Source organism: Alosa pseudoharengus, unplaced genomic scaffold (assembly GCF_046254945.1).
Source record: "Alosa pseudoharengus isolate Yale_2024_CS ecotype anadromous, Long Island Sound unplaced genomic scaffold, YU_APseudo_1.1 YU_APseudo_1.1_scf_14, whole genome shotgun sequence".
NCBI lineage: Eukaryota > Metazoa > Chordata > Actinopteri > Clupeiformes > Clupeidae > Alosa > Alosa pseudoharengus.
This window is the reverse complement of record NW_027468609.1, coordinates 29274264-29562621: the sequence shown is the minus strand read 5'-3', so window position 1 is coordinate 29562621 and position 288358 is coordinate 29274264. Positions and strand designations below refer to the sequence as shown.

The 288358-nt window shown below is 41.4% G+C and overlaps 10 protein-coding genes and 1 long non-coding RNA gene across 21 annotated transcripts in view; 6 read left to right on the top strand and 5 right to left on the bottom strand.

The window, feature by feature from the left end:
- The window catches only part of zmat4b (zinc finger, matrin-type 4b), a 23939-nt gene extending 743 nt beyond the window's left edge, over positions 1-23196 (top strand). Inside the window, exons 2-6 of the mRNA XM_076283427.1 lie at positions 3084-3185; positions 6388-6474; positions 11649-11805; positions 17556-17780; positions 23096-23196. Coding sequence (XP_076139542.1) covers positions 3084-3185; positions 6388-6474; positions 11649-11805; positions 17556-17780; positions 23096-23196 — 672 coding nt within the window. The remainder of the gene's footprint in view (positions 1-3083; positions 3186-6387; positions 6475-11648; positions 11806-17555; positions 17781-23095) is intronic.
- Positions 23197-62634: 39438 nt separating this feature from the next.
- On the bottom strand, positions 62635-63382 carry tcimb (transcriptional and immune response regulator b). The gene has a single exon (XM_076284593.1). It carries the CDS (start codon positions 63354-63356, stop codon positions 63060-63062), a length of 297 nt encoding a protein of 98 aa, XP_076140708.1. The 5' UTR covers positions 63357-63382; the 3' UTR covers positions 62635-63059.
- A 19180-nt stretch (positions 63383-82562) lies between these two features.
- On the top strand, positions 82563-83580 carry LOC143122644 (snake venom metalloproteinase atrolysin-B-like). The gene is made up of 5 exons (XM_076283426.1): positions 82563-82649; positions 82790-82875; positions 83033-83114; positions 83202-83278; positions 83382-83580. The coding sequence occupies exons 1-5, from the start codon at positions 82563-82565 to the stop codon at positions 83578-83580; spliced, it is 531 nt and encodes a 176-aa protein (XP_076139541.1).
- A 2687-nt stretch (positions 83581-86267) lies between these two features.
- Positions 86268-87617, top strand: LOC143123293 (uncharacterized). The gene is made up of 3 exons (XR_012986817.1): positions 86268-86695; positions 86811-86894; positions 87446-87617. It is a non-coding gene; the product is annotated as an uncharacterized LOC143123293 (long non-coding RNA).
- A 2774-nt stretch (positions 87618-90391) lies between these two features.
- ppp3ccb (protein phosphatase 3, catalytic subunit, gamma isozyme, b) lies at positions 90392-120645 on the bottom strand. 3 transcript variants are annotated; one of them, XM_076284589.1, is made up of 14 exons: positions 120063-120645; positions 110562-110759; positions 108723-108847; positions 103936-104047; positions 101889-102034; positions 99755-99894; positions 99546-99623; positions 99328-99422; positions 99057-99182; positions 98824-98901; positions 97107-97194; positions 96825-96922; positions 94532-94558; positions 90392-92839 (listed from the first exon to the last, which is right to left on the bottom strand). In XM_076284589.1, the coding sequence occupies exons 1-14, from the start codon at positions 120112-120114 to the stop codon at positions 92664-92666; spliced, it is 1539 nt and encodes a 512-aa protein (XP_076140704.1). In that variant the 5' UTR covers positions 120115-120645; the 3' UTR covers positions 90392-92663. The 3 variants fall into 3 exon arrangements, with proteins under 3 accessions (XP_076140704.1, XP_076140705.1, XP_076140706.1); XM_076284590.1 differs by having other exon boundaries at positions 97107-97179; XM_076284591.1 differs by lacking the exon at positions 94532-94558.
- Positions 120646-124429: 3784 nt separating this feature from the next.
- Positions 124430-132035, top strand: htr7b (5-hydroxytryptamine (serotonin) receptor 7b). Its single transcript, XM_076284592.1, has 2 exons — positions 124430-124983; positions 129830-132035. The coding sequence occupies exons 1-2, from the start codon at positions 124529-124531 to the stop codon at positions 130602-130604; spliced, it is 1230 nt and encodes a 409-aa protein (XP_076140707.1). The 5' UTR covers positions 124430-124528; the 3' UTR covers positions 130605-132035.
- Positions 132036-146717: 14682 nt separating this feature from the next.
- Positions 146718-152538, bottom strand: LOC143123289 (indoleamine 2,3-dioxygenase 2-like). The gene is made up of 10 exons (XM_076284584.1): positions 151892-152538; positions 150618-150713; positions 150373-150492; positions 149675-149793; positions 149523-149537; positions 148739-148838; positions 148531-148648; positions 148355-148406; positions 148066-148214; positions 146718-147815 (listed from the first exon to the last, which is right to left on the bottom strand). The coding sequence occupies exons 1-10, from the start codon at positions 151982-151984 to the stop codon at positions 147439-147441; spliced, it is 1239 nt and encodes a 412-aa protein (XP_076140699.1). The 5' UTR covers positions 151985-152538; the 3' UTR covers positions 146718-147438.
- A 123-nt stretch (positions 152539-152661) lies between these two features.
- On the bottom strand, positions 152662-169922 carry dmtn (dematin actin binding protein). Of its 4 annotated transcripts, XM_076284588.1 has the most exons (15): positions 169560-169922; positions 162503-162562; positions 162271-162345; positions 161163-161318; positions 160865-160909; positions 159361-159490; positions 158822-158866; positions 158551-158691; positions 158234-158343; positions 157854-157956; positions 157466-157530; positions 156706-156765; positions 155082-155147; positions 154396-154476; positions 152662-154195 (listed from the first exon to the last, which is right to left on the bottom strand). In XM_076284588.1, the coding sequence occupies exons 2-15, from the start codon at positions 162533-162535 to the stop codon at positions 154082-154084; spliced, it is 1224 nt and encodes a 407-aa protein (XP_076140703.1). In that variant the 5' UTR covers positions 162536-162562; positions 169560-169922; the 3' UTR covers positions 152662-154081. The 4 variants fall into 4 exon arrangements, with proteins under 4 accessions (XP_076140703.1, XP_076140701.1, XP_076140700.1 ...); XM_076284586.1 differs by lacking the exons at positions 152662-154195; positions 154396-154476; positions 155082-155147 and having other exon boundaries at positions 155642-156765; positions 169485-169917; XM_076284585.1 differs by lacking the exons at positions 152662-154195; positions 154396-154476; positions 155082-155147; positions 169560-169922 and adding an exon at positions 166559-166650 and having other exon boundaries at positions 155642-156765.
- Positions 169923-170350: 428 nt separating this feature from the next.
- On the top strand, positions 170351-172638 carry pbdc1 (polysaccharide biosynthesis domain containing 1). The gene is made up of 6 exons (XM_076284583.1): positions 170351-170457; positions 170939-171004; positions 171235-171294; positions 171375-171515; positions 171874-171985; positions 172076-172638. The coding sequence occupies exons 1-6, from the start codon at positions 170428-170430 to the stop codon at positions 172183-172185; spliced, it is 519 nt and encodes a 172-aa protein (XP_076140698.1). The 5' UTR covers positions 170351-170427; the 3' UTR covers positions 172186-172638.
- Positions 172633-194040, bottom strand: xpo7 (exportin 7). Of its 6 annotated transcripts, none has more exons than XM_076284577.1 (28): positions 193954-194040; positions 189789-189935; positions 189553-189646; positions 189264-189430; positions 188975-189067; positions 187743-187847; positions 187041-187206; positions 186531-186604; positions 185701-185820; positions 185387-185533; positions 185095-185267; positions 184028-184221; positions 183768-183873; positions 183516-183651; positions 180895-180968; positions 179455-179535; positions 179085-179148; positions 178750-178858; positions 178511-178617; positions 178303-178391; positions 178068-178175; positions 177727-177809; positions 176625-176839; positions 176366-176504; positions 176037-176197; positions 175245-175349; positions 174847-174974; positions 172633-174714 (listed from the first exon to the last, which is right to left on the bottom strand). In XM_076284577.1, exons 1-28 carry the CDS (start codon positions 193969-193971, stop codon positions 174621-174623), a joined length of 3297 nt encoding a protein of 1098 aa, XP_076140692.1. In that variant the 5' UTR covers positions 193972-194040; the 3' UTR covers positions 172633-174620. The 6 variants fall into 6 exon arrangements, with proteins under 6 accessions (XP_076140692.1, XP_076140694.1, XP_076140695.1 ...); XM_076284579.1 differs by having other exon boundaries at positions 175251-175349; XM_076284580.1 differs by having other exon boundaries at positions 187041-187194.
- A 2348-nt stretch (positions 194041-196388) lies between these two features.
- LOC143122643 (uncharacterized) lies at positions 196389-205327 on the top strand. Its single transcript, XM_076283424.1, has 5 exons — positions 196389-196662; positions 198335-198661; positions 198939-199050; positions 203903-204072; positions 204350-205327. The coding sequence occupies exons 1-5, from the start codon at positions 196603-196605 to the stop codon at positions 205325-205327; spliced, it is 1647 nt and encodes a 548-aa protein (XP_076139539.1). The 5' UTR covers positions 196389-196602.
- Positions 205328-288358: the final 83031 nt, after the last annotated feature.

Below are 288358 nucleotides of genomic sequence, written 5' to 3'. Positions count from 1 at the left end.
ACATAAAGCTGTGCCTTCAGTGTCTCTCAGGGTTTGTCATTTGTTCAGTCTTATTCATTTATTTGTTTTTTTGTTTACCTTTCTCCATAAATATCATTAAACAGTGAAATTACATCACTGATAACTTGACCTTAACTCAAGGAGATCAATACTTGTTTTATTGCCACAGATGAAGGCATTAAGTAGTATTTCTCCTCACATGAATGAAAACCTTCACGGTGATAAGTTGCACCATGAAGGATGTCTCTGAGCAGCCACTGATTTGATTAACTTTGACAGCACAGACTTGAGACTGATACGCTTCGATCCGTCTCCACAGAGCCATTTCCTTTCCATTTGGCCACACTATAGGGAGAGGATCACTCTCCACTCCAGCACGCACCCTGTCCAGATCTAACCTTGCTCACTGTATCATTTGTACCTGTGATAGGTCAACATGCCTCAGCATAATTAGTCTTTCTGATGAGGGAAGGTGCCTGCTTGATAACCCCAGTGAAATGCTCTCAAAGGCTGTTCTGTCGGTGATGTTCTTTTGCCCACCAAGGTTGCTTTGTTAGTGATCTTGTTTTTGATGGTAAATAGGCATGGTTGTTGATTGGCCGCTGTGGGATATCCCCTACCTATAGCAGTAGGAATTTAACATATCTCCTGTGTACTGTATATTTGAAATGGTTATATCTCAGAATGCTGTTGGGTGAATTCAAGTTTAATCACCTGCAGGAGTAAAAAGGGCGCCTCCAGCCTCATATAGGGCACTACCAGATCAATCATATGTAGGTAAAATTATTATCGATTTGGCCTGCAGTCTCAGGGTTCTCTCCGTTTGTTCTCACGCCATATGTTATAGTTATGGACCAGCCCGAGGCCTTGAATATTTGACCTTTCTTAGTGCTTTAAATTCACTCACACATTGGAAATACGTCTTTCAGTCCCTATACACCACTATTTTCGATACAGTCTGCATTTCCTGTGTTGTGATTAACATAGTGACGCAGCTTCGCACGGTGAATACAAATGGGGGTCCATGTTGTGATAAGAAATGTGGGCATAATTTGATTTTGGAGGCGTGACTGTTTTTCTCATTGGTGGCTTAAGCTTTTACTTGAAGATGAATGTTTTCGTTAAAAAATGAATTATGTCCTTATATTTTAGTGGGCTGAAGTCACCCTAGAGTGAATATAAAAGCGTCTGGAAAGTGTCCCCGAGTCCCCTGTTCTTTATGAGATGCAAAACCCTTTTATCAGTATTCAAATTTCTGACTGTTGTGCCCTTGAATCACAAATGCCCCAAGCAGAGGGTGTTTTTACTTTAGATCTGTTCCTTCAAAGCAAAATCTGGAGCACCATAACACATCCCATGACATCTTTACAAATGACAGTGAATGAATCATTTCTCAAGAGAGAATAGAAAAACCCGGTCTGAAAAATCATGTTCACTGTGCAAGATAGCACTGTTGTGTATGTTAACATAATTATATTCATAGAGCCACATGTTTAACCGTTGTATTTTGATAAACATCAGAAGTGGGGTTTGTGTACACAATGCAAGTTAAGCCCCCCCCCCCCCCCCTTTGAAACCCTTAGATCATTGCACGTAAGCAATTCAAAGGGGGATTTTGCTTTTTCTCCTGAGAATGAGTGAAACAAGCCAAGGTTCCTCTGAGAGACCCCCCCCCCCCCCCCATAGCATTTGCTGAAGGCACGACAGAGAGCTGGTGCTTTGATACACCACAATGACAAATTTATCTTTCATCTTGTCAGTATCATTATTCCTCCTCCCCTGGGCTCCCGTCCTATGGGAAATCCAAATGTCAGGGAATTCAGCTGCTTGCAGACTCTGCAAGATCATCTGTCAGTGTCACAAAATACTGTGGCACACCATAGGTGTGGAACTGAGCTGCTGTACTTATTTCTGACTTATTTGAAGGTCTATAGATGGACATGCCTGTCATTAAAGGCTCAACAACATTTTATGTTTAGGCAATACTAATGGGACCAGACACTGGTGAAATAAGGCGGTTGTGGCTTGTCCACTGTCTCCCACCTCCTATCTCCTAATTTGCTCCTGTCTCACTGTCTCCTTTGCTCCTTTCCATATTTGGTTGAAATAATGTGTTAAAAATTGACGAATGCTGCTGAGTTTTTGTAAGGCTGCTGGTAAGATACCTTGCTCATTAAGATGGAGTATATAATTGTCTGCTCTCAGATATGCTTAACCTAATTCTTCAGGCAAAGTTCAGCATTGCAGCCTACCTTAGGCTTTAGAAGCTGTAATATAGCTGCACGTAGGCTATTGCCCCTGCTGCCCCTGCACTGTAGTGTAGGTGTTCTTGTTAATGTAGTCCCAGCTCACAAAAAAGGGAGAGGATATTTTGTAACTGAATTGGCCCAATTTTTTTGGAGCCTACTCAAGTGTGCATGCAGTAGGTGCATTGCTGTGGCTATTGCTATAGCTTCTTGTGTGAAACTGTAAAATTCACCGTAGAACCTGGCTAGCACTCTCATATAAACTTCCATTAATATCTGAGATGTTAATATCAATTTTATATGCACCTGAGACATTTTAACACCATTGTCATTTTAGCACTTCCAGATTAGAGCTCGTACTCTTCATTGTAGGCTAAACATGCATGTCAGAATTTACTACAATGTAATATTCAATGCAGGTAATTAAGGAACATAAATCATAAGGAAACTTTAAGACCAGATTCCTGAGTTCTCAATAACTGACAAAATCCTATAGATCCAAACCATCTTTGGATGAGCAAAAATAATCCTCTAGACTCTAGTTTTGTAGCTTTCAAATTCTTCCACTGTAATGCTCAGAGTTGAAGGTTGAGCATTTGGTTTCCAGGGTTGCACATACTCTCAAGGGGTACTGCTGGCCAAAGATCATATCCTAAAAGTGTAATTCAGCTTTTAGAAATAATCTGTTACCATAACAAGGAGAAGAGTTTTGTTGTTATCTGTACGAGACTCATTGCTCTTATGTAACATTCATTTTCAATCAATGTTTGAAAATAGCAGTGTGCCTCACTGGTAAATACTGATAAATACAACTGAACTGTTTTACCTCTTTCAAAGATGAAGTCTACTGAAGTGGATGAGGCACTCTTCACTGACACCTACTGCAAAGTATGCAGCGCCCAGCTCATATCTGACTCCCAGAGGGTCGCCCACTACGAGGTGAGTAATGTCACGCATGCAAATCCTAAGCACATGCCATCCAATCACAAGATCTAGATGCTGCTGCAGAATCAGGATGACATAGGTTCATCCTTTCTTTTTTTTTTCAGTTGGCTTAATGCAACTTTGTATGCTACATGGGTTCCTCATGAAAATGGTGTTCTCCAAGGCAAACCCACACAAGTGTATATGTGGGGGCTTACACATGCTAGAGCACCAGAATATGTGGGCAGAGATATGTAACAGTTTGAGTAAGAGAGTGTGTATGTGTGAGGGAGTGTGCATACGTGCGATCACAATCACACGTCCCTTATCTAATATGAATACTAGTGTGGTGATTTATGGAACAGAATAATTATTATGGAGAGAAAGGCAATTTCAGGGATGCAATGACCCATGTAGCTTCGCACGCTGCTTATGGGGTGTCAGATAGATAGATGCTATGTTGCTATGGTGTGGTTCAGACTAACCCATTAAACAGTGTCTAATGTATCCATGCCTCAGCAGTGGCCACCAAACCTTACGTTATGATATTAAAGTGCCCTCCCCCATATTATGTTCCCCCCCCCCCCTCATTTGCAATTAATTAGAGTTTGACAAGTAATCAGAGCAATGTCAAGTGACCAGTTCAGGCTTGTACACAACCAGTTCTTCACTTATTAATGTAGTTACTAAGCAATTTCTTATGAATCATCATGTCTTACACGTTTAGGCAATTAAAGACTCTGTGCAACTATACTGAAACTGAATTGCTTGGGGCTGATGTGACCTTTCCATGTTTAACCCTGGTGTGATTACCACAGAAGTATGTTGCATATAAATTAGGATAATCTAATGCTAATCTCTTCCAATAGAAGTAGCATACTGTTTGATGTGTGAAACACTTAATGAGGTATTGTATAAGTAATATTATAAACACATCATCGTTTTGGATTATGTGTGCTTCAGGGCCTGCTCTACCATCTCATCATTCCGCAAACTATGATATCAAATCTGACAGAAAAGAAATTTGTGAATGATTAGGAAAATAAGAAAATAACTAAATAACATAAATGCTCATCATAACTTAATAATGATGAGCATTTATGGCTCTCTATTCTATTTCTGTTTGTCATGCAATCAGAAGATAAACTCATATAGGCTTCCACACAAGATACAGTGAAACTTTTCCTAGTGGATTTCTGGGGATAACAGTAAAAAGGTCTCTTAAAGGAGCAACCTTTTCATCAACTGTGAATCACTCTCACTTTCCATCCAACTTTACACGACAGGCTTTAATTTGAATAATGGTGATTTTTCATACAAAGTCTGTCACAACAACACAAAAAAACCTTAAGGAGATAAACCTACAGAGTTTGTTTGTGCCTTTGTACTACAGAAGTGAACTAGAGTATTCCAATATTCACTTAAATCTGGGGGGATAAGAACATTTACATTCAGTCATTTAACTGACACTTTTATCCAAAGGTACTCAGAAAAAAGGGAACAATCAAAGTTCAGTGTGACTAGGACATGTTAGTAATAATAATAATAATAATAATAATAATAATAATAATAATAATAATAATAATACACTTTATTTGTATAGCACCTTTCATACACAGAATGCAGCTCAAATGTTGCAATAAGTACTACAGCAACCGAGATGGTCATGCATCAAGCAAGAGCTGAGTCTGCTCTGACATCCCGCTTTGAGAAGGCCAGTCTGGACACAGGGCCAATGTGCCCTGTCATTCAGCTCTGACCATGCCATTTGTCTTCTGTCCAGTGAGCAGAGCCTAGTCTTCCTTCACCGAGAGCCCCTTTAAAGGTTCGGTTTTCACACGGCCTCAGATAGCGGGTCTGAATGATAAGTGGATGGTGTTAATCAAATGGAATAGATTAAGGGGAGGCAGGCAGGTGACAGCCATTCGAGGGGATTGTGCTCCGCCGCCGAGAGGCACAGATCCCAGCGTGAGCAGATAGCAGCAGATTGGGATCAATTAGTCCACTGCTGTTCTTCTTTGAAGTATCCCACAGAGGTGATGTAGCGACACACATGCACAAACAGAGACACAGACACACACACACACACACACACATACAGACATACAGACACACAGGCACACACACACAGGCAAACACGCACATGCACACACACACGCACACACACACGCGCACACACACACACACACACACACACACACACACACACACAGCAAAAAGGTCCTGTAATCTCTCGGGAGGACAAAGACATTTCTAAAGGAAGATAAGTGAGAAGTAACTCAGAGAGAGAGGAGGCCAGCGGGGGCCATTCTGCTCTTATGCTACAAGTGCTATGTTAGAAATTCAGAAAGCGACTGAGCAATTTCGGAGCAGTCCAGTAGTAACACAAATAAAGAGGGAGCATAGAATATCATAATGAGGTCTGTCTGCAGCACCAATAGTTGGGTGGGAGCCTGGCTGAAAATTGTATTAGCACAGCTGGCCAACCGCAAAACTGTAAACATGTAGATGATAGATAGATAGATAGATACTTTATTGATCCCCAAGGGGAAATTCAGGGGGTCTCAGTAGCATACAGACATCACACACAACATGCACTTAAGTACTGAATTAATTTAGATTTAGACTGATTTCTTTGAGCTGCCACCTTAATATTACCTCTCAAATTGGAAGCAGCTAAATATAGGATATGACTAAATGACAAACTGACTCAATGTTGCAAATGAGATGAAGGATCGCTGCCCGCTTCTCTCCAAGTTAGAAATGTCAAGGTTTGAGTCATAGCATGTAAATGTCTGTCCAGGTCATGATGACCGCCCCTCTACTTTACACGAGCGGAGATCAGACTTTGTGGCGCCACGGTCATGAAAATGTAATACACCAGCTGAAAATGGCACGCTCTGGCCACGCTGTAACAAAGATTTCTCAATATAAATAACCACCACGTTGCATTGCTCGTCTAGGGCAGGCTATCTCAGAGAGCAGCGTAGCAATCAATAAATCCCAGTATTATTGCACAGGGCTCAGCATAAAAATAAAAATGCCTGTATGGCTCTCAGCAGTGATGATTCTTATGTTTTGATATCAGTCGATTAATAAAATGTTACTTTCAAGTGCTTACTGTATTATTTCATCTGAAATATCAAGTCATAACTTTCAACGAAGCATACTTCAAGTCTACTTTTGTCATATCCAAATATTTTGTCTTTGTTCCCAGAGTCGAAAACATGCAAACAAAGTGCGACTCTATTACATGCTACATCCAGTTGATGGAGGCTGTCCGGCAAAGAAACTACGAACGGAGGTAATCTATTCTGTTATATGGAATTCCCATTCACCTATTCTACTACTTAACCAGCCGCTACACCCAACAGGAATCCACATCTCAAATTAATTAGTGATGCTTTGAATTAAGGACATCTTAATCAGTCAGTTACATAATGTAAATAAATCATTGCCATTTGTATTAAGAAACCATGAGAAGCAAAGGTTTGGGGATTATTAATGTCAGCTAATGCATAATGCTTTAGTGTATGAGTTTACGTCAATAAACCATTTAGCATACCACACCACACACTTTCCAGGCACAAGTACTATCAGTCCCTATTTGAGTTCAGTCTCCTGTGAGACAGTATACAGTGGAGAGGGCAGGGGGACACTGATATCCGCATTTATCTTCCACTGCATATGACTTAAACCAGTGGTGCCAGTTTACACTATATTCAGTATATGTACATGCCGTATATGAAGTATATGTGGTCACTTGTAATCTACATGATGCTACTTAACATGTACATGTATGCTTGCAAGTTATAACAGACATGCTTTCTACATAAGACCCCGAGATTAAGACATGAAATGTCACCCATTGTGTTTTGTTATCTTATTTGTCACATCTCTGCTAAAAGATCCGTTAAAATCAACATTATTTATTCTACACTCCAGAAGAGATTTTCACCTCTGTTTTTCACCATCCCATAGCAACTGTCCAGGCAGTGATTTCACACCCACAGCGTATTGATCGGCTCATAACTCCCCCGCTTCCATTGTGTTTTAGAGCGCACCCCTGATTATTTCGCCACCACATGGACAACGCTCCAGGCCCTCTGGCTGAATGTGAGCATCCATTGTCAGTCAGATGTGATATTCTTTTTGTCTGCACAAAGAAAGGGAAATCAGGCTGCGCAGGGACGGCGGCAGTGATTGTTGGCGTTGTGGTGATGGAGTCTTGTGGAGAGAGGTAGGAAGAGAGGGGGGGGGGGGCGTGTGTCCCTTCTGGGTCATCTGCGAACGCAGGACTTGGACTCGCCACTCTGCCCACCCACTCTGTGACAGCTCGCCAAGCTCACCGGATGATTTGAGGGCACGGCGCAGGGGTCCCTAGGGACATATGAAACCCCTCCTCCAGTCCTGGCACATCATGGGCTGGAACCGGAGGTGGTGAGGGCTGAAGGCAGGAGAGAGGGAGGGAGGGAGGGATGAAGGGATGGAGGGAGGCTTTCTGGCTGATTAAATGATACCTGCAGACCACCAGACTCATTTTTTTCGCTGGCATTACTTAAATCACTAGTGCTGTGGGCAACTGGCATTGTTTTTATTTCAAATTGAACTCACTCTAAGGGGTCACATTAAATTTCCTGCTGGAAAAAAGTAGTCCACTCAATAATGTACCAGAAACACAATTTCCCATAAAAGGCCTTAAAATGTAAATAGGCTGAAACATTGGTTTTGTTGCTTTAGGCAGTAATAAATTCACTTAGGTAAATAAAGTGAATTTAGGCTATTTTCTTTGACAAAATCAAATAAACTCAGTATCCTGTCCTTGTATCTGAGTTGGCACAATAGGTATATTCTTGTAGCTTGATGGAGATAGTAATCCATTTGAATGTAATGACAAAGATTTAGCTGATCAGCATAAAGTATCCATGCATAATATTAAGTTATTATGTTCAACTGAATTATTATGGGCGGGCATTTGAAATCGCTTACCTCATTTCGCCTTGCTCCCAGTGCAGGTCACTGGTTCATTGTAGCCATTGTTGAGCTGGGATCAAAGCATCGACGGAAGCAATAGGAGCCAGTGACCCTCTCCTTACCATAAGGGCTAGAGATGCTGCTACATGCTTTGATGATTGAAGAGGGTGCATTGTAGAGTTGTCTGGACTGTCCTGACTCCTCTGCATCAGTGAATGAACCCCACAGAGAGTCTCCCAAAGTCAAACGGCTGTACAGAATTGCAATAGGCTAAATGGACCACTGCTTGCTTGAGGCACTCTGAAAGATATCCAGGATAAATGCACAAAGATGCTTTTTACTAGAACTATCAATGGATTCCTTCAGCTGTGCTCAGATGTTAATTCTAGATTTATTTCAGCACATTTGTCAATATCATTCTTGATGAAGAATAAGTTCCTTATATTTATATTTCAGAGGTTTGGTTGAGCTACTTAGATGCACAGTTGGATTCATATAGAGTGTATGCATATGTTGTCTTGGGGCTTGGGGAGTTATTGAAATGCCACAGTCCATGTTGGAGGGCATGATATTCCCAAGGTAATGATACTATCTGCACAACAGATGAATAATTGAGATGTCAACCTGCCCATGAATGTAAAAACACAGGGGGGTTGGGTCGAATGGGTATCATCATATGTTTACCAACAACTCATGCAGTGTTTAATATCCAAGGTCAGGCAATAGGGAGACGAAAACCAATGAAGGCTTTGCCTTAGGGAGTCAAAGTAAAGACATTACGGTGTGTGTAGACAGGAGTGAACACAGCCCGCGTGTGAGTGGACACAGATGAATGCCCGGCAGCTAAACGGATGAATGTGGGAGAAGTGCATTTTGCTTTTGGCCTATTGCTGCTCAGAAATGAACTGTGACACTGTTTTATTCATTGTAGTAAAAACAATTTTAGACGTTACACATATTCACAGATGATTCAGTTAGTGTGTGCTTTAAATAGAGTCATCTTATGACACAGTGAATGGACACATATGTTGACCCTGTGTGTGTAGTGGGGATGTGTGTGTGTGTGTGTGTGTGTGTGTGTGGTGTGTGTGTGTTTGCTATGGGATTATTATGACCGCCGCGCAGCGAAGCGGCGGTCATATAGGTTTAGTCAGATTTTTTTTTTTTTTTTTTTTTTTTTTTCGCATGCCCAAATTTCCATCAATGAGTCCCGGGACACTGAAAGACCGGGGTACACGAAATTTGGTGGGCATGTAACCCCACATGGATAGCATGGAACCATCGTTTTTCGTTTTGATCTGTAACCCCCCCGCTTGACTGGACCCCCCGAAAGGAGGGTAGGGCAGACACAGTTTTCTGTGAATATCTCGAAAACCGTGGGATTTAGGAGGATCATTTTTTTTTTGTATGTTGATCTCAAGGGGCCATGTCAAACCATTCCATAACCACTCATTTCATGTATAGCGCCACCTAGTTAAACACAAAAAAGTAAAAATGAGGTGTTGTAATTGAAGGTATCTGTGACCTAACATAGTCAAAACTGCACGAAATTGGAAGTGTAGGATCATTATGACACCATCTGTATGCACGCCAAATTTTGTGGAATTCCGTTAATGGGGGGCCACACAATAAATTAATTTATGTTACTATACACCAACTGGCCTGTAGGTGGCCGGAGACAGTTTTCTGTGAATATCTCGAGAACCGTAGGGCCTAGGAGGTCCATCTTTTTTATGTATGTTGGTCTTAAGGGGGCATGTCAACCCATCCCATTACCACTTATTTCATGTATAGCGCCACCTAGTTAAAAATTAAAAAGCAAAAAATTAGGTGTTTTCATCACAATATCTCTGGCTGACAAGGTCAAAACTGCACGAAATTAAAAGTGTAGGATCATTAGGACACCCTCCGAATGCATGCCAAGTTTTGTGTACTTTTGTTCATGGGGGGCCTTACAATAAAATAATTTATGTGTACATTTAGTGACGTACACCAACAAGGATTCCCGGGACACTGAAAGACTGGGGTACACGAAACTTGGTGGGCATGGATAGCATGAAACCGTCATTTTTCGTTTTGATCTGTAGCCCCCCCGCTGGACTGGACCCCCCGAAAGGAGGGTAGGGCAGACACAGTTCTCTGTGAATATCTTGAGAACTGTAGGGCCTAGGATGACCATTTTTTTCCGTATGTTTGCCTCCAGGGGTCATGTTAACCCATTTCATGTGCACACATGTGCACAGATACACACACACACACATACATTCACAGTAATCATACGTATGACACATACTCACACAGTAGACATATGTACGCTTGCATGCACAGGCACATACTCAGGCACAAACACAAGCACGCACGCACACCCACACACACACACACACACTCACACACACTCACACACACACACACACACACACACACATAACATAAACATAACACAAACAATCAAGAATTTCTCAGAATTATAAACAGGCAAGATGGAGGTGGGGTTGTATAAAATGAATTTTACATATGAAATCTATGAACTAATCATGTTTTGGTACTTGTTGTCTAGCAGATACCAGTGAGAATTGAGTGTGGATAATGCAATTTAGTGAGACAGTTAGAATCATATAGGCCTTTCAGCGTGATTTCTTTTTGTGGAAAAAATGTGCTGGACTGGGCGGCGGTCATATTTTGTACCGCTCTGCGGTACATCTAGTTTAACCCTCAGTTAACCCTGGCATTGCCTGCTCAACCAGCTGAGCAGTGGTAAAATGATGGTCATTCATATGTATGCACAGCACACAGTAGCTTAACATGGGGCTTAGTGCACAAACATGCCACAGCACCGACAGCGATCGACTTCCTTTAACAAGTCCTATTGACTTCTGACCATTATGGGAGTAAAGCTGTACGGCCTATGAAGGTTAATGTGGCTTCTGCCCCATTTCCATTCTGGCATGATGCACCTAATAAGAAGCACTTCTGAAAGCATTAACAGTCAGTCTCCTTAAAAAGCTTGCAAAATTACTCTTCTCCTCGTCCTTTTTGCTAGTTATAATGTGTTTTGGGGGTCCTTGGAAAGAGCTTGTGTAATCATCCAATTTTCATTTAAAAAAAAAAAAAAGTCGGAAGGCTGGATAACAAACACATCCATGTTCTAACTGTGTCACACTGTTAGGTGTTAGGAAGAGGGATGCTTTCTGTTTTTAGAAGTGTGCAAATTACTTTTCTACACCATGACCTACATGCATTGACATGACGAATCATGCGTTTTTTCTGGCGATGAACACTAACACCTTTCATTTCCATGGCCCAAGACAATAATCATGGGAATGGATGCTGTCTTCCTTTTTTACTTAGAAACAGCATAGAGTAGCTATTTATATCGAAAAATGTTTCTGTTGGGCCAAATGGTTTCGGTTGGGCTTCTTGGCACATTTATTTATGTGTGATTGGTTGTACTTGTGTTTTATGTTGTGTGTATGTGTTTTTTTGTGTTTATACATGCTCCTGTAGGGCAGTGAAGAGGGTGATGTGGATAAGAACAAGTGCTGTACACTGTGCAACATGTCCTTCACTTCTGCCGTGGTGGCACAGTCCCACTACCAGGGCAAGATCCACGCCAAGAGGCTAAGACTACTCCTAGGGGAGCCGCCAGCCATCACCTCCAAAGGTAAGATTCCTCCTCGAACCGTCAGCTCACACACAGACACACAAAGTAGAGAGTGAGAGTGAAAGAATGAAAGGGAGAGAGGAAAGAAAGAAAGAAAGAGAAGAAGAGAAGAAAGAAAAGAGAAAGAAGGAAAGATACTCTGACAGGGAGCCCCCAGCCATCACCTCCAAAGGTAGGATTATTAGTTCCTCTAACTCTTACCTCACACACAGACACACAAGGCAAAGAGTGAGAGAGAGAGAAAGCAAGAGAGAGAGAGAAAGAAAGAAAGAAAGAAAGAAAGGAAAGGAATGAGATAGTCTTGACAGGGAGATCAATCTGTGGGTTTAAGTAGAGTCGCACTGGCCATGTTCTTCCCCTGAGCCCCCACTTTGAACACTGAGTCTCTGAGCTCATCTCGTCTCTTTTGTCTCGGCGGAGACTAAGGCTGGAGCAGTGGAAGAGGCTCTGTGTGTATATATGTGTGTGTGTGTGTGTCTGTGTGTGTGTCTGTGTGTGTGTGTGTGTGTGGGGACCGAGAGGCCCAGATGCAGAGCTTTCTGACAGAGTGGCCCTGACTGCACACCTGATGCTCACTCACCCGAGAGAGGCGCATGTGAGGACACATGACTGCAGGCTCCACTTTAATACCCAGCTCCACTCCAGCTCCTCTCAGCCCTCTGATCCAGGTTGGGCTGCACAGGAGAGACTCAGTCAGGCTGGAAGAGGAGATCAGTGGAGCTCTCTCACATGGCTGTGTCTGTATGTACACACTGACTATGCAATCACTGGCAATATGGCACCGCTCAAGGGGATTCTTGTTTTGTGATGCAAGAAGGGTCTTATTAAAGGTGCACACTGATAACTTTCTTCAAGTGAAGATTGGGTGCATATTATCTGGCTACATGGCACCTTGAAGCAACTCAGTGTGACCACTATACCTGGCTGCTTGATGCTCATTGAGCTCAATGCAAATCAAATCAGCTAATAGGCTAACTAAAATGCACACCATGCCAATCGGTAGGTATGGTGAAGGGTATGTGATGATGTGGGGCTATTTTAATTCCAAAGACCAAGGGAACTTAATCAGGATGCATAGTATCCTGCATCTATTAAATAACTGGCCTTTAAAAATAAAAATCTGCCTGCCTCTATGGGAATTCAACATAGGTTTAACATAGTATGCAGGGTACTTATGCACCCTGTATTTTAATGAAGAATATTTATTTATTTACGATACATTATTCATTCACAAAGAAAATTGGTGTCCTTAAAGGTTGGATTTTTCCTCATTTTTTTAATTAAGGCATTAAAGGTAAACTATGCAGTATTGGCAATTTCCTTACTGTTTTCTCGGGTTTTTTTTCGCTGGCTTTGTCAAGACGAATGTCTGAGAAACTCCATCGCTACCTTTTTCTAGCCGGTGCCTGGCGTGTATGTGTATTTGAATGCAGTAAAGCAATTCGCTACACTCGTTATACTTCCTGACACTGAGGCCGTCGGCCCGCCAGCCCACAGTTGCAAGGCTGGTTTTTCCGCTCACAGGTGCTAGGGGGAAGCGACACGGCCACCATTCAACCCAAAAAAAGTCATATAACCATTCCAATGACTCTGAAGCTGTTAAATGAAGGTAAATTAAGCCAAAAAACTTGCATATTAAGCTAAAAAACCTGCATAGTGTGCTTTTAAGATCCATTTTCAAAAGATAATTCTTTAATTCCTCTTTTTAGTCAACTTTAGCATGGGGCTGAATACTTTTTATAGGCACTGTAGTTAGTTAGTTAGTTTTTTAGCAAGAGTAAACACACTACTAATCCATCCCTAGTCATTATAAACAGGAGGAAGCATATTGGTGGGAAGCCCTTTTAAATATTTCAAGCTCACTTGCTCATCCTGTGCAAACGCAGGGTATCTGTGCACTCTCACCACGTCCCAGTGGTGGAGACACATGGCCGAGTTTAGGTAACAGGCTCGGTCCAGGCCGGCGCACCGTTGAGTCACACACACACACACGCTCAGCACGCATCAGTGTTCACGGGCAGGATGGCCCGCGGTCAGAATTGACCCCAAAAAGAAGGAATGACCGGGTGAGAGCAGGAGAGAGAGAGAGAGAGAGCCAGGCTGGAGGCCTCCCGGGGCTGGGAAGGGAGCAGTAGGGCAGCAACACAGGCCCAGGACCCAGAGTGCACTGATGGGTCACCATGAGCTAAGAGTATGGTCATCATCTTTGTAAGTGTGTGTGTGTGTGTGTGTGTGTGTGCGTGTGTGCGGGCGTGCATGTATGTGTGTGCGTGCGTGCGTACGGTGTATGCGCATGCGTGCATGTGTGTGCGTGTGTACGTGTGTGTGTGTGTACGTGTGTGTGTGTGTGTGTGTGTGTGTATGTGTGCATGTGTACCTATGTGTGTGTATGTGTGTGAGTGTGCCGTGCAGCTTTGTGGTCAAGTCTGTGAAGAGGAACATGAAATGTTTGATGTTCTTTGACCATCCTTACTCTGCTCTCTTAAAGGGCCATGGCGGTTTGTAGAACATTTAATATTAAGTATAATTGTTTTCATATCTCAAAATAAGTCTTTTTGAATACTGTGATACTTGCCTACTGCTACTTCAATTGGCTTTGAGATTTAACCATAGCCTTCTGCTTATCCTCTCTATTAACTTTTATATGTTTTTGCTGAAAAGGCTCAAAGAGATATTTCTCACCAGTGTATGAATAAGAAATTAAATAACAATAAAGGTTGGTTGGATTAAGTAAAGATTAATGTCAAAAGAGAGTATTTTCTCTTTATCTCTTCTTAAAAATGAGATGCATTCCCTGTGTGCAATGAAGCTTAGTCTTACAATGTGGGAAAGCGGCCAGCAGACTGCATTAACAGTGCTGTCTCTTTCTCACTTCATCAGAGATGTAGAAATGAAATAAATCTTCTGGGATCTTCTCAGAATGGGACAATAGCCGCTGTGGCATTGGCTGGAACATTGACTCTTGCTACAGCCAAGTCTAGGGCACAGACTGAGAACTTGGACAGTTATCTCAAGGTAATAGAAGGATTAGAATGTTCTTCTAACTTCTGTGCTCTTTCAGAGGAGAGATTATCAGTCAAAGCTGCATACCAACATACAAAAGAGCCACGGGCACATTTATTTTCCTGCTTTGCCACTCTGCTCGCCGGGTCGGGGTTCTGAAGTGAAATATTTGTTCTTTATGTGTACTTCGGCCGATACCGGACCTGAATCCTTGAGCCAGGAGCATTAACAATCCGTCACAGCTGATGTTTCTGCCGACACTGTGCAACTCTGGAGGTGGCCTTAACCTGAAAACATTGTCTTTCAATTTTGTTTTTACTGTGGCGGCGACTCGTTGGGTTTGATTTGTGTCCTCGTAGTGGCTATTATTTGGAGGTCTCAGAACTGTTTTTGCTGGCGAGCTGACCTTGGCATAGCTTGCATGGGCTTGGCAAAGTTCTATGATGTATTTGCACCCAGTCTTGGACTCGTTGTGTATACAGCTGCCAGGGGGCTGGCAGTGTAGAAGCAGATAGCGGTTTAACACTCACAGACATAGTGTCCAGCAGTGAACGAGGGATGGACAGAAGGACAGTGTGATTTATGTGTTTTTTTATTCAGAACTGTAATTTCTCTCTCTCTCTCTCTCTCGCTCTCTTTCTTTCTCTCTGTGGCAGAGATTGGGACTCCATAATCTTGGCAGTTTTCTTTAAGATAATTTGTAAGTAAGAAGTGAATAACACTGCATTAAACATGGATTTATTATTACCAAAAATGAGGTAAAGGGTAGGGAAAATATGGCTCTTGATGATGTCATCGGATCAGGCTCTCTCTTTCTCTCTTTATTTCTCTCTTTCTTTCTCTCTCTCTCTCTCTCTCCCTCCTTGCCCAAGCTCACAGACCTCCTGCTGAGGACTCCCTCAGACAGATTTGTCCTCTCGCTGTGTGAAGTCTGGTCTCAAAATCTGCTCACTTGTTTCACAAAGCGCTGACCGCCTGGTAGTTATTCCAAACGATATGCATATTTCAGATCTTGCTGCAGCAGGTGTCACTGTTTGTGAGCTTTTGCTGAAAAAAAAACAAAAACAAAGATGAACAAGACCCCATGTGTTCCAACAGAAACCACAAAAGGTATCACCACATAACACCATTATACATGCCACATGCACAAATGCTATCTTCTGGCTGATTGATTGCCTGAGTTCATTGGACAGATATGAAAGAAAACATAATATGTGGGGAAGTTACATGCCATTTCATGCATGTAATATAGACAACATTTTCCCATAGGGTTTCTTTTCTACAACTTTCATTAGCAAAATGAATCCTTGTGAAACTTCTCCAAGGGCAATCTCTGGTTGCCTGTTATAAGGATCCCTGATGTTCATTATAAACAAAGTTTCCAGACCTCAAAGGTGTACATTTTGAGTTCCACTCCAAACCGAACATCCATCCTATATGACAATAACAGAATAATATTACTGTTTAGGTATTGCTAAAGGCTTATAAATGCTTTTGTTAAAAGCTCACAGTGCTTTGAAGAGGACCATCTGGACCCCTGGTTGTTGTATACACTTGTGAAGTGTATTAGTAAATTAAAAGCTCCTGAGGAGGGGGGGGGGTCCAGTATGCTGTTGGATGCCTTTTGTGTGGGAAAAATGGCAAATGCACTTCTGATTAGAACAGCTGTTCCCTTCAAAATCCATTTGAACGGCGATGACAAAGACGGGATGAGGAATTTGTACAAGCCACCCTTTTTCCATCATGCACAAGAAATGAGTGTCACAATGGCTGGTGATTTTCATTTGAGTGTAATTAATAAGCTCAACGAGACGAGTGCACATTCTTGGCAATCCAGTGTTCTTTCCCTCAAAGATTTTCCACGACACAACAAAATGAAGCGAGTGACTCATCCCTTATTTCTGCCTTCATCTAACGCCGCAGTTAATGTCTGTCACTCAATCTATCACATTTATGAGGCAACCGAGGCCATTGTTAACATTTGATGTCTTTTGTACTGGCAGTGGTTTGCGGTAATTAAAGTGAATAATGCCAGGCGAGCTTGTCTGTGTCTCAGAAATGAGAAGCCCAAACGTATGGGGCGTATGGGCACCCGGTACCTGATGACAGCAGACGGATTGCCTCATGTGACCGCTAGTGCGGCCTATTCATCACATTAGCGCCACATCGCTCCCACTGCTGCTCATTAAATGCAGCCCCCATGGAGACATACTGTAGGTCTAATTTGTGCTCCGTGGACCAGAAAATGCCCAAATTGACAAAAGGCTTTTAGACCCATGCGTCTAGCCTTTGACAAGCTCTGACAGGTGAGGTAAATTGCCAGGAAAAACATCCTGGTGCAATTATCCCCTCCTATCCTGAACCTTTTGGCATCTTTTATTCATGGTCTCTGTCATACTATCTATATTGGCCCACTAGATTGCTCTTTTTAAGCAGTCATGCAAATATTGATTGCCAATATCAGGGGACTTCTCCACTGGGGAGCAATGCCTCATCACAGAGGTTATCACGCAGCCTGGACCTCATCACTGATCCAGATGCATGTTTTCATCATATCCATGTGCACATGTGCATCTAACAACGAATTCAAACTCTTTAACCCCAACATGGCCAAAGAAGCTATTCTATCAGCATTTCAATTGTGTAGAGAGTGGTGTCTCGGACTATCTTGACCCCTCTCCTCAGAGGTCATTTCTCTCTCTCTTCATCCCAATCTCTCTCTCTCTCTCCTGTGTGTTTCTCCGCAGAGCTGACGGCCAGCACGGGGCAGGTGGCGGCAGGGGAAATGCCCGCGTCGGTGCCCTCCAGACAGGGCCGTGTGTCCCACCGCTACTGCCAGCTGTGCAAGGCCTGGTTCAACAACCCTAGCATGGCGCAGCAGCACTACGACGGCAAGAAGCACAAGAAGAACGCGGCGAGGGCCCAGCTACTGGAACAGCTGGGGGAGAGCCTGGAGCTGGGCGAGCTCAATGGTAAGCCGACTGAAGCCTGTTCGCACGTGTGTTAAACGTGGGGAACGTATTTGTGTGAGACCCTTGTGGTATACATTTCATGTTATTGTCACCTTTCGAATCATGTGTGTCACAACCCAGTAGTCCACCCCCTCAGCATTGATGTAGATAGTTGTATGTAAATACTGTTTCATTTTCACATTACTGCTCATGCAGAAGCAGGGCCCTTTTAATCACACTTAAAAGAGCCCACTAAGGCAAGCCGTGTCATTAAGGACTTCCATTATTTAGCAGAGATCAAATGAGACTTCCTGCGTGGGAATTATCAGCACGTAATTAACGGTGAGCCCAAGCAGCGCTCGTGCTCATCTGCGCCACCTGAGCGCTGCTGACTAAAGTCGACCAGCAGGAGGTAAAGGTCAAGAAAGCAGGGCGGCTCCAGCGTATTGGCAGGTACCTAAAGGGACGGAGGTGCAGGCTCGTGTGGAGGAGACATTAGTGGCTGTGTGTGTGTGTGCGGCTGTGTGTGTGTGTGTGTTATAGCGGTGAGCTTAGCCGTGCGTTCGCCCCACTAAGGCTCTGACTCACTTCTGACTCATTGCTGCGGCTACAGCAAAGCTCTCAGCACTGCACCTCTTCAGTAGTCTCTCTCTCTCTCTCTTTCTCTTTCTCTCAGTCTGTCTGTCTATCTATCTCTCTCGTTCTCCCCTCTCTCTGTCTGTCTCTCAGTCTGTCTCCCTCTTCCCTCCCAGGATGGTTGAAATAAGCTTGGCTTGAGTTCGGCTCCCCCATGATTACTAATCTGCTCGGTGCTTACACACACTGCTCAGCTGTATTTATATTGACCAAAAAAAAACACACACACACACACACACTGACACACATGGAATTGACCCACTTTATTGGTGTCCAAAAACATGCACCAAACTGAGGCAGTCTCCATGCCGTATAACGGTGCATGATTGAAGCCGCTGCAGCGTTTGTCCTCATATGCTGCCCACAGATAAGCAGGGTAGCAGCAGATCCATTATTTGATGCCAGTTAAATTAAAAATCGAATGAAAACAATTGGTTTAATGGTTGCAACAGTTTGAGGCCCTTTTTGCCTGGATGGGAAGAAAGGAGCAATAAATGGATGGAGATAAAGGTAGGAGTAGTGCAAAAGAGAGCTGGAAAGAGATGGGGGGGCGGGGCTACACATTTGCCAAATAGCTTGGTTTTCCATCCAACTTTTTAATGTATATTTTTTTCTATTTGATTACATTTATTCACTGATGTTTCTGTAAAAGTTGCCCTTACAACCTCGCGTTTTGATCCTACAGCTTGTCACACCTCATTCCTTCATAAGGACAGTGTCCATTCTTAATTTGCATAACACAACTCCTCTGCAAGAGACTTTTTGTTTGTCCGATTTTCTTTGAATGCGCAAAAAAAGAGGTAAATGATTTGGATAGAAGCCCGGCTACTCTCTGGACAACAAACTGGGCGCTCAGCGCTACGTGCAGTATATTGTCCTGATTAATAATGGATCCGGGGTAAACGTAATTGATGATCCTCAGAATGCCCATTTGTTATCCGAGCACACTCCAAACAGCTTGCTGTGGCTCGGGTCAGGCTTCGTGCAGCTAACATAACTCACACAATGTGTTATCACAGGTGATCACAGGTGATTCATGACCCATGAGGTAGGTCAGTCTCAACTTATTACTCTTTTAGGCTACCCGACAACATGTTGGGATCTCCATAGCATTTCAGAGGCCACTGTCAGATCTGGCTCATCCCCTCAGCACAGAACTAACTTATTTTGCACTTCAAATACTGTAAATGTTCAGAACACAATTTAATCACCAGCAAAAATACAAATGGAGAAATCCCACCAACCATCAGTCAATCTCATCTAAATCTGCATGAAAGCAAATCACGAGTGTAGATGAATATGTTGATCTATTCTGAATCAACTATTTGTGTTCACTTGGTACACTTCACATTAGATAGGAGCTCAAATGCAGCATGAGAATGGTGATTTCACATGAATTGTTTACCGTACCTTATTGGGTTTTGACTGCAAATGGTGGTATGTGCACAGTAAGTAAGCCCCTTTGGCCCCTTTATCTGGAGTGATCGGTGTGAGAGTAGGAGTGCTCCTGTGTGACAGATGTGAAGGACGCGCTTAACGCTACGCCGTCCCATCGCCCCGCAGCTAATGTGCTGCACGGAAGCTCTCCGCAGCACGCGTGTATTCAACACATGAGTCACCTCTAGTTCTGTTCCGTTCCGTTCTGTTCTGTTCTGTTCCAAAACACAGGATCGACTTTGATGTGGGTGCATTGAGTATGTTTCAGGTTCCTGAGGCTATAAGGTTGTGTTTATGTTCTTGTGTGTATCTCTCCATGTGTGTGTGTATGTTTGTGTGTGTGTGTGTGTGTGTGTGCAAACACTGCATACAGTACATCACATGTTCTTTCATACATTTCATACACTATGAGTCAGGCCAAAGACGGATTTGACAAAGTTGCATCTATATTGCCTTATTATTGGAAACATGAGCTTATTTGGTAGATGATATTATGTTTGCTTATGCATGCTTGTAATCCACCTGTGCAATGTGTGTGTGTGTGTGTGTGTGTGTGGGTGTGTGCAGGGGCGTAGCAAGCGTGGGGGATGTGGGTGTTATAACGTACACACTTTTGCTGAAACACGATTCTTTCCCCCACACTTTTTGTCAGATTAAAACGAAAGTAAACTAGATGTACCGCAGAGCGGTACAAAATATGACCGCCGCCCAGTCCAGCACATTTTTTCCACAAAAAGAAATCACGCTGAAAGGCCTATATGATTCTAACTGTCTCACTAAATTGCATTATCCACACTCAATTTTCACTGGTATCTGCTAGACAACAAGTACCAAAACATGATTAGTTCATAGATTTCACATGTAAAATTAATGTTATACAACCCCACCTCCATCTTGCCTGTTCATAATTCTGAGAAATTCTTGATTGTTTGTGTTATGTTTATGTTATGTGTGTGGGTGTGTGAGTGTGTGTGTGGGTGTGTGTGTGTGTGTGTGCGTGCTTGTGTGTGTGCCTGCGTATGTGCCTGTGCATGCAAGCGTACATATGTCTACTGTGTGAGTATGTGTCATACGTATGATTACTGTGAATGTATGTGTGTGTGTGTGTGTGTATCTGTTTGTGCACATGTGTGCACATGAAATGGGTTAACATGACCCCTGGAGGCAAACATACGGAAAAAAATGGTCCTCCTAAACCCTACGGTTTTCGAGATATTCACAGAAAACTGTGTCTGCCCTACCCTCCTTTCGGGGGTCCAGTCCAGCGGGGGGGCTACAGATCAAAACGAAAAACGATGGTTCCATGCTATCCATGTGGGGTTACATGCCCACCAAGTTTCGTGTACCCCGGTCTTTCAGTGTCCCGGGACTCATTGACGGAAATTTGGGCATGCGAAAAAGAAAAATAAATAAATAAATAAATAAATAAAATTCTAACAAAACATATATGACCGCCGCTTCGCTGCGCGGCGGTCATAAATATATGGAAATAAACGCTCACGTAAAGAGTTGGAACCTTATGTCTAAAAAGGGCGGGCTCTGATAACGCGCACACACACAGAGACACAAATAGGTCTGTTGATTTGATTGAACGGTCATTGGCTGCAGCCAATCGCACCAGTGAAGAACCAGAGCCGCCTTGATCAAATTCTAAGTGCGTCTTTCAAGGCTGTGCTGCTGCTTGGGTCTGCATTATAACGTCTGCAGTGATCAGATTTGAGGTAGAACTGAAATAATAATTGTTACCACATTATGCTAAACGAAAATTCACTGTCTGACGTACAGTTTTTGTCACAATGTAGAAATGCAGGGAGTCAAAGTGAAAGCGGGGGCGCACTAAGGCACTTGTTGTTTCTCCAGAAAGGCCCTTGGCTACTGTTCATAGAGCATTATGCTTTCTCTGCCTATGATCTGCAGCTTTTCTCAAACTATGTGCCTCCTCAACAATTAGCCTAGGCCTACTGCACGTAGCCGTAAAATTAAGTTAGACGGTGCTTCACACGTCATTTGCAGCAAGTTTGAATGGTATGGAACGGTGGACTGAAAGAAAAATAAACTATAGGCTAAAAGTTTCCCCATTCAGAAATAGCGTACTTATTAATTTGGTGTTATCAACTATATAGACATAGCCCAGTCAGCACACATACGTCTCCAAGACGCTTGAAAAAAACAGCTTCATTACATCACGATCCATTTAGAACGTCTTATTTGATCTTACAAACGGCGGCACATTTGAGTTCTACATCTGAGAACTATGTGTGCTCAATGTGTGCATCCCTGCAGCAAGTGAAAGGTAACGTGGGATAGAAGCAACAATAGTTTAAACAATAACGTGGCTTCCTGTAACTATCATTGGAAACAGCATAGAAACTGCTAATCATAATCTTTATTGACTATCTATTGACATTAATTAAGCTGGCTATATGCAACACAATTGATTTATATTCCCTTATGTTTGGGTAGACTTCAAACGTTTTTGAATTTGAGCTTACATTTATTTAATAGGTATTATAGTTAGGCATATTAATAGTCCAGTGATACCTCGAAATTAGGCTGTTGTCTGTTAGGCAATTTTATTGTAGCCTGCTAACCCATATGCACAAAACATAATTTCTGAAATGATTTCTTCATTTATAACATGAAATGTGTCTCAATGTAGGGTAGTGTCAAATAGTGAAGAGATAGCAGGTAGATAATGTAGGCCTACGTGTCACATGAGCCACACAGATGAGAAGCGCTTCTTGTTCTGTCCCTCCCAAACCGCATTAAAATGGTGTATTTAGCAATCAGAATTTCAAAAAAATTTTGGGGGAAAACTCTCGGACACCTGCCAATATAGTCTCAGAAAATACTTGCAACGTCTCTGTAGGGAGTTATTTATAATTTGGCCGGATTGTTTCACTTCCCTATCCCACAACCCCCACACTTTTAAAAAGCTTGATACGCATCTGGGTGTGTGTGTGCAAGCACTGCATACATCACATGTTCTTTCATACATCAGGCCAAAGACAGATTTGTCAAAGTTGCATCTATATTGCCTTATTATTGGAAACATGAGCTTATTTGGTAGATGATATTATGTTTGCTTATGCATGCTTGTAATCCACCTGTGCAATGTGTGTGTGTGTGTGTGTGTGTCTGTGTGTGCATGTGTGTATGTGTGTTTCTGCGCGTGTATGTGTGTGTGTGTGTGTGTGTGTGTGTGTGTGTGTATGTGTGCATGTGTGTGTGTGTATGCGTATGTGTGTGTATTGTCTCCTCAGGCCTGAAGCGAAGCCACACATGTGACGTCTGCCATGTCACCCTCAACTCAGTGGCCCAGTACCACGCACACCTGCAGGGCTCCAAACATCAGAATAAGTGAGTACCCCCTCACACGCTCAGCACAGCACAGCCTGCAGCTAGTAGCACACTTTACATAGGACATCTATAGGGGCACTGTCACCATGACTATCTAATATGATGTTAAATGTGATAATATGCACCACGAAATACACAGTCACATTACCAAGGCATGCAAAGGTATACAAGAGTATACAAAGGTGTCAGAGCACAGTCCAATATAAATCCCTAAATAGTTTTTAATGGTGAATATTCTCACTTGAAAAGGTGAAATAAAGACGATATTGACTTTGTCTTATTAATAGACACGTGGTACCCTTGAAAAGTGAGAGCGTGGAGCAGAGGTGAGAGGGAGGTGTGAGGGTTAGAGGAAGGTGTGAGGGTGAGAGGAAGGTGTGAGGGTTAGAGGAAGGTGTGAGGGTGAGAGGAAGGTGTGAGGGTGAGAGGAAGGTGTAAGGGTGAGAGGGAGGTGTGAGGGTGAGAGGGAGGTGTGAGGGTGAGAGGAAGGTGTGAGGGTGAGAGGAAGGTGTGAGGGTGAGAGGGAGGTGTGAGGGTGAGAGGGAGGTGTGAGGGTGAGAGGAAGGTGTGAGGGTGAGAGGGAGGTGTGAGGGTGAGAGGGAGGTGTGAGTGCAGCGGGCTTCTGCACAGAGAGCCCGAGTGTGAGCGGCCTAACAGATTTGGCCGGCTCGTCCGAGCTGCTGCTGAGCACGTGGCAGCATTACTTCACCCCCGTCGCTTCTGATGACTTTTGCACGGGTGGGCAAGGACGCGGGTGACAGGGGGCCAGCCATTTCGTGCGGGCCGGCGTGCTTCTGCTTGGCCACACTGGAATTCCTGTGGGCTACTCTGGGCCCGTTCTGTGAGACCTCCGCTGCCCCCCCCCCTCCTCCTCTTCCTCCTGCACCACCATCTTTCTTTCTCACAGGTTCAGCTTAGAGAGCACAGCAGTGCATCTTCTGCATGCACTGCAGAGCACCAACACATGCTCGGTTCTCCTCAGACGACCCCCCAGTACTGCGGGGTTAAAGCAAGGGGCAGCCAACATGCAAATCGGTGGTGCTCTCACGCAATGCCTTCGTGTGCACAGGCTTTCTTAGCATGTTTTAGTCACACGCTCTTAAACACTAACACTTCTTCATCTACTCTCTGTATCACACGCACACACACACACACACACACACACACACACACACACACACACACGCACGCACACACACACACAGTCACACTAATAGACTTTCATTCACACACACCCACATACATGGAGATGTTGGATAACCTCACACACACACACACACACACACACACATACACACATACACCCATACACCCGAACCTAATCTCTATGTAAATGGCTTATGATTTCCTGCAGCGCCTTTATGTGTTTTGCGCATTCACACGGGGCCAGGAAGAGTTGCTGAGGTCATGTCACGAGAGATAAAGTCTCCGCTGCTCCCTCTGCTGCACCCAGCTCTGTGGAGGACTGTATTCGGTGGCCCAGAAAAGGTCATTTGTCTTTAGTCATACAACCAGTTTTTTTTTTTTTTTTTTTTTGGTTCATAAACTAAAGCATTGACCCTGTTGACCTACTTCCTTATAATCTTGTGGTGCATGCTAGAGGTCACACATGTAGTGAAACAAAGCAACAATACCCTGCATATCTGCTAGTCCAGAGCGTGTGTTGTGCCTTATGCAATCAATATGTGATCTCTGAAAATCATGGCATGGGCTCTGGTGAGGTAAGTTATCAATACTTCACTAATGGGCCTGTCGCATACAATAGCTCTGGCCTTAGATGACCCCATAGGGCTGCTTGGATGACAACCGCATTACTTTGCTAGGGGTTGTGTGTTTGTTGGAGGACATTGTACAAGCTTGCATAAAGAGGTTGTAGGGCACAGATCTGAGGCCTGTAATTTATGATCATTAAGAAAAACATGGCAGTTCTGAGACACATCAGTGGAGCTATGGGGGAAGATCTCTATTGATCTGTTGTGGTCGGGTTGTGACCTGCTGCAAGCTCTATTATTAGCATGTCAGACAACAGGCACACAGTGGACTCACGGATCACAGGAAGTGACCCGGCCTGCCCATAAACATACAGTAGCCGGCCGCCAGAATGGGTGCTTTTCATTAAATGTGAATTTTTATGTCAGAGCCATAATTGCATACTTGTATAATTTCATGTTTTAATACAGATTTCTTTTTCACAACTCTCACTTACACTGCATCTGCAAAATGAAAGGGTTGTTTTTAAGGGTATTAATCATTTTCTATCATTCACACCACATGTGTACTGAGGAAGGAGTAACACGCCTCTCCCTCTCTCTCTCCCTCTCTCTCTCTCCCTCTCTCTCTGTCTCTCTCAGTTTGAAGAATCAGTGAATTTCAGAATCTCACCAAGTGTTGGATTTCCTGTCGGGCCGCCTCAGCCTGTCGTCTGCCCACTTTTCTCTAAGTTCTCCTCCTGGTCTGATCTCTCTCCTCTTCTCCTCCATCACTGTGTTTCCCTAAACAAAACAAACCAGAGAAAATACTTCAGGTGTCGTTTTGCCTTGTGAAAACCCCTTTAACCATCCTGAAAACCTGATGTCAACACACTTTGAGGCAGAACTTGAAAAAGACTACTGTAAGATGTCAAAAACTGGATGTGACTAAAGACACACCTTCCTCCTGACATTCCTCATGGCAATGGCGACGTCCCCACTGGATCCGTGGTGGAGTGATTTTGTGAACACACACAAGCAGAGATCCTGAGGAGTGAACCGTGCTTCATACCATACAGACTGTGTCAGTAGCCTATACTGTATATACAGTACCTACGTACATTGCATCAGAACCATATTGTGAAGCTTCTTTACTTTCTGATTCACAAATGCTGCTCTTGGGACAGGTATGTGCTGTGTCTATGTTTGATATTAGGCTCATGTTTAACGTGTAAGCTTTGATAACTAGCTACGTTGATATCATAAGCTGCCTGTATCATACCATCTCACCTTTTGTCAACCCTGAAGGGTCCACACCATGCTAAATATTATATTATTGGTTATTTTGGGTGGATTTCAGTCCTACAGGGTTTGGCTTGCTCTTGTGGGTGTAAATTCTTCACATTTTCTCTAATTTGGCTTCATTTTGTCGTGACAGATGTGCTCTTTGTCTCAGGGATGTCTGATTGATCACAGACCATGAAGCAAGGACGTGGACATTCAGTTACTGTTTAATCATGTCTGTTTAACAGGGAAATATGTGTAACTTTCCGGTATATTATATAGTCTAGAGCCTATATTAAAAAAATCTGTAATTTATATTAATTTATCTGGCTGATACTAGATGATACTAAAGGATGATGATGGATGTCTATGTTTTATTCTGCCAGATTTTATTTTTCACAACTCAATTCAACTGTAAGTAATATAATATATATTGCCTCAGTAATTGATGGAGGACTGCGCTCTAATACTGTTCTGTCTGCTGGCCTTACAGGATGCTGGTAAATTACTGTATTAGCCAAGTGAGTGACTTTTAAATTGCCCTTGTGTGCTTCTCTGCTCTGTGAGATAACACTGAAACATCTTTTATGGATTTGGGGCGTAAACCATTACCTGTAAGTAAATATTTCACATTCAGAAGTACATGTTATTTGGTATGGTGCTACAACTCATGCTAGTTTGAAGGTAAAGCATCATTCAGCAAAGTTGAAAAGACCATGTACCATGTCTTGCCTCTTTTGAAGAGTATCTTTGGAAATAAAACATTGGGTCAACCAAATGTGAGATTAGCACTTTTCTTGATGTGTTTTGCTTTGAAGTAGCCTGCTCTGTCCAGATGGCAGGTGACTCTTTCTCAGGCTACGACTCAGAGTATTTATCCAAAATGACATACTGCTTTCCATGACCTGGATCCCACAGTAACCTAGTCCAAATCCAGTAAATACGATATGGGTTCAGGGCAGTTGGAACAGGGAGAAAACAAATGGCTGCCAACCAGTGCATAACATATGTGGGAAGTCCTCTAGGACTGTTGGAACAAGGAGTCACAATAAAGCAAGGAGTAGCTGTGTGCAAGCCTGAGTCTTCTGGCACTCTATATTGGGTGCTGGCTTTCACCAGACAGCTCTTAATTTAACTAAGGGGATCCAAAGTACTGCCATTATGAACAACACATGTGACCTAAAATATCAGGTAATTTATCAAGTGTTATGTACCCAGCAAGACCTCACATATGCTTATCAAGTTGCAGACAGAGGACAGGAAAAAGAAGAGTACAAACAGTAAGTCTGTCTGTTAGCAGTGCAACAACAATTTAATGAAACTTGGTGGATGGTAGTAGCATGGGCCAAGAAAGAACCTATTAGATTTTGGAATGGACCTCAATCAGGGGGTGGATTCACGAATTACCAGTTGGCTGTGGTGGAGGTTTGCGCTCTAGTTTCAACTAGAAGTCATAATGAATTCAAAAGTCATAAAGTCTTTTTCTCAAGATGGTTCTTGAATGTGCGAGTGAATGAATTATAGTAACCTCCTTGAGAGACTTCTGAAGAAAGTTTATGACATTTATATAATAAAGATTCTTGACAGACTGTCAAAAATGACATAATAATAATGTTTCTGGCAATACAATTTGAGTAATGACATCAACATGGACTTTCTCAACCAAATATAGACTGAATATATAGACTGTTCACTTCATGACAATGTATTATAATAACAAGGCACTACAGTGTTCAATTATGCCACCCCAGCCAGTGTCTAGATGACCTGCTTACTAGGCAGTACTTAATGTGATTTGTCATGCGGCACCTTTTATTAGCAAATTTATTTGCATATTTTAGTCCCACTGTGATTGTGGAAGTCAATACAAAAACGCTCAACAACGTCACAGCAGGAGGCGCCGATGATGAATTCACTGTCTCAGTGCATGAATAATATAACACTTAAAGGGCAAAGGATTATGTTGTCAGGAAACAGACAAGAGTCGGATCTGATCAGAAAGTGGAGTGAGTCAGCCTATTGTGTCCTGTGATCTGGTCTCAAAGATAAGGGCCTGTGTGATCTTTAGAAGCATCAGAGTAGCCTGTCAGAGAGTTGCTTTTTAATGCCAGGAGAACAATAAAATCAGATGCCAATAACTTCCAGGAATGTGATAGCCAAGGCACTAATGCTCGGCTGACCTCAGCAAATCTTCATTGATGCGATTGCTTTTTCCTGTAGCTTGGAGGGACACACTCGAAGGCTACACACTCAGACATGATCGAACAGCATTGGGCTCCCGGGAACACACTATGTGGTGGCTCTTCCCCTCCTCTCAGCCCATTGGTGTTTATATGGCCATAATTATTGCACAGAAATGAACAGAGTAGCAGAACAGTGTACCAGACTCTTTCTTTAGGTGTTTCTAATCCACTGTGCTACCAATTTGCAGTTTATTTTATGGGATTATTAAATCACGTATTAAATCATCATTTTTTTTTTTGCTCTCTGGGCATCCATGAAACTAGAGTTTGTTCAATTCACACAAGCCTCTAATTGTGTATTAGTGTCTGCGGCTCTCATCATGCCTGCTTCCTGTCGGAGGGTCATCAGTCAATCAGGCTGCATCAGTATGCAAGCCTCTGCTCAGATGGCCTGCTGCATGACCATGTTAAGCGATCTGTTTTCGTTGCTCTAACTGGGGGAGCAGCTGTGCAAAAACTCACAGCTTCTCTCACGTATGGGGTGAAGTGGATGGCTCTCGCTGTGGTTTGTCACGGAGGGCTGCATTTAACTGGAAGTGTCTGATTCATTCATTCAGGATGGATGGGCTCAAGTGGATGCATTTAGTTACGAGAGGAGGGCCAGATTAGAATTGCACACGCAGTTACACAGTCTACACACACAAACAAACAAACCCAAAGACGCACATGTGTACATGCCCGTTTAAATATTGAATAACATGCCAACTTTCACACATCCCTTTTTGGCTCGTGGGTTATGAGAGCCGTAGGCTACATACGCAGGAGAGATGTTAAATTCCTAGTGCTATAGGGATTTCACACAGCGGCCAATTAACAACCAAGCGTATTTTACCGTCAAAACCAAAATCACTAACAAACCACAAATCACTAACAAAGCATCACCAACAGAACAGCCTTCAAAAGCATTTCACTGGGGTTATCAAGCAGGTTCATAGGCATTTCATTGGATTAGACCCACAACACCTCCAGAAGGCTCAACAGTGGTATCTGGTGTTTCAGGATCCCCCCCCCCCCCCCAATCCACACTCATCACACTCATGATGGGTTCTCTACCAACAAATACCACCAAATTATTTAATTCTCTTCATTGCTATGGCCGTTTATAATCCAATCAGCAATGTAACCAGACAAACTGTAACTGTTTTATGACTTTGTGACTGTCCTCGAAAACCAAAGTTTAGCAGAAGGGTTGTGGCTGACTTTGCTACAAAGCCTCTAGCACCTCCACTGGTTTTGTGTGTGCTTGCCAGCCACACTCTCTTACCTCTGCTACCAGGGCCCAGTTTCCCGATAACGACGGAGAAACGCTCTTAAGAGGGTTTTCTACGATTCATCTTACGATCGTTCGTTTGGTTTTTCTGACTGTTTCCCGAACATGCTCGTAGCGTGAACGCGCATGCACTGCTCTTAAGACGCTCTTAAGGGGAACTGTCCACGTTAATAGTTCTGAAATATCCTCTGATTTGATGGTGATGTCAGGTGACTGCACGTCACAGTATTATTGTCTATAATCATGTATGATACCAATGAATCATTCTTTAGGACATGATATGAATAATTTAATTAGTCATGTGAACCGAGCTAGCTAGCTAGCTAACGCTATCTTAAAATGTGGATGGGAGTAGCTATGGCAATACAGCTATGCGCTAACAAGTGACTAGTAGTTGAAGGACTTCGCTTAAACTTAATATACTGTTGCAAATTCACTTGAGTATAAACTATCCACTTTAACTAATGTAAGTAATGTTATTCAGCTAGTTGTCATTTCAAAGAAATTCTCTTCTCCGTTTAAAATGTTACCTTAGCTACGAGGATAGCTAGCATGCTAACAACCGGACAGTAACTGGCAGCAGCATGGTCTGATATTAAGTTATTTTATTACAAATCCGAACGCTAAAAAAATACACTTTTAGGCTTGAAAAGATCCCAAACACTTACAGATTATGACAAAAATTTCCAAAAAACCCTCAACAAATCCAAAAAGACATAATGACCAATTTATTGGTAAAATTCCACAAGTCTCTATTAGGGGTTTGCACGGCGTGTCATCAGATCTGGACATCGCCATATTGGAGATACTCGCCTCATTAGAAAGCATTAGGGACTGAAGTAAATCCTTAACATCGTCAAGGAAAATGGTTAACCCTCTCTGTCTACACATTAATTCACATCAATACGAAAATAGAAACACTTTGACATCTGCATGTAAGCATCCCAAGTAGGTTATATACCACACACAGACATAAATAATTATTAAGATTAGATTGTTGCACCATGCAATAGGCTACTTTTTCGCTGTGTTACTTAAGAACACGTTTGAAGATAAGAAAGAAGTCGAGTAAAGTGAGGAAATGTGTAGGCTTAGATTTTGATGCAGTAGGCCTACAGACTAAACCACATGTTCCTTTCGCTGCTACGTTCCGCCACGCTAAAATCTAATTCATCACAGGTAAACACAATAAAGAATGGGAACGTAAATTGGATTATGTATTCTAAGTTGTAATTCCTCTGTATGTCCTGTTGGTGACCTCAGTGAGAAGTACTGTTAAGACGCTCTTAGCCGGTAACGAGAACTCTGGAGCACTCGTAGATCTACGAGTGTTTTCACGACGCTCTTAAACTACGATGGTTTCGGGAAACAGTATAGGCAAATCTTAAAACGTTCTTAAGAGGGACTTTACGACGCTCTTAGGCTTAAAGCATCTTAAGCCTAAGAGCGTCGTATTGCATGGTGCAACAATCTAATCTTAAACTAGATGTACCGCATAGCGGTACAAAATATGACCGCCGCTCAGTCCTGCACATCTATTCCGCGAAAATAAATCATATTAATGAATTTGTCTACATCTTCTACTCCATCCCCCACTCTTGAAACTTTTGTGTATGCTTGTTTGGAATGTGTGTTTGCACACATTCCGCACACAAAGTAGCCTACTGGCGCTGCAAAGGTGAATAGATTTGTTTCTGGGCCAAAAAATCTGTAGCATTGTTATAAAACCTTTAAAATCTCTAAACAATCACAAGTAGGGCAGTTCATCACAGTCCATCCATTGCAACTGGACTGATGAAAGGTACACCTGTAGGCTACATTGTATTTGGGAAAAGCAGAAGGTAGCAGCATAATGTATTTATTTATTTATTATTAAACAAAACAATCCCTGTCAGTTCCATGCAGTTTTCAACAGCTATCAAGAAGAGAGGTCATGTCATGGATTTTTGTGAATGTTTCTTCTTCTACATATGCATAAGTTTAGTCATCTAGTTCAAATGATATTCAGCTTTATTGTCAATGCACAAATTAAATACCAGTAGTCTAAAACAAAATGCCGTTTTACCCAGTGGTGCAAATAACTGACATGTCCAAAAGGGCCTTCATGAAATGCGTTGCGAGACTGTTCATACACATTTTAACGGGCAAAGTTGAAGAGCTACTGTCCGTTATTGTTTGTGCAAATAATATGCTGATTCATGTTCCCTTGCATTTTGCAACTATGAGGTCCATGGTTAAGCTCAATCTTTTGACGCAATCTTTTGATTTTCACCCAGCCTAGTCCATGGTAAGCGCCCGATAGAAATATTGTTTAATTTTGCGATTGAGATATCCACGCACTGGCGCCCCCCCTGCGACGTGTTCGCCCCCCGGTTTTAGAGCTATTCTAAATGCAAAAATGCGTTATGACAAAACCGTGACTGTTAACAAACTATAAGCTATATAAGGTAGGCCCTATGCTAGGCCTATTACACAACACTTGTCACTAGGCTATGCTGGCGACCCAAATAAAATCTCCTTTCGAACCAATGGCTTACACTTTACAGTATCAAGCTGCCACCTCTTGGCGAAAAGTTAATAGTTTTGCATATCAGTAATTCATTTCACGTAGCTGTGTGAATCACGGAAAGGGCGAATGAAGTGGACACAAATGGAACCCAACCACTGTACAGCAGCTCAAGGTCTGTGGCTAAAGCAGCCATAATGAAAGCGTTATCATTGTTTGGATACTTCACACGTGTTTTCTACCAAGCTGGAATCAAAGCACATCGACTCCCCTCTCACACCCTAAACACGTACTTCGAACAAACAAAAAGCGCCTCAGTCTCACGGAATAGCCATAGGCAAACTGTATCTGACCGGTGTAACGTTGGTACTAAATCATAATCCATCGCAAAGAATGATTTTTGTAACACGTGCAACAAATATGTGTAGATACAGCCCTGCCCTGAATACATATCAACGTGCGCTCTAAAACATCTGGTTTAAATGGAGATGTAGATCATCACGGGTGCATTAATAAATCTACATTGCGGCGAGTTGACACAAATTATTCACTTTGACGAATTTATGTAGTTTCAGTTACTTTACTTTGAGCCATGCTCTTCCTTACTTGAATCACCTTTGAAAATATAGGATTGAAGTAGCCTATATGGGTGTTTGGGAATGAACGTTGACTCAGATGCTTTTTGAGACCTTACGAGCAGAAATGTCCCAACCCGGTGTTTAGGATGCATCATAGACAGGTTATCTTTCAGGTAGCCTATATATTTTCCATTAAAAAACCATCACGTAGCGAACGTGTTGTGGCTAACTCACTTAGCTCCTGTTAGTAGCCTAGGTTATGGTCATAAGCAAATGAGATGACAGTCGAAAGATACAATTAGTGCTGTTATCGATTTGCTTGGTATAGCCTATAAACGCATTTATGGTTTTCTACAAATACATCAATAATCAAATTGGCCTCCATCACTCAAACATGCTAACGGTACATTATTTTACCTACGTTCTGCTATTGATAGGATTAACGTAGCCTACCTGCAGTAAAAACAAGCATGTCCGATAAACATTCTCAGATTTATTTCGGCTTCAAGAGGAAATGGGAATTACATGTCATGCAGAAATCATCCTAACCTTAGACGTTCTCTGCAGTAAACTACTGTAGCCTACAGTCTTGTCCTTGTAGGAAGCGTAGTGTCTTTCCAACCCACTTTAGATTAACTTCCAACAAAATTACGTCTCACTGCAACGATGCGCCATCTAGTGGACAAACGACTACTTATCGCCAATACTGGAAATGCAGCCATGATGATGATGATGATGAATATTTATTTTGGCTTTCTTTTAATCCTACTGAATTTGTAATTATGTATCGGCCGTTCTAATACCGATAGTATGTGGGTGCCTGTGTGTGTGTGTGCATGTGTATATGTGTGCACCACCATCTACAGGCCAATGAGTGTACAGTCACTAAATGTACACATAGCTTAATTTTTTAGACCCCCCCCCCCCCATGGATGAAATTCTACGAAACTTGGCATACCCCCAGAGAATGTCAGGTTGATCATACACATACAATTTGGTGCAGTTCTGAACATCTTTACTGAAGAGAGGGGCGATTAAAACAGAATGATATTGCATTTTCATTTTTTACCGGGGGGATGCAAATCACAAATGAGTGATTATGGGCTAGGTTGATGTGGGCCCTTGAGACCAACATACCATAAAAATGTCTTCATCCTCGGTGCCATGGTTCAGGTAGTTATTTAGGAAAAACTGCATTTTTTGGGTTTCGGGGGGCCCAGCGCAGAGGGGGAGTGGCCCCCGGGGACCAAACAAAATTTTTCCGTAAAAGTCTAGTGGGGCTACATACCCACCAAATTTCATGTGCCAAGGTGTTTCGGTGCCCCGGGTATCGTTGACCAAAATTTCAGGAAGTAGATGACGAAAAAAAAAAAAAAAAAAAATTTGACAATCCCTATATGACCGCTTCGCTAGCTTCGCTAGCGGCGGTCATAATAATTACAATTATTTATGTCTGTGTGTGGTATATAACCTACTTGGGATGCTTACATGCAGATGTAAAAGTGTTTCTATTTTCGTATTGATATGAATTAAAGGACAATTCCGGTGTGATATTGACCTAAAGTGTGTTGAAACATGATACCGAGTGTGAACGTATGTCTCATAGCCCATCTCGGCTTGTCCCCTGCACTCCAAAATCTGGCGCTAGTTAGCCGATGCTACCAACAGCTTTTTCAATGGTGGTGCTTCGGCATCGGGCTAGCCATGCAAATAAATCACTGTTTTACACCATTTACGAGGCTCAATGTATCTCCACACTTCATTGGTAGACTACCGAAGGCCCTGACATTTAAAATGAGACATTGAGAACTTTGAAAAAGCACTGGTAGTTTACTTACAAGACGATTTATACAGACAGTATCTTCACGAAGTCGCTGTGCAGGCTAGTGCACAATTTCACACAATGATAATGTAGTACATTATGTCATATATTATAACTCAGGCCCACACAGAAATTAATTCCAGCAGCTGTTTTTATTATTAGGCTGTAATCTCCCTTTGCTGGCCGAACAGTCTACAGCAACATTTTTCACTAAACGGACCGGACAACAGTTGTCATATTTCTGAGAGACCGGTACCAGGGACGTTGATAGTAGCCTATTTTGTGAGAGGTGGTGCTGATTATATTACGGGGGGTTCGGTGGTGTCTCCCCCGGGAAAATTTCGAAATTCTGGCTGTTAAATATACCCTTTTAACACAGTTTGGAAGGGGCATACAAACTTTAACAGAGCAAGCAGGGCCCGTTTTCTGTCTGACTCAGGTGACGTGAACATTGGCTACCTGCATGATAAGGTTTTCACTTCACTGCTGCTTGACACTACCTTGCATGGAGACATATTTCACGTTAACAGTGGAGATGTTAGCAAAACTATAGCGTTTGGTAAATGGAGATGCAGATCATCTCCCTAATTAATTTCTTTGCGCAACAGCCCACATTATGCGCTCACTCCAGCGAGACGAGTGAAATAAGTGTAGGCCTATCTGTCATCGGCATCGCCATAGGCTATTTGCTACGATATAAGCTACTGTTAGGCCTACAACAAGTCGCGATTTATTAGGCTATCCAATCGCTATGCTGTTTTCATGAACATTGCAGGAATCCACTTCATTCACCTACCCACGAGTGGGTCAGTTTCACTTTCGCAAACACGCATACACATTGAATGAGCACTCATAGCCTACCACTTCCACCTAATTTTATGCCTCTGTATTTTATGAATTAAGTATTTATTGATCAGGAAAACATTTAGTTTATTTTTCTTTCGGTCCGTGGTTCCATAACACCATTCATTTGTGCCGCAAATTAACAGACAGAAGCACCGGGCATAATCTAGCCTAAATTCATGGCAATTTTTTTTTAAATCCCAGGGCCCCTGTGCACGTGCACACTTGGCACAAGCCATGATCCGTCCCTGGTGACGTGCAGTCACCTGACATCACCATCAAATCAGAGGATATTTCAGAACTATTAACGTGGACAGCTAGCCTAGAAATCTAGACGCGCCCCTAGCGGCAGCTGCCAGGGCTAGTCTAGCAACTCTCCGTTGGCTTGTGAGCTCCAGGGCCCACTTCCCCGAAAGCATCTTAAGCCTAAGAGCGTCGTAAAGTCCCTCTTACGAACGTCTTAAGATTTGCCGACTGTTTCCCGAAACCATCGTAGCTTAAGAGCATCGTGAAAACACTCGTAGATCTACGAGTGCTCCAGAGTACTCGTTACCGGCTAAGAGCGTCTTAACAGTACTTCTCACTGAGGTCACCAACAGGACATACAGAGGAATTACAACTTAGAATACATAATCCAATTTAGGTTCCCATTCTTTATTGTGTTTACCTGTGATGAATCAGATTTTAGCGTGCAAAATAGCCTACATTTAATGGTCATAATAATGTGATGAAAAGCGGACAAAAATGCAATCAAGTTATGAAACGAGACGTTGCCAGAATAGTTTGACATTATCTTTGCTAAGTGAATATTTTATTAGGCCTATGAGGTAAAAAGCAGAGAAAGCAACATGTGGTTTAGTCTGTAGCCTACTGCATCAAAATCAAAGCCTACATTTCCACTCTTCTTACTCGACTTCTTTCTTATCTTCAAACGTGTTCTTAAGTGGCACCGCGAAAAATTATTGCATGGTGCAACAATCTAATCTTAAAATAATTACAATTATTTATGTCTCTGTGTGGTATATAACCTACTTGGGATGCTTACATGCAGATGTCAAAGTGTTTCTATTTTCGTATTGATGTGAATTAATGTGTAGATCCGAAGTTTAAATGGTAGGCCTATAGCTGTGACGTGCAGTCACCTGACATCACCGTCAAATCAGAGGATATTTCAGAACTATTAACGTGGACAGCTCCCCTTAAGAGCATCTTAAGAGCAGTGCACGCGCGTTCACGCTACGAGCATGTTCGGGAAACAGTCGGAAAAACTAAACGAACGATCGTAAGATGAATCGTAGAAAACCCTCTTAAGAGCGTGTCTCCGTCGTTATCGGGGAAGTGGGCCCAGATCTCCAGACTTCGTCGGGCCAATGAAATCGTGTATAGAGTCGGTAGGTGGGCTTAACATAATGATTGATGGCAGAGTTGCAACGGTTTGGCTTGAATTCCCTGCTACTTGAAAACAAATAAGATGGATGTTGCTGTTGGCGAACAGTGTGACGCGAGTTAAGCTTTTATTAAGTTGGCAAATGTTTGAACTAGCCAACTAGCTCCGCTGGTGGGAAACGCATGGGACTCATAGCGCTGCCGCTGTCCTATTGTGTGCAGAGGGAATTTGAAAGACAACTGATTATCCCGCCCCTCGGACTGAGCACTGCGAACGGTGAGTGTCCAGACCCTACATGTAAATGTGGGTCTGGCTCGCCAGGCTAGTGGACAGCTCCTCTTAAGAGCATCTTACAGTTTTTCTCAGTCGCTTTGGTGCTTTTTTCAGATCAGAATGAAAATTCTCATAACTATTAGTTCCTCCACAACATTTAGTCATTTGTGCACATCAGAGTAGCAAATTCTCCTTCCTCTGAACAAATTGCAAATGCTTTTGGACATGTATCAGTTGCTTTCATACAATTATCTGCTGTTTTTTAACATTATCATTTGCTTATGTCATGTCAGTCAAAATGAACTATACTTATGGATACTGAATAGTCGTTCCCTATAAAACTAATAGTCTTCATTTCATTGCTTGAGTCATTACATACAAAATTGGTGAACTAGTTATCAAATTCTGTCAAAATGCTGTAGAATTGCAAAGAGCATACAGTAAAAATGTACGTATTCAGTGTCTTGTACTCACTTACTCCCCTAACTACAGCAATGTGTAACTTTACTGTAGTTTTCAAATGGCTGTAGTACTGTATAGTGCTGTCTTGAGCATGTTCAGGTAGCGTCACCGAGTTCTGACCTTTTTTTTGCATTGGAAAACACTGAGAGAACTGTCATAATGAAAACATGACAAAGCCATTTGACTATCTTGTTCATAAACGATGGTGTCAAGACTTCTCATTTTGATGACACTGACAGTTTCATTGACATGAAAACGTGCTTTTGAGGAATGGACTATCCATTTTGAGCAAGTGACGCACTTTTGCAGGTCATCCACTAGGTTTTGCAGTTTGCACAAATTGTTTTGAGAAATGCACTTACTGCTGTGCAAATGTTAATAGTGATGTGAGAATAGCACCAAAGCGACTGAGAAAAACTGTAAGAGCAGTGCACGCGCGTTCACGCTACGAGCATGTTCGGGAAACAGTCGGAAAAACCAAACGAACGATCGTAAGATGAATTGTAGAAAACCCTCGTAAGAGCGTGTCTCCGTCGTTATCGGGGAACTGGGCCCAGGGCCCACTTCCCCGAAAGCATCTTAAGCCTAAGAGCGTCGTAAAGTCCCTCTTACGAATGTCTTAAGATTTGCCGACTGTTTCCCGAAACCATCGTAGCTTAAGAGCGTCGTGAAAACACTCGTAGATCTACGAGTGCTCCAGAGTACTCGTTACCGGCTAAGAGCGTCTTAACAGTACTTCTCACTGAGGTCACCAACAGGACATACAAAGGAATTACAATTTAGAATACATAATCCAACTTACGTTCCCATTCTTTATTGTGTTTACCTGTGATGAATCAGATTTTAGCGTGCAAAATAGCCTATTTAATGGTCATAATAATGTGATGAAAAGCGGACAAAAATGCAATCAAGTTATGAAACGAGACGTTGCCAGAATAGTTTGACATTATCTTTGCTAAGTGAATATTTTATTAGGCCTATGAGGTAAAAAGCAGAGAAAGCTACATGTGGTTTAGTCTGTAGGCTATAGCCTACTGCATCAAAATCTAAGCCTACTGTACACATTTCCTCTCTTTCTTACTCGACTTCTTTCTTATCTTTAAACGTGTTCTTAAGTGACACCGCGAAAATTATTGCATGGTGCAACAATCTAATCTTAAAATAATTACAATTATTTATGTCCCTGTGTGGTATATAACCTACTTGGGATGCTTACATGCAGATGTCAAAGTGTTTCTATTTTCGTATTGATGTGAATTAATGTGTAGATCCGAAGTTTAAATGGTAGGCCTATAGCTGTGACGTGCAGTCACCTGACATCACCGTCAAATCACGTCAAATTAGAGGATATTTCAGAACTATTAACGTGGACAGCTCCCCTTAAGAGCGTCTTAAGAGAAGTGCACGCGCGTTCACGCTACGAGCATGTTCGGGAAACAGTCGGAAAAAACAAACGAACGATCGTAAGATGAATCGTAGAAAACCCTCTTAAGAGCGTGTCTCCGTCGTTATCGGGGAAGTGGGCCCAGGACCCATAATAATCACCTTCCAGGGCCCACTTCCCCGATAACGACGGAGACATGCTCTTAAGAGGGTTTTCTACGATTCATCTTACGATCGTTCGTTTGGTTTTTCCGGCTGTTTCCCGAACATGCTCGTAGCGTGAACGCGCGTGCACTGCTCTTAAGATGCTCTTAAGGGGAGCTGTCCACGTTAATAGTTCTGAAATATCCTCTGATTTGACGGTGATGTCAGGTGACTGCACGTCACAGCTATAGGCCTACCATTTAAACTTCGGATCTACACATTGACATCTGCATGTAGGCTAAGCATCCCAAGTAGGTTATATACCACACAGAGACATAAATAATTGTAATTATTTTAAGATTAGATTGTTGCACCATGCAATATTTTTTCGCGGTGTCACTTAAGAACACGTTTGAAGATAAGAAAGAAGTCAAGTAAGAAAGAGAGGAAATGTGTAGGCTTAGATTTTGATGCAGTAGGCTACAGACTAAACCACATGTTGCTTTCTCTGCTTTTTACCTCATAGGCCTAATAAAATATTCACTTAGCAAAGATAATGTCAAACTATTCTGGCAACGTCTCGTTTCATAACTTGATTTCATTTTTGTCCGCTTTTCATCACATTATTATGACCATTAAATGTAGGCTATTTTGCACGCTAAAATCTGATTCATCACAGGTAAACACAATAAAGAATGGGAACGTAAATTGGATTATGTATTCTAAGTTGTAATTCCTCTGTATGTCCTGTTGGTGACCTCAGTGAGAAGTACTGTTAAGACGCTCTTAGCCGGTAACGAGTACTCTGGAGCACTCATAGATCTACGAGTGTTTTCACGATGCTCTTAAGCTACGATGGTTTCGGGAAACAGTCGGCAAATCTTAAGACGTTCGTAAGAGGGACTTTACGACGCTCTTAGGCTTAAGATGCTTTCGGGGAAATGGGCCCAGTGGCGTAACTATAGTAGGTGCAGCAAGTGCAGTCGCACCAGGGCCCGTGACCTCCCGGGGCCCGTCGCTACACCCGCCCTGCCTCTTTTTTTTTTAGAATGTTAGAGCACGGAGAGTGACGATCTATCGGAAGGTGAGCGCTTAACCGATGCAGAGAGATACTTCAAAGTGCAGGTATTTAATGCAACTCTGGACATCATAATCAGTCAGCTCTCCCAAAGATTTGCAAGTATGCGGGAAACTTGTCATGTGTTTGAGTCGTTACGTCCTATGACCCTTCAACTCGCAGGTGATGATGAACTGCTTGAAAAGGCAAGACGTTTGTCAGACCATAGCAGGGACTTCGCACCGACATTCCCAACACAACTCCTCTCATTCAGGTCTTGCTTTAAAGCAGAGATTTCACAGAAGTCATCTATTTTTCAACTTGCCAAAATGCTGGTGGTAGATTATGACAGTGTAACATCCACATTCGGGGAAGTGTGTACTCATGTTGTTTCTGACATTGCCTGTGACTGTGGCAACAGCTAAGCGATCTTTTTCCAAACTCAAACTTATTACGTACAGTAATGCAGTAATATTAGATTACCCTGGCCTGCAGGCTGTTAATAAAGTTATTTTTTAATGTTTTCACATGTAATGGATATATAGTCGTGTGTTTTTTATTTGAAATTGTAATCTGTAACTACTAAACTACTTCGGTGCCTCAGGCGCTTTGCATAAACAATTGAAGTCACCCTTAATGTGTATTGCATGTATCAGAGCTAATTCATCCTGGCCCAAAGTTCTTCGGTATGGGGCCCGCGTAGCGCTCTCGCACCTGGGCCCACCATTGGTTAATCACGCCACTGTCACCTTCCATGACACTTAAGGTCACTTCACAGACAAAAAGGTTGTTAAACTTATAGTCATCTCATATCATGAAATCAGTCACAATGTCTGATGTTGTCTGGCAGTGAATTTCACAGCTTGGAGGCAATGTAGCTGAAAGCCTCTCTCCCAGGGTGCTGAGGTTCACACTAGGTACATGCAGTAGGCCTGCTGAGGAGGATCTCAGTGAGCGGGCAGGGGTGTAAACTTCCAGGAGATCAGTGAGGTAGGTGGGGGTATAATTGTGTAGGGCATTGTATGCCAGGAGCAGGACTTTGAAACGTATTCTGTAGGCAACTGGAAGCCAGTGCAGTTGCATCAGCAATGGTGTTATAGTCCAGTCATTTTAAGCCAAAATAGGGGTCAACGTTGAACAAATTGCAACAGAAGAAAACTTAACTGATTTTGTATCCTCAATATGTCCTGAGTAAGGGAAAAAAAGCCGCGAAGAATTCCAATAGGGGAAAGTTTAGAAAAAGACTTAAATATACCCTATTCATGCGCCTATACAGTATTTTTCTCACGCAAATAGAGGAAAAAAATTAACCTTAACATATCACCATGAAAATTACTGAGTTGATTACTTACATCAAGACAAACAAAAATGTATTATAAGTTTTTTGAAATTGTTTGTTAACATGGGCAAACAGGGCATAATGTGATTATGTATAGGTAATGTATAGGCAAAGTAAGGTCGGACCCAAAACTGATTGCAACATTTGACAAACAAATTGTCTAAGGCATGGAGGAAGATAATACATGTCTTAACTGGTATTATATCTCATCTAGAGGGTATATGCTTTTAGAAAATATATAGTTTAGGGTGTTTAATCTGTTTTCCCTGGACAGTATAGGCCAAAATGTATCCACTTTAAACTAGATTCCTCTTTACAGAATAGAGGGCAATATATTGTGCATGGAGGAAGATGGGAAATGTCTTAAATGGTGTTATATCTCCTCTAGGGGGTATATGCTTTCAGAAAATATATAGTTTAGGGTGTTTAATTTGTTTCCCTTAATAGTGCAGGCCAAAATGTATCAGCTGTTTACTTGATTCGCCTATACAGAATAGAGGAGTATGTGTTATGCATGGTATGGAGGAAGATGGGACATAAATTGATTGATGCTATATTTCATGTACAGTGCATGTGCTGTTAGAATTTGTATAGTTTTTACTATGACTTTGGTAAAACCATGACCCATGCATAGGCATGCATTGTTAATTATTAGTCTTAAACTATATTAATTAGTATAGCATGCACCTTTTTGCCAGATGTCACAACAATAGAGTCACCTTTTTGATGGCTAACTGCAGTTATCCCATCGGCACCCTTCTTTCGAATTTGGACATCATCATGTCCATCTTCAACTTTTCCTTCACAATTTTCCTGCATTCACTAACATAAACATATACTGTGCTGTCTGATTATTGTTTTAGACAAAATTGTGCAAAGTAAAGGGGCATCATACAGGCCCCTCTGATTGGACAGACAGTCTATTATTCAACCCCTGGGCAAGAGGTCAATTACAGTCTTGGAAAATGATGGACTGATACTTTAGTGTGACATACTGTATATGTTTCAGTGACCTCTAAATCAGATTAAACACCAAAACCACTTTCCTAGGCTGAATAATGCTTAACTATGTGTTTGTACAGCTTGAACATTGTGGAATACTTACATGCAAAAACACACTGGCTCTATTTAAAGAGTCAACAACCATTTCCATTGATTCAAAGGGCAAACATGTAAAAATAGACACCAATTTTGCAACAAACCAGTCTGAAATAAGCCAAAGAAATTCACTCTTTGAAAATATGAAAGAATGTTTCTCAACATCCACATGTGTATTCTACAACATTCTAATTACAGTTTTGTCAGTATTTGCTGAAGAATAATGCATAAATCAACCCTCATTTTAACATATTTCCGCCAACTGGATTTTCATGGTCTTTTACTATGGTGTTTAGATCACCAATTGAAATATAAAAGTCTGAAAATAAATTCTATTGCAATTAGTTTTGGTTCAGACCTGACTTTGCCTGGACTATTAGTTCCGTTGTGGTATTTATACAAATTAGCTATATATAGTATTTTTCTAAACGTTCCCTTATTGGGATTCTTCGGGGCTTTTTTCCCCTTACTCAGGACATATTGAGGATACAAAATCAGTTAAGTTTGCTTCTATTTGTTCAACCTTTTCTTCATAAAATGACTGGACTATTACATGGCTAGTGGATTTGGAGCCTATTATAATCTTAGCTGCAGAATTCTGAATCAGTTGGAGCCGATTGTGTAGCTTATTAGGCATTCCAGACAAGATGGAATTACAGTAGTCAAGGTGGAATGTCACATATGCATTTACAAGGACTTCTGCACTCTGCTGAATGAGCACTGGGCGTAGCCATGCAATGTTCCTTAGATGGAAAAAGGCACTTCGAGACATTCTGTTTATGTGCGCACTAAATGAAAGTGTATTGTCCAGTATGACACCAAGGCTCTTGACCTGGTTGAAGCAAGGGATGGTGCTGCCATCTACACGAGGGTGTAGGGTGAAAGGTTCCATCTTAGCAAGAGCTAATTTGGAGCCAACCACTAGCAGCTCATTCTTACTGCTATTCAGCTTCAGGTAGTTTTGTGTCATCCACAAGTTTATGTCATGGAGGCAGGCAGTAATTGTAGCTGGCGGAAGAGTGGCAGTGAGTTTTATAGATAAGTAGAGCTGGGTGTCGTCAGCATAGCAGTGAAATTGAACACCATGTTGCCTGAGGATAGTGTCAAGTGGTAGAAGGTAGTTAATAAACAACATGGGCCCAACACAAACCCCTGGGGCACCCCTCTTGTCACAGCACGACTCTCAGACTTGCAACTTAGCATTTGTACATACTGTGTTCTTCCAGAGAGATAGGAGGTGAACCACTGGTGAACACTGCCCCGCACTCCGATATTGGCTAAACGTTCCAGGAGAAGGTGGTGTGAGATAGTGTCAAAGGCTGCACTGAGATCAAGGAGAATCAGAATGGAAATAAGTCCATCATCAGCTGCACAGAGGAGGTCATTAGTAATCTTAATCATGGCCGTTTCAGTACTGTGCATAGAACGAAATCCAGACTGGAATTGCTCAAAGAGGTCATTGTCCTTCAGGTGATCCTGGAGTTGAGTTGCCACTATCTTCTCAAGAACTTTGGAGAGAAAAGGCAAGTTGGAAATAGGCCTGTAGTTGTTGAAGTTGTCAGAATCCAATCCAGGTTTTTGCAGCGTTGGTCTGACAATAGCAGTTTTAAAGGATGGAGGTACAGTGCCAGAGAGAAGAGAGGTGTGAAATATTGATGTAATCATCAGAGCAATAGATGGCAGGCAGCTCTTAACCAGGCTTGTTGGAAGAGGGTCCAGCTGACAGGTGGAGGAATTGCACTTTTTGATGAGGCCACAGATGGTACTTTCAGCAGGGAGACTGAATTCACAAAGTTCATTGATGGAAGATGAGCCCAGAGTGCTCAGTGAGCATGGTTGTTTCAACTGGGTAATTGAACATTCTAATTGCTGGTGGATTGCCTCAATTTTGGTACTGAAAAAGTTCAGGAAGGCTGAGCAGCGTTCATCAGAGAGTTGCTGATGGGTGATGTTACCAGGTGGCTTAAGGAGACCATTAACAGTGGAAAAGAGAGCCATGGTGTTTCCTTGTCCTTCACTGATTATCTTTGCATACATACATTGTAGTATGATGTTTTTGCAACACAGAGGGCATTTTGATATTGATGCAGGTGTTCAGAATACATGTCTTCTTTATGCACATTAAGACCAGTCTTTTTTGACAGCCACTCCAGGCGTCGGCCTAAGGATTTCATATGCCGAAGTTCAGGTGTAAACCAAGGAGCGAAGTGCACAAATTAAACAGTTCGCATCTTCATAGGAGCAAGTCTGTCAAGTGCTGTAGACAGTCATTATAGTGGTCAACTAAATCCCCTAATGAAGTATTAAAAGCAGGGGAGGGATAAGTGGCAATTAGAGAAGTGAGTTTCTCTGGGTCCACCTTTTTAATGTTGCGATATGACATCACACGCTGAACCTTGGACTTCATGACAGGCAGATGGGTGTCAAAAGGTACAGCTTTGTATAATATAGCTTACAGCTTGCATCTTCACCCACCTATTGACTGAGGTTCTGTGGATTTGGAAGAACATCATAAGTGGCTCCTAAAATAAATTCAATGTGGTAAGCATCCATGGCCCATAGCTCCTTCCAGGTGTAGTAATAAGAGGCTTATAACAACAGCTACTGCGCTACTACTACTATTACTACTGACAACTGAGGTCAGTCAAGGTGTATGTTTGTGCTGGATTTTACAACGGCATTGAACGCGATTCAGCCAATCATAACCAAGGACCGGAACTATCCGTTTTAGAAAATATAATATTAGCTACTAGGCGCCACCCCTGCACTCAGCACCCTGCAGGAGACAGACAGGCAACATATAGAATAAAGGGGCGTAGCCCCAAAAAGAGTCAACAGGGTTGTAACAATAAGATAATGTAATATAATACATATGCTACATGACAAGCAATTTATTTTGCACATTCAATGTTTTCTGTGTTTTGAGCACAGCAGTATATGAGGGACATCAAGACTCGTGAAACTTGTGAAATTGGTCCAATGTATTATTGCCAGCTGTGTATTTACCAGCGTGTCCCTCCTTTTTATTTTTATTTATTTTATTTAGGTACTGTCTGATTGAAATCCCTGCCTAGAAGCAGGTAAAAATGACATTTGCTGTAGACCAAATCATAAAGGATTTCACTAGAAATCTGTATGAGCTTAAGTGTCTGAACTGAATGTTGAGGGACCTTGAAACCTGAGTCAAGCATTTTATCATTTTTTTATGCTTAGTATTGGAGATAAGGGGAGAAAATAATTGACCCAATTGACAACCTTCTTTAATCACAATTTCACAGTAGCAGGAACTGCTCCAGAGATACTGGTGCTCTCTCAGTCGATTGATTAAGATCAATAGCATCTAATTAGGTGAGATAATCTAGCGGGACCAAGAGTGTACAAACTCCAAAGTCAGCTGTCTGAGGAAGGTCGTTCCTGTCCCTCAGCATGGCTCTCCCTGTGTTTTGCATTCATTAAAACCTCGACAGGATTTCAAAAGAATGTTTCAGTTGACTACACAGGCATCCTCTCTCTCCATTTACCACATACCACACCTACACTATCCTTGTGACGGTGCTGTTCATAGCAAACTCCTGATGTCCTGTTATCTTTAAGAATATATCTGACCCAATCCAGGACTAGCTGGAGATCCTCCACCCCGGTAGTGATAACCAAGAGTCTTCTGTTCATGTAGTCACAATCCTGCCAAGGATGGGGATGATCACTGCACTGTTAAAGCCCCACTAATCTCTATCTAGGCATGCTGCCGATAGACCATAACATCAAACATTCATGATGGAACACGTGTGATATGTGTCGGATGTTATCACCTGCTTAATAGGTTTATGTTACTCCCGTGCAAGGCCTCAATTGTGTCCCATGGAGAGGGTGGCATGTGAACCAAGTACACGACAAGGTGGTTGAAAGGTTCAAGGCCATGGGCGGCTTGCTATATAAATAGGTATGGAATCTTTCACACTCGACACCATCTGGAATCCTGCCTGAATCATTGAAGCCAACATAGAGCACCTGCTCACATGAACGTCTTCATTGAGGGCCCATTTCACACACAAGACAATAAATGCACACATCTGGTTCTCTCACCACTGTCTGGAATGAAGTTCCATCCAGACTCCTTATGCTGGGGATCCCCTGTGGTCAAATGGGTTATACAGCTCCATTTGATAGTCCAGTTCTCGGTCCAGTATCGGTGGTTTGCCTAAGCATAATTGTTGTAATTTCCTTGAGACTAATGTTCTTGCAAATTATTCATTTTTGGCTGCCATCTGGTATTCACAGAACATCTGGGCAAAGCAGAACTTTGTGGAAATTAGTCACTATAGTTTTCCTCCATGGCAAGCTGTTTGAGTTGCATTCTACCTCCAAAGCACTGTTCACTTTGGATAAAATAACATAAGCCACATAAATAAATATATAAATCCTCAAACCATGTGTAAACGCCCAGTTGTTAATTCATCTGACTACTAATTATCCATTTAATTATCCATCTGTTGTGTTTCTTATCATTTCACCCAGAGGAGACTCTATTACATACTAGAGGCGAATAACACAGAGAATGTTTGCATTTCTCTGTATAATTATAAACATAGCAATATGACTTTACCCAAGTGAAAACAAATGCCTATCTCTTCACAACTGTATGCTGCATGTACAGTAAGTCCAGATTTCTTTGTGTGTGTATGTGTGTGTGTGTGTGTGTGTGTATGTGTGATAACTGACGTATGTGATGTGTACAGTCATCATAGCCCTGGGGCAGGGGGAGGGGGGAGGTTGGGGGTGTGATACCACACAGGGCATTGTTTGGCCTTCAGGTTTCCTTTCTCAGAATTGAGTCGCCGTTGCCGGAGCCAGAGCCAGCCGCCTCCCTGCTGACCCATGGGCTTCACAGGAAACTGAGATCTTGCTAATGAGATGCGCCCTGTGGGCTAACGTGCTGTTACGCTCAAGCTCAAGGGAGGGTTCGGGGCCACTGCCTGCCTTGACAGAAAGGTCAAGTGGACAAACTGTGGCCTGTTTGAGCAGATTTGCCAGTGGTGTTTTCACAACAAACATCAATGCTGTCTTGTTTGTAACACCATACACAAAAACACACATAGATATACTGTATACACACGCACAAACACACACATGTACATATTAAGTTGTTTTTCTATAAGTATAAAATTGGCTCAACCCAACTCAACAGCAACAACAACAATATAGGAACGTCACCTATTACCAACCGTCCTGTATTTCCAACCTCTTACGTGTATGTGTCACTTAATATTCATTTCTATACATACCAAGACGGCGGATTCCTAAAGAAATGCAAGCACCCACACCATAAGCATATCTAAATTAGCTATGTACCAAAAATTACATTTTACCGGGACTCGAAGAGCTGTAAACAGTGTTGTAAGGCTGCGTGTACAAATCCGCTTGGAGCTCCAGTGGAATTTTGATTTGTGACGAGAATTCTCGGTCTAACCATTGATGTGCCGTGAGCAAGGTTGGAAATAGGCACCCACCAGCCCAGCACTAAACTCCGAGCGTGGTAAACAAAATTGGATATTTCAGGCAGTAAAACCCCTGGTAAGAACCAAATTAGATTTTGTTCAAATCTACACACCTATGGCTACTGAAAAATGTAAGGTTCATTTATCAAATGTTATTTGGAAGTATTAAAAAACATTGGGTTGGTAATTGGTGGTTTTACGATAAATATATTGACTACATAGCCTTTTTCAGCATAAAAAATGAGAGAGCATATGGACACTCAAAAGGGTTTGTCAACAAACTTGCACTCCGTCAACAAGTCTTATCACAAACAGAACAGAAGTACTTGCTGAGTTAACTGACGGGCTTACATTTTTTTTCTCTACAAGTTCTGAAGTGACCACCACGGGACAGTAATGCTGACTGACTCTTTCTCCACGCTGCGGACCAGGCCCCTGCCCAATGCTGGACCGTCTCATATGAGGCTGTGTGAGGGAGATAAGACTTCCTCCCACTCTCCTCGGTCCCCCACCCAGCCTGACCACATTATAGCAGCTTGTTAAGCCTGACAGTAGTGCAATTGTGGACATTAAAAATTAATGCAGTGTGTGTGTGTGTGTGTGATGCTGTGTCTGTGTACTACATCCTGTCTGATTAAAGGTGGGAGTTTTTTTCTGCTGCCCCTCTCACCAGATGAGACACACAGGACGGCCTGCTAGGGTGCCAGGTAAAGGCCACACGTGTGTAGATGAACTCTGTTTGTGTCTCATTTGGCATGTTGCAGTCCACATATAAGTCAGAGAGAACAGAGCAAAGTCAGAGAGAAGTCATTTGCTTCACTCAGATCACTTGGAAGTTACAGTAAAGATGCAATATGTAGTTTTAATTATTAACAATATTTCTACAACCACAAATCAGAAAAAGTTGGGACGTTGTGTAAAATGCAAATTAAAACAGAATGTGATAATATACAAATCTTGTAAACCCATATTTAGCAGCAAAAAGGACATAGACAACATATCAAATGTTGACAATGAAACATGGACTATTTAATGGAAAATATACTAATTTTCAATTTGATGCCAGCAACATGTTTCAAAAAAAGTTGGGACCTGGGAATGTTTACCACTGTGCTGCTTGACCCTTTCATTTAACAACATTCTGTAAATGTTTAGGAACGGACGAGACCAGTTGTTACAGTTTTGAGAATTAAATGTCCCATTCCTGGCCGATATAGGATTGCAGTTGCTCAACAGTATGGGGTATTCTTAATCATGTTTTTCATTTCATGATGCACCTCATTTGACAGGTCTGGAATAGAGAGACTGGACCCTTCGTCTATGGAGAAATACTGTTTAGAGGCTTTCCTGAGCCCATACAATGATTTTCTTTACAGAAACAGGTCTGGTGTTGATGCAGTGCCATCCAAAAGACCACTGCCATCCAATGAAGTTTTTCAGCTCTATCCCTTGTTTGCAAAGATTTCTCTGGATTCTCTGACTATTTTAATTATATTATGTACTGCAGATGATGAACTCCCCAAATACTTCACAGTTTCATGTTAAGAAGCATTAAAATTACATTGTTTCATTATTAGTCCACACAGGTTTACAGAGTGATGTATACCCCTACATCTTTACTTAAGAGACTCTACCTCTCTGGGATACTCTTTTTCATACCCAACCTAATTAGTTATGAAACATTTCTCGTTTTGTTTTTATGAAATAGTCACATTTGTTATGTTGTTTGTGTCCTTTTTGCTACTAAATATGAGTTTAAGAGATCTGCAGATTATTACATTCTGTTTTTATTCACATTATACACAACGTCCCAATTTTTTCTGATTTGGGGTTGTAGTCAATTCAACATAATCTGATTCTTAATACATGAAGACCATATATATATATTTGAAATAAAATGCTTGAACAATGAATTCACATAATCCACACGACTACATATTGTGCCATACATGCTAAGTAAAATGAGCTGTTCAGTGCTTTCTCATCCACTATATTTTCCAGTCTCTAAAGAGTTGAGAAGTAAACATGGGGGATCACTATCCCTCAGGCAACCTCACATGCGTCATCATAAGCAATATCTGCACTGCAGATTATGACCATTGGGTGGCATCAAAGCAATGATGGTTGTTCATCGGCTCTTTCTGGTTACACAAGAGCACACGTATTGACCACAGGAGGGAGTGAAGGTCTGCGATTTCAGTGCTTTGCTCTGGCTGTGGTGAAACAACAGCTCAACACGAGAGACTTTTGTACTGAGCTGTCCTGCCAAATGACCCTTATCTGTTCCTGCAACCTCGTACAGTCTGTTCCATTAAACATTTTGAAAGATTAATGAGTGTCTTAGCCGTTTGTCAGTAAAGGAGGGTATAGCTGATGGAAATGAACTTGTAGGCCTGAAGTATCTGATGTCTGATGCAAGCCAAACTTTTTGGCTAGATAAGGAGACAAGTGTCCCATGCAGATAGAGATCTTATCGGCTCAACTTATTCTGCAGTGTGAAAACTGAGGCTCTCCTCTGATGGCTTTTTACTGAACTGCTTATTAATAAGAGGGTAATTAATCCCAAAGCATTTCCACTTTCCTGGGTTTAAGTCATTATGCCAGTAAGCCTGCAGACTTGATGCCATGTTTCTACAGCTTGTGTTGGCATTCACATATTCTTATGTAAACTGTGTTTAGTAAGCGGTATTGTTGAACTTGGTCACCTTTAATCCTGACTTTACTGAGGTCACAAACTGACATATGGGGCCTGTAACCTCATGTGCTGTGTTATATTCTAGGTCTAATATGTTAAGTGATTTTCCAGACACGTTGTGCAAATTATTGCTTAGGTGCAAGGAAAGGGCATAATTGTATTTTATAAGCAAGCTGTCCTAGCCTAGAAATCTAGACGCACCCTAGCAGCAGCAAGCTGTCCTGTTGCATAACATCAATGTACAGTACTGTAACTGTTCACTTCTTACATGAGCTAGTTTCATTCTCTGTGAGACATGACCTCTGGCTTTGGGAAGGAAGTCCTTCTTACTGGGGGATATCCCATTGTCTCCGGTACACTCAGAGACCCCAGACATTTCAACTACATTTAAGTCATTTAAACCTGGGAAAGTGGAAATGCTTTGGGATTAATTACCCTCTTATTGATAAGCAGTTAAACAGTGTACAGAATATATAAACCTCTACATAAAATAGTGTTTGAAATTTGCTTTTGGAAATGATACACTTTAAGATAGAGCAATGCAATTGAATATAGTCATTCTAAGTCCACAGTATGGTATAATGCAAACATTGAGCAAATAGTGAACATAATTTTAAAAAACAGTGACAAATGTTGTATGAAGGGAACACAAGGTCTGGACCCATTGCCCCAGTTAATGCGTATAACAAAGTGTCCCAGTTAATGTGTATTTTGTCTCATCCGGCGGCCTAATGAGGTTGTCCTGAATAATCTTTTCATCAATCTGACTACAATTTTATTATAGAGTTTAGCCACGGATATATTGGTGTCCAGGGCCGATTCTCCCTATACGTAGGGGGGGGGTGTTATTTCATGAAAATGTTCAGATTCAACTTTAGCCCAGATTTTCTAATGCTTCCATGTCTTGGGAATACATTGATGTGAGAAAATTTCAAATCAAGCCCGAAAACCCCCCCCTACCCTGAAAATTACCTTTTCAACCCTGAAAATGTGTGTTTTTTGCCAACTTTCAAAGTACATAGTGGATTTATGTTCATGCTGGGTCCTTTAAAGGTATTTCATGTGGAATGCAATGCCGTAAGAGCACTTTGCACTACAAAGGGTATAGTGTCAAGGTCATATTTTAGGTCAAAGGTCACAAAAATGGCTCAAAATGCCTATTTTTTGCAAAAAAACACACAATATTCTAACATTTTGTTAAGTTCAATGTAGAGAAATGTTCATTATGGGCCCTTTGATGGTCTTTCATGTGGTATGTCATGCCATGAGAATAGTTTGCATTATAAAATATCCTATTTCAAGGTCATATTAAAGGTCAAAGGTCACCCAAAATGATCCAGAATTACATTCAATAAGAAACATTAAGCAGAGATCATTACAATGCACAATGTAAAACAAAGTTGACCTCAGTCATAATTTTCTGCATGGTTCACTTCAGCTTGAGCAGTGGAGATGTTTTACGAGCAGATTTACGCAAATGCTGATAACTTCTCTATCACTGTCATTGCTGTCAGTGTCCGTGGCAACGTGTACTTTTCTCCTTTTGGACTGGAGTTGCTCAGTTGCAGGGTTGTATGTATCATCAAAGTCCTTTTAGGCAAGTCCCTCCACTCGGCGGCCATATTGCAACGCTTTTTGGGCACTCATTGGGCATCCTATTCGGCAGAAATGCGCGTGCGCAAGGCTTCACGACACCAACCTTGCTCCAGCGGCGAGTTCACAACACATGATTGGCACGATGTCTTCACAACACACCATATGATTGGCTCAATGTATTCACATCACACCACATGATTGGCTCAATGTATTCACATGTCGACGTTTTGCCGAGGAAGGGGTGGGATATGTGTAGACAACGGCCATGTTGGCGTTACAAACTAGCCCCATACATTTCTATGGGAGATTTTTTGAGTGCTGTGTCTCCTCATTAGAAAGTCTCTGGTATCATCTGCTGTATTTACCTGCTCTGAGATACTATCAGTAGATTCAGTGGTGGTCTCTATGGTTGCCTCCCCCATAGCTTCTTCGTATGTTGACCCAACCAATGCTGTATCAGCCCTCTTCCGTTCCTCTTCCTTGTTCTGCATGGCCTGCAGGGCCTTTTCCCTCGCATTCTTTCGTTCCATTGTTCGCTCCCACTTTCTATCAACCTGCTCCTCACAGTAACCTTTGCGACCATTATGCATGGAATGCAAGAACTGCCATTTCTCATCCCCCATCTTGATCCCAAAAAGGTTTTCTTGGGACACTCGTGCCGATTTGCAAAAAAAATGTCAACAGATTTTCCATATCCCCATTGTACTCCTTCATGTCAGTTTTCCATTTCTCACTTTGTTTGGACTGTGGCCAATTCATATTGGCGAGGAAGCGGGTATAACGGCTTCTACACACAGTTGCGTTCCATCAAGTGGGTGTTCCCGACGGTAGCTATGCAAATTACTTGAAGTATAACCGTAATTTGATTGGTTGGTGCCGTCCGTCAATTGGCTTGATTGGCCGGTGCCGTCTGTCGGTGCAGCAACAGCTGAACTTCTCAATGCGAGCGACGGGAGAAACGCGACGCAACGGACCCACAATTCAGTTCGGCAACGGATGACGTAAGCCCATGTAAAGTGAATGGGATGCGTCTCCAGCACTGCAACACACGCAACTGTGTGTAGGAGCCGTAAAGGGCTTCAATTCTGCTGGCAATGTATTGCTCCCCAATGGTGTATATGTTGCAGAACAACCAGTGGTCTTTTAAAACAGAGGCGAGAATCTTTGCCGCCATAGACCTGGTTCGCAGGACTTTACCGGCCCTTGCAGGGCAAAGAAGATACATCATGCATTCAATGATATCCTTACGGGGCAAGACACCATGAGGGAGGTCAGATTCTTCCATATAGGCCACATCTTCAAGTTCCTTCTTGGATTTTGACCTTGTTCCATGAATACAAATCGCCATTGTTAATTTGTTCGTCAGTACTGGACATGCCAAACTTCAATTATGGTGAATGTGGGTTTTGTCACTGAATAAAAGCCACATCACATGAGACTGTTTTCTAGAAACAAAATATCTTAAGTTGTATGACACTTAACTTTTTCTGCCAGTACTGTGACACATTTCGACGAGAATCATGATTTGATAAAGTGTGGGAATGTTATTGATTTTTTTGGGGAAAAAGGCATTTCGGTGACCTTTCACCTACAATATGACCTTGACATTAGACTTTTCATTGTGCAAAGTACTCTTACGATATAACATGACACATGTGAGATCATTAAATGGTCCAACATGATAATATTTGTCGGTTGTAATAGGCCAAAAGTGGAAAAGTTGTGAAATATGGCAAAAAACACGCATTTTCAGGGTTAAAAAAGTAATTTTGGGGGTAGGGGGGGTTTTTTGGAAGAAAATTTCAAAAAAATTACACAGGAGTGCTTAAAACATCTTGTTGCATCAGGAAATCAGGGCTATTGTGGTATTTGGTATTAACACCCCCCCCCTACGTATACGCACAGTAGGCTACGCAAGTTTCGCAGGGCTCCGCAAGTTAACCCCGTCTCCCGTTGAGTTAAGCTGACAGACATACAGCTAACGACAGTGCCTCATACATTAGAAAGATGAACATGAAACCGAATTAGCATTCAGGGCATGAAAAACGGAAGAAACTTCACGAGAATGAACAACGGGAACAGCAGTCGGGTAAACTTGTGTTCGTTCCATGGTTTGATATAGGCTACATGCATCTCTCCAGCGCGTGTTGATGGCCCAGCCTAGGCCTACCTAACAGGGAAGTTAATCTCCTGATCTGTCTGCAGCTTGCTTGCCAGCCTTTCCCAGTCACCGTTTTTTGAATGTGGGCGACTGGCTACATTTTTGGAAAAATAAATAAATCAATCAATAACCTCATCTTTAAATGCGCTGATAACATGCAACTCGGGATGAAACTAGCAGTTTTTCAGCAGAAGCATGCAAGAACCCGTCGAAACTAATCGGTGATTTCACTCTTCCCATACATTTTAAAAGAAGTAAATGGTTTTATAATATTTCAGTCAAGCTTTAGTTGGTTTAGATAGCCTACAACTGAACGTATGCAAAATGGGAAGTAGCAATGTATTAACTTTGATTGGCTGTGCTGCATGGGCAATCGATGCATATAGTAAATTAGGCCTATGTGAAGTATTACAATTATTTGGTAACACTTTACTTGACAGTATCGACATAAGAGTGACATGACACTATCATGACACATGAACCCTAACCCTAATCCTAACCTCTAACCCTAATCCTAATTTGTTAGGCTATGACAAAAACCGAATGTCACTTAGAAGCGTTATCATAAACGTTTATGACTTGTTTATGACACGTTCCAGACAGTCACTCTACTGTCAAGTAAAGTGTAACCAATTATTCTTTTAAATAGTAGTCTACGTTTGAAAAAATATTAAAAAAGGGAATCAGGAGAGCCAGTTAAAGGAACACGCCACCCAAAATCAGTAGTAATATATGTTCTTGCCTTAACTTTCACGAGTTGAGTCATACCTCTCCCGCGCCGGTAGGTGCACTCAAACGCTCTGTCGCGCGGCGCGAATGTGTTAGCATGTTGCTATGCTAGCGGGCTCTGCCGTGGCCGTAGAGAGAGGAACATAGCAGTAATCAAACACCTCCATTTTTTCCCTACTTAAATACAGTTGCACGAGTAGTTGATAAAAATGTGTATGTCACACAACATGAAACGTGGCGATTTTCCAAGCGAATAAACAGGAGAGCTACAATGTGTGGCACAATAGCACTTGGGAGTACTTCGACCTAGCGTGGTAATATTATTAACACCTAATTGTAGATCCTATCCACCACAGAGTTTAGAATCCATGCTGGATCGACCCTCAGCCTCTCCCTCCCCTCTGAGCGAGAGAGAGGCACACACACTAGAGATGCGCTGATGGGCTATTATTTCAACCATAACTGCATAGCAAAACTTATCATCCATCAGCCATCCATCAGCACCAAAGTTTGTTGACCAATTTTTTAAAACGGCACCCGCCCACCATCCGTTGGTTGTTTTAATGTAGGCTATATGGGTGATGCAGCGCTGCTGACGTGAGGCTAGAAAGCCCTTGCCTGTTCTAGAAAGACTGATCTAATGCAGCAAATATATTAAAAGGCTGAAGTCGTAGCCTACATTGGCTAGGCCTATCCCCAAAATATCAGCAGCAAACTCAGTCTCTGTCGCGCAAAACAGTCTCCAAATAAAACGCACATCAGCCTGTTGCCTATTCTGCCATGCAGCTTGTGACAATATATCGTCCAAAATGCTTGATTGCATTGCATTCTCCACATTTTTAGCTAAATTTTCATGTACCACATCAGCATTTTTGTTCAGTGAATCTTTTGTAAATTGCTTTACAATTACCGTCGGGCCTATAGGCCTATTGCCTGGCTTGCCTCAGCTTCGGTCACGTCCTTTTACAATTTTATCATTGTAATAAAAAACGCAATTTGCCACATAATTTCAGCATGCTCCTGGCCTGCTAATTAATGCCTATTGTACTTTATTTTTTGCAAAAAGAAAGAAATCCTTGATAAAATAACAAGTCATTCACATTATAGGCTACTTTACACATATGTCAGGTTGACTGACAAGCCTGTTCTGAAGACTCCCATTCATTTTGACTGCACGAGCGCGTCTTTTTCAGACAGACATCGCAATTCATTTTATAGCAGGCCATCGGACAAATATGACGCCTCGATATTAAAGAAACTCCGACTCCATTCATTCTGAAAGTCCACCGCACAACAGTGCAACATGTATGTTCACATTTTTAGTAACAACCGCCAAACTTGCTTGCTTGCCTTACACATCTAAGTTTTTCGACTATTTTTCTTACCTTCTTTTTCCGCTGTGGATGTTTTAGCTCTTACGTTCTGAACATCTCGCACTGCCATCGCCCGATGTCATTTCTGAGTCATATCACTCTCTTTTAAATGCCTATTCCCTGAATGGTAGGCTACAATTATGTGTTTATAGGTTAATATCTAAACAAAATAACCCAGGCAGTCTCATCTAGGATATAACACAGTTGAAGTCAACGTCAAGTTGGTTCTATTTAGGGAGGTGAATGTGTGTAAACATCTGTAGATGACTCAGAAATGACATCGGAAGACAAGGAGGCAAGAGGCAAGCCGAAGTCTGCTGACAAGGGCCCGACGGTAATTGTAAAGCAATTTACAAAAGATTCACTGAACAAAAATGCTGATGTGGTACATGAAAATTTAGCTAAAAATGTGGAGAATGCAATGCAATCAAGCATTTTGGACGATATATTGTCACAAGCTGCATGGCAGAATAGGCAACAGGCCGATGTGCGTTTTATTTGGAGACTGTTTTGCGCGACAGAGACTGAGTTTGCTGATGATATTCTGGGGATAGGCCTAGCCAATGTACGACTTCAGCCTTTTAATATATTTGCTGCATTAGATCAGTCTTTCTAGAACAGGCAGGGGCTTTCTAGCCTCACGTCAGCAGCGCTGCATCACCCATAGCCTACATTAAAACAACCAAAGGATGGTGGGCGGCTGCAATTGGTCAACAAACTTTGGTGCTGATGGATGGCTGATGGATGATAAGTTTTGCTATGCAGTTATGGTTGAAATAATAGCCCATCAGCGCATCTCTAGTGTGTGTGCCTCTCTCTCGCTCAGAGGGGAGGGAGAGGCTGAGGGTCGATCCAGCATGGATTCTAAACTCTGTGGTGGATAGGATCTACAATTAGGTGTTAATAATATTACCACGCTAGGTCGAAGTAGCCTAGGCTACTCCCAAGTGCTATTGCGCCACGTTTCATGTTGTGTGATGTACACATTTTTATCAACTACTCGTGCAACTGTATTTAAGTAGGTTAAAAAATGGAGGTGTTTGATTACTGCTATGTTCCTCTCTCTACGGCCACGGCAGAGCCCGCTAGCATAGCAACATGCTAACACATTCGCGCCGCGCGACAGAGCGTTTGAGTGCACCTACCGGCGCGGGAGAGGTATGACTCAACTCGTGAAAGTTTTAAGGTAAGAACATATATCACTACTGATTTTGGGTGGCGTGTTCCTTTAAGTAGCTATGTCTTTGGCAAGTAGCTACAGACACAGGTGAAGAACAGTCAGCCTCAGCCATAGGCTATAGCATAACCAGACCCTTACAAAAAATAGCTGTAGCCTATTACATCAAGTGTCAAACTGCAGTTTTCTGATTATCAAAACCGCAGTGATAATCGGATAAATTGGAGAAAAAATATTTACAGTTCTTATGCAGGGAATGCAGTATTTTGGACACAAAAAATTGCATTGTACTGCATAGTACTGTAATTTACTACAGAAATGCAGTATTTTGGACATGAAACTAGGCTACTGCACTGTAGCCTACTATAACTGAACTGTACTTTGAAAAAACTGCAGTTATTTTTTGTAAGGGGATATGTACAGCAAGCATCAAAAGCAAACAGCAAAAGCAAACTGGGCATTTATAGCTGTGAAGGTCCTTATACCAGCAGTTGACTGTTGGTATAAAGTCTGCCAGCTCAGTGACTCTCGAGTTTGTCTGGACAGCACTAGGCCAAGTCTTTCCGCTCAGAGGCTCTGCGGTTTGTTAGTGAACTTATCTACCCAGCTCAGGGACTATATACAGTTTGGCTCAGCCTTCAGCGACACGTGCAGTTCAACTAGAAAACAACACTCACACTTGCCAAATAAGTACATGATTGGCAGTTTCCCTGCTACTGGAAGGCAAATAACCCCCGGAAAGCAATGCCATCTTCAATTTGAACTACAATCAGTCAGTGTTAGGAACAACATTAATAATAAACAAATTAAAATTAAGCATTAAGCTGTAATGTAACAACCAGTTTAACTCTAAGTCAAAAGTATAGCATACCTGGCACAGATAGGACTACACACAGAACGTGGGAGTTCAGAAAAGCTGATTAACACAGAGACAAGTCTATGTCACTTCCCTTATACAGTTAAGAACAAAATTATTCACACCCCTGGCAAATATTGAATTAATGTTGATTTTGTCAGTATGTATGTTCTGACTGAAAATGACACTGCCACATGCCAAAAGGTTGAAAAACAATGTGGTAGAAACAATCAGAAGAAGAAGTTTTTTAACATTATTATGAAAGTGTGGGGGTGAGAACATTATTTATTTTTTCAACCAGTTTGACCTGGTGACCTTCTCAAAGTAAATGGTAACACTAAAACAAGGGGCTACATTAAGATTTTTGGAAGAAAAGATCAGTCTTCCGAGAGACCTGCCCCAATAGGCGGCATTGAACCACACAATGATTCAGAACATACAGCTAAACAAAGAAAAAGAATAGTTAACAGATAACAGTATCAACATTTTAGAGTGCCCCAGCCAGTCCAAACCTCAATCTGTCAAAAAAGTGAGCACAAGGCCAAAGTGATGGCAAATAATCATTCCTGCTTCAAAACCCGGATTGCTGATAAAAAGCGCAGTCTAGAATCATTGTGCAGACATGGACAGGCTTGGTATGTATTATACAAACTATTTTGAGAGCTGTGATGGCAAATAAATATGTTTCCTTTTATTATTTAAAAAGGGTATGAATAATTTTGGACATGCCATTTTTCATAAAAATAAAAAAGGTGAAAACACTTGATTCCATATTTCTACCACATTGTCTTACAACCTTTTCGCATGTGTGTCATTTTCAGTCAGAACAAACATATTGGTCAAGAGAAAATCAACATTGAATTAGAATTAGCCAGGGGTATGAATAATTTTGTTCTTAACTGTATATCCAACCAGAACAAAGAAACTCTTTACATTTCAATTATGAATTACATATCAAATTTCCATGGAGACGCTATTCATATCTGGAGACCTTTGAACCACCAGGGGTATTCTCTTATGGTAGCAGGAGGTGGTGGGGGTAACCCTTAGCGGGAACCATGATCATACACTCAAATGAATGTGTTGTTTCTATCTGGACACAGAGATGTGCTAAAAAAACTTCGCAAGTTGTGTTATTTTCAACATATATTGTTGTGTAACAAATAAAAAAAGGAAACAACACAATCTGTGTTGTCCTTATCTGGACACAGAAAACAACACATTTGTTTTCAGAGTGTACATATACTTTATTGTTCTCAAACTGGGGCCCTTGTACTTCTTGCCATTAACACAATACCAAACATGAATAGAATATCATTTACATATCATCTCATTTGACAAACACATTTCAACCTTCAAGTTGAGTTTAGGTGTGTCCTCATGTATATAGGAGAGAAAACAGAGTGAAGGGACACAACAAGGTGGTAGAAAGCCAGGGATCAAAAGGCAACCCAAAACAATGGCTTCTCACTTCAAACACATTCATAAACAGGGACACATTGATTACAAAAGACGTACCCATTGTGTCAATACCAGAATCTTATGCAAATTGTGGGAATTACAAGTGGCAAGAAAAGTATAAATGATGGTTGTGAAGAAAACCGTTGGCGACTGGATGACAACTACTGAGGCACAAGGAGTGAGTAATGTAGTTACAAGGAGATTTCCACTTGGAAGGAAACGCCTACACAGCCCTGGCAAAGTCCCAGGATTCTATAACGGGATAAGGCACCACAGACGCAAAGGGAATTCAGCAGTAGGCCTAGTCATAGTTACAGTAAAGTCATTATTCTTCAGGCTACCAACAACATGTTGGAATCTCCCATGGCATTTTAGGCGCCAGTGTCAGATCTCACTCATCCCCTCAGAACAGAACTAACTTATTTTGTGCTTTAAATACTGTAGATGTTCGGGACACAATTTAATCCAAGACCTCATCTGAAGCTCATCTAAATCGGCTTGAAAGCAAATCATGAGAGAAGATACCATGTCTCCTTGAAAAATATTTTTGACCAATGTTTGAGGTAAAAAAAAAAATTCCCCAAAGCCTCTAGTTACACTAAGCCTCTTGTTACTCCGTTGTCATGGAGAGCTGGCTGTGTCAACACTCCCTATGAAAGTCTGAGCAACACAGACAGTGACTCAACAGGTGGTTGCTGTTTAATTTTTTGCCCATGCTTTGGTTAAACCAGCCTGAACCAGAATCACAAGGGATTTCCTGCTTCAGGAAACATTTGCTTTGGTCTGACTCAGGGTCCAAGACTACCATCCCCATGGCGATGGGTCCTAAACTCACAGGCTGACCAGCAGGGACCCCACTGCCATGCTGACGGGTGGCTTCAAAGTTCATGTGGCCTTTCCCTGACAGGAAGAGGGTGTGAGATGGACCATGATTGCAACATGTGGTGGGTCTTCCTGTTGGAAACAATGGCACAATAATTAGAGGGTGGTCTGATAAAATTTCAATCACAAGGACCTTTGTTGATGTAGCAGATGCTGTTTGACGTCAAAGAGGGACCTCCAGAGTAATGGAGAGACAATGAAATGAAAACGGCTGAGATAGAGGAATGTAACGTTAAAAAAGAGTGATAATAAAATATTAGTGTAAAGTAGTAAAGTATTAGTGTGAGACTGGCATTTTGCGGGTACCATTTAATGAAATTGCCAGTTATGGACCTGTGAGGCATCTATTTCTCAAACTAGAGACCAATGTACTAGCCCTCTGGCTTAGTAATACACCGGGGCCTCCAACTTGTCCGTTTGTGCTGTTCTCTGAAGGGAGTACATACAGTTGTAAGAAATCTTAAGTTTCTTGCCAAGTTCTCACATGGAATAGCCTTCATTTCTCAGAACAATAATAGACTGTCGAGTTTCAGAAGAAAGTTTTCTTTTTCTGGCCATTTTGAGAGTATAATCGAACCCACAAATGTTGATGCTCCAGATGCTCAACTACTGTAGCTCAAAGGAAGGCCAGTTTTATAGCTTTTCTAATCATCTAAACAGTTTTCAATTGGGTTTTCTAATCATTAGAATACAGGAGTGAAGGTTGCTGGAAATGGGTCTCTGTACACCTATATTCCATTAAAAATCAGCTGTTTTCAGCTAGAATAGTAATTTTCCACATTAACAATGTCTAGACTAGGCCTATTTCTGATTCATTAGATTTTATCTTCATTGAAAAAAACAGTGCTTTTCTTTCAAAAATAACAAAATTTCTAAGTGATTCTGTTGACTGTTGAACGGTAGTGTATGTTAACTGAAATGCCCTCAAACTTTCAGCTGGCGTGAGCAGACGGAAACCAGTTCAAACTAGTGTGACATGCTGCGCCTTTGATAAGGATGGGGTCTCCCTCTCTGCATAAATAAGCCCTTATCTTTGCTTAGTCAGCACAAAATAAGGCCAAACTGACGTGTCATGATCAGCCTATGATGCATAAATAACATAACCCACGTTCTGCAAAAGACCAGTAGAGTTAAATGTAGCTGTAAATGTGTCTCCACACTTGCATAATAGCACATGGAGTACCTAGGTGTCCTTAGGATGTTTTGCACCCCATCCCATCTAACCCAAACACAATCTTGACCACCTACGTGAAGTTCATCTTGAAGTGGTTCTTTACATAGGCTATTGCATTGGCCATATTGAGTTAAAAGCTCTAATATTGTAGAATACATTTTTCATCTTCATCTCATGCAAAGACTGGAGCAGTGTTATAGAGACCACGCGTGCCAATATAGGCTACAGATTCGCATTGCATCTTTCTCAAATGAAAGCCCTGTTATCCAGGTGTGTTAAACCACTAAACTGACTCTCAACACTGGATGTGTGCTATAGCCTAATGCTCTCTGTGCCGAATTGTGGGTACATAATCATCTCCAATCTTCTAACTTCTTACTAGGCTACTGACAAATAGGCTATTTCCTAGCAATATGTGTTGTCTAGCAAAATATGGCAAAATATCCACCCAACAAAAACAGAGAAATATGTAAAATATTAATTTATTAAAATTACTTTGACATACTTTTCACAGTTCTGTTACAAGTGCATATTTAAAAATAACTTCGTCTTCGTGGTCAGCTTGATCACTTCCACAAATCATGTCGAAGAAGTGTCTTTGCAGTTTTTCTATAGCCCAGTTCACAAGCACTTCGGCGGACAAAAGCTCTTTCATTTCACATGCACATTTCGGAGCTGCACGTTTTTTTCTGGACTCCTTGGCAGATCCATTTTCACAGAGAAGCAACACGATGAGCCACATTCGCCACTGCAGACGAACCTTAGATCTAAAGCTGCGGCATCATTCCCCGTATCTGTCAGCCAGGTATGCGCCGGCATCCACTCACACCGGAGCATCGACTTTTTAGGCTATAGCGCCTCAGAGCCAAATAGCCTTACATTCGGCGAAAGTCAGCGAAATTTCATGGACTGCCGCGAGAGTCCTGTGATTTGGAAGAGTTTGTCTTTTCTCTCCACTTGTAAGGCCATCAGCGCTTTAGCTTTCCCCTCGGGATCCTGGGAGTCATAAATGCTCCGCACTCTCTCCATCGCTTTCATGTCCCCGGACCTCACAAAAAGTTTGAGCAGGACATCCTGGTTAACATTTTCGAATATGTTGGCAACCGCTTTCTTGCGATTGGCAGTGTCAAATTTATACCCATTGATGGATGGACTGACAAGGTGGATGTTCTCAAAAGAGCAAGACATTTTCGGTCGCCTTTGGTAGTCTTCAGTACACGCTCACAACAGACAACGAGCTGGTTGTAATCTGTTCAGTTTGTGCCTTCCTCCGTTTAAATACGGCACTGATAGGGATGTCACGCATGAGAAAGTTTGTCACCCTGTGACATATGGCAAGCCATTTTAACATTTACCCACTAAGTTTGACCAGAGACTTTCAAATGTGGAGACACAGCACTCAAAAAATACTCCATAGAAATGCATGGGGCTAGTTTGTCACGCCAATATGGCCGTTGTCTACACATATCCCACCCCTTCCTCGGCAAAACGTCGACATGTGAATACATTGAGCCAATCATATGGTGTGTTGTGAAGACATCGTGCCAATCATGTGTTGTGATCTCGCCGCTGGAGTGTCGGGAAGCCTTGCGCACGCGCATTTCTGCCGAAATGGATGCCCGACCAGTGCCCAAAAAGCGTTGTCAATGGCCACCGAGTGGAGGGACTTGCCTAAAAGGACTTTGGTTTGACTATCCGGAATTAACATTGTAGATATCAACAACGTCTTTCTGACTATATTCACAATTACATTTTGGATAGTTGGAATTGTCATTCAAGATATCTGTAACGTAATTGTGACTAGTCGAAACGTCAGATAGCGATATCTGTAATTTAGTTTTCACTATAGGCAAAACTGAATTACAGATATCTGTCATCACGTCATTGAAAACAACATTCAACTCATAACACATCTTAAATGACAATTGCAGATATCTTTAATTCAGTTTTGACTAGGCAGAATGAAAGGTGAAGATATCTCAAACGTCATTATGACTAGTGCAAATTATTGTGCAAGACTTTGCTCTTTAGATCCGTAGCAGAGCCCTTCTACTTATTAGACATTCTCTGTCCGTAGGCAGAGTTGGGTTTCACCCTCCCCAACATAATCGAAGAAGAAGTGGGCTTATTTCCTTATTTCTATGAATGGAAGAAGAAGAAGAAGCAGTCATGGCTGTAATGTCTTGTTGACATCTAAAATAACTAAAACTCAGGGACACCGTGTGGTTTATTAGACTCTCACGTTATCAACTGGCTTGATCTCTGTTTCGTAGCCTACATAAATTAGTAGGCCTAGGCTACTAAATGCACTAGCACCATCTACAGGAAACTCCATTCATAATGGTGTTCGATGGCTGTAATCGAAAAAATCAAAGCAACATTGAATCATTAATTCTTGCTGCCAGCTCCTGTCTTGCATAGGCTGCAGCATTAAAAAGACGATTAAAAACTCCTTCGCCCTCTGGCTGCTCTGACATGGTGCTAAGAAGTGCTAATTACAAAGTTAACAGTTAACAGGTGCTATGTGATTTGATGATTTGAACAACAACACGCTCTGTTCCCGCCTAAAGTGGGATGCGGGCCTAATTTGCATAGCAATACAGATATCTCTAACGTCATTTCGCCTAGTCAAAACTCTAATTCAAGATATCTATAATTACATTTTGCTATAGGCAGAATGAAAGTTATAGATATCTCCAATTTCAGATATCTCTAATCAAAACTCATTCAAGATATCTATAACTTGATAATAAATATCTACAATCAAATTATGACTATCCCTAACTCCAGTTTGAGATATCTACAACGTCATTTTGACTAGTCATAATTCCATTTACAGATATCTACAATGTCATTTCGCCTAGTCAAAACTTAATTCAAGATATCTGAAAAGGAACATGTAGATATCTTGAATTGAGGTGAATTAAAGATATCTTCAACTGGAGTTATGACTAGTCAGAATCAAATTGTAGATATCTCTAACTGGAATTACAGAGATCTACAATTCAATTGCAGATATCCGTAATTCACATAGTGGATATCTGCAACTGAATTGTAGATATCTGTAGTGATAAACCCCATAGAAATGAATGGCAAATGTGGCGTCATTTGTCCTAGGAAAAATGTCTTTGTGGATATCTAAAATGACAATTATGGATAGGAAGAATTCATTTGCGGATATCTAAAATGTTTGTTTTGACTAGGCAAATATATCTGCAATACATATTCAGTCTAGCGGGTAAATGTTAAAATGGCTTGCCATAGTGACATCATCTGCTACTGCAGCGCTCTCATGCTAACACCGCCCATTTCAGCCCGACTGGAGTGTTAAAAGAGTTCATTGCAAACGCAATGTGAAACCCAGCAACCAACGGTCACATAATAATAACTAAGCTTTACTCAGATACCATCATAGATAAACCTATGTCTTTTTAAAAGATCAACCTTGATTACCCTCTATCATTTCAATTAGTAGGCTACATCTGTACAGGAGTGAAATAAAATATAGGCTATAGGTTCACATAATAACAGCAGTTCTACATAATTTAAATCCATAAATATTCAGCTTCAAATTTCCCCTACTTTTATTCCAAAAATGCGCTAAAACGTGTTTCAGCATGTTGCACATCTGATGATGAGCTCCCCACCCAGAGCCAGTGAATATTTTAGCAGCAGTAGGCTAAATATTTTAAAGCCCTGCCTCTTTTTAGGGACAGTTACGTAAATTGGGTTATGGTGGGACATTCAGAACTTTTTAGTGTTAATATCTCAGAAGTAACAGAAAAACTTAGGCTACATATAGGCATATTGTTATGCAAGCTTGTGAACACTATTCTTTATTGTTTATTGTTTTTAATCTTTATATTCTTTATTGTTTTTGTGCATTGCTAGTATAGGCCTACCCAGTAGGATAGCCTGGTGGCACCCTTTTAAACAGTGAACTCTGAGCCGAATAGATCATTCTCATACGGACATTACACAGGCATCAGTCACAGCCAGAGGTGATATGCCAATGTGGTAAAGATACAGAATGTGATTACAGAGCTCAAGCTGTGCCAAGTGGCGCTCCACCTGTGATTAAATGATAGCCTTTCAACTGGAACTCCAGGGCAAACCTACTTCACTCACGTACTCTCAAATCAATCACTGTCTTTATGTGCTGCTTGCATGCCTCATCAACAAATGGCAACAAACTCCAGTCCTGTGTTTGTTGGATGGAGTCGTTTGAGTTTGACATGTCCAAAAGTTTCTATGAACCATGAACAAAATTCCACAAAAATGGAATTCCCACGTGTACATCCGACCATTCTCGTGTGCAATATTTGTTTTTCTCCCTTTGCTGGGAAACCGGCTTTGGAGGGCCTGTCCTTAGACTACCCTATCACTCTCACACAGCCGCCTGGGAGGAACACACCAGGGCAGTGACGACACTGCGGATGTGAGGTGGCCTTTCACTTCATGAATTTCTCTGACATAACTCCTGACACAATCCTGTAAATGAGGAAATAAATATCAACGATATTCATATTATACACCCTATCTGATGTCAATCATTGGTAACTACGTATGCTGTGACAGCTCACATGTTTGTGAACAATGCCCTAACTGCCACCTTGTGTTCGTGACAATGTAATGGATATGATCATTCTGTGTTCCATATCACCTGGGAGCCGGAGTGGTCTTCTGTCCAGCCCCTTGTTCTGCCCATCCTTGGGTGTGTCACACAGCATATCCTGGTATTCTCTCCCCCATATTGTTGACAGGCCTTCCTGACAATATCCTGACAAGAGAGTTATAGAAAGAGAGAGTAGCCTATCACTGTTCCTATAGAGTATGTGACTTAACTTGTAGAATACATTTTGTCTACTGTATATATTTTCACAAATGTAGAAAACATTTCATAAAATTACATATAAAATAGCATTTAAACAAAATATTTTTATAAAAAGAACGTAATTTGGTGGCACAGTTACAGTATGCATAACCAGATTTTTTCCAATTCATTTCAGAAAGTGAGGGGAACTTATGGTGTATGACGTACGTTTTGTCATGTGTACTATATATTGTACGCCATCCATCCCCTGAAGCCAGGGTACATGATACGATCACACTAATTATGTATTTGTGAATGAAAGTGATAACAGACCTACAGTATGCCACAGATATTGAGTTAGAAAGTGTAACACAGATGTCTATTCCCCATAAGATGGTATTTAGTGACAATTACAATGACATCAATTAACATTACATTAACATTAAAATGAACAGTAAAATCAAATAAAAAAATCAATACCAACATTATTAATAGGATAATAACACTAACCATAAACATATACAAACTGCTACTCTGTAAGGAAAAAATAATTAGTGAAAGACAAGGTAAATAGATAAATGTAACGAATTTTGAAGATCCCAAATCTATCACTAAAAAGCCTTTTCCTATACACATAATACATGGTGCAGTAGCATGGCTGTAAGGGGCATTTTGATTTCTCTAGTTTATGTGGCAGCGCTGCAGAAAAATGTGTTTCACTCTGAGCCTCTTGATGGCACAGAATGGAGCGTAGGTGCCACCCAAGTGTGACACAGGGAAATTGCACTTTTGGAGTGATAAGCAGCTAATTAAAAATTCTGCTACAGGAGCTGGCATTAGTACAGAATGTTTAACCCATAAACAACTCTTCGTCTCTACATCTCTCATAACAACTGATTTGTTTTTTAATTCAATACGTTTTTACATTTTCTACAATTCAGCCATATTTTTTTCGCCATTCAGCATCTCAAATAAGTGTGCATGTGCATTGGGATAAATACCTCACTTTATCTCATAGAAAAAAAATGTTATTCAACCTTCCCTCACTTCCCGTGTTTAACACAGCAAGACATCTTTTGCAAAATAATTAGTTGAATGAAGTCTCCACCTAGTGGTATAAGGTGAATCTGTTCACTATCAACAGCTGGTGTCAAGGCTGGGGATACAGTCTCAGACTGTCACTATATGAAACAGAATATTTCTGATAACAAAACAAATAACAACCCCAATTCCAGAAAAGTTAGGATGATGTGTAAAATGTGAATAATAAATGCTATGATTTACTAATCATGCTAATCCTTTATTTAAGAGTGGTTCAAAGACAACATCAACTGTTGAAGGAGAGGAATGTTATTGTTTTTTGGAAAACGTATGTTCATTTTGAATTTGATGCCAGCAACATGTCTCAAAAAAGTTAAGAAAGGGGCATGTTTAGATGTGTCGCTTCACCTCTTTTGTACCTGGCTTTATCATTTGTTCAGATCTATCTACCGAAAATATACTAAATCGCACATATTTAATGAGATAATGCATAATCTGCATAATTAAACATTCAAATTTCAAAAACTTGTAATACATTTTTTTTCATACTTGTGTAAGTAATCAACTGAGGAAGTTTCATGGTGATATTATTTTAAAATGTTACCCTATTCACCTGTAGTGTCTTACCTTAAGGCGAGTTTTTTCATGCACTGGTCAATTTCGAGATTTTGAGCTAGTATGTTACCTTAGCATGTATTCTGTCACACTACTACAACAAAAAAGTCAGATTTACACATTTAGGTGTTTATTTCATTATATTGTGTCTATTCGCGCCTGTATATTTCTGTATATAAATGTGTAAATCGGACTTTTTTGTTGTAGTAGTGTGATAGAATTCAAACACCTGACATTCATAAGAAAAATAGTGTTGTTTTATTATTATTTGGTATTATTAGGCCTATTATTTATTATTATTTCATTTATTTAGCCTGGGCGTGGCCTTCAAAATTATAATTCAATTCATCATGACTGAAACATTCATGTATTTCATTGAAAACAGTTAATCAGTTAGCTAATTAGTTCAACTTAAAACATTTAACATTTAAAACTTAAACATTTAATTTCTTTGACATTTAACATTTAATTTCTTTAACTTTAACATTTAATTTAATTTGTCATGTTTACACATTCCACTTGTCAACTACACTGCTGTACTGTCAGTGCCTACTACTTTCAGGGAGTTGTAAAACTCTGCATAGTAATGAGGAATACTCCTATTGGTGCAAAGGGTGAGGAGATCCTTTTTTTTCAAGGCATTTATGCCTGGGGGACTTTCATACAGTGAGCTTGGTGGTTGTATGGTACTGGTGGCTCTGGTTGGTTGGCGTACCATCATCTTTTTGAAGGTTGGGGCAGTGACATCGTACTTGAAGTATCGTCTTTGGGTCCTCTTTCATGTAGCGGAACCACTTTATCTTCTGCCAATGGACAGGTTGTCCCTCCTCATCTTTTGATCGGTTCTTCAGTGTGTGGTTGGAGAGGGATTTGAAATCAAGGAAATCCTTGTGCAGAAGCTCATGCACGCTGTATGGCTTTCCCTGCCTTGCCATCCTCACCAGTGTGTAATACCCATCAGGGGAGTAGATGCATACTTTGCGCCTTGCAGTTTCTACTGCGGCATGCACTGTCGCATTCCATTTGGCTGTGCCCCGATTCCATGTACTTGTGGTCAATGGTTGAGAGGGGCAGCGAGCTCACAGCATGCAAGCACATAGTGCTGAACGCTGCATTTCTGTTCTGTCCTCCACAAGTATCTGAATACAGAACTGCATGTTCCACCTGAGGACTAAGTACCACTTGTAAACACATGTGCTGATCTCAGAAGATCCACGGCCACCTTCCCCCTCATGCCACATGTAACAGTCGACATCTTTACAGCCCAAGTCATACACTGTAAGGTTGTATGTACTGAGCTTGCGTGAGTAGAACAGGCTACTGACATTGCTCCAGGGAGTTGTCAAGACTTGCTCTAGGTCGAAAGTGACCGCCTTGACTCATCTTCTTTTGCTCTCTTTTTATCAGTTTCTTTCTGTTCTCTTGCCTTGGTCTTTCTTAATTGGTGGGCATCATATTCATCACGGTGCTTTGTTTTTTCGTGGTCTTCTAGACGTTTGTACCACTCGCAGTATTTACACGCATCTTTTTTAGGAGTATGGAAGGCCATATTAAACTCCTTGTCAAACACTGACCTGTACATACTTAATTTTTCAGGTTCTATGTTCCACTCTTGTTCACATTTCTGTTTATATAATGCATACATTTTTACCAGATTAAGAGATCCTTCCAGGTACAGCTTGCTTGTGTCTTTCCGGGAGTAGTGAGACTCGAGTGTGAGGAAGGAGTTGATGTGCTCTCGGATTTTGTCTTTGCTGCTCTCAGGCACTTTGTTCTGAGGTGTATGGCGCCCTTTCTTGCTTGGAGGCGTCATTCCCAACTCACTATGCGTAAGGCCGCCTGCCGATCTTGCAAACTTCTCTGACACATCAAGGGTCTTCTTGCACACTCTAACCTGCTGCCCATCAGATGTTAAATAATACTCAAATGTATTACTTCTTCTTGACACTTTTTCCTTGTTTCTTTTCTCTACTTTGATGACATGGTTCAGAATGTAGTCTTTCTGCCTTGCTGCATCTCCCATCTGCCAATAGCACTGAAATATATTTTCTCACACTTCCTCTGGAAATTATTCATTGCATCTGTAGCGGCAGGAAGCACAGTTCTTTTCCCTCATCCTCCTTCCTTGGACCGGCAACCCTCTTGAATTTACGTAACCTTTTCCAGAATTTCTTAGTCTTTTACGCTTGTTTCTTTTCCAATTTTCAACATTTCTCTGTCTTTTCCTTCCTCTTTGTGTGTTGCCATCCTCCTCCTGTTCATTTTCTGCCTCTCCCTCCTGAATAACCTCTAGCACAATTACTGTCCTTTCTGCCTCTGTGTGTCCCTCATTAGTTGCATCTCTCGTCCTGTCTCTCTCTCCCCCTCCATCTTGCTGCGCTGTCTCCTTGTCTTTTTCGCTATCTTCAATGTCCTTATCTGTCTCTCTCTCCTCAAATGTCCCTGAACATTTGAAAATAAATAGTTAGCATTATCCTACATGTATAGCAATGTAATAATTAATAACTAACAATATTAATATAATAATTTATATGAAGTAATAGCTGAATGTCCAGAAGTACAAGACAGAACTCACTCTCATCAGGTGCTGTCTGCATGTGCTCCTCAAGCAGATCGCAATCGCTTACATTGTGTGGCTCTGTTCCTTTGTAATAATACAGTATGTATTAATATCCTTATTCCATGAATACATAAGCTCAACATTAGAGTTATGTAGTAAAAGTTCAAATGAATATTGTATGACAGATTAGGCTACTTCAATTCACAGTTAACTAGATTAAACAAAGGCAAGGTGTTAACCATGCTAGGCTAGGCTAGGGTAACAAGGCTAGACCAATATTGCACATTCATTAGAGTAGTTTTTGTATCTTACCTCCATCACTGAAATGAGGAGCAATCTCATCTTCATCTTCTATTTCATCACTTTCCATTATTATACTGATCAAAATCTTTTCTGCCTCAGACAGTTCTTGCATGTCTGCAGTCCTGTCAGCCATTTTAGCACTAGGCACCACCTATTTTACGCCCTTTTGACTCTGAAATACACTGCAGGGTCTGTTATTACTCAGAGCCACAAGGGCGTATATGTACATGTACGCCCTTCTGGCTCCAAACAGTACTCCAACTTTTGGGCAAGGTCTTTGTTGTTTTATTGTTTTATTCAATACAGATTCATTTCTGATTTGTGTCTTTGGCACCACTAGATGGAGCTAATCAAGACCTTTCATTTGATATATAGAACTCATTTTTGCCCAAAATGCCACTTACGCCCCTCTGGCTCTAAGCCCTCGCGTTGGAAAGCTCTGTTTTTCCTGTCACAGTCTATTGAACGTAGGGTAGCCTACTAATTAATCAGTGAAGCATAAATTGCCAACCGAGGAAATGTGAACAAATAAGTTACACATTTAATGAAACACACCACATACTGGCCAATACTTTTACATTTGTATCCTTTTATAACAATTACAATGCCAGCCTCACGTAACAATACCGTTGGCATTCAAAAGGTTTACCACCAGATAACTTAACGGGTGTTCGAAAGAATCTGTGCTGACACATTAGCATTAGGCTACATGTAAATTCACGAATAATAACAACACAGATGATTGCGGCCACCATAATACTTCACCACGGACTGCTCTGTTGTAGGCTAACTCCACAACACTCCACAACACTTCACTTTCCACTGTACCACATAACGTTGTCCAGTAATGTGCAATCGTAGCCTCCAGCAATGCTATGGTATCGTATCCCACAACAATGTTATGGGATCGTTTAATGGCTACCTCTCATCCATCTGTCCGCTGCGTGTTCCGTCATCAGAGTTACGGTACCGATCCACTTGCACGACACTTCATTTTGTCGTGTCGCATTCCACTCTAGTCCTATGGGTGACGTCAAGCGACTTTAACGCGCCCACAAAGCATTCCGGGAAGGCAGCGCTGCATTTAAAAATATGTTGCGCGTCAAAAAGCTGGGCGAAGCCATAGACAGTAAAAGAAATGGACAAACAGACTCCGTCATTTTCAATGGGAGGGCACTGAGTCAAATAGAACGATTTTTCAGTTGGTCCCCCCAGTACTGCGCAGACTCACACTTAACTTCGTGACGTTAGCCATCGAACTGAATCTTGTAACTCATATGATAGATACACAGAAATTCTTCTCACACTTCCTTCGCCTTCAAAGTCATCAAAGTTAAACATTTATTTATGTATTATTATTAATATCATCCTCACCAAGTCGTGTTAATGTTGAAGCTACCATACATGATCATCTTCAAAAACAGTCATGCTAAAACAAAACAAAAAAGTTATAACCTTGAAGCTAATCTTCTTTCCACTTTTCCGACCTACGGTCAATCCATCGAAAACCTCTGAAATGATTAGTGCCGTTGTTTTTAATTTTTTTTATTATTATTAGGTTGCCTCTGTGTAATGCTTTACCTTAACATACGGTCGTGTATGCTAGGTTTTGCTTATGAGTTACCGTCATAGACAGTAAGGTGGACTGAGCTTCTTATCCAAACAATACGGTTATCTCCCTACGGCGCGAAAGAGAGATTGCGTCAAAGCTAGCTTCCCTCCAACCGAACAAGCTAACCATTCTTCGTACGGGTAACCAACGTTACGGACGAGGTAGTGGAGTCTGTTTTGCCTTTGTAGTGTTTATGTGGATTACACAGAAGCTACAATATCGGCACAGGATATATGTTATATGAAGTTATGGTATTTCAAAAAAATCCTAGAATGAATGGGCTTCTATGGGAGTTAGCAGAGAGGTGGTCCCTCCAGCCTACGTCGATTCTTCTACTTCCGGGAATTCGCCTGCCCCCTTGGGCGAAAAATGGACGAACAGACTCCGTCGTTCTCAATGGGAGGGCACTGAGTCATTTTTCAGTTGGTCCCCCCAGTACTGCGCAGACTCGCACTTAACTTCGTGACGTTAGCCATCAAACTGAATCTTGTAACTCATATGATAGATACACAGAAATTCTTCTCACACTTCCTTCGCCTTCAAAGTCATCAAAGTTAAACATTTAAATGTATTATTATCATCCTCACAAGTGATATCAAGTCGTGTTAATGTTGAAACTTTTTCCCCTCTCTCTCATCGTAAGTGTTTTGTCCAGCACCCAGGATTAGATCGGGATGTGCGTGCGTTTTTTCCTCTTTATAATGTTGAAACTACCACACATGATCATCTTCAGAAACAGTCATGGTAAAAAAAAAAAAAAGTTATAGCTTCTAGCCTTGAAGCTACTCTTCTTTCCACTTTTCTGACCTACGGTCAATCCATCGAAAACCTTTGAAATGATTATCGTTAGACTACCTAACGGTAACACTACTGTTTTTCATTAGGTTTACTTGCCTCTATGCTTTACCTTAACATACAATGCTATTGTAGGCTACATAGCTTTGTTCACGAGTTTCCGTGCTGGCTGGACTACGCTTCTTATCCAAACAATACGGTTATCTCCCTTCAGTGCGTTAGCTTCCCTTCAACCGGACATGCTAAACATTCTTCTTACGGGAACCTAACATTACGTACGAGGTAGTCGAGTCTTGTTTTGCCTTTTATTGTTTATGTAGATAACACAGAAGCTAAAATATCGGCACATGATATATGTTATATGAAGTTATGGGAGTTCAAAAAAATCCTAAATGAATGGGCGTTCTAAGGGGGTTAGCAGAGAGTTGATAACCACCGCTACATCGATGCTTCTACTTCCGGGAATTCGCCTGCCCCCTTGGGCAAAGCCCATCTTTATGCAAATTAATCCGTTGAACGCGAGGCGACTCTCCAATGAAAGGACGAGGTTGTAGGTCCTTTGTTCTACCACAACGGTGCCTGTGAAACTTTGGTTCCCCTTACAAGACAAATAATGTTTTAACGATCTCTTCCACGACCACCTAGTAGTCCATAAAACAAACGAAACTAGGATTTGGATGAATATTTTGACTGTTGGTGTTTCTGGTGAGGATTTGAGATTGCATTGAGTAGTTTAAATAAAACAAGATTTCGAAATGGCTTGCATAGTTTGTTTAGGCTATTAAAGGAATTATCCGGAGTAAAATGCACTTTAGATCGATTTACGGATGATTGGGGGTACATACGTTGAGTTGACATCAAAATCATGTCATTCGGATTCGTTTTGAGAAAGTTCGATTGTACCGTTTTCAGTCACAACTCGTAGCCTGGAAGTGAGCGGGGCATTTCAATTGCGCCGCTACAAAACTATATTTTTATACCTCTTCTACAGTTCCAAACAACATAACACTTACTTGGTAGTGAGTAGATGGTCCCTTAAGCCAAACTGAAGTATCCCGAGGTCTTTATGTGGTCGAATAGAGAGTCCAGAATGAATTTCATCAAGCCAGTACCTTTCCGGAAATGTTGCCATCTTTGCCGCCATCTTCAGGGGAAAGTCCGTAGGAGTCTTATTGCTGAGTGTGTTGTAACACGCTCTGGAAATTCACAATTTCGTTGCCGTTTTAAAAAAAAAAAAAAACATAGTCCAGTATTTCTTTCGAAATTGAAATGAAGTTGTATGGACTGGACTATGTTTTTTTTTTTTTTTTAAACGGCGACGAAATTGTGAATTTCCAGCAATAACACTCCTACGGACTTTCCCCTGAAGAGGCTGCAAAGATGGCAACATTTCCGGAAAGGTACTGGCTTGATGAAATTCATTCTGGACTCTATTCGACCACATAAAGACCTCGGGATACTTCGGTTTGGCTTTAGGGACCCTCTACTCACTACCACGTAAGTGTTATGTTGTTTGGAACTGTAGAAAAGGTATAAAAATAGCGTTTTGTAGCGGCGCAATTAAAATTCCCCGCTCACTTCCAGGCTACGAGTTGTGACTGAAAACGGTACAATCGAACTTTCTCAAAACACATCCGAATGACATGATTTTGATGTCAACTCAACGTATGCACCCCCAATCATCCGTAAATCGATCTAAAGTGCATTTTACTCCGGATAATTCCTTTAATGTGTTGTTTACTGTTAAGTACATGCCTAAAATTGTGGTCCATTTGTGGAAAAACACTTAAGATACGTTAAAACGAACTGAGTATGAGCTGGTAACTGACATTTTAAACAAAACGCCCACACACGACTGAACGAGGGGAGGCAGCGACTCCACGCGTATGACGTGTCGTGCAAGTGGATCGGTACCATTACGTTGTCTCCAGGCATAAGTCTAGAAAGTTTGGTGTATGTACGTGCTTCTGAAGTGGAGTTTTCGTGCTCAGGGGTGCGTTTCCCAAAAGCATCGTTGCTAACTACGGTAGCAACTAACATGGTTGAAACTATGTAAGTACGACACAACTGTTCCCCAAAACCATAGTTTGAACTATGGTGGTGGAACTTACATAGTACGATGCATCGTTACACTGCGTTAGTGTTTCCCAAAACCATAGTAGCAACTAACGTTCGCAACCACTATCGTAAAGTTGTGTAGTTACAGCTACACCTCTCGACCTGTAGTAAGAAGCATAGTTGCTGGAGACAACGTAACTCTGATGAAGAAGATTTTTACAGAGGGGTTTGTTGATATATTATTCCTAGCCTGACTTACATGACATTTTATGCCTAAAAACATGGCAAAAATCGATTTTTAGGGCTATTGACATCATTGCTCAAAACCTGTGTACATTATTCAGAATGAATTGTGCCTTGCTATATGTGCAAGATGTCCATAGGCACTAATGCACCTCCATACCATCATGCTGGGTATTGAACTAAGCACTACAACAAGAGACTTTCTAACGAGGAGACCCAGCACTCAAATCTCCCGTAGAAATGTATGGCATGCCATGGCAGTCGTCTACACATATTCCGCCCCCAAAAGTTGACATGTGAATACATCGTGCCAATCATGTGGTATGTTGTGAATACATTGTGCCAATCATGTGTTGTGATCTCACAGCTGGAGTTAGGTTGGTGTGTCGTGATTCGTGAAGCATTGCGCACACGCAGTTGTACCCGATAAGTGGCCAAACAGAGGCCCGATAAGTGCCCAAAAAGCGTTGCAATATGGCCACCAAGTGGAGGGACTTGCCTAAAAGGACTTTGCTGTAACAAGTTGGATATTCTGTCTCCTCTTTAGCCCAGAGGATAGAGTCTATGATTTCTAAAAAGAATTACAAATTCTAATTGGTCTGACCAAAGGACCGTTTTCAGCCTTTGTCCATTTTAACTGAGCTTGAGCCCAGATAAGACAGTAGCCTGGCTAGCGCCACCACTTCTCAATGAGACGTGGTCTGGGAACCAAACGTTCATTTTCTCATATTTGAAAAAAATGCCCAGATCCGTTTATTGGGTGCCACGGATGTCTATCAAATGCGTCTGTGCATAGCTCATCATCGTCTTGCTTTCCCCCTTGTTCTGTGATTGGTCTCCTATCTCAGGCGAAAATTTGCTCCATGGTCTCCAGGCTGCCTTAGCAGCGTGAATCAAATCGCGCGCAAGGCAGCATGGGAACACCCAGGCTAGATAAGACAGTAGAATTTAAGTACAATTTTGTCTTTGCATGGTAGAGTTTACACTATAGCATTTGTGAATGGAGCATATAACTGTGCTCATAGACATTGGTTATCAGAAGTTTTCCTACAATGATCTTTACAGAGACAGGTCTGGTTTAATGTAGTGCAATCTGAGATCCAAAAGACCATGGCCCTGTCCCTTGTTTTTAAAGATTTCTATGAAATCTCTGAATATTTTAATGATATTATGTACTGTAGATGATGAAATCCCCAAATTCATCGCAATTGCATGTTAACAAGCATTATTTTTTATATTGTTTCAATATTTGCCCACACAGTTTTACTCAAAGTGATGAATACCACCACATTGTTACTTCTGAGAGACTCTGCATCTCTCATTGCTGGCTCTTTGTTGTTTTTACAGCTAAATAATGAGTTAACAACATTCACAGATTATCAAATTCATTTTACTTCCCAACTTTTTTGGATATGGGGTTGTAAAATCGCATTGACAAAAATCATAGTACCTTTTACCTAATAGTGTGTTGTACAACTTTAAAGGCCATCACTGCCAACAAGCATTCTGGAGCTCTTAATTGGACTTTGCATTTGTCAACAGGAAATGTAGCCCACTATTTACATTTCCTAATAATATTTGCAACTGTACACACCAAAACATCAAACTGCTTGGAGTTTGTCTTATAGCCTTTACCTTTAACATGCCTGTCTGTCTATAAGATCCCTTCTGATGTCCTTAGACAACTCTCTCCTTTGTTTTCTCTGGCCCATATTTAGTGAGGTGCACATGATAACATACTGAGTGACCTTTAAATAGGCTGAATGTCTGAATACAACATCAATTCAAACACATCTGTGATACTAATGAAAGTGAAATGATATTGAAACATCACACTCCAATCCAATGATTATCTTTGGTACCAAACAAATCTGTCTGAGACAGTTTTTAGAATATCTTTACAAAAGACACAATGAATTATCTCTTTTCTCTATTACATACCAGATACAACTTTACATTTCAGCACTTTTCAGGGGGAATTAAACTTTCTTTCAATGAGCTGTAAGGTTACCAATACATTTGACCAGGCCTGTATTTACCAAAAATGTTATACCCTAATTCAAAGCCAAGGAAGTATTTTAACAAAGCTTGCAGTTCAACAAAAGAAATCTTGTGAATCATGGAACTGCCATGCAGCCAGTGAATCATGTGGGCCATGTCTGCTGTGGCATGTGGCACGGTTTCTTTTCAAGTGTTTAAGCAAGCAGCAGTGAATAAGTCTAGTTCGGGAAATAAGCAGTGATGGCAACACTTCAATGAGTAAGAGTTTGCTTCCTTGTTGTATTCCATTTGCTAAGCTTGTTTTCAAATACAACTATAGATAAATCCTCAAACAAACTCCATGCATTGTTCTTTCCCCTCCAGAAAGCATTTTTGTTCCATCTAAGGTGAGGCTAAACATATGCCAAAAAAAATCAACCACATGCAGTGCACAGACAAACCTATTTTTTTTTAAGTAGCATGCAGTAGGCTAAATAACCTGAGCATTTGATGAAGCTCTTTTACGATGACAGTCTTGATGCATGAGACCAAGACATTGCCTTACAGTCTTAGCAGGTGTGTTCTTACAATATCTGCAAACATGAAAAAGGAGGCTTGGCAAAAGATAGCAACGGTGAACATGAGAGGCACCTACAGAACAGTTAAGAACAGTTAACTCAAGTATGATTGGCATAAAAACAATCATTGAACAAAATAAAGCAAACATTCGCATGCATTCATGACGTAGGCTATGCTAAACTAGTGACATGAAAGACTGCTCCTAAACATACAGTACATGACCTTAATTCCAGGAAGAAGAAATTAATCAAAAAACACACAAATATGTTTTGTGGGTGTCAGAAAGGGATTCTTAGTACACAACGTATCAGGGATTAGAAATGGTTCAAAGAAAACCGGAAAAGAACACTATTTTTGGATGAAAGTGTGAAAACGTGAACAAAACCAATTTTACTTGTTCCGGAGTGAAAAGGCTATTTTCAATTTAAGATAACCGGTTAATAACGGTATTTATCGTTCTGATGAACCTTTCTTTGAATATTATTCAAAAGTCCATAGGCTTGGAAAGTCACCTGCCCACACAGCTGTTCCTCAGACTCCTTAAAGGATTAATTTAATCAGATCTTATGAATTTGTGTCTCCCCTGTATAGTATAAAGTATATAAGTATATATACTTTTTGATCCCGTGAGGGAAATTTGGTCTCTGCATTTAACCCAATTGGTGAATTAGTGAAACACAAACAGCACACAGTGAACACACAGTGAGGTGAAGCACACACTAATCCTGGCGCAGTGAGCTGCCTGCTACAACGGCGGCGCTTGGGGAGCAGTGAGGGGTTAGGTGTCTTGCTCAAGGGCACTTCAGCCACGGCCCACTGGTAAGGGCTCGAACCGGCAACCCTCCGGTTACAAGTCCAGAGTGCTAACCAGTGGGCCACGGCTGCCCCAAATGTATGCCTAGTAGTATGAGTTGATAAGAAGGATTTTCATATCCAACACTATCTAACTGACTTTTCCAAGTATGTAGCTTATGTGAAGTAACATAGGCTACCAGAGACACTATCTAGGCCTAGTGTCATGCAGTTCGTAGCACCGCAGATAGGTTAGCCTATTACAGGGCTTAAAGCAAGGATATTTTCTGTGCTTGAAGTTAGGCTATCAGACATTTTTGAAGATCTATTAGGCTAATTGCCTACTTTCAAATCTTGCCCCATGCCTGAATTCAGGCACAGTGTTTTTTTTAACATATCCTTGATATCTAATGTGCTTTGTTTGCTTTAAGCTTTAAGGCTGTTGGGCAGAAAAAAAGGCTATATATTGTGTCACCACCGGCCATAAATCAATTTGTAAAGACAATGTCATTTTTAAAGGAACATTATTAACCGTTCTTCTGTAACAATAAAAAAAATAATGTTTTTGCTCAGAACGAACCAAAATGAAAATCATTATGTTTTAAGTCCCTGCTAGGGATTGTTCGTCCACTAGGGATTGTTCACATCTGATGATGATGTTGACTTGTTTTTTTCTGGGGTGGTGGTGGGTACAGTAGGTGTGTGAATGTGTGTGTGTGTGTGTGTGTGTGAGGGGGGGGGGGATGCATGATCATGTCTAAAGAGTGTAAAAAATGTAAACTGATATGATACTGATATAAATGATATGGATATGAGGAGAAACAATGTCAACACACAAAATAAATAGAAGGGAGGGTGACTGTTAATCTTATTACTGTATTACTGATTGGTAATAGTGCCTACTGTGAGTTAGTGTTGCACAATGCACCGAAACTCAAAAGGTATTGTGATACCCTGAATTTAAAAACATTACAATACCCTGTTTCAATCTGATTTTTTAATAAAAAGCCATATTTGATATATTTTCAAAAATATAATAAAAGAAAAGTAGTGCCATTTTCTGTCATATGCTTGTTCCAGTAGTTCGCTGATGTTTAAGGTTTGTTTCAGTGTTGGTATTGAGAAACAGCATATCATTGTAATATTTGCATTGGGAAAACACCGCTGTGAGTAAAGCAGAGGTGTGAGACACAAGGCAATGACGAAGTCAAACAATTTAAATGTGAGTGATTATAGGACAGACGGTAAATCTAGTGTTGTGTGTCTGGAGGGAGTGGCAGGTTTTATAAAAAGGGTCAAATGTGACTGCAAAGACACACAAGTTCAGCATATCCCCACACATCAACCATGAGAGGGACATACGCCTTATGTGAGATGCTCACCATAATATCTTTGCTTCACATCTCTGGTAAGACCACGGATTATTTGAACGTTTTGATTGATGACTTAATGTGAACAATGTTCATTATTCCATACCCAGCAGGCTATGTGATTACATGCATACAAGTAACAATGTATGAGTTTCAATATATGACACATTACACCACTTTATGTTATCTTTGGCTTCTTGGCATTGCTACATTGTCATTGCATTACTATGTCATTGTCTATGAAAGCTAATGGAAGAACAACTATGGTGTAGACTATAATTTTTCGATAGATATATTGTCTTAACTAGAGAGGGCATTTGTTTCATAACATGTTTATCATCTGCTTAAAATAATATAAAGCTGAAAAGTCTGGGGACATTCGATTTATGCTATGAGTCATGTTTTGCACAAAATAATAATAAAGAAAATAGCATATACTTCTGTAGGCCTCTGTGTGATAAGGCACAGACCAAACACCAATATCTGCAAGACTTAACCCTTGTAAGGTGTTCGGGTCTGTGGGACACGTTTTCAATGTTTGCTAAAAGAAAAAATATGCAATTTATTATTTCTTCTAACTCAAACTGATTGGCCTTGGCTCATTTTCTGTGAAGAGCATAAAAAATAACTTATTTTCAATGACTGCACACATACACCCGCCCTACACATAACTATTACACATGTGGTGTTCAGGTCTACTGAACCCAAGTGTAGTAATTGTAGGTGCTATGTACCTTAATTGTGTCCTCCTAACTGGGCCTGCTGTGTGTGTGTGTGTGTGTGTGTGTGTGTGTGTGTGCGCATCTGTGTGTGTGCATGTCTGAGTGTAGGTGTCTGTGCGGGAATGTTGTCTTTCTGCATCTGGTATTCCCACACAAAGTTAGAAAATTGCTACATTTCAAGCACTTTCACCTGTTCTGATTAAGTTCTGAGAAATAAGCATCAATAATGATAAAAAATCAATAATGATAAAAATCTTGTTTCTATTTTTTTTTTACCTTTTTTATAATTGTTCACTGGAACATTGTCTGAGTAACAAAAATAACACCTTACAAGGGTTAAGAAAATCAATCAATAAATTATAATGCTGCATTTGAGACTGATTAATTGCCTTCACCTACTAACACACATTCCGAGACTAATGGCAGAATGTGATAAGAATGGTTTAATATGCAGCTAGGCTTCACTAGTCAAATGATCTGACAGAGGGGAGAGTGGCAAACACAACAATGTGTCCAGTGATACTTGACCATATAGAGTTGCTTATGTTAAGACAACTATGAAATTGCGTTGTAGGCTAATAGTGAGCACTTTCTAGACCTATAAAGTAGCCTATGAAGTAATCACAATGTCAAAGCTTTTAGTGGAAAAATCCGTTTGAGAGAAGGTCCCTCTCTATGAAAGGTGATGTTATTGAAAGGTGTGTTGTTAGATGAGCCAATGATAGCATAATCACGCTGGTTAGAAATGACATGCTTTTATCAATTCTAGTCATAACAATTGAGAAGTTTTGAAAGGCATTTGGGCAGACAGAATGAGCCTTTACAAATGCATTAACCTGACGTATGTTTAAAGCTGAATGCAGAGTGGATTAAGTCTACGTCATGATGACGATGAAAAAAAAATACTGGGGATGGCGCAAATGACAGTGTCTCTGTGTTTAGAGGGATGGCTGCGAGAACAGATGGTAAACAGGAGGGAGTACGAGGTGGTGCGCCCGGTAAAACTGCATCATCGGTACAGCAGAGACACAAAGGTGACCTTTCTTGCTGAGCTTACGTCTCAAAGAACACATTTGGATATGCTGTGCCAGAGTAATGTGCATAATTCAAACACCCCTTAATATGTTCAACTCCACAGCTGTTCGGAACAGAGTCACAAGACGAAGTTTACTATAGACTAAAATTGAATGGGAAGGACATTGAGATTCACTTGCAAAAGAACCGGTGAGTGAACAGGAGCAGTTCTCTCACGTTTGCCGCTCTCACTTTAGACATGTAGCCTATTTTCTACGTATGATATAGGACAGAGACATTTGAGTATGAGTATATACAAAATATGCCAAGTCTACTTCTCACCACTCGCTTTTTATATTTCCCTTAGATTGCTGATAAGCAAAGACTATACCGAGACGCACTACACCAATACGGGAACAAGGGTGACAACGCCTTACGCGCAGGATCAGGTGAGGTCTTAGGCAGCCTTCTTGGGGCTAATTTGATTTAGGCTCTTTTCAGACCCCAACATTTAAACACTACATTTCTCATTTTAGAATCAGTGCTATTATCTTGGGAAGATTGTTGGCGACAGTCAATCAGCCACCAGCATGAGTACCTGCCAAGGCCTCAGGTGTGTGTTTGAGAATAGCTTGTCTCCATTTGGTGCGGATTATTATTGAAGCCGTTCAAGGAAACCTTATATGTCTGACTGTGGTTTCTGTCTGTTATTTCAGTGGATTCATCAGGGTTGCAGGGAAGGAGTATGTGATAGAGCCGTTGGCGGGGACAGACACCGGGGACCACATAGTGGTGAAGTACAGCAACCTGCGCCGGGCTCCGTTGAACTGCGGCGTCAATGAGAGTGTAGAGAATGAGTTTCCGGTTCTTGCCGAAGGAGGGCGCGCCCAAACCACAGTAAGAAAGTGGAGCTAAATCAAGTCAATCATCGCTTTACCATGCCATTATTATGCAGTGTTACAAATAGTGATGTCAGCCCCTTATACAGCTTACTTAACCCAACTATTTTTGCAGTCTCCTCTGGATATACAGAAATACATTGAGGTGTTCATAGTAGTGGATCACAGTGAGGTGAGGGGCGATAAAATACTGTATGACCTAAAACATAGCTCTTTATGTAAAATATTTTGTTTTAATTAGTTTTTATATTCTGTTGTAGTACCTTATGATGCAGCAAGACACTGACAAAATCAGGAGGAGGATGTTTGAGATATTGAATTTTGTCAACATGGTAAGTTAATTAAACCTTACTCACTTAGGTCTATTGATGAAACTCCGAATTGATTTTCTGTAGCCTAATAAGACAGTGGGCCTACCAATCCACATCTTAAAATCATCTCCAGGTATACAGACCTCTACATACTGCAGTTGTCCTTGTAGGACTAGAGATATGGAAAGACAAAGATCAGATCCCTGTTGTGAAAAACAGTGGGGCGACTTTGAATACTTTTACAGATTGGAATAACAACGTCCTCGAGAAAATCAGGAAACATGACAATGCTCAGCTGATAACGTAAGTTTATCATCAAAGTTCATGGCCACTATCACAGCTTCCTCTTTTTAGTCCACTTTGACACCACGATGTGACTGTTTTTACCTCTCTACCACTTATAATTCAGGGCAGTGCAGTTCGACAAAGGAATTCTTGGCTCCGCCTATATTGGAACAATGTGCGGAAAATACTCCACTGGAGTAGTGCAGGTACTGAATTTCAATCATTAAATCAATTAAGATGGCTTATTTTTAGTAGATGATTTATAGATCTTGATTTGGCACTCAAATCTGATAAGCAATATATATGTTCTATTATCGTGATAGCTGATGAAAAGTTTACTGGGTTTTCAATTTTCACCACTTATAACTTTACAATGGTCAACACAACCATGTCTGCTAATACCTTTGTGAGGGGACTCAAAAGGACATGTCTTCCAGGAGTTAATAAGTTTGATAGTGTTTAGAAGACCTGTTTGGTCACATATGCTATTGCATTATCATATACATTATCTGTGCTCTGTGAAAACAACTCCAACAGTACGATTCTACACAAAAACTAATCAGAGAACACAGACCAGAGAACTGAGACACTAGACTTTTATGAACCTGTTGTCCTCTGTGTCAACGTCACACAGGATCACAGCAGGGATGTCATCCTCACAGCGGCAACGTTCGCTCATGAGCTGGGGCACAATCTGAATATGCAACACGTCAGCAGCCACTGCTCCTGCGAGGATTGCATCATGACCAGCCATCTCAGGTAGGAGATAGACGTCGAAAATTAAGACACCATACGCTTACATGTAACACTCAAATACGTAGACACAAGGTGTCTGAGAGGATCTCATTACACTGTTTACCTGAAAAAGCATCCATCTCTCTATCTCAGCGGTGGCTCGCATCCGAGACAGTTCAGCAGCTGCAGTAAAGAGGCTTACACCTCCTTCCTGGAGAGGCCAGGCATCATGGCCTGCCTTATGGTCAACCCGTTTCACAGAACCCTGATCCCCGTGTGCGGGAATGGCCTCCTGGAAGAGGGCGAACAGTGTGACTGTGGCCTTCCAGAGGTAATGTAACTAGTGCATTAGCACGTTTGGAAAACGGAAAAACAAACGGAGTCTGACCTGCATCTCTGGTGTGTTGTATCTGCTGAGAGGACACATGAATGCCTGTCTGTACCTCTGTACTCTGCAGGGGTGCACCAATCCATGCTGTGATGCTACGTCCTGCAAATTCACTAAAGGAGCTCAGTGCGACAAAGGAGAGTGCTGCAAGGATTGCAGGGTAATGCAACGCCACAATCCACCCCACAATGCCCAGGGTAAACAAGGCTGTTATGGCCCCGTAAGGCTGTCACGGGGGCAGCCGTGGCCTACTGGTTAGCGCTTCGGACTTGGAACCGGAGCCGAACCCCGACCAGTAGGAACGGCTGAAGTGCCCTTGAGCAAGGCACCTAACCCCTCACTGCTCCTCAAACGCCGCTGTAGCAGGCAGCTCACTGCGCCGGGATTAGTGTGATGCACCTCACTGTGTGCTGAGTGTTTCACTAATTCACGGATTGGGATAAATGCAGAGACCAAATTTCCCTCACGGGATCAAAAGAGTATATATACTTATACTTACTTGTTATTTATTCATAGGCGTCACATCTGTTCTCTTGGTTTCACTGCAGTTCATCCAGTTCACCAAGCAGTGCAGGGCCCAGGCGGACGAGTGTGACCTCCCGGAGTACTGCACGGGCTCCTCCGCTCACTGTCCAGAGGACACCTTCCTGCAGGACGGCACCCCCTGCGCACACAACACAGGGTACTGCTTCAATGGCCAGTGCCCTACCAGGGCGGAGCAGTGCAAGGCAGTGGCTGGAAATGGTAAGCACTCTGCTGCCCTCTCTGGACACTTTCACTCAAACAGTTGACTGCAGCCGGGTAATAGTGTGTTGATGGCGCAAGGGGGATTATAAAGAGATAATAACGCAACATGGATGCAAGATGAAACATCATATGAACTCTTTATTTAAACTATTTGTTATGTTGCAATGCCTGAGGTCAGCTTGTCACACACTATGTCACATGGTAGAAAAAAAGGAATCCCCCCCTCTCTTTCTCTCTCTCACTCACACTCACACACACTCTATCTCTCTCACACACACTCTCACAGAAAGAAAAGGAAGAAACTTACTAAAATTATAACAATGTTACCTTTCAGATACACAGCAGGCTGAAGACCATTGCTATCATTCTAACTCTTCACTCCATCATGGTAACTCTTCAAAGTAAGCAGTTAACAAATGAGATAATGTGACATACAAAGATTGCAACAAATAAAACACACCATACAGTACACTGTACTCCATTGAAAACAAACCTAAGGCTAAAACACACTCCTTTTTTCCTATAGGGATGCAATGTGTGAAATGCTGCTGTGCACCAGTGGAAACAAAAATCAGTCCAATGATACATGCACAGACGTCATCTCACCTAGCAACAGATCAGACCACAACCAGGTTCTAAATGGCACCAAGTGTGGTGAAGGGCAGGTAAACCCACAGGAAAACCCAACTGATGCAAATAAAGATGACTAAGCCGTGAACATTATGTTAATCACAGTGTGCGGTTGTTGCATTTGTTAAGTGCTTGTGTTTCTTCCTTTAGGTTTGCATGAGTAATAAGTGTGTGGAGCTGGGGAATATATATACCACAAATAACTGCAAAGAGAAATGCATGTGGACACATAAGGTAAGGACTGTGTACATGTATTGCAATGTTAAAGATGATAACATACTCTAGCCTACACTGTGCTGCAGGAATTAATATGAGCATAACTCTGCTTGAGAGAGTCGACATTATGCTACACCTGCATTCTGTACTTTAGCAGTGTTTCAAGGCTAAAAGTCTAAAAGTTAAAACTAGGGGGCGCTGTGGTGCAAGCGGCAGCTGCAACTAGACCATACTCAGGTCCAAGTGCCCACGGGACCCAAGTTTAAATCCGGCCAGTGGTCATTTCCTGATCTGACCCCATCTCACTCCCACTCACTTCCTGTCACTCTTCACTGTCCTATCTGAATAACAGCAAAAAGCTCAAAAAATATACTTTAAAAAAAGAAAAGCTTAACCTCATCGGAGTTCCACATCTGGCAGTTTATAGTTTTCCTTCAGCAGCTATGTCCTTCAGTGAGTCTATCGATAGCATAAGCTGACAGGTGCCATTATCAAAAGACTGCCACATTAGTATTTTCCAATGCAGTGTGTGCTGAAATCAACACTGTATTTTAACCCTATGTTCAAAGGTGTGCAACAATAAACAGGAGTGTCAGTGCGAAGCAGGCTGGATCCCACCTCTTTGTGACAAGAAGTATCAAGAGGGCTTGGGTTTAACTCAAAGTGAGTTCTATAACTATCAAACTTGTCATCACAAGGTCATTCATTGCTGTCATTAAATGGCTGATGTGGTTACTTTAAAGACAATGATTACTGATTCCGTTTAAAAAAAATAAATAAAAAATAAATAAATAAATAAATAAATCTTTTAAACCTCATGAATCATAAAGACTTTTGCACGGTAGTATAACACTAACAACAGCATTTTCACATCTCTCTCTTGGTGTCACTACAGGTCATCATCCCTCAAGACTTTCAAAAGGTGAGAATAGAAAGCTGAGTCTGTTTACATGTGCAGTTTACCAAGACAACACCAACCACCACACACCACACTCACAGCTACCCTCATGGACATATTTTCTCATTCCAAAATCTCACGTTGCTCCATAGATCAATGCTATGGGGCAAAATCTTTGTGTCATAACTCACCAACAGTTAATCGATGTGGAAGGGTTCCGTGCAACCCTCGTATTGAGAGGCTCTTTTATCTTCCTGCAGGCGGAATCATTGCTATTGTGGTTGTCATAGCGGCAGCTGTCTTGACTCTAGTGGCTTTAGTATTGGTCAAAGCTGTGTGCTTCTGCAGAAAGAGAGACACACCTATCAGCCAGCACAGGTAGGCCTACCGCTCACACTGTACCACTGAGAGAATGGAACTCTGCCCCTTACATCACTAAATACAGTTTCACTCCTACTTGCACAATGAATGACAATGAAAGTTAACAGTGATCATTGTTTCTATATGTTGAGCCAAAGTCAATAGAAATAAGTGGTATCCTACTTGAACATATTATTGGCAATGTAACTGGTGCTGCTATTTCGTTTGGGATGACTTTGCATCTTCTCTTACCCAGCCACTCTTCAGATAACCCAACCCAAGCCAAGCCAGGGATTGGATAACTCTGCCTTCAACCAGGAGCAAGAAAATGTGTATGCAAACGTGTATGCAATCAATGTGCCCATGCAGGTACTGCCATTTGAGCCAGCTGTTCCATACACCATACTGACCACTATACTAAGACACATCAATTTGCATTGAGATGGACTTGATGTCTAAATTCATCTTATTTAACCCTGAACAGGTACTACCAACATATCCCTACCCTACTGTTTGAGCTGCAGAGGAGTCTGGTGAGCATCTAAGGGTGGGGATGAAGATCCCCTAGGCCTGAGGCCCCTCTCCTCTTCTGGGTTGGCCTGTGCTCTGGTCAGTCGCTCTCGGCAGCACATCCATCATCCTCCTCCTCTACAGCAGGGATTTCCCAACTGTGGTATGTGTATCACCGGTGGTACACGAGCATCCACTAGGGGGTACGCAAGTTGAAAAGGGCAATGTCGGAAAGGTGTTAAAAATGTTTTGTTTTTTTAAATCTTAAACCTATGTTCTCTTTGTTTCATAATGTTGTTCTCCACACTGTTTTTTAGTGTGAGAGCTCATAGACCAGTTGCACATTTTGATTTTGTTATTTGTTATCATGTAGGGTGGCTAGTTAGCCTAAGCATGATGCCTGGAGTGCATCAATAGAATGTGTTACGTTTCTATGATGGTGGGGGTATACGAGCCGAGTCAGGATGAGGTGGTGGTACGCGGGTGAAAAAAGTTTGGGAACCGCTGCTCTACACAGTAGCCTGGACCCAGTAGCAAGTCTACACCTGCTTTGTGAGGTGTTCACGAGACATTTCATATGCAGACTGACGGTCTATGACAAGGTGTATGGTTCATAGGCGTATGCAGTTCAAATGAACTTATTGACACAAGCGTTTTAATGGTTGCAGGAGACCTTTGCCAGTCTATGTGGAAATATAGGTCAGAGAGTTTACTTGTTGCTCAGCAACAGTGCCAGGGGAGTAGCATTTACCCCAAGGACTTCTGTTTTGAGAAGGGACCTTGAGGATGAACAAGTTTGTATTTCTCTTTTTATTTGTGTTGCATTGCATTAACAGTAACAGAGTTGTAATAATTCTGGTTTGTGTTCAGATATAAAGTTGTATTCTTCTTTGTGGAACTCAATTTTGAGCTTGTGGCTGATATATGCATATATAATGTAATTAAGTAACAAATGAATTGATTAAAAAAAAACTTTTTTTGAACAGTTGAATTTGTTTTGAACAGTTGAATTTGTGTAACCTAAAAAAAACATCCTACACAGCAAGAGATTTTCTTCGCTTGTCGCTTCTCAAAATAGTAAAAACTGTAAAACTAGGGCTAGCGTGCAGTAGCCTGAAAGTTGTCGGTTCAATTCCCGGCTTCCACCGTTGTGCCCTTGAGCAAGCCACTGAACCCCAAGTTGCTCCGGGAACAATATAATCTCTTGTAATATAGTTGACATAATGGTAAAAAAAAAAGTGTCCGCTAAATGTAATGTAATGTAAAAACTAAAACCTCAAAAATGTATCAAGAACATCTCCAAAGATGGATAACTCTTTCGGGCCATCAGCTTCACTGGAGATGCCAGTGCCACACGGACAGACATTATTAAACTAAATACTGAAGGTGGTTTGATGGAACAAGACACAAAATGATAGAAAGATTTATGACTTTTTTGTAATTCTTTTAAGTTTTTTTTTAATGGAGTGATACATCTACAGAAATTCAGATTTATAGAGGCCTCGCAATACAAGTACTTGACAAAAAGTTATTTTCCTTTTTTTTTCAGCTATTAAGAAAATCTTAATAAACAATTTCTGTACATTCTGCAAGATATGTGTTCAAAATCGTAACAGAAGTCAGAAATAAAGCATCGCCCCACCGTACTCGCTTTCCCAGAAGCCCCTCTGTGTTGCCCTTTACACATCCAAACACAAAGCCCTGACCTAGAAACTCCCCTCCCCTACCCCACCATCCGCTAGCTATCTTTCACACCACAGCAGAATTATTTTTAACTTAAGCATGGAGGAAGAAAAAAAAAAAAAAAACAAGAGAAAAAAAATATATATATCAAAGAAAACTTTGGAGTCTGCAGAGCCTCTTCACGGAGAAACAAGAGACAACACGGCCAGCCAGGAACAAAACATTCAGAAGTAGAAAACAAGATAAACAAAAGGGAGTCATGATCCAGGTGAACTCTTGGTACCTGATTGCAGACGCGAGTGGAAACAAGCCTCTAGGCAGCGCCTTTATAATATATATATTTATATATATTTATATAGTATTTTTTTTTCTTTAAAACACAAAAAATAAAAAGTACAATATAATTCAAGAGCTGAAAATGCATTATCTTACTCATGATTACACAAATCTACAGGACTGATTTTGAGTGCTCTCCCTCCAAGAGCACTGACTTTTTTTCTTTTTTTTTTTTTAAATATAGCTCCTCTATTGATGGTACAGACTTTACATTATAGTACAAATGAAAACACTGATTTTATTTTTCTTTGGATGAGAAACATTCCTAACAAAGCTCTGCGATGAGAACCCAGGAGCCCGTTGGGGTGGTAATGCATCCCTTTTTAGTATGGGTCTCACGGCCAACAGAAGAACAACTACAAAAATGGATCTCAGTGTGGCAATGGACAGAGAGGCCTTACTAGACTCGGTGGTACTGAGGATGCCCTGGCTGGACACTGCTGGGGTTGCAGAGAGACCGCCTGAGAGGGTGAGCCTCTGTGAGGTCCCCTCAACATCAGTTTTTGGAGGTGGGTGGACGCGGCAGTACGCACACAACCTCGACTGTACGATTGCTTGCAGGAGGGAGGTAAAGGGAGGGGCTGTGCTCTCAAGGTGACCTTCCGCCCAGAGAGAGCGCAAGTGGTGGAACAGCTGTTAGGTTCGGGGATAAACTGTATTAGGGTTGACCTGCAGATGGAGGGGGACATTTCTGCTGAATCCTAACAACCTCAACCAGCCCGCTAGTTTGGTGTGTAACACAGGGGTCTGACACAAAGTAACCAAGAGCAACAAAGTGACAAGTAACGGGCTAATGAAGGCGAATTAGAATATCCCGTTTTTTTTTGTGTGCCAATAGAACTTACTCCCTCAGCAAGATCACTATGAAAGGGCGAGGATTCAGAGGCTATCAAAAAGCCAGACAGCCAGCAGTCTCCAGCTGCAACTGACCAGAGTACCACAATAAAAGGCATCTCTAAACACACAGAGTCGGCCAGTCTGACTCACTTTAGAACAGCTGTGGTGGATGACCAAACATCATTCCCAATATATGTATATATAAAAGCTTACACTAATTATTGACTAAAAGCAGAGTTTGCTTGCTCATTGGTACCTAACTGGGGTCTTTGTTGTCAATTCAGACTCAAAGTAAAATAACAAAACAAACAAAACAACCAAAAACAGAACCCAAAAAAAGATGAAAGTAAGAGAGAAAACAGAGACATCACATCCGAGTGAGGGAACGCTTAAAAATATACAAATACATGAAATACATGTGTCAATAGAGGCTTCAGTCTGCTCCCCCCCCTGAGCTAGTATTGGCATCATCTTTCTCCTCTTCCGGTTAAACGTTACAAGCAAATGGAGATTACTTTTTGTTCCCCCTCCCCAGCCACGGTAGCCACCCCGCGCACTGAAACGGCCACACGCACATGCAGGTACTAGAGAGGTACTGTGCCAACGGTTCCCTGCCAAGCACGCAGACAACACTGGAGAAACTCTGCTGAACTAGTTCGGGGTTGAGAAGAGGAGGAAATAAACCGCAGATTGTATCAACCGAAAGTTACAAAATGGAGTTTGTCAATGACTATTTAGGCTGGCCTGACCACGACCCAACCTGATCTTTTTTTGTAATTATTGTCTGTTTGTCTATATCTATGTACTGCATTTATATACATTTGAGAATACAATGTATTTATTTATTTATTCATTCATGTTTATTTTTAATTATTACGCATCAGCATTAATCTTCCTTCTTATTAGGATCAATAAATAAATAAAACCATGATTTTCTTTTTGTCTGGTCTATTCTCTGGTCATGGTGTTGTGCAATTCTCCCCTCCCCCCAAATCTGTACTATGGCAGTTTGCCTGCAGGGGGTGCCAAATCCACCCAGAGGAGTGAGAGGGAAGGGAGAGAGATGGGGAGGATGGGGAGGAGGAGGAGGAGGAGGAGGAGGAGGAGGAGGAGGAGGAGGGGTGGTAGTGGGGGGGAGCAGAGCAGGTTGGGATGAGTGGGCACTATGCTTGTGCGTTGGTGCCGTTTTTGTCAGGGGAGTTGGCGGCGTTGATGGAATTGGCAGTGCCGTCCGGCTGCTTGCCATCCTTGCGTGGCGGCATTCTCTCGTTTATCCGGTCCAAGCCGCGGGCCTCCTCGAAGCTCTGGATCTTATGCTGCGGGTTGAAGCCTTGAATAGCTGTGCGTGGGGGAGGGAGACAGAAAGAACATGAGCACGGTGGACAAAGAACGTGGCCTTGTAATGGGACCACACACACACACAAACAAACAAACATTCACACTCACACACACACTTACACAGCTGTATCTGGCAGTCATTACAACTCTAGAGCATCCTCAAGGTATTCAACAGACACAGCCTTGTGATAAAATAATCAGACCTGACCAGGCACACACATACTTTAAAAAGGTAAAAGAACAACAACTCAAAGACTGAACAAGGAGGACAAAAAACATTTAAAGTTTACTATGAACTACAAAAATCCAGTATGAACTTACTAGGTAGCGAGAGCATGGGTGCATAATACAAAATAGGAAAATACACAAAATTAGTTCTTCTGTTCATAAATTGTTAGCATAATAAAGACATTTCATATCTAAAACACAACTACCTCATCCTGGGGGTGCACATAAATAGGATAAAACTGTGTGAGCTATTTCAGTGACACGAGCAGCATGAACACGAGTATGAAATACTGATGCACACACAAAATAATGTGTAAATGTGGTAGTGTTTAAACACACCTGCCATCATGCTAGACCTGACCACAGTTATCTGAGAGTAAAAATACAATCTCAGAGGAGATGGAGAAAGCAAGATTAAGGAACTCGGGGTGAGCAAGGCCAATTAAATATACTCAGAAGATGATGTGAAACCCCCGAGCTGGACAGGACTTCTTGTTTGCAAGTTTGTCCGTGGCCAACATTGATTGATCGTTCTTTCTGGGCCCTGCCTGACTGTAGCATCAGCTGCTACTCATCACAATTGTCTGTAGAGTGCTAAAAGAGGACACATTCTTCCTTTTCACAGCAAACCAGACTGATGAAAAGCAATGTGGCTCACTGTGGCTTTTGCAAAAGCTGACCTTCTGCATTTGTAGAACTTGAATTGTAAAAGGTCGCAACCAACTGCCTACATGAAGGCCTTGGAACAACCACAGGAGCTGCTGGCTCAGCTGTGAGTGAGGAGTATTAGGGGCACGTGTCCACCAATCACATTTTTGCGCCGACGGCGGCTATTTTCTATACAAATCCTATGAAATTCAGCGTTCACAGCGCTCATCGGCAAAAAGCCCTCGATGCTGACCAGTTTGTTCCTCGGCGCTCAGAGCGCTGAAAGTTGAAACCTGTTCCAACTTTTAAAACAACGTTGGCCTCGTCAAGGTCTCTTTTCTCGCGACGACCAATCAAAACTTTGTAACCTAGCAACAATAAACACTTGACGAAGCGCTTCGAAAATGAGGTTGAGGGCGATGTCAGCGCAAGAAACGCGATTGGTGAACACAGGGCCTTATACGGGAACACTTAGACTGAGTGGTGCATGCTGTACTGAATTAGTACTACACAAAGCAAGACTTGGCCAGTTATGGCACAATTCAGGACAGTGATTATTTGTGAGAAACTTTAACACAGCTGTTATTTTTTTGTTTCAACAAAACAAATTCACATTCAAAATGGTTTATAACTTTTTAGTTAGTTTACTGATGCAAGATCAAAGGGGTTAACACATTAGGTATTAAAAGGGATTGTTATACTGAGAACAAGACAATTCACAAAACACAGGATGTCAAAGAGGAGGTTCACACACACACACACACACACACACACACACACACACACTCAGAGAGAGGAAAAGAGAACGGTTGCGTACCTCGTGCCTCCTCAGCTTCTACGGTGGCTGTGTAAGCGTGAGTAGTAGTGCCATGCCCAAAAACCGACGGAAAGAGAGTGAGTCAAGTTATCAATGCAATCAACGTCCATTCAGAACATATCCCCTCCCCAGAGTCCACCCGCCCAAACTGCCCCCCCCCCCCCCCACATCCCACCCCCCACCCCTCATGACTGGGCTCCCACGACACTCACACACGCACCTGGAGGGTTAGTTCACTAGACAACAATGGCTTTACTCAAGAGGCGAACTCATGCAAGAAAAATGTACCCTTCTGCATTGTATTTAAAATAAATAAACAAACACAGAGACTGTTAGAAAGTTCTAGATAAGTTTACATAAGTCTGGCTACATCTTAACCCCTATACAGTGCTAGATAATATCATAGGCTGAATACAACACCAAAAGGCCCAATATGCTAAATGAAGTAAAACAGTAAATTACATTCAAAAATTGCTAAAATATTTTAACCATTTCAAAATGTGACATTCACTCAATGTGCACCCTATTAGGTTAAACGGTAAAAATGACATAGGGATGAGAGAGGCCATGTGCTGCAGTCTGGTTTTTTGAGTGGAGTTTTTCCAGAGGCTTCTCTAGCGGCGCTAGCATGAATACGAGCTGATAATCCTGGGAAAAACCCACAGGTGCACTTAACATTTCACAGTCATCACAGTTGTCATTTAAGCTGTCTATCAGTGGCCGTGCCGACCCGCAAATGGTGAGAAGCTTCCTGTCGCGCGCGACTCTTTGGCGACGCCTTGGGATAAAAGCATCTGCTAATCGGGAGCATTTCAGTAGAAACGCCAATTTGGAGCCTTCAGAAACCTGATTAAGCTGGTGAATGAAGCAACCAGATACCAAGGACATGGCAAATGGCCTCTAATTGCCTGGAACTCATGGGCACCCATGACACGGACTGGAGGATCTTATTACCAATGCTGGGATCGTGTATGTCTAGTGATGGGCTTTCATGTGCTTAAAGCCCCGACATTAAAGGGCTACAGATTTTACCTACAGGGGTGCTTACGTATCTTCTACAGTTGACGAATGATTACATTTATTTTGTCTTCCCATTTTTGCTAATCTTTATACTGCCTCTAAGAGGAGCGTACAGTCACAAATGTGTGATTGGAATGTTTGTGAATTCAGAGTTCCGCATTATGATGCGACAATTAACCTCAGAGATTTTCCCCTTAGATTGTAGAATGAACACTACAACTAGATCGTTTGTGTAGAATTCTAGAAGGAACAAGGAAAATAATTCACTCCTCAACAGGTTAAATCTGTGTCGGAGCCGAGTCTGGCTGGGGTTAGTGAGAGGAGGGTTAGTGGTCGAGCAGCGGGATGCAGGGTGCTGGCGAGATCCTCCAAAGGCCTGGAGAGAAGGGTGGCATGCGGACAGACATGTCAAAAACTGGGTCGCGTTGCGTCACAGTCCTCAAGAGCCACGTCACCTGGCCAGGCAGGCAGATAGGCGCAGACTTTACCTATGAAATATCAGGCTGGAAAACCCAAGCAGCGCCCAACCCAACCTTGCTGCCATTGAAAATAAGTAACCCATAGTCTCGCAGCGTAATGGTGTGAGGTGTGACAACTGTCTGAGGTCAAGTATGTCTATGTAGTCGATTTGATTTTGTACTAAGGTAAAAAAAAGCAGCTCTCCAAAATGCATGTCTCTCCAAATCTCTTCTAGAACATTCCACATGGAGCTAGTGTAGTATTTCTTGTAAAATTTTTATGTAGTATTATGTTAATAAGCAAGGTGTGTAAAACCGTACTCGTCTGTACAGTGTATGAATTATGTGTGTGTGTGCGCGTGTGTGGGAGGGGGGGTCGGGGTTGGGGGGGGGGGGGGGGGGGGGGGGTTGGCAATGTGATGGCTTAGGTGGAAGCTGAAAAAAAGGATGAAGATGATGGAGAGAATTTAGCAAAAGAGATGGGGGTGGAGGGGGAGGGAGGGGAGTAAAGCTGACAGCTAGGAAGAAAGAACCTGAGGAGAAGCTGAGGTGGAGCAGAGAAGACAGCAGAGGGAAGAGGGGCAAGAGAAGCGAGAGGCAAGGGAGCTTTTGATAGGCAGGGTGGAAGCATGGGGGGGTGGTGCTGCTGCTGGTGGTGGTGCTGGTGGTGGTGGTGCTGCTGGTGGTGGTGCTGCTGGGGGGTGTCAGCGTGAGGATGAAGGTAGGTGGTGCTGGGGGGTGTCAGCGTGAGGATGAAGGTAGGTGGTGCTGGGGGGTGTCAGCGTGAGGATGAAGGTAGGTGGAGGAGCACTTACCGCTCTGCAGGGTCTGGCGGCCTCCGGACAGAACACCCAGCGGCAATGTGCCAGTGGGGGTCAGTCCCTTCAATGTTAACACACTCTCATTCTCCTCTCTGGTCAAACACACACACACACACACACACAAAGGAGTTATTCCTTACACCAGCAGTATCAACACAGCCTAAAGCAATAAAATCATACGATATGTTTAGCACACATTAGCCTCTTGTTGAACCCTTACTTCAAATATTTGAGTTGTAAATTTGGAGACGGGGAGTGCAGTGGGTTCTGGCTTACCTGAGTACAGAGAAGACGCGGGCCATTTTGCCAATGGCGCGGATCTTATTTCTGATCACCTCCTTACGCACAGCTGGAGTTCCACCCTCTACTCATACACACACACACACACGTGCACGCACGCACACACACACACACACACGGGGGAGGAAGAGAGGATGCAATAAAGTCGACCATTTCCATCAGGAGGAAAGCCCTGCACTCGGCGGAGGTGACACAGAGCCCTTGCTTCCCTGAACAAGGTTAATTTCAAACGCACGGGGGACGTAAACAGATCACGTTTATTGTCTCTCTGAATGGGACTCCTGTAATTGCGTTTCAGGGCCATTACAGGCAGCTCCCAGCAGGCTGCGGCTCTCCCATCAAGGCAAGGAGCTCGTCAATAATCTGGCAGCGGCCGGAGCTTTGGCAGAGCCACACACACTGCGGCACGGATCGATGGCAGCGTCTGGGTGGCGTCTGGGGCTGGGGGGGGGGAAGAGAGAGAGAGAGAGAGAGAGAGGGAGAGGGAGAGGGAGAGGGAGAGAGAGAGAGAGAGAGAGCGCTCTGCCTGCCGCGCCCAAGCGAATCCTCTAGGGGAGCTGTGGGGAACTGTGCACACCAGTGGATCTGTGTCAGGCCAAGTTAAATTTATGTGCCGCGCGGCAGAGAGAGAAAGAGGGACAGCTCCCACATCCACAGCAGCTGGCTGCAAGTGGGACACTCAATTCCTGCCTGACGACGTCAAGATGCCCGTGGTGTGGTGTGGTGTAGTGAAGAGTGGTGGGGGGAGGGTCCCTGATCTGGCTCCTGGGAGTAGCAGGAGGAGAAGGAGGAGGAGTATGTGTGGTGGGTGAGGAGACAGCAGCTCAGAGCAGGAGCCAGAGTGTGTGATGAGGGCCACCTGCCCTGGTGCGAGCAGACGAGGAGCACGCAGCCAGGGGATTCAGAAGGGCTTCAGACAATCCCCCTCGTGCCTCTCCTGCTGCTGCTGCTGCTGCTGAGCTGCCCCACTCAACTGCATCTCAAATCAGACGGGCCGAGACGGGCACAAGTATCCACGCGCTGAATCTACATGGATCTGGAGCAGACCGATCTCACATGACTTAATGCAGGTCGCGTTGGTTTGATTGCGACGCTGGGGCCGTAATCGATTCATTTGAATTGGTATCCAGAAATGCAAAATAAACTTAAAAAACACAGAAGAGTCCAGGATTTTTAGAGCTGCATTTTGAGAGATTTTTTTTTCCAGTGAAAAGCTTTCCCAGTGTTACATAAAACGAGGCTACAAAGCAGCAATTTTCCCAGTACTTAATAGCAGTCATCATGATGTACTGCTTGTCTCATACTTTCATTTTGAGAGATCACATGGTTTGTGCAAAGGCACAGGATTGTACTCCGTAGGGGTAAACTATCAGATGGAAGACAAAATCTACTGATTTAAAAATAACATTCTAGCGGCTGAATTCTACTATATACTTCACATGGTTAAATAGGGCAGCAGCATAATACAGTGAGGTCGTTCATTAAATATGGAGCTATGGCTTTCTGATGCATACTTTTCTCCGACCTTTAAGTATCTGTTTAAGGTCAAACTTTTACTACAGCAATACTGTGATGTATGAGGTGGTGGGTGGGTTGTGTTCTGTGATCAGAGTTTGTTTAATATGGAGTGATGTGGACGTGACGGAGTGGTGCTGGTGCAGTTGGGACGTGACGCATCGTGACGGGTTCATACCTTCACAGGTGTCGTCTCCCTCCGACATGAGCTCGTCGTCGGAGCAGATGTTCAGCACGTTCACCAGCATCTCTGTCACTGCAGACACACACCACACACACACACACACACACACACACACAGAGAGAACATGGCGTCAGAAAAGAGTAGAGAAGAGGAAGGGAGAACACACAGAACGGAGCAGAACAGAGCAGAGCAGCAGGACCTTATGGCTGCTTGGGAGCACCGCTCACCTTTCTCTCCCACGAAGGGCAGTGACCACGTGAACACGTCCATGAAGTTGGGCAGCCAGTAAGGATGCGGGGAGCAGTTGAACTGTCGGATATTCATGACGTTGTTCTCGTATTTCAAAACAGCAGCTGGAGATTGGAAAATTTCAACCACATGATCGTGTGAGGTGGAGACAGTCGATGGGATGACCACTATTTGCATCTGTTTTCATTCTGCTAATAACAAAGTGTAAATATACACACTTAGGCATGTTTGTCTGAAATCGTCCCTCACCTTTGTTGTTGTAGACATCTAAGTAGTTTGGTGCGGAGAAGATTGTGATTAATGAAGGAAAACCTGTCGTCTGGCTTTTTCTGTACATTCGGTACCTGAAGGGCAGACAAGACAAATAAACTATCAATCAACCAAAACACGCCGCGACAGCGTCCCATGAAGTCAATAAAGCGATGGGTTTCAGACAGACGCACACTAGCACAGAGGACGAGACTCACCCGGCATCTTGGGCTTCGTGTGCTCTTATTATGGACAACAGGTTGTTATTCATCAGGAAGTCACATACCGCTGGGTAACTGAGACCAAAGGAGAAAAAAGCTTTTGAGTATCGTGCAGACAAGCACCAACACGTTCAACGTCAACCATCACCCAAAAATCCCTTTGCAAACAGAGCGCAAAGACACAGGTGAGCGAGTGGCGTGCGTACCTGTAGAAGTAAGAACAGCCACGGACGCTGTTGTGACAGAAGTGCTCAGCTGTTTTCTCGCTTCCATAGTCCTCGCCAGGGTCTGACCACAGCAGGTCACACATGGGCCCAAACGCCGGGGGCTCTTTGAATCGGTCTAACTGTAGAGGGAAGGAAGAACAGAAACGGAGTTGCAGAGGCTGGTATGTGCTAGAACATGCACAGCAAATCACACACAGCATTGACTGGTTGCACGAAAGGCGTCTCGGTGAGCTTGTTTATTTCCTGTGGAGCCAGGTGTGTTTGAACCTGCTGCTTTTCTGAATGTAATTAGTGTCTACACGGACCTGGTTAGGTATTGCACAAACTGAATCAGCACGTTACGATAAAGAAGGACGTATAGAGACTTATTACATCAGGGGTCTCAAACTCCCGGCCCGCGGGCCAAATCCGCCCCGCGTCCGGCCTAATTCCGGCCCGCGACCTATGTCAAAATAATAATGTAATCCGGCCCTTGAGGGTATTTTTAATTGCGACAAACAACGATACTGATTAAAATAGTCGATAGATCCAAGTACGGTGACAAATCCCATTTGTACTCTCCTCCACTATTTGCTAGACATCCAGAGCTTGATTCAAACCCAAAATCGCTGCACAAAGTTTTCAGGAAATACTTGTATTACACACGAGAAACACTAAGACGTGCATTTTTAATGACGCGGAAGTGATGCAGGCCATAGTTTTGCACAAATTGAAGCAGAAATAGGCCTACACCAAATGTGGAAAAACTTTCATGTGTGATGAAGTCTTAGGTAGGCTATGTTATTCACCTATTCTGATTCTGATGGAGAATATCCTTTTGGAGATTATGATCGATCGTCTATTGACAGTGATAGTCACGGTGCGTCTGTGAATGGAGGTGCGTCTTTGCATGTATAGCCTACAACGGTGTCCACTAAGCATACCATGCTTATTTCGACCCTCTGCCTAACATAGCTTGGAGGTTGCAGTGGTAATCGTGATGATAGTGTCCGTAATGGACGTGGTACAGACAGCAGGGCTAGTAGGCCTAAAAATAGGGCTCTGAAGGACTACAAAGTGACCCGTGATTTGAGCTGCTTTGACCAGCTAGGCTAGTAATAGTTTACTATTGTTGGTATACATCTTAGGTGTTTTCCTGTTAATTTGTTATGTGGGTAATATGACAAAAAAGAAAGTAAACCTGCTCAAATATGTTCATCCAGTATTTACTGAAAGGTGCATAATTTGAGGTGCTTGCCATCCAGTGGCAAATTAATGGGTAAATTTACCACCCCCTTCATACACTTTTGTTTATACTCAAAGATTTTTACATTTACAGTAGGACTTTATCTCTGACCACTTTCAAGCCATGGCCTGTTGAAATTTTGATATAACAATCCAATGGTGTTGCTTTCTTAAACCTGACACCTAGTTTGCCAGGTTTTTATAATTTGTATGAATATTTATTTTATCATTATTTTATTTATAAGCTAGCTATAAGGTTGCTAGCACAGGTGTCTAAAATAGATAAAAAGACTTGCACTTTCTGTTTGTAGTTTTGTGTTTGAAAATACAGCATTTGAAAAAAAACATTGCATTTTAGGAAATAGCCGTTTTTTTATTTTTTGTATTATTCTTTAACACTGACGTGGCCCTCCAATCAGATGATATTGGCAGAAGCGGCCCCCAGCTCATTTGAGTTTGAGACCCCTGAATTACATTCAGAATAGCAGCAGGTTCAAACACACCTGGCTCCACAGGAAACAAACAAGCTCACTGAGAGCCTTTCGTGCAACTAGTCCATTGTGGCCCATAAGGCTATTTCTGCTTTGCTAATTGTCAGACGAATACTGAACAAATGGTCAGACAGACACTACACCAACTACTGCATATTTGAAAATAGTGGCTGCATAAGCCAGGGAGGACAATTTCAGAACATTTTCAGAAACATGTAACCAATGTAAACTCAAACACAAACTACACCACTGCTATTTCTTTAAAACACACTTAGTGCGCATCAAGTCACAAAACGACACCAGTCAAAAAGTGATGACCAAGGACAAATGTTTGGGAGGTACCTGGGCTGGAGGGAACCTGGTGCCCATAGGGCTGTAACCCAAACATGGGGCCTTACCTTCCGAATGTCATCCAGGCAGGTGATCTCTGGGGACAGGCCTCCATGCACGCACAGGAACTGCTGGTTGAGCAATGCAGCCAGTGGCAGGCAGTCGAAAGCGTCCATGCAGGCGTCATACACACGCTCCGAGTACTTAATCTTACCTGAGAGGGGGGGAGAGAGGGGGGCAGCACACAGAAGAAGGGGGGTGGAGAAGAGGTCACTCTCCGTCCATTTGCTGCTCGGAAGAGCCGAGAGACTGCAGGGGGGGTGGGGGGTGGGGGTGTCAGCTGAGGACGGAGGACATCTGGCCAACGCTCTGCTGAGAGGTGCGGGCCCGAGAAGGCACATTGAAGCCTTCTCAAGCCAGCCCTTTCAAACTAGCGGGGTGGGTGGGTGGGGGGAGAGGGGACACACACCTACCTGCTTCGAGGTCTCACATTCTACACGGTTAACCAGACACACGCACTAACAAGCAAGGCCTACAAGTCCAGGACGGGGAGGGGGGGGGGGGGGGGGTGGTGGTTATCATTCAATCATCTATGGCTAGAACCAGTTGAAGCATAACACATCACATGGGCTATTTTACCTCTCACAAGTCAGTGCTGTTTGACGTCAGCCACAGTGTACTCAAACCGGAGGGCATCTCTTCACTTGTAGCCCAGACAATAAGGAAGAATGCAGTATGCACTGTAAGCCTATATTTCCACTCATATTCACCAATCGACCCTCAACATATCGGCTAACAAAATGATACGTATGTCATACATACACGACTAGCAGGCTAAACTCAAAATAATTAGTAGAACAGACTTACAATGCGTGACCAGACTAGTGGATGTCTAATTAATTAAACTCAGGAACACGCTGTCTATCTGGGCAGAAAGTGAAGAACTGGGGGGCTCTCTGGCAGTTTTAAACAATCATCAGTACTGTGGCTGGCTGTGACGCCAAACAGCCGACCGAAGCCTAGAGGAGAGGGACACACAGCGGCGCTACTACCGACTGCGCTCAGCTGGAACTCATCATCACCTCATCGCCAACAGGTCCGCCATTAGCTCTTTACGCCGGGGCACAACAAGCTCTCCGAAAGCCTTGTGCGATAAACACAGAGCAAAACACACACACAAAAACACACACATGTACAAAAACAAACAAAAACAAAAACAAAAACAAAACAAAAACAAACAAACAAACAAACATACACACAGTGTCAGTCAGGGTTAGGGAGGCATATTCTCTAACAGGGCCGGGCTGTTCTAAATAGCTTCCAAACACTTTCACATTCAGAGCCTGCGTGAGACAAGGGATGCCTGGTGATCTAATTGGTCGCTTGGCATCCAGGGGAAACAAACAGGTCTGTTGTAATTTACCCGACACGATTCTGCTGCTTTGGAACATGAGGGCAGAACTCCCTTCTACACCGCTGCCGGCTGGATGCAGAACGGGGCGTGTTGGCTTCTGTGAGAGTGGTCAGACGGCGTGGGCCGAGCATAGTTGAGCTGAGAGGGTCTGCTGGCATTCGCCCACTCAGCTGTTAGCGCACAAGGACACGGCCGCTGCCGCCGCCGCCTCCCCGCTCCCCGGCTTCTATAGAGCGAGCGAGAAATGTGCGCCGTTGCTATGGTTTCCCCTGGCCGGTAGCTAGGCAATGCTCATCGAGTTCCACCAGGCTCAATTTAGTTCAACCGGTCATCGACATGCCCGAGCTCTACCTGTGAAGCGGCAGCTTACTTCAGCCTTGAGTCATTCAGCAAACACTTTAAGCCAGCACCACTTACAATGCAGTGCCGGCATTCTATCAGCCATTTCCTCCCAGTGGGAACTGAGCCCTCTACAATGGCGCTATGAGCATTCAAACTCTGCTTTATCAATTGAACTGATCAAATAAAGGAAGTAGCAGTCATTACAACAAAGGTAATATGGTCTCATGGAAACGGTTGATATGTGGGTGGGAGAGGGTTTGGGTGGGTGTTTGGGTGTGTGTGTGTGTGTGTGTTTGTGTGTGACGATGCGGAGGTGGGTGTCGGTCCCCGTTTCCTGGGCTTCTGCCAGTAGGACTTACACTCCTGTTTGAAGGTGAAGTACTCTGTGAGATGCCGGCACTCGTGATTGCCTCTGAGGAGGAAGAGAGTGTTGGGGTGGTTGATCTTCAGGCACCACAGAAAGAGCACACACTGTAACCAAGGACAGAGAGACAAAGACAGAGAGAACATAAAATACAGTGTAGAAATGCAGCACAGATGCAGTGTGTAAAAGTAATCCACAGTATCACGTTTACAGGAATCTAAATCAAATAAATTACAGCATACGCATTCATATTCAGCATCACTTGTCACTGAGCTACACTGAGTGTCTCTAAATGAGGGCAATGGTGGGGGTGGTCAGTGCTTGAGGGACTGAGGTCTGAATCATACAGACATGTTCTGTTTTGTGGATGAACATTGTTAAATGGATACATTTGGAGTAGAAACATGCGATATAGGCAGGGGGTCAAATTTAACATGGTAAAAATGTCACACTGATGTTAAACTACTGAGCACTAAACTCAGTCACTGATCATGAGGGCATAAGAAGTGACAATATCCAAATATTAAATTTCATTAATTAACGAAATAAAGTGTCTGTCTGTCTGTCTGTCTGTCTCTGTGGTTCCTCACACTCCTTTAGTGAGGCTGCTGAAAGAGGAGTGCCCCTCCGTTCCCTCCTCTTTGCTATTTCGAGACGCTCCTAAGCCCTGACAACCCCAAGACTGGCTAACGGGATGACTCTAAATGTCAGTTAAAATAAACCGATACAGATAACACTCGCACGTGAAGCTGGGATTCAGCCTGGCTATTTTATCAGCATACACAATAGTATAAGCACTGCCTTTAAAACACACACACACACACAACACACACACACACACACACACCGCATAGAGAAAGAAAATGAGCGAGCAGGATCTATAACTGCAACCTGATATCAACTTTTGTTGGCCAATCATGAGATTGGCGGCTGCCTTCAAGGGAGGGACGGGTTAAAAATTAGGAGTGGCCAAGAGACCAGCAGAGCGCGGAGTGGGTCATTTGTTAGCACAGCGGCACCACACACACACACGTGACCTGTAGACCAATCAGTCAGTTGATCTCCACTGCGGTGGCTCAGGTCTGGCAGCAGCAGCAAGCACTGACTCGCTCAGCCTACTGCCCACGCTTTCGGCCCTTCTTATCACCAGAGGACACGTGCAAGCAGGGCGGAAGCCTTCACCATTTCCTGTGTGTTGGTGAGTGTGAGACTATGTCTTGGTCAAGTCAAACAGCTTCAAGTGCTGGTTAATATGATCACTGAGTAGCCAAAGTGAAAGTAAGCACTACTTGACGTAACATTATTTAATGTCACCAAATTAGTCACCACTGGTCCACAAAGGATGTCTGTGGATGACCAAGTGCAGGACGTAACAACTAGGCTACAGCACTGGGACACACACACACCTTTGACACCATTGGCATTCTGCTATGAAGGTCACGAATGCCGAAGTATTTGATGGCAGCAACCGGAGCAGCTATCCCTTCCAATCCATGGGTTGTGTCTAATGACCTGGTTCATGACCTGGTCATGAACAACATCCAACTGTAATTGCAACTTTCGGCTCAAACTGAGCAACATGTTTCCGTTACGTTTCCTTATCTATGTGAATTCAGTTTATGGCGAAAGTCAGAAGGCTACACTAGAAACCAGGTCTAATCACATCCGCTTATTGAGTGATAACACTGATGCTGACAGTGATTCAGCGATCGTCAACTAAAATACTGTTGAACTGCGGTTTAAATTTCATTTTATCATCTGGATGTTATTGTTTTGTACAAAAACATGCAAAGATAAAAAATTGTTTAACCGTCAACACTGATGAGTATCCACCTTAATCAGTGGTCCAAACATATACCAAATGTTTTAAATATAGCCTATACACCTACATATGCCAATTTATCATTATTTTTACCGTGTATGTATCATAATGAATTGGTTGAGTTTCAGAGAGCGACGACACCAAATGGGTGACATCGGAGCTTTAAGTAGCTGTGTACATTTACCAAAGATGGAGTTGGGGATAATTCATCTCTACAAACCTGCATGAAAAATAGTAAAGATGGGCTCGACTTGAAAAGGTCAGCAAATACCTTTTTTGACCAAAGTCTCTTGTTAAAACATGAGGACCAGGAGAGGGGGATTGAGGGGGGCTGAACTGAGCAGGGCACCAGAGTCCTGTCTCTGTTGTCCCTGGGGCAGTACTGAGTAGCCAGTGGGTAAGGCTGGTTCCAGAGAGGGGAGGGTCTGGTGAGTTTTGACTGAAGCTTTCTGCACATAGGGGGGTGTGCCTGTGATGTACTGGAACGCACCCAGGCACGAGGCCTTTGTTGTGGTCAGTCCTCACTCTCAGTCGCTCTTAGAAAGCTCCACGTGACCGCTACGTCCCACTGAGTGGCCGTCTGTGTCTACACCCCCCCCCCCCACCCCCGACCCGCACGTTGGGCCACCTCTTTGAACTGTGACATTTCAGCCTGGGTGCCCTGAACTTTGCCTGCAGGTGGTGTTGACCACGGCGCAGTGAGAAGAGAGGCAGCAAATGCCCTTTTCAGCCACGCAAACAGACACCCTCATTCAGTCCAAAGCGTTCCAACAACACCCATGAAGCCAAACTAAACAGGAAGAGCCCAAGTCGACAGCAGAGTACTGCCTGTGTCTGTGCATGTGCACCTCCTGAATGCACTAACACTTACAGGACATTAAAGACATCCCTCACCGAGAAAGACCGCTCTGGGAATAAGTCATCGGTCACTTTTATAAGGACACGGCAGGAAGGGAAGTTGCATCTCCTCGGCCTGGAGATGTCCCATTAGTCAGGCCACGCCTCGTTCATTTCGCAGAATGCCTCTAACTGCTCCGTGACGGAGGATCCTTTCCAGGGAGACGGCAGCCATAAACAGACACACAGGATTTACAAGCCGCGCAGTCAGAAAATAAATAAAACCTGGGACACATGGCGGTGTTTGTGAATGGCGGCGTTGGAAAACGAGGCTTCTCTTAGAAGGCCAGAGCACTTTGGTGCTCTGCTTGACTAGGGCAATGCTCCTTGGTCGCCCGGCAACTAAGTGTGCTTTACAAGAGATTACTGTATTAGAGGGCGACTGGTGAGAAAATCCAAGAAATTGTGACGGCGAGCAAAGACGCTTCTCTGTTTCGATGATTCGCATAGCGGAATGATCAGGCATACCGCCCTTTGGCACTTCTTCAAATAATGAAACTATTCACTTCAGAATAATGGGTTTACTCTGCGATGCACGACACAGCCATTACCCCTGAAGCGATAACAAAAAAAAAAAAAAGAAAACACACCCACACGCCTTTATGCACCCTTCTCGAGCCTGGCAAGGCCTTATCAACAACCAAAAATGAATCTCGACATAGGGGTGACAAGAAACTTCATACTATGCAAGAACACAACACACAGAGATCCCCCCCACCCCCCTTCTAAAGCCTACACCTGGAGGGCATTCCTGAGATAACGCCACAGTAGAGGCTTTTGAGAGAAACTGCAGGGGAGGACCTGAGCGAACAAAATCAACCTGGGGAGTGTATCCAAGGTTAGGTCAAGGTGTGTGGGCAAGAAAAGAAAAGAAAAAGCCCTTGCAGCAGTACAGAATGGCAGCGAATAATGTAGGACGGGGCATTTTCTGCAGATATCCAAAACAGCCAATTGTTCACAGGGTGGCAACCACGTCGGCCAAGTCAGGGTGAGCTCAAGTTTCAGGAGACGGAAGAGAGGACCTGAGCAGCAAACTCAAAATCTCACCATTCCAGAATTTCTCTCACACCCTTTTTTCGTTGCAAAAACAAGTTAACTCCACTCAGCAGGGCAAGTGTCACATACCAGTAAAATACCAGCCTATAGTGTGTATGAGGAACTACCTCCAGCTAATGAGTTTCCTCTTCACACCAGACAGGAACTGCTCTATAAAATGAGATACATGCAAGTCTCTTCATGAGTACATTTGATAGAGCAGCCATAGGCTATTGAAAAATGTACAAAGTACTGAAATGAAAATGTCACCATGTACAGACTTGCGCGTTCAACAAACCTTGTAAGCCAAATAACCTTATAAGTCACCAACCAGAAAAAGGTGATGACGGCAACGTTGACGCCTGCTTCAAAGTGAAAGCAGAACAATTGCGTGACGAGCTGTCAGTTAGCCCAGTTATGAGACAGGTATTAGGCAGTCATTTCTCCCCAGAGAGAGAGAGAGAGAGAGAGAGAGAGAGAGAGAGAGAGAGAGAGAGAGAGAGAGAGAGAGAGAGAGAGAGAGAGAGAGAGAGAGAGAGAGAGAGAGTGAGAGTGTGTGTGAGAGAGAGCAACGTCCGCGGTTTCCTGCCCCAACTCACGACCCCACCCCCACCCCACCATAACGTGTCGGAAATGGAGGTGACACAGCGATTAGTCAGACAACACGAGCGCAGCCGCCGGGTGCTCCACCTTGGCATCCTCTCCCTGCTCCTCCCGCTCTCTCTGGGCATGTGATCTAAAACTGAGGGAACCAGTCGATGGTTTGTCAAGCACACCCACCAACTTATCTAGTGGGGCCCTTTCTGCTAACTTTCTTTTTCCTCTTATCAAAAAGCTAATAACAGGAAATAAGCCACAGAGAGTAAGAGGAAACACAGCTGAACTAACTGCACTCAGCGAGCCGCTACAAGGAGTTTCTAATACAGTAGGCAGTGAAGACGCCTAATATGGGTGAAAGTGTTTGTGTGTGCGTGTCTGTGTGCACAGGCATCTTGTGGTTGGTCTGGTGTACTTTCTGTGACACTTACCTCGATACTGAAGTAGCCTCGGTCCACGTAGTCCCCCAGGAAGAGATAGCGTGTGTTGTTGGGGGAGCCCCCCACCTCAAACAGCTTCATCAAGTCAAAGAACTGGCCGTGAACGTCCCCACACACTGCGTGCACAAAAACAAACAAAGACGCGCGTTAGCAACGAGGGAGGTCATGAAAAAGCATCAGTGCTGGCCTGTCATCTGCGGTTTGCTGACGTGCACCATCAACACCATGGAGCGAACATCCACCGAATGAGACAATTATGGTTGTTGACAAGATGTCATAATCTGTTGATCAATGTTGACTGTCATCACTGGTGACTGAGACACTAGCTTTTGTCGGAGCAGTTCCATGAATAAATCCCCAGGGACAGGGTGCATTTACTAAAAAGATAAATTCCCAAAACTGGTGCTTTTATAATCAGCTTGAAGTATTAAAAAAAAAAACAATACCATCAAAAAAAAACTAACTAAATAAATAAAAAGGCGGGACAGTCAAACAGTAACACAATGTTGAGGGGAGCTTGCAGAAGGGTGAGAAGAGCTCTGAGGATGTGGACAAACCGTTGTGGGTTGTGTGTGGTAAGCAAACATTTCTAATTACACCTCCATCTATCTGAGTCACAGGCAAGGGGAGCAAAGGGGGCAAAACGGCAGCAACTAATTATGAACACAGGCTCCCAAGGGAGGAAACAAAAGCTGATGTTTGTCTCTCTGCAAAGTTGGTGGGGGTCGGGCCTGACGCAGGCTGGAGGACACGGAGCATGCGGATGGCGAGTAAAGCTCCCATGTCTTCATGGAGAGGCTACGCAGGTCCATGTCACCATCTGTAAGGGGAGCCGAGAGGCCGCCCCCTCGGCCCTGGCGGGGGCTTCCCTGGCGAGGGGGCGCCTGCTGTCAGGGAGAGGCCTTGGCCTTGACAGCCTGGGCAGCGTCTGCCCCATCGGACAGCGTGGGTTGGGGGTGAGCATTACTAATACTAACCCGCTAGGGAGCAGGGCAAACGGAGCCATTTTTACCCCCAGCACCTGTTAGTGTGTGCAGGGGTCTCAGAGAGCACAGCGGGGAGGGGGGTGGGGTTGGGAAGGACGGTTGGGGTTTCCTGTGGACTTCAGAGGACTTAAATCCCCCCTAGCACATGTGGGCAGCGCCAAGGACATCAGGGGTCCGTGGGGGGTAATACAATCGCCGTCCAATGCAAACCAACATGATCGTCTATTCCCCGGTCATTGAATGACCACAGTCTGCCTGCCTGTCCCATCAGCTCAGAGATGGTCTTCAGAGGGTAATATTATTAGTAGGCAATTAGAAACAAGCCCCTTGGCCATCCAAATGCTTTTTGCTTTGCTGCGTTTGCTGGTATTGTGTCTAATTGGGAGAAGAGTGTCACAGAGCTTGACAGCTCGAGTTTATGCAGCTGTCTGTGTGTAGTATACGACTGTGCAGACATTAAGATATGCAGTGGAGTGATAGAGGGGCATCATTAGCCCAAGGCCAGAATGTTAATGCATCATGCTGCATCAGCATGCAATTGGTGTAAATGACTGCAGCTTGATGTGATGGGAGAATGGGTGAAGGCATAGAGATAGCCACTGAGTGACTATCATTAGGAAGAGAATATTATTGGCTAACCATTTTGTGGCCAGAAAGCATGAACGTAATGTGATATGCACTTATATGCAGCAGAACGTCAGCTATGGGCTGACTACGTATGCTTGAGGTAGACAAATATACCAATGGGCTGTTCTGGGGGTCTCTGAAGAAAACATGTCTGACCATTGTCTGAGTGTGACAGCTGTCTGTGTCTGTGTCTGTCTGGGGGTTGGTGCTGGTGTACCTGTGATGGGTGCCTCCACCTCCAGCATGCACTTCTCCTGCCGCAGGATGGCGGCGCCGTCGTTGATGATGCGCAGTGCGGCCTCCTCCTCCAGACGGCCCTCCTTCACCAGGTGGCTCTTCAGCAGCTCCACCTTGGGCTTGCCATCCTCGTACAGCTCCTTCATGGACAGGCGCGTAGTAGGAGGGTACGGCACCGCTGCACACAGAGGAGACAACCAGACAGAGAGGGATGTTGAGTGCACAAAGATTTCACTCATTTATATCTCGGCGAGCAGGGAGATCCACTAGCCAGGGGGCACGTTTCCCAAAACCATATAGTTGCTAACTAAGTTAGCAACTTTGTTGGTTGCAATGCAATTTCCCATTGCCAACCAACTAAGTTGCTAACAGGTTAGCAACTATGGTTTTGGGTAACGCACCCCAGTTTAAATGTTTCTTTTGCATCTGCTAAAGTGGGTGTAACAGGTTGAGGGAAAGGCCAACACAGTGAATGTTTGAATTTGACTCAAAGGGGAAGAGGAGTCTCGGCAAGACATCTCTACCTTGGTCTTTTTTCCTATTTGCTTTGTTTTGTGTTTGGGTGGCACTGGCCTAATGCATGAAGCACAGGATGCCAACACAGAAAACCAGTGGGGAAAGCGTAGTGTCAGGGCACAACATACCCTGATTTGAGTACAGGTTCAGACAGTGTGTGTGTGTGTGTGTGTGTGTGTGTGTGTGTGTGTAAAATGTTTGCACAGGATCAGCAGTCTCTCCTTTTCCTCTGTGAGGTTTGTGGTCATGATGGCACATTTTAATTCTGACACTTCTTATCCAAGGGTTTCAGCTAAATGAGGGCACTGCTGAAAGCAATGAGCCCAATCTACGATAGTCTTTTTTTTTAAAGACAGGCAAGAGTGTAATACACTGCCACAATATGATGATCTACCAGTACACTGCTAGTGCCCTGGTTTACCATGAGCCATATTCGGCTTGCAAATGTCACCATGGGACTATCTTCGACACCAGAGCTCCCTTGCAGTGTGCGATGCTGCACCTCGTTGCCTGCATCCCTGAAGTGTCTTCCAGACGTCCATGGCAACTCAACCAGGCAAATGGATGCGGGATGGCCAGACCAGCTGCTGAAGGCAGGGCCTGGGGGGAGATATGATGTCCGTTATGGACACACATATGGCCACCGCAGCATCCGCAACCCCCACCCCCATCAGCAACATGGGCATCCACAAAGGAGGGGCAGTGGTGGTGATGGGTGGAGGGCAGAGCTGCTGTTGCTGGGCCTTATGGAAGGGAGGTCGGTGTATAAATAAACCGCAGCAATATCCTGAGGTCTAGCTGGGCCGACCAGGGAAGAGGTTGTAAGCTTTGCGCAAGCACTAAGAACCAGGGATTAGGCAAAGCCTCTATTAGCCTGGGAAAGCAGGTTCAGACATTGTTTGTTTAATGCAGCGCAGCAGAGCAGATTGGTGCCTTGTGGCTAATGTGCCTTGTGCATACATGAAAGAGCTATACATAAAGAGGTCCATGCATTAGTGTACATCCCTATGCCGCACACTGACGCGTGAGCCAGCGTGCATACAAGCAGACAGACGCAGACATAGATAGACAGAAAGACACACACGTCGTCATGCACTCTGGGATGTGGAGTTTATTCTGAGCAGCAGGAATATATAGGTAAGGCATTCCACCGCGGCGTGCCACTGGCAGGCCAGGCTGCGCGGGACTCCAGCTGACAGCGATGCAGGGGAATTACCCCCGCCAGGGTCGCAGGCCCCTGCTGGCTTGCAACACCGGGGGCTGGGCAGGAATGCGGCCCTGGACCTCTGCCACTGCACTCAATGCCGGGCAGCCAGTTGAGGCGCTGGGAGGAGGAGTTCAGACCCAACCTGCTCTCAGGAGGCGCATTTTCAAAACCAGTGAATGATTGACTTATCCACTGAACCAAGATGACAGCATGCCAGAGAGAGAGAGAGAGAGAGGTGTGTTGTTGGAGAGTGCCTATCTTTATCTATCTCTCTCACTCATCTACTGGTGGTACAGTAGAGTAGCGGTGCTGTGTGAACTGAACAAGAGGAAGTGAAAATGGTGTGCTGTAGCCAGCCAGCCATAACGCCTGAGGGCTAAGGCACACCTGCTCATTTGCCTTAGCTCACTTAAAAAAAAAAAAAAAAACAGAAAAAAAAAAATCTAAATGACCATCTGCCTGAGGGTCTGCGCGCACACTGAATGGCGAATGGGAGCTACTCGGCTTTAAACAGGGCCGATTTGCATGTGCGCCGGGCTTGTTCACGGAAGAGGGCAGATTTTACTACCAAATGGGCAGTTGTCCAACTTGACAGCACCATTCAAAAACCAGCTCGTCTGACTGCCTCCCCCACACAATGCCGCTTCCTCGGACAGCTCAATCTCATTCCACTGCCCCAAGGATGACGGCTCGTTCTCAACCTGGCAGGCCTGTCAGCCAAGCCAAATTGAGACCCATGCCGAGCCCACACAATGCTGTGTACTCCCGCCAACCCACACAGCTGACCAAGTCCTCATTTTTACCTACGAGCGCACAGGTACACACAACACAGCTCCACATTTTGGCTAAGGGCACTGTAGCTGTTGAAAATACAAAACAAAGCCATCCAACTTTAAGACACATTTTGACCAATAAGAACTCCTGACTGGATATGCTTGAAATCCATATAAAACTGTTTTAATGCGAATAAACATTCAATTTGCTAGTGGGGTGGATTAACTCCTCATTCAAATAAGGTATACTGTAATTAAGGTTAATAGAAACACATAAATTTGCATCTGTTGCAATTTTATTAGGCGTTTCTGTTGAAGTCCCACAGCTGTTCACAACTCCTCCTTTTAGTGTCCATTTCTAATTTGCATTATAACCGAACGCGCGCCAATTCAAATTTTTGTTCAGCCAAATTTTCATGAGTGCACATAAAGGATGCCAATGAGTTGGCTGGAAACCCATAAGAGTTAGTGTGGTGGTGTGAGGTGAGCCGTACAGCAGGTGCTGTCGGACGAGGCCCGCGCCACCTGACAGGCGTCAGAAAGCAGCTGATGTGCCGAGCAGCGGACACTGCTGCAGCGCAGCCGCTATTGATCTCCCGACATCACACTCGACGTGTCTCGTTTGGCCCACGGTCCTCCACCAGTCAGACACTCCACTTTAATCAATCTTCTTTGCGGGCTGTCCCCCCTGAAGCAGGCTCCCTTCGACATGCCTCAAACAAAAGCAGGTCACACGAGATTCAGGCGACCGGGCTGGCCTCCTGAGAAGAGCTAAACTGGTTCAATTCTCCTCTCCATGACACGCCATTAACTCATTCTGGAAATGCTAAGAAGAGAATAGAGAATAGCTTAGCTCTGCGATTACTTTGGCCCCGACATAAACGAGAGCACCACACAGCAGTCACCGAAATGCAAAGAGCTACAGGTAAGCAATGCAAAACCATGACCGCTAAGTAGACTTTTGTTACAATGCATCCTTTTAGGCTGAAGATCAAGAAGATATGCTATGAATGGCTGAAAATGAAAATCATGCAGCTGCATTGCATTTTTAAATAATTAGGCTAATACTTTGACAGCATGCCAATACATACGTTTTTAGGTCTTTTTGAGTAACAAGTTTCTTTTGATTCAAAACACAGCAAAAGCCACAAGCTCTAGGCTCCACACCAGAGAAGCACAGTGATAGCCAATTAAAATAACCAACTTGTGGTGGATGTACAATTAAACACCAGAGTTAAGCATCACACTCTTATAGAGAAAATCCAGAGAAGACTGGATAAACACTGCCTGAACAATAACACTTTTTTAATGTCTGAAAAGAAATTTTGCACTCTAATATTTTGTTGGACCGCATTTAGCTTTGATTACTTGATTACAGCATGCATTTGCCATGGCATTGTTTCTATAAACTCATGCAATGTCTCAACTTTTATTTCAGTCCAGAGTTGTATTCATTTTTCACCAAGATCTTGTGTTGAGGATGGGAGTCAAACCACTGGATAAAGTCTTCTCCAGCACATCCCAAAGATTCTCAGTGGGGTTAAGCTTGGGACTCTGCGGTGGCCATGTGTAAAAAAGATGTCTCGTGCTCCGTGAATCATACAGCCCTATGAATCCAGGTACTGTTGCCTGTGAAATATGACCATGTCATCAGGAAAGAAAAAAAATCCACTGATTGGAAAAGCTTGGTCATTCAGTATATAGATAGATAGATAGATAGATATACTTTATTGATTCCTAGGGGAAATTCAAGAATATGCAGGTAGTCAGCAGATATGGAGTTGTCAGGTCAATGTTCAGCAACATTATCTGACAATAAAATGATGACACTGCCCCCACACAGGCTTGCACAATAGGGACTATGCATGATGGGCTATGCACTTCCCTTTTTACCCTGACATCCCCATCACTCTGGAAAAGGGTGAATCTGGACTCAAACAACATGACCTTTCTCCATTGCTCCAGAGTCCAATCTTTATGCTCCCTAGCAAACTTTACGATTAGCCTCTCCAACAAATATCAACATCGCCCCATAGCTGTGAGTTCTACTATCAATTTTCTATGATCTGACGTCGAAGGTTTCACTGTCTTTCAAGATTGTTTTCCGACCACATTCTTCGGCACCATCCTTCCAGACCATACATGTATTTAAATAATGCATTGGACAATTCTTGATCCAGTTTTAGTCATTTCAGCGATATCCTATGACCATGTCTTCGGACATGGGTGTTTAAGAAATGAGAGGGTATTCACTGCATAAGATTAAATAACATGTTGCCAGATCAACCATATTAGTCACTGTCGTAATTAACCAATGAAAGGCTCTTGCTTATTTGCTCATTTAAATCCAAGTGGTGACTTTTTTGGCAGGCCAGTGTATAATCAAGTAGCCTAGTTACAGGAGGTTAATCCATTTTTTTCAGTAAAGGAATCACAACAAACAATGATTTAACAGAATTTTGGAATCGGAGGTCCTTTGGTCAAACAGTTTTCACAGGGATAATACTACAGCCTTTTCTATCCACTCTCCTGACCATCACCAACTCAGTCAAATGTCCATCACCAACTCAGTCAAATGTCCATCACCAACTCAGTCAAATGTCCATCAGACCTTATCTAACACAACATGCCACACAACGTCTTGTGCAGGCCATGGCTCGTTCCACACTGAACCATTACAATGCATTGTTAGCGGACTTACCTGCTTGTATAGTGAGACCATTACAGAGGATTCAAAATGCAGCAGCCAAAGACATGTAACTCCACTGATTCCTATAGCATCCAGAACAAATTTCAAATCCCTAAATTTGGCCTATAGGACACTGGATATGCACCTTGCTACTTTAATTCCATGATCCTGCTCTACGTCCTCTCTCGACCACTGCGGTCCTCGGATGAGCATCTGTTATGTCGACCATCCATTAAGACTACGAGGTCACGGTCAAGACACTTTCCCTCTGTGATAACTTGTTGGTGGAATGCATTGGAATGTTCTACGTTCTTTTGATTGTTTTGAAACTTTCAAGAAATGTTTGAAGACTGACCTTGCACTTAACTTATTCTCTTACAGAGTTATGGCTTGTATGTTTATGCTTTTTGTTAAGAAAATATTCAATGATTTTATTTATTTATATTGTTATTATTACTGTTATTATGCTTATGTAGACTTCTATTATAAACTATTATTTTTAACTAATAATGTAGCGTTGACATACTGTATGTTCCCTCCGAAGAAAAGCATCTGCCAAATACCATAAACATAAAACATAATTCACACTGCTGGTTCAACAACAATCAACAATCAAATTCTGCAGCAGTTGCTTAACTTCATCTGGGAGCACAACAGATGTTGACAGAATTAGCTCACTGTGCAACCACAGATGTGGCAAAGAGAAAAGCCCTAAAGAGGATCTACTCTCCTGGCAATTGCAGTTAGCATTCGCAATAGCCAAAATCTCTTAACAATCAGGGGGAGCACATTCCACTACTATTAACTTAATACTTACCACTTATTTAACCCATCTGAGTACAGACATCGCCTCAACAATCAATCCTATTGATTACCCAGTCTTATGAAGAGTCGGAGGTGGCTCTATGTGATGAAGGCTGATCTCGTCCTTGCTGGGCTCCATGACTAAAACTCAATCAGTGAAAGCCTCTGAAAAATCTGGAGCTGAGACAGGACCATCTTGGACTGACGTCAGCTCCAGACGGTCCTGAGGGCTGTCAGGCTGGTGTGTGTGTGTGTGTGTGTGTGTGTGTGACAATTCTGTGGCAGACCAGAGGTCACACTATTTGGGACGGTGGGACCCTGGGCTCCCTGGTCAGGGCCGCGGCAAGCTTTAATCATGCATGAGGGCCAAGTAATTACACTGGCAGGGTGGTGCTGGACCAGCGTCTCCTGTTACCATCTGTAAATAAGCCAGAAGGTCAGAAAACACCAGAATTTACACTGGGACCTGACGTGGCACATTGTTGTCACTGCAGCATTTAGACATGCATGATGCCCTATCCACCAATAGGGTTTTCTACACGTATGAAGGGGGAAAGCGAGGAACAGAAGGCTTTGTCATGCTGGCTATCTACGGAGTTGGTTCACATTGAAAGCACACTGGATAGGATTGGCAGGTGGTGCAGTTGGAATCTGGAGTGTGGGAGGATTACTGCATGTTCTCTTCTTGCTGGGCTGACACATGCAAGGCCACTCTTAATGTGTGCTTAGCTAAGAGGAAACATCTATTATGGACTAAAGCACCTGTAGAAAAACATTTTTTGTGTCAAAGCATCTGATTTCACTGCTTCAGGAGAGTCCATCACCACCCACCATGGTGGACCACCAGGCCTACACTGTAATTTCTCTGTATGATTCACACCTAGTTTGAAATGGTAATGCATATGCACAACAAAATTGGTCGTGACACTGCTTTTGAAAAAGAAAAAAGGGAAAAGAAAAGAAAAAGAGTGAGTCATGGAGAGAAACTGGCAGATTTGAAAAGCATTTAACAGCACTTAACCCAGCCAAGCGGGGCCCAAGTGGACGAGTAGAGCTTTCAAGTGTGCACGACAGCCCAGGGACCCCCGCTCTCCAAGCAGGTCTGTAGAACTCATTTGCATGTGGCTACACAACTCTGAATATCAAACCCCAAATTAGTCACCAACAGTTGTCCGTGGAACACTACAACACCTGCCTCTGCTGGGAACGGCACATGCATTGCAAACTTAGATTGCACATTTTGTTCACTGGAACCATGGTACTAGTGTGCGTGCCTGTAACTGGCTGCAACTTGTAGAATGTGCATGCATGGTATCCGATCATGACTAACCACTCAAAAACCACCCTTCCCAAGACCGTGGCCACAATGAATAATTACAAAAGCACTTCATGAAAAAAAAAAGCCAGCTTTAGTCAAGTTGAACACCATTTTCAACTAAATAGCTAACCTTTTGATGCACTCTTTATGCATCAAGCCCAAACACATCAAGACCTGTCCCCGCACCCTTTGGCCGTGCTACTCATACCCCTGTTCCCAACCAATTAATCGGTAAATTAATCAATGAAATCATTAACACCAAAGGGACCGTTCCATGCCATTGGGGTAGCAACATTAACAAGGGATGTAATGTGACTAGATTTCCCAAAAGACTCCTAGTAATGACATACAAATTCCCCCGACATTTGCATTGCATTCGATTCTGGGATCACCCACATGGCACGACAAAATGGCTTACTAGGGCTTGGTTTAACATGGCTTATTAGAGATACCATTTAGTCCAGTGAGTTCTTCTCAAACAAGAGGGGCATACACTCTGCCCTCTGCAGCCTTATGTGGCAACTAGTGTCCAAGCCTCCACACTACAAGCCATAAGCACAACTCATTAGTGAATCAATTATGCTCTTAGCAAGAGGAGACTGGTGAGGGACTCCGGGAGTTTAGCTGGCCTTGTGCCAGAGGATGGGCCAGCTTTAATCAAAAGAGCCCTGGCTCCCATGTTCCTTTTACACCTCCACCACCTAAGATGTAACAATCCAATTAGGGATCCGGGGGTCATGGCTCATCCCTGGGGCTAAGGAAGTTTCTCAGGGTCCTGGTTAACAATGTCTGCCTCAGTCCATTCCACTCCAAGGCAAAATGTCAGTCTACTTATTAGGTGGCAACTGTCAGTGTGCTTTCTTTTCTTCTTTTTAACAGATAGAAACCAAATATGTGTTTGAGGTGGACAACAAGTACCCAAGCCTAAGGGTGCCTGACTGCAGAGAAAATAAGACACTCCTTGCATCACAAACAATTACCATGTTGGTGGTATGCAGTAATGTTGATCTTGTAGTTCAGTATCCTAATAACTTTGAGATTAAAGGAACAGGTAAATGCAGATCCATTTACCGTGCTACATGTAATCATATTCTGAGCAGAAAAAATATGCATTACGTTACCGAAGAAAATTTCGTCTGAAAACACCTAATGGTCAATGAGTCCGGGTCTATCCGCACTGACACTTCAAAATGGCATCGGGTTGAAAAAGGAGAACAAGCATCATACCAATGCTCGACCAGAAATAAGCTTTAATATTCACACCCATAGATTGTCAACAGTTTTCGGACCACTGATACATCCTACAGTACTAGTCCTCGCATGCAAATTCATAAAGATACTTGTTGGATGTGAATGAGAGCACGACGACGGTAGCATAGCATTCATGTGAATACATTAAATTAATTTAAAGGCCAATTGATAGCATGTTTAAACGCCTTCAGCATAACAGCGTCAACAAGACTTTACAATCATATTTTATTCTCCCACTACGACTGAAGAGCCCCTGGAATTCAGTCGCGCAGAGGGGGAGAGAGATGACATTGACCATGCATGCTGTTCCGTTTCGGACAACGACGGATAAGGACACACGTTAAAGCTAACAAAACTGCATAAGCCATCTTGTCCAAGTCTCGAATACACAATGCCGATCATAGTCTGGAGAAAAATAGTAATCATTATACGTCAAGGAGGTTCGAATTAAAATTGAAATTCATAAGAGCGGGATGCTGGCGTGCTAGCCAGGATAGATAACTTTAACTCCGAACGGACTACCGATGCAGGCGCGTATTTCATGAAATAGCTAGTCAGACAGCCATCTAGCTAGCATCTTCTGTTAAGGAAATGAGAATAGGAGATGCAATGCAAGTCGGTTTACACACAAAAACATGATCCACGCAAAATATCCGTTACCTTTTCCTTAAGAACTAAATATGTTCTATATGTAACACAGGGGTATCTGGCATCCTGCACTCCCGATGAGTGGACACTCGGCCAACTAATAATTCTAGCCAACATTGCCACTTAGCTAACGATAGCTAACTTACTGCGGTCAGCTAGCTGACTGACTTCAAGAGTCACATAATGCTAGCTAGTTTGACGTTAGCCAGTATTCAAAATAAAATGCATCTCATAAAAAGCTCTTCGATCAAAACAAGAGCACAAGATAATCTTACCTTTGACAAGCCTTTCGGTGGTTGACTGTTTGTTCTGCTCTTTTCCAGACATCTTGAAATTTCCTCTGGTTCGAAAAAATAATTCCTCCGCGTAGCTAGCTAGCGATAGCTAGTTAATTCAGCTAGCAACCTCTGCTAGCTACGTTTTGCTATTACCAATGTGGCTAATATTCGTTGTCAGACACAGGACAACCCAAAATGGGATGCGATGTCTATATTGCATTTAACAGTTTAACTCTGAAAGGGGAGGGGAAAGGGGAGCCCGCTTTAACCCTAAACTTGTATTTTCCTTCCGTATCTGTCCTTCGTTTGGTAGTTGCCCAGCTGCTGTCAATTTTCAGTCAGGGATGAATCAACGAAGCAAGGAAATACAAGAAAAATCTTCCAAGTAGTATAGAGAAAAGTCTAATTTCCCAAAACCGAAGCTATTACTTATACAACACAAAGCACTCATCTGTGGTTCTAGTCTATGTTTTGCTCCAGTTAAATGCCTCTTCGTTTTGTTTTGTTTTCTCTCTCTTTCTTCCACTTTGGACGTGACCCGCTGAATCGTCCAGACTCTCCCTCTTCTCTCGGATTAAATTCTAATCCACGAACAAGCGGATTTCCTAGAACATGGCGGACCTTGGTAACTGCAATGATTCACGGGTAATGTAGTTGTGCATCTTCATCATGTGTCATTCACACATGATTATATAGCTGTATTCATAATTCATGTATATTTTATTTTGTTCCCTACTTTTTGATGACAGTAAATGTTGCTATTATTCAGTGAAACATTGTTGTATCGTGGTAAGGAAAATGCAAGAAGTTAGGCCAATTTAATTTATAACACATCTCACCAGTGGCACTTTGTGGCCAAAAAGAGAATGACACAATAGAATACGTGTCCAAAGAGGCCTACTCCATTATTCAGAATATTAATACATTTCTGACAAAAATATATATATAATTAATTTAAGAGACACTGCAATGACAGGAGATATCTTTGAGATTTGATTTAGAGGTTGCACAAATTTGGGGGGACCTAAGTTCCTCACAACAGATTTTGTGAAAACAATATTTATTATATTATAGTAGAGTACATATGATATTATAAACACATTTAATACAATTTTAGACATGTATGATATGGTTTAAAAAAACATTTTTGGAAGTAGGAGTTAATTTGACTTGAGCCCTCATTTGGATATTGGTTGAATATTGTGGTCTATTTCAGTGTTTCTTAACTGGTGGGTCAGGACCCAAAAGTGGGTCGCGGAACCGTTCTGGGTGGGTCGCACAGCTTGTGGTTAAAAATAAAATCAGCAATTTAAAATGATACCTTATCAGATCTAATGTTGGACCTTTATTTTGATAAACTTTATTCATAGCCTACATATCAGTCATTGCCATGGACATAGACAATGTTTATGTTAGAGATCATTTTAGTGGTAAATGCAAGTAGGCTGCTACCCTGAATATTTGAAGTAGCCTACAGTAGGCTCAGATATGGATTCACTTCAACTGAGGACAAAATAGGACAGAAACCCCATTGTGTGGTGTGCAGTAGATGGCTGGCACATAAGAGCATGAAACCATCAAAACTAAAATGCCACATAAAAACAAGGCACCCCTGTCGAGTACTTTATAAGGTGACATCAAGAGTTGAAGACTTCACAAATGTAGGCTAATGCCAAACATCCGCATGTTCCAAACAAGTAGGCCTACAGGCACTTCGCTTGTCTTACCATGTAGCTCACCATATCCATTGGCTTGAACACTAAAAAATATAAATATGGGTCGCGACTTTATGAACATGAGAAATTGTGGGTCCCAAAGCCAGACCACTTAAGAACCACTGGTCTATTTGAATCCAACACATTTCAGTCTACAAGATGAGTAATTCTGAAAGTTTACATGAATGTCCCTTAACAGCTCCCTTTTTTATACTCACAGAGCCCATTGTGCATACTAAATAATTTACATGCACACAATTGTTTTTAAGCAGGCTCAATGTTAAAAAGTGGTTGTCAACTATAGGCAACCTGGCACAAGCTTTTGATGGCCAAATCCAACTTTATGGTTGTCACACAGAGACAGATGGAACCCATAATACAACTATAAAACGTAATAATAAATTGATACAATGCCGTCTCTACCCCCTGGTGTGATAACTTGTTAAGCACGGAAAACTTATTTCGGATTCATTCAAAAATAGGCAGATTCCAAAATGTTACATTTACATTTATTCATTTAGCAGACGTGACATGTTTGATTCTGCCTATTTTTGAACTAATTTAAAATGTTGTGCAGATCTGAACAATTCCCTTTCATACCTCAAAGTTGACTTTTTATAATTTTGAGAAGATTCGGTTGGTTGGTTGCTTTATCTGTCTGTCTGTTTCTCTATCTGTGTCTATTACCAGGCTGGTTTTTTTTATGAAGTTTGGTGGAGCGGTATATGGCGGCAGAGCCCATTACATTTTGGACTACGTTCTGATCAAGGGAGTTTTCCCTATCTTTTCAGCATTGAAAGATAGGCTGTTTGTCAGTGCTCTCCAAGTGCCCCCTCTAGCCACCAAATTGTTTTTATTATTTTGTTGATAATGATTATAATTATGGTTCACCCAAATTGTCTATTTTCATTTCTCCCACTGGGGGGCGTTTTGCTCTCAGTGAAAATAACTATTCCGTCTTCTTGTGTTCTCGCTATTAAATGGAAATGGTCCTTTCTATTCCCACACTACATTTCTACTGAGGGTAGCAACTATAGCCTACACTATAGTTTAGTTGGTAAGAAAAGCCCTTCAATGCTTTGATCAGACTCGAGGCAATTATTTCATGTCTGATTTTCAAAGAGCCTCTAGAGATGGCAAAACACACCATAGGCCTACTCAACTAGGACAGATATTTGTGTTAAAAAGACCAACAAAAGTATTGTACTGATTCAACTTCTTTACGCGAGTAAAACTCACAAATTACAGGTTTTGATATGTAATCAACGTATAAAAGTTAAAAACGGTCCTAGCCATTAAGGACTATTTTCGTTTCTGTTAAAAGGAGCGGACTACATATTCCAATTTTACTAAATGGCAATTTTTTTCTCTGTCCTTACAAATATCAGGCAAGTTTGTTGCCTTGTATCCACCAAGTCAAGGATGAACTTTCAGATACACAAACATACAGTCTTCTGGCAGAATAGGCCTACTACATGACAAGCAACAAAACAAAGACTAAGACATTTTGTCATCTGTAGGCCTACATGTACTGATAGATAGTTTTTAATGTCCCTATAGGGGGATAATCATTTTTACACATCACTCCATGTTCCACAGCTAAGAATGTGGGCACAACACAACATATGACATTTAACACATGACCGCACATATAATATGTTATGTTCTCAACACCACCCAATACAAATACAAACACATCACATCACACAAGTAGGCACATCACTGTTACACAAATCCACATAACAGACGTGAGTACAAAAGTAACACTGGATGTACATAAGTTTGTTCAGCACTGTGATGGCAGTTGGGACAAAACTTCTTTTGAAGAGGGCTTTTGTCCAGTTCAGTGCTCTGTGGCCGGATGTAAGCAGTGTGAAATTGACTCAGGAAGTGGTCTGTGTTGGTTGCTATTGTACTTGTTATACGTGTGACGACTGTGATAGGCTGGGAGTGGGGAGGCTGATTATCTTGGCGGCAGTTTGTGTGATTCTAGTAAGTTGATTTTCGCAGATAGAAGCTTTCTGTTAACCCTTGTTTTTGTTGCTGCATCTTTCTGTGGATTTCCCTGAATATGTTGCAAAGGTAACTTTGTTTGTAAATGGATGGGACTAATGTCCCATCCATTTAGGTTGAAATAGGCCTTGATGATGGGAAGGCAAGCAAATTCATGAAATTAAATTGTATAAAATCTATTTCCCGCTATAGAAGCACAATAGAGAGGGTAAAAGCAAGAAGAGAGTGGAAATTAATGCCACTGTGTTAACTTCTGGGCTTCCTTCAAAACGTATTTTTGTCCTTTCAGTGAATTTCTTATGTAGGGGTAGTTATGTAGGGGATGCTGTGAGAAGTTGGCCAAATACGTTTATTTATTTAATTTTTTGTGTGAAATAATTACAAATAATAAACACATTACAACTAATAATTGTCAGAATATTTGTATATCTATCTATCTATCTTTTATACTAATGCTAATGGTTTAATCTTAAATTGACACATAAGTGCGCACAGCTCTAAAACCACTGGAGATGTCAAGAAACAATTCGTTGAGACGTTGTGGAGGTCTCAGCACTGCTGTCCACCACTGTAGTCGCACTTGTGCTTCATTCATCCATTGGACCACGCTTGTGGGAAGACGGCAGGCTGGTTGGGTGTTTCAGCGCACCACTGCTCATTGCGGGAAAGGAATACTACATAGTGCGTTCCTGAGCGAGTCGTGGCTTCACTTGCCCCACAACTTGGAGTAGCATAATGTTCACCACGTCGAGTACGGGACTCGTATTTGACTACAGAGAAAATGGAGTTGAAGTTAGGAACGGCACCAAGGAACCTTTAACTACCTTTACGGATGAACCCTCAAAAAATGATTCATGTGGGGACCAGATGTTTGACATGAGCACATTGGAGTCAGTTATCATTGGAATTACCTTGTCAATCATCACTGCGGTAACTGTCATAGGGAACACATTGGTAGTTATAGCGGTATGTGTGGTCAAAAAACTTCGTCAGCCCTCCAACTATCTGCTTGTGTCTCTGGCAGTTGCAGACCTTTCAGTAGCGCTGGTCGTAATGCCCTTTGTTATTGTAACCGACCTGACCGGAGGTACTTGGCTGTTTGGAGAGGTTTTCTGCAACATCTTCATTAGCATGGATGTAATGTGTTGCACAGCATCAATAATGACATTATGTGTCATCAGTGTTGACAGGTAAGATTTTCATCTGCAAGTCAAACGACATCATTACTGAGGTAATTTGGTGAAAAACCTATTGTTCTTATTGTTTTTAGATAAAAATAAAAACATTTTAATGTTGTTTTCAAAGTGGAAGGTTTTTCTTGTTCATGTCTACAGTGATCCTTTCTGCCATGGAAGAATTCAAATACATTATAGTTCCGTACTTTATCAATGAAGGATCTGCCATGCAATTTTATTGTGAACACTCAGTAGGCTATATGGCTACTGTCTAGGGATTTGGAGTGAGAGCAGTGGATCTCGCCTTCTTGCCCTTTGATGTGATTACTGATTGATTGACTGTGCCTGAGTAACAGAGTAGTTGTCGGTATAGGGGAGGTTATCTGAGGTGCAAGTGCTCCTTGCATGAATCACCACCATGTCCTGTCACCATTGCCCTCTGGGGATCAGATGTAGAGTAAAAAGAAATGTATGAAGAAAAAGGCGTTGGGGATTTGATGGAAATTGAATGTCCAATTACTTGTAGATCTATTTTGATGGACTTGGAATGAGGAATGACTTAGATAAGGCTTTGACGGTTCCTGTATTGGATGCCGATCAAACTCAGTTTATTTGGTGCCTCGGATTTGCACCCTATGCCTGCTGTGAAATGGAGGGATGGAATGATTCTGGTTGATGCTGAGCCATAGATCAGATTCCATTTTGGGGGACGGTGGGTCAATGTCTCTCCCCATCAAAGACTGTTTTATTGAGATTCTCCAGATATATATATACAAGTGGTTGTACATGCTTCAACAGCCTCTAGGGAACAGAATGTAGTCTGTAATACAGATATCTGTCATGTAGGCTTACAATTTGTATATGTGCATAATCCAGTATATTTTATTCCCATGTTTAAATAATCAAATGTCTGAACCTGTTAACGTATTGTGTTTTTGTATTGTTTAGGTAGGTTTGTTTGCAAACAGCTGTGCAGGTGAGGGTGCAACTGTCCTGCTTTCATGCATTGTGGAATAAATAGTGCATATGCAGAGCAAAATCACAATTTCCATGACTGCATTGGAACAAAAGCCAGACATCCTCAGCATAAATGAATCAATGAATGTCTTTCTGAAATGTGGGTCAACCCTCAATGCCATTATGCCGAGCAGAACAATTTGCCCACTGGATTTGAGCTCCAAATCTCAGGAGGAGAACTTCGTACCTCTTTTGTGTATTTCATGGTTTCTGGCAAAGGTGTTTCTATTTCAGACCTTTTACAGCAAGTTGGCTGTTATATTGCAGCGGCCTATACGATGTGATACGTGAAACTGTAAATCTTTTAAGTGGAGTGCATGAATAATTCAGAGGTCCTGAAATGAGGAAGTACATCCCCTTTTGAAAAAGGGACCTTATAGCTGCATCAAAACAGTTGGTATATCGGACTAAAGTTTGAGTTAATGAGAACCAGCTTTTGAACCAATGCATGGTGTAGCATGGAAATTAAGAATCTTTGCCTGAATTCAATCGGCCTATTGCCAATTTGTTACACACACGTCATACTCAATGAATGTTGAGCATGACACCACAATGACTTCCTGTGATATTTTGCAAAATAGTCCCCTGGGATCAAATATTACAGCCATAATAAGGTGTTTGTCACACGCAAAGAGCACAATGGGACAAATGTTGTTCTTGGCCTTTACAGCATTTCCTTTGAGCATGTATACTGTTAACATCAAAGGTGACAAATCATGTGAGACTTTTTTTACATTTTAAATTGAATATAAATTATTTCAAAGGTATTAACCTTTTCAGTACTTGTGCCTGTTCATTTCATATGCCAAAAAGCTGTCCAAAAGCCCTGGATCTGTTCTGTAACAACAGTATCAAATAGGCACATAAGTCATGTCTTTATTGAGTTACCCACAGGCGACAGCAGTGAAGACCTTCCAAGAGTAGAAACTGATCTGAACCAGTGACTGTAACAATTATTTTACATAGTATTTGCATTGGGAGGACTTTCTCTATGCGCTGATGTTTTTTTTTTTTTTTTTTTTTTTTTTTAAGTTTTCTGTTTCTAAAAGTAGGACTCCATAATACAAAACAATATCTGCTGAAATTTCACTTTTTGCAAGAAATCCTACAGGACTCAATGTGTTGATATATATTTTCTCACCAAAGTCCTCATATAGTCGGCATACTAAGGCCTCAAGCTTAGTATTTTCTATCTTGGACCACTGACAGCTATAGAAATGTTCTGTGAAAATGAACATAATTTTTCATCTGATCCCTTGTCAGCCGATTTCACATATTATTTCACTTATCAGGAAATATTCAGTAGAAATAAGGGGCAATTCTGACTAGTTAACCTTCTAAATCAAATAAATCCCATTCCCAAGTAATGTGTTGAGTGGTATTACTGTCTGAGGCTCAAAGCATGTTCATCAGATGGCTTACCAGATTGGCTTCATTCCAGGATGGGAGGAGCCATTTAATGTTTTACTCTGGCATTGCTCTCATCTCCAACAGAGATGCTGTGCCAACATAAAACTGGTCCCTAGGCCCGCCATTTAATTTCTGACATTGCAATCATAAATCAGGCAAGAATGACAACGGTGAAAGAAGTCTTCTGAACAGCAATGTGTGAGCATATGTAAATATGTGTTTTTCTCTGTTTATCAGTATAACCATGAAATAAATACACCCTAAAACTCAATCAATCAATCAATCAAGCAATCAATCAATCAGTATTTCAAATTTCTTTACAGTCACAAGTACTGGCCATATGCTAAAAGTGTGTAGTTTTGCAAAGTCAAGAAAAGGTGGATTGGGAATTGTAACATTTTCACTATCAAAATGCAAATGTCCAGGTTTTGTTTTATACACCTTGGCACATATTACAATAAAACTTCTCTGAAGGGACTTGTCAATTTCTTAGAATATAAAGTAAATCCTCTGGTCTACAAACACGATGGCCCAGGTTGTATAAATCCGGTGCAGTGCAGCCTTTAAAAAGTAGCTTAAACTGGTCCTTTACAGCTGTCGTGATGTGGTGTGAGGCTTATTTCAAGCAGCAGACAGAAATTCAAAATATTTTTTCACAGACCACATACAATCTTGTACAAAATGTACAAATATAAACGTCTCTAGATACTTTTTTTTCTAAAGAACTAAACCTGATGCCTGGCTTAGCAATTACATCACTCTAAATACAATTGTGTTGAAAGGTGAGGATATGCCAATGACACCTTTATTTAACATCAAAAATGTCTGCAGGCAGTTGTGTTCTTTTTACCCTTTTTGTGCGTATGCCTTATGTCCTTTCCCTCGCTTGCACCCTTTGCTGTTTACATATGATCATTACAGTCAGGCTAGACTGATCAAGAGCTTTGTGGTTTTATGCTGGTTTGGTACATTTGGAATTTTAAAAGCATTAGCAAAGGTGGACTACTTTCAATGGCTCTAATCATTGTGATATATGCTGTTTGCTCTTGGTCTGAGTCGTTTTAATCTTAGTTTTTTTTTAGTTGCAATAGCATGTAATTGTATATGGCTTCTTAATATGCAATGCAGAACACAATATTATGCCATGGCTGCTCTTCAAAATGAGTAGAGGACTAAATGAGAGTACAATTAAACTGTAATTAAAAGACACAATTGGCAGCGTAAATAATTCACTTAAAATAAGTGATTAACCTAAATAAAAAATCTTGTTTTGAAATTGCTCTATTAATCGCTCTCTGCAGTAACCTGTTATTAAAACAATTGAATGTGTTTAGAAATAGCTAGAAGATGATGGTTCCACATGTGATTACAGTTGAGTTGTGAAATGAACATGCTGACCTCTATGGTATCACACATTAGGGCCATGAGCAAGAGATCACATTGGGCTACTGTATGTCTTCGCCCCTGAACTAGATCATTGCTGCGCTCTTCTCCTCTCACCTGCCTGCTCTGTCAGCTTGTGTTATGGAGGATGTGTCCAGGTAAAGGCATGTGTGAGGCCCGTCACATGTCACCTGCTAGATCTGCGCTGACTGTTCAACCATGACACTCTGAAGGGAGCGAGAAAATCCTGGGAGACATCTTCAAAGGGCATCGCTGAAGTTAGAGTACATGTCCTTTGGAGGACAGTCAGTTGTCCTGTACTGTCCCCTACCTCTATATCTTACAGTGAACATTATCTGTCTGTGTGTCATATTCGAAGAGTCATGATTCATTACAGTACATTCATTGAAGCAAAATTGTTACTTTTTAGCAGCCTACTGTATGTCAGATTCTTATGTGTACGATTTCATTCTGCATTACATTTTGCTTGTCAGTATTATAAATTGTACAGGACAGCATGGATGTTATGCCTGTCAAGACCCAAGCATATATTGTAGACAGACATATACTGTACTCTGTTTTTTCTGTGGTTGCATATTCTCTCTTCGGTAACCAGTGGTACAGCAATGTATGCTGACAGAGACTTTGTAACCTGTCACTGTGCCCTGCTGCAAAGGAACTAATATACAGTCTGGGAAGTGCATGCAACAGCAATCTATGCAGAGACTTAAATATATATTATCTAGAGGCTTGCCGAAGTTCTATAAGGGACCTTTTAGGAATGCTGATTTACAGGTGTGTTTTGCAGCTGCGTTCATACCTCAAGCAGTTCATAAATATTGGTTTTGGGAAATTGGAGGATTAATGCTTAATCTGAAGTTATCAATTTTTTATCTTTTGCTTCTTTGAGGTGGTGTGTTTAGAGTTGTTTCATTTTAATTATAAAATGCAGAGTTGGTAGAATTCCTTGTTTAAACTTGAATGCATTGCAATCTAATTGCTGTTCTTTTTTTGACCTTTGACCTTCTCTTGGTTCTTTTGGTTCTTAAAGGTACCTGGGCATCACCCGGCCTTTGACCTACCCTGCGAGGCAGAACGGGCAGCTGATGGCCAAGATGATCGTGGGCGTGTGGCTGGCGTCGGCCTCCATCACGCTGCCCCCGTTCTGTGGCTGGGCCCAGAACATCAACACGGCGGGCGTGTGTCTGATCAGCCAGGACGTGGGCTACACGCTCTACTCCACCGCCGTGGCCTTCTACATCCCCATGGCCGTCATGCTCATCATGTACTACAAGATCTTCCGGGCCGCCCGTAAGAGCGGCGCCAAGCATCGCTTCACCACCCTGGCGCCCTGCCCGTGGCGGGACCCCCCAGCGGACGCCGGCGCTGTGACGACCGGCGAGGGATTTGGCCCGCAGGGTGCGCGCCTGGCCCCAGCGCCGGTCAGGCCGCCGGGAGAGGAGTGGTCGATGCTGGCGCGCCTGCTGCATCACGAGCGGCGCAACGCCTCGGTGTTCCGGAGCGAGCAGAAGGCGGCCACCACGCTGGGGGTGATCGTGGGCGTCTTCTCCGTGTGCTGGCTGCCCTTCTTCGTGTTCACCACGGCGCGGCCGTTCGCCTGCGGCGCGCTGTGCAGCTGCGGCCCCGCCTGGCTGGAGCGCACGCTCCTCTGGCTCGGCTACGCCAACTCGCTCATGAACCCCTTCATCTACGCCTTCTTCAACCGCGACCTGCGCTCCACCTACCGCGACCTGCTCCGCTGCCGCTACCGCAACATCAACCGCCGCCTCTCCGCCATGGGCGTGCACGAGGCCCTGAAAGTGTGAGACGACCAGGGCGCGCCAGACAATGCCAGCCAGTGGGTGCGTGGGACACAAGTGGTTCTGCCCAGCCATCTGTCTGTGTGATAGCAGCTGGTATTGGCTGTGTAACACTTGTCGTCTGGGATCAAAGATTTAACAGTGGTTGCTGTAGCTCCCTGTGCGAGTGCTCGGCGTGTATCTCACTACACTGTTGTGGCCCAAGAATTCCCATTCCTGAATGGCGGCCACACCAGAGGAAAAGCCCCCTTAATCTCACTCTGGGTCCTTGTCTCCTTCTCGCGCCTCATGCGTGCACTGCTGTCTCAAAAGAAGACAGAAGAAGAAAAAGTCTCATTTTCAAACATGAATATTTATACTTTGAAATTCGCTTTGATGAACATCCAAAGCTAAAGAGTGCATTTCTCTGTCGAGCTGGAAAGCTGAAAATGAGGACACAGTTTCTTTAAGGATGCACAATGTTACATGATAAACAGGTTAGAAGGCAAAATATATTTAAACCTGGTTCTGTTCTGTAAACATACATACATACATTTGTTTCACGTTTAGTTATAGTAAAGTGTAAAGTGTAAAGTATAGTAAAGTGAAAATGGCAAAAAAGTTGGGAGTAGCCTGATTCTGTATTCTGGTGTAAAAATGTCATTTTGAGTGTAATTGGTGCTGTTAGAGTCTGGAGTTTTAGCTTGTAAATATTCAGTGTATTTGCATGAATGTTTTATACAGGTTGGCAAAATTACCCCATGCTGTAAAAAAACCCAGTTATTTGCTGTAAATTACTGTAAATTAATTACATCCTGATAGCTCTCATGCTCTGTGAATGCACTTATCCAGAATTCTACTGGCCATTATAATCACAGCTAATGATATCAACAGTGGGTGTCTATGCTAACCGTTGGTGAAATTCCAAAGAGAGGGAAGTCTATCCCTAAAGATTTCACATGTGAATAGAACATCAAAGGTAGGAGGTTGACTCCCATGGTAGTCAAACCTAGCAGAACTTATACTTATGTATAATTGCTTTAAAGTCAGACTTTTTAAATAATTGCTATGATGTAATGTCAAGGGAATCTGAATTTCTATCACACTTCAGCTATCACCCACTTCAGCAACAGTGGGTTGCAATATCAATGTTATATTGCAACTTTGCAATGAGTGATATTGTTTCAACAGGGTATAAAAACATAGAGCATCCTATTCCATTGGTATTTTTTGTGACAATGCTATCTTGTTCTTAAAGTCGAGACACATCTGGTTGGATCCAAATAGATGAAATAGTGATACAAATGCTATTGCCTACTCTGTGAGGTTTGTATTTGACAAAATTGAAGTCATCAATCCCTATTTATCTCCTGCCTATTTCTGTCCTGATGTCTCTTCTTGCTTCTAATAGATTCCTGGATTAGATAGGAGGTGATATATATATATCTATCTAACAGGCACATTGTGTTGTAAATCTGTAGTGGTGATACATGTTTATTTGTATATTTTTTAAATAAACCACACTATTCATGAATATTCTACTGAATTTTTATGATGATCATCTGCATACTTCCAAAGACGTGTAATGTGATGGTTTTGTGTAAGGAGGAAATGAGTGTGAATATATTAACACCAATAATTTGTTTACTGTGTCCTGTTTACATCCTGCTGAGATTTATGTTAAAACATACCACCAGATACATCCACACAGTTAAATAATGTAGTAGTGTGCAAAACTCAATTGATTGTTTTTATAACGTAGATGTAAAATCAGTCATCATAACTTTGGCTGGCTTTGTAGAGAATCTGAGAAAAATAAAGACCTCACTTGCTATCTTAGTGATCTTAGAAAAGGAAATAATTTGATCTTGTTAGAGAGGTGAGAGTCTTTGCTTATGGACCAGTGTGACTTCATAGCTTTTGCCTGCAACATACACAGTGAAAGGCAGGGTGAGGGCTGTCTGCTTCGTTAGTCATTTCGTGGATGCTATAGTAGGGTTCTTGCAAATCATTGGTAAAATTATTTTGACAGTCCAATGACAGCACACAAAATCATCTTAAGACTGGCCAAAGCATTTTTGCCATTACAATCTTTCACTCGGTCACTGAGGTATTATATAATAAGGAAGAGATATTACATAACTATACAGATTCTCAGGAAAGATTTTGTTGTTGGCTCTTGTTTCTTTTTAGCTCCAGCCATCAAGGCTGTTGGCATAAAACTAAGCTAAAATAGATTTCTTTCATCTCATTTTATGACACAGACCAATGCAGTGGAAGCTGTTAGATGGGACAGACAGACACTATGTGGTCACGAAAGGGCTATTTCCACATGGTCATTGTGCCTAATGTTTCTGCTGTTTGCTGTTGTCCCTGAGCACACCCAGGGGATGTCTAGTGTCAACACCTTCCCTGAACCTCCTCACGCACTTAATCAGTGGCACTGGACCACTTCTATTTAGAGGGATTTAGAACTATTCTCTCCCATGTGAATCATTTAAAGGCTTATTATGACCGCCGCTAGCAGAAGCTAGCGAAGCGGTCATACAATGATTGTCAAAGGTTTTTTTTGTTTTTTTCGTCATCTACTTCCTGAATTTTTGGTCAACGATACCCGGGACACCGAAACACCGGGGCACATGACATTTGGTGGGTATGTAGCCCCACTAGACTTTTACGGAAAAAATTAGTTTGGTCCCCGGGGGCCACTCCAAATTTAGTTTTTCCTAAATAACTACCTGAACCGTGGCACCGAGGATGAAGAAATTTTTATGGTATGTTGGTCTCAAGGGCCCACATCAACCTAGCCCATAATCACTCATTTGTGATTTGCACCCCCCCGGTAAAAAATGAAAATGCAATATCATTCTGCTTTAATCGCCCCTCTCTTCAGTTAAGATGTTCAGAACTGCACCAAATGTTATGTGTATGATTAACCTGTCATTATCTGGGGGTATGCCAAGTTTCGTAGAATTTCATCCATGGGGGGGTCTAAAAAAATTTAAGTTATGTGTACATTTAGTGACTGTACACTCATTGGCCTGTATATGGTGGTGCACACATAAACACACGCACACACACACACACACACAGGCACGCACATAGAACAGCCGATACATAATTACAAATTCAGTAGGATTAAAGGAAAACCAAATATTCATCATCATCATCATGGCTGCATTTCCAGTATTGGCATTACGTAGTCGTTTGTCCACCAGATGGCGCATCATTGCAGTGAGACGTAATTTTGTTGGAAGTTAATCTAAAGTGGGTTGGAAAAACAATGGACACTTCCTACAAGGACTGTAGTTTACCGCAGAGAACGTCTAATAAGGAAGGACGATTTTCATTCCTGAAGCCGAAATAAATCTGAGAATGTTTATCAGACATGCTTGGTTTTTACTGCAGGTACGTTTGTAGTCTATGCGATTAAAAAACACGTGTGTGTGAAGTAGCCAAACAATGATAACGCTTTCATTATGGCTGTTTTTTTATGACCTTGAGCTACTGTACAGTGGATTGGGTTCCATTTAGAAGTGTCCACTTCATTCGCGCTTTCCGTGATTAACACAGCTGCGTGAAATGTATTACTATGCAAAACGATTAACTTTTCGCCAAGAGGTGGCAGCTTAAGTCCGCTTGATACTTTAGCCATTGGTTCCCAAAGGAGATTTTATTTGGGTCGCCAGCATAGTGACCATTTATGTTGTGTAATAGGCCTAGCATAGGGCCTATCTTATATAGTTTGTTAACAGTCACGGTTTTGTCATAACTCCTCTATGCATTTTTGCATTTAGAATAGCTCTGAAACCTGGGGGAGAACACATCGCAGGGGGGGCGCCAGTGCGTGGATATCTCAATCGCAAAAATTAAACAATATTTCTTTCGGGTGCCTATACCATGGACTTTAGGCTGGGTGAACTCAGCCTGATCTGCCGGCTATTTCTTTTTCGATTTCTTAAAAGATTGAGCTTGGTCTGGCGAAAGCCAATCTAACCATGGACCTCATAGTTGCAAAATGCAAGGGAACATGAATCAGCCTATTATTTGCACAAACAATAACGGACGGTAGCTCTTCAACCTGGCCCGTTAAAATGTGTATGAACAGGCTAGCAACGCATTTCATGAAGGCCCTTTTGGACATATCAGTTATTTGCACCACTGGGTAAAACTACATTTTGTTTTAGGCTAATGGTATTTAATTTGTGCATTGACAATAAAGCTGAATATCATGAACTAGATGACTAAACTTATGCATATGTAGAAGAAGAAACATTCACAAATATCCATGACATGACCTCTCTTCTTGATAGCTGTTGAAAACTGCATGGAACTGACAGGGATTGTTTTGTTTAATAATAAATAAATAAATAAATACATTATGCTGCTACCTTCTGCTTTTCCCAAATACAATGTAGCCTACAGGTGTACCTTTATCAGTCCAGTTGCAATGGATGGACTGTGATGAACTGCCCTACTTGTGATTGTTTAGACCCCTTCAGACCTGATTTTTTTCTGTTGAGCAAAACATTTTTTATTCAGCTGATTTTTACTCCTCTCCAATGTAGAAATAAAGGGGGAAAATAACTATTTGATAAATCATGTCTTTATTACTGTTTTTTAATGTCCATTACAATGGACGCCTCGACTAAATAGCCTAGGTGTAAAATGACATGAGGACTTAGGGGGAAAAAATATGTTTTTACATATAGTATTGAAAGTAATAATCACATATGACTTAAACATTTGGAACTGGATGTTTGCATGTGTCTAAATGTTTTTATATGTCTATGAGCAGGTCAAAACATGCGTCCACACAATACCTGTGGTGCTAGTACAAAATTAACAGTTTTCAATATACACACACAGTTTGCGTTGTTTTTTGTATTTTGCACTGTTATTTTCACACAGTCTTGTGAACTGAACTGTTAAATTGAATTTTTTAATTACATGTTCCAATACAGAACACCGGAAAAAATCTTGCAATGACACCCCCCAGGAGATGTCATTGCAAGATTGTTTTTGTTTATCAAGATAATATACACTCGTTTTACTGAATTATGCACTTATTTTACTAAGAGTGCGTTTGTAAATTGCCACTCCAAGCACTCTGAGCCAACTCTTAAAAACTTTTAACCGTTCGTAAATTTGGACCGTGGGTGGAATTATCATTCGTTTATTCAAAGTGTCACACTCTCAGAGCATCCAGAGCGTACTCTGGGTACTGTTATACTAACAAGAATAGATTGTAATATGGTTAGTACGGAACCCTAGAGCAGTCATTGCAAGATATTTTTTGGTATATCCAGAAAACGTATGCTCATTTTACTAAATTGTGTGCACATATTGCTAAATCATGCGCTTGTTAGCCTATACTAAGTGCACTCGTTTTACTAAATTTAGTAAACATACGCACAATTTAGTAAAACGTGCACACAATATATTAAAATATTATGTAAAATGTAATACATTAGTTTTTTGAACTTCAGAGAGCTATTTTATTTTCAGTGTCAGATTGAATTTACGCACCATAAATTGTGCACTCGTTTTACTACATAGTGTGCTCGTCTACTAAATCACTCTTTTTAGTAAATAGTGCACTCATTGTACTAAAATTCATTCAAACTTTATTTATTCTCGGAGGGTCATTGAGGGAAGCCCTCATTTTCAATGAAGCCGAGATAACAGAAACAATGAAGTAACAAAATGTAAAAAGAGAGAGAAAAAGAAAGTATAGGTATAGGTCTAGGCCTATAAATAAAATAAAACAAAGTAAAATAAATAAATAATAAGATATACATTATAGAGGAGGGAGGGGAAAAATACATAAAATCTTAATAATAAAAAAAAAATAATAATAATAATAATAATAAAGACATTTACTTAAAGCAGGTACAAATTGACATAGGAAGGTTTGTGATTACAGATCTGAATTGATTATAGGAAAGTATAGAGTTCATTTTTATATTACACTGAAGATTATTCCAGGAAGTAGGGGCACTATAACAAAAGGCCGACTTTCCCAACTCAGAGTGGATACGAGAAACCTTGAGCATCAAACAGTCATTTGATCTGGTCTGATAGGGACCAGAATTCCACACAAGCATGTCTGAAGTATAACCTGGTAATTTCCCAACAATACCTTTGTAAATAAACAGATGCCAATGATTTTGTCTCCTCTCTGTCAAAGATGACCAACCCACCTTACCATAAAGGACACAATGATGAGTGCTATAGCCATCACCAGTAATGAATCTCAGGGCAGAATGGTAGACTGAGTCCAGGGCTTTAAGTGAACAAGCAGTAGCATTTTTATATATCACATCACCATAGTCTAAAACTGACATGAAAACTGCTTCAACAACTTGTTTCCTACTTTCCATAGGGAGGCTGGCTTTGTTTCTGTATTTTTTTTCTCAGTGTTTTTGCTAGGATGGCTATATGGTAGGTAAATGTGAGTTTTTCATCCAGCCAGATACCAAGATATTTGTATTCAGAGACTCTATCAATCCTTGAACCAGTTACAGTGGTTATTTGCATGCCATTAACCTCAGTGTTCCTTGCTCTACTAAATAACATAAATTTGGTTTTCTTCTCATTTAGAACTAATTTAAGATTAATGAGAGCTTCTTGAAGAACATTAAATGAAAGCTGGAGATTATCAATTGCAAGTTGAACAGAGTCAGCGATGCAATACAAAATAGTGTCATCAGCATAAAGGTGGACTTGACAACCATTTAGAGAAGAGACAATGTCATTGATGTAGATGGTGAAGAGAACTGGGCCCAAAATAGACCCTTGTGGAACACCCTTTGTGATTGGCAAAAACTCAGACTTAACATTTCCTGACTTAACACACTGAAACCTCTGGGACAAATAATTACAAAACCATTTACATGCCTTATCATCCAAACCAATATCATGTAATCTTTGTAACAGTAATGGATGATCAACTGTATCAAATGCTTTTGACAGATCAACAAAAAGGGCAGCACAATGCTTTTTAATGTCTAAGGCAGATATGATGTTATTAGTAACTAATGTGGTAGCTGTGATAGTGCTGTGGTTAGTTCTAAAACCAGATTGTTGTGGATTTAATATGTCATGGCATGAAAGAAATTACTTGAGTTGGTTATTAACCAATGATTCAAAAATCTTTGATAAACAGGGTAATTTGGAGATTGGACGGTAATTATTTAAATCATCTCTATCACCCCCTTTGTGCAAAGGTGTCACATGTGCTAGTTTCCATGCACTGGGAAATATGCTCATCACAATGGAAAGATTAAATACAGCGGGGAAAATAAGTATTGAACACGTCAACATTTTTTTCAGTAAGTATACTTCCAATGAGGCTATTTGCATGAAATTTTCACCAGACATTAGTATTAACTCAGATAATCCACCCATATAAAAAAATCCAAACATTAAAGTCCATAGGTAGAGTTATGTGCAATAAAGTGGAATGACACAGGAAAAAAGTATTGAACACGCCTGCTGAAATTTCTTAAATACTTTGTGGAAAAGCCTTTATTCGTAATGACAGCTTCAAGGTATTTCCTGTATGATGAAACTAATCAGTCAGAGTATTCTGGTGTGAGTTTGGCCCATTCTTTTAAACAGATAGTCCTTTAATATTGAAGATTTCAGGGGTCCCTCTTGTAAATCCTGATCTTTAGTTAACTTCCAAAACTGTTCAATTGAATTGAAGTCAGGGCCTTAATTTCCTTTCTCTGAAACCAATTGAGAGTTTCCTTTGCTGAATGGTTAGGATCATTGTCCTGCTGGAAGGTCTAGCCATGTCTCATCCTCATCATCCTGGTGGATGTAAAGATTCTCCCAGAAAAAAATGACTCCATTCATCATTCCTTCAACTGTATGAAGTCTGCTAGTACCATGAGATGAAAAACAGCCCACACCATGATGCCACCACCTCCAAACCTCACTGTTGGTAGGGTATTTTAGGGTGATGCACAGTGCCATTTCTCCTCCAAATATGGTGTGTAGTATGACATCCGAAAAGTTACATTTTTAACCAGAATACATTCTCTCAGTATTGCATAGGATTGTCCAAATGTTGTGTAGCAAACTTTCAACGAGGTTTGACATGTTTTTCTTCAGCAAAAGAGTCATGCGGGATGAGCGTGCGTAGATGCCATGGTGGTGGAGTGCATTACCTATGATTTTCTCTGTAAAAATTGTACCTGCTGCCTCCAAGTCTTTCTGGAGCTTTCTCTGAGTGGTCCTTGGATCTTCGGCTACACTTCTGACTATCCTTCTGACTTCCTGGTCAGAAATCTTGCAAGGAGATCCTGTGCATGGCCAGTTGATGATGCATTGATGTTCCTTCCACTTGCAGATAATGGCTCCAATACTGCTTGCTGGATGATTCAGAAGTTTTGAAGTGCATCTGTAACCAGTTCCATTGATATGTTTTGCAACAATAAGGTTGCAAAGGTCTTGGGAGGGCTCTTTGCTTTTGCCCATCATGAAATGTTTCTTGTGTGACACCTTGGTAACAAAAAACTTTTTTATAGCCCACCAGTATGTACTAACCCAGTTTATATCAATTTGCACAGATAGGAGGGATAATTTCTCTAAATACTTATAGATTCCAGTTTGTTCCTTGCCATTCCTTGCCTTTGTGTACTGCTTTTTCTTAGTGTGTTCAATACTTTTTCCCTGTGCCATTCCACTTTTTTACTCATAACTCTACTTTTAGACATTAATGTTTGGATTTTTATATATGTGTGGATTACCTAAGTTAATACTAATGTCTGGTGAAAATGTCATGCGAATAGCCTCACTGGAAGTATACTTACTGAAAAAAATGTTGACGTGTTCAATACTTATTTCCCCCGCTGTATATGTGTTATATGCTTTGTGATGATAGGAGCAGATAATTTAAGGAAAAAAGGATCTAAATTATCTTCTCCAGTAGCACTCCTAGTGTCAATAGTGTGTAATGCCTCAAACACTTCATTTTGAGAGAAAGGTTGAAAAGTAAACTTAGAAACATGGTTTGTGTACTGCTCACAATTGTCAATTGTCTGAGGAGTCCCTTTAAACTCTTTATCAAATAAATGCCCAGCTTCAACAAAATGTTTATTGAAAGCAAGGGTAATCTCATTTTGTTCAGATATGAGATAGTCATCATATTTGATATGGGTGGGCAAAGAATTAGTCGTTGTGTTTTTGTGTGAGTTTACTGCTTTCCAAAATTGTGCAGGGTTTGATCTGGAGTTTGCTATCAAGTCTAAGTAATAGTTAGATTTAGCTTTCCGCACAGATGATGTGCATTTATTTCTAAATTGTTTAAAAAGTAACCAGTCTGATGGGTTTCCAGTTTTTCTAGCTAGTGACCAAGCTCTGTTTCTTTCCTTAAATAAAGCTGATAATTCAGGTGAAAACCAGGGAGCTACTCTATCTTTTACTCTGAATTTTTTGAAAGGTGCATGCTTATCAATGACTGAAAGGAAGGTTTTTGTGAAGAAATCCAGTGCCAATTCAACATCTGTGATTTCAGAGGTATAATGTAAGTTGTTATGAAAAAGATCAGATAAAAAATCTTGTTCACTAAAATGTTTTAGGTTTCTCTTTGTAACTGTGTGAGATTTGCTCTTGATTATCTTTGTATTTCTTATGCATGCAACAGGGCAATGGTCACTAATACCTAGCTCAAAGACACCACAGGCTACAATTTTGTCAGTCCTATTGGAAAAGATTAGATCAATTAGGGTAGACCTAGAATGATCTTTTAAATTTGGCCTTGTGGGTTCTGTTATTAGCTGAGATAAATTTAGACCACTACTAACTTCCTTGAGATAATTGGATGAATTATTTAAAATGTGCACTCATTGTACAAAAAATAGCATAATTTGACTAAATGAGCCGACCATTTAGCAAAATGGACACACTATTTAGTAAACCGAGCACACATTTGACTGAATTCAGTGCACAATCTAATAAAATGAGAGCACGATTTAGTAAAAATGACGACACATTTTAGTAAAATGAGTGCACATTCATCCAAAATAGCTGAAATAAATAAAAAATGCATTCAAAATTATAGCTTGGGTCTTGAGGATATGTCAGAACATTGCCTGAGTGCCTAAATGAGTGTTGGCTAACATCTCCCAACACCTGATGTCCATGGGATGGACATTACACTTTGAAAAAATCCTGTACTACACTGTTATGAAATATATTCAAACTAACTTGAAATATCATCACCTGCAATGGTTAGAATTATACTGAGTGCAAATTTGTTAGGCTATCTGTAGTAATGCGTCCAAGCGGATGGTGAGACTCAGGTAATGAAATTCAAGTTGATGTAATTTCCTTTTTATTTTATTATTAATATTAAGCTACCGGCAGGTTTAGGCAACAGACAAAACAAACACTGATACAAAAAGGAAAACAAACACCGGGACAATGCCCACTAGGTTCTATGCCTACCTCAGAGGCCTTTCAGCAGGACCTCTCACTGAGGAGGAATCGTAACTCCTGACTGCGCTATGCAGACACCATTTAAAACACTGGACTACACCATGCATAGCAACAAATCAATTAATGCAAATTCACCACATTTTGGTTAACCCATGACATAGGCAATACACATTACTAACAATCGTTCATGTTATTTCCATCCAATGCCATAATAACCCTCACTAAGCACCAAATAATATTACCACTCTAAACACACCTGCGCAAATAAGCGCTCCCACGTCTGGGCGCGAAAGATGCGCAGAAAAGTGTCCCTTGCCCAATACTCCAGTTTGCTCCCCTGCACCCGGAAAGCAACTGAAGCACCGAGAACAGGCAAGTACATACACACAATCATACATGCACTCGGACAAAGCACTTCCATCTCCCAGCTAGTAAGCATTGATGTTCTAATGCGCGCTTTAGAGAACGCTTACATTACCGATAAATAGATACGCTTCAACCTCTGTACCGCATATCGCGGCTTTGATTCCCTGTATGTTTAACTTAAACCAAATTCTAGTGTTACCTTAACCTCCGTCTTGACATGCCTCAGGTCTGTACCATTCACAACATGTTATCAAATAAATCAACATCACAACATGCTTTAATAGCGCAGTCTGTGCAAATGTTTGTAAAGTCATTGTTCACGTTGCGGCGGGAAAGCCGCCTTTGCCAGTGACAGACGCACTGCGCTCTGTCACACTATCATAAACATAAATTCATATTTATGAGGGGAAAAATGTGTTTACTCCTGTTCCTATCTAGCTTCAGAGCCATGCTTGTCTTGTCTGATGTCTGAAGTGCTCTCAGATCAAGTTACAGGCCCTAACTGTATTCTGATTGGGTCATCAGGATCCAATCAGTTACAAAGCATAATTAAAATGGTGAAATCACAGATTTTCATTGGTCTAGACCCAAAAATATGTCATGTCCATTCCAATGGACGTGGGGTCTGAAAGGGTTAGAGATTTTAAAAGTTTTATAACAATGCTACAATTTTTTTGGCAAGTGCTACAAATCTATTCACCTTTGCAGCGCCAGTAGGCGACTTTGTGTGCGGCCCGCACACACACATTCCAAACAAGCATACACAAAAGTTTCAAGAGTGAGGGATGGAGTAGAAAATGGAGACAAATTCATTAATATGATTTATTTTCGCGGAATGGATGTACAGGACTGAGCGGCGGTCACATTTTGTACCACTATGCAGTACATCTAGTTTACTTTCTTTGCTGCTGGGAAAGTGAACAGTAACTATGAATAAAATGAGGCAAAATGTAGAAGGCAGCCAAATCTTCCATAAATGGCCATTTGATGAAATGTATCTTTCATCTGTTTTAAAATATTACTTAGATTAGCACTTAGATTGTGGTAAATTCACTTGCTTCACTTGGAAAATTATGAAAAGGAGAAGCAACTGCAGGCTTTGGCTTTTTATAACGCACAGTTGGCCATGTCCATGATTGAATTCGAAAAGGTTAGGGGAGAAATGACACCAGTTCACCTCTGAACGTCCAAGCACATCACCTCAATTTGGAATGGATGAGGAATCCAATAAGTCAACCCGCTGGTTGGCCCGCTGGTTGACCCGAGGTTGACCTCTGTGCGGTGCAGAGGAATAGTGCATTACGGCCGGAATGATGTCTGCTCTCTCCGTAATGGGCTGTGTCTGGGGTCTCCTGCTTTATCCTCTCATTCCTCTCACTCATTTGGGTATTCGTCATGATCCCATTTCATAAGGCAGACAAAGTCACTCGCTGATGGAGGGCTCACCTCCACTGAGTATGCCCTGATGAACACCCCGGCTCCTCTGCATCGCACACTCACACACACACGCGCACACACGCACACACACACACACACACACACACACACACACACACACACACACACACACACACACACACACACACACACACGCACACACGCAGACTGATAAAAATGGATTCTGTCAGTGCTGTGTAAATGATAGTGTAAAATCTGGCTAAATGAAGAACTGTGCTCACCTCACAACGAGTCATTCTTATGTAATGTTGCACATGACTTTTCGGCAGCCTTTGGACCCCCTCTCTTGCATTAGCACAGACTGAACAGATGACTTATACAAAATTCATTGGCTCTCTGATGCACACAGAAGAGGTGCCTTGTTGTCAACAGACGAAAAACGCAAACTGACATCAGCATTGCACCTAAATGTGAAAGACTGTTGCCACTTACAATGAGCATCAGCCACCAAGTGTGACACTCTTAACACCTGTCCAAGCTTTTAGCAGCTCCTGACTTTTATTTTATTTATTTTGTAATCACTGCTATATGAATGGAGCTGCCTGTGTCACTCCCATGCCTTCATCACTGACTTAACCCTGATGGCTTTAAATGCCACTGCACACCTACAGCGGCTGTTTTTCTTAATGATGTCTTTGCCATTTGCTTCCCCTGATGCGTGTCTCCTCACTGCTGTCTGAAAGCCACCTCCCCACACCATCCATGTCCAGGGCTGTTTAGCAGAGAACCAGAGGAGACGGTAGTGACTGCGAGCCATGCTTCGGCTCATGAGTGAAAGCTCACATCATGGCGATGGACATGAATATACTCTATGTGATTCATCCGTGCTGTTTAACAAACACGTAATTTCAGAGTTTACACTTTTCCAGGTCACTTGGCACGGATTATACCCCAAGCACCTTAGGATGGCAAGGATGAAATGGAAACACAGTATGTGCACAGTCTTACCACCAAGTTGAACTGCATGGTAAATTCCTTCTGGCTTGCATAATATGTAGCCTACTCTCCTCAATGCGATGTGGGGACAGATCACCTTCAGGAGGACACACTATATTTATACTGCATGCATCATAATATACTACACTTACAAGTCCCAAATCATTTTTTTTTAAACCTTGAATATATATTAGCACACTGTAATAATCAACTTGGTGTAAGATTTAATACATGGTTTTCAAGTGGAGGGGAAATGAAAATGAGATGTTCTTTGACTTTTCCAGAAGCCTCAAAGGACTTATCTAAGATTTTTTTATAAACCTAAAGATGCCTCGATCAAGGTCTTTGAACTATCACTGGCTTTCAGCTTTTGCCAAATATTCCAGAGCACATTCCATCCTTGAAGTACTGGTCTTCCCATCAAATACAGTCTGCAGAGCTCGTCAAAGATAATGAAAAACATGAAACATTTGGCAAATAATTATTCGTCTGAACTGGTATAACTATATGCATTCTATGGTATTGTATGGTATTTTATTCCTACATGTCGAGTGCTATGACGGGATGACCGTATTAGGCATTGACATAGTTTTGAAGTGAAACAGCAAACTTAGTCTACATTGGTGAATAGCTTGGAAGTATGGAATAAATAACCTCACTCTGGCAATAACTGGCACAGAAACAGCTGGTGATGCAATTACGGTGCAGCAGGTTGTGGATTTCACGACCCAGAGGAGAGCGAGCAGGTTGAGGCTGGCATTGTTCTGGGAGTGGAGGAGAGAATGGCCGGAAATGGCAACTGTACAAATGTTTTTATGAAGTACAATAAGTCATTTAGATCAGGCGCTTGATATGAACACAGAGGAACAAGTAGCTGCTAATGACAAACTCTGCCATGACCCTGTGCTCACCACCCATGTGCCATGTTTTATTCATTTGAGCACTGTGTGTGGCTGTGGGACTGAAGAAAATGATGGATGGGGAGCAGTGGGGGGATTTCGATTGCAGGTGATTCATGGTTTTGTGAGGTGTGATTAAATTCGACACCCTGATATGTTATTCAAACATGCATGCAGAAAAAAAGGTTCTTGCTGTTACTGACAATAGTGTAAGCGTCTCTATAAAATCAAACATAGGTCTTGCACTTGTTCAAACACTGACATCTGTACTGCATGAGTTTCCTTGTTCTGAAAAGCTGAAAACACTTACTCTGGTGATTTTGAAGATTTGCCAGTGGCACCCTCCTATTTGAAAAGTGAACAACCTAGTGAGTCCTTCATTTATCTGTTGTTTGTTTGCATTGCTACAGCATACATTTGACTAATCAGTTGCTCACCAATAGCCTAGAGGATGTGAGCACATGTCTACATCATACTGGCCTTCACTGGAGATAAACAGACGTTAATTAATCCACTAGGAAGACTATTAAATCCATTTTTAGCTCATGCGTGCAAACTGCTGGTGGACGAATTATGAAAGATCTGGTGGGTGTTACCATAAATGTACGACTTGAAGAAGACAAAAATACCCAAATACTGGGTCTCTCAGCATGTGTCCTCTCGCCGTTAATCAGGGGAAGGCCAGGAAGTCAGTGACACGGAGTGAAGTGTTTGGGAACATACAGAGCACAAAGAGTGAAGCTCTGGCATCTATTCAGAGCGAGAGCTTTCATACATGATTGCTCAGCAGGCTACTGTCCCATTCACGGAAACCACAGAGTGGCATCATTTCTCTGCAAAGGTAGGTCAGATGCAAGTGTCTGTCTGTGTGTGTGTGTGTGTGTGTTTGCATATGTGTGTATGTGTGCGTGTGTGTCTTGAGATGGAAACTGTACGAGTGACAGTCATTCTCATCGAGTCTGACAACATTGTCAGACCCTAAGCCCAGAGGGAGAGTGTGAGGAAGGCGAAGGGATATGGCCAAGGGTCTGATTCAATATTAATGCCCATTTTACTGTAATGACAGCGGAGTGCTGCTTTATAGAAATGGTGCCTAGCAGTCATGCCATGTTTTTTTATGAAAAGGGGAGAGTTCGACAACAGCCAGTTGTCGATGAGAAAAATTCATTCCACACGCCAAGACCTGTCAAATTTGAATCTGTGAATTACTAACAGACCTGTTTTGACATGCTCTTGGAAATCCAACAAGGTGCCTCATCTCATTTAACCTGAAAATATATTGACATATATCTATTCATAGCAGAGAGAGAGAGAGAGATAGAGAGAGAAAGAGAAGGAAAGCAAAAGGGCATTTACCTGTTTTGCACTGCAGTGAAATAAAATTAAATGATTCTTCCTCTTCTTTTCCTTTTATGCATGACCATCATAGGAATGAAAATAATACTAATAAAAAGTGATGAGTGCTTTTAACATTGCAAACATTGCTATGGATCTTCAGCCACCAGTAACGGTAAAACAGGATTGTGAACTTGTTCTATGTAACTAACACACTACTGACCTCTTGTGTTCGTGCAAACACATGACATTTCTGAGCTGAGTTAAATTTGGTTTCCTCAACATTAGTTTTTCTCAGTTGCTTTGGTGCATTTCTCAGATCAGAATGGCAATTCTCAAAACTTTTTGTTCAAACTCCATATGATCACTTGTGCACATCATTGAAGCAGTTTCTCCCAATCTCCAAATAGCAATGCTTTCGTACATCCATGCAACTGATTTTGTACAAATGTCTGCTGTTTTTTCTTCTTCTTTTCAATGGCTAATGTCATGTTGGTCAAAATGCACTATACTGGTTCCCTGCTAAATACCCCATTTGTTTACCCCATAAAACAAATTGGCCTTATTTCATCGCATGTGTCATTACATGCAAATGTGTTACTATTTGTCATAACTAGTTGTCATAGTCTGTCTAGCATATGTGACCTGACAGAAAGGAACGTCATAATGTACAGAAAGATACAGAGGTGCACAGCTCTGACCAAAAGGAGTTTTACTGTATTTTTCATTTGCACAATGCTGTAAAAGCCTTTGTTTTCTTTATACTGTCCCAATGTTTGTCAACAATTGAAATAGAAAATATTTTCTAATGCACATTGTTCATTAGAAAATACTTACAGAGTAAACTGTCATATTGACAACAAGACAAAACATTTTGACTATCTTGACATAAACAATGACATTATGACTTGTCATTTTGATTGCACTGACTGTTTCATTGGCATAAATATTTGCTTATTAAGGCATGAACTCAAAATTGTTTTGAGAAATGCACTGTTGTGCAAATGTTCACTGTGATTTGAGAAATTTACCAAAGTGACAAACTGTAACAATGATTCAGAACAACTTAGTCACAAAATGGGTATGTGGATGGAGAGTTGTTAATGATATTAATGTAAACATAAACATAAACATTACATTTGGTTGTTGACAGCTGAGCCATGAGAACCCTTACTGAACAACATCATTAATGCCATTAATACTTTTATACATTTATAATCATGAGCTGAAATGAATCCACTGAGAGTATAAATGTCTAAATCAGTGATAACTACAAATAATACAGACTACACCTAAACACTCTACTGGGTTTTATAGTTTTGGTATAATCATCTCAGAAAAGAGTGGTGCTTTAAACAAACACTTACAGCTATTACTCATCAAGTGTACCATAGTCTATTGTATCATCCCATGTGTCCTCATGCCTCTGCTAGGCTCACGTGTTGGGTGATGAGTGCCTTTCTGGTGCAGTCTCGCACGCTCTTCAGGAATGTCATGGGGTTGGAACCTCCCGTGCCGCGGTCACTGAGGCCCTCGCACGCTCCCCGGAATGGGCAGCCCGCCATCGGTCCTGTTTGCCCCCTCTGCCTGGGCACTGTGATGTACCTGGCCACGGCGTTGAGGTGGTAGCTCCGTAGTGCCACCAGAGCAGAGACGCAGGTGTTGTACGCCTGACAGAGGGAGGGGTCGGCCCTGGACAGCACGAAGGAGCGCAGAGACGGGCTGGCGGCTACAGTCTCTATCAGCTGCCGATGGGACGGGGGCATGTAGCTCCGCATTCGCCTCAGAAAGCCTGCTGTCTTATACAAACAGGACAAAGAGTGAGAGAGACCTACAGAAAAGCAATTGTTTTCTCATTTAAAAGCCTGGAACATAATGGAAAATAATGTTGCAAGTGCTGCATGAAGAAGTATTACTCAATATTTAGGGAACTGTCAACTGTCATGTGATCCGTTTGATATACTACAATTTCCCCTTGGAAATCAATAAAATCTCTCTCCCTCTCTCTCTCTCTATCTCTTTCTCCCCCTGAGTGTGCCACCCACCTGAGTCCAGGTCATGCTGAATGCCCAGCAGTGTGTCCAGGCTCTGGATGGAGGAGCTCTGAGCAGCGCTTCCTCCTGACAGCCGCAGAGGCTCCTCTCTGACCCCCTCATACCACAAACCGTCTGGCAGCAACGGGTTGTCTCTCCATCTGATAGAAACACATAAAAACACACACACAAACACACACACAGCAACAAAAACTTCCATCACATTATGACATTGCCTACTAACTAAAAAAAACATACCGCTAATTGGCGTTTTATAATAATAAAATAAAAAAAGACTTACCCAGATAAATAGATTCGGAACGTCCCATGGAATATTTTTGGGTCTACATGATCTTGAATCAGACAGTACACAATACATAAACAAGGAACCATTTGATTACATAAGTCCATCAAATACATAGATGAATATTTATAATATCATATATATCTTATCTTATAATATATATAATATCTTACTGTGAATGATCCGAAACGCCTCCTCCATGTTTTTGAGAGACAAAGTAATTCTCTGAAGAGCCTTATGTAAACTACTTATATCAAATGTCACCATGGCATTCACTGCAGAAATTACACCCTATTTGGGAGAAAACAAATGCTGTTGAGCCAAAGAATGTACTAATTTATAAATATGAAAGGATAAAAAAATGGCAAAGCACAGACTTGCCTGTATTCCTGAATTTGCACTCTTTTCCACCAACATGGAGACCAGGAAAAAGTTTTTACCATTCTCCCCTCCAGGAAATGAGAAGATGGTATCTAAGTTTCTATAACAGCAACAGACAGTTTTATCTCAGTAGTGCAGTCTCTCTGCTACTGCATACTTCCCTTAATGTGTAACCTTCAGCAGCATCTAAGCCACATGCAGTGGCCTTGGAGTTCATTAAGAGCCTTTACGTCCTCAATCACATGAAACGTCTGCGCTGGTTGGTTGGTTGGTTTCTTTCCGTCAACCCAAAGGTTACATATTTCTATCTACACTCTAAAATTCCATCCTCAATTTGACCTCTGAGCCATTCATCTGGCTTTGCCACACTTCCTGCTGTGATGGGTATCGGCCACAAAGATCTTCCAGACTGAATTCAGATGAGTGAGCTCTGCCAAGCTCTGTCTGGGTGTACCACAAACAGCTGTGCTGGAATATTTTGGCTGCCCATGCCATACAGTATACTTCCTCAAATCCATCCACCTCAGAGTCCTGTGAGTTTCACGTCGGTCATTTTCTCATAGGCCACTGTCTAAATATGTAAAGCAGATTAGTCTTGGAATGCCACAACGTTTCAAAGGTATCCAAGGGTCAGAAAATATGTCCATATATCTATATCATGGGCCACTTTTGATAAAACATCTGCTGACTAATGCAACTAGAGAACTACTTAATAAGGATGCTGGGCATAGAACCTACACTCCTGTTGCGTAATGATGCATATTTACATAGCGTTCATACTCACCCGATTTCCATTGGTCTGTAAAAAAACAAATGAAGACATTTTTGCAGAATGTGAAGAGAACTCTGAAAAGCCCTGCATACATCTTAATTACACACATTTCTGAGCCTTAACCTTGTAAAAGAACACTCATATAGCACTGATGAAGACCTAACCTGCTTGGGTCCTTGAGCCTCCAGTTAGCCAGAACACAGTCTGCATAGACCAGGATGGGTGGGAGACCCAGAGCTTGAGATACATTACAGTATGGGACAGCCAGGGCTCTGGGTAATGCCTGTGAGAGAGGAGTCAAAAGACAAGACAGCCATATTAAACCAGCATTAAGGACTGCTGGTCTACAACTAGCTACAGTAGCTGGATCCACAGCCCTAACCTACTGAAAAGAGAGTTGGTCTGGGATGTCATACACCATTGCTGAAACTTCTGGAGGTGTTGTGGGCCTAATTCAATATAATATTGTGAACGGGAGGTGTCCACTTCATGACCTCACTTTGTGAAATGATAAAAAGGTGGCTCTTCTTTGTTGTTTTATTAATATCGTGAAGCATCGGTATGGTAGTTGGTGCCCTAAGGTGTCATAATATATATGCGGGAATGGACTGCTGAATATGAGTACTTGAAAGTAACAGTGTGAGAGCTGACTGCTATGAAAAGTCCACAATCAATAGTCTTCCTGTTTTTAGTAAAAAAAAAAGAGGAATGGTTGAAAGTCCTATGTTGCATGACAAATCCCAATTTCCCATTGTAGTATGTTGATCTGGGGACAAAGTCAGCCGAAACCGCCCTATCACTCCATATGTTGCTATGGGACTGTTTGTGTCTTTCCTCGTCCTCTTCCTTATCTAGTGCTCACCTGAGCTGGCTGGTGAAGCCCCTCCTGCCACACGTATCCCATGGTTATGAAACCTAAGGCCAGGTGAGCGAGCCTCAGCTGCCGGTATCCATGGAGATGGAGCGTGCTCAGAAGAGGCATCTGCTTACATCACCCAGACAATGGGGATAAATAAAAAATACACCACAGAGGTGGATAAGCTGGTGGACTTCATTAAAAGGTGTACTCTCATGACATGTTGTGTTTTGAAGTATGTCATACTGTACCTTTTTCACCAGGTCTCGGAGTTGATGAGTCTTTATGAGGTGTGTAAGGTTGTTGGCTACATCCATCCATGGCTGATAATAGCGTGGGAGTTCAGTCTGTAGATGATAAACAGCTTTACTTTATTGCTATTTGGCACACTTGGTTATCAGTGGATGTCATCCAATTTTAAACATTAGCTTAATGTCTCCAACATTAGATCCATTCATATTATGTGTGAAAACAAATGAAACAAAGACGGAAAAAACCATTTTGTTTTTTTTCTCATGCTTTTTCATTATTTTTCATATAACAAAATGCTTTACTTATGGTACATTTTATGGGTAACAGCAAAACTGTCTGCATATCTCAATATATCAACATATCTCAAAATATGTTAAATTCCATATGCTAATGGTTAAGAATGTGTCACAGCAGTCAATTCATACTCAAGATGAGTTAGGACACATAACCAGAAACAACAGATACATCTGAAGAAGATACATACACCACTGGCTCAGTTTTCAGTAGCTTCACAGACAAGCGACTTTGAGTGACTGTTCTCCAAAAACAACATCCAACAGAAGTGCTGCACATTCAGCACCAACATTAATTTTTCCATATAGAGCTACAGTTCTGAAATCTGCCCGTAATCAACACTTCACTGTTTTTCTACAATAGAGGGAACCTGCAACATAGGGAGCCATTATGAAACTTCCCCATACTGATAAATGCACTTCACTTCTGTTATCTACTTTTCACTTTCTCCCTTGCCCATTTCAGAATGTAATTTAACAAGTTAGTTGTTGTCAGTGTCAACATAATATCTATAAACTCGGATGGGACGTATCATCTTGCCTTCTTTCACCACCAACAACCCACTGAGATGCCCTTTTTGATGTCTTTCATTGTCATGGCAAAAGCTAACAGTCAATAGCCATGACGTCAATCTCAAAATGCTGCTAGGATGAAGCCAGCAAGCATATACTCAAAGAATGCAGGTCATGATAATTAGGAAAGCTATGATCAGGTCCTGAATGCCCTGAGTTTTCTTGACCAACTTAAATGGATCATAGAATGAAATTCTAGAGTGTTCTTTCATCTTTTTTCAAAGATGTTCCTCCTTAGTGTAGCCAGTAACCACTCCATGCCTCCTCACCTCTGCTTAAACTGGTACTAATACTAACACTGATTCTAATGTTACAGAAAATAATTAAAATTCCACACAACAGCTTATGTTACTGGCAACTCTGAATTACATTCTCCTCTGGCGGTAAAAAGTAAAACATATTCTTACCAAAGGGTCCTCAAGAACAAATCCATACTCCTCTGATATGAAGAAAGACTTCAGCTCAATTGAATGGACTGGATCAGTCCAAGTAGTCTCCATTATGGTGCTTTCAGGAAGCCTTTGACCTGACCTGTCTTCAAAATGTAACTGATGGGTCTGTTGACACAATGCTACATCACAAAGATTAAAAGGACTGGCTATGTAAACCTGACTATCCTTAACTGCAGTAATCGATAAACCTTAGGTTAAAATGTAATCCTTATTGGTGCAACCCACGCAACGCCTTCAAATCATTCATGTGACAAGCTACATTTGCACTGTTTTCACTGAATGAGGAAACTGAAGAAAAAACCCCAAGCATGCAGAGAAATAAGACACACAGGACTTTCCCCTCAGCCCTGTCATTTCAACTGCCCTCTGACACAGCTACAGCAGACATTTATGAGTCCTTTAATTTGATCAAAGCACACAATGAGAAGTGGGTAAGTGGGGAAATAGACCAGAATCTTTATGGATGTTTTCTCTTTCCTCATTGCTCAACCTATATAGATTAATATTATAAAATGAGAAAAGCACATGACAGTCATCTTTAGATATCACAAGATGGTCATTTGTGAGGAAGTGACTAGTGCAGGGTAATGTTTACATCCACATTAAAATCACTCAACAATTGCAAAGTGCAAAATAAAATTTGCTCTCGTACATTTCTCGTAAATAAAATAAACACTTCACTCCAGAGACATCGAAAAGCTTGAGTAACTTAACTCAGTCATTACTCTTTTTTTGTTTTCGTCTTTATTCATCTTTACTCAATTATGCTGCTGAATTAACATTAAAAACAAATGACATGACATGAGCTGTAACCAGTCATAATCACATGGTGTCATGGTGATGTGTCATATACATGAAATTCAAAACAACATTGCAGCAGCATGGATGTACAGTACATGAATTTGGTGGCAGTCAACAATATTTATTACATCCATATTCTGCACCCAGTTCAGAGTGCAGGCAAGAAATGTGATGGAAATAAACATAAATGTTACTAAAAATTAAATAAAGAACTACAAAGATAGAAAACTATATGATAACACTACAAGGGTGTTTCAAAAGTTAGAACTACAGGTTGCTCTAATGTAGTCTTGTCCTACATTCCATATGTCAAAAACTTTCAATAAACTCAGGACACATTTAAGCAGACATTTTGTTTTATCCTTCAGCTAAGTAGCTTTTCCTGATTTGTATTGAGGAAAGAACTTCAAAATGTGTTTTTCAGTGTCCTATTATGAAAATGAACAGTTCTGCATAATTAACATTGATTTTTTTCTATTACACTGTATATTTAGATTCTCTAATAAATCATTTAAACAGTTTTTATCACTGTAATTAAACTTTGTCCAAACTGTGGTTAGACTACGAGGAAACATGTAAAGTGTTTCAACAGACAGTGTATATATTCAAGGTAAAAATAACAGTAAAGCAAATAAATATTTTTCCATAATTGTACAACAGTGTTTCATACACCACAATAAATAGAACACAGGTTATGACACTATGGAGTGGACATCTAGAGTGACATGAGAAAATTGGGGTGATGGTCTTGCATATCTGTATATAATTTTAAAAATGTAATGGGCACTTTGAGATTTGCTCTGAAAAGCATTCAGTATTTGCCTCTTTAAATATGTAGTGATCTAAGGCAATTAAAAGGACTCTCAAATCAATATTCTCCATATGTGGCTAAATGTGACTTCATGTTTTAGTCAAGGCCTGGTCGGTAAAGCCAATTATCTTCATCAAGAGCTCATTACAGTGCTCTTAATCATAAACATTTGGAACTACACAAACAGTTATGACTAACTTTATGCAGAATCATGAGACGACACTTCGGTGTATACTGTAGACCATGCTATGTTCAAATTAATAGCTCACTAACACAAAGCCCTTATTGTGGACCATACTGAGGACTGGACAACACACAGGCGTTAGCTTTGATTGGTGATAGGACCAGCGTGGATTCTGTAGCTTGAAAAGAAGTATTGATGTATAGCTTTCGGATATGATATGGCTCTATTTGGTATATATGTGAATGTAGGTCTCTTCCTGCATTTTCAATGGAACTCTTTAGTTGATCGACATTATTTGCATCCAAATAAGTGCGTCCAAAGGTCCAAAGTCTGAGTGTGACACCAATCGTTAGAAAAGTGACACTTTCTTCTTCAGGTTGTTGCGTTTCCACAACGACAGACGATCAAATTCTGTGATAGGCATTCCAAACAGCTCATGGAACTCTTCCGGAGAGAGATGTCTCTGTTTGGGGACAAGCAGAGCATATAAGATGCAGTAGTCTGGTAAACTAACTTATCAGCCTATGCAATCAATTAGTCTTTTTTTCTCTCAAGAGATTGAGATGCCTTTGTCGCTAAAGCAATTTTGTTAATGCAAGTAAAATTATTTTCATCCTAATGAACAAAATATTGTATATTGTATTGCACATAAAATAGTTTTACCTCCAGTCTAGTTCGGTCAACACCTGGTGGGAGCTTGCTGCGCCCTCTATGGGTCACAATGAGCATCTCATATGGGTAGATCTGCAGACAAGTTAGCACAGCTATCACGTGTCAACATGCTAGTTTCATCAGACAATCACTCCATAAAAAGATTCTATGTGGGGCCCTCAACCCAGTCATGACTGGCCACTGGTCAGTATGACTCACAGCCGCAGTGACAGGAAAGAGGTCATTACAGTGAAGGAGATGAGACTAAGGGGGATGAATGCTCCACGCAAACTATGGCAGGGGAAACAGCATTTCCATGTTTAAAGGCAGGCCTACTTGTGATCGCAGACAGTCCAGGGAGAGGAACAACATGCTCAGTAAAGTTTCAAAAACCGGGTTGCTTGATTAGGGAGATGCAGCCTCCAAAGTCTTTTCTTACCCCCAGTATATATGACCAAATCTCTGCCTTTGTTAGATCCATTGTCACCTCTCAGCTCCTCCTTTATCAGACACAGGAGCCAAGAGGGCAGTAGAAAGCAGATGGACATATAGGGGTGCATATTCAGTCAGCTGATAGCAATAAGTCAAGAGTGAGCATTGTTAAGATTGCATGGCACAGCGGCTAGAAAACTTTGGAGGCGCTCAGTACATGGGGCATATACACAGTGTATATGTTGAAGACAATCCACAACCCTCACCTTCTGTTCCAGAATACTAGGCAGTGAGTTTCCTCTGTCCATTCTCCCTCTTTGTGTATCTCCATTCTAAAAAGATACCACAAAGTCCCAGATATTCCCTCAAACAGAAGAGACTGGCATAAGCAATCATTTCAACCCCCCGCCCCCCACCCCACCCCCAATGAGATCTGTGGTGCAGTTTGTTTTTGCGATGCAAAATAAACTAAAACATGTAAAGCAATTATCTTCAATACAGCAAAGCATCAGAGCAAATTTGTTCTGATGACAAAATGAGAACATTCTTTAATGAACATATAGCCAATCACTGCCAGATTGTGTCACTGAGACAAAGGCAATAATCCAACCAGGCAAATATGCTGCTAAAATATTAAAGCCCATTTCTATTCTTGCAGCATAGCTGCTCTGTTTGGATTGTAGCCGAAGAGAAAAGTGAAATGAGAGTTAATGTGAGAACAGTATGGCTACTAAGGAAAGCAACATACAGTTAGACTGAGTGTTAAGTCAGTGCACGTGCAGCCATGTCCAAAACATTTCTATACACACAAATGAAACAAGCTTACCTGTAGTCCTGTAGAACATGAAAAGAGAGAAATTAAGAGCGTAGAAAGTGGAAGAGATGTCTCCAGCAAAGAAAAGACAGAGGATGACTCAACATGACACGGGTGATTAGTTGTCAATACATACCATAGTATAACGGAACCTGTTGCTACCTATAGTTCATTTAATTCAATTTACGAGAGCTATGAGAGGGTAGTATAAATCCCTAACAGCTACAGACTTTAGAAAGTAGGAAGGCATATACATCTATAGACAGCACAAAGCCAACCAATCTTATTTGACAATATATTTGGTGATAGGGTGCTGCAAAGGGTTTTTGATGGGATTTTGATCCAGTTCACAAAATTGGAATCAATAGAAAGAGCAGCTAGTGGGACCAGTAGATGTGTTTATCTGTCATTTACATGACTAAAATACACTGTAATGAATGAAATATGATATACAACATGAGGATGAAACAAACAACTCACAAAAATATGCAAATTTCAACTTGCAACTAATGTCCAATTTATAGAATATTAATCATTATGCATAAATTCCCTCAAGATAATAAGAAGTGAATGGTGTGATGTTTGCCTGTAGGTTTAGTTCTGAGAATATACTTTGTCTATTTTTCTACTCATAGGAACGTCACCTATTACCAACCGTCCCGTATTTCCGACCTCTTACGTGGCACTATGTGTCACTTAATATTCATTTCTATACAAACCAAGACGACGGATTCCTAAAAACACGCAAGCACCCACACCATAAGTGTATCTAAATTAGCTATGTACAAAAAATTACATTTTACCGTGACTCGAAGAGCTGTAAACAGTGTTGTAAGGTAAGAACCCAACTAGATTTTGTTTTAAATCTACACACCTATGGCTACTGAAAAATGAAAAGTTCATTTATCAAATATTATTTTGAAGTATTAAAAAACATTGTTGTTTTAGATTTTTCGAACAAAATGGTTGGTAATTGCTGGTTTTACGATAGTACATCTGGACCACAATTTTTATGACGACAAACAAACCTATTTACAGTAGATGGGATAATCATCCGTATGTAAAATCAATACAACATACTGCGTACCTGGCCTTGTCTGGTCTCCTTCTAACGATGGAAAGTCTGCAGACTGCAGCTGAGGATAGACATATATAAAATTAGATAAACTGGTTGATTAATGCAGTGTTTTTCAACCACTGTGCCGGGGCACACTAGTGTGCCATGAGAGATCATCAGGTGTGCCGCAGAAAATTACCCAAATGTCACTCACTAGTCCAGAAAAGCAACTGTTGCATCAAAGAATTTATAACCACATGCTCTCATTGATTGTATGATTGCACTATTTGTGGTATGCAGGCATTGTACAACTGGGGCCCCATATCCAGTATTCACAGAATCATCACATATCCAGTTCATAACAACAATTAAATTAGATATAGTCACCTACAAATGAAACAGAGGGCGCTTGTTTTATTGAGCAGGTCTTGCATAGAAGCCATAATAAGGCCATATCTGTGTATTATTTGAAATTTTAGGCTATGGTATGTTTATTTTTTCTTCACACAGGATGTTAGTGTGCCGTGGGACAAAAAAGGTTGAAAAACACTGGATTAAAGGACATAAATATAAAACAGTAATCTGCAGCTAATAGAGATGTACCATATTCATGGTTCTATAAGTAAAAAAAGATATAGTGAGTGGAGGTACTACATACATACCTGAAGTTCTAATATTTTCTATTCTACATTTGATATTAATTTCTCAGGTAGCATAAAAGAAGTCATCACTCAGTATGAATGAGTACCAGTGGTAGTGTATCTGACGCCCAATCTTACCCTGGTGAGGCCTGATCGGCTGCAGGCTGGTAAAGAGGTGGATTTTGAGGTACTGGTGGAGGACCCTGAGAGGAAAGACAGAGATATATGGTCAATCATCCATAAACAACCACACTATCAATCATGCACACACAATATATGTGTCTGAGTGCGTATGGGTGCCTAAAATTTTATGTATAATGAAACATGAACCCCAACAAATGAAATAGGTACTATTTATGTTTAGTACTCAGACTTGGAAACAAATTTATTTTGGACTCAATTACCAAGTGTCCTGAATGAATGAGTCAGTCAGTCAGACAGACAGACAGACAGACAGACAGACAGACAGACAGACAGACAGACAGACACACACACACACACACACACAATGTTATAAACCCCTCACCTAAGTGCATGTGTGTCCTGTCTGGGAGTGAGCGGGTTTTCCTGCGGAACTCTGATTTCTCCATTTCCTCCTTCAGAATCAATTTGCCCAAGTTGGACTGGATCTGGAAGGCAACAAACCCCTGAGTGTGATTAAAAAAGTCCATTAGGGGTGCCTTGGCTCAGATGGCCAGATGCACCACCCGCATGGTAAAACCACTAAATCCTGCACTGTGCCACTCAGTGGTGCTGCAGAGGCACCACCCCTGTACAGACACTCTGGCAAGGGCATCGGTAGAATAAAATTCCATTCAGCGCTGGCTGCTGTCATTGGAGGCAGACGAGGCGCTACACACTGCGCCATGATTGATGGGGCACATAATGTTCCACGGCACCTCTCACCTTGTTAAGCTCCTGCTCTTGGAGTCGCCTGGCGTCCTCCGTCAGGTCCTCGAATTCATCGTCTTCCTCCACTTTTCCCTCCGCTTCCGCCTTCCTCCTCCACTCAATCTCTGCAGGGAGAGGGGAGGAATGACAGATGATTAAACCATGCAGTCACTGGTATGAGGATATTCACTGCACTCTGACGAGCGGACGTCCGGCTAGTTTCCTGTGTAATCTTTTTAAGATAAACACAAGGAAACTGAATAATATAAGAAGGCAGCATCTACTCGGCGGCATCACATGATGATGACCATAGAGATTAAAGCAGGTTGTACCCATGGTAGCCAGTGAGGGTGGACAAGGCCAGTACTCCGTTTCAATCTTGGAGGGCAGGTTGGGATCAGGAGGCTGGGCGGCTGGGAATTTGGAGGACTTGATTATGTTGTCCCCTGGGTTTTTATTTTCTGATCCAGAATCTGAAGATAGAACACAGTGAGTCAAAATACGCTGTAGGTTTTCATAATAAGTCATGATAGAAACATTTTGGATAAACAAATAAACAACACTCCAGGTGTGCTTCTTTAGTTCAAAATATGTATGAATTACCATGTTTATAAATGGGAGGCTTTTTATAAATGTTGGTTCCATTATCTGAAAAAAAGCAAACAAACCAACACACATTAACTACAGCAACTGTAACATTCAACCTACATAACACAGGAAAAATAATGACACTTTTTAGACCTAATATCATTATGATTTGCTAGTTAACATGGTTAAATCTCTCACAGCTGCAATACTAATCTATTCTATCTGTTAGGCCTCAGCTAATATTTTGATAATTCAGTCAGAAGTGAAAGATATCTGTAGCCTTTTTTCGGCTTTAAGATGCAAACACTTCCTCTCCTTCCACTGTAAAGAGTACTTGACTTAGCAGAGCACATTAGAACGTCTCCCACTCTAAATAACATTATAATCTATTGGTTTATACTAGATGCAAGTGTTCAGGTGAATATTAATTTAGGTCTTAGGCGTATATAAGTATAGTAATAATAAAAAAGACTCTTTCAAAAAGAGAATGTGTCTGAATGAATTTCAACAGTGTGCTCAACAACAGTGATGTGTTCTGCTGGTTGGTAGTTCACCTGGCCTGTGAAAGTGCTGTAGGCCGGCCCGCGATGAGGTGCTTATCTTGCGGAGCTGTGTGGTGGAGCCCATGTTGGAGCCTCCGGGAGAGCCCTGCTCTGGCCACTCCTTCTGATCCCTGCAGAACATCTGGGGGCAGAGGAGTGTGGGGGGAAAGACAACAGCCAGTGGATTACTCTCACAACCTGGGTCAAAGTCAATCTCACATGTCCCTCCGTCACTTTGATGAGAGGCTGATCTCACATCAATATCTTATTTTCTAGAAATATCTAATTGCCTTAATAATCACTTCCATGTCCTAATTGGCTCCAATCAAGCACTGCCCATAGGGCGTGGCACATCAGGGCAAACTGGAGTGATAGGCTTTATCCTGTACAAATTTCCCACATTTCCCACCAAAGCTCTCTCAGACCATCACATTCCCTTCCGCCATGCTTGACAGTTGGAGTCAAACATTGCTTCGGCAGTTGGTTGGAGACTCACAAATATTCTTCTTTGCGATCCGAACACATTTTACCAGGTTTGCCAGGTACCAGGTCATCTATGTGTGTTTTATTGCCCTGTGTGTTTTCTTTTGCTAGACACTCATGTATCCTCTTCCATAGTAGTGCTCTGGGAGCTATAACTCTTTCATTATTCCGGTTAAAGCCAGTTTGCACTTTTCTATGATGAGATGCACAGCATTATATGAGATCTTCAGTTTCTTGGCCATGTTTACAAGGAATATAGCCTTGTAAAACATGGCCAAGAAAATTCTGGCCATTTTGAGTCTGCAATTGAAACCACAATAACTGATGCTCCAGATACTCAATTCATCTCAAGAAGGACAGTTGCATTACTTCTTTAATCAGGGAAGCAGTTTTCAGCTGTGCTCTTTAATCACAAGGAGGTTCTGTAATGATCAGTTAGCCATCTGAAATCAGCAAATAGAATGTCCCATTGGAATAAAGGATGGATGGTTGCTGATAATGGGCCTCGGTATACTTATGTACATATTGCATTGAAAAAGAAGCCATTTCAAGCCACAACATTAATGTCTACACTGTATTTCTGAATGATTTGCCATTGTTTTAATGGCCAAATATTTTTTCCACAAACTTTTAAATGGTGGTGTATATCAATGTAGTATTTTCTGCAGAACCAAAGTAGGCTACATGTTTCAGTTTGAGCTCTGATACCCAAGAGTGTGCATTACTGCAGTCAGTAGCAGTTCAGACATGCTGCAATACCCCTGTTGATGTATGCCACTCTCTCTGAGATGAGATGCATCATCACTTGCGATTTATAAGACTGAAACTGTGCTATGTGGATGTGCAGGCAATAACACATGGCTCAAATGAAATTATAGATTATTCAAATACATCTTCATTCCCCATCTCTAGAATGCAAATGGGGTGAGGAGAGGGAAGATGTAATTTTTTTCTGCGTTTCTCATTTGCTTATTTTATAGGCTAATTTTCATGTTTCATATCGACTCCACTCCAAAACAAAGACATGCCTTACCTCAGGAGATGGAGGTGGAGAGATGGAGTGTGGTGACATCGACCTCTAAAAGCAGAGAGAGAGAGTCCCATGAATCTTTCAGCAGTCATTGTGTGAAATGATGAAACACCAAACCACAGCAAACAATAAAGCACTTTGATCTTCACACAACTGCACATCCTGTGTTCTAAGAAAAGCAGCACACCCAAGTTTCTAATAATAATATTCTACTACGAGAACAATAAACGTGTTTGAAAACAATATATGTTATACAAAGTACTTGAGAGGACAGCAAGAGTCTATTTCCAAGGACACTGACCTCACGGCTTCTGCAGAGGCCCGTTCTGCTTAGGGAGGAAACGTTAAAGTGAGGTTCGTACACCATCAGGTCTGGCCTCTCCACCTCCAGAATGGCTTTGTCCTTGGGAATGGCAGCCAAGTCCTTGTAACCAATGACCTGGTTGTCCATCCGTGCCTAGACGCATATCAAAATAAAAAAGAAAGACCACCAATATGTTAAGAGCACACAGAATATCCGTATAGCATCATAAAGATTAATAAATGTTACTGAGGCTGTAACAATAATGAAAATTCTCAACACAAACTCTAATCCTTATATTCTTTATACAAACATATTTCAATTTTTGAGATCGTTAAAAACATAAAATATCTATGTCTATTAGACAAGCTTCTGAGCTAACTACAAGATTATAATGTTTTAGGGGCATTATCATTTGAATTTGTCAGCGCAAACATGTTCACTAGAGTTTTAGTTGTCATTAAATGATACTAGACTTTAACAATTCTACACAAAAGAAAATGCAAAACCAAAAAATTGTGTTTATGCCCAAAGCAATGAGAGCTGGCAACAACCCTTTTCCAAAGCAGGACAATAGCGTAAGACAATTTATTCATCACTGCCTACATTCCTGCCAGTTCAAACACTGTGTTGGCAGAACATTTGTCCAGACTGTAAAAATAACTTTCTTAATGCACTGTATATGTATATATTCATTTAATTTACCTGAATAATACAAGAACATTAGTGCAAATAAGCCAGATAGAAGACTGGCTGACTGATAGATCACTACTGAAAATGTTAAACAGAGACATTTCTTTGGCTGTCGGAAACTGAGGAAGTGATAGAAAAAGACGATGCAAAGCCTTCAATGATATCTTCACTTCAAAACAGTTTTTTTTAAAAGGCTACTAACTTCCTGAGAATCGGTGGGGTGAATGCATGTCCCCTGTCAGATAACAGAGGGATCTGTTATCATTGGCAAAGGCACAGGCTAACAAACTCTGAAAAGGGGACTTATTACAAGGAATAGTGTTTAACCTGGGTAACACATGTTGAGTAAGGACCTTAAAACATTTTCAGGGATTGTTTTTGAACACAGGTTTGGATATTAGAAAGCTCATCTTACCACAATTGATGTGGCTGGGGATCCAGGGGCACTAGGACCTCGCGAAGAGGACACACTGCATGGGGCAGTTGCCGTCTGGAAATAAGATAGATGATGGGGTCAGAAGGTGAAAGTTCAACCTACATAGCTACTAAATCTGAACAGAATCTATTAAAAGAGATTTAGGATTAAAAAATGGATCAATGACTAAAAAATGTGTGGAGTAATGAGGGGGTTGAAAGAGATTATTAACCTTTTGCATGACGGAAAAACAGCTTGAAATCATTCACCTTGTTGATGACACCCAATATCACTGCAATAAAATTCAAAAAGAGAAGTGAACAATTGTTTAAAGGAGCTCTTAAAGACCACAGTCAAATGGGGAAAAGTGGCACATGGTCAATTTATGTGAATACCAAAGGAAATAACTGAGGTCACAGGATTTATTGAGATTCAATAACATTGAGCTTTTCAAATACTAATAAACAGGGCAATAAATTGTCTTTTTAAACATTTATTAAAAAAAGTTTTTTCTTTTTATATAAAACAATCCAGTGTGAAAGGCAAAACTGTAGCACCCTGGATAAAGACTCCTGCCTTTATGGCACCGACACATCTAATTAGGGCCTCCTACCAGGCAGATTTAAAATTCCCTCTGATATTAAAGGCGATCAATAAATCCCCACTGGATTACTGGCTGTATTTGATATGGATCTTGAGGGAAGCATGATGATTGTGCCTAAGCTGCTAATACAACCACCGCTGCTACAGCCACCACAGGGACTCCCGCTCTGTGGTGACTAAAACTATCACCTCTAACACTGTGGGCTTTGAGAACACATGCTGTTGCTACGCCGTATTATCATCTCTGCTGCCATTATAAGTAATTTTACCACCAGTGAAATATATTTAGTGCTCTAACTAAGTGATGTTGGGTAATGTACTCTGTAACTCTCCTAAACACGCATCTCATAATTGGTTGGAAGAGTTTGTTATGTTATGGTCCAGGCTGGACCAAGTTGTTTTTGTTGCCGTTTTTGGAGCGCTGTCCACAGAGACTCTGTACTGTGTATTCAGGGCACAGGCAGCTAGCGGATGGTGAGGTGATGTCTGCAGTATGTGACAAAAAATGTTTTAGCTTATAAACCACATAACATCGCTTAGAGCACCTTTAATGCAGTCACAGGATTTTTGGCACTAGCCAACAAATGCACCAATAACATAGTCGACCACATCAACAAACAATAGCCTGGTTTAATGGTACTAATGCTTGATAAGCTTCCTCTTCTGCAAGTCACTAGGGACAAACAAGTCTGCTAAGTGGAAAAAAGGGTAATTGTACTGAAAGCGTTTCTTGCCATGGTTTCTTGCCTTTCGCTGAAATCACTGGCTGTACGTAAATTAAAGTGAGAGGCTGAAGCCTGACTTAAATGAGCTGCTTATTGGACGTTAGGACGTCCCATCTCATCACTGAAACTGACCCTGGAGACAGGACATAGCGTGGTCAGTTGCCCTACCACTCTCATTCATCTTAAGACACAAGAGTTAATTCCCTTCTCAGTCTAATTTGGATCAATGACGTGGCATGGCGTACACCTCCCTCCCTGTCTCTGCCCCTGGCCTGAACCCTGAGTTCCTCAGGAAGACCACTTGGGGATGTGTTTGAGTTTCATCTCCGATTCCAGTCCTGTGGCCTAAAACAAGAACAATACTTTCTAAGAAATGTCTTTTTGGAGAAAAGGCCATCACAGATCTCAGAAAAAAAAGGGCCACAATATTCCATTATCTGCCTCTGATTAAAGAGTGCTAATTTCGGATTCACATAGGAATCAGGAAGCCGGCATCCTGAATATTTTATGACTAGAGTACATTCATTAGGCCTAGTCAAAAAACAAATGCCTGGAAGCCCAAGGCCCAATGAATACATTTCCTTCCAGACAGAGAGAGACAAAGATGCTCTATGTACACACCAGGTCTAGATTACAAATTCAGCCGACTCTTACTTTTGTGTGCCACTGGCGAATTGTGTCGCTTTTATTTCCTCCCCTTGTGATGTTGTACTTACTATAGTTCCTTAAAGGATATTCAAGAAGGCCCGCAAGAAAAACATTGTTCAGTACAAGACACAGGATAGGCAACCCCAGTGGGATTCCTGCCTTTGAAATTCCATTTTATGAAATTCATAACCTCTCTGAAATTTCTAAACAGCATGGCAGTGTTTAATTCCACAGTTCATTTAGGAATATGTTCATTGCTAAGAGAATGAACAGAACAACAGCAATTAGCTATTTTCTTTATAGCCAAGCTGGTCCTCCAGCAGGACGAGATGTCACAGCAGGTTATGGAAACTGGTGCTCAGTACGGGTCGGATTCACTGAGCCATGAAGGGCACCTAACAATCCCCAGCGCCGTCCCTTTGACGTGATTTATAACCAGCACTATGGACAAAACCAATGTCATTAGCAGAGAGGGGTCCCATCTGCATCTGACAGCCTCCAATTCAAGTTCAATTTGAAGCCATCCTGAGACAGCCCCCACAGGAGCTGAACAGTATTTAAGGGTGTAATCTGGGAATGAGGTTTCCTCGAAGGCTGATAATGAACTTGTCAATGCTGGATTACGTGGTGATTTATGGATTTGCGATCATGATTGAATTTAATTCGGTAACACTTTTGAAACTTTTAAGCCTATTTTAATGGTCTAGCAAGTGAGCATTAAACAGTCTGAGAGGGAGCGTAGGAGTGACTCTGACTGGATGTGAAAATGTGAGGTCCTCCACACAAACACACAGGCCTACAGCCCACGCATGAGTAAGATGTGAAGGCTGAATGAATAGGGCAGGCCTATTATCATTCACAGCTCTGAGACCAAGTGAAAGCTCCAAATTTCCTCAGTGCTTCAAGTGGACGCGCATTCAGTTATTTTGCCAACCATTGTCTATATTTTAAACATGGAATAAGACATGGCTATGAACAATAATGTACATTAAAACATTCTGAAAAGACCAAATTCTTCATCTTGGCATAGGAGATGGGAAAGCAATTTGGAGATTTTGTTGGTAAGTGCTTTTCTGCTCAGAGAGATGTAATATTCTAAAATTACTGTACAGTTGGTGTGTCTTAATGATGTGTTTTAGGTCTTCTTTTGAATTTATTTCATATTTGATGTGATGTGTATGTGATGTGTGTTGTGTATTTTCTGCATTCATTATACATTCAGTACACAATGGAAACTATAAGAAATGTAACCTGAAATAAACCATGAAATCACTACCAAAACAGCTGCAATGAAGTATGAAAATGCATTGAGTAGACATGACTGTTGGGAATCGCAAATCATAGTCTTAGGCTAAACTTCAATATGATTACAATTATTACCCAAGCCTTTTACAAAGCCACTGTTATACACAGGTCTGCTGATGCAACATATCAATGCTTCCTATTACAAACTGGTTGTTTTAATATTCTCTTTTGGCTTCAGCATTCACATCCAAATGAAACTTGCATTCAAATCTCAAACGACTACAAAACACACCTCTCAAAAAAGCATACATGTCTGTCCACAGTTTGTTCTATTGGAGCTCTTTCTGTCCCTCATTCTCAGATGAAAAATGATAATGAAAACAATGAGTCAACATTATCTGTGTGGGTTGGTAGCACTCCACTCATCTCATGCACTAATAGAGGCCTCCATGCCAGCTCCAGACAGGCTGGGCTGTAGAGGACTGAGAACACAGCCAAAGGATATGAACTAACCGCCAGAGCCCACATCGGCCAAGAACACCCATACACCCTAAATGACTCAATTGCACATGGCCTGCTTTAGTGTGGTCAGAAACAAGAAAACACAACCACTATTATGAATTAGGAGCCATGGATATGTAATAGTCTGTAATTCAGCACTGAATCATGTGACTTACCGCTCCTGTGATCTGTGCTAAATATGTGCTTTATACACAACTTAAATCTTACCAGTTCAAAAACAGACACCATTTTTGTTTTCAAGTTAACAACTGAAGTATGCAAAATTTCATTAACCACTAATTCGTTCTTGATGTACTCTGCATTTTGTTATGTCCATTCAATCAATAAATATAATTATCCTTACAGTTAAGCTATAAAACTACCGCAATATCATTTAGTTCGTTTGCTTGCTTTAAGGCCTACTGGAACAATATTAAAGCCCAAGAAAAAAACATAAATTCCAGTGGAATCAGCAGAATGAGAGCAGGAAAAGCACACTATCTAGAAGCAGGAAGAACTGAGTTTAGAATCAAAACAACACAAACCAGCTTTCCACCAAGCCTTGCCTTAAATGAAGAGGAAATCCTATGCTGATGGACCCAGGCTTCCCGTCATCTTTCTTCAGCACTCTGCAGCCAGTCTCTCTCTCTCTCTCTCTCTCCCTCTCTCTGCATGTTCCCGTGTGACCCCACCCCCTTCTCTCTCCACCCCAACTGAAATGCACTTATCTTAGTGCCGCCAGAGCAGCCAACGCCCAATCAGCCGCTCGCTGCCGTCACCAGGGCAACACTGGTCTCGCCAGAATCCTCCGGGCACCTCTGGAGAAAACACCACCGATAGGCATAACCTCTCTCTCTCCCCTCTGCCGGGAAACCACGTGGTGGGGGGAGAAGCCTACCAGCACAATCGATTGAGTCAAGCCATAACCATACCTATTTTTCACCACTTCCCATATGGAGGTCAAACCAGCCAAGAGTCCATCACAATGTAATGTGATGGGTATAGCTCATGGTTACAGCAGCCTGCACATAGCGACCCCTCCTCCTCCAGTGCAAATGCAAACAAGCAGATGCATGCAGACACACACAGGCTCTCCCCATGGCCTGCTCTGCTCTGCTCTGCTCAGCTATGGGATGTGCGTATGTGTGCCAACACTTCTGCATCACTGCATGCATGCTGCTCATTCGAGCTGGTTACCAGCATCTGAGCTCTGCTGGTGTATATGTGTGACAGAGTCACCAAAGCCTTTCCTATCGGCTGCTCCCTGCTGGATGCACCCGGACCCATCCCATCTGCTGACCTTAGCCAAGAATCATCCCCTTCAGTTCTTCACAGACCACATCTCACATCACTAAAGACAGATCACGGATCACGTCCAGAGGGCTCACCAGGAAACAGACTGATGGATTTGGACAATCAGATTAGGGAGACATTGATTACATCTCCGACTCTAGACATACTGAGATGGAGTAAGGCTAGTTCAAGTGAAGCCAGGCATGTTCTTTTTCTCATGTACTGTGCGGGTGTGTACGACCAAACATTGAAAATTGTAAACTGTGAAATTCATCCTATGTAAATGTTTTCATCCTAATATAACAACAGCTTCAAAGTTATTGTGATAGTAAACTAAATTATAATAGGGAGAATGGCGTGTCTTTCCAGCCGTACATTACCCCTCTATGGAAAACCAGCTTTGCAACTTCACTCTTCCCCAACCCAGAGAATAACAAATAGCTTTATGGCAATTATGCTATAGCCTACTACTTAAATGAAATCATGTAATATTAATTACCTTGTCAGTCGGCATAGCTTTTTGGAGATTATCTTTGCCAGTTTGTAAACAAAATCACAAATACTGTGTCCAGGGGGAAGGATGCAAGCCATAAATGGTATTTACAACAGCTGTGTAAAACACAAATACTCTACAAAAATAGGGGGAGCCCAGTAGTGAAAAACCCTGAAACTGCATTGGATACCTTTAAGCAAAGTTCAGAATATGTAATGATTACAGTCAGAACCCCCTCTCCCCCACCTTTAAAAACAATACTACTTCCAATTAATGAATTTCATATTGTAGGATTTGCATCTAAAAAGAATCTATGACCTTAATTGTAGGGATGGGTATCGCTTGGATTTGATCTGATACCGGTGCTAAATCGAAATGTTGCCTAAACAGTGCCTGAACCAACATTATTTTTATTTTTTTTAAATTGATAAGACAAATTGGAACTTGAAATTGAACTACTGTACTCATGGATGTTGATAATGTTGTGTCAACTGTTTCCCCATTGATCCCATGCAAATCTATGTGAAGGTCCTGAGGCAGAGATGTCAATATTTTGACTACATGGATTTACACTAAAACAATAAAACAGTGACAGGGGGCATGGGCTTTCATAGTTCAGTTAACGAGGATGCCAAAACTCATCTTTTTTTCCTGAAATGAGAAGCAGAGGCATTCCAATGGGGAACATATCAAACACAAACCTATGGGAATATTATGAATTCAGCCAATTCCCTTGTACAAACTTGCACCTGCTAGGGAATACCCCTATGGTAAAAAAACAAATAGGAAACCCACAACACAACTGTGTTTACGGCTGCTCGAACACTGTAATTTCCCTTTGGGGATGAATAAAGTATATCTATCTATCTATCTATCTATCTATCTAAAACATTATGAGTGCAACCATTTAACTAAGATGACTTCTAAAGGATTTATAAAAAGGAAAACAAAATGTTATTTTTTAATATAATAATTTCGGTTGTCTTTTATTTCAACAATTAAAATATTTTTACATCAACATAGAACCATTTCAACCAAAACAGAGTTTTTTCCAGTAAGGAAACATGGCTTCCTGTTAGAGGACAGGACAAATAGAAATAGCCTACCAGCTTTTGTTTTGGAATTAACTTGTGCAAAGGGGGACATAGTTTTTAAAGTAGGCTATAAGTTGTCTGATTTGAGTCCACTCAACCAGAAATGTAGGCCTAATATTAAACCATGAAGAGAATGCAGCATGTAGCCTATTCAACTGAATTACTATATAGGCCAACCTAGAACATTGATGGGCCTAATCTATCAAATGACAAACAACAATTTACTTTAATTAACTAGAGAGCATAGCCTAATTCTTGACTAATGACAAATCACATAGCCTAACATACGTAAAGATTTTGACTCCATCGAGTAACCTACCCCACATAATGTTTGCTGAGAAAAATTGCGGAAACTGTAGCCTGTTACCTGCTATAGATTCCCAGTGACTACTATTTTAGCATAGACCTATGGGATGCTGGCCACAACTTTCCCACGATAACCTTCAATTTACCAGCATATAGCAAAAAAAAAAAGATCACCTCGTGTGGTTTCACCCGAGGTTAGCCTAGTTACATCAGTCTGCTACACTCAAAACAGTATCGTATTTGTAAATAATAACAGCAGTATATTATCTAGATATAGGCTATATTGTAGCATTTGAGAACGATCACCTTGTAGCATCTTGTCAGGTTTGCGTGCAGATGACAGCTAGGCTGAACAATGGTGAAGATGCCATGCGCGCCTACCTCCTCAAGCACTGTATGCTCAGTAATCCTTGATCCTCCGCTGCCAGCACGGTATAATGGAACAATCACTACATCCGAACATGTGGATAATGTCCACGGAAACTCACATTATACACATAGTCCTAGTTAAAATACGGAAAGCTTTCCTCGGAACTGCGCGTTGTGCGTGACGTTTATTGGTGCTGCGCAGGTCTTCAAGGCGAGCGAGCGGTTAAAAAAAAAAGACAGCAAGGGATGTAGCCCACTCCTGTCCTGTTGATGCTCCTTTGCTTGTGCCTCAACCAATTCCGAGAACAGGGGAGTGTAATATGGTGAGGCAGGATTTATAGCGTAGGCCTAGTTCTGGAAAAACGAATACATTCCAATGAAAACAAAAAATCTAACTAGATCAGATAGCCTTAGAACATTGTTTAATTAAAAGCAAGAGGTTTAATATTATTATTTTTATATAGGAAATTATATAGGTCAATTACTCTTAATTCGTATTGCCTGGACCCATGACTAAGTTAGTTTCAGGTCATTCTTAATAGCCTGTTGTAGGTGTCTTAGGTTATCCTTCGCTGATGGCTTTAAGTTTATTATTTTATGCGATCTTGACCTAGGCCTGCTTAAGGATATGCTCATAACATGTAGTCTATCGGTGACTTAAACCACGATGCATGTCCTTTTCATGTTTGTTTTTCATACCTTGGGGCGGCAATACAAATACATAGACAGTAATTTTGATCTAATTTCTGCTCTTACCCAATTTACAGTGCGTGTTTTAGGCTTTACAGCCACAGTGCGTGTTTTAGGCTTTACAGCCACGCCTTTAACGCATGACGCCAAGCTGTCGTGATTCAGGACAACGTGCTCATCGCAAGCAAGCATGGCGTCGAGTAATGGATTGGCGTCTTTGGTAAGGAGTTTTCGGTACATAACTTGTTATGGCAGCACGCTTTACAGTATTGCCATTGCTCATTGCATGCTTCATCCAATGGTACTCTATTCAATGCCGTTACAAGAGATTAATAAGCCATAAATGTGACATTTAGCTCAACAGGCCAGACACAAACATGCTTAAATATTAGCTAACTTACCACTTAGCGTTACCATGTGCTGTTAACAGTTCAGTACAAAGGTGTTAGTAAAGTTCACTATTAACGTGGTCAGATATTGCTCACGAACAGTGTGAATATTTATTCACACGTTTTATGTTAAGTCGCGAGCACTGGTAATGTTAAGTGTTAGTCGGGATACATGGCTATCTTGTTAGCTAGCTAACCACAAACGTCAGTGTAAATATGTATGGAGATGTTTGTTGCCCCCCACAGCATTAATCTGTTAAGGACAGTATGCACTACATTCATGTTTATTGACACGTTATTCTACGTTTTCAGGGTGTGGAGGGGGCTTCAGCAGCAGCGCACGCTCTCTCTCTCCCGGCGGAGGCGTACGGAAATGATGTGAGTACAGCGGGTGAGGTGCTACCCCAAATTATGTTTCACATCACGTGATATTGCAGGAGTGCAATGAATTCAGTGATGTCCTGTAATCCAGGTCTTCAAATATGCAGGCCTAGTAGAAGCTTCTACCCCACTTACTGCAGTCAGACTGAACCATTAAGCCAGTCTTGTACTCCTTTGATGGCCCCATCATATCATGTCACTCAAATGCTCCATGTTTTGTCATTCAGCCCCAACTGGAGGTAATGTGGGCCATGAAGGCATACAACCATGCGGAAGTGTACTTTAATGTAAGTATGATTGTCCTAATACACTATTAAATGTTAAACATGATGAGTCTAAGTTTAAAACTTTTCTTTCCCCACCAAAGCTGATTTCTTCTGTGGATCCCAAGTTCCTGAAACTGACCAAATCAGATGATAAAATATATTCCGCATTCACGGAAAGTTTTAGTGACCTTAACCTGGAGCTACTGGACCCTGATCATCTAAAATCTCCTGAGGCCAAAGAGGTATTCCTAATCATTCAAAAGGAAAACCAATCCATTTGTACCAAGAGGTTTTTGGAAGACTGTTAGTATTAATTAAAAATATTGTTAATAACAATATAATATGCAAGCTCATTAACATGCAATTTTAAATATGCACAATGTGCAAGCCAAGTTCAGTTTCACATGTTTTAGTAATTATTTTTAATTAATGCATCATTGCACTCTGCTCTAGTGAATATGGTCATCAGCATTTAACGTCTCACTGATCAACCAGTAAAATGTATTTGAAAATTGCAATTGTTCTTCCTTGGGAGTTAGAGGAAAATACTAAAATGCTTAAGTTATTAAATATAATTGCCGTCTCAATGTCATTATTTAGAGATGGAGGCCATTCTGCAATCAGTTTGATGGTATTGTTGAGGACTTCAATTATGGAACACTACTTCGTCTAGACTGCAGAAAGGACTACACAGAGGAAAACACAATATTCGGTATGTCAGATTTTTAATTTTAACTGTATAATGCAGTCTTGTTTCATGATGTATAATTAATCGTCTAACTCTTGTTTGATTGACTTACAGCTACCAGAATCCAGTTTTATGCCATTGAGATTGCAAGGAACAGGGGGGGCTTCAATGATGCCGTTTTTAATGCCAAATGCAAGCAACAAAGCAAGGAGGAACAAAGTTAGTCTTCAACAGAGCAGTGTGACTGACGTCTTTCTGTAATATTTGGTTAAATTTCAGAATGGTGGGGGAAATAACCACAGAATTGATTATATTTTGAGACAAAAAATACTTAACATTGGAAGACAGTTGTGTGTAGATTGCGCCATATCATCAGTGTCAGATTATGTTAAGCGGAAAGGTCCCGTCTTCCCAGGTCTTTGTCTATTTTACAGTAATATTATTTCACAACATTTGTGACTGATAATGAAAAGAAAGGAAAGAGCATAAACAAGGCACCATTGTAAGATAAAGCCTACAAGCTCACCCCATGTTTTGTTTTTTTGTATAACCTTTTCCTGATGCTGTATCAGACATGCGTTTTTTCCCCTGTATGATAACGTCTTGTGTACCCTCAACCAACTGGAGCATGGGTTTGAAGTAGACTTGTGTGGAATAAATAGAGCTTCATATACAAACCATTGACGTTTATTTTGCAGTCACAATGCTTACACTATATGTAGCAGACATCCAAACAATTCAACCAGCTACCTTGTCACTCAATGGATCCAACACACAGTCGCCAAAAGGACACATTCACATCAGGGAACCAACGAAAAAAGGAACTTAAAACATCCATGAGTGTTTAACATGGTTAGAGATGAGCTAGATCTTCACAAACAGTTAGCAGCAACATCTGTTGAGAGTAGCACAAGTTGCTAATATATTCCATTCTGTCTCTTGTTTAATGCTTCTTTTTTCTTTAAATCTACCATAGTTTGATGCATTATTTTATTCGGTTATTAAAAATAAAACTGGATTCCTTCAGGGGGGTAAGGAAAAAAACATTTGGGTGAAAGCTAGAGACAACTGCCAAGATTTGATTCACTCCTGTTTTAGCTGAGTTGCAGTACCAGATTCTTTTTGAAATTCACAGCTATATCCTATAGGCCTCACTACCAAACAAATGCCAGGTCAACAATAAAGCCACAAGAGACTGGAAGCCTGTGAGATTAAAAAGCAGGGCAACAGTTGACAAAATGCTCGGAGAAGAGCAACTTCACTACAACCATAATCTTTTTAGCTAATCAAAATCCACAAAAGACATGATCAAACCTTCGGAGACTATAAAAAAAGGGGAGGGGGGAGGAGGAGGACTGGTGGTTGCGCACCCCCACCCCACCCCCCCTGCAGCTGAGGTCTCGGAATGAATCGTACACATCGAACGTAGCAATCATCCACTTTCATTTGATTGATCTTCAATCGCTAAATCCTAGGCCAGGGCAGCAAGCTTCTGAGTTCCCAACACTCAGAGCTACAGTAAAGGCAGAGAGGATGTTTCCATGGCCCAGGGGGAAGGATTTTATAGTCATTCATCACAACCACTATCATAATCATCATCATAATCATCATCTTCACCATCATCTCAATAGCACACCTCAGACTTGACTTATGGGAATGGGATCCTCACTGGCCCCTAACATTACTCTGCAACTGAAAGGCAGCAGGAAATAGTGTATTTACAAAGTCTTCCATGCGCCGTCATGTCACTCTAAAGATTTTAAGGAAAATATACAACGCAGTTTTTTTTCTTTCCCCTCAAGCAAAACCAACCCCCCCACCCCACCCTTATTCCCACGCCACCCGCCTCCACAAGCCTCTCTGACATGTACTGGATCTATCACACCACTCACGCCAATCAAACATCTGTCACTTGGATATAGTATTCTCTTCATACAGACAAACCCACACTTCAGCACAGTTGCACTAACTTACTAGACTGTAAAAATGTCACACACTTTCATCGTTTTTGTTTTTGTTTTCTTTGTTTTTTCTTAAATTGAAATCATTATAAACATTGTTCAAAATGTTATGAAAAAAATGTACACGTCTTTTTTTTTGTGTGTTTCTATACAAGGCAGGCAGAAGCAGAGCACTACATATACCAGCTTATACCCCTCCCCTCCCCTCCCCAAACACACATACACACACGCGCACACACACACACACAAACAAGTGCACGCATAATCCACACCCTCCCTAAATCTCTCGAGAGATGGAAGAACAGCAGCCACTCATACGTTTGTGCCAGTGTCTCTGAGCACCCCCACCCCCTCTTCAGCCCGCAACGACCCCCACCCCCACCCCAACTAAACTCTCTTTGGACTTTGAGCCCCGACTGACAGGAGGAAGGTCAGTGGAGTGACCTCGAGATAACTGGCTTTAAAATCTGTGTATATTTATATGTGAATATATAAAAAGGGGAGAAGAGCGAGGAAGGAGCGAGAAGGGGACCGGTGCCTAGGTGAGGGGCTGGGGTGTGGGAGGTGCAGGCTTGCGCAGCGGAGACCCTACCCTGGCGTCCGGGCCAGGGGGGGGTTAGGGATGCGGAGCGGGAGCTCGGAGGGGTGGGTGGGGGGAATTACGACCACGCCACCGCGGTCTGGTGCTCTGTGGAATGTCAGCTCATCATGTCGTTGCTGTTTACCCCGTAAGTGGAATTCTTCATGGAGTCGTTGACTTCTCTTCTAAATACTGAAAGGTTCTGTGTAAACCTGAAAGGTGTGAAAAAACAAACGCAGAAATGGGAGATGGTCTAGATGATGGAGTAAGTTCACACTTGACACTCTTTCAAAAGGAGGTAAAACTGTCTATAAAAACATGATAAACAACTGAGGATGGCTTACCTGTCTCTGTTTTTGGTAAGCAGGTTTCGTTCTATACCCTCCATTAAGTTTTCAAAGCATAAGTGCATGGCCTGTTGTTTCTCTGGCGGCTGGCTGTTCACAATGCTGTTCCTCAAGTCTGCGAAATACTGTAAAACAAAAACAAACAGACATGAGCAGACTTACAACAGCCTCCAAAATCAATAAACTATTTATCTCCATTTCTATCAGATAGGATCTAAGAGACCCAGCTTAACAGTAGCCAGTGTCACTGGCACAACTAATCAATCATCCAACTCGCTCAGAATCTAGATTCCCAAAGGTTGGACTTAAACATTAATTTATACTGAGAGATGGATAACTTTAATAATTTAATACTTTTATAAAGGAGAGATGAAAAAAACTGTGCTCAAACCTACCCCTACCTTCTCATTGAGCAGGATTAAGCCTAGCAGTGGCCGTGACATTGACCACTGATTCCTGCAGTCTTCAAAAATAATAATATTGAGCACAGTTGACAGCATCTGGAAAACAACAGGGGAAAGTTAGTAAATTATTTACAAAGACCTAATGCGAGTTCACAAACATTATCCATTAAAACCGAAATCTACAATATGGAACCCATCAGCTTATCAAGTTAATTCTAGAGCCAGATTTAAAAACAAACATCTCAGCTATTCCCTACCACCCCACTCCCCGGAATGCGTTTTTCATATTTGAATGACATTCTGGATACCAAGCCCTGACTTTCAGCATTTCTGATCGGATAAAGATCTTGGCCCACAGACAATGCTGATAGGAATTTCTCTGCAATTTCGGCCAAGCTTCCCAAGAATTCTGGCTTTTCTACAGAAAGAAAAAAAAAAAAATCTACCATGCCCCGTTTGCATGCTCAGGTTTGTAGGTGGGTATATTAGATTATGATCATACTGCCATCTGGTGGTCTAGTATCTAGTACATTTAAAATGAGCTATCAGGTGAGAAAAGATACTGATGCATAAGTCTGCTCGCATGTAATGCATCGTTTACATGGTTTGCTGCGTGAGGGTTTGTTTATTATGTAAACATGGCACTACGTTAATTCAACTATGGATTGGTAGTCACAACAAATACATTCTAGAAGCTGGAAGTACAATGTTTGTCTTGGCTAAACCCAAGTGCATCTCCTGTGCCAGGGGGTTGTGTGCAGCTGTAGTGGACGTGCCCCTCACCTGTTGGATCATCTCTGGGTGCTGCTGCATGATGTGCAGGAAGCGGTCACTCTCCTGGGCCATGGGAGCCGCTCGCTTCTTGGTGCTGCGCGAGAGCTGCTTGAACAGGTACGTTACTATGTGGTCTAGACTGGAGCAACATCCTGTGCATACCATTGTATCTAAGAGCGGGAGGGACAGAGAGAAAAGTAATGGATGAGAGGTAATCATCGTCACATAATCGTTCTTTTCATTTATTAACTATGATCATCATATCAATATCAACATGATCGATAGTTCTAAACTACAGAGTTTGCATGCGTACATGACTGGGTTTGATCCTTTCTTACCGAGTGCAGTGAGGCCCTCTGATATGGAGGACAGGATGTACATGACCACATGAGGCTCCAGGCTGGCGATGAAGTTCATGTGGTCCTGGGTGAGCACCTCCAGCAGCGAGTAGTAGGACTGGCTGAGCTTCGGATAGTCCTGCATGGACAACATATTAACCAGTCACTTTCAGAACACTTTCATAAACTTGGCAGAAGTGTGTGTGTGTGTGTGTGTGTGAGTGAGTATGTGTGTACTGTATGTGTGTGTGTTGCCTACAAGCAGGTCGCTGTGTGGGATGGAGAGGAGAAGCTTGATGAAGGTCTGCAGGGCGTTGTCCAGGGCGTCGTCGCCGTAGAGACGGAAGACGCCAAAGTTGACGTAGTTGCCGCTGAGCACGGCCTTGAGCATAGAGAAGCAGATGGAGATGCCCTTCAGCTTCAGCGCGTACACCTGGTCCTTTGGCACCTCGCCGAGAGTCAGAATACGGTTCCCTAAGCACGGGACACACAACACCAGGCATCAGGCTGAAGAATGCACCCACGCATGGTAATATGCCAGCATAAACAGGACTACAGGAAAAACATGTGCACGTGTGTGGAAAGATGACATTACCACACACACTCACACACACACACTCTAAAGATGGCATAGCATTGACGACATTACCACACACACACACACACACACACACTCTAAAGATGGCATAGCATGGATGAGGGGGTTATTTCACCTTGTTCTCTTGTGTCAACATAGAAAGTATGCAACTTTGGCCTGCTAAACACATGCTCAGATGCTATTTTACAAGCCCATTTACACCTATAATTATGTTGGGGAATAAAATGGTCCGTTTTAGAAGATGTCTAGCATCCCTCCTATACTTATCTGGCACCCACATGAATAATCAAGTGAGCTTTACACTAATTGGCTGCCTTGTAGCCAAAGACCACTTACAACCATCATCCCAGTAAACTCTACCTGAATCTCCAACTCAAAGTTGTAATGGAATGTGTGAACAGGGATTGTGATCAGATTGATGGGCTGTGTCAGACGCTGTTTGCAGCACACTCCGTCTCTGTTCAGGTTTGTCTGTTTCTAAGTGGTTATTTCAACGTCTGAGACTTGCATATGAGGAAACAACTGTGTTACCAGTTCACGGTAGCTGTGGCCATGCACAAACTCTCCTTATTCAACAAAACCAACCAAAAAATGTGTTTCCATTCTCTGTCTGCTTTAAGAAATGTAGCCATCTCAAGGTAAAATGGTCTGATCGCTTTAAAACTAATCGCTTTAACAAGCTCAGAAAATGGATAATGTATATTTTCTGGAGGTGTTTACGGCTTGGTGAAAATTAATCTTTATGTTGAAAGAACAAACTTACCGTAGGTCGTAATCATCTTGCTCGTTTCTCTGAACAACAGAATTCCATTAGGCGATGACACGTCAAACTGTAATCTCTGGGACCTGAGTGACAAGAACACCACAACATGGATCAACCAGCAGATCGTCACAACGTGCTAATGAAATCTTATCTCCGTGTGAATTAAAACCAGAGCCCTTGATTGACAAGAGGGGCGGGAAAAGGGAAGCACACTGGCAAAAAGAATTTCCCTCATTGCCACTATAAAATCAAACAAACATCCAGATGCATCAACGAGGCAGAAATACGTCACCTCGGGATTGACCCCTAGTGTAGAGTGTGCTGCGAGTCTCAGACTCTACCTGTTGTGGACGAGTTCAGCCATCAGCTTGAGTACTGGAGTGGTGCAAGCAGGGACGTGGTACCAGAGCTCTATCGCCCTCTGTAGGATGGGCATGTAAGAGGGGTAGCTGTTCAGGGGAAACCAATTAAGGAAGCACATCTGTACCTTATGCAGGAGACAAGCACCATTGTTTTGGACTTAAAAGATTGAAATTGTTTGACGGTCAACAATTGGTGTGACATTGATAAGGATACATCCAGTCAAATAGCATCATGAAGCAGGTCTTTGCATTAAAAGCAAAGGCGATTCCTCGCAAGTCTCGAACCAGTCCCACTAATGTCCTCTGGAAAAATATACAAAAACTTTGGGTTACAAATCCCTAAGGCTTCTCTATTCGGATTAATGAACAACATATGATGAGAAATTAAACCCAGGGCCCAAAGAACTACCAGAAGCACATACTTTGGCCTCTTGTTCATTGAAAGTATTAGTGCTGAACATTGCTGCGACGGCTTCAAACGCCGCAGTTAGAGGAAGCATGAACTGCTCGAACTGGTCCTCGTCCTCCCCTACAGCAGACACAACCATACATACTTAAGCAAATAGTTAATAAACAAAACATGTAGGCCTTCATGTAGAATGATTCAAGTCTTTAGTTCATATAGAAGTCGAGACATTTAAGGAGAGGGATAAATTCTCACCTAGATCTACCATAAGCAGGCGACCGAGGGCTGTGTAGAAGGTGGTCCGACACCTCATATCGCTGAGGTTGGATTGATTGTTTACGCCCAGAAAGGAAAAGTGCTCACTCTGGTCAGAGAAAGGGTGAAGAGAGCGGGAGGAAAGGATCAAGGGAAGAGAGAAAAAGAGAAAGAGAGAGAGAGGGAGAAAGAAATGAGCATGGGCATAATGAGGTTTGGGCCAGATTAGAGAGATTATAGGGTAACAGGGCCATCTTGCCAAGTTAAATCAGCAACATGTTGGGTAGAGATAGTCTGGGAGTGAGGGTGTGTGCGTGTGTGGAAGGTTAACTCACTGTGTGGTTATTCAGCATAAACTGGACTGCACTGAGTTTCACCAGCTTTCTCACACTGCTGTACGTACAGGCAAGCCGTCAAGGAACACAGTGGGGGAGAACACACTTCACACCAAGAAACCACATAGTGCAATGAGACATGAGAATAACACTACTACTAATTAACACACAGGGAGAGAACACACTTTACTAGGCAACATAGTGCAATGAGACATGAGAATAACACTACTACTAATTAACACACAGGGAGAGAACACACTTTACTAGGCAACATAGTGCAATGAGACATGGTGATGGTACTACTGAGAAAATATCCTCTTTAACTTATAAATGTCCATATTTGGAACTGGCTGGGTAATGTTAAGGATATCCAATAGATAAGTCGTTGAGAAGCTGTAGTGTCTTGGAGGTGATCGGTTCGCACTGTCCCCAGTACTTCAGATTGGTAATTCTACATGGAAAAAAAGAAGAAGAATGTTTCATCAATACATCACTATGAGGAAATCACACAAATATACCATTACCTGTGGTGCAACAAAACTCACTAAGAGACACTGTTTATGTTTTTGAAACAATAACAAAGAGTACAGATAAACTTGTGAGATAAGATGCTAGGAATGGCATATATAGGCATGTTGGCACATTATGCAAAACTAATCCATCATGAACACAATCATTTTAATTTGCATACATATTACACACGTATGACTTAATTGTTCATGTTTTACACACTATGGTTAAATTAGCCCTCCAGTCTCTCCCTGCCCTGAAACCCAAAATTGTAAGCAGCTAAAGATTATGAGATCACATTACTTTACAGTGGTATTTGGATACTGTATTTAGCCCACATGATTACTGAAAGGGAGATCACAAAGTGATATTTAAACAGTTGGGGACAAAATTAGACATTTATTTTGTGAAGATCATGAAGCATCTTCTAAAGGCTTTATGTAGGAGTAAAGAATCAGTGTCTATTCTGGGTTCAGCTTTGCTCTTCTGTTAAATGCTCAGTGGTCCACTGTAAGTTGAACACTTCACATAAAGGGTGTCACATTTTTGCATTCTGAGGAGTAATGGAAGTCACATGGTTTTGCACCAAGTAGTTTTCCAGCTTTTCTAAGGCCATGTTTGTCATTTAGTTCCAGTAGTTCAGTATGAGACACTGTAGTGCTTCCATACTCATCAAATAATTGTGACGTTACTCAAGTAATTCTCTAGGCTTTCCATTAGCTAAACCAGGTCACAATGAAACAATCAGCAACCAAGTGTTAACTGAAATGTGCAGCAATGTAGTTCTCCACTGAAAGTGGGTAATGGCCATTGTGAACCAGAGACACGTGCAGTCCATATCCACAGGTCAATACACAGTCAGTCAGGCCAACTAGACTATGAACATGAAGAAATGTGAGAAATATAAGAGAATATGACAGAATATGAGAAATATGACACATTCAACTGTGCACTTATTTACAGAGGCGGAAAAGTCCAGCTTCAGAAAGTAAAAGTCCTACCACATATCTGTGCCAACCATTCACTTAAACCAGCTGATTAATTATCACAACTCTTTAGCCAGGTAGAGCAGCTAATTAGTGAGATCACCTGTGTTAACTGCACAGGTAGAACCAAAACGTGGTTGGACTTTTACTTTCTGAAGCTGGACTTTTCCACCTCTGCTTATTTATGACACTTCTAATGTCCAACCATGTACATGAATTCAAGTATAACAGACACAGGGAGCCTTGAAAAAGGGGTGGGGTGGCTCTTTAGATCAAGATAATAAATGGCAGTATGAAAACAGATGAACACTCACATTTTCCCAATGAACACACTGAGTACCATAGTCTCATCATTAAGCCCCAAGACTTCGGAGAGGCGCCGGTACAACTGCAGGAGGAAAGGCCCAAAACAGAACAGCATGGTCAACAACACGGTCTTCCAGGAGCACCCACAATGACACACACACACTTAGATCCTTTCCATAATTACTATGTTACAACCTACTTACAACCTAAGTTGGAATATGTACTTGCATAGTCATACGAGGATACTACTGTGCAGAAATATTTTCTGCATCATCACTCAGCTGTACCACTCATCGCAGTGTCCCTACGCGCTCTCTAGACTGTCACCTTCCAAAAAAACCCACAACTCATGTCACAATTCTGTCTGAAAATTGGGTTTCTCATGAGTCATTGTGTTTTTTTGGGCACAGATAGAAGCTCTATAAATAGTGCAACACTCAAGACAGGCACTACTAAGTAAAAGCGTGGGTCCGACAACCCACCCAAAGCATTCATCTTGACTGTAACTTCATCTTTTAATAATACCCCTGAAATGTGAACTCACATCTCATTATGAAAAATGATCATGGATCCATGGATGTTGCCACCATAGTTTTGTTAAGAGTAAAGATAAATACTTAAGGGGGGGTTGGCTAAATCCACATCTACCGTGTGCGTTTGGACTAAATTTAACACTAATTATTCAAAAACTCAGCTAATAATGGAGGACACAAATAAACTGGTACAGCAATACTAAGTTGCACTATGGTACACCACTTATCTGAGGTGTTCACATTTTGAAGCCTCTGGGTAGCAAAAGAGAGAAACCATGCAATGGATGGATTTGCCATGCAGGTGACAACACAACACTTCCAACTGTGCATATCATGATGGACACATCTTTTACTGGGGGGGGGGGGGGGGGGGGCCACTAACAGCCATTCAAGGGAGCGAGGCCCTTTATTTAAACGCAACACCAAGCAATTAAAAGGGCTGAGTCAACGGCCTGGCCACAAAGGAGAGGCATAAACACTGCAGTGACAAAAGGGATTGGGCATTCCACAACAGGAGGGCCGCAGAGGTTACACATCTGCCATATTTTAAATCATAAAAAAAAAAAAAAAACAGGAAAGTTAAGGTGACCATCATTAGAAGTTTTCTCAATTTCAAGGAAACTTCTGGATCCACACAAACATCTAGATCAGGAATGCCACGTTGAAATTGGACAGGGGGCCAGATTTTTTTCAAGTGAGACCTCGGGGGCCGGATTACACTTTCGGACTGAAAATGCCAAACACATGGATAGGTCGGCTATTCGAAATTATTCATGAAGGCCTACACATCAAAAAGAAATTCCATTGGCACGAAAATAGCCTCACAATGAACCCTACAATTACATAACCTAAAGCAGGAGACAGTAACCCTCTAAAAACGTTCCTATCCATGCAAGTAGCCTACATTTATAAATTAGAAATGCAACAAAATAGACTAGGTGCCAACAAAACACATTTCCTATAAATAACAAGTGTTACTTTTATTATATTTATTGAAGGCTTGCACATGAAAACACGTCAATGCATAATTAGGCCAATTAAAAGAAGGCCTGGCCAAGTAGGCCTAAACGAGTCACAGAAAGTAAACGCCAGAATAAAGTAGTCCAACAATAGGTCATGTGATTGAATATCCAGTAGGAATTAGTAAAACAAAAAGACACCTTTTAACTTTCACCAGCTTGTCCATATCGGGGGACCGTTTCTGGGCAGTGGCTATTTAGCCTACATAACATCATTCAGATGTCTGTGAGTCAGGCGATTTCGCACTTTTGATTTATTCCTATTCATCACGGAAAAGGCCTGCTCACATAAATATGTTGTCCCAAACATACATCTACACAAGTATTTTACCTGCAAAGGCCATGAGCATTGGGTACTGGATTGATCAAATGATTCGATTGCAACAGATATATAGTAGGCTAATCCTTCGACGGTGCACATCACTGCAGTTTTATCAGTTCCATTTGGATCGCCTCTGGGACCTCGGAAGCGTCAATCATGAATGGAGAGTAAAAAAGTCCTTTTCCAGTTCAGCAAAAAACGTGAATCGATTGTCAAACTCATGCCTGAGTCCGGAAAGCAAGATTGCGTAGCCTACTTGTTTATACTCGATTAACAGGCTGAGATTTTAGACAGGGCAAGTGGGCTGCATTGCGCTTGGAGAGCTAAGTCTTCCATAACGCCGGTTTACTTTGAAAAGCACGAACACTATCATAATACTTTGTAACGAGCTTGATAACATTTCGATAGCGACTAGTCTACCGCCAGCACGCTGCTGCAGCTGAGGCGAGCAGCAGCAACAGACCAACTGACGGATTCCACCGAAAATTAAATACAAATAAAATAAAAATATTTTCTCCCCGTATCACCCGCGGGCCGGATGTGACATACAGTCTCATACTGGCATCACTGATCTAGGTGCACACATGGTTGGCTTTGACAGAGATGCTGAGAGGGAGAAAGAGAGAGAAAGAAAGAGAAAGAGAGAGAAAGAAAGAGAGAGAGAGAGAAAGAGAGAAAGAAAGAACGAAAGAAAGAAAGAGAGAGAGAGAGAGAGAGAGAGAGAGAGAGGGAGGAAGAGTTGGTTGGCATCTCACCTTTGATGATTTCTGCACCTGGTCACCGATGTAGATTTTGCGGAACTGCTCAAAGAAACTGAGCATGGCCAGCTCCAGCTTCTCGTTGCCGGCCTGTGCCAGTCGCGAGTCCGTCAGGTTCATCAACTGCAAGACTCTGAGGAAAAAACAAAATCCAGGGGCAAAAATTAACGTTTTGGAATATGTGTAAACGACTGAAGTAAAATGGTTTTCTGGACCGTCACATGCCAAAAGTCACAGCTGGATGCTGACCGACAAACCAGCTCTCCATCCATTGCATCTTGTTCATCTGTACTGGCGAAGGAAACCCGGCCTCCAATCACCGCCCCAATAATGTACACCAGCCAAGTTAGTCGGCCTAGACACAAACATTTGTAGTTAGATACCGTCAGATCAACAGAAGCTTGAGGATGATGGGATGCTTACAAGTATTAAACAATATGACTGATGAACTGGCAAAGGAAAAGTAGCGGTGGAGAGCGGTCATCTGCGACGGAGTTGGGCGTCCTCACCTTCCTGAACGGCGATGTCCATCGTGCTGGAGTTGGTGGACTGGAGCAGCTCCTGGTAGGACTGGGCGGACTGGTCGAAGAGCTGCACCAGCAGCGCGCACGTCTTCTCGTACTCGCAGCGGCCGATGGTGGACAGCTGGTCCAGCTGCTGCTGCACGAGGCCGGCGTCATCTAGTGGGTCCTCCAGGCCATCCCTGGGTGGGACAGGCCAAAACAAAAACAAAAACAAACACACATCCAGTAAGTAGATGTCTTAGAAGTCTGTATTTAAAGAACTTCAGCTTGAGTGGAATCTTTAAAATAAATGCATAGACAGTATGCACATACAGTACATACAGTATCATCATATCCAAAATGCTAATTTCCCCATACTAAACAAAAGGCATAAGAGCAGTCATAGTAAGGCCCTCCATCCCCCAATACATTACACAATTCATCTATACATTATGATACAAAACAAGACACTAAAAGACTAAAGAATGATACGACAAACTAAGCCAGCGTGTCAGTTAGCCACTGCTTGACCACTCTGATTATGAATGATTACTAGGCTACATCTAAAGGCTTTAGCTTCTTAAAAGAACCATATGTAAGATTGTGGCCAAAACTGGTACTGCAATCACTTTCAAATTACTGTAGAGGTGTATCCCCTCCCCCTCCCCCCTGACTTGAGGTTGCCAACCCGGATGCTGAAACACTACTGACTTTGTGATTAGTAGATAAGTGGAGGGTGGCGCATCAGGCCAAAACACAACATGACATGACAAAACACAACATCAGTTGAGGGCTGCAACTTCACTTTAAAAATGACAATATTCTGGCCGGACTACTGTTGTCAGTGATAAGTATTTGAAATGAACATGATTTCTTAATGTCTAGTGACATATCAGGGCCATTTTATGATTAATTGAATTTCATTTGTTACATACGTTAAAGCTGATGTTAAACCTGACTGAGATTTATCAGATGCTTTTATCCAAAGCAACACGGACTCGCAGCGGGAGGTTCGGGAATGAAACCCGGGTCGCCCTATTGTCAGCCACGGTGAAGTTACTGCTGCAGTGTACCTGAGGATGATGTGCACCGATTCGAGGCGTGAAGTGATGTAGGCCTTGGTCACTTCTGGAGTGTAGGTCTCCAGCATGTGGGGCTCTGTGGCCTTGACGTAGGGCACAGAGGCCGCCAGCCGCTGCCACAAGCTCAGCAGGTAGTGCACACTGTTGGGGGCAAACTCCCAGTGCTGCAAACAGGAAACACACAATATTGAATGCCAAAAAACAAAACAAAAAAATCAAACAAACAAAAACAAATGGTGACTGGTGTGTGAGATGCTTGTTGTAACAAGCAATGGCCACAAACCTGTAAGCTGGTGACTGTGAAATTGGCGATCAATCTTATAACCTCAGGGTAGTTTTCTACTTTTACCAGCTCGCCAAGCTGATAGTTACTTTTTAGTCTGGCCAGCAGTCGACAGAATTCATGGTAATTGTTTGGATCAGACAGACTCTGAAAACAAACAAAAGGTTTCGATACAATGTTTTGGGGGTTAGTTCATGTGTATGTGCAAAGAGTAATTGAAAGTAAACAAGCATATCATTTAGAAACATCTGTACCATTATGAATGTAGATGGCAAACTAAGGGACATACTGCAATTAAACAAGGGGGAAATTACCTGTGGATTTTCCAGTATCCTCTTGACGCCATCTACTAGATGAGAGAGGAACTTTGCCCTCTCTGCATTGTTAAAGAGTGACCTCCGGACTGATGCAATCTGAACTAGACATGACAGAACCTAAACAGAACAGAGTCAAAAGCAGAATGGGGAGTCATTTAAACTGGAAAAACTATTTTTTAGAACAGACACTACGATTAAGGAAATCCAGGGTTCCCACTCTAAGTCAAATGTACAATTCCATGACTTTCCCTGACAAAAAGACCTGAATTTCCATTACTTACTATATAATGAATGGCACAATATACTGACCAATGATTTCAGAGCAACCGTGTAGCGTTCAAGAATCTTTTACTTTTTTAGAGATGAATAAATGGACATTGAATAACTTTGCCCCCAAAATGATAAAATTCCCTGACTTTCCATGTCTGGAATAGACTTTCCAAAATTCCATGATATTCCAGAAATTCCATGACCCGTGGGAACCCTGGAAATCCTACTCTTTAACACACCACAGCAATTTCTGTAATACAATTCATCGTGTCATGGTGTCAGTATCGAGTAGGTGGAGAAAAGCGACTTCCAGGAAACAGCATAGATGCATAAACTTTGGCCTAAACTAGATTGCTTAGCATATCTGGCCCACAGATTGTGGAGGAGTCCACATGAATAAAACTAACGTTTGCTGTGGCTTTTCACACAAATCCCAAAACTGACTGAGCATGGAAAACCCACACACATTGTATGATTACGCTGACCAAAACAAAAACTAAGAAGCCACATGAAAACAACCACCACATCATCCTTCAATGAACTAACGGCTCACTTACCAAAGGAGAAAGGGAAGGAGGGATGGAATGATACAAATCAAAAAACAGTTGGAGGGTTGAGGAGTCCAAAAAAGCTGCAGAGAACCGGAGAAGTGGGAGAGAAACATACATCAGGCATATTAAGGACTCATCGGAACCATGCTGGAATTCCACTTGTTAATACTTTCTGTTGTAAATTCGGTAAATGGTGGGTTGACAACATTCCAGGCTTAGAAAGAACTGGCGAGAGAAACTATACTGTAGATTGTCTGATTTATTGTTTGATACATTGATCAGGAATGTTTCACTTTTACTAGTCATAAGATGATTCTTTTATTTTATTCTACTGTATTTATTTAATTATTATTATTATATATGCTATGGACCCTCCTGTGAGTCTGAAAAAGATTGAATTGAACTGGATTCCCTTATTAGCTCAAGAGAGTCTGTGACTCCTACTCTCCACAGGCCTTGCCCTCACATACATGCCCTCGGACATCATCTGCCCTTCACACACACACAAACACACACCTGATCTCCAGCTGGTGGGGATCTGGACGGTGCACAGGTCGTCGGAGGACTCATCCGTGGACGTGCCGATGAAGTCGAAGTTGAGGCAATTGTGGGCCAGCTTGAGCAGCTGCATGAGCAGCCCGTGCTGGCTCTCATCGTTCAAGTTCAAGTTCTTCCCCGAGGCCTGAGGAGAGGCACAACATCAGCAACAACCTCAGATAGATAGAGAGAGAGAGATAGAGAGATAGATAGAGAGAGATAGATAGATAGAGAGAGATAGATAGAGATAGATAGAGAGATAGAGAGAGAGATAGATATATAGAGAGAGATAGAGAGATAGATAGATAGAGAAAGAGATAGATAGATAGAGAAAGAGATAGATAGATTGAGAAAGAGATAGATAGATTGATAGATAGATAGAGAGATAAAGAGAGAGATAGATAGATAGATAGATAGATAGATAGATAGATAGATAGAGAGAAAGAGAGAGAGATAGAGAAAGATAGAGAGATAGATAGATAGATAGATAGATAGATAGATAGATAGAGAGAGATAGATAGATAGAGAGAAAGAGAGAGAGTTAGATAGATAGATAGATAGATAGATAGATAGATAGAGAGAAAGAGAGAGAGAGAGATAGAGAAAGATAGAGAGATAGATAGATAGATAGATAGAGATGTGTGGGCCGACTCCGAGGTTAGGAGGTGCCCTCCGACTGACCTGTTTCAGGAGATTACAGGAGAGCGTGAAAATGTCGAATAACGAGGAGTCCCGGAACGACGACGCAATCTTCCGGTGCTTAGTCAGAGGATGTGTTGTATCCGCCTGGAACAAACACAAGGCTGTCAGCTTGACTGCTGCACAGCAGAGAACTTCAAAACATGGAGTTTAGAGTCAGGGCCCATTCTTCTATTGCTGTTGGCTACCCAGATAACCACAATTTAAGCGATATGACATGTGTGTAGGGTTGGTAAAAGGATATCCCCATGGTTGGTTGGTCAGCCACAAATGATATCCTTTACCATGCCTACAAACATGAGTGTCATATTGCTCTTTTATACAACAGTTCTACAATTACTAATTTAGTTTAAAAACACTAGACAGTGTTTTCTTTCGTTTAGTCAAATTTTCCTAGCTGTAGCATGAATCTTAATCAAACCATCTGGATCAAGAGCAAAAACCACCATATTATATTAACACATACAGCTGCAGATCAACATGCTCACATAACAATGGTTTCAACAAGTCACCACACTAATACAATAAGCTTTTACAAATATATACATTGGTTAGGCTCAAAGCTATTTTTGACACAAGCACCAGCTGAAAAAATATGTAGACATTATAAAAGGAAAATTGCCATCATATCAAATAAACAAACAGAAGCACTGTGTAATTCTCTCACAAATGCCTTTAGATGCAAAGCCGGGGTGAGCTTGGCAGGGCCTGTGCAATTGTGCAATTTCAACAGAGACAACCAGTTCAAAAATGCATTCACAGCACTCAGCATAAAATGTTGACTCAAATGGTTTCTGCTAGTCCATTAGTGGAGGTCATTGGGTGGGTCATTACTGACTCTACTGTCCATCTTTATCATGAAGGCCATTAATGATGCTAACATGCCATTAAGGCTATTCATGTCTGCCTCTAGACATCCTTGTAATATCCCTGCATTACAGCCATATTAAAATGGTTCCCATTGCTACGGAAAATAAAAATGCTTCCTGAAATTGTTGTACAAGTAGTAGTATGCATGTAGTTGTATGATTGTTGTGAAGTGCTAGAAATACAAGGATGTGGACAAGGCACTTTCTGAATTCCTTCTCTACCCCTTCAAAAATCTATAAAGAAAACAAGGCTTTTTTGGAGGGGTGAGGGGGTCTTACCCGCTAAGCAGCACAGCATAAAACCTGCAAAGCGTGGATGAAGGGTAAAATTGGGTAAACACTTACATCATTGAGGAGCGCAGAGGAACTTACTTGATTGATTTCATTGGTAAGCTGAGAAAGAATAGTTACTCCAATGATGCAGTGCTCAACACTGTCCTGCAATTCCACAAGATTGTCATCATTAAAAAGGCTTGTCAGATGTATTTAAGTCTGAACTTCAGTGAACAAGAGCTTTTAAACCTTTCCATGCATACATCAATGTAAAAACCCTGAGGTGTTTATCATTTATTCCAAACAATTAAACCTGAGAAACCTGTTGATATTTGAACTTCTCATCATACACGAGCCATACCTGGAGGAACCGTGTGACATCTACGATGACATTCCTAAAGACGTAATCTTCCTTCTGGCAGTCAAACCACCCAAGCTTGGTGATTCTGGCATAGAGCTGGATCAATGCTTGTGTCACAAAGGCAGCAAGCTTTGGCCGACTCGCCAGGTAGTTAAGAACATAATTCCCTGAGGAAAGAAAAGATTTTGTTAAATTGCGATGCCTGCAATGCAGTCACCTCTGTGGGTTTGACTGGGACATGCAGTCTCAGTCAAAACAAAACAACACAACAGAGTGGGCCAGGACTTACGGATGTCTATGCGCTGTTCCAAAGGAAGTGGGTTGCTCGTGCGGGAGACCAGTTTGGAGAGACATGTGGCAGCCAGTAACTGTGAGTAGGATGACTGCACAGGCACAAAAACATGAACTTAATCACTTCAGGCATGTAATGCGTCTTTTCTCGAGGCTACACTTTGAAACTACTTCATCAAACGCCAACAAGAAGCTACATTTGAAGCCTTTCCAGGCTCAAGCTTTGGTACTTACACTTCCCCTCTCGAGTAGGAGTTGGCATTTATTCAGGCAGTCGGGACTGTTGGTGAACTCAACCAAGGCCTTCTCAGCCTGCAGGCGGGTGGTGGTGTCTGTGGTCTCATACAGCTGCTTGCACAGGATCTCTAGCTGGGCTAGGCTCTGGAACACAGGTGGAGACATGAGCACTGACTGACACCAACGGGAACAACAGCAGTGAACTAGTACAGATGGCACAGTACAAATGCTTGCAGATCAGTATTGTGGAATTACAGTTCAACAACACCTGTGCAACCAGAGGCAGCAGATAAATAAACAGAGCATCTGCTCACAAAACATTTAACCTACTCCGCACTTATGCACGTACTATGATTGGTTCTCATTTCTACCCCTGGCTAAGCACTAACAAAAGTTTTTATTGACAGTGATGATTACAATTACCCGATTGCAATACCCTCTTAACCCCTACTGGGGAGCGAAGGTGATAAACGCAAATCAGTATCAATCAAGTAGGCCTAACAGCAAAAATGAGACATGCTTTATTAATAATGAATTAAACGGTTTGTCAAAAGAAGACCTTGCATTTTTTCAAACGAACTGCATTCTAGACTAGTTTGCTTGTGGCGTCACACACTTGCTAGTTGCTAGGTCATTAAAGAACTTCATGTTAGGGACCAAAGACAACACAACCTTGCAAACGTCCTGGTCATTTTGACTGACAACAGCATCTATTTGAAAAAGACTTCTGCTCTCAGTTTCATTTTAGCATGCATCACCAATTTTTTAAACACCAAAATACTTCCCATTACGAATGTACAGCTCTCTCATTGCTCTCTAGGTCTAGGCCTGTTGCTTTTTGGAAAACTAACCCAAGTAGGGCAATGGGAGGATAAGGCCATCAGAGCGCCTTATTGCGACAGGTAAATGAATAATAACAATAACAATTAATTATAATAATCATCATCATGATAATAACTGTGTACTAACATTGTAATAACACATCTACACCCATGGCTACACAGACATTAAAATACAACATTACTGGGCTCCAGTGAAGGAAAGTGAAAAAAGCTGACTCATTACTACCCCCCCCCCCCACACACACACACACACACACACACACTACCTCCACCCTCTATGGCCGTGCACAGCTAACATCAGTAGGAAAAAAACATCAAGAAACCCAACTTCGAATTCAGTCTATCCAACACATGAGAAAAACATTGAGATGTTCACAAGTTTCGCAGTGTTCCGTCAGACACACTATCTGACGCACATATATGTGATTTGACATCTGGTGTCACTGATAAAATGCCCAACACCCAAGAGACATGAGCATCTACAACTGCATGAGCATCTCCTGCAGCTACCCAAATAGCATGTAGTGTGTGTGCACATGACGATGCTGTACTGATAACTAGTCCTCCTAAATGGTGAAAAAGACCAGTGGGCCCCTGAAAAAGGAGGAACACAGGGAGAATGCATTTTGGATTCGCAAAGATAAAACAGGCCTGGCCATTAGGCAGGGAACTGCTGACAGGAGATAAGGGTCAGTCTCTGAAGAGGGAACGTTGAATTTGGGTGAACCACGGGTTTGTTTGGCTCACTTAGCACTGTGACATGTTCCTCTAGCTGTAGTGTGTATGACTACAACATTACTCCCATGCCATATTGCTTTGATAGTCTGGGCTTTCACTGTGATAAAGCTCACAGACAGAGGATTACTGTATGAGATCCTGATATGCCTTTAAATTGGCTTGAGATACTTAGAGTCTACAGACAGACTTCGTCTACATGATTTTTTCAGACACAGAAAACTATGCTCAGATATACACTTATTTAAGTTTAACTTATTTTAAATTTGCTTTCTCATCAATAACATGTGTGGTAAGTAGTTGTAAAAACGAAAATTATCTGTAGATTAATACACAAATTGTTTGCCAGACAATAACCATGTGTCCATATTTCGTAGAAAAGATGAATATTTTACATTTTCAAGTTCTGGAAAGTGAAAAAGAAAAATCTGAGAATTGTTGTTTTATTTAACCATTGCTGTAGGTTTACTTACAACTAACCTCACCTCTGATCTACACAACAATACAATTAAAGGCTTGAACCATCACAAATGCACACAGGTTAAAGGTCAACGTTGTGCTGAGTCATGTCGATTTCATAACCCAATCTGAAATTTCTATAACACAGCACGTTTGTGGTTTAGAACAAATACAACCACTGTAACTTTTTATGGGTGAGCTTCCATGGCACTAGCCTTTTAAGGCCCTTTGAAGCTTGCAGTCGCTAACAAACCAGCAAGGAGAGTTTTCTTTAACATAATTAACGGCAAACACGTCAGTAAGTTTCAGGGGGAGACGAATACCGCCATTAACGTTATTGTTTAAACTACCCACCTAGAGAGGTAAACCCACACATAAACTGAACCATCCATTTGAATTGGCGTTTACAAGCTTATCGTTATTAGTTTGCAAAGCTGACTCGAGGAAACTCTCGAGGAGTCTCTGGCTATGGTTGTTAACGATAACGTTAAAGTTACTTCAAACTGTACAAATATATCAGAGTAGAAGCGTCTTGCTATTAACGTTATTGCTATTAAATAAACGTAAAGTAACTGCATTACAGTGCGAGGTGCTGGTTGCATTGAAGCACTAACCCAGCTTAAAGTGAAAATCACTCTGCTCCCCAGCAGATTATCTCTCTAATAACTTAGAAGAACTAGCTTCTTAGCTGCTCTGTTAGCAGGCATCCAGGCATCATCGGATAGTTACATTAAAATACTTAGCTTATTCAAATAAATGAGTAGGTCATCTTACAATAAGCGACCCACTCCTTCACCATACAATCACAGGATGATTGATATTTACTTACTTATAGAGGTATCTCTATCCTATGGCTATGATCACTAGCATGAAGTAGACACGATTAACATCAGCTAGCCCCTTGTAGCTAGCTACTTAGCCTACTGACAAGAGCAACGAGAGTAACGTTAGCGAAATCATTATGACCACGGCTAGTGAGCTAAGTAGCGAAGTTAGCTCATATGCCCGGGTTAGCAAGATATCGTGCAAGGCAAGGACTACTTGAACACAGTAACATTATTGGATAAAAGATAGTGTTTCAGTAGTAACTAGCTAGCTAGCTACATTCCTAAACCTCGAATTCTAGGGCTATCGTGCCCAGACATTTTTTGCTAAATTAGCCAGTATGCAAGGCAGACAGGTCCATGAGCATTTGCTATTCAATGAAGCTAGCTAACTATTGCTAGTAGCTACTAATATTAGCTAGCTCTTATTTCATCATGGTGATACCTGAACTAACCGGGCTATATTAGCAGCGTAAAACATGTAAATCAAATGGTAAACATGTACAACACTGGTTGCTAACATCGGTAGAATACAAAATTAGTAGCCATTCATATCATATGCAAGTTATGTTCGCTTGTTCACATTCAGTTTCCAGTGTTTAGGTAACGTAAGCTGAGGAGTCGCGCGGGAGAATTCCATGAGTTAAGTGATACTTCAGGCAAGATGCTAACTGTTGGTAAGCTACCGAAAAGCGGTAGACCTTAAGTACCATGCTCCAAGGCAATGCACCCTTCTAAAACAGTGATGTAAATGGCAACGCAAGGGCAGCGATTCCTATTTGAAAGGCAACTCAATATTTCAGGGTCTGCAGTAGATGTGTGGTAACAAGTCTGTATCTCTTCCCACTAAAATAATGCTAGCTAGCAACACGGAGTCGTTAGGTCAGGCCAGCCCATTGGATGGACGTTGGATGTCTTGTTTACCAAATAATACATAATGTATCACAATATACACCATTAAGGCAGATGCAATAACAAATCCAAATTCGTTTGGAGTGTCTACATACTCAATCCTGGTTAACTTAAATGCAAATGTACCGTTTTATTGATAGAACGAAATCAATAAAGGACCTCTAGTAACAGCGATTGCTATGAACGAAGCAATCAACACGATGACAGGCCACAAGTCAACACTGATAATCGCATCCATAAACGTACCCTGTTTTCTGACGTGCCTCCAAAAACAACGAATCGCAATAAACTTACCCAGCCAACTATTAAAACTGCAATACGATATTCAATAGCATTCAATGCAACAACTGTTTAGCTTTCATTTTAATCAAAACATAAACCTTTAGTTACCTGCACATGATCCGCCATTTTGCTCCATTCATGCTCCTCTCACTCCCCCTAACAAAGAGCATGCGCGCATATCCCCATATTCTATACCACGCGTACGCAATTATCGTACATGACTTGAACGCATGGAATTGTTCGCTTCTTTTCTGAATAGCTTTACGCAACATTTTCTTCGCCCAATAACGCTAAAAACGAGCCTTTGTTTACATGGACCTTAAAGATACATCACCCTATTTCCTATTTCAGGCAACTTACACCATCATTTCTACTCTGCATACCAGGCCGCAATTTTACACTTTTACACATACAGACCTATATTAATATTTCAACTTTGGTTTAATTGCTAGTGGATAATTTATTTATTTGAAAATATCCCAATACTGATGTGCTCATTTTCAATGTAATAGGCCAAGGATATATTTTGCATTGAAAAGAACTGTAAACGTAAGGAACTAACATATCTATATATTTTATGCATTTTGAAAAGCATGGAGACATATTTTTCCATGTTAAGAAACTTTATGTAAGGTTAACTATTAACACACACTGCAAGAGGTAGGCTACTGATACACATGGACTTGTGATGCTTCCCTGACTTGAATTCAGAAAAAGCTGAACATCCACAACTGTGATAGCATAGCCTACAGGCTAGACATCTTTAGTCACCATGTTCCAGTCAGCTATATTATAATCTATTTAAATAATTCTGTTCTGGACTGTTTTCTTGAAAGTGCAGATCATAACATTAAGTAAATCAAATAGAGCCTTAATTAAGTGTTAACTTAGGGTTGGGAGCACTCTTTAGGCTCACAGGTAGGCTATCTAAAGCTGGGGTCATATCGCCACCTAGAGGCAGTATATATGAATATATCCCAGCTGAAGCAAAATTGCATCATCAGAGAGTATTTCATCTGTATCTAAAAAGTGTGACTTTCCATTAACACCAATCACAGCTTTCACGGTTCTGTTGATTTCAGTGTCTTTTAGGATATCAGAGACTTTGACTTAATGACATTAATTAAAAGCAAAACAGGCACACAATATAAAAAAAAATCAAGATACAAACATGTTTGTATTTAGATTAAAAAGCCTTATATAGTAAACTGATCACTAATCTGTTATAAATCATCAATCCCTTTTAGGATTTCAGTGTCCATATGCCCTGAAGGACATTCCTGTGGAAATGAGTAAAATTTGTACTCGTAATTTTCATGTCTTATAGAAGCATTGAGCAGCATAGGCTACTCCTCTGAAATATAATAAAGAACTGTACTTTTAGCCAAAGTTAAAAAGCTATTTGTATGTCCATGCAAGCTGTAACATTTGTGCTGATAAATTGATGTAAAAAGAACAAATGGTGTTCTCTCTATACGTTTGAAATATCACAATTATAATTGAACATAAATTGTAGTAGCATTTGTTGAGCACATGAGGGCAGTCTGATAGAAGAATACAAGTTCTTGACTACTTCCTCAGGCATGAGAACAGATTTTCAAAAAGACATTGTTGCAAACATTATTCAAAAATTATAGTACAAGTCTCTTGAAAAGGGAAAAACAATGATTAAATTGTATCTCAAGTTTTCCATATACAGAACTGTAAACTATTTAAAACTAATAAGCCAAAGAGGCAACTATTTTGCCTATAATTGTAGTATAAATCATTGCAATATTGAACATAAATGCTCAGCAGTAGTTTTGAAGTGACAATAGGGCAAACACAGAGGATAACATTGTAATTATTTGAGTGAGATAACACAGGGTACAGGGTACAGGGAGCCTTTGAGGTATAGTGCCCAGTGGCAACACATTGTATACCGTAATACATGCCTTCTATTACCCCACTCAAGTCTTAACTTGCATGAGCAACCCTATTGCCAGTGATGTTGCTGAAGTCTACACCTGTATGACAGGAGACAGTGTCTGTTTAAACAAATAAACAAAAACCCTGTTTCTCGGTGTGCTTGACTATATTGTCTTCTCAAGCAAAGTACTTTTAGGCGATTTACAGAGACAACCACAACTGTTGCTTCTTTGTTGCAAGTGTGATATGCACAGGTATCTTTGCACACATTTGCACTTAACTTAACATAAAAGTTTAATGACCAGCTGTGATCAGTGAGCTCTACCACTGTTGCTATTTTCTCCCACCTAGAAAACCACACGGGAGACAAGAAAGCGGAACTGAAAGACAAATGAACAGTGGCAGGATACTGTGCAAAGACAAGATGGAACACAATATGTCAATATACTCTGTTTGATCACATAGTTTTAAAGAGTCCACTGCAGATTTGAACAACATGTTTCATATCTATATACACAGTACATATTACGTATGGATACATACATACAAATAGATGTATACAGACACACACACACACACACACACACACACACAGGCACACAGACACGCATGCGCACACGCGCGCACACACACACACACACACACACCGCACACATGCATACACACACACACACACTGTGCACAACGTCTAAGTGACTAAATTAAGCTTAGAGGAAGAGAGCATGACAGGGAGCCCTGGTTCACACGTCACTCACAAACCCACCAAACTCCATTGTCTGCAGTGCGTGGTTACAGTGTGCTTGAAAAAGCGTGGGAGGAGGACGACAGGGCGAGTCCGGGCCTCACATAATGGAGGGGAACATCAGAGTGAAGGGCATGTTGTACCTCCAACAGCATCGGTTTGGAAAGGTAAGATCAGTTTGGTGATCAACCTGCCATGACACAGCATTTGTGTCATGAGATCAGATGGCATTTGTCCCCAGTTTGTAACACTTTTTTAAAGCCAATTTTTTTTCCAGTGGATGGATGTCAAAGAAATTATGTTGAGATTCATGGAAACAGAAGAAGATAGAAAAGCTAAAAAAGTTTCTGTTTGTTCCTTCAAACATTTGAAAGCAGTTCGAACTTTCATTCCATCATTGCATGATATAGCGAGCAGATGTTACCCAGTCAAAGCTTATCGATGGGATTCTTTTACAGTAGATCAAGCATTGGCAATGTGTACTGGAAGCATATTAATGTCATATGGACTTTAGGCAGCTGGTTCTGAAACACAGGCAGTATACAACCATTGTTCCATCTGGAGGAGTTTTAAACAGCAGAAGAGTTGTCAGGAAATACGGTTTCATGATTACATTTAACGCTGTATCCTTCAGATAAAAAAAACACCAAAAACACATGTTACTGGAACAGTTCTGTTCTCAGTACTACAAAGCAGCTATTTGTTTGGGGTCAGTGTTTTTTTTTAATGATCTGAGAGCTTGTATTTTTTCTGCTGTTGAACCTTTTATGGTCATAACAACAACTTTACTAACAGTATTCTGCAAACACATTTAATTGGAATATGATGCAATGTGGTCTATTGCCAGTAAGCGGTGACTATGATAAATAAAGTGTAAAACCAAGTACAACCAAGTGCTGACCAAGGAACTTGCCTGTAACATGAGGGAAAGGTCACAGTCTTCTCTAGAGTGTGGTTTCCGCTTATTGCTTTTACGACAGAATGCATGGCAATGCAGTGTATAAGTTCTTTCATGCTCTGACACCAATTTGTTGGGTGTACTGTATGCTTTCTCATGATAAGTTGGGATTCACATGAATGTCTGTTCCTGAATGACTAATGTATATCCGTCCTGGTGGCTGTAGAGATACATGGGCCCAACACATTTCGCAGGCTACTTACGGCAAAGAAAATGTGAGATTATCTTCCGTTAGTGTCCTCAGTGAGATATGATTGATTGACTGGTCAGTGTAATCACTCTTAGTAAAGAGTGATTAGAGACTATCATCACCCATGATGTCTGTTTTCAATAGAATGATTGAAAATGTAAGAACACATTCCAGTCCTGGTGCATGTTTATGCAGTATAAATAAACCATGGGACTGCAAATGGGGGTAGACATTGTGATTCATTCCAAAGGATGTTTTACTGACATGTCACTGTCATGCAAAGGGAATTTGACTCATGCTCAGCAGGAGAGGGCATGGCACCAGTTGCAAACATGCTCCAAAATTCCTCTTTTTGGGTCACTAACAAACATTGCTTTTTAAGAGAAGAATATTTTAGAACATCCACAACCAGTGTTTTTGTAAGACACAGCTTTTGCTCTTTGTTTAAAATATCACCCAAAATTAATCAGAAGAATTACCAATGTAATTTTTCTTCAAATAATAAGAGATACACTGATGTTGTATATACTACCTCATTAAATCTGTGTTTGAATCTTTGTTTCATGTCAAAAACAAAATGATCTATTATGGGAAGAAGTGGACAAAATGTTATGTGACACTGGTTTACACTACGGTCGTGGTTATGAGTCTTCTGCAGATTCTCACTGTGCCTTCTCTCTGTCTCACTAAGAGATGGAAGAAGATGTGGTGCGTGCTGTATGGTGAGAGCCGGTCCTCCGTGGCCCGGCTGGAGCTGTACGAGTACAAACAGGGCTCCGGGCTGCCCGCTGGGGCCAGCGGCGGTGGCCTAGTCGAGGGCCACGTGCTCCGCAGGCAGGACAGCAAGCGGGTGGTTCTGCTGAGAAACTGCATCAGCGTGGAGGAGCTGGAGCTGTTGGACTGCCCGAGAGACTGCGTCTCCTTCCTCGTGGCCACCACGGAGAAGCGCTTCCTGTTCGCGGCGCTCTTCACGGAGTTCAGACACTGGATCGCCGGGCTGTGTGAGCTGGCATTCCCTGTACGTCTCAGCTCAGTTCACACCAAGTCTTGTCAGTTGGGTTCATGATAAAGAGGGTGGATGCATTTTGTTAGTACTTGTATTCAGTAATGCATGACAAAAATGCCACTGAGTTGAGTCAGACATGTACTTTTAAGGGCCTGAATTCTGTTCCCATGTATGACATATCATCATATAGATTTAATTACTATATTTTTTTGGATTCATACAATGCAACATTTTACATTTGTTTGTGTCAAATACATGTGACAAATACTTCTTTGATATCTGATATCAGATAAACAGGGCTGAAAGCGGTGGGTTGGATCCTCTTGTCAGGCAGCGGTCTTTGAGGGACACATCACATGCCAAGATGGTGGAAAACTCGCTCTATGAAAGAACAGATATTGGTAGGTTCTTCTTGTCATTATGTTTTCAACAGTTTTGTTAACTGACCTTATTTGAAGTGAGCATTTTAGGACATGGAGGGAATGTGAAGTCAAAGCCACATAAGGAGATTGAGTGCACTGTATAAAATAGTTAAGCTTGTATTCAACCAGTCATACAGGGTTGTGTGCAGTCTGTATCTTCTTGATAATGCCCATATTCTCGGTAATTCTGGCTTGGTTTGGTACTCTCAAGGTAATTTACACCTCAAAATTATGAGTTGTGTAAAAATAGCAATCCATGGTGACCTCACCTTCATAGCTGATATTAGCAACACTGAAAGCAATACCGAGACAGACAGAGGATGCGAGACAGAGGGAAGGGAGAGGCGAGCTATTTTAGTTTGTTTCATTTCAAGGACAAGCGGCCTCCCATTCAAGTCCCCACCTCAGGCCTGAGTCAAATTGCCCATTTGGGCCCCAGCTGGCCAACCTTGATTCCATTAAAGGACAGAGGAGATTGGACTGTCTTTGGTGTGGGGCAAAGCAGAGGTTTATTCTGCTGAAGCAAAGACTGAAATGAGACGAGTCAAAAGGGCCATAAGTCCCCTTTAACCCCCCCTCCCTCTCTCTCTCTCCACCACAGCCACAGTTAGTTCATATATTATGAAAGTTTCTTAGATTGCTCTCTATTGTGTACATTTCAAAAGCATTCATTTCTCTGAATTAGTCCCGTAATTGCTCCCCCACCGTATTCTCACAGAAATATTTCAGCTTGCTTTAACTTCTCAACTCTGAAAAGGGTGTGGATTTCTTTTAAGAAGAAGTGGTCAGAGGAGAAGAGAGATCACACTGTAAATACCAGTACTTCCTTTTTCATTGTGAGTCAACCTTGTAGATTCATCACAAGGAATGCAAAGCAGAAATACCGAGGAGCATGTCAAAAATTTACCAATTTAACCAGTTACATTTAGCTGCAATTAATTTGCATCACTACTGACCAAATTAATCTAAAATTAAAATTAAAAAGATCATTAAATGGGCAAAAAAATCCTTCTGTACGCTGTTGTTTTATGCATAGCAAAAAAGTATGATTGCCGTGTTAGAGACTTGTTTGAAGAAGAACACATTGCAGATTATCAAAGTCGGTGGTGCTTTGGTTCAGTGGAAGGACACATCTGAGGATGTGTGCTAGAGGTCAGCCTCACAGCAGTCTGCAGATAATTGGATTGAAACCACCTCCTGACAAGTTTGATTGGACTTGGAAGCGTGTTTTGAGTTGTAAGGTTGTGGGCACGTCAAACTGCTTTGGACTTCAACATCAAAGAAGAGGCCCTGGGTGTCAGTAAAATAAAAAAATAAATAAAATAAGTAATAATAAATAAATACTAAAAGGAAATAGAATGGAGGAGGGAGCTTCTGAAAAGCCTTGCAGCAATGTGTTGTTCTTATTTCTATTCTAATTTTTATTTTAATTATTAAAATAATTTTTAATTTATTTTTACAGTATAGCTGGTTGAAAACATGTTAAGGGTAATTACATAGACTGTATATGGGTAATTATATCTACTGTAGGTATTGGAGGTAACCAGTAGACACGTCTTGGTCTATGGTCTAGGTCTATTCTCAGACCATATAAACTAATTTTGTACATTGAGATGCAAGTTTTAGGTGTTGAATGGTGCATGTTTAAAAATACCACGCAACAAATTCAGAGGTAAAATAGGTAGGCAGTTATGCAGAGCTAGTCTTTAAAATGGCAACAGAGAACAAGGGCAAAACACCACATTAAGGCCACCAGATCTATTTTCTCTACGCGTAGATGCAGAGAGTACACCCATGTGCTCTGTAGGAAGGAAGTGGTAGGGTGTTTTTTTTGTTTGTTTTCAGTTTCTTTTTTTTAAAACCTGCAGCGGATACACGAGTGATGGGATCGGTAACATGCAGCTGTGATTGTGGTTATTCCTCTTGCTTTTTCCTGAGACCTACTTCTTAAGTGGAGCAGCACCTCTGCAGTTTGAGACGTTGCAGTGCTCAGACGAACGTGCAGCAGCAGCTGCTTCTGTGACTGGCCCCAATGGCACCTCTGACTCACTTGTAGTTCCAACACACCATGTCATGCACCTCTGTGGTGACGGCATCCTTGATGGTGTGGTGTCTGTTCAGCAGAGTAGGACCTGCTGGTGCACTTGGTAATTTCCTGTGTCACCAATATCATATTGCCTCTGGGTGACCTCTTTCTTCGGGTCAAAACCAGACAGAACAATGTAAGACAAATGCCAGGATGGCACAGGTTTTTATACCTGGTACAGAACAGCTGGCAAAGGTGACGCCAGAGAACACACATTTTAGGGCATAAATCATACTGATGCAACTCATGGCTGATTTGTTATACTGATATGAACTAAACATGTTATACACTGACATTAGAGTTAACAGCTAACACAGTGGGCCCTATCATGACATTCTAAAGTGCATCGTCACTCGTCAAAAGTCTATTCAAATTTAGTAGGATGTCCAGTTCACATTGGGAGGGTTTTCGTTCTCAAAAGTGGAGCGCATGGCGTAACAAGGTGTTCCTAGGTCTTTTAATCAGTCATATGGGTGTGTTTGGGGCGTAACATCATTTTAAACCAATGAGAATGACATCTGTCATTCCCTTTAACGGCGCAACGCGCGATATGTCAAATAAATGCATCGGTATTTTGGCATTCAACGGCGCATTTGAAGGAGGCTGCTTGCGAGACCGTATGGAATAGTCATTCTTAAACCATGCTTTACTAAAACCTAGCATAGCCTTCACGCATTTGCACTCGTCTATTATTTGAACTCATTGGCAAAGTGAAACTAACTTCACCAAGGAGTCAGTCAACGACAAGACAGTTATATGCAGTTACTTTCACTATTGACTGACAATGGGTTACCATCGAAAACATAGGCTGGAAAAAGCAATACTTACCCTAATGTTGCTCAAATGACTGAATAAAACAACATTTATCCTGCAGAGGAGTTGCTTATATCTCGGACAGTGCGTCTTCAGCTGTGCTCCATACGTGTCTCTCGCCTCTCCCCTAATCACTTTTAACCGTCATTACCAATTTGCAAATGATGGTGAATAACTACTCATTATGAGATGTACAGTATTTCGTAATATCTTTATTCTAATTATGTTTACCATTGTAATCGTGCAATTTGTAATGCTTTGCATGGACGTGCGCTGGTGTGCGTTCATGAATGATAGAAGGATGGTGCGTGCACCTGCCAATATGACTGTTGACATGCGCTCTTAAAATAGCATATGAACAACTCGCCATTGACTTCTGACCAGGTTTAGGTGGTGTATGATAGCGATTTTTAGACAATGCGCCAGGTCCCTCCCTAGGTTGTTAATTGCCACACCCCTGGGCGCAATGCTTAAAAAATAAAGGTGCAAAATAACGAATTCAACTTCGCGCCAGTGAATAACGAACTTTACGCCATGCGCTGGTGACCGAAAATACAGCCCAGTATAACTTTCCGTGCCAGTTAGCACAGCGTTCTGGCCATCTTATGTCACTGAGCAATCACTCATAACTTGATTGACATGTTACAATATGTATCATCTTGTCTTTTATCTCCTCACATTAATACATGAATTAAAAGTGTATATAGATATAGATGTATGTTCAGTATACTTTCATTTAATCCTTGGTGGTGGGTGAACACACAGATTAAGCAGTGTAGAATTTATCCGATTTATTCGAATTGTGAGAAATGGCTGATGTGGATTACTATGAAGCCTTTGCCACATACAGTACAGTATTTTTTGTTTCATAATTTGTAATTATGTGGACATTATGTTAACTGAATTTGAAATGTGTAATAATGAAAATGACAGTTCTTGTTTTGGCCATGCATTAGGCAGAACTGGGAAAGCAAATGTGAACAAACTTCAGTGGATTAAATCGAAGAAGCATGACACAGCATAAATATAGATGAATATTGTGCTCTATTTTAAAGGGAGTGGAGCCCACTGAAGTCCAAGCCTTTTGTAGCTTTATGTCGACTCTCACTTTGAATTGTGGGCCCTGTGGCTTGCTGTGTCTCAGAAAGCACCACGAGATTGACAGCGATGTCCAGGTTAACCGGGAAATGCAAGCGGTCCACACAGCATAGTTATCTTTTCAGCTTCATTCTCACCAAGGGGCTGCACGTCCGTATGTGCAGCCACATCTCCGGGCCCACAGCTGAGCAGCAATCTCCAGGGGTCGGATTGAAAGTGGGAGAACACAACAAAATAAATCAGTCGCTCACGGTCACGGCCAGGGTGGTAGAGTAGGGCGGCGGGCGGGGGAGATTTGGGCGTCCTGCCATCGCCAGAGAGACGCTTTTCATCTCAGAAGACACAGAGAGGGAGAAAGAGATCCTTTGTGGTTGGCGCAGAATGACGGCTGTGAACATCGTCTGGAAGAACAAAGGCTGTGCTCAGACAGGGCTGCTCTTTCTCTCGCTCCGCCAAGGCTCACTCCCGTGGACATTCAATTTTGAATTACAAAGTTATCTCCGGGGACTTGGGCCGAGGGTTAAGTTTCCCACTGCTTCCTGGCCTGAGAATCCCTCCAGTCATGAAAAGTTACGCCTCCCTGACAAGTCGGCGAGAAGTTACGCCTACAAAACAACTGCTCTCGTGCTCTGTCTCGGGCAGAGAAGAGTGCCACATGGGAGCTTGGCAGGACATCAATTGAGTTCTATAATTCTTGCATTCTTCACCTCTACTGTCACGCCTGTCTTAGACATGGCCATAAAAGACTTGCCCTTTGTAACATTACGTGTTTGTCAGGGACACACAATGTGCGGTGCATGAAAAATGACCAGGTCTGTTCTGACTGGGCAGCAGGTGACTTCCCCGTCTCGGTGGTGAGGACAGAGGCCTCGGACAGGTGGCAGCTACAAGGCGCTTACCTCCTGACACCCGGACAAGACCGACTCCTCCTGAAGGACCCCATATTCAGAGAGGTGCTCTTCACCTGGCCGTATTGCTATGTCAGGAAATTTGGTCAAGACACGGTAAAGAAATCCACCAAATTGCTTATATTTACTAAATAGTACAACATATATACAGAAGTGGTTTGTAATCACTGTGTTTAATTAATAATAGACATTTGTTGTTGTTGTTGACATATTTGGTTTGAGTATGCTCTTTAATATGTTCTTGAATACACTCTTTAAGCATACCCCAGTCCAGTCATATTTTTCCTTTTTGAATTCATAATGACACTTCCCACCCTGCACTTCTCTCTCTCTCTCTCTCTCTCTGTCTCTCTCACTCTATTTCTATTTTTAGTCCACTTTTTCCTTTGAGGCTGGACGCAGATGTGAGTCTGGAGAGGGGGTCTTTGAGTTTACCACCAGCCGTGCTGATAGCCTCTTCAGGATTATCAACACAGCCATCACTTTCGCTCAAGGGACGCAAAGGCCCTGTTTACATTCATCCCAGAGCCTGTCAGTGGAGCATGCTCCTGAACCCGATACGCTCACGGCCCAGGTAAACGTGTACGACTATCAGGTCCCAGAGAGCGCGCCACCGCCCCCAACACAGAGCATACCGCCGAAGCCTGATCGGCAGCTGAAAAGGCTATCTCCCTCTTTCAGGAGCCTGTCGCTCAACGCCATAAAACCCCCGAACAAAGACTTGGTGAGGAACATCTCCAGCTGCCCTCCTCTCAAACATCAGGAGCAGGAGGAGGTTATCTACGCCCGGGTCGCCCGGCAGAAGCCACGAGATCAGGCTTCCCAGGAGGAGGAGGAGGGGGGCGCCTGCAGCAGAGGATGTGACAAGGCTCCGGAAGTCTCGCTGCAGGTTCCGTTTGCGACAGGTGCGAGCTTCCCGCCACACGGCGCCTTTGAAGCACCGCGGCCCGAGGGAAGACAAAACAGCGAGGGGGGCGAGGCAGAGACGGAGCGCCTCATCAGAGACGTGCCGCACGATCACAGCGCTCAATTAGACGCCGAGGAAACAGCTGACACAGACCACATCTATGACGACCCCGAGGGCTGCCTGGCTAGCCCTCAGTGGGAAGAGGATTGTGTAGTTTATGATGATCCGGAGGAGATCAAAACTGACCCTAACCCTGACATACACAGTAAAATTGACAGAGTTGTTTTCGACTCTAATAGAGTCGATTCTGACTCTGTCATAGAGACCCATTGGTCCCACCCCACAGAGAGTAAATTTGACTCTTCTCCTAGAGCACATTTTTCAGAGTTAAATTTACTCTATAGAGAGTTGGAAAATCACCAAGATAAACTCCACAGGGAGTAAAGAAAAATCTACTCTATAAGCCAACAACTCTTTCCAGAGTCATCTTAACTCTTAATGGGGTAATCTTAGTTTATCTCTATTCAGAGTTTATTCCCAGCTACTCTTGCTAGAGTCACCATTTTGCTTGTCTTTATTTACCCTTTATCAAGTTCTACAAAATCTGAAGGACATAGACAAATTATTGAAAAAATATTTATTACAAAATATTATGTTAATGTATCAATATACAATATATTTCCTTTTGTAAATGCATGTACAGTACAACACATTTGGCATCAAATGGAACAAAGCCACTAGAACATAATATCAAGTTGTTGTTAGTGATACATTAGCTTACATACCAATTTTACTCACTCTACAGTCTGTACTGAAACATTCTAGCATCACAGACATGTTTAAGTCCACACATTCTAACAGTGAAGCTACACCAGGCGCGTAACTGAAGCTTTACGTTCGCATAGCGTCTGCTGCAACAATTAGCTGGCACTATAATCAATGGAGGTAGCTACACCAGATGTGATAGCGGCGCGTACGTTTGAAAAAAATGAATTTTACGCGTCGCGAACAGATCGCTTCAGTTACGCGCCTGGTGTAGCTCATACCTAAGGCATGATCCAATGGATGGGGCCTAGAAGAGATTTAAGATGACTTAAAGTATGATTCATTTCCTCAACACTTTGCTTATCACTCAAAAAACTGAATAGTTTCCTCAACCTGTATCTCATGTACAGCAGAATGCATAACAGGAACCACTGTATCAAAATCTACCGCCAAATCATTACTTGTGTGTTCACTACAGTTATTTTCCAAAACATGAACATTATTAACGCTATACTCATGTAACCTTTCCAAATGTTTTCTAAAAGCCAGAAAATGTCCCTGAAACACCCAGTCTCACCATACTTTAACCTGAGTGTTCTACCGGGACACAGCCCATGTGGTGATTCTGCTACCTGGATCCTTTTTTGCAGTTCGATGCTGGAGGAAGAAAGACCTTTACTCTGTTTAATAGTCTTCTCTTTGAACATAGTTGACCACCTCTCAAGAAGCTTCGCTGAAATCTCACCAAACAGTAACAGTCTTGCTCAATCTGATCCATTACATCCACAAATCGAGAGAATGTTGCAAGCATATGAGGTGATTGAGGGTCATGGACCATTTTTTCTGACGATAATCAAACGTTCACCTTCAGCCGCACAACTTCTTCATCAGAAGAATGCTTCATTAGAGATACCGCCTCTCTCAGCTGTTCTTCATTCAGGACTGGCTCGGGCACATCTTCAGAAGCTGGTCCTCCATTATATTCATTGTGTGCTGGACTTTGTGGTTCCTGAGGCTTTCCTCTGAATTGTTTTAATGCGTCAGGCCAGGTACCCTGATCCGCTGGCTGGATCATAGAAATGTTCCTATAAAACAGTATAAAGTAGGGTGAGTTACAGCATTAAGGGGAAATCCAGCGATTTTCCAAATAGATCTCCATTTCTTGGATCACCGAGTATGTAAAACGAAAACAATCGGTTTTACATAGCTCGAGTTGCTACAGCCAGCAGCTAAAGCGACTGTGCAGCTACAGCGCTACACTCTGGGGTCATGAACATTGGGGCTAGAGTGTAGCGCAGTAGCTTCCTGGCTGCAGCATCTCGAGCTAAGTGAATCCGATTGTTTTTTTGTTTTTTGTTTTTTCCCTGTACCGACAGTTCTCGGTGACCTTGAGAAATGGAGATCAATGTGAAATTCAGTGCACTGTAAACAATGTATTTGATCTTAAACAGATTCATTACAATTTGTATGCAGAAATACTTATGAAATGGTTTCATTTCAAGTTCAATCATTTAAAAGAAACAAAAAATACTGTTCATCTGGTGGTTGAGATACTGGGATTTAAAGTCAAAAGTCAAGCACAGCATGACAAATCCACACACTCGCATCTGTGCAAAATTATCTTTTTATATAGCTTTTGGTCATAGGCCTTTTTCAGGATTCCTGAAGAGGGTCTATGACCGAAATCTAGAATAAAAAGATCATTTTGCACAGATCTGAGTGTGTGGAATTTTTTTGAAGAAAAAAAAAATACCTCAGTGTGGGTTTCAGTTTAGGTTACCTTTGTGTTAATAGGCAGCATAAAGATTTTACCAATATTTAACTAGGGAAAAAATGCCACTTACTTGCTCTACCCCATCATCTCCCTTGGGCTTATTTGGAGACAAGGCAGTGGTGTCATCTGAATCACATAATGCATCTACTACAAAGCAGAGGACAGAATAAATCAGTAATATAGTCATGTCCAGTACCTGTGACGGCTGTATGTCATGTAGTCTTTGATGACTGAGATTTTTAAACACTAAAAAGGCTCATAGACGGACATAATCAACATCCACAAACCCCACAGAGTGGCATTCCATCAAAACAATGTGTTGCAACCGCTGTTGATATATTCACAAAACTTGTACCAAGTTTTAACTACATTCCATAATACAACTCACCATCATCTTCTGCAGGCTTCAGCTTTAATACACCACAATTTGGATCCTTCACCACATCTTCAGACACATAGTTGTCAATCTTCTGTACCAAACTCATCATACATTTTAGCCCAGCTTGGTGTTTGGCTTCAATATCAAATTTCATGAACACTAAAATAAAAATTAACAGAACATTACAAAAAAAACCTGACAATAGACTTAAACAATGCAACAATTGAATAAATCAGTACCTTGGTTAAAGAAATCCTCTAGAGTGGCATCAGTTTCCACCATTTTAATGTATCTGGTCTGCCTGGTATTTAACTTTCACCAACATCCTGAAAAAACATAAAATCAAACATTCAGACAAAATCAACACTACTTTTAAAACACTTTCTTAAAACAAACCAGGTAACAACTATCTCAGTGACACTGACTAAACTAGTAAATGTGGCACGTGCACCTGTTGGCACTTTGCACTGAACACGTGTCTTCTATGCTATCAATGATGCACATTCAGCAATCAACACATGTCCTTGATAGTAAATTAATGCAGCTAGTTTTGAAATAACCAACTTGTGAAGGCCAAATTCATGCTTATGGATGCCTGCTTTACGTGAAACAAGCTTTTTAGTAGAGCATGACCTTTAAGCTAATTTGCCCTATTAATGACTGTTAATGTTAAGTAGCTAACAACAGTAACTGTTACCTCATTAAGCTAACCATAGCCTTTATTTGATATCTGATTTGCATTATGCTAAGCTGCCAATGAGAGCTACGTTGGCTGATAGGCTAACCAAGTCAATGTTAACCATTAAAGACGATTATACTGGTATCATATTTGGTTGAGTAAATATTAACATGATAAAAAAACGTATAGCATTGTACAATACAGGAGCACGAATTGACATGTACCTCATGTTACACAGAGGTAACGTTAACGTTCATGTTAACTTTCAACCTTCGTTAGCAGTTAACTTAACGTTAACGTTAGCTCCTGAAGGTCAACACATTTCAGAACGATATCTTGACCATACATTTACGTTCAGTTACACTCCTCTTTCGCGTCACCACTTATCGTTTATCATTTTCGCGGCATACTACGGAACATGTGAAATAAATCTCTAGTAAGTGTATTTTAGATGAACATCTACTCACCTTCAACTGCAACAGAGAGATTCATTCTTCTAATCAGGCTCCGTCGCGTCGCTGCAGTCTCAAATGGAAGGAAGTGGGTGATAAGCTACTAACGTTCGTCTCTGACGTGAGATGCCAGAGGGCACGTTTCGCCAGTTAGTAATTTGTCTGAGCCCTTACACAATTGCATGTAACAAACATACAATAATAATAATAATTATTATTATAATGTTTGTTCGCTTTGACTATTCTTTGTGAACAGCTATGGCTTGATAACAGAGACTCCGTTTATAGCCTGGTTTATGGGTGATAGCTTAGCAGTATTTGCCTATTTTACTGTAGCACATGCTAGCCTACAAACTTGCAAGTAATTTTTTAGTAGCCTAGTCCAGAAAAAAATCTTAAAGCTACCGAATGACTTTGGAATTAACCAGAAGAAAAACACTATTTTTTATTAATAATATCCAAATAATAATTAGGCAAACATCTCCCAAGAAATTTCTAAAATGGCGTCCAAATGAGAAAATGGGGTGGATGATTAACTCTTGTGATTTTAACTCTGTTTTTTAACTAATATGCTAGAGTACATTTTACTCCAACTGTAGTAAATGTAACTCTATTAGAGTCAATAACAGTCTACTCTGTCATTTTAACTCTTGGAATTTTACTGTGTAGGTCAGGCAGCCACGGGGAGTGTTGTTCATGATGAGGATAAATTCCTATATGACAACATAATGAAATAGACAGTGAGAAACTGATTAGAATTTGTGCATGTGTGAGTATGTGTATATATGTTAATTTACAAATGTGTATGACTATGCATGTCTTTGTTCTTGTGCCTACTTAAGAGTATATTTATAATGGAGATGTAGCGTGTAGTTGTGGTCCATAGTCCACATTATTCATATTCAAAGCCTTATTCTGGCTTGATTGTGAGGATAAATTGAAATAAGCTGCCGTAATGTGTCAGGGGAGTACTTATTACTGCTAGTATCCAGTGCATGCAAACAACGTGCTTAATCAACAGAGCTGTGACCGGAGGGGACCACTCTCTCATCCGTATGCATTAAACTTCATAATCACAGCCAGGGCACCTGCGTCTCCAAGCTGATTGGGAGCCCAACCTGACTGAGAATGAAGATGTCACAGCGAGCCCATTTATCCTCGCTGCCCATCACCCCCCCACCACCCATCCCCCATCCCCCATTCCTGGGTGACAGCGGCCAGCTGTGCCGGGCCTTCAAACATGACTTCCACCGGGGCGGGGACCACAGGGCCCACACCGACTGACAGATGTGTGGATGCGCCACAGCGGGCTCTGGGAAGTTGCCCGAAAGCCAGTGCACAGTCAATTAACAATGAGGAACAGAGTCTGTGCAAACCTTTCACCCAGACAAGAATGCGAATGACCTTTTCAGTGACAATGTCCTCAGGAAGACATGTCCAGATTTTCAGTGATATTCTGATAAGTGACTCACACCTTAGGATAGCACAAAACACCTTGAACAAAATAATATCTAGCTGGCCTGAAATGTACAGTTTTGTACAGCCAGGTGGTCCAAGACGTGATTTTAGCTGTTTCTTTACCTCTGATTGTTAAAGGCCTTTGAAAATGCATGTATGAAATTGAATGTTGCAATTTCACAACAAACCTTCACAATTTATCTAAAACAACAAATGCTGTCTGTCTTTGCAGTTTTCAAATGGAATAAAACCTGCTGTGTATGGTGGTATATGAAGAAATAGTAACCATCTTCAATTATTTCCCCACAGAGTAGGCTAGTATCTCTGGCAGAACTTACATCAATCATACACACAGGCACAGACGCATACACATGGATAGATAAAGAGCCAGAAAATTCTTAGTTGCAACACATTTTACAGTTTATCATTTCATATGTTTTCTGAGGAGCAGAGCATTCATCACTCAAGCATCAGTGCGTAATTACTTTCTCCATGTAACTGCAATAGTATACTCTAGGGGGCAGTATTCCCTCTTCTCATTGGATATGTGACAGCACCGACTTGAGAAAAGTATGGCAAACCTCCAGAACAGCAAATTCTGTATTCAGAGTCAAACAGCACAATATCACGATCCATTAGACACAAGTCACAAGAGAACCATATCATTTTCTCATGCTGTAAACTTCCTCTCAAATCCCATCGTGGACAAATGAATGCCACTGAACACAAAATGAAAGTCACAAATGAATGAATAATAAGGGAATGCTTTATTTTTGATGCTTTACTCTCCAGATAGGCATAATAACATCTCAAAGTATTGGTTAATAAAAAAAATGTCACTATTGTACTTTGAATTCCTCTCGCTTAATGAGATCAGCAATGGCGAATGCTTCTCTTTCTTTATGGATTTGTATCGAAAAAAATGCCTTAGACTGAGAAACTGAAATGTTGTCATGGGTCCTCTTGTAAGGTCAAGTTTCATGGACCATCCTTTTTTATTTTTCTAGTGCCAGACCAGTGCAGTAGTGTAGATTGATAACCCTCCATTGAGAGAGATCCATTATGAGATTGAACTCAGCCTCCTGGACCCCTTTTGGTCTTTAAAAGCCCCCTTGGCTCTCAGTAAAATGGCACTCCCTGGACCCAGGCAATCTGATCTTGCACCTTCGCTGCAATCCAAACACCCTTCACCTCTTAGCAACACACAGATCTCTGTCATGGCATCACCACCACAGTGGATCTTACATCATCCAAAATATTTAGAGTACAGCAGAATTTTCATTTGCAGCAGAGGTAATGGGGGACAGATGCATAACTGGGATTTAAAGTAAGGCTACATCATACTCCATTAATGAACACAAAAAACACACAGGGCCACTACTTTCCTACTGCTACTGCATATATCGGTGTATCTTTGGCCTTGAATGTAAATGCATGACTTTTAAAGGTAACAAGCTTCACAGTACTTACAGCACTTCAGCTGTGGTTGGGGGTGGGCACAACGGAAAATATCTTTGAGTGAGTATAGCATAATATTTTGTACAGCATTCAGATGTGTGCAGTGAACTAATTTGAATGCACCTGTGATTCTGCATATGCTTGAAATGGTTTGCTCTGTTGAATGTAGATGCTATAGAATTTATGAGGATGGCTTTTTGGTTGAGCTGAAACTGACCACTGCATTAGCTTGAAACTGAAGACAGTTATAATAAATCATACAGTACCTCCACATGAACCATATGTGTATGGTGTGGTTAGTGGTGTGTGCTATTATTGATTACTTAAGCCGCCCAATTACCTGCATGCTGGAAGTATGCTATGCCCATGTAATAGCTGTTGTTGAAGCATAATTCGCATGGGAGCTATCCGACAGGATCGATCAGATTTTTATTTAATGTTAATAGGCCTAAATACAGACTTGAATACGTAGATATTTACGGATGAAGCCATTTAGTGTCCGTGCTCAAAGTACCTGACATATTCACACTTTATCATTGTGAAAAAGTGAGATGTCTTGATAATGATGCTGTGATTTGAACAGAAAAGTTGACCAAACGTAAGGGCCACCCATGCCCTAAAACCACATTTTAATGTCCATTAGTGCAGTAGACTTACTTTTCACTATAACAGCCTTCTCAGATTTGTGTTATGTGACATTTCACTTTACAAGAAGTGTTTTTTTTTTTTACTCATATTTACTCACGAGAGTTCCTGCCCCTAATGCAGTTCTTTCCCATGTGGGAAACATGGGAAAGAACTGCATGCACAAACAAACAAACAAGCACACACACACATACAGAAAGAGAGAGAGAGAGAGAGAGAGAGAGAGAGAGAGAGAGAGAGAGAGAGAGAGAGAGACACACACACTTTAATTTTCAGGAATTCACAGTGAACATCTTATTTCTCTGAAGGTGGTTTCCATAATTTAACAGGCCTGCTCCCCCCTACGAACTACCTGTCACCAGTTTAAAACCCTTCTCAGGCTGTCTATTGCCCTCTGTAGATTACGACCTTAATTAGCAGTGGAATCTGTGTGAGCCCTTCCACCTCTAACGCGTGGAATCTTCACAGAGCCGCCTCGCTGATGGAACCAGCTGGAAGCCTAATGAGCTCTTTTTTACCCCCGCGGCTGTTTGCGTTACGAGGAGCAGCATAATACACACGGTAGGTCAATGGTGACTTCATTGACAGTGCTTACGACGGCAAGGCTGCTCGCATAGGGCCACACATGCTTTTGCACATTTACGTGAGCAATTACACACACAAGTACACACTTACACAGGAAGAGAGAGAGAGAGACACAAAGAGAGAGAGAGTGAGAGAGAGAGGCATAGAGATTTCCCTTAAGAAATGTTTGTGAGTTAAAGAAGTAGGCATACTGTTGACTGAGGTCTGTGGGAGGAAGATAATCTGATTAGCCTGCACCGGCACCCTTCCACCTACGCTTTCACGCCATTGGCTTAAAATATGAAGGGTATTTATTTATTTTATTTTTTTAGATTTCTTTTTCCGTTAATGGAAGGGTTCCCAGATGCATTAATCCATTGGTTATCACTGACATTCAGTGAATCGGAAAACACCTGAGCAGAGGCTCTGATTAGAGCCTTTGGTTTTGCATCCCAATGCCCGAGTCCTCACAAAGCCACTGGAATTTGGCTTTGGCCACTCGGCGCTGTGCACACAATACCCTCGGTCTATGTCAAGTTTGCACAGGCAAACAACAAACTAGCTAGCATGTGCACAGAAAACATAGAGTACTGTGATTTGAATGGAGAGACTTGGTACAGCAGCTTGGCTCAGAAGGGCTAATTAGCAGTATGTCACTGACTCTCTGTATAGGTCCATGGAGAACTGTGTCTTACAGTTCATAATGCTAAGTGTAATTACAGTAGGTTTATGTAGTCTTTGAGTGGGGGTGAGTGCATTAGCTTTCCCCCAGAGAATAACGGCTTTTGAATGTATTTCCACTATACATATAATTACTCCATAATGTTAGAGGAGAATATGTTTTAGGCTTGTGCATGCTGTCCATTGCAAGGCAACCAAAATAATGTTCATTTTACATTTCTGGTTTTGAAGACACAGGCCTTCATTTTGCTGGAGACACTTTGCAAAGCAAGGTATGAAATGAATTCTGAGGTGTGGAAATTGAAGATACACTGAGCACATTTTTTTTCCGAGGCGCATTGATTTTCCTTTGCGGCATAAAAATAGGACAACATACCTCACACTATAGAATGGTGAAGGAATGTATCAATCTTACTTCAGAGCCTGCACTAGAAAAAACAAGTGTGTGTGTGTGTGTGTGTGTGTGTGTGGATAAATGGAAATCCTGAGACTTTTTGAGAGAAGGTGTTCCAGCCTTCAGCTGGTCCTCTTAAACACTACACGATAGAAAGTGTTTTGGGGGGATATGTGCCACGGAGATACAGAAAGTAAATATAGAGCTCTGCTCTGACACACAATTGAAAGGTTTTATGAATGTCAAACTGTAGCAAGTAATGGAAGACAGCCCAGGGGTTCACTGTTGATATCCTCCCGAGCTTGCAGTTCTAATTTTATTTTAAAATGACCAAATAAAGCAGAAGATGCACACCTGTGATCCAATTTCAGAAGTAAACACAAACCAGAAGCAGTTCAAAATGATGTTTTAAAAAAAATGAAATCCCCCATTAAAAGTTCTGGGCCCGAACATCAGTGTGTTTGTGCTCATTCTGTTGTTTTTTCCCTGGCACTAAAGTGAATGCCTTGAGAGCATGTCCTTGATCCCAGGCAATCAGTGTGCCGTGCTGACCCCTCGGCACACTTTGTCTCCAGGTTATTGGTCAGGCTGTAATAGTGCCGTGTCGTGTTGACTGAAAAACCATGATTGTTATCTCCGACCTTCCCCTGAAAACTCTCTCCACCAAAGCTTCCATTTGGAAAGAAAAAAATAGCCCAAGATACGGAGGAGTCCTGTCCGTTTAACCTTAAACAATTGGGGAAGGGCATGAAATAGCACCCACGTGATTAAAGGAAGGGGAGTTAAAACATGCAGTTTGCTTAGTCGATAGGTAAGACAGTGGACACCAAGGCAAGGACAGTGTTTAGCCCATCCCTTTCTCCACTGAGGGCAGCAGAGATGGTGAGAGGCTCAGGGAATATTTTGGGTAATACTTTATTTCCACATGTTATTGATCGCCCATGCTTTGAGGAATCTAATGGTGGATTTGGACTTTGGTCTGACTGTCAAACCATCAGCATTTTGCATGTGCATCTGGGTACCCAGAAGCTTGCATCATGCTTAACTAACTTCTGGGCCAAAACCTTCACAACCGGAAAACAGTTACTTTCAGAAACGCCCACTGATCTCACTTCCATTGTGTTCATGGGGAAAAGTTCCTACTGAAACCAGTGCAAAATGGCTGCCGATACAAACATAATTGAAGCATCACAAAAGGGCTTAGGGCGCTCAGGAGACTTCAGATAATTACTTGCTCAGGTGCTCTTCTGCGACAGGTGAAGTGAGAATCCAAAGAAAAAAGAGTTTGCAGAGGCACTCTGAGGTTGAAAAAGTATAAAAAGCCTTTAATTCATCATGGCAAGCAAGAACTGGTTAAAAGCACATGGGCCTACGCGTTGCGGCCATATTGGCCTTCATCAGGGCATAGAAACAGGAAGTACAACAAAGCTTAAAATGGACACCCTTAGGTGTTCAGTGGGTGGAGCCTTCCCATTGTCACACACCATGTGACTAACAACAAGTAGGTTGAGAAAAGAAAAAAAAAATAATTAGCAAAATAATAACAAGGAGACATCTCACTAAGTGAGAAAGAGAGAGAGAGAGAGAAATAGATTTCAGTTGAGAAAGTAATAAAAGTACACAAATAAATGTCCATGCTTCATAAAAAGGGGGAAAAGTCACATTCCTCATTGAGGCCAGGGAAAGAGGTTGCCTTAAGTACACTGATCCAGAAAGTTTCTCTTTGGAGAAGGGTCCTTAGATGATCTCCACCTCTCACGGGTTTGGAGACAACCTCGATCACCATCACTTTGAGGGAGGAAGCAGAGGGATGACCTGCCTGCTGGTAATGGACCGCCATGGGGTAAGCAGGATTTCTTGTCCTTATGGCGTTCTTATGTTCTGCAACTCTGTCCTTCAGCCTTCTTTTCGTCCTGCCGATGTAGAAGCAGCCACACTCACACTCGAGTCTATAGACTACAAAGGTAGAGTTACAGTTGGCAAAGGCATTAACAGTAAAGCTTTTACTGGAAAACACATCCACAAAAGTAGCGGTTTTTACTACATTACCGCAATGGTTGCAGTTCTCACATCTGTGATTCCCTTTCAGTTTACGTAGCCAATTTTTTTTTCTTTTCAACTGTAAGGTGACTTTTTACTAATTTATCTCTTAATGTGGGTGCTCGTCTAAAACAAAATGAGGGAGGATCACGGAATATCTCTTTCAATGAGGGGTCGCTTTGAAGTATGGCCCAATTGCTCTTTATTATGTTTTTAATTTTCAAAGCCGCCTTGCTGTATCTGGTGGAAAAGTAAACTTTATGATTCCTCGGGTTTCCGTCTTTTGATGAGTAGGTCACTCCTATTACATTGGTTGGCCCTTCTTTGGGCCTGTTGAACAACCTCGGTCTTGTACTCCCTTTCCTCAAAACGTTTAGTCATCTCCACAGATTTAGATTGAAAGTCATCTTGTGTGTCACAGATCCTCTTGAGACGAAGGAACTGTCCATAGGGAATGTTATTTATCAGATGTGGTGAATGAAAGCTGTCAGCTCTCAGGACAGTGTTGCGATCTGTGTTTTTTCTGAAGATAGATGAGTGCAAATCTCCATTTACCTCTTTACTAATTAATAAATCCAAAAATGAGATTTCTCTTTGACTGTATTCTAATGTCATTCGTATGTTAGGATTAATAGAGTTTACATATTTTTGAAACTCCAGAAGGCTGGATTCAGTACCTTTAAAGCAAAAAAACACATCATCAATGTAGCGACAATAGAAGATCAAGTTCTCAAGGAAGGGGTTGCATAGGTTGTAAATGTATTCCTTCTCCCAAAGACCCAGGAAAAGACATGCATAGCTGGGTGCAAAGCAAGCCCCCATAGCTGTTCCCTTGATCTGTCTGAATACATCATCCTCAAAGCAAAACACATTATTGTTGAGTGTCCATTCAGTAAGCTGTAAAATGAAATCATTAGGTGGCTCACTCTGTCTTGATGTTAAATAGTGCTTAATAGCATGAAGGCCTTCTGAGTGATCAATATTCGTGTACAAACTCTCAACATCCATGGTCGCAAGGAAGGCGTCCCCAATGTTTTTAAGTGTGGCTAATTTCACAAGTACGTCAGTTGTGTCCTCTACAAAAGATGGGAGAGTAGACACATAAGGTTTGATAAAGAAATCAATAAACTTTGATAGTGGCTCTGAGAGAGTGCCAATTCCACTGATGATGGGGCAGCCTGGTGGGTTATCCAGATTCTTATGCACCTTAGGTAGCATATAAAACGTTGCAAGACAAGGTTCAGAGGGACACAAGTATTCATATTCCTTATTATTGATCCAGTTGTTTGTCTTGGCCCTTAGAAGGAGGTCCTTTAACTCTTGTTTAAGCTTGTCCAGTGGGTTAGACATCAACCGTACATAAAACGTAGTATTTTCTAATTGGCGACGTGCCTCTGCAGTATATTTCTGTCTGGACCAAATCACTGTAGCACCGCCTTTATCAGCAGGTTTTATAATCAGTTCATCATTGTTTTTCAACAGATGTAATGCCTCATGTTCCTTCTTAGTTAGATTTGAACGTGTGGAGAGGTCTTGTTGAAAAAGCAAGTCTACCTCACTGGAGACCTTTTTAGTAAAAGCTACCAAGCAGGCATTGTTGCTTACTGGAAAAATTCCTGTTTATATGCACTGGAAAAATTCCTGTTTCTATGCCCTGATGAAGGCCAATATGGCCGCAACGCGTAGGCCCATGTGCTTTTAACCAGTTCTTGCTTGCCATGATGAATTAAAGGCTTTTTATACTTTTTCAACCTCAGAGTGCCTCTGCAAACTCTTTTTTCTTTATAACTGAAGCATGTTTACAGTAGAGTTGATTTGTGAAAAAATTGAAGTTCGTAACAACATTTGCTTTAAACCTCTGCAGAAATTATGTCTCATGAAACAGCCAGTACATGTGCATATACTCACAAGGTCTGCCACCTCTCCGCAATTGGCTATTGAAAAAAGCTTTGTTTGAAATTTGAGACATTCCCTTCGCCCTATTTTCCCCTGATTCCATGCGTATTCCTCTAGACTAGCATCTGAGAAACTTTCAACATTCTCATCAAGGAAGTTTTACTGTAGTCTTCAAGATAACCCTAAAATCTGTGAGCTGGCCATGGAAATAAAGCAAAATAAAGGAATGCATAATAAGTCCTTATTCAAGCTCATCACATGTCAGGGAGCTGCCTTGCTGATTTGTCTTGTGCTGCAACATGGAAGGACAGGGAGTTTGTGTCATTTCATGCACTTTGCAGAGTTGGCACTGAGCAGGCCGTCATCTCTACTTTGCGTCACCGCCCAGGCCAGGACCTTGCCGAGCCTTTATCGCGGGCGGCCAGGCGGGGACGAGCGCTGACACTGAGCCGAGGTGACGACTCCATCATGGGCCACATGACAGTGTCATCACAGAAACTGATGAGCCGCTGCATCGATCCTGACAGCGACTTGTGGATCCAGGGGCCGGGGAGAGGCGTTGCGGGGAAATGCTCCAACGATTGGCCCTGTTGGCGATTAATGCAGTGAAACTAAAGTAAATGAACACCCTGAAGCAGACAAATGAAAAGAGGACCCAAATGACAGAGTAGACTGAGGTTAATCTCCTTACATCATATTGAAACTGAAATATGGATTATTTTATCAGCACAACAATGAGTGAATTCCACTCCTCAAGACAAGCATTTCCAATGTGAAGAGTCCTCTGAAATTTAATTGCTTCATTGGAAAGAGCTCTCAGATACTCAGAGTTGCTCGCCAAACATTGTCAAGCAGTGCTCTGTTAGAAACCACTTTGTAGTAAAATCTTAGTCTTTAGCATATCATACCGCTGTTATCATACAATATAAATTCAAAGATGTTTTGATATTAAAGAAATGTGCTGTCAATGTACCGGTACTCATCTTATAATGCTTTGTGCACCACTGCATTCGATCAGACAAGGGTAAACCATGCAACAGAAAGAAATGTGACTTGAGTGAGAATACTAATCTTACCTGTACTTAGATCTCAAGTGTTTCAAGTCTATCTCAAGATATGTCACAGATGTGGTCCTGCATGAGAAAGCAGAGGTAATCAGATTATGTGACACTGAATATGTAAACCTGAGTGATTTTGATCCACTTGAAGGCAGACTCGCATCACAAAGAAAACATATGAATCTCTGTCTCTCCTTTTTTATTTATTTATTTATTTATGTTTGATATGGAAATACATTTAAGGTTAAGGGCTTAAGTGTACAGTTACTCACAGCTTTGATTTTCACAATCAGATGAAGATGCCTGCCCCCTTTTCTTTTCACAAACACAATGTTTTTATGACCATAACCATTCCTCTGTTTGCGGTTTAATGTCTCAGGAGTTTATTTTTGAAACAACAACCTGCCTAAGTACACAGTTGATCAAAGGCAACAGGGCCTCTTAAACATTCATGATTCACTCTTAAAACAAGCAAGCAAATTAAAAAAAATAAAATAAAAAGGAGAACATCTGTATATCTACAGCATATATTTTACCGTTTGAAAAAAAAAAGGCCTGTGGAATCTATGTAATGACAAACTGTTTGGTATGTCTGCCATGCCTGCATGTCTTTTGGCTTCTGCCATATGTATCAGCCTGTTGACAAAGGACAGATACACGTCAACAGCTGGGAACCCATGATAACAATGACTGCCCACCCTGATGAAGCTTTCACCTGAGGCCATCCAGAAAACATGTACAGTATCAGACGGGGTCGGTATAGACAAAGAGGCTGTTGACAGACTGCATGGCTTTTCTGACTGTCAAGTGTCTAGGAAGAGAGCTTATTTCCCCTCATAGAGACACAGGATAAAGTGTTAATCCTATTTTTTCCACCAGGCAGGTGGTGGAAAAACGTCACGTCTACACACTTGGAGTGACCAAAAAGGCATATTTTGCTGTTGCAGACATTTGTTTTGTTGTGGTGGAGGGTGTTATTAAGCTCAGCAAAAATCAGTGAGCTTCACCATGTATGGGGGGGGGGGGGGGTATAGGAGAGGCTGCGATAAAAAAACAGATAACAGGGAATATGTTTATGGTAAGAAAAACAGAGAAGCGTGGAGCAGCATATAATGACTGGCACTCAAAAACCTTCACAAAGCGCTATTGAAAAAGCCAGCATTGAAAATGGAAGCGTGCACAGTTATCTCTCGGCAGCATACGTGATGCGGGGGATTAAAATGCTTTTACATGCACACAGTCATTTTGTACCTCGCCAGTGATAATGTAAAATTAAAATGGACTCATAACCACGTGATTAGTGCAAGCTACATGATGGAAGCAATTTGCTTCCCTGTCGAAAGCTGCACTGATCTTACCTTACTTTGACTTCATATTCACAGAAAGTGAATTACATAAAATCACTACAGTGAAAAGGTTTGGGAATATCATAAAGAGAGAAGAGAAAGACTGTGCATTAGCAGTAATTAGTGAATTTAGTGAGCAACAAAAGACCCACACTGATTTATTTTCTTCAAGCCTTCACAAAAACTTCTAAGAATTGCTCTGTACGGCCAGGATTGGCTTGTCTGGCTGTAGCATCCAGTCTATAACAACCTGTGCTTTCCTTTGGATACCTGCCAGGCTTCCTATGAATCTCTGAATGACTTTCAGTGTGTAACATTCTCTTCAAGATGTTCCGAAACTGTATGAGTGCACGTTGAATGTTGTATACTTCTGTGTTCTGTCATGAATCAAACCTGAGTCTTGACAGACAATTACCCAGCTGGACTGCCCAGCCAGAGACCCCGTCAGCATACAACGCAGTTCCAACCCACCTGTCTGAGGAAAACATACCGCCATCTCTCTTCAGCCGAAAACATATCAACGTGACAGTTTACCTAGACCTTCTGACTACCTCCTCCACATGAAAAACCCAAAGCTCAGAAATGATCTTTCGAGGAAATAGCTGACCAGAAATGGACCACTAAATATCTAGTTAATTGCGTAATGTCATTATTTTTGCCATGGCTCAAATGTGGATATTGTTATTATCATACATTCATTAATTTGAACTTGAGATGATGTAATTTGGAAGGGGATTTAAAGCTAGACTACCATGTAATGATTTACCCCAGGGCTCCATGGTTAAGCATTCCGAATACTGTTAATTTAATGTCGCCATTTTCAAACAGCAATAGGGGAGCACAAAGGAAACCCCCAAACACATTAATTGAAATTAAACTGTAGTTAGAGGAATATTGTACATTCAGACAAACAAAGCCCAGGCAGAGACCCACTGTGCTTCACAAAATGCAATTCTGTTTAACTATAAACATATGAGAACTTCTGGCAATATGATTCAAAAGGGTTCAAATGTTCAGAGAGAGAGACACTCAAGAATGGCTTAAAAGTAAACCACCATCCTTTCAGGATAGAGACACCAACAATCCAACAATAGAATGAGCATTCCTCTCTGTCTCTAACTGGACAGTAAATGGATTTGACAACAACAAACATATCCTGTCATGGACAGTTTTTCAATATGTAGTATCTTGAAAAAACAGATATGTTGAGAGAATATGAACTTGAGAATGTGAAGCTGGTCCACAACTTCAATAAGCCTATGGTTGCAGTTAAGACCTGCATTTTTAGAAACCAAAATCAAGAGAATTATGACACATTTTTCTTGTGAAAGAAACAGGAAAATACAAGACTGAACTGACGAAAAATGGCGGTGGCATTGGTTGCTGCCGCGACCTGGATGGGAGTGAGGTTAGGCAGACTGAGTGTAACGATAGCCTGCCTGTGCGGTGCTGTGCAGAGAGCAAACCGGTGTAGGCCTTTCATTGTACAGCAGACTGGAGCCTGCCAGCCTGGCTGACGTCAGATCTCATCTCATTTTCTCGTATTTGAAACGTGGTTTACGAATGCCCAGAGCCGTTTATTGGGCGCTACGAATGTCTATCAAATGCGTCTGTACGTAGCTCATAAGGGCTTTGGTGTGTCATCATCTTGCTGCTGCCCTCCCTCCGTTCTGTGATTGGTTCCTTCGTTGAGGTGAAAACGAAGTCCATAGAATCCAGGCTGCCTAGCAGCGTGAATGAAATCGCACGCGTAAGGCAGCATGGAAAAACCCAGGCTAGGAGCCTGCAATGCTGGCATGAGAAGCGGCGTAGAGGCTATGCATAGAGGCTAAGACCCATGGGTGCTAGTGCTTGCCACTAGCACGTCTCTTAAGGTGTCAGGGAGAGAAGTTTTTTTTCATGGAACAGCACTACTGGCTGGGTATACGGTCACATTCACTCACTGCAAAGCACGTTACGGCCGGCTCATTAGCCGCAACATAGTATGGAGACGGACATCAGAGTTTATCAAAAATATATTTATTTAAAAAAAAAAAAAAAAACACATTCTAAAATCTAGGGGTTCTGTATAAAAGACCCACACACCCAAGAGCACCGCTCGCTCCCGGTGTGGTGAAAAATATGCCAACCCCTGAAGGTCAACAAGGAGCTTCTTATCCACACCTTCAGGTGTACACAATTAAGCTGATTTTGCCCATGCACCACCCAAAGGCTGCTGCACTGTCACTGCAGGGCCAGTGGGTGAGCAGAGGGGCGTAACACTTCCCCCCTTAAAAGGGTTCCTCTAGGAGCCCTAAAAAGACACAATAAAGCCCCTCCTCTACGATCTCTTCCAGTCTTCGGTCTGCCACACCTAGGAAAAAGATGGAGAAAGAGGGAGAGGGGAACAGAGAAACCCAAAGTGTGGGGGTGCTGCAGCCACAGGTCAAAAGGGTCACGTACACAAAGTTGCTAGAAGACTTTCCAAAGTCATGTAAGCAGACAGGTGACCAGCACCACATCTCCTAAAATATCCAGCACAGAGACTACATGTATATCAGACACAAAGACCTGGATCTGTGAATTCAAATGTACTAAGCACACAGCAGATAACCACTGTAAACTAAATGCTCTTACTCAGATAGTTCAGTGGACTTGCCCAACATTGATGCCACTACCCATGAACACATGAGGATCAAACACACAATTGCTACACATGAACACACAAATCGGTAACAAGTGACCCACAAATTGGTGCACAACAGCCACAAACCAAAAGGATTACTCACAAAAGTTACTACACATCAACCAAAAGTAGTAACTAATAATCCCAACCAAAAGTGACCTGTTGTCACCACACACAAATGGTCACACAGTGGTCTCATACCACAACTAGTTACTGCAATCTACAAATTCAGTGTAGCACACCTGTGACCAATAACACCTTCAAAGCCACACCCACAACACCGATCACACCTAGTGTGGCTCACTACCACACAAAGTTGCTGCCTTCACCTAGCTAGCAACATCCACAAGTGATCTACAAAAGTGGGCTGACCACCACAAACCTCAAGGTCACATCACAAAAGACAATACACTCACCTCATGGTCATTCATAATCTAGGCATCCATAAATGGCGATATACATGCACTCAGTGGGCATGTCCACACACACCCGCAGTGCTAACAAATCGCACTGGACCTGCAATGATCAGGCAATTTGAACTAATGATCTCTAACGAGCTCCAAGCTCATACACATCACAGGGCTTACCACAAGCCACACAAACAACTGCTACTGATCATTTATGCTAACATGCAAGTAGTACAGTGCACACATAAATCAAAAATTCAAGACAAAAAGGGTGGCGAGTATGCTTGTTTTGTCAAAAAGCAGTGTGGTACCTTAACCCGGAAAGCAATTCCTGGACCTACCAAATTAACTAGACTAACCTCACTATCTTCTGAGGCATACCGGGCTCGAGGCTAACGCTAAACTCAGTACACCACAGTAAACCAAGCACAGCTTACTGCAGCAATCTGAAGCGTGCCCCCTCCCCGGGGTAGCCTCCATGCAGACTATTCTGTCCAGGAAGTGCAAAAACTGACTTTAACGAACAAACACTAAACAACCATACCAAAACAACATGAAAAACCTCACCCCAAAACTCTGTTCCAGTCTCCATAATAAAAAGTTCAAAATGTCCCGGTCGAGCCCCCAATTATGTTACGGCCGGCTCATTAGCCGCAACATAGTATGGAGACGGACATCAGAGTTTATCAAAAATATAATATTTATTTCAACAAAAAAAATACACATTCTAAAATCTAGGGGGTTCTGTATAAAAGACCCACACACCCAAGAGCACCGCTCGCTCATGGTGTGGTGAAAAATATGCCAGCCCCTGAAGGTCAACTCAGGAGCTTCTTATCCACACCTTCAGGTGTACACAATTAAGCTGATTTTGCCCATGCACCACCCAAAGGCTGCTGCACTGTCACTGCAGGGCCAGTGGGTGAGCAGAGGGGCGTAACAGCACACTACTGGATAGCTACGAAGTTTCACCAGCATGGAAACAAATAACACAAGTAGACTACTGCAGCAAGATGTTTCTTCTGTTGCTTTGCAACACGATTACAAGGTGAGCTGATTCACAGTGTTTCTTAATGGTTCTTGATCTGATCAAATGTACTTCCAAAATAACGTTAACCTTTAATCAACATTGTAAAATACATACACAATTTTCAACCATTAAAATGTAATCTAGGCCTAATATCATCTAAACATTGAGATGCTGCTGAAGTACTGAATTTCCTTCCACAAAAGATTTGCACCATGACTGACTTCCTTGATATCATTCTTCTAAAAAATTGCAATCTTTAAACCTCACTGACATCCATAACTTTGAACACCTACAGTACATGCACAACTGGCTACTTATCTTCATATATGAATCTTTGACAACTGACCGCCAGGTCACTTCACTTCACTGGAGCTGGCAGAGACAGAACACAACCTCCATATCAGACTTGTCCTACAGCCATGATCACGGCATCCAGATACTACGTATAATTTGAGTGCATGGAAAGTTTCACTTTTTCTCTTAATTGGCCACTGCCACTGCACACTTTGCTGCAGAGAAATGAGTGTGTACTCCAGACATGGAGTGAATCCATGAGCAGACGCCTTCAAACGGCGATTGAGCTGCTGTGTTTTGGTTCCGTTAAGCCACTGATATATAGAAGACTTTCCACACCAGGAAGTGAAACCACTGAATAACATTAAATCCATCATCCTCAAACAACTATTTTCTCTGACAGCTTGAACATATAATATAATTGAGTCAGTTAACTTTCACCATCAACAAAAGAAATGCCATCTTTTGGCAACAGATTTAGTTCACTCTGCTTAGTCAGCCATTCACTGTTTCATTCTTGGAACTCTGACAATTCTATCTCTGATGCATCACATTAATGCAGATATAATGCAGATATAATGTTTCCCATAGCCTGTGAGTAGTAACTAAATACAGTTGGACGCTCAAATTAATCAGTGACCAATGTTTTTTTATGAGAGTAGATACTCATACACACAATATAAAGGAAATTGCCATCATAGATATTAGACACATAAATCATAGACGGCTTGCTTCTCATATAGAGAGTCTCTGGAGGGCTTTGCTTGCTGCTATTATGTGCTGTACAATCCCAGTCACTCCATTATATGCACATCCTCAAACTGTCAGTCATATGGAGCTGGTTACTGGTACAATGCCTCTCTCCTCAACTCCATTCATATTGAAGGGTTTTGTGTTCTCTATCTGAGCAAAGCTGTTCTTAATTCAGTCTTTACAGCCCCCTTAAAGTCTCCAGCAACATTCTGTTTTCCACTTCACCGTCTCCATTGAGAGCTTTGAGAGTTCTAGATATTGCTTTTTTCCTGATGAGAGGAGAAAAAGTCAAAAGTCGTCTCTTGGGTTGGTTTGAGACTACATAGAGTCAGAGGAAGCCATCTTCTCACCAAATGTTTTTCCCTCCGCAAAGGTGTTGATGTGCTCTAACTCCGCTTTATCTCAGGGAATGTATCTGGCCGTGGTACAGCATCTGCCTCTCATAAAGCTGTTTACATTTTCCTTGGTCTATCGCCTTGAGTTACAGCATGCAGCAAAGTAATGAGGTCGTGTGGGAGGACTGTATTGATTCACACTCATAACTGGTCATTCACATCTGCCTCAAAGCCAGCTATGCAGTGAGGAACCTGCACCACCAGATGGCTGCCCTCAACCTGTGATGCCTTTACGTTTCTAATGAGAAGTTTTCGATCAACTCTCTGAGTCATAATAACAATGACTCAGGGCAGAGGTTGTAGTGGCTTTATTTTATGCTGGAGAAGGAAAGGAGCTGTAGCCTGACAGTATAGACATAAAATAGTAAAACCCATAAGGACTTGGGACACGACAAGGTGGCGGGGGGTTAGCCCAGGACTATCTAAGAGAAGAAAACTTTTTTCCAGGAGTGTGGGATCTGGAGTCCTCGTGCCCTGCCACTGCTGAATAGGAAACGCCCTCACCTCTCGGTGCTGTGGCCCATTAGGAATTCATGACTGGGAGGTGTAATGACGAGGTGGCCAGGGCGTGTGGGCATTCGGGGGGGGGGGGGGGGGGGGGGGGGGCAAACAGAGCATCCGGACAGTCAGGAGCAACAGGGCTGTAATGACCCCCAAGTCCGACGCTTGGGGACTCCTTTGGGCTTTCACTGTCATTCTCAAGGGAGCCTGAGAGGTTGACAACATGCCAAATGACTCCCTCTGCACGTCCCAGAGGAACATCCATTTAGGCGTGGCGGCACTCCCCCTCACGCACACTCAGTACTTGTCATTCATATCATAACGTGGTTTAGAGCAATGACTATTGAGGCAGCCGATCAGAAATGTAATTTCCTCTCTGATGTAAACGCGGATGCGCCCCTCTCATTTACCTGCCCCGTGGTGTGGAAACGTCCTCATGTTTGAGGAGATGTATCCCCACAGCTAGAGGAAAAAAAAGGTAACATTTATTTGAGGTTTAAATGAGCATTTTTCATTTCTCATCAAAGCAAGTGCCTTCCGTGCCTTGGGGTATGCTATGGTTAATCGGGGCAAGATTTGTTCAGCCTCAAAGGTCTCAATCCTGTTTACATAGCGAAGATAAACACAAAAGTGATGCCGAAGTCGCTAACTCTCTGCGGCTCCGTTTTTACTACTTTTTTGAGACGTGGGTCGACCGAAAGGTTGGACCATCTCCGGGTCACGGTTGCGTGTAGCCGACAGACACCACGGTGCTGAAAAGTATGTCCTCCCCTCTCCTGTGGCGCCAATTTCTCTCCGGATGTCACTACTGTCAGATAACAACCCGTTATCAGCCAGTGAGTCGGCCCCTTCGTAATTGGCTTTCATTTACAGGATAGAGCTGGGGCTGATGGGGACCCTGCCTGTTTTTCTTCTTCTTCCGTTTTATCCCCCTCTGACGAATCCAGTCTCGTCTCTCTCAAGCAGAGGCCCAAATGGCCGATCCTTGCCGAGTTTCTGTGATTGGATGTGTGATTGCGGAGAGCCGCTTTCTGATGTTAGCCCGGCAGCCCTTTACAGCCCACAGCAGAGATACACAACATAAAGGATGATGATAATTGTCCTGCATGGGTCCTCGAAGAGTGTAATTGGGGAAAAGTCACTAAGTAATGTTCTTGCCCTCATGAAACACCACACACACACACACACATACAGTACACACACACACACACACCATATTGGACAGAACTGTATCAAAGACACACACACACACCACACAATGATAAAAAGACAACAAACACACACACACTTTTTCTCTCTTGAAACACCACACACACACGCGCATACACGCACACACACACAGACACACACACACACACATTACCATACTGGACAGAACTGTATCAAAGGCACACACACACCACACAATGATAAAAAAACACACACACACACACTTTTTCTCTCTTGCATACACCAATCACTTACTCAATATTTTATGGCTTTGTTCACACTGATGGTTCAGAGAAGATTATTCTCATTATTATGGACTGAGAGATGAACTATGAATGGTGTAATTGATTGCAATCTGCAGGTGCATTTTTCAAAATTGTGATCTTTAGTGTCCTTTAGCCATTTTAAGAGTGGTCTGAAGAGCCTTTCATGTGAGAAAGGCAGTTCTCAAGGTTGCCTCCAGTTCCTATAATATGGTCTTGATGAACATTTTTATTTTTTGAGACTAATAAATGTGGCTTTTGTTGCTTCAGTCAGGATGCAATTAGCATTCACTGGCATTGCACTCAGGACAAGGTGAAATGTGTGGATTTATAAGATATGAATCAATAATGTGTGTTGAAAAATGTGCGACATTCATGTGGCTGAATGAGCTCATCAGTCAAATGAAAATTTATTTTTAAAACATTGTGGGTGGTCGTATCATCTGTGGTTAGATTGCAATTTCTTTGGAACATATTGACAATTTCTTTTTCAATTTCATACAACTATTGTTTACAACATCATTTTTTTTTTCTTAAATGAAATGAAATTAAAAGAATTGACTAAAGGTAGAATGAAAATGATTGTCAAGTGCAGTTGGGGTTTTGTTTTCACTCCAGTTTTGGACTCCTTTACATCAGAAAGACAATTGAAGACTCCATCTTGTTGTTGCTGTTGGTCTTCTTCTTGTTCTTCTGATTAGAATCAGATGATTGGAAGTCAGCAACAGTGGGCAGGCTGTCACTAGGGGACCACTGTCTCCCAATTGACCACTGATATTGTGGACACTGGCTAAACGTAATTTATTTGGTGAGGGGTGAAGACAGCTCCTCAGCACCCCTACATAAGAGAAGGTAAGCGTAGCGGTCATATAGGGATTGTCAAAGTTTTTTTTTTTCTCCCGTCATCTACTTGAATTTTTGGTCAACGATTCTCGGGACACCGAAACACCGGGGCACATGAAACTTGGTGGGCATGTAGCCCCACTAGACTTTTATGAAAAAAAATGTTTGGTCCCCGTGTCACCAAGGATGAAGGAATTTTTACGGTAGGCTATGTTAGTCTCAAGTGCCTGCATCAGTCTACACACATGCACACCCTCACACATACACACACACTCACACACAGTGACGTACTGGACGGTCTGGCATTTGGGCAGATGCCAGAAGGGCCGCGGCCTCGTGGGCCGTTTGGGCCGGCCAATCACGGGGGCGGCATTCTTGTCGGGTTCGCGCGGCCCCTTCACTGGAAGGCTGACTCAAATCAGTCATTTATCTCTAACTCCCTCTTCCTCCTACGTAATGGGAAACTGATCAGTATTGATATGAGTCTCTATACTACAGTCATGGTGCCCCTCAATATTTACATCAGTCTACATTCTTTTGTAGCCTTATTCAACCAAATGTTTTAAAAGTGCATTGTTTGAAATTGAAATACAATAAATATATCTGTATCTTTTATTTTATTATTGGTTTACAAAAGTTATATGCAATGACTTCTGGGAATTTCAAAAACGAATGCTTCTACTTCCTTCAGCATGCCGATCTAGCATACCTTGATCCTCAGAATTTTCCCCTTATAAAAGCTAATAAACTGCCCCTTAAATGCACTTCGAAACATAGCTGGGACATCACCTTGAAGCTTTTTATTGGAAATGTCATTGAGAACATTGACTTGATTGTAGGATGCTTGTCCACCCTCGTAGTTAGGCAAAGTAAAACTGCACATTAAGCTACTTTTTATGTCATCCTCGCAGCTGGGATTGACTCAATGAGAACATTGATAATATCAATGTTTAAATCTATATCCTATTTAACATGGGAATGCTTTTCTAATTGTCGGTCGGGTCTCCACTGTTGGGCTGTGGCTGACTCCCCTTCAGGAATGATTTATGCAGAACATCCATCACACAAACCCATTGTGCCACGCTTGTTATTTTCCCATTTCGGCCAGAGAAAGGAATTATTTACTAATAATCGTGGGCTGCACACTGAATTAAATGGCATGTATCGGAAAGCTGATATTTTTTAGGCCTACCCTGAGAAACTGTTACAAATAATTCTGAACATCATCATCACATATCAGTTAACACAGTTACTGTAGTAGAAGACCAGAGAACAGTAAGCTCAGATGAAACTGGTGGCAGTCAGATTGATTTACGTAGATCGTTGGTTTTAGATGGGTGACTGATCAGAATTCAAACCATGGTGCTGCCACTCGTGAAGCATCTACCATTTCAGACACAACAACAAATAAACCATTGCAAACACTGATGGTTAATGAATGTCACGAGACACACAGGATAAACGTTTGAAGCAGCGCATTTAACAGCATTGTCAGTGCTTTACTGAGCAACCATCACACACATCACCCCCCAGTGTGTTGCCCCTGCAGCAGTAAGAGGAAGGCACTCATGGCACCATCAATTCTACATCAATTCAGGGAGGATTGACAGGCACCCCTACCAGGTCTGAAACCGGTACACCTGTGTTAGACAGATCAGAATTCATTTTGGATGCTGATGATGGAAAGGGAATTCTAATGTAACTGTGGTGTTTGTCAGTATGTTTTCACCACACAGGTCCACTGGATTATAATACCAATCATGACATCACAGGTTATTATGCAAAGTACATCATTTAGAAAAAGAACATCTCATCCCTGAATTTCTTAACATATAGACACATGCTGAAAACATTTGCATAAACAAGCACTGACATTTGGTTAAGGAATACACACATATGCGCACGCACGCATGCACGCACGTTGGTTTGTCACACAGGTTCGGATTATTGACATGTTTGGGGATTAAAGGTACAATATGCAGGTTAAGTATTTTTGGTGACTGTAGAGCTCCCTCTAGAGTCGCGATATACCGTAAAACTCCAAATAATAGCCCGGGCTTTTATTTTACCGAATCGCCAAACTGCACCGGCTAGTATTAGAGACAGGCGTCTATATGAGACAGGCCTTTAATTCCCTTTACACAAAACACCAAAGATTCACGACGAGATGAGCTGCAACATTCTATTAACCAGCAACTTGATGCAACATTCTAAAACCTTGCAACTGTGACCAGACATGGTGAATGCTTTGCGATGGCTTGCAACAATGTGCAACATCTAATTCACACCGCTGCAACTCCTTTCTGCAACGGTTTTGTGTCATTGCAAATCTTTGGTGTGAATTGGCCTTTTTTTTTTTTTTGACGATTAAATACAACCCGAAGCTAAAAAACAGACCAGGGGGATATTCCATCAACCTCGCTAATGAAGGCGGCGCTTAACAGAAATAGCCTGGCTTGAACTAGCGTAGACTTCCACTTGGGGCTGAAGCCGTTCCATTAACTCAAGTTAGCGGCATCTTGGTCTCGTTTATTCAAGCGAGGTTAAAGTCAGCTTCATCTCTGCTCGTGCACGAGGTAGAACAGTAGACCAAAACAGTAGATTGACGAAAAGAGGATATATGTTGTAAAATTAAGACAATACTAGACGATTTCTGTTCGATTTGGCAAGCGCCATCTACAGGATTTTCATCGAAAGTCATCAAATTTAACATCGAGAGAAAAAAATAGATTGCCTACAGAAATGGGAGAATAATGAAAGCATACATTTAAAACAACAATGCTAATGGTTTTGAAATCAATTGCAAGTTTGATTGGCTTCACTCTTGAACACATAGGTCTACAGTCTATGCTTGAACAAAACGAGTGCATGAATAAATAGTATAAACTCAAAAACAACTTATGGATATGCATATAGATATGCAAAACTATCTATAGCCTAGCTTACGTTCTTAGATTAAAAGAGTTCATTCACTCCAAATTATTGTCTAGGTGTAGGTGGTCATAAAATAAATTAGTATCAACATAATAGGCTATTGTCTCCCATAAGTCCCAAAGTGTTTTGAAATAAAATTATCTGAAATGCAATGGCTTTCAATTCAATTTATGCCTAATATTTAATCTGTGTAGCACACAGTTGATTTGACATTCATGAACAATCGTCGACACATGAAGCAGTTTTAATTATTAGCTGCTAGGCTACAGAATAATTATCCTTTGGCTTGCATCAGATATAATAGGCTATAGCCCACTGGCAAAGCTGTCACTGAACAGCCTACCAAATGTGCATGACCCTTTATCAGCAGTAGACATATGTCTTTCATCAAAGATTATAACTAAAAATGCCATTATCAAGGTGATAAACAATGTAGCCTTAATACTTCGCATGGGAAGCGAACCTGCGAACACGGAAGAATGTAAATCCTATCCTATGCCGTCTCGCTGCACGTTACACCACCACCGAAAGTAGATGACGCAGCTGTAGCACGATTCCTAGAACCACACGCATGTGAAGTTAAAACATTTTTAATCGTATAATCTTCATACATTCTTTGGAGCTAGTGAATGTGTAAATCCATGCTTGGTGCACTGTCGGAAAAAACATTTCTATAGGCTTCTATTTTTGAAGTAGTATGCTACAGGTGACGAGAGCACAGGTTGACGGAACCATCTTTTTGGACTCGTTTTCCGACTGATTGTTTTTTTTTGCAACACAGCTTAATTTAGCTTGAAAGTTAACCTGCTACGGAGCAGGTTAGTTCTGTGGCATAAATTCCCATGGTTACCAAGCTGGGATTCACGTTAACCTCATTAATGGAACGAAATTCTCACTAAAATTAGCGAGACTTATCGAAATAAGCCAGGTTTGGCCTTTAGCGAGGTTGATGGAATACCCCCCAGGCCTCTATTGGAGCCCGGCCTTTAACCCAAACCTGTAGCCACGCTAGGCGTTTAAAAGAGACAGGCGTCAGTTTGGGACTTGGCTATTATTTGAAGTTTTACGGTATTTATATTTTACTCTGCTGTTGTAAATAGTAAACTTCTCGTGACTTATCCCTCCTGTATAGCCTGGCGGGCCATCCTATATCAGTCTGGAATCGAACCATTCACCTCGCTTAATCCAAGGGGCGGGCAGAGAATTGTCTTTCAAACTGCCTAGGCATGCAATAGGCCAGCGCTACGACCATATCCGTATCCGGTCGGAAAAACGGCAAATACATCCTTCTTCGAAAGGAATGACTTAAGTGCATTGTGTTGCTCAACTTTCAAAGAAAAGCACAAGTCCAACTCCTCCAAAGTTGACGCCAACGCCGATTCAAACAACCGCTCTTCGTTCGCCATAGCCACCTTCCTTGTTGTTCACCGTCACAGGACTGTCGTTATCCTGTTAAGCCCGCCTTAAGACTCTCTAACAAAATAGAGCGCTGTGATTGGAACATGCTTTTGTTGTGGAGGTGAAGGATTAATAACAGGCAAAAACTATTATATAAAACTTATATCTACTGACAAGGTAATATTTCACGATTCTTGCAAGATTTGTTGGGCCGCTGTTCTTAAAGTTGCATGGCTGGTTTTCTCGGTAGCGACTCACTATGTCTATGCTGTATAGCTATGCTAGGTAAACAATTCAAGTTTGTTTACCATCAATTGGCTATGTAAAGGTGAAAATCTTGCAGTGTGTACCTTTAACTACTTTCAAGTATTTTTTTAAGTGTTTGTTTTGAGTTCTGAACACTATGCTTTTAATCTGATAACAAAATATTCACAAGTTCTCTTTTCTCTATGAGTTCTTTCCTCACCATTTAAAGAAAATAAAATTTGCTGTGGGAACTTGAGAGTAGCAGTGCCCAAGTGATCCTTTAGGACATGCCCCGAAGGAACAATTAAATATTTTGTCTGGACAAAATGTTATAAGGAGATGGGGGTGTGGCTCTGGTGCATGGGAGATACCAATAGCTACAGCAGAAAGTGTGATAAAAATTTGCGTAACAGGAATTTCCTGAGTAATGTTGTTGGGATTTAAGGTATGATACTAATGTTAGTCAGTACACAGTATTAACATTAATATCAAACATTTCTAGGATAGACATTTGAATTCTATAGCAAGTAGCAACATGATTTGCTGATGCATCAGGAATTCTATTGTGTGTGATCTGCTCTGGCAGCAGAAAATGGACTGAGAACATCCTCTGTATGTATCACACATCCACTTCTGGGCACGGTCACTGACCAGTGAGTAACTCTTGTAGTCATCACGAAGCATGAGCGCTCAAAGCTTTACCATTGTAAACAGCATCGTGCCACTGGGTGCAGTGCTGAATCTCTCATGCCAGTCATTGCTGGGTTCAAGCCTGACAAAGTGGCTTGTATTGGCAAAGGCAGGCAGGGGTGATGTGGCATACACTGTCTGGATCAGGGAAATGGACAAATTATATACCGTGCAAAGCCAGTTGTCAATAGGGCAGAGTTATGCGTCTAGACATCCTGATCCAGAGCCTCATCTGTTATTAAAATCCGTACATCCATTGATGGGCCAATGAGCCAGATTGGGCTGAGATCCACAGAATCTATTAGCCATTGAAAATAAATGCACTGCAAAGTCCAAACTCTTGGACAGCTCCTTGAGGTTGACCTGGGTCGTTACCGTGTGTAACGGATTGACACGGGTGTTTATATAAACTCAAACCATTATTCGTTCTACCATTTATTAATTTGGAATAAACGTAGTCTGGAAGCAGCTGTAGGAATAAATCATTAATATAATAATTTATTATTAAAACAGATCAGTGCAACCGACACATAAAATAGCTACAGCTACAACACAACTAGCAGTCTTCCAGCCAGGGATTGAGCCAAGGCTCCAGGAGAAGCAGCGCTGCCTGTGAGGAAAAGGGTGGAGTGTCACTACTCACCACTAGGGAACCGTTACCTTGCAACACATGCAATCACTCAGGTGTTTCGTGGGTACAATCACGCCGTGCGCTATACTGCAAGCCTAGAAAATGTGGAGATCAAAGAGTAAAGTGCGACTACACACTAATGCGCACACACACACAGTGAAGAGGAGGGCTAGCTACAAGAACACCCCCACCACCAGACAGCGCGCCACGCCAGGAGGCCTTAGTATCACAAACTAGGAAACAGTAGCAACACATTTAAAAAGAGACTACGCTACCAGTTGACCCGTTCACAACAGTTCACACATACATGCGCTACAGTTTGGTTACAATCACAGCCTCACGAGGGAGGAATCCAACATAGACAAAAGCAAACAACTTTACACAGTTACACACGGGCAAAACAGCAACCAGCTGATGGCAGCCCTGCGCCGTCAATATCTACCTATACAAAATGCGGAAGTGGGGAGGCTGCCAAGGAGTCATAGCGAATTCAGTGAGCTCTAATGTCGGTAGATGCACACCGAGTGGGACCGCCATTCACCACTGTGAATGCGTTCGCGCTAGAGCGCCATAGAGGGAAAATGTCCTGCAAGTGGAGGACCCAGGCTGGCTTAAATAGCCTCAGTCTAACAAGCAATCAGCTCGTCCCTCCCCCTAATCAAGGTTGCCTGCTTGACTAGGCTACTATGCAGTATTCCACTACACGCGGTTGTGTTCAGGGCAGCCACAGCTGAAAGGCTGGCTGGGTTTTTTTTCTGAATGCTTAAACCCTAACCGTGATTCTTATAGCACAATTTCTAAAACTATTAATACTTATAGCAAAATCACTCACTGAGATTGCAGAACTACAGTAAAAGCACAAATACTGCTTTGCACTCAGTTTGCAATTTTATAACACACACTTTGCAAAAGGTACAATTCACTGCAGCACTCTTTTTGCAGAACTGTAAACACAACTCACTGCTTTACACTCAATTTCCAAATGATCAACACACTCCTAGCAAAACTATACACATATATGGCTATTATTTACACTATTTTGCCAACTGTCTGGAACACTGTCACATGTGAAAACTGTTTTGATAATTAGTTCACTTTGCAATCAGCCTAAGCACTATACATAAGACATCTCCCAGATTCCTTTTGATCTTTCTTTACTTGTATGTCTTAAATGTCAATGGCCATTACATCTTGGGAGGAATGAATTAATTATTTTTTTATTCAGTACATTTTGTCTTTTGACAGTTTTTTTCTGATACCAGAAAAATGAGAAAATAATGGAATAGACATAGCAAAAATGCTAATTTTGAGAACTAGATTTTGCATTTTGTTGTCCAGCGTGTAATGATTGATTAAAGACTGTTTTTGAATTGGCAACAAGTTAGTGTTTGAAGGCAAGATTTGCTTTTGCTGCATGTTTTAAGTGTTTTGAGAGAGTAACAGCCTTTTGCAAGCAAAATGTGTCATTTTGTTCAGTGTGCGTTCAGACACGGGTGTTAACTGTTTTGAGAACGTGATGTCAGAGTTGACACAGGTATCAAAACGATCGAGAAAAACTGTAACTGTTTTGCAAAAGGGTGTGAGAAATGTGTGAACCCAATGAAAATGTGTGAACACATTCGCAAGAGATGACTTCTGCTGTGCAAAGAAAGTGTTCATGAAGACCAAGTGGATCCCAGTTTCCTTAAGCAGGTAAAAGCAATCGAGAAAAACTGGCTATGCCTTATAGAGGCCCAATGCTATGGAATGGATTACCTCCCCTCAAGGCCGTAGCCATAATGTCAACATTGGGGGGGACCAAATCTGTGGTGCGGTGTGAATTTCAATAACAGAATTTCAATACATTTCCTGCCATGCAAAAATATTTTTAAAATCACAAACAAGTCATTAGTTAAAGGGAAACTTGGCAGGATTTCCCCCTCTGCTGGAGAAATTGTGCATTAGGCTATGCTATTTCAAACTGTGGGAAAAGGTAAAGATAAAGCACATGGATTTGTTTACAAGCTAGCGAACGGTTAGCATACGTTTGGCAGAACTATGTGGATGTTACAAGGTAAGAAACACGATTTAAAACAAGTTTTTTGTTTCTCACTTCTCTTGGTAGTCTCAATGTTGCAAGGTTGGTTTTCCGCCTGGGGACGCTAGGCGCAGCGGGGAAAGTCACCATTTTCACCGGAAAAGGCCATTTAACCATCCAAATGATTTCTAAACGGGTTTATTACGTTGAAATAGTTGCCAAGTTCCCCTTTAAGTCAGTCAATTAGAATATACCAAACTTTTGACGGACATAGGCACGGATGGATTATGAACCCCTGGGCATAGATGCAAAAAAAACCCTCCCCTGTTAAGATAGGGGGGCCTGGGGGCACTTCCCCGGAATACTTTTTTTTTTTTTAAAAGACCCTTTATATTATGACGACTTGTGAGTTTTGTGGAAATAGAAGAGAAGGGCGGAGAAGCAACTTCACACAGTCTTAGGCTTCAGGGCCCCCTGAGCTCTTGGGCCCAGGCCCATTCAATAATCCATCCCTGGATATAGACCTGGTATGACTCCATTTGTCTCCAAAATGTATATTTTAAAAGAAAATACAAACTAGAGTATCTTTGATAACCTCTCTCAGCGGTCCCCAACCACCATGACATTCCTAACCGGGCCGTAGCCTACGACATGAGTTTAAAAAAAAAATGCATGCAAACTAAACTAAATTTAATTCGCAATAATGTCACATTTTTACATGGCATAGGCCTATATGCAGTTGTTTTCACGCATGTTTGCATTTTGCAAGGTCTATTTTCTTACGTCTGTCTGTCCCGCCTTCAACACTTTTACATATTGCCTTCAGCGCTGCGCAGCCTATGGTCAGCTCACTTCACTTGATCAGTTATTGGCGAACAAAAACAGCAACAAAAAACAAGCATCTTTAGCAGGTCACTGGCCAGAGTGTTTGAGTTGCGAGAGCCGCTGCAGAGATTTCTTACAGAAAAAAAGTCACTGTTAGCTGCACATTTTAGTGATGAGGACTGGGTGTCAAAACTTGCTTACCTGTGTGACATATTCGGGTTGCTTAATGACCTCAACCTGTCACTCCAGGGGAGAATGTCTTTAAACTGGCAGATAAAGTCGCTGCATTTAAAGCCAAGCTTGATTTGTGGGGACGACGAGTGGACCAGATAAGTTCCAAACAGTATTGGGGGTTTTGGGAGAGACTAAGGCAGGGCCCTTTCTCTCGCAGCTGGTGCGCGATCACCTTGTTGCGCTTTCAAATGAGTTTGAGCGTTACTTCCAATCCTCCAAAGATCCACGGCAAACCAATGAGTGGGTCCGCAACCCATTTGTCAATAGAGTGGTGAAGTCCCGCCCCTTCCGTTTGCCTCCATGGGACCTATCTTTCAAAAAAATTTGAACGGCAGTCTATGGCGAAAAATAAATTATTTTCTGGTCCCGGTTGACTTGTGCCTTGAATTACCCATATGATGTTTGTCCATTTTAAAGACACATTTTCATGTAAAGACATTTGCAGTTTGTTTCGTAACTATTGAATTACAACATTGTGAAAGATCGTAATTCCAATGACTACAAACCCATCAGTCGCGCTAGTGACGTTAGCTCATTCACAGCCACACTAGATTGTACAAGCATACCAGCAACAGGTCTTAATTGGGCTTTCCTTGCCGAAGAAAATACCATGAGTCAGAGGATTAAACTCATCAGGTAAGTTGTATTCGTCCATAGACTGTACATTACATACTGTTAAGTGACATAGCAGGCAGCAAGATGCAACCGTTAAAGGAGAAGTTCGGTGTGAAATTGACCTTAGCTGTACTGAAAGATGTTGCCGAGTACTCACATGTGTCCAATAGGCACCTTCGCTCACCCCCTAGCATTCCAAATTACGCCGTTTTTAGCCGAGTAGCTGTGGGGGCATAGCGTAGCCTATGCAACTAAATCGCTATTTTTACACCATTAAAAAGGTTCCAAGTAACTCCACACTGCATTGGTAGACTTCTGAGGGTCTTGGAACCTTTTTAATTGTGTAAAAATAGCCCACAGCTACTTGGCTAAAAACGGCGTAATTCGGAATGCTAGGGGGTGAGCGAAGGTGCCTATTGGACACATGTAAGTACTCGGCAACATCTTTCAGTACAGCTAAGGTCAATTTCACACCGAACTTCTCCTTTAACTAGCATAACAGCTCTTATCGTTTCATTACGTTGGTGACGTACATCGTTCGAGACGAGAGATGTAGTCCACTGAGTGGATTCGCACAAAACCAACATAACTTTTGAAGTCTATCGAACAACAGTACTTTCTTGACGTGAAAAATTATCTTTTAAATTCACACACATCATATGTGAAATTTGTGGCACAATTCAAACTGGACCAAAAAATAATTGTTATCTCTCCATTAACTCCCGTTCATAATTTTTTGAAAGATAGGTCCCATGGACCGGAAGTAGAAGGGGCGGGACTTCACCACTCTATATCCCGAATAGTCCTAACTTGTCAGCGCAGGAGGAAGAGCAGTTGATCGAAATTGCAAATGACGGTGGTCTTAAGAGTGTAAGAAAACCTTTCTGGCGGGTTTTTGGATCAAAACCAAAGCAGAATATCCCGAGATAGCCGTAAAAGCGCTGAAAACGTTTCCCACCGTCTATGCGAGGCCGGGTTTTCGGCAATGACTGCAACTAAGACCAAATTGCGCAATCGACTGGACATTTCAAACACACTGAGGGTGTCACTGTCTTCCATCACCCCCAGATGGAAGCTTCTTGTTGTAGGTAAACAAGCAGGGCTCCCACTGATTATATTCGTAATGCACGTTTAGTTATTGTTTTGTTCCCATATTTTGTTAAGCATGTTCACACTTATAGATGTAGCTTCAAGTTGTTCAATATTCATAGTTCATATTGTTCAATTTTCACTTCTTCAAGTTCACGTTTTTCACAAGAGATCGTTACCTTCACTGTTCATACATAACTAAAGCTAGTTATTTTCAAGTAATGCATGCACAACACATATGGAACATGGAACCCCCGACCCCCCCGCCGGTCCGTGAAAAAAAAAAAAAGGAATCAAACCGGTCCATGGTAGGCCTACATAAAAGGTTGGGGACCCCTGGCCTAGTGTAACGGATGCCAGCTAGCTTAGCTGTGCTTGTGGAACGTTGGTAAACCTCCGACGCCTCAAGAATGCTGCTGGCATGCGAGCCACCTAGCAGAGTGGAGTTTGAAATAACAAGATGCATCGGTTCATGCATGCTTAGCTTAAGGAGAACGAGTCATTGAAAACTCAAATTCGATTCTACAAAGGCAAAGTAAGTAAACTGTAGGCTATTGAGTGCAGGGCAGACTTAAATCATAGCGAGAACTCTAAGAATCAAAGGAAGTGTTCACCTACAGTCTGATGTATGGAGGGGGATAGCTGTCAAAATATTCGTGTCCATAGATTTGATACACGTGCGTATTTGTCTGTAGTTGTGCACAAAATAAATATTTGTGAATTCTCGAATGAGTCCAGTCGTGCATAAAATATATTGTGTGTATTTTATCCATCAGAATACGGATGGAAAAAAAAATATGAATTCAAAAATTACAAGTACGAAATCAAACTTTACAGTTGGCTTTATTTGGTATGAGTACGACTTCGCACAAGTGACTCAACTGTCAAAATACGTCATCGCCGCACTCACAGGCATTACTTGTTGAGAAAAGAAACATAGATCGAGATCAAGACTGCGCATGCGCTGAGACGAATCCGGCGGGGGCAGTGCCATTACCGCGGGTTAGGCACGTCGGCGCTAACGTTTGTGATAGCTACCTGTGGAGTTGAACAAATCGTCTTTTTCCCCCTTCGTTTATTGGCTTACGATGTCGGGAAGAACCTGTTGTGTGTTCGGCTGTTACAACAGCAGTGGGAAAATACAGATATGGAACAAAAATATATAAGTTCCCCCGCCGTTATTACACAGCCTGCCCCTGTGTAACACCATAGATAAGCACTACACAGATTCCCAGGGCGAGCCGAAGACCAAGCTGTTAGTCAGAAATGGATTGTGAACATCAACCGAAAGGATTTTGTTCCGAACAAACATATCACGGTAAGTTTTGTTTAACAGTATTAATCTTAAATCTTGCCAGTTGCCACAATGACTAGCATGTTGTTGTCTAGTCTTGCATGGCGATACTTTAACGCTATTGGTGTGTTAAGACATGGCACCAAATATTTGATGTAGAAGCAAAACGGTAAAGTAAGTGTGCTAGGAACTTCGGTAGTCGCCAGAATAATTATCTCCATCAACTAAATGCCACTATTGAAAACTTATTCGCTTTAACTACTAACGTTGGGGCAGCCATGGTGGCCATCAAATCATCATGATTTGGCATTACAAACAGAAAACGTATGATGGAGTTCGGGGGCAGGCGACACTATGCTAGTTGCAAGATTGCTTTCCTTCTTTGGTAACGTTAACCATCAGTGTTTCCTCTATGTTGATTTGGTAGTGGCGGCCCCCCACGGTTTAATTTTCTTCCCTCACGGTATCAGAAATGGGGCAGACGTACAATAGTCGCAGTTGCCTTTCAAAATTCATTGTGCAGACCTGTTGTAGATTCTCCAAATATACAGCTCAATCACAACTGAAAATAATGCCTCATTGTGTGTGAATAGAGGTGAATACATAATTGTTTGTGTTGCAGCGAAGTGTCACTTGTCAGTTCCGTGGGACGGTGGGGGGTTCGGACAGGCCTGCCCCCACTGCTTAAAAAAATCCTAGAGGAAACACTGACCATGAAAACATCAGTCATTTGGAAAGATCTTAGTGCGTTTTCCTCCGATTCAGTATTGTAATAAACAGTTTTTGTGTAGCACTCACATTTAAAACTCACTTGGATTTTTGATGTAGATGTTTGTTTTTGGGTTAAATTTGTTGTTGTGCTGAGTTATAGTCTACATGTAAGTCAATGTCCTTTTCTCTATATTTGTATTTTATCAGGGGTCAATGTCATCTGGAAGAGCACCTCCCAAAAGATGTCTTCAGCCCTCACAAGAGGACACATCATGTGCTTGGAACTTGTGCACAATAGAATAAATAACAGTTGTTGATGTATTAATTACAGTTTATTTGAACTTGACACTTCATTTAATTTATACAATACATGTATCACACATACAAATTGTTGTTATATTATTACTACAATTACATTACATTACATTTGGCTGACGCTTTTTAGCCAAAGCGACTTGCAACATGGTAAAAACATTTAAAGCTTTTAAGAGCAATTCTAACAAAAAAAAACACAATAAGTGCATCAATGAGTGCAATTGTCTGTAGTAGTGCTATGAGAGGAGATGATCTCTGAAGACCTGGGTTTTCAGATATTTTTGAAGATGTCGAGGGATGTCCCTGCTCTAGTAGGAACAGGTAGTGCGTTCCACCAACGAGGGACGACAGATGAGAAAAGTTTGTATCGGCCATATAAAAAGGTTCAAATATGCTACTAGGCCGAGGTCAAATAGACTGGACCAGGTCAGTCTCTGTGGAAAATATTTAGACAAGATAGCAACAGTAATGGCTCTAATTCAAAGTAATGATTCAAATATAAATATAATTCTCTGTGGATATAAGGGCCAAAAAGGTACACTAAAAAGTAGTGGTTCAAAAGGTAGGCATAGATTAATCAATAAATCCCTGTGTGGAAGTATGTGCAAAAAAGACACACTAAAAAGTAGTTATTCAAAAGGTAAGAATAGATTAATGAATAAATCCCTGTGTGGAAATATGGGTAGAAAGACACTAAACAGTAGTAATTCAAAAGGTACGTATAGATTTATCAACAAATCCCTGTGTGGAAGTATGGACGGAGCCTCAAGCAACAGTTGTTCAGGGACAGCTAACTTGATGGTCCTTAGTTGTGAGTGAAAAGCCATACAAAAATTGCCAAAAACTGTCCATGCCCAAGCCTGTGTAAATTTTGAGTCTTTGTCATCCAAATCATAGGCCTACACTGATCAGTTTGTGTCACAGTCTTTTGTTGACTTAAAACAGTAGTTGTGGTCTGCAGTATCTGGACACTGGATGCCATCTTCTTTTGGGAGGTGTTCTTCCAGATGACATTGACCCCTGATAAAATACAAATAGAAAAGGACATTGACTTACATGTAGACTAGAACTCAGCACAGCAACAAATTTAACCCAAAAACAATCATGAACATTTTGCACAACATCTACAACAAATATCCAAGTGAGTTTTAAATGTGAGTGCTACTCAAAAACTGTTTATTACAATACTGAATCGGAGGAAAACGCACTAAGATCTTTCCAAATGACTGATGTTTTCACGGTTAACGTTACCAAAGAAGGAAAGCAATCTTGCAACTAGCATAGTGTCGCCTGCCCCCGAACTCCATCATACGTTTTCTGTTTGTAATGCCAAATCATGTTGATTTGATGGCCACCATGGCTGCCCCAACGTTAGTAGTTAAAGCGAATAAGTTTTCAATAGTGGCATTTAGTTGATGGAGATAATTATTCTGGCGACTACCGAAGTTCCTAGCACACACTTACTTTACCGTTTTGCTTCTACGTCAAATATTTGGTGCCATGTCTTAACACACCAATAGCGTTAAAGTATCGCCATGCAAGACTAGACAACAACATGCTAGTCATTGTGGCAACTGGCAAGATTTAAGATTAAATACTGTTAAACAAAACTTACCGTGATATGTTTGTTCGGAACAAAATCCTTTCGGTTGATGTTCACAATCCATTTCTGACGAACAGCTTGGTCTTCGGCTCGCCCTGGGAATCTGTGTAGTGCTTATGTATGGTGTTACACAGGGGCAGGCTGTGTAATAACGGCGGGGGAACTTATATATTTTTGTTCCATATCTGTATTTTCCCACTGCTGTTGTAACAGCCGAACACACAACAGGTTCTTCCCAACATCGTAAGCCAATAAACGAAGGGGAAAAAAGACGATTTGTTCAACTCCACAGGTAGCTATCACAAACGTTACGTTAGCGCCGACGTGCCTAACCCGCAGTAATGGCACGGCCCCTGCCGGATTCGTCTCAGCGCATGCGCAGTCTTGATCTCGATCTATGTTTCTTTTCTCAACAAGTAATGCCTGTGAGTGCGGCGATGACGTATTTTGACAGTTGAGTCACTTGTGCGAAGTCGTACTCATACCAAATAAACCCAACTGTAAAGTTTGATTTCGTACTTGTAATTTTTGACTTCATATTTTTTTTTCATCCGTATTCTGATGGATAAAATACACACAATATATTTTATGCACGACTGGACTCATTCGAGAATTCACAAATATTTATTTTATGCACAACTACAGACAAATACGCACGTGTATCAAATCTATGGACACGAATATTTTGACAGCTACCCCCCTCCATACTGATGCCTCTCCAAAAGCAGAAACGAAGCGCAATCACGTTAAGACTTATACGTTAAGACATGTTAAGAAAAAAAATATTCATATTTTGCTGTAATCCAATGACACGAAAAAAAGTAATCCGCATCGATCAGTAGGCCTAGATGCACTAAAAGGGTCATCTAGCCAGGCCTACGCGCATCACATTCACCAGCCAGTTCCAAACAGGTGAACAAGGCTTTGCCTCTTTGCTGTTTAAACAAAGTGGAATAAAAAGTCCAAATCTAGACACAACGCAAAATCAATTAGTAAGCTGACAGGACATTTATATACATGGCATTTAGGCAACCTTTATTGCAACGTTGGCACGGCAAGATGTCCATACTAGTGCAACAGTAATTTTCGCGTTTTTTGCGTCCTGCGTCAGGTTGGCCGTAATGTCACTTTTCAATGTAAAGGCTCGCAAGAGAAGAAAACCTGGCTGCTCCCGTTCTCTATTGTTGTTTTGTGTTTTTTAAATTATTTTAAAAATATCTGGTCATGCCAGACGTATTTCACTAATTTTTGAAACAATGCAATTACCCGTTACACCAACTCCGCGTATGGTCGCCACATTTGAGTGCTACGTTTTGCCTGCATGGATGCGCGATTGAGTGTGCATCTAAATGTAACATGCAAGATGCAACAGCCATTTCTAAGAGGCTTATAAACCGGTTCATTTCTGACATTACTACTAGCATATGAATGCATTATTTATGTTGTAAGACATGTGAAAGAAATGAATGACACAGGCACGCACAAATTCAAATGAAAGGACACTACGTTTCACTTTCGCTATCATTGCGAAAATATAGGCTACAATATGGAAAATGCTTCAAAGTTACCTTTGAGTCTGATCAGCTTAAAAAATGAATGGGGTTTCCTTAGACAGTGCTACACCTTTCCAACAAGTTTTGTGAGAATTGTACCGGTATCTTTTGCGATATTGTTGACAGCCTGCAGCGCAGTAGGGTGCAGGAAGCTTTTGATAGCGCACGCCTCAAACGATAAACGCAAAACCTCCAGGACAAACCACTCACAGTGTACTCTCTGAAACCATGAATAGGTGTTATTTACGTTTGATTGCATTTCAGATGGCGGGACTTATTGGTTTCCTGTAGTAGCCTATAGCGTTTTTTTCTTTATTTTTTTGTATGTCCGAATATTGAATATTGTCTATGGTGACTACGGCCCTACTAAGATCCATAGCCTCCCATTTACTTTTTAAAAAACAGCTTAAAAAACACCTTCTTCTATCATGAATCATCTAGTCACTTCCTGCCCTCTCCATTTTGCTTCAGCACTATCTTGTCTATCACATCCATCTATTGAATCTATCTATCTCATGCTTTCTCCATCTATCTTTGACTACTTTTGTATTTTGTCTCCTGATTTTTCAGTTTCAGTTTTCAATTAATATTGAGTGTATCTGTACTTTATCTCCTTTGTTTGGAAACGTTTATTTGTTAGCCTTTCACAGTTGAATAATTATTGAAAGGGGTGGAACTCTTGTACAAGCCCTTTGGGCTTCGTTACCTCCTTGCACCATTGATGTAAATGTGTGCTAAAAATAAATAAATAAATAAATAAATAAATAAACAAATCAACTAAAAAAGCAAATTGCAAATAATTCCATAAGGCTACTAGAAATACAGCAGCGCATAATTAAGGATGACACCACCTTCCAAAACATACACAATGTGTGCATTTCTGTATTATGTTGTGTACTTAAAACAGAATCTGAATGAAACAAATCTCTTCCTTTTGTGTCCCTTTTGAAAGAAACAGTGAACTTGTAAAACAACTGAGATATGTGCAGGTAAGCTATAGTATCATTGGTACTGAATCTGGAAGTGTATACTGTAGTGCTGTGCATGGGCCTGCAGTGCTGCATTTGTTTTGTCTTGTCCAGAGAGTGATGGAGCTAGAGGCAGATGCCATGGGTCATGAGATGCTTTTTGTGGATGAGGCAGGTTTTACAGTAACTTCATTACAGTAAAACAAGGAGATGAGGAACATTACTGGACACCGTGCCATAATCAAAGTCCCAGGACAATGTAGTGGTAACAACTATGTATGCAGCTACAAGTCAAAATCACCATCATGCAACCCTAGGCCATATAACACTGCACACATTATTTCATTCCTGGACACCTGACATAACCTACTACATGACATGCTTACTAATGTTCAGAGACCAGAGCAGACCAGATACGTCATCATATGGGACAATGTTAGTTTCCATGCTGCTTTATTCCGCAATTGGTTTACAGAACACCCACTCTTCGCTGTACTCAACCTCCCCCTATACTCTCCATTCTTGAATCCAATTGAAGACTTCTTCTCTGCCTGGCGCTGGAAGGTCTATGACCGTCATTCCCATCAACCCATAGCCCTTTTATAGGCAATGGAGGAGGCATGTGGGGATATTGACCAGGCATCATGTCAGGCCTGGATACAGCATTCCAGAAGATATTTTCCCCGGTGCCTTGTACTAGAGGACATTGTATGTGATGTAAACGAAATTTTGTGGCTGGACCTAGGGAGACGACACGATGTAGACAAATTTTTTATTTTTTTTGTCTCAGTGAAATTACTATTTTGTGTTTCGACTTGGAAAAAAACACTTGAGTTTGTTTTGATGTGAGTAAATAAACACCAATACTTGACAAGTATGACCTCAAACTGACATAGCCTACCTTGTGCACAGAGAAAGCAAAAGCCAGATGTGTTTTTTATTCATACCATCAGTGTAGTTGGTGCATTGTGTGCTTATTGATGTGATGGCTTGTGTTAAAGGAAAATTCCGGTATTTAGTACTTTGAGTCCCTTTTCTGGTTTGTTTTGGATAAACTAGAGTGGTGGACACCGAAATGTTGACGATTGGTCCTGTCTCGACTTTTCTGACTCGTTTTGAATCGCCTTTGACTAGTCAGAGTGGCTGCCTACAGGCATGCTGTTCGCAACTGTTTGATGCGAAAATACCATTTTTACGAAGGTGTGAAGAGTGCAAAGTTTATTAACTTTTGCAAGAGAACTACAATGTTTTGCTGATTTGGTGAAAGGTTTTCCTATTTGTGTGTAGAGTTTTGCAAAAATAGCCAATAGTTACAAAAAATGTGCTTAAGCAATCAGAAACAACTGTAATATGATTCAGCATTTCTTACCTTGCCTACTTTTGGCAGATATGATTGGCTCCTTGAGGGTGAGAAGGGATGTAGTCACTAAAATACAAAATTCCTCTGTCAGCCTGACTGGGTCTGACTGCAAGAATGGAGGGGAGTTCATTACCATAATGGTGAGCAAAGATTAAATCAATAATTCCTATTTCATTCAGTCCAATGTCGTTATCATGTTAGCAGCATAAATTACGAGGCAAGAGGGCAGCAAGGTCAAATGCATTTACTTAACAGCATATCAGCCAATTACTCCCCTGATTGAACCAATCAGGTGACTTGTTCAATTACCTGTATACATTAATCCAGTGTTTTTCAACCTTTTTTGTACCACGGCACACTTTTGACACTTAAAATGTCCCACGGCACACTAACATCCTGTGTGAGGAAATAAGAAACATACCATAGCCTAAAATTTCAAATAATAGCTACACAGATATGGCCTTATTATGGCTTCTATGCAAGACCTGCTCAATAAAACAAGCGCCCTCTGTTTCATTTGTAGGTGACTATCTTATTTAATTGTTGTTATGAACTGGATATGTGATGATTCTGTGAATACTGGATATGGGGTCCCTTTGTACAATGCCTGCATACCACAAATAGTGCATTCATACAATCAATGAGAGCATGTGGTTATAAATTCTTTGATGCAACAGTTGCTTTTCTGGACCAGTGAGTGACATTTGGGTAATTTTCTGCGGCACACCTGATGATCTCTCACGGCACACTAGTGTGCCCCGGCACAGTGGTTGAAAAACACTACATTAATCGATAGCACATTAATTTCCACGTAATCCACCATTACCTTTGGAATACATAAATAAAGTAAAATAGTCCAGAGCTCTTAAGTCAAGTATTTCTCTTGGTTGATATCAAATATGGCAAATAACGTTCAGTTCAGGTTGTTTCAGAATTTAAGCCTTGGGCTGGACCCTAATGTGAATTGGAATCGAATTGAAATATTCCAGGTTTTGCTCCTGGGGAGAATTATCTACTTTATTTAATATATTTTAGTTAAACTATATGATGGACATTAAAACAGCATAACTCTCAAAAAGAATTTCAAGTTTTTGCCTGAAATTACACTGTGCCTATTTACAAGGGCATTGTTCCCACCTCTTCTGGGGCCTACCATCAAATGTTCGACCTCTATAGAAAGCTGAGAACCTCTAGTTTTCGTAGGAAACAGTCAAAATAAATGTGTGATGTACTCACAAAGAGTAACAGAGGCTAGAATATAGTTTTTTCTTTCTGCCGGATTACAAGCATCTCTGAACTGACCACATTTCAGCCCTCTTGGTCTCTTGATATCCCTTAGAAACACAACTGAGCCCTAGCACCAGGTCTTGTGAAGTTGTGTGCAAAAGTAGATCAATATAGAATGAAAATATGAGTGCTTTAGACTAGGCCTGTCACGATAACAAATTTTGCTGGACGATAAATTGTCTCAGAAATTATTGCGATAAGCGATAATATTGTCGTTCTGAGAATTTTCCTCGGGAAGAGGAAGATGGCCCACTTGTTGTGTTTTTTTTCCCCCAACTGGGAAAACTGCAGCGGATGATTGTGTTTTAGATGCATATGCATGTTTGTTGTGTTGCCGCTTTTAATTGCGACTGTTTTCCAACAAATGCGACACACCGACTCGCACACGTTCAGTGGTTCACCACGGGCATTCGGTTTAAATCCGAAATGCTCCCACACTGCAGCTGTCGCGTTTGGCTTAGAAACCAATAACATCTTTTTTGTCTTTATTAGGCGTAGCCTACTCAAACTCGCAACTAGCTTTCTCTCTGCCTAGTGCCTACCGGTATACTTCTCACGCGGCTCTTTAGCTGCACTCTGTAGTAGGCTACGCCAGTAGTCCCGCCTCCCCACACACCATGCGACTGACAAGTGACTGACACTCATCGTTACTCTAAGGACCCGAGAGAGAGACGAGGAAAACAAACAAGCATGCAAATGCTATTTATCGCGGCCAGAAAAATTATTGAGCTAATTTTAATTATCATGCGATTAATTGATTTATTGAATATCGCGACAGGCCTACTTTAGACTATTATTTGCTAAGGTATGCCCATGCGTTTTGTAAAATGCCTATGGATACTCCCAATAGGACTTTTTGTTATCCAAAATGCATACTGACAATCAAATGCTTACTGCACATGAACCCCTTTGTGTAGAAGCATAATCCTGGTCTCAAATGAAAGGTAACACTTTGAGGTTTCATGCTTGTATTTGGATTATACTTCAGGGGTTCTGATATGGAATGACTACACTAAATATGGAATGATTACAAAAATGTCTCTATTTTTGCATTTACTTTGTTGGTTCAATGAGTGTGTATAAGATAGACTATACATCTGTACAACTAATATTGGATAACACAACATGAAGATTCAATTTCTATGGATTCTTGTGAATATTTCAGTACCCAATATGTTGCATCTACTTATTGTGCTGCAGCTACACTGCAGCCAGAAGTCAGGGTACCACCAAAAGCGGAAGGGGGGGAGGGGGGCATTTTGGATCAAATTTAATTGAGACATAATAAGATTAATCTAAGAATGTAAAGCACTATACAGATTGTACATGAAAAAAGTTGTCATTTTTGGATTCCCAAGAGTCAAAGCTTTGAAATGGTGTATAACATTACTATGCTACATAGCAATATGGTGCATACAATTGATTTAGAATGTTGGGGGGAGGTGGGGGAGGGGGTAACCGTCCCGCCGGCGGGACACTGAAAGTTATGTGGTTTTAACCAATCAAATGAATATTTATATGATTTGAAAGCCTGTATGTTGGGTCATGTTCATGAAAAAGATAGAGCTCATATACAGCATGCATTTAGTAGATTAAACGTGGCAGTCCCTAATTTCTTAAAATGTATATTTCCTAAACTCACCTTTTCTTTAAATCCACCTTATCAGCATGGATCTCCTTTGTCAGTTTAATTTAAAAATCCCAAATACATTCGAGGAAGCATAGACTAAATTATTGTAAAAAAAGGCATATCTGGCTTGAGGGAGTGAGTTGTGTCAATTGCGTCGCATGCTCAGTGTGTCAGAGTTGGCAGCCCTGGTTTTGGCAGGCAGTTACTCTTCTCTCTTTGTAGTATACAGTACGTACCACCATTGAATATATATATATATATATATATATATATATATATACACCGTATATATATATTATATTGGGCTTTTAATGTGTGGGATCGGGAAAAGACTCAAACCTAAATATGGTACAGGCGCTGTAACTTTCAGCCAACAATCTGCCACATGTTTTCCTGCAACATTTGGGAAATTCTAACGCATTAGTTTCTATTCTGTAACTTGGAATGCTAGCCTACGTGATTGCTCTAAAACAAAACATAGAAGGAAATAACTGAGATGTAGGCTACTCTGTTGGTCTGCTCTTAGTTTTACAGTGCATCCTATGTAAAGGTTTGAAAGGAACTTCAGCTTCAGACTTTCCCTAACTGTTAGGCCTATTCATCTTCTCTAATGTAGCTGGCTAGACCATGTCATTGCCACACACACAAGTGGGGGCAGAATTGGAAATGTGTCATAGAGTGACAATGCATTGGTTGATTTGGTTAAAAAGTCACAGGTTAGGTTATTGGTTATTATTGTAATGATGCTATTCATAAATAATGAGCTGTAAAGTAACTCAGACTTTAACAAATAATTTTTTTTAAAGGATATCGACTAATTATCGTTATCGTCAAAATCACAAAAAATATCGAGATATTATTTTTTGTCCATATCGCCCACCACTGTGTGTGTGTGTGTGTGTGTGCGTGTTTGTGTGTGTGTGTCTGTTTGTCTGTGTGTGAGTGAGTGTACTGATGTTTGAACTGATTCCCTCAGTTCTCCATCAGCCTCTTCAGGTCTCCCATCTCCCATCTTACCCCAATCTTAAGAGTCATCCATCTTCAGTCGGCTGACCATGAGCTCCAAAGCTCTCCGGCTCCATCATATCCACACACAAGACGTCAGCTCATCCACCTGTGCAAGCACACGATAACTATAAGTAATTCAGTATTTATTTATCAAATGTCTGCGTGTTTGGTATAAATGCCTCCGCAATATGTTCATGTCGAGGGCGAGGGATTACATCCAACTCGATTTCAATAACATACAGATCAGTGTGTTTCCTCTTTTCTTGATGTTGAAGAATCGGTAGTCCCCGGGCCCTATGAGTGTTATCATCAAATAGAGCAGAGTGCGATTGGGAAGGAAGTGTTTGAGGATCTGAGGCTCTGGTCTGCTGGCAGTGCACAGGTATTTCACTGAGCCTCTTGTGGGCCTGGAGGCTGCTTGTGTGTGTGTGTGCGTGTGGAGCCTCCCACTTCGAAAAAAATATTCATTTCAAATGCCGCTCGTCGGCAGGCACCACACAGAGGTTTTGCTGTGCTCGACAAGATACCGTGTTTCCCTGTGCTCTTTTGCGCTGAAAGGGTGACAAATGGACTGTAAAATGAGGACGACATTTAAAGCACATGCAACACGCATGCATGTGACTGCTGGCAGAATTTCACAATTAACACTGAAGTTTATCACACTCTGGCAAGCCTGAACTTGTTTTGTATGTATGTATTCATTTTTTTTTTTTTTTTGTATTTGGAGGATGCTGATTTCAGGCAATCTGGGGGAAATTCACTGAAGTCTGTCCAGACATGAATGCACAGCTTGGAGTGATGTGCTGCCATGTGCCTTGTGTGTGATGTATGGGAGGAGAGAAATGAGCCAAGATCCCCCAGATTTCCCTGACCGGCTGAGGAACCAAAAGTGATGTGCCAGTGCTTTTTATTTTCCCTGTGGTGTGCATTTAAGTCACGTTACGTAATATACATTAAACAAGCAAATTTAGATTTTCAGTCCACATAGCAATTACATATACATAACCCATACTCGTTCATGTAGAAATCAGTTGTAATGATTTGCATTGGTAAATGAGTACTCATTATTAATGTGTAATGTTAAATGTTAGGCGTATAGGATGTTAGATTTTCATTGTAAACCAAAGTATAAAGAAATATCTGCAGACATTGAACATGGGCAAGAAAAGAATCCCTTTCAGTAATAGACATCATTATGCAAGAGCAATGTTCTGTTTTGTTCAAATGATGGAGTTGCGCTGAGTCTCTGCACGTCCACACTTATTTCCACAACTGCGAGGCTCCCCCTCTGTGCTCACCATAATTACAATCATCTGATGCATAATTACAATTTTAAAACATTTTGTCAGACTGCATCAATATGACAGATAAATAATGGAGAGAGGGGAAACTGTATTTTTGATAGTCTAGGCACCAGGCATGAGAAACAGAAGGCGGTAGCCATCATCTGCTGGACAGAAAGGCTAAAGTGCTCAAATTTGGGTTCAGCACCATTAATTAGCATGAATAAACTTACAGACCATAAGACCTCAGGGGCTAAATATACACATTGAGCTGATGTGCTTGGGGGGCTAAAACACTGGGGGAATTTTGGCACAAGAAATGCAAGCAGATTGATTTCATTGTACCATATGACTATACTGTGATTAGCCATTGTTCATTAAATATGAGCATGATCATCCAGAAATTAGTTGATTGCCAAGCATGTTCTCATGTAAATGCATTGAAGTGATTCAGAGACAGCTGAAATGTTTGTTTATGATGCCTCAGTGTCATTTACATAACCGATTACCCCAGTGACCACATTGACAACATATATACAGTATGGTACAAGTAAGGGACAATGCCCGACTAGGTGTCCATTAGAAATAAATGGATGACTCGGAGGCGTGAACCGTCAGACGCGAAGCGAAGTCCATTTATTTCTGATAATGGACGCGTCGAAGGGCATTATCCTGTTTATACCATGATCTCATTTCTCAAAACAATTAGTGCAAACTGCAAAACCTAGTGGATAACCTGCAAAAACACGTCACTTGCTCAAAATGGATAGTCCATTCCTCAAAAGCAAGTATTTATGTCAATGAAACTGCCAGTGTCATCAAAATGAGAAGTCTTCACACCATCGTTTGAACAAGATAGTCAAATGACTTTGTCATGTTTTCATTACGATTTCATAACGATTAGTTTATGCTCTCAGTGTTTTCCCATTACAGTTTTTCTCAGTCGCTTTGGTGCTTTTTTCACATCACTATTAACATTTGCACAGCAGTTAGTGCATTTCTCGAAACAATTAGTGCAAACTGCAAAACCTAGTGGATAACCTGCAAAAGCACGTCACTTGCTCAAAATGGATAGTCCATTCCTCAAAAGCAAGTATTTATGTCAATGAAACTGCCAGTGTCATCAAATTGAGTCTTGACACCATCGTTTATGAACAAGATAGTCAAATGGCTTTGTCATGTTTTCATTACGACAGTTTATGCTCTCAGTGTTTCCCCATGCAAAAAAAGGTCAGAACTCGGTGACAACTACCTGAAAATGCTCGACAGCACTATACAGTACTTGTAAAGCCATTTGAAAACTACAGTAAAGTTACAAATTGCTGTAGTTAGGGGAGTAAGTGAGTACAAGACACTGAATATGTACGTTTCACAGTTTTACTTATGCTCTTTGCAATTCTACAGCATTGTGACATAATTTGATAACTAGTTCACCAATTTTGTATGTAATGACTCAAGCAATGAAATGAAGACTATTAGTTTTATTGGGAACGACTATTCAGCATCCATAAGTAGTTCATTTTGACTGACATGACAAAGAAACTGATACATGTTCAAAAGCATTGCAATTTGTTCAGAGGAAGGAGAAATTGCTACTATGATGTGCACAAATGACTAAATGTTGTGGAGGTTGAACTAATAGTTATGAGAATTTTCATTCTGATCTGAGAAAAGCACCAAAGCAACTGAGAAAAACCGTAATACTAAATGAGTTTTAGAGCTAAAATCGTTTGGTTACCAACTAGTGTTTGAGCCAGCGCAATGATTTAGAACTGTCATCAGGCAATTCGAACGGAACATCTTTTTATAGGTGTAGTAGGCCTATATCACTTTTTAGACCTAGACCATGGTATAAAATGTGTTATGAGAAGGTTGTGTAGCTATAGCAACACCTTACATACATGTTTGTCACAGTGAGTGTTCCACAGACAGTAGTGTGTTCCAGTTAGATGATTAATATAAACATTTAATTAAAATGTCTGTCTGACTGACTGACTGACTGACAGACGAAGCTCAACCTCATGTGCTAATTGCAAGAGAGTCATTGGCTAATACATCACAGTTCACAATCAGTTATATTGATGTAAGCTCAACCTCATGTGCTAATTGCAAGAGAGTCATTGGCTGATGCAATACAGGCTAATACATCACAGTTCACAGTAGGAAACATTACATCATGGCTGACCACAGTCATGGTCACACAAACACTTGGTTGCACATACTCAGGGGCGTATAACAGACACCCCCTGCCCGTATACATTGTAAGAGAAGATGGGGCAGTATTAAGAGTCTGGCCAATGATTGGATGGGCCATTAACTCTGTAGGGAATAAGTCCAGGAGCCAGACCTAGTTGTCGAGGTTCACTGTGACATGCATGCATGAGCACACACATCATCTCCCGCCCACTATCTGGAGATTTCCTGATGCTTCTGTAAGTGAAGGCAACAGCTGGACTCCATGAATCAGATGAGGGTTTTAAAGCTAGCCATTCTCTGCTTTGAGGCCCCCACATATCATGAGGGAATCATATCCACTTTGGTCTGCACACTCTACTGGCATCAGTCCCAATTGCTTTCATCTTCTATGCACTGGCAGTGCTCGCTCTCAAAGGGCTTTTCCTTTTGTCCAACTAACACCTTCCTCAGCTATGGATTTTCAAACTGATCCAGCCCTCCTTAATTAAGTTGCTTGTATATGTTGCATATAGAGTCTTAGCACTTTAAAGACAATTACTTTGAATTGGGCTGTTCCAGATCTTGAATTTTTGCCAGTGTTAGCACAACACACATCTTAAGCCCTGCTGGATTAAGACCACATCTGAATGATGAAATGAAACAAATGGTATGGCATATTTTTTTTTCACGTTGCCTATCACTTTTGGCTTATTTGTTGGCAAATAGGCATGAAGAAAGGATTCATTGAAGAACATTACCGTATTTAACACTGTGGACCAAAGTCGTGATGAAATAAGAAGCATCCTTTCACACTATAAACCTCTTATAAAGTCATGAATATTAGAAGATACTGAAGAAAATAATTGGATAACAAATAACCAAATTATCCAAATGGTTCTAAGTCATTAGTGAAATTCGCTCCATAAAAACATGCACATGAAACGGTAGAGATTTCCTATAAAAAGAACAAATGGTGTTGAGAAATGGTGTGCTGATAGCACACTCTGGGCATAGGCCCTAAGAGTCACCCTGTGCCTTCCTCAACACTTCCATGTTGCAGCAAGCAACCCATAATATTAACCAGATGTGACACAATTAGGCTTACGGCTAGTCATCAAGTATCACACCAGTGGGAGGAGTGTGTGTGGGTGCGTGGACTGGGGGACTTCAACACACACTTCAGAGCAAAGTAAATTATGTAACCAAGACCCGAGATCAATACATAAACAAGATCTTCTCCAAACAAGTGACTTCATAGATTTCTAAAGCACTTTTTGATCAACTTTGTGATTTTATTCATGAAACATTTTGTAAAGCATCCTGCAGAGTCTCTGCAATTCACTTGGTACTTTTAGAGCCAATTTTATACTTATGTGCAGCAGTAAATTTTCCTTTAGACTACAGCAAAACCAGGACATTGTGCAATACCCTATGAAACCATTAACAACATTTGTTACTGTACATTATGCTATCTATAGGGACAGGCAAAACAAACAACCAGCAGGACATAAAGCAGCTCGTCAATATGACCATCACGCTTCTCTTGCCTTTTATTGGTGTTTCTGCACAGATTTATGGGTACAGATTGACACACAAATGGCAAATGACATCCATTAGAAGTCTCCTGATATCCGCAGTTGTTGAAGCATATCGCCTACGAAAGTACCTTTTAGCTTCATAATGTGCTTCAGCGGTGCGCCGGCTAATTCAGAGGTATTGCAAAAGCCTCGGATTGTCTTTGTGTCATTATTGCTGACTATCAAATGTCGGGTGGAACTGAAGAGCTGGCGTGTCTATAAACTTATTGGAGTAATCTGATTGCACCACTAAAAAGTGAAACAGCACCAATGAATCTACAATACAATAAGTGTGCCGGCCAGGATCTCGAGAACTATACTGCGGTGGCCTTTCAGTGCTTAGAGTCTCATACCAAAGCTTTTCATGCTTCACTCCCATGCCTCGCATTGACATTAAAAGACACTTAGGGCAACAAAAGACTGGCCCTTTCCAAAAATGGCCCTAAGTGTTTCTGTCAGAGATCTGACCGCCTCTTTCTCCTGTGAGAGGAGGGCAGCTGATAAGTGCCTGTTAGCCTAAAAGGTTTACAGTAAGATGATAAATAGCACATGGCAAAGCATATAAGTAACAAATGCTGAAACCCATCGTAATATTTCAATAAAATCTGCTTTTAGAGCAAACATTGGAGATTTTTTCAGTCATTATTCTAGACTGTGCCCAAATATTTGAGTCTTCAGCTTTGAGTGCATTGTCAAATCTGACTGCTGTGAACATAAGCAGTCCCTTTGCCAAAAATCACACTCTCATCTCAAACACAAATCAGCTGTCTGATTATCATTCATACAAATTCTATTTCTAAAAATGGCACAGGCAGCGTTTGATAAATTTGTTAAACAGCAGAATATTGTGTTGCATTAGAAAGTCAGTTTTAGATCACTCACTGACAGAGCTGAGATTCTGGTAAGTAAATATTCTAATTGGAAGGTAGCTGTCAGCAATCTTTGCAGCAATAGTGAAAAGCTAGAGTGAGAATGCTTGGTGACTCAGAATGACTGACGTGTGGTAATGATGGTACAACTTTTAATGGGCAAACTAGTGCCATTTAGATTCTGTGCTCAAGTATTCCCCTAGAGTATTCATAGAAATAAATGTTGATAAATATTTATGGGAATAATATTGATAAATAACTAGGACCTCAAAAACTATCTGATCTGATCATGTGATTTATTAATGATCTCAGGGGTCTTAGCTTTTCCTTTTATCCATAATTTTGCCATATCTGCAGTATAAGACATTAGCCCACACTTATGTCAATTCATTTACAGTATGCAGTTCTCGTGGGTTCCTTGAAAATAGCTAATAAAATGAGCTATGATGGGGAAAAAAAGGAACAGAGGAACGGTTTGTGCTTTGTAATGTGGAATATGGCTAAGAAGGCATCAAATCCAAGAGCAACAGTAATTCTGCTGTAGGGATCCTTTGAGGATATGAAGTCTTGACTAATAATCCCTTCACACTTGGCTGCACGTGCCCCAAGACACACTCTAAGTGCAAATATTATTGATCGCAGTTAGTAAGTTGAAAGGTGGAGAGATCATGTTTAATTGATCACTCCCATCAGCAGTGTTATTGGCATTTGCAGCCCAACAATGTTACGTGCACAAAAAAAATCATAACACTATTAAAAGAAAAAAAACGCTGAGCTTGGAATGTATTGCAATGTTTTCTCTCCTTAAAATAAATAATGGACTGGAGGAGAGTAGGCTACAGCAATAACTGGTATTAAAATATGACATCCATAGCAAATCGATAACACATCTTTTGTGTCTAGACTACTCATTTTCAGACAGTAGTGCCCTTGTATGCAAATCTTTTTAGAACAGAAGGCAGAGATAGTAAAAACAAATTTTAACTGCCAGATTGCCACAGTAAGATGTGCACTGAATTATGTTATCATCTCTGATATTATGTTACTTACTAAATATGTAATTCTGACGCACATGGTGCTGATGATGTGACTGACTGCACTGTCTATATCTGGGCTGTAGGCAGGGGCTGAGTGGCAATCGGGACGATCGGGAATTTTCCCGGTGGGCCGGCCGAGGAATGTGCGCGGTACGGGCCGGCCCATAGAGTCTCTGTCGCAGCCGTGTGGCGTAGCCTATGCTGCCATCGGAATCATAGATTCATAATGAAATTTACGGGAAAATCTCCTTGATCCACACTTTTATGTTTAAGAAGTCTAACCAATATTTATACCACTCGCTCACTGTCTAGGTCATTCATGTTTAGGCTAGCCTTCATTTTTTTTATATCTTAATTCATATTTGTCTTATTCAGGCGTTACAGAACTTTCATGGTCACAAATTAAAAAAAAGACAATTTAATTTGTTTGTTTATTCTTCAATTAACGTAGGCCTAGGCTAGAATGGAGCAAAGCCTCCTGGGACTGGGGGATGTGTTTCTGGTTTATCCAATGAACCGATTGCAGGTCAAATCTATTTACAGAAATGTAGGGGGATAAATGAGCGGCCCCCTCGTCTAATGGCATGACCCTACAAGCGATCAAGTTTGAGGAAAACTACAGGATTTTTGACAGTCGACAGATTTGCGTGGTTGCTTGCTTGTTACATGGATGGAAGGCAGAGAGAAAGGTTAGAGGAGTTAAAGAATTGACATTATTGCTAGGCGGAAACTAGCACAAGCTAGTCTTATGTTGATATGTAGGCCTAGCCTAATGACTAATTAGTGGGCCACTCAGGCTGATAAATGGTTTGTGGAACTCGTTGGAACTGTCTATATGTAAGCATAGGCCTACTTTAATAGTTCTCTACAAACCTCAAAGTGCCTGGTTTTCCAATTATTTAATTACCTGTGTTATTAGGTTGGCATTGTCTGTAGGCTAGGCCTAGGCCTACTTCCTTTTTTAAATTTATACAGGCAACTATGGAGTGCTATGATACCCAGATACATGCCCTTGCATGATGCTTGAAATTTCCATCCACACAAAGCTGTTTTTATACTGCACTTATATATCTATAGTTCCTTACACATTTATTGAAAGTGCCTGGTTTGTGGTTGATTGGCTTGTTGTATTGCATTACTAGCGCTATCCAGTTCCTTTCTCCAAATGTAACCATACGTAGCCTATTAGTATTTTAAATTGACATATTTATGTGCTATTGATGAGTGTGTTTGGGGGGGGGGGGGGGGGGGGGTTCGGGCCGGGCCGCTGCAGTCAGAATTTTCCCGGTGGATTTTAGTGCCCCACTCCGCCCCTGGCTGTAGGGTCTCTTAAAAGGCTGTGCGTCAGGATTACATAAGACTGCTCTCGTGTTTTCATATTGTCTGCCCCACCCCCCACCCTTCTCCGAGTCCGATAAGTCAGAGTACACAAAATGCTTGGAGGGCTATCAATGAAAAGGTTTCTGAAAAGGTTCTGACAAAGTATTAAATGTTTCAGCCTCCACTGTAGGCTGTGATCTTGCCCTAGGTTGCATGCTTTGTGGTGACTACATTCTGTACCCTTCAGCCTGGCTTTAGATATACCAAGCACAGCAGTTTCTGCTCGGAGCCTCAGAAGGCTATACATTATGAGACGTCCCATATTTAGTTAGGCTGACCGCAGTTACGCTGAGTTACTTATCTGTTGTGCTAGACAAGGAAACCTTTTTCCTTTGTGGTTTAAAGCCTTGGAGTTGCAGCCCAACATAGCATTTGCTCAGATAACACATGGAGCCATGCTGCAGGAAAGTGAAATGGATTGATGATTAACATTTCAGTAGACAGTGGACAGCTATTCACAGTGAAGTGGTACTCATATGGACTTGCCTTTCATACGTTTCATAATTCAGCTGATGCTTTCATAGTCAAGTAAATGTACATTTAAAATTACCACTTGATACTAATAGCAACTGTGAGCATGTGCAATCAACACACCAAACACATAATTTTCACATTGTCATTTTCCAGCAAACCTCCAAATAGGTGTTATTATGGGTTGGTTATTATTACGGGATGGAGGGTTAAAAATAAGTTTTAGGGGCATGCAATTTTGAAATAAAAAAAGCAGTCCTGAGTCATTGCATCCTGGTGTCTTTTTTAATTTGTAGAGCTCTGTTGAAATGTTTCACTTTGATCAACCCCTGTCTGTCGTCCCCATGCTGAATCAGCCTGTGAGGAGGAGAATCTCATTTCCCAAAAACAAAACACCCCTCGCTGAGTCACGTGCATGTGTGATGGAAACGGCGGATTATATCTTGGCAGGTGTACTCGGAGATGAAAGTTGACTAACTTTACTCCCTTGCTGTGTTCCGCCGTCGCCGGGCGCGCCACAATGCATTTTAAGGGATTTTTTAATCCTCTTAAATCTCTGCCACATCCGATACATTGTGGCGCCTGCTGGAATGAAATCAAGCCGTCTGAATTGTGTCACGGCTCAAAGAGGACCAGTGTTGAGAATTCATGCTCACGCTGCCTTGGCCGAGATAACCGGAGCAGGGAGAGGCCTCCGAGGGGATTACCTGATGTCAGGGCCAGTGGCTCTGACCAGGTGACCTCACCTTCACAGAGCCCCATTCAGCTGAGGTTAATGCACTGTATCTGGGTCTGTGGGGAATTAAAATATGTGGTGACAGCAGACAGTGGGGAGAAGACTGTATCCAGAACAGCTCACTGTGAGTAATACAATCGTCTCCATGCACTGCCATCGCTTCCACAAGCTGCAGTGTCTAGTCTGAGGTAAGTCACTAATGAGTGAGATCACCCATTTCTGAGTCAATTACCCTGTAGTCACTGACACATATGAATATTCAGTCACTGGAAACAGTACTACGTTTCAACTGAAAAGCTCATTTAATTTAATGAGTTACAAACAAATGTATAGTATTAAAGTAAAACATATTTTCAGTGCTTCTGTATTTGTTGTGTAGCTGTGTATGGCTAAACTAAAGACAGGCTTGGATATAGGTGCATATAGCTGGCGTTGACTTTTTCATGAGTGAAAATATACATAAGTTGAGCTTGTCTGTCACAGTGTGTATGATTTATCCATATACATTTTCTTTTCCATTGATTCCCTTTCTTCCTCTGCATAGCCACACTTCAATGCATGCCATGCACTTTGTTTCTACTTTCATCATTCCCCAGACACAAAGTTCCAATGTGAATATGTGTAATGATAGAGCATTCTGAAAAGCTGCAGTATGCATATTATTTCTTTGATACAATACAATCCACAGTGACAATGTTCTGATGATACATACATCCCATATATGCCGCCATACCATAACCATACTCTTGGAAGAGAATAAACCATCTCAAATACCCTGGTTTTTAAAGTATTATTAGAGGTTATCTGATCCAACTAGAACTGTGGCTGTTAATTTCAACTGAAAAAATACACTGGGAAAAGCATAGGTTTAGTAATAGCAAATACAAAATTGAATCTGCAATTGATGTTTTGATGCCCCATGTGCACACAAATAGAAACATCCAATAAACTGTGCAACTATTCTCAGCAATGAAGGTGAATGTTAACCTGACCCTAGCCAGATGAATTTTGTTCCGCTTAGCTCCGCCTTCACTCACATCCATCTGGGACCTCTTCCATTGAGAGTGATTTCTTCAACCGATTTTATGGTACAGCCAATCAGGACGCAGGGCAGGAGTTTCATAGCGTAGAAGCGACTGTGAGACTGTTATCAGCGTCACGGGTTGGCTTCGATGTGAGTGGTTGAAGTAGCACGTCAATACGGACAAGTGGCTTATTCAATCATATGCAAGCATTTTTTGATTAGGCCCAGCCTTCTGAAGCAACACTTCAATGGATCGGTTCCAGATGGATGAGTGGAGCTAGGCGGAGCGAAATAGGTTAGGTGAATGTGGCTTGTAAAGTAAAGTGGGCCTGTTGCATTGAGGTAATGGAGGGTTTTGGATTTGTGACAAGATTTAGCCTGCCAAACCTGATCTCAAACCAAACTGTGACACAAGCCAAGTACAAAGATAATAGTGGTATATCCATGGATTATAGAATGAAATAATTCACTTTATAATACATGATCATTTGAACTATTGAAGAGAGGAATCATTGTGATGTGATGGTGATATACATGAAGGATCTATTGATACAAGTTACTTGTGTCAGCATGTTATTGGGTAGGCAATGAGAGGAAGAGATGCCATTTAGGCGGGGATCACATTAGCCAGCGGCAAGCAGCAGGTTTCCAATTGTTCTCTATGGTTCAGCAGCGGAACCAACGCTGGCATAACGCTAGCGTTTAACAAGCGGAGCGTTGAACTTGGTTCAACTTTCAAAGCGCAATGCAAGCGCATTCAATTGACAAACCGTTTGTGTTGCTTAGGAACAAGACAAAACTTATTATGGTCTGAGCGTTGCGTTACGTTTGCCGCTGCCGCTTGCCGCTGGCTGATGTGATCCTTGCCTTATTGGCACCGGATTCATTTTGCATCAAGATTGTAGTTTATTTCAGTAGTATAAAGATATAACTTTAAAGCAAGCTTTTGAAACCATCTTTTAGAAAGCTGTGGATGGGCACCATGTGTCCTTCAACACATTGACATACTGATCCACAGCGCTTCAAACGGCATTTCTGCTGCCTGTGCAAAAAGCTGTTCTTAAGACCAACAATTACAGAAGAAGTAGACAGTGAATACTGGCCTCTTATCAGGAACTTTCCTTTACTGTTAGTTGTACTATACCAGTGCTGAATACATTACAGTATTGCAGTAGTAATGTTTTAGCAAGGACAAGGATACAAGGACATCATCCATTGGTTCCCAGACCTGACTGGTGCTCAGCCACGTAGATTTCACTGTAGGCTATTATGGCCCTGGATCTGGTCTCATAACCTCCAAGGGTGTTTATTTGAGAGAACAGTGTAATTTAAACATAGCATCATACCATGCTATATTGCAAATTTTGTCATTAGCATTTCCTGGTAAGTCCACTGGACTGGTTGTCCGGTAATCTTGCTATTTTTTAGAATGATTAAAAAATGATTAGAATGATTGCCATGACAGCGTCCTCAGTGTTAGGGCATACAGCAGCTATAAATACACTGTCATAGCATCATGAGAATGGTAACTAAAGACTTTTCTATTTCTGGATTTAATCTGCCATGAAAATTTATGACAGTGTTTATTATCCATGGTGCCATATTTTTATGACAAGTTCAACAGCAATACAGTATATTGTGAGGAGTATAGGCTTATTATATGCATAAAACTGACACACATTCTCATAAAGTGCACACAGTCTCATAATTAATGTTAATTATTCCAAATTTTCCTGTTATTATCATCATATTTTTATGAATACGAAGACATTTATTGCACAACCATGACAAGTTACTGTAAAGGCAGAGGTGCCTGAGAGTAGAGCCTTCAGTTTCCAGACATTTTGGCTTGACTCAGCAGGTCCCATCAGTCAGTGGTTAACTTCTGTAACCATATTTTGAGAGCTTACAAAAAGGCAGGGCTGGCAAACTGGCAGGACTCAGTTTGATGAGTAAGCACAGTGAGCCTCTCTTCATTGCAGACCTGCACGCCACATGCAGAAAGCGATCTATATCTCAACAAATGTGACATCAATGATGATGGTGAACGATACGCCATGTACCCAGACACAAAGGGTCTAATTGCCACAGAGAATCTGGAGCATGTTCCAATCACTATTCTCTCCTACATGCTATATATTGAAATGAGTTCATCATGCATGTAGTCAGGCCCACTTTACTGACAAAAAGACAATGGTTAAAAAGACAAACATTATCATGCATCACTGTCATTTGAATTCCAAATTAAAGTCTCTGGGTGTCAAAGTCATTTCCAAACACAGGTGCCAGCAGCAGAAGGTGGTGGCCATGATGGGGTGGGGTTTGAGGTGTATCTGTATGTGTGTGTGTGTGTGTGTGTGTGGGGGGGGGGGGGGTAGGAGGCAGGAGAAACACAGTTCAGGTGTTGATTCAATGAGAAAGCCATTTTCTTTTCAATTTCAGCCAGGGGTGGGAAACAATCAGTCTTTGGTTTGACACCCCCAGTAAATGCATCGATTGCCTCTGGGTATGAGGCCCACTCCTGTGTAAGAACCATATTATAAATCCACGCCACTGCTCCCACACCAACTCCAAGGACCTCCTACCATTCTGTCCACGTGGAGCCCAGCAAAATCAATGGCCGTAACAAAGCACTGCAATGATCTGTCCTCTGGCCATTTAGATGGCCCATTACTTTTTCTGTTTGTTCAGCAAATCAAAAGATCATCAATGCTATTATCTGTACCTGTGCTACTGAGTCAAATTGACCAGATCTGAGATTGGACAACCATGCTCTTTTTAATGCTGATGTTAACTGAGCAGTGTTGAGTTAAATCGCTAAGTAGTGAATATCAGTGTGATAGCTATGACACGGAATATGCAAGCAAGACCTGTTATTTTATTTTAGAGCAGCTTTTAGAGTTTCAGTCAGATTGCTGTTATGTTAAGTGGATGCATAAATGCTTAGTCAATATGCCTCACTGTCATCGATAAGGATATGTAATATATGATACACAATATATATATAAAAGCATGTTTAAAGGGGAGTCTATGTGTCAATTAAGAGGGATCATGTATTTTCCTTGAATTCCCACCTGTGTTATGTCAATTAATCACAAGAGCAGGTGAAACAAAACCATGATGAAAACTGTTGGGAGAGAGAAACATGATGAATATGTCAGATGGTTGAAGTAGAATACAAGTATTTGGTTGTCAGACTGTAACTATAAACATCACATCACAATACATTTGTCTTTATGTCAAAGTGGTGAGGAAAGTATTTATTTGTGAGCTATAATTGTTGAAAAAACACTATTTCACGTTTACCATGAAATAATCCTCACCTTTAAAGTAATAATCCATTTTGGCATATGCCTAAACCAGAATACTGTTAATACTATTACAGCTGTATGTCTGTAGGGTTAATATTGACTATTAAATCTTCCCTTGGGACATGTCAATTTAAAAAGGGATTTGGTCCATTTACCTTAGGATAAGATTGATTTAGCAAGGGATTAGGCTAAATTGCTCTAAGACTCCCACTGGAAAATGTTAACAGGGCAATGGCAACCCAGACAGATGCTGATGGGTGTAAGTGCATAAGGAAATTACTAGTTTGAGGAGACTACATGATGAATGATATATACCAGAAATGGGGCATTACATACATCAGTAGCTGTAGTAATGAATGGCATGTTCTAGATTTTAGATACAAAATTATGGACACTGAGTTTGGTGTTGATAAAATGGGAACTAAAATCTGCTTCTGCATAGTATATTTCTCCTAGGGTAAAACAAAATCCTAAAATAAAGTAGCTTGATTTGATTTTAAACCTATACATCATTTCTCAAGAAGAAACAGTCTGTCATGAAAGAACAACGTGTCATTTATCACAAATTTCATACGAATCTGTGGTAAATCTGGTAAAAAGAAAATAGGCTATACAAAACAAAGTTGAAAAAGGATCATTTAGGACAACACAAGGTAATCAAATTCATGGCAACAGCAGCAGCCAGAATGGTTTAGCATTAATTTGTGCTGCAGTGAAAATGTTTATTATACCTCAAGAAAGATATGGCATAGAAATGACATGGCCAGAGTTATGAGTTAAATATGGCCATGAGTTATTGCATAACTTGGCCATGATGTGTATTATAGACATTGCAACATTTTTCTTGACTGTTATGGGACTGTTATATATTTAATACCTTTCTAGAGTAAACTACTACCTTTATTATGAGCCATATATTGACATGAAGTGAGTGAGATTTTAATTATTCCTGGCATTGCTTTGAAATGTTGTAACAGCACCGATTTTGAAATTCCCATACACAGTTTGATCCTTGCTACTTACAATGCAAGAAAGTCAAGTGACCATCTACAGTAGGAGTTTAATCAAGGAAAGCAATTATTAGCTTTCCAACCCATTCAAAAAGTTTGCTCTCTTTCAATCTGTTTTTTTCTATTCAAAAAAATATATTTTTTAAGACCTCAATTTGACAGCTCTTGACATCTTCCAAACCAAAGCATTTGAAGAGCCTAATTTACATGAATTCAATAATGGAGCTAATTGTCCAAGCTTTTTGGGGTTGGGATTGATTTGTCTGTTTCAACACTGATAACACAAGTAATTATCTCAGTGCTTTGAAGCCATGTCTCCTGATGTCTGCCGGACTGGTGTTTAATTGATATTTCATTACGATGTGAATACGGTCTTACTCTACAAGGTGCTCTGTAGTGAGATTGTTTCTCTGGGTATTGTGGGTAATTATGAATGGCACGGACTTGTTTACTGGCATTAGCTGAATGACAGATGTCAGAAGAAAGGGGCAAATAGGTGATGATGCTAAAGGAATGCTTCTCCTCAGACAGCAGTATGGTGCTTCACCTTGTAATGTATCTGCAGGAAGTAGGAAAGCTTGTTATGGGGCATAGTTGTAAATACGATCTGTAGTCAATATCTACCTGCCAAGGTCCAGATTTAATTTCACAACAACCCAATTTTCATGGCTCAAAAATATAACTCAACTAAACAGTTTTTATTATTTGACAAATGACTTAAAAGTATCTTTGAAGAAATAAAAATGCTTCTGACTAATGTTTTTGGGGGATGTATGCTCAAGGCTACAATGATATGCCTGCATGTAGATCATATAAGTGTAAGTAAATGTGTGCTGTCTCTTTAATTGTCATTTGCTTATTGATGATGTCAGTATCTCCATGACTACAGGAAGTAAATCAGTTAATCTGAAAAAAGTAAAAAAAAAAAACTCATAAAGTTCTGCTCATGTTATCTAAAGCCATCTGTTACATTTCATGCCTTTGGATACACTGTCGGTATGTTATTTCTCTTAATGGAAGTCTATAAACTAGGCTATATGTATATACGTATATATACGTACTATACGAATATGTGAACTATACACACATAGTGATATGCCTGCATGTGGATCCTATCTACTGAATATGGAAACTGTAGGCTATACACACACATGCTGTAGTGTAGTGCAAAGAAAGGATCTCATTATACCTCCCAGTTTGTGACAGCCGACAGCCTTGTAGTTGACTCAGATACCAGATGCTGTTCTAGCTACTGTCAAGGCTTCATTCTGACGATGATATTCAAAACAAACTTTATCATCACAGTAGTTTGGCTGCTTTACTTGTTGCTGATAAGGGCAGAGTGAAGGAGAAAGATTCAAAGAGTTATGAGATGTGTGGTAAAAAAAAAAGTGGACAGAAACTATAAGGCAGAAGCACAGACTCATGCTTTCAGCTTGGCCCTATCCATCGAAGCACAAATAATTTATTTACGTATAATTTTAACATGTTGCAGAGGATATGCATCATGTGGATTGCTAATGTGTTATTCACATAGGAATGACTATGTGCTTCTTAACATACATCTCCACCTCCCCCTACAAGTGCAATGCAGCTAAAAGTATAAAACATCCAAATAGCATGGACTGCATTCCCCACCAGGCATACTCATTGAAATGCATCCCACATGCTAAGTATAGTTGCTTTACAAAAATCTATACATTTTTGCGAAAAACAGGGCAGCCAAATTGCACTTGCAACAATGAGGGTATACCTAATGAAACCTTTTGCTCTCCAGAGGGTTCAGCTGAACAAGCATTTATAAAACTAGATGTACCGCAGAGCGGTACAAAATATGACCGCCGCCCAGTCCAGCACATTTTTTACACAAAAATAAGTCACGCTGAAAGGCATATGATTCTAACTGTCTCACTAGCATTATGCACACTCAATTCTCACTGGTATCTGCTAGACAACAAGTACCAAAACATGATTAGTTCATAGATTTCACATGTAAAATACATTTTATACAACCCCACCCCCATCTTGCCTGTTCATAATTCTGAGAAATTCTTGAATTGTGTGCATGACTGTAACCGGAGGGTTGCCGGTTCGAACCCCGACCAGTAGGCACGGCTGAAGTGCCCTTGAGCAAGGCACCTAACCCCTCACTGCTCCCCGAGCGCCGTTGATGCAGGCAGCTCACTGCACCGGGATTAGTGTGTGCTTCACCTCACTGTGTGTACACTGTGTGCTGTGTGTGTTTCACTAATATACGGATTGGGATAAATGCAGAGACCAAATTTCCCTCACGGGATCAAAAGAGTATATATATTTATACTTAACACCAGACCATTGCATTTGAATTGGTTTATATAACCTTTCATATTATAGTTGGTTGGAAATGCTAAAAACAAATTCAAGAAGGAGAAAATCCCACCGAGCCTTCCTGAAATTGGATACCATCGAGCAAAGCATGGGAAAAGGCAAAATTCATCACAGGGAAGTCACCTTTTCCTCACAAAGCAAAATGCATCTGTATCTCAAGCAGAAGCTTTCAGAATTACACTTCACTGTGATCCTTATTGAGGTTTACTTTGATTCCAGGACAAAACTCAATCTAATGTGAGGGAAACCACACTTTTTTTTTCTATTCACACAGATACTGTACCTGCTACCCAGGATGCAAACACTGTAGTTTAGGTATGGTGTGTGTGTGCGTGCATGTGCATATTTCACTGATGATCTTTTCACACTGACAGGTTGTAGATGTTCTCGGTGATGAAACCGTATCCAAATCCAATGCAAGTTTTCAGATGATGATTAAACACCATATATTACTTATTACATTTCTTTAACCAAATTGACCTTTACTTTAAATTGAATGTAACATTTACAGGGCAATGAGACAAAAATGAAGGGGTGTTGAAAAGTAAACCCTGATCTAAATACGAGTGAAAACAGAATGAGGAGAACAATCAGTGACAGAGTGGCATTTATAAATTATTTGATTGACGTATACTATGTGTGGAGAGCATCCACTCACCATCTTTATCTCATTTTTGACATAGGTGGCATTTAGAGGCTTTTGCATCTGAACCCTTCATATATACTTATACTTACTTATACTTATGTGTGCGTGTACATGTTTATGTTTATATGTGTGTGTGGGTGGGTGTGTGTGTGTGTGTGTGTGTGTGTGTGTGTGTGTGTGTGTGTGTGTGTGTGCGTGTGTGTGCGTGCATGTGCTTGTGTGTGTGCCTGTGTATGTGCCTCTGTGTGTGCATGTGCATGCATGCGTACATATGTCTAACTGTGTGAGTATGTGTCATACGTATGATTACTGTGAATGTATGTGTGTGCATGTGTATCTGTTTATGCACATGTGTGCATATGGAATGGGTTAACATGACCCCTGGAGGCAAACATACGCAAAAAATTGGTCATCTTAGGCCCTGCGGTTCTCAAGATATTCACAGAAAACTATGTTGGTGTACGGTCACTAAATGTACACATAAATTATTTTATTGTATGGCCCCCCATGAACGAAAGTTCACGAAACTTGGCATGCATTCGGAGGGTGCACGACACGTGACCTGAGGAAGGCCGACAGGCCGAAACGTTGTCACTCTAGTCACATTAAAGACTTCTATGTGTAACTCGGGAGTGTGCGGCACTTCTCTCCTTTTGCAAATGCATTCGGAGGGTGTCATAGTGATCCTACACTTTCAATTTCGTGCAGTTTTGACCATATCAGCCAGAGATATTGTGATTAAAACACCTATTTTTTTATTTTTAATTTTTAACTAGGTGGCGCTATACATGAAATAAGTGGTAATGGAATGGGTTTACATGGCCCCTTAAGACTAACATACCAAAAAAAGGTGGTCCTCCTAGGCCCTATGGTTCTCGAGATATTCACAGAAAACTGTGTCTGCCCTACCCTCCTTTCGGGGGTCCAGTCCAGCGGGGGGGCTACAGATCAAAACGAAAAACGATGGTTCCATGCTATCCATGTGGGGATGCCCACCAAGTTTTGTGTACCCTGGTCTTTCAGTGTCCCGGGAATCTTTGACAGAAATTTGGCCATGCGAAAAATCTGACTAAACCTATATGACCGCCGCTTCGCTGCGCGGTGGTCATAATAAATACCTGTACCCTTTCAAGGACACTCAGAAAATTGAGAAGAAACCCCAGCCCAATGATCTGAAATGGCATTCACAGAGATCTCATAATTATCTGTCTCACTTGGTGCTTATCTATGACTTAACAGGTTCTACCACTCAGGAGCGGGAAATTGTTGTGGCACCCCACTTGAATTTAATCGCAAACACTACAGCATAAACAGCTTACATTTCTCATTAACCTGAGGTGAATAGCAAAGTGGGAGGGACATATTCTAGACAGACACTGCTGGGACACAGACTGTACATGATTAGTATAGAACTTGTGGCATGTTGTGACCACCTCTTTTTTTCGTGAAGAGGATTCAGTAAATGGATAGACTGTGATGTATGTCCAATGTGAATGGAATGTGAATTGTATTTCTAATCTAATACTGGACATGCAAAGCTAATTAGACTAAAATACAATTATGTTTCATTATTTGCCTTGCAAAATTACGCCAATATAAAAATAACATGGCACGAGTGTTCTAAAGGTGATATTTAACTAAAACAGCACTCAGTGAGCTGCCTTTGCTAAAGTCATATGTCAGATCTTGAAACATGAATGAAGGTCATACTAATGTTGTGGATTTGACTGTATTGGGTTCGTCCTTGGCCAATGCTATCACCCTTTCACCAAATTTGCATAATCTCGCTTACAGACAGACAGAAGGACATACATACATAAACAAACTGCAATAACATTAACCTCATCGGTGGACATAATAAAAAGTCTCATCTAATTGAATGTAGAAATGAACCTATCAGAATTATTACAGTATGTTTATTGGGTATAAGCCAATTTTTTCAGTGCTCTTAATGTAACTAGATGTACCGCAGAGCGGTACAAAATATGACCGCCGCCCAGTCCAGCACATTTTTTCCAAAAAAAAGTCACGCTTGTCAAATTGTGTTTATTTCCCACTTTGTTCCTTTTTGATGTGTTTGCAATTGAGTGTGTGCAGAGTGTGTGGTTGTTTTTGTGTGTGTGTTTTTTTGTGTGTGGGTTTGTGTGTGTACTGTAGGTGTGTTTGTATTTGTGGGTGCATGTGTGTGAGGGTGTGTGTGTGTGTTTATGTGTTTGTGTGCGTGTGCGTGTTTGTGCATTTCGTGTGTGTGCATGTATGTGTGTGTGCATGTGTAGTGTGTGTGTGTGTTTACAGTACGTGTATTTGTGTGTGTGTGTTTTATGTGTGTGTGTATGTGTGTGTGTGTGTGTGTGTCTTTATGTATGTGTACATAAATAAAGCAAATCAGGTAACCACCTACTCTTTGCGGTAAGTGCCACGGGATCTTTAACAACCATGGTGAGTCAGGACCTCAATTTAACATTCATGCAAAGGAAAACATCTCCTGCAGTACAGTGTCCCTGTCACTGCAATAGGACATTGGGATTGATATTTGTTTGGTGGCTTTTGGCCACAGGGAAGAGTGTCACCTACTGGCCAGCCACCAACACCACTATCAGCAGGAACCTACTCTTCCAAGGAGGTTTCTTATCCAAGTACTAACTAAGCCTGCTTAGCTTCAGTAATTCAGCAAAGTTAGGGTATCTGCTGGTCTGGCTGCTGGCTAATAACAAAAGGTGAAAGGCATATACTGTATGATTCATCTTGCTTGTTCATAATTCTGAAAAATTCTTGAATTGTGTGCACATGTGCGTGTACGTGTTTCTGTTTGTGTGTGTGTGTGTGTGTTTGTGTGTGTGTGTGTGCTTGTTGGTGTGCCTGTGTGTGTGCATGTGCATGCATGCGTACATATGTCTACTGTGTGTGTATGTATCATACGTATGATTACTGTGAATGTATGTGTGTGTGTGAATATCTGTTTATGCACATGTGTGCATATGGAATGGGTTAACATGACCCCTGGAGGCATATACAAAAAATGTGTCGTCCTAAGCCCTACAGTTCTTAAGATATTTACAGAAAACTCTGTTGGTGTACGATCACTAAATGTACACATAAATTAATTTATTATATGGCCCCCCATGAACGAAAGTCCACGAAACTTGGCATGCATTCAGAGGGTGTCATAATGATCCTACACTTTCAATTTTGTGCAGTTTTGACCATATCAGCCAGAGATATTGTGATTACAACACATACTTTTTTGCTTTTTAATTTTTAACTAGGTGCCGCTATACATGAAATGAGTGTTAATGGGATGGGTTGACATGGCCCCTCAACACCAACATACAAAAAAAAGGTGGTCCTCCTAGGCCCTACGGTTCTCGAGATATTCACAGAAAACTGTGTCCGGCCACCTACAGGCCAGTTGGTCTACAGTAACATAAATTAATTTGTTGTATGGCCCCCCATAAGAACATAATTCTTTGTTGTATTGTATGCACTATGCAGAAATCAAAACAGCAAAAAAAGAGAGAAAAAACTGCTTAGTGGTCCCTTGTCAGGCTTTGTTTAGAGAGCAAACAATTTACTGAAGTCATGGGACATTGGTTCAGATAAACTGTTAACAGTTGGATTTTAAACCTGTTACGTATGGACCCCAGAGTTTCATCTGGCACAGTTTGGGAAGCAAAGGTCTGTCAACTATGAAATTTAATTGGGAAAAGAGAAGCACAAAATTGAACAGAGGCTTTTCAACAATAATTGTGAATACACTCTTCACCTCAGTGTTGTATTATGGTATTAAAGCATACATGTTTAATGTTGTCACAATATTAAACATTCAACATGCAATACAGAAATCGGCAGGTGTATTTACCTTGCATATACTGAATAAATTATAAAGGTCTATACTGTAAGAGACAATGTTACAATTTACCAGTACTGTCACGGGACAGCTTTTTAATCTGTTACACTGATGTAACACCTATCAGAACAGGTGGTGCTGCTCCCTAAACATGCTTACATGAATAAGTGAACAGACAGCACCAATACGTTTGCCTTGCACTGAGAAAACCCTAACTCAAACCATCCTTTAATGCTGTCATCTGCCATGGAGTTTGAAGGAAGCTGTCTAAAACTGCTATTAAATTAAATTATCTTGTAAATGTTGCAATCCTTAGTTTTTAGTGTGTCTTTTCTGTGCACGAGGGGCTGATTATATGTGAAAATAATGGGTCATATAATTAGATGTCAGCCTTATTTAATCAATGTTTCATTGGATCATTACATTTCAGAATATATAAATATAATAATGATGTGTTTATTTGAGTTGGTGTGTGTGTGTGTGTGTGTGTATGTGTGCGTGTGGGGTCTCTTAAAGCAACTTGATGAAAGAATTGATAAGTATGCCCTTTGGCGTCAACATTTAACGCCATCTAGCACTAAGACAGTACACAGTTCGTCAAAAAATTACTAAAAGGGTCATGATCCTATCCGCTCAACAATGTGACATTGTGCAATATCAAGCAAGACATTTTCCCTATTATAACTCACTGTAACACCAAAATGAGTTTGGAGCCATTATTTTAAGGTAAAAAAATGCATTGTGTTGCTTTCATGAAGGAACAACTGTCAGCTTTGTAAACTTCCAGCTGCCCAACACCCATTGAGTGCTCTGATCCTTTTCAACCACACCCACTCTAGTTCTGTCCCGTCCACTTCTGAATGGTAACACCTCCAGACTGTCAGTCAAATAATATCTCTATCTCTAACAAAGTTCAGGAGGATCCCACAAAGATGATTGACAGCTGTCAGCCTGTCACTTATCCCTCTTCTGCATTCAATTCTATTCGTAAAACCAGTCTTACCTGTGTACATTCTGTGCAGTTCAGTGGTCTAATGGGTCAGGGCTAATGGCTAAAGGTTTGCTCAGGCTACTCAAACCCTTCATGTGGATACCAACTATTATTCAGTACACCAGCTAAGCAATTTACATGATTTCTGGGTTGCTCTCAATCCTGCCCTCAGTCAGTAGTGTAGTGTAGTTATTCTCCACCTGCTAATCAGGTGTTTATGGGTGCTTTCATGGACAGATGCCTCTAGTTGAACACATGAGTCCACTGGCTCTCTATCCACACAACCAGCATATCGTAATTTCTCTTCTATACCACGCCCCCTTTTCGGGGAATTTACCCCAAGCGGTCTGCTTTCCCCTTAAAAGGGGGCGGGGACTTGCAGCGTATTCAAAGTCCCCAGGTGTGCTGGCCTAGCGTATACTGCACCTGTGCCCTCTTACCCTGACCATAATAGAGTGGAAGAAGGGTGGGGGAGAGGGGCATGAAGACATGCAGTATGCAGTGCCTTAACTAAGTGAATATGTGCCTAATTTGTTTTCAATGTTTTGGCAGGAACAGTCATTGAAAGCCAGATGGAAATTACATTGTGTGTCAACAAGAAGCATAAAGCACCATCCACCAAAAGATGAGGAAATGTGAACGCCAAATAAAAATATTTTCTGTTATCCTGCATTGCCAAGACAAAAAAGCAATAGGCAATAATAAATAAGCAAATAGAATATAAATGTGCTGCTACTATTACAATTACAGAGCAAATATTGGTGAAATCCATCTTATCAGTCATCTCTTACTCTTCCTTACTTACAACTTACTTATAACCTTCTCTTGCAAAGGCCTTATTTGGCTTTACAAACGGCTACAATTAATGACTTATAACTTAGTAATAACAATACTATTACAGTCTTTAGTAAATACTTCATTTGGTTTCATGTTCTACAGACAGTTGTCAATTACAATAAATAAATAAATAATAATAAAAAAATGATCTGACTGTAAAATCATGTTACTGCAACACTGAGTGAGATGATCTGTGAGTAAGTTTAACATGACCTAATATAACTTTTCCTTCCAGAAACACATATATTTTCATTTGTATGAAATGGTCATTTGGAACCGTTCCAATCAATTTGTTCCTGTGCTGTTATACCACAACAACTTTAACCAAAAATAATTACAGTAATTCATACATTCTTCTCTATACTTTAGTTATTCAATGTTCGCTTGAAAGCCCAGTTGCTAGGTAACACCAACATATGTTCAGTATTGAATATAGAGGGTTGGGCAAATATATAAAACACCTAACATAAAATTAATGACCCACTGTGATTTCTGGTCTCCTTATACAAAGGCACATTTGGACTTGGTCATATAGGCTACTAAGTCCATTTTATTGTAATCATGTGGCAACCACCTCTACCAAGCCATCCACCGCTTTCGTTTGATTGATCTGTAAAGTATATATTGTCAGCCTCTACTAACATCGCATTAGTCACTGGACAATCCGCAATAATGTTATTCCACTGATACTATAAAAAGGGGAAGCCACAAGGGGAGATTACGATCGATTCTGCAAGACTAAGTGCCCAGGAGACCACTCTAATTAAAGGGGGGAAACAGCCAAGCAGATGCAAGGCAAATGTCCTTCAGACAATTGTGCGCTGCCTACGCAAGCATTCCTGAATGTTTCCTGATGCTAATCGCCACATTCACCTCTCTCCACATCATTATAAATAAGCTGCCCACAGCTGAAAATGGCGTCCAACACTCATTCAAGGTTTCCCCCCAGCACTGATTCGCTGCCCAATCCCTTTGTATATCATCAAATCCGCCCTGTTCTCTAGACTGTCACCGTAAATGGAAAATGAGCTCTCTATTGACCTTCGTCATTTAATAAAGCTCAAAGAAATGCACAGCAGATGCATTTTAATTACACTGTCCGTGATTAGAGATGATCATCTTGGGCACTGGTTATTGCAGTGTTATCAAATGATGAGCTAAGGTAATTTGTTGAGGCATCACAATTGGAATTACAAGACGCGATGTGTTTATCTTTTTTTCTTATGTGAGAGGAATAAAACTGTTGTATGGTATTACACTTGTATTTTGTGTTATACAGAGCTAGTGATCACAGACACACACGTGCCATATCTTTACCAGCAAAATACTGCAGGTATTTATATTCTGGCAAAGAAAAATTCCCTTCTAGCCGAACAAAACCTTGAACAGAGCCCAATCTGCAGGACCCATCTGTCTGGGAAAGGGAGACAGGAGGGGTGGAGAACTGGAGAGAGGGGGGTAACCACCTGAGAGCATAAAAAGGGATACATATTGGATACAGCAACTGGCTTTGGACACACATACAAACTCACACACACACATACATACACACACTCACATCCAAACAAATACACACACACACACACACACAAACACACTACGTGTGATCATCCTGCGATTACATGGAACGATGTGTATTATGTGATTTTAATGTTTCCCCATGTCAATTTTGTGGACCTTGACACAATCATCTCACCAAAAAAAGAAAGGGGAAAAAAGAAACTGCTGTAGCATGCCATGCTGCTGCAGTGCTGATTAGATTTGGGCCTGTTATAAGACTGTGTATAGCTGATGTTTGGCACGCGCCATAAGAAACTCAAATGAGATCAATTGTAGATATGAGAGGGAACAGCGGAGTATACCATCATAAACAACATGTGAAGTGTGAGGCTACGCCAACATTTACCATACAAAGGGAATAGAATGGTAGATTTCAGAAACCATCCCAGTGAAACTGGTTTTAATCTGTTCCATCAGTCGTTGGCCTTCTTCCATTACACAAAGTTCCCTTATGATTCCCAGATCTATGATCAGATCTACAAGTTCTCTCAGGAGACGGTATATCTAAATGGAGGCATGTTGCTAAAATACACTGTGACCAAAACCCAGATGTTATTTTCAAGCTCTCTGCAACTGATATTTTCGCCTAGGACTCACTTTATACTTTGAACTTGTATATCAAAATATCAATTAGAACCTACAGAGTACAAACCATGAAATATTATTAAATCCTATTCCACACAGTACCTGTTGCACTTTCTTTAACATATTCAAGTTCAAGTTAGGTTCAAAAGAAAGACACCACTTCATGGCTTGCATCTTATGCCTGCCTGCATGGATCAACATGGCTCAATTTCCTCAATTTCAGAAGTAAACTTTGAGGCAAAAATAGCAAGTTTGATGAAACTGATAGATGTGTCAAGCCAGACAATACCAGTGTATTGTTAAGAGAACAGACAACTCAAGATCATTGTTGTCATAATTTCCGGAGAGAAGCCATGGTGTTTGTCTATCATCAATGAACTGCTCACGGAGGGGAAGCCATTTTCTTTGCTATGCCCCTGTGATAGGTACGCCTGCAGCTACATTATGCTCTTCTAAATGCTGAGACATTTTTGACGTCCTCAGCCCCCCCACCATTCCAGTAACTACACACACGGACATCAGACGTCTTTGAAGCGAGCTCGCTCCCTGCAGCTCATCCTCATTTGTAATTTCAAACATTCTCATTGGCAGTGTCTCTAAAGAAAGTGGGGGAATAACCCTGACACCTGCATACCTTTCCTTTCCTCCTGATCTGCGTGTCTGAAGGCAACCACTGCTATTTGAGGATGATGGGGGTGGCAGTGGGTGCCCTGTCTCCTTTTATGGCACGACACAAAATTAAATTAAGCACATGACCAAAATAATTGTATCTTGACAGGTTATGCCATGGGTATAAGAGGAGTTATTGCACTATACAAGCTAAATGTTTTCCTTCCTTTTATAACAAGCTTTCTCACAACCTATCACAATATTACACATTTGTACAGCTTAAAGCTCAAGTGCTAGGAGCTGTAAAGAAACCATTAAGGCAATGTTTTCTATTCAAAGTAAGTAATCCGAAAATCTTCACACTTGCGGTATTTCTGGAGCAATCCACTAAATGGATAGTCACCAGAGACATGGTCTCCCATTCACCATCTTAATACTCTTAGTCTCTATAGCAACCATGTGTTCTATTTAACCTTTTTCTTTTCTGTGCTTGGCTGTCTTTGCAGTGTTTTTGTGTGTGTGTTCACGGCACTCTGTTGGCATTGCAGTCCCTGTGCTACTCCCCATAGTATCATTAAGCAGACCTACAGTGAGGCTGTGGCAGTGCCATCTGACAACTGTCGCTCCAGCCAAACGCGCTCGCCGCATGAAAACAAAGACCTCTCGTAGGGCGGGGAAATAAATAAATAAGGGAAGAAAAAAGCCCAGCAATTACCTAAAACAGCATGGGATTTGATTAATTCGGTTGTTGTAAACATTTCATTATGATTCTAACAGGTGGCTAAGCAGATGTGAGGTGATGCTGTTCCCAGTGTTGCTGCTGGGGACAGAAAACAAGAGATTAAAAATACTAACAGAATATTTTAAATATAAGTGCATGAGCAATCTGCTATAAACATTGAGAAGTTACACATTATTGTAAATACTGTATACTTTTTAATGATTTTGCCAATCATTTCTGTTGATAGATGTTTAACAACATTTAAATACTCTGCAATATCAGGCACTTTGATCCCAACAAAGCAGCCTTTAATCATGACCTTTATTCAAACCTCTGTAAAACATCACATTGCATGACATCCTTTTCTGTCTAGATTAATATAGAAGAAACACTAATTAATGTTTATAACATTGTGTTTCATGTTCAGACCTATTAATCACAACTAAATTATTTTATTATTGTGTGCATATCTGTCTGTATTGCAGTGTGTTGTGTGGTATGTGATCCTGTCTGCAATCAAATTGCCCTTTGGGACAAAAATAAATTGAACTTGAAATTGAACATGTGTTTGAGTACAGTATCCAATGCTGTGATAGAGCATTGATGACCTTTTTTAAAATAAGAGTGTTGTTTGAGGAAGGAATCTAAGTCACTTAGATTCAGTCATGTGTTTTGGCCCTCTTCCCTAACAATGGGACACGTCTGTTGGCTGAAATGAGACACATCTCACTTTGGAACATACCCTCTACAGAACCATAAAAAAAACATCACCTCCTGCAGAGTCTCTATTTAACTTCAGACATTCACAGGGAAGGTGTTAAATACCCTGTGCTTTCCCACAGTGGCTGATCAACAAGCAAGCCTGTTTCACATTACACAGCATGATGCAAGATTCAAGGCACTGGTAGACACAAACACACTACATGTTGTACCTTGAATCATTAAAGGCACTAGCCTGGTCCTACTAGACTCTCGTACATTTCATAATATACAGAGAGTCTGGCCACTTTCCATTGCCAAGCATTAACTTCCTTGAAGGCGAGCACTCTGTTGAAGTTTAAAACTATTGGATCTGCCCAGATCCACTCTGGATCTGCCATAACCAATCGCTAACATTTGGTCGTGACGTAATGTATGTCTGGCTCAAACCAGCACACAACCTCAACGTCATCGTTCTCAGCCACTCCCTCTGTTCGCTGTTTGGACCTGCAGATTTTTGCAGGAGAAAACCCGCGAATATACTGCAGACCCAGACGATGTACTGAAGGGAAATGAAAATTGAGCGGAAGTACGTAGGAGGGCGGAGCCAGGCTATAAAGGCACTCCTTCATGGTATAACATGTGCTGCCACAGAGGCTAATTCCATACAGGTAAGAAGTGCATACAGGTAAAGAGGATGGAACACACTGCATTTCCCCATCAAAAACAAAAAGATGGAACAATTCAGGGTCTGCACTTTACTTTTAATGAAAAGGAGGCAATTCCAAGCAGGGTTCATGTCGACTGGAGAGGATGCAAATGATATATTAATGCTTTTAGAGTAAATAGTCTGACAGGTCATTCTATCTTGTTGCACAACAGTTCAGACCAAGTGGATTGTTATAAGAATTTCAATGACCCTCTGAGTCATTTTGTCATTGTGAATTGCATGCCATGCCACAATTCTCCTGTCTTTGGAGAACAGATATGTATCAACACTTTGATCCGATTAGGCACTTTGAGAAATCTTCTTGATAAAATATGAACTATATCTGATGTGTCATACCATTTATAGCCACTTACCCCTGTAAGCTCTTTTACTTAATGTATTATCTGTGTTCTTATAATCAATCAGTTATGATGAACTAAGTATGATCACTATATAGAACACCGAATGATTGTTCAGATATCCTCAATCTTGATCTGCTTGAACCATCTGATGAGTTTTTTGGGGACTTTGTAAAGGGGACGAGGAAGAGGTCATTTATTATAACTGTATGATAATTAATAATTATTCATTCACAAGTCTGGTACCATTCTGTGAAAATAATGGAATGAAGAGCTTTAGTGCCTTAGTCTGATGCTGAGAAGCCCTACGTTTGTTCGGTGCACATGCCGTGTCACAAATATCCTTATTGTTTGGTCAAAGTAATCAATGGCAAAGCAAAGGCTAATACCCAGACCTGCAGCCACATACAGTATGTCACTAACACAATCTTGAGTGCATTATTTATTTGATACAACTGTTCTAAAATGTAAAAAATAAAGTATGCTAAGATGTAAACATAATCTTAAAAATGGTAGGTAATTAGGAGAATTTTGTAAAACACACCATATGAATAGAACAATAACTTCGCATTTCACTTAGCGAAGGGAAGCTTTATATATATATATATATATAGTGCTTTCAGAAGTACCTGACTCTTGCATCAAACCTTCAAAGAGCAAAACTGAAAATACTTCTGGCACTTGGTGGAGAGGGAGTGCTCTTGAAGACGACGGCCTCTTAAAAGGAACCATTTGTCCTTCCTCTCCTCTGTTTCCTGCACTTTGAGCTGAGGAGTCAGCGTCTGACCTCCAATTCTACTGTCATGTCTGCTGTGTGTCAGTGTCATGGCTGCATAAGGAGGCCAGTGAATGATCTAATGGTCCTCTCTAGTAACAGGGAGAGGGCCAAACATGCCTGAGTGCAGGTGCACAGCAAAGGGAAAGCAGTTCTTTCCTCTTTTTACATGCAGTGCCAGGTGGAGGAGATGACTTGTTGCTATGGACTTCAGATCAGTTATCGGAAAGCCTGTCTATGGCTAAGGTTTGTTTTCAGATTGCTGTTACAGTAAAGTGTACTGCTGGTAAAGTTACACATCTTAAAGAAAAGCTTAGCATTGGTTGATGGCAGGGATCTTTTAGGCTAATTTTGAATGTGGTAAGGGGAGGCACATTAATTAAATTATAGATAGATAGATAGATAGATAGATAGATAGATAGATATAGACAGACAGATAGATAGATAGATAGATAGATAGATTATGGATGTTTTAGGCTGAAACTCTATCTGAGACTGACTGTGTTAACTTGTAAATGATTTTTCAGCGCATGTAAGTTTGAGGGCCCGTTTGTCACTGTTAGGGACCTACCTCTGCCTAATGGTTAAGTCAGCCCCTGCATGCTATGACTACAAAGATAACTACCAGCCAGTTTTCTAATGACTATATATTATTAGGAGAAGACAACAAAGATACAAGGCAGAAATGAATGTCTTCATTACTTTTGATTTTCTCAGTGTTTCTAGGCTATCACTGGCTTGGTGTACACACTCTTGTAAACTGCATTTTCAGTGCTACTGCAAACATAAATGTCTTACATTTATTTATGGAAGCTCCAGCAAAAGGTGAAAGCAAACATTTTGTACTTATCCTCAAATTGCCTTTTGGCGTTTTACAAACAAGAGCTGATATCATGAATTGATAGCAGCATCCACTGTATCAGCTGAGGAATGTGAGGCTGCTTTTTGAGTGGGAGTTAGCTGAATCTCAGCATCACACTGGTGGTGGGAGCTGATATTGTGCTTTTTCCCATTGGCACCGTCAGCATTTTAATCCTCCAGCATAAAGTGGATTTAATCAGTGTTGCGAGTCGTGCTTGTATAAACACCTTCTCTTTTGTAAACAAGAACGCCGGAGATTTGAGTTGCTTGAACTGACATAGTCTGACATAACATGACAAAGTATCAGTATTTCAGCGTACCTTGTGTGTTGTTAAAACAGTTATATCAAATTTTATGAAAGTGACTGAACAAGAAAACAACAAATGGAGAGAGAAATGATTCAGCTTTGTGAGGAAAAAAAGGAAACAGTTTGTCACATATCTAGCCTGGTGATGTTGTTTGTGACACACTTGCACTAAATGTTTTGTGATGCCATATACTGACATTTGGCAAAATAATTTCACTATGGCTATTTAAAAATGACTCAATAATAGTCTGTCTATATGCCAATATGCCAACGTGTTTTGAAGCAATTTTCTTCCTATTCATAACACATTATTCAGCTTCACATCAAAACAAATATAAAATATAACCCCAAGCTGCTATTTACCTGTCAACTGAAGCCCCTCTTGAGAATTCATTGCATGCTAAGGTTTTAAAATTGAGTCCATTTATAGCAATAAAAAGTACTTAAAAATTCCCAGGAGTCAGAGATCAGTTGGTTCAACACCAAACAACATTGTCCTTTTAAAGCTATAATTTTAGATGGAAATAAAATCTTAGTCAGAGACCTATGAAGCAGTGAGAGAGTAGGAAACAAGAGAGACATTGCAATTAGGCAGGATATGAAGAACAGACAGGTATGAGAGGGTCATGCCTACATTTATTTATTTTTATTTTAGGTTTAAAATGTGTCTCTCTTATTGATGGCATTAGTTCTGACTCGTTTCTTGTCTTTGCTGATTCATACAGGATGCAGTCAGGTGTGTATGTTTGTGTGTGTGTGTGTGTGTGTGTGTTTGTGTACTGTATGTGTGTGTGTGTGTGTGTGTGGGGTGCATATACATATGTAACCATTTGCCTCAACAATTGAGACTGTGTGTCGGTATTAGTCGCTCAAACTGAAGCTTAACCTACAAAACGCATGACTAAACCACCTTATTAACGTCAACGGTGGATTCCGGTCCTCGCTCTCAACAGACACAATCATTTCACTGGGAGAAGTGATTAAATTAGCTTTATTACCCTCGACTACGTACACAGATGTGTGTGGACCACATGCCTATATACCAAATCCGAGCCATCTGAGCATCTGTTAGTTAATGCGAACATGTGTGTCCAACGAGAGTGAGATTAATTTCTCTGCCGCGCAGGGCCCAGAACGCTTGCCCAGCAGGAGCGGGCGGCTGATGGATGGAGGTGGAAGGCCCGTGCTTGCAGCTCAGGGGCTGCAGGGCGGGAAGACTGTCTGGGCCCCGGATGGCCAGGGGCAGAGTGAGGGGGTGGGGTTGGAGGGTGATCCAGGCCCAAAGAATGGAGACAGATGGAGGGAGTGCCTCCCGGGAGCGGCCAAGGCGTTTGTCTCAATCTTGGCTGGACAAAACTTGGGACAGAATCCTCCCGCGGGGAGGCGAAGGGGTAAAAAATGAGCCTGCCAAGGTGCAACGGCCGGGCCTGCCCTTCCCTGGCCGGTAACCCTGTTCTGACTGGATCGAGTATGTGTGGGAAGAAAATGACATTATAAATGTGCCATTTTTTCCACTTTATCAATTTGCCATGATAAAAAGCATCATACAGTGTATTGGGATTCCAATTGAGTCGTATATTGCAATCATCCAGAATTCGAGAGTGAAATCGTAAACCAAACCACTGCCCTGTCTCAGTCCCATCCATTCTCTCGCTGCCTCCCTCACAATGGGGGAGCAGAACCTTAAGATTCTCCTTTTTAGAAAATACTTGAAAACCTGAGCAACATGGAGCATTAGCACCCCAGACAGTTGCTCCAAATTCACACACCTTTTCCATTAGTAATGTGACAACTTAAGCAAAGTGCTCTGGTGGAAAAGAAGATGTTTGAAGTTCTACTGAGACTGGCTTGCAATAGTTTTGAGTTAAGTTGAAGTTTGTGTTAAGACAAGCTACCGGACATGCCAGTCCAGTGATCGTAATGCTAACATTGATTGATCACAGTGGTAATACAAATCAACACACAGGGAGCATGAACATAAACACAAGGAAATATGAACGAGGATCGTGAACTAGGCCGGATCATGACACTTATACAGTATTGTTGATATATGATGCCCTGATGCCATAGCAACCCCACTCCCCTGTCCTAATCTGGACTAGATAGGGATATACTTGCATGCTCATGCCCAAGAAAATCTGTTTAGTTTCAACTGTTTAGTTAAGTTTAATTTTATTAAGGACCAATTATAAGGGAACATGTGTTTATTGGAGACTCTGATATTATTATTTTTTGGTTTGATAAATTGGTTTGTTTCATTTGTATAAAAAAAAATGTATCTTGGTGTGCCAAGGGGTTAAAAATGTGCCGTGGCACAAAAAAAGTTGAATATATTTGTAATTGTGTGTTTCTCAAATACTTACATTTTTAATGATAACATTTAGTGACCTACAGCTCATGGAAAATGTATGAACAATCAATATTGCAGAGGCTGGACAAGGATCACTGCATGAGATTATTTTCTATATATTCTATATATATATATATGTACATCAGTGCAGCTCAAGTCTTAAAGTCACGGGAGACCATTGTCGCGGGGGCAGACACTTTTTCAACTTTAGACAACATCATGTGGAGTTGGACCATCATGAGTAGGCTACTCAGCTTCCATTACATAGCCTAAATTCCATTAGCATTAAATTGATATGAAAATATTATCCACATGCTACAGTCTATGGAGGTTTGGATACAGCTAATTTCCTCATCTTCCGTATGAGATACATAACTCCAGTAACAATGCTTTTTAAAGTGCATATGGGAGATTAATTGTTTGGTTCATCACTCTGAATAATCTTGGGAACCATATGGTCTGTGATATGACGCATCTAAACCTGCTTCTAATGAGCCAGGTGTCCCCTCTAGTACCTCACACCTACTCTGGATTATAAAAAATGAAACATGTTTTTGTAGAAAATCATGATCAAATCCTCTTCTATTCTCAACCATACTGACTTGAATTGTAGGGTAAAGGGAATAAGGTATGTTATTCAGACTTCACTGTAGTTAAAAAAAACGTAATGTAACATTTTCACACAACCGCTAGTTTTTCAGAGGATCAAAATAATGGTCTGTTGTTGGTGGTAATTTTACTGAAAGGCCATTTTTGTTATTCTTTTGTTTTTGTTATTATGGCTGAAGTGCCCTCTTGTCTAAATAAAACATGTTAGGTGCTGGGATGCTGTAACACGTACTAGTACAAAGCCCTCTTCACATGCATGGCTCACATTTAAAATCAATCACTGCAGCCAAGGAGGATGCAGAGGTTAGAGAGTGGTCTCAGGCAGAAATAAAACAATGTGAGAGTGACATGGCATTCACCACATATCTGTTGCCACTCAAATTATGCAATTACAGATTCACCTTTAGTGCAAGGAGATTTCTCAACACTACTCGTCAGCAGAGGAGTCTGAATATGAGTGACAATGGGGACTGACTTTCCTGAGAGGTCAGAAAGTTTACCATTTTCTCACTCCTTCCATAAAAGAAACTCTAAACTATGACGGGGCCACATAAAAGGTTATGCAAATGGTAATGAAAAGTGGATGGCTGCCACTGTGGCCACCAACAGCGCTAAATTACATTGCACTTACCTACCTATTATTGCAGTGATCTGACTTAATAGCCTGAATCCATTAGGGTTCATCTACTGTGCCATTAAGTACATTTTTTCCCACACAAAATGATGCCCTGGAGAGTGCTGACCCCACCACCTCTCCCAATCACAATGACAATGGCAGGGAGTGTTATATGGCAAAATGAGTTGACAAGAAAAAAATCTTAGTACAGGTGTTTTTTCTCTGTAAAGCTCAAAGCACATACAGACGCACAGACAAAGACACAGACACACACACACACAGACGCTGCAGTGCAGGTGCATACAGTAGGTGCATTTAACATCTTTATCATCAGAGACATAAGCAGATCTTTTTTGCCCCAGGAAGGGCATATTTTCCAGGGTGCAGCTTTAAATACCCTCATTATACACCTGCAGGTCTCCAGGGAGTACAGAAAATAGCCTGTGGTGAGGCTTTAAGTTCTTAGTCAGATTATGATCTGACACTCTTCCATGAGGCGATGCAGGATTGATGTTCGGTTTGTTCGCCTATGAGCGCAATAGCCAGTGTAAACCCTTTGCTCGGTTGGACACTGAAAGAAGCTCACAGTGATGGCATCAAAGTCTTTTTTACACAATAGCCTAGCCTACCACCTCCGCACTTTGCATGGGGAGGTAGAGTCAGCGTTGATGGCGATGGGTCAGAGCACACACATTCGGGGGTGTATGATGTGTGTTGAAGTGCTGACAGTGCAGCATGTTCTCTGGTTTAGAGAGTCACAACATGTGCTGTAATCTTCTCAATATGGGATGCCTGAGTAGAGGATTAAAAAAAAAAATCATGTGTAAATGCATTAGGTGCTGTGTGTCAATGCATTCTATGGGGTACAGTAAGTATGTAAATGCATGTAATTACGAGCTAAAAAAATACCTTACCATATATAGCTTTTTGTCTTCCATGTCTAATCATAATGGTATATGAATGTGACATCCAAGAGAAACAACATTAAAAACTGTTTTTGAAAACTTTACCTGACATTTACAGTACAGAGTATTCATGTGAGTAGTTGTTTTCTGGTCAAATCAAGATGTAATTCACTGTCAATTGTAAGTGATATGACATATGACATATAAAGTGAAGTCTATTTATATTACATGTGTTGCTTCATAGCAACAACAACAGTGATCATCCTGAGCATCATCCTGAGATAGTAATGAAACAGCAAAGATGCTAAATGCCTAAGCTACTACCATCCTGCCTGTACTTATTTAGATGGATCTGCTCTTTTATCAACACATGATCCTAAATTCTCTCTGCTAGTGGCTGCAGTATTCTTCCCCCGGATTAGAAGAGCATATCCATCTGCAGCCAAATAAAGACCATCAACTGACAGGCCCATTTAACAAAATCACTGTACCTGTACCAATTTGACATAATTGAGTTCTAATTCTAAGTTCCACAAAGCAGTGGCTGTACGTTTACATTGTAGCATGATGTTGACCCTCATCAGAGAGCAAAAGCCTACAAACAGATTTTGATGACTGATTTGGATTTTTTTTTTTTTTTAATTCAGTCAAAAATAACAATTGATTATTATCAATTTGCACTCAATTTGCACTCAAAGTCCTTATCTAAATCATAGGCTAAGATTACTCTTAGACTGAAGTAGGCTATAGCTTCTTAGCTCACATGACCAGTCCTGACATTGTCTTAGATATTTCATCAAAGTAGAGCTTTACAAATAACAATGTGAGCATTTTAATTAGAAACCCAAAGCAAGATGAAATACCTTTGCCCATTTTCTCTGGCCTCCAACTGCCAAACTGACACACTGATTGAAATAAGGGTGTCCACTTGGCAAATAAATTGACTTCACCAATTAGTCTTGGTTCCTTATCTAGCGAAGCTATGTCCAGTTTGTCTCTGCCAGTAGCATTTGACATTTAAGCACACAAGCTCCAATGCATGCCTTCACAATAACTTGAGAATGTGAATGAGTTAAGAACACAGGAATCAATTATGTCAAGCACTAACATAATTTAAAGGACACAGGAGATGGTTAGCCCTAGTGGTTACCTAATGAATAAACAATTAATCTTCCATTCCAAATAGATATCTGCTGTCAGCTCCACTGTCAAATACATTCTGACGGCATAATTAATACCCTGGATTAATTTGGGGCTGTATGTTTTTTGTTTATTGTTTTATCACCATAAGTTTAACATAACTAAAGTAATGTTACGTCCATTAAAAGCCCCAGACTCAAAGGACGGTAATCAGAACAGTGTGGTAGTTCTGCGTTATCTCTTAGTTCCCCTTTAAAAAATGACAGGAAGCAAATCTGAAAGAAGCGTTTCCAACGCAACTTTTCAACGCTAACACAAGCTGAGTGGCTACCAATTGACTGTTTCTAGGAACTCACTGAATGCACAGCCCTCCGAGGTTTGTCTTTCCTCGCTCTCTCTATCGCTTTCTCGCTCTCTCTCTCTGCCTGGCGAGGTGCAGAGAAACCTCCTGCTTCCTCTGCCATATCTGGAGGCATCCCTGGCTCTTCATGTGCCCATTATGACAGAGGCCTCGGCTGCATAAGGATAATGAAATGAGGACAGAGGTTTCTTCAGACCACTGTGTGTAATAGAACGCACAATGTAATGATTAATGCTCCGTGCCTCATGAATCTCGGCACTTCGGGTTTTGACAATTTCTTCAGGGGCTGCCACAAACAGCACACATTTCCTCCATCATCAAAATGTAAATGTATTTTATTGTGTTGATTCACTGAAGAATGTCAAAAAAAAAATCTGGGAAGGTTTGGAGC

Excerpts from the sequence above, each read along its gene's own strand:
- LOC143123289 (XM_076284584.1), bottom strand. The coding sequence starts at position 151,984 with ATGGAGACTACTTGGACTGATCCAGTCCATTCAATTGAGCTGAAGTCT. Across the intron at positions 149,794-150,372 it reads GGCTTCACCAGCCAGCTCAG|GCATTACCCAGAGCCCTGGC; the intron begins GTGAGCACTAGA and ends CCTCTCTCACAG. Across the intron at positions 148,407-148,530 it reads GGCGTTTCGGATCATTCACA|ATCATGTAGACCCAAAAATA; the intron begins GTAAGATATTAT and ends GTCTGATTCAAG.
- pbdc1 (XM_076284583.1), top strand. The coding sequence starts at position 170,428 with ATGGCGTCGAGTAATGGATTGGCGTCTTTG. Across the intron at positions 170,458-170,938 it reads GTAATGGATTGGCGTCTTTG|GGTGTGGAGGGGGCTTCAGC; the intron begins GTAAGGAGTTTT and ends CTACGTTTTCAG. Across the intron at positions 171,005-171,234 it reads CGGAGGCGTACGGAAATGAT|CCCCAACTGGAGGTAATGTG; the intron begins GTGAGTACAGCG and ends TTTGTCATTCAG.
- LOC143122644 (XM_076283426.1), top strand. The coding sequence starts at position 82,563 with ATGGCGCAAATGACAGTGTCTCTGTGTTTAGAGGGATGGCTGCGAGAA. Across the intron at positions 82,876-83,032 it reads ATTCACTTGCAAAAGAACCG|ATTGCTGATAAGCAAAGACT; the intron begins GTGAGTGAACAG and ends TATTTCCCTTAG. Across the intron at positions 83,115-83,201 it reads CGCCTTACGCGCAGGATCAG|AATCAGTGCTATTATCTTGG; the intron begins GTGAGGTCTTAG and ends TTCTCATTTTAG.
- LOC143122643 (XM_076283424.1), top strand. The coding sequence starts at position 196,603 with ATGGAGGGGAACATCAGAGTGAAGGGCATGTTGTACCTCCAACAGCAT. Across the intron at positions 199,051-203,902 it reads CTATGAAAGAACAGATATTG|GTGACTTCCCCGTCTCGGTG; the intron begins GTAGGTTCTTCT and ends ACTGGGCAGCAG. Across the intron at positions 204,073-204,349 it reads GGAAATTTGGTCAAGACACG|TCCACTTTTTCCTTTGAGGC; the intron begins GTAAAGAAATCC and ends TTCTATTTTTAG.
- ppp3ccb (XM_076284589.1), bottom strand. The coding sequence starts at position 120,114 with ATGTCTGGAAAAGAGCAGAACAAACAGTCAACCACCGAAAGGCTTGTC. Across the intron at positions 99,895-101,888 it reads GCCTGGATGACATTCGGAAG|TTAGACCGATTCAAAGAGCC; the intron begins GTAAGGCCCCAT and ends TTCCCTCTACAG. Across the intron at positions 99,624-99,754 it reads GGCTGTTCTTACTTCTACAG|TTACCCAGCGGTATGTGACT; the intron begins GTACGCACGCCA and ends CTTTGGTCTCAG.
- htr7b (XM_076284592.1), top strand. The coding sequence starts at position 124,529 with ATGTTCACCACGTCGAGTACGGGACTCGTATTTGACTACAGAGAAAAT. Across the intron at positions 124,984-129,829 it reads TGTGTCATCAGTGTTGACAG|GTACCTGGGCATCACCCGGC; the intron begins GTAAGATTTTCA and ends TGGTTCTTAAAG.
- dmtn (XM_076284588.1), bottom strand. The coding sequence starts at position 162,535 with ATGATTTCAAGCTGTTTTTCCGTCATGCAAAAG. Across the intron at positions 161,319-162,270 it reads CCCCAGCCACATCAATTGTG|GCACGGATGGACAACCAGGT; the intron begins GTAAGATGAGCT and ends ATATGCGTCTAG. Across the intron at positions 155,148-156,705 it reads CAAGGCCAGGTACGCAGTAT|AATGGAGATACACAAAGAGG; the intron begins GTTGTATTGATT and ends GTATCTTTTTAG.
- tcimb (XM_076284593.1), bottom strand. The coding sequence starts at position 63,356 with ATGTCTTGCTCTTTTGAGAACATCCACCTTGTCAGTCCATCCATCAAT.
- xpo7 (XM_076284577.1), bottom strand. Across the intron at positions 189,647-189,788 it reads TCCTACTCGAGAGGGGAAGT|TCATCCTACTCACAGTTACT; the intron begins GTAAGTACCAAA and ends GTGCCTGTGCAG. Across the intron at positions 178,618-178,749 it reads CCTGCTTATGGTAGATCTAG|GGGAGGACGAGGACCAGTTC; the intron begins GTGAGAATTTAT and ends TGTCTGCTGTAG.